The sequence below is a fragment of the Equus przewalskii genome, chromosome X (assembly GCF_037783145.1).
Source record: "Equus przewalskii isolate Varuska chromosome X, EquPr2, whole genome shotgun sequence".
Taxonomy (NCBI): domain Eukaryota; kingdom Metazoa; phylum Chordata; class Mammalia; order Perissodactyla; family Equidae; genus Equus; species Equus przewalskii.
The window spans coordinates 124,138,286-124,426,643 of NC_091863.1; the positions used below are offsets into that span (position 1 = coordinate 124,138,286).

General features: G+C 38.1%; 7 protein-coding genes across 12 annotated transcripts; 3 read left to right on the forward strand and 4 right to left on the reverse strand.

Annotated features, from left to right (window-relative positions):
* Window positions 1-5,545: 5,545 nt before the first annotated feature.
* Window positions 5,546-13,575, reverse strand: CMC4 (C-X9-C motif containing 4). Of its 4 annotated transcripts, none has more exons than XM_008507727.2 (3): window positions 13,437-13,575; window positions 6,458-6,525; window positions 5,546-5,916 (listed from the first exon to the last, which is right to left on the reverse strand). In XM_008507727.2, exons 2-3 carry the CDS (start codon window positions 6,513-6,515, stop codon window positions 5,771-5,773), a joined length of 204 nt encoding a protein of 67 aa, XP_008505949.1. In that variant the 5' UTR covers window positions 6,516-6,525; window positions 13,437-13,575; the 3' UTR covers window positions 5,546-5,770. The 4 variants fall into 4 exon arrangements, with proteins under 4 accessions (XP_008505949.1, XP_008505951.1, XP_008505950.1 ...); XM_008507729.2 differs by lacking the exon at window positions 13,437-13,575 and adding an exon at window positions 7,545-7,597; XM_008507728.2 differs by lacking the exon at window positions 13,437-13,575 and adding an exon at window positions 7,444-7,581.
* On the reverse strand, window positions 7,660-13,576 carry MTCP1 (mature T cell proliferation 1). The gene is made up of 5 exons (XM_070604658.1): window positions 13,437-13,576; window positions 8,415-8,566; window positions 8,126-8,296; window positions 7,993-8,044; window positions 7,660-7,907 (listed from the first exon to the last, which is right to left on the reverse strand). The coding sequence occupies exons 2-4, from the start codon at window positions 8,517-8,519 to the stop codon at window positions 7,997-7,999; spliced, it is 324 nt and encodes a 107-aa protein (XP_070460759.1). The 5' UTR covers window positions 8,520-8,566; window positions 13,437-13,576; the 3' UTR covers window positions 7,660-7,907; window positions 7,993-7,996.
* Window positions 13,577-14,099: 523 nt separating this feature from the next.
* Window positions 14,100-112,409, forward strand: BRCC3 (BRCA1/BRCA2-containing complex subunit 3). Of its 2 annotated transcripts, XM_070604651.1 has the most exons (12): window positions 14,100-14,310; window positions 14,981-14,997; window positions 15,847-15,901; window positions 20,583-20,702; window positions 25,139-25,226; window positions 31,678-31,766; window positions 33,127-33,182; window positions 80,440-80,514; window positions 102,386-102,517; window positions 103,073-103,116; window positions 105,657-105,826; window positions 107,239-112,409. In XM_070604651.1, exons 1-11 carry the CDS (start codon window positions 14,188-14,190, stop codon window positions 105,806-105,808), a joined length of 951 nt encoding a protein of 316 aa, XP_070460752.1. In that variant the 5' UTR covers window positions 14,100-14,187; the 3' UTR covers window positions 105,809-105,826; window positions 107,239-112,409. The 2 variants fall into 2 exon arrangements, with proteins under 2 accessions (XP_070460752.1, XP_070460753.1); XM_070604652.1 differs by lacking the exon at window positions 80,440-80,514 and having other exon boundaries at window positions 14,104-14,310.
* LOC103542764 (large ribosomal subunit protein eL30-like) lies at window positions 93,869-95,111 on the forward strand. The gene has a single exon (XM_008509689.2). It carries the CDS (start codon window positions 94,608-94,610, stop codon window positions 95,082-95,084), a length of 477 nt encoding a protein of 158 aa, XP_008507911.2. The 5' UTR covers window positions 93,869-94,607; the 3' UTR covers window positions 95,085-95,111.
* Window positions 112,410-133,812: 21,403 nt separating the features above from the next.
* VBP1 (VHL binding protein 1) lies at window positions 133,813-201,387 on the forward strand. 2 transcript variants are annotated; one of them, XM_070604654.1, is made up of 20 exons: window positions 133,813-134,012; window positions 136,689-136,831; window positions 137,792-137,867; window positions 138,882-138,984; window positions 139,143-139,236; window positions 139,357-139,468; window positions 140,336-140,442; window positions 141,270-141,311; window positions 146,322-146,401; window positions 147,195-147,301; window positions 150,886-151,002; window positions 151,120-151,150; window positions 155,278-155,404; window positions 162,342-162,398; window positions 167,945-168,052; window positions 177,563-177,687; window positions 194,838-194,904; window positions 195,985-196,083; window positions 197,612-197,750; window positions 199,769-201,387. In XM_070604654.1, the coding sequence occupies exons 1-20, from the start codon at window positions 133,934-133,936 to the stop codon at window positions 199,837-199,839; spliced, it is 1,884 nt and encodes a 627-aa protein (XP_070460755.1). In that variant the 5' UTR covers window positions 133,813-133,933; the 3' UTR covers window positions 199,840-201,387. The 2 variants fall into 2 exon arrangements, with proteins under 2 accessions (XP_070460755.1, XP_070460754.1); XM_070604653.1 differs by lacking the exons at window positions 133,813-134,012; window positions 136,689-136,831; window positions 137,792-137,867; ... (10 more) ...; window positions 162,342-162,398; window positions 167,945-168,052 and adding an exon at window positions 173,911-174,097.
* Window positions 201,388-213,662: 12,275 nt separating this feature from the next.
* Window positions 213,663-220,194, reverse strand: RAB39B (RAB39B, member RAS oncogene family). Its single transcript, XM_008508588.2, has 2 exons — window positions 219,732-220,194; window positions 213,663-216,722 (listed from the first exon to the last, which is right to left on the reverse strand). The coding sequence occupies exons 1-2, from the start codon at window positions 219,944-219,946 to the stop codon at window positions 216,296-216,298; spliced, it is 642 nt and encodes a 213-aa protein (XP_008506810.1). The 5' UTR covers window positions 219,947-220,194; the 3' UTR covers window positions 213,663-216,295.
* Window positions 220,195-237,808: 17,614 nt separating this feature from the next.
* CLIC2 (chloride intracellular channel 2) lies at window positions 237,809-256,551 on the reverse strand. Its single transcript, XM_008509990.2, has 6 exons — window positions 255,769-256,551; window positions 247,740-247,849; window positions 247,489-247,614; window positions 239,999-240,105; window positions 239,126-239,307; window positions 237,809-238,361 (listed from the first exon to the last, which is right to left on the reverse strand). Exons 1-6 carry the CDS (start codon window positions 255,823-255,825, stop codon window positions 238,200-238,202), a joined length of 744 nt encoding a protein of 247 aa, XP_008508212.1. The 5' UTR covers window positions 255,826-256,551; the 3' UTR covers window positions 237,809-238,199.
* Between the last annotated feature and the right edge of the window lie 31,807 nt (window positions 256,552-288,358).

Consider the following 288,358-nt stretch of genomic DNA (forward strand, 5'->3'; position numbering starts at 1 on the left):
CTATAGGTCTCTCCTGAAGTTTATTCCCAGCTAGCTGCTTCTGGGACCCTGAGGGGCATGGTTGAAGTCTATGTTGCGGGTTGGCCTCATCCTACTGCTATGAGAATGGCCTTGAATTCTGCCTGCCAAGTGAGGCCACCACTTACAGCCATGCAGACCTGGCGCCAGGGTTAAACAGTTGGAGTGCTTTGGTGCACATCTTGGGTTTCAGCAGAGCTGAACCATCAGTGAAGTAGGCCCAGGCATTTAGGGGAGGCTCTAAATTGTGGCCGTATTGCTACCAGCTTTGCTTCAGTTGGTGGAGTGGAAGGTAGGATTTCCCCCAAAAGAACAGCTGCCACCCCTTCATGCAAAACCAACGTACCAGGACCAGGTACTATTTTCATTTGACTAGCGAAGCCTGTTTAGTGAGGCATGTATTTTTCTCCTGTACCCAGAGTCCAATAATGTGCTGGGCCTCCTTTTTAGTGATGGGCAGCTGAGGAGACAGCAATTTTTCCTTGGCTGATGGAGGGATTGAGCGTTGTCAGTCTGTACAGACTCCAGCAAATTCATTTTGAACGTCTTCGGGATTTCGGCGCCCCCTGCTGGCAGGGATGTGGTAACACTGCACTCGGGGCTTTACCTCTGGTTTGGTCCGCATTGGGAGAATCTCTGATTGTTGTCGTTACCAGCACATAATGCATCCACATCTGGTGGCTAGAGCGCCTGCGAGGCTTTTCTCCTCTTTGGCTCTTCGCCTCGGGGTTCGTGTCGCCCCTCCCCCGTGCACCCCGAGGCGCTCTTTCTGTCCCCTCCCAGGCCACCGCGGCTCCGCCTAGTGTCCTCGCCACTCTGGGCCACCCTTTGACCCAGCGTCCCTCCCGCGATAGGACCCGGTTGGACGAGGATTTGGGACCTGATACAGTAGAGCTGTAATGCTTGAGTCCCTTCTCCCCGAAGTTCACCCTGGTGTCAGAGAAGACGGGGGCGGAGGATCCAAGGGCGCTTTCGCTTTAAGGCTGCTGCCCCCTCAGGCTCAACAAGTAGGCTTTCAATGTTTTCAGTCTCCCTAAGGCTCTGTAACCTCATTGCTGACACTGTTTGTGCTCGGGGGTACGCCGCCTGAGCAGCCCCATTGTCATGAGTGTCATTGTGACAGGACGTGATTAAAGTTGGAGGACAGTGTTGGATACCAGGGCAGGCCACCCGAAAATGTCCCATAATAGCATACTGATTATTTTGAATTCAAGTTGCTTGAGAAGCAAAAGGGAATTTTGACCCTCCTGTCCCTGTTCCCTGAGAAAGCAGGAAATACGTCTCCCATGTGAGAGGTGCTCTCCCTGTATCCTTATCCCCAGAGCTAGGGAATTCCAGGCAAATGAAGCCTGCAGAAACAAACCTCATTAATTTACTACCTCAAGTGTAAACTCTGCTTAAATTCCTCATTAATTACCTACCTCAAACCTAAGTTTCTTTGTCCTATCATTCATCACAAATTTATTCTTTATGTAAAAGGTATATATGCTGCCTGCTTTGTTCACTCTCCAAGCGTCATTTCCATGATATTCCCGTGCAAACATAATTAAATTCGGTTTTTCTCCTGTTAATCTGGCCTTGTGTCAATTTTATTATTACTCCAGCCATTAGAACACAAGAAGAAGGGGGAATTTCCTCCCTCCCTGACAACAGTATTCTAAAAAGAATGAATCTTACCTAATTCTGGCTAACATACTCAGGGTAGGTGCTTATGGTTTTGAAATGCAGTTACTGTGTAGGTACCTGCTGTAAGAATGTTCTTGCCATCATCCTTTTGTTTGACATTTGCCAGAAATATGGGCATGACTAATGGTTGGGTTCTTATTTGAAACCTCTACTTTTGTATAGTTTGGGAAAATACAATAAATCTCTGGTTGAAAAAACGGTATAGGGATGGATTTGAAATTTCTGAGTGTAATTAAAGTTTCATGATGATCTGTTTCTTCTCTGAGGGAAGATCACTTAAGGCCAGTTTTCAACACTGTAGGCAAAATTAGACTGCTGCCCTCTCTGCTCCCTCCACCAACTTATCAGCTTCGTTTCTTTGTCATGAAGTCGAGGTATGGGGCCTTCTTAATCACTTAGTGTTAGTGTGATCTCTTGGAGAATTGGGCTGAAAATACATCTTATTCTGGACCTGATTTCCCAGAAATCATATGGTGTGGCTTACATTTGTGATCTTTGATTCTTAGGGAATCATGAATTTTAGGAGCACTATTTTTCTCAAGAAAACTGACAGTATTGCACTTTTTTCACATTTTTCTAAAACTTGTAAAGTCAGCTTATTGACTCACCAAAACTGTCTACCTTTCTGAATGTTAAATGGTAAGAAATGCCATTCGGATTATTGAGAGCAGTGGTTCTTATCCTTGCTTGCACATGGGAGTCACCTGTGGAATTTTGCAAACTACTGACACCTGGCTCTCATCCTAGAGACTGACTCCACTGGTCGGGATCTGCCTGAGTTTTTAACTTGCCTCAGATGTTTCTAATGAGCAGCCAAGGTTGAGAACCACTGAAGTACAGAGTTGGAAGCTGGTGCTAATAAAACTATTGTTCTGCTGCTAACAAGTGACTACTTAATAGGCTTTTAAAGTCTTTTAAATTAAGTGCCATACAACTTCAGATATCTTGCAGATACATCGAAGCATATTGGCAGAGCAGGGGCTTTTGTCATCAGTGGATGCTAAAGCTATTGGGTGAAAGGTTGTGGGGTACTGGGATATTCATAAGGGGCCAAGATATCACCCCACAAATGACTTACCGATTACAAAGGGAAAACTACCTTTCCAGCAGAGAGGTCTGTCAGTCACTAGTTAACCAAGTGATTAAACTTAGTATCACTAGTAGCCCACTTACATGCTTTTTAGTCTCTAAAATGGAGGATGAGATCATAGTTCTCACCTTCCCAGTTCTTCCCTGAAGACTGAGATTCAGTGGTAATCATGGTCCCTAACACATAAAAAACAGTAGATGTTAACCTTCTCTGATGGCTATTTTATTTTTCTGTATGTCATAATATAGCCAAGAATAATAATATTTAATCAATGTCTGCCAATAGATGTTGACTTAAACTGAGACAGGACTGAGTTTAAAGATAGGAAGGAACAATTGATTTGAAGCTCTAAAAGCCCTAAATAAAATAGTATACCTTAGGAAAAAATTTTAAAAGTCTGAAACTTGAGTAGTTAACTCAATAAAAATAATGTAATAAAACACAGGAAAGCAATCTTTGATCATGATTCCTAATATAAATCCTAGCACCACTATCAATTGACAATTTTAAATGTAATTTAGATTTCTATATGATGTAAACATAGTTGTAAAATGTTTTATTGTTTTACTATTAACACAAGAGTTCATTTAAATGATTTCATGAGAATGTAGCGCTGTTACCCTGGTTTGTGGACCAAATATCTCTAAGGCAGCATTTCTCCAAGTCTCTCTGGAGAATGATTGCCCTGAGAGATGCTGTCTGCAAAATAGGTTCACTAGGTACACTTTAGCAAGTACTATATACAATAGTCCTTTCCAAAGAATCATAATTCACATTAGCATATGAAAAGCTCTGAAGTGTTATAGGAAAGAAACCTGTTTACTTGTGTCTAGCCTAGCATTCCCCAAACTTATCTGACCATAGGAGTCTTTTTTTCGCTGTTACAGCAATTCCTAGAAACACTTTGGGGAATGCTGCCTTAAAGAAGTTTGTCTCAAAAAATAATGGTATTTGAACATCAGAGACTATCTTAGTCCATTCATGGCAATGTAGGCTTTTTCTAGCATGCTGGAAGAGGCAAGGAAGGATCCTCCCTGTTATGGACTGAATGTTTGAGTTCCCCAAAATTCATATGTTGAAATCCTAACCCCCAGTGTGATGGTATTAGGAGGTGGGGCCTTTGGGAGGTGATTAGTTCATGGGGGTGGAGCCCTCATGAATGGGATTAGTGCCCTTATGAAAGAGACCCCAGAGAGGTCCTCGCCCCTTCCACCATGTGAGGACACAGCGAGAAGATGGCCATCTATGAACAACAAGTGGGCTCTCACCAGACACCAAATCTGCCAGCACCCTGATCTTGGACTTCCAGCCTCCAGAACTGCAAGAAATAAATGTCTGTTGTTTATAAGCCACCCCATCTGTGCTATTCTGTTACAGCAGCCTGAATGGACTAAGACAGGGACGTAACAATGTTTCTGCTCTTGCGTGGAAAAGTCATCTCTTTTTCTTTTTTGGCGGGCGGAGAGTGGAGCAATGGTGGTTCTAGCACCTATTTGAGGAAAGCAAATGGCCTGTTCGATACTGTCCACCCACTACCACTGTATGAAGTCACTGACAACTGCTAAAAGGCATCCTCCAGCAGCCTTGTATTAACATCATCAGGATCCGCAGTAATGTTTTGATTATAAGGTTATAAGGAGTAGATAAACCACCTAAGAATTCTAATTCTGTTGCTGCCTAACCCAATGACCAATGATGTGTTTTTTTTTTCAGTTCTCTCATGATAAATTAGGAGCTGTTAAACATTACAATAATTTCTTTTTTTGAGGAAGATTAGCCCTGAGCTAACTGCTGCCAATCCTCCTCTTTTTGCTGAGGAAGACTGGCCCTGAGCTAGCATCTGTGCCCATCTTCCTCCACTTTATATGTGGGACGCCTCCCACAGCATGGCGTGCCAAGCAGTGCCATGTCCGCACCCGGGATCCCAACCGGTGAACCCCAGGCCGCTGAGGCGGAATGTGCCTCGCTGTGCCACTGGGCTGGCCCCTACAAGAATAATTTCTATGCCATTCCTACCACTCATTTTACTCTGCATTATCGGAAATGCAACAGGCATGGAGTTGGGTTAGAGAAACCTTTGACTTTAGCATGTCATTAATGAAAGGTGTCATGATTGTGACACTGGAGGGGTGTCTTTTCATCTAACATACCTCATATGATTTTAGTTTTATGAATGGTACTAGTAGTCTGAACTCAAATGCTAAAGAGAAATCATTAACACCTGTATCTAATAGTCTTAAGACTACATCTAGTACTCCTATGTGTGTTTTTTCCCAACACCACCAAGCAATTCTCAGTGGACAGTGACTGGGTGTCCTACAAATTTGTTTCAGTTATGACACTATCTACCTGGAGTTAGCGTCAGATCTCACAGGTTAAGTGCTCAGTCATACAACATACCCCGACTTCAGACACCTACTGCAAGTCCAGGGACGACTGATTAAATCATTGGCTGTTGGTGATTAAACTCAATCTTCTCCAGCCCTTCTCCCTGGAGGTCGCCAGTGGGAGGTGGGGGTGGGGACTAAAAGTTCCAACCCTCTGATCACCTGTTGGTTCAGCTGGCAACCAGCCCCTAGCCACAGGTTACCTAAGGGCTTTCCAAAAGTCACCTCATTAACATAACAAAAGACACCTTTATGGCTCTTATTGGAAAATTTCAAGGGTTTTAGGAGCTCTGTGCCAGGACTGGAGACAAAGACCAATGATATATTTCTCATAAGTCACGAGGTCACAAGTACCAAACCAAAATTTTTCACTTGGCAGGTTTATTTTAGCAGCTCAGTTTCATTACATTCTACATATTTAATATAGTTACATGTCTATCTGTTCTGCATAGATGGCATATTCATTAACTTTTATAGTTGACTTTTTCATTTAATATTTGCTGCTACCTGGCTTGAAGAAAGAGTCAAGAGGATAAATAAAACTCGCTTGGTGGAAAAGTGGTGCAGCATTTAACTTCTCAGCAGAACTTTACTTTGATATGGACTTCAGTGTCAGCCTTTCGTCTTCTTTTTCAAATCCTGAACAGATGAGAGATCTTCCCTTAGGATACCGAGCACAACACTTACGCAGTTCTTTGATGACAGCCTGACACTTAGATTCCATGTAGTTGTTGGCTGAAAAACAAGACAGGTAGACCCTAGTCACTGTTGCCTTTAAGAGTTAATCGCTGACTCTGGTAGCCTGAATTCCACTTGTATTTCCCCCCTCTTCTACCCTGATTGCTTTTAAAAAGGGAGTTGTTACCCACAGTGAAGTATAACCAACCCATTTAAAACTAGTCTTTGTGAAAAAGGACTTTGCTCAGTTTAGTAATTCTCAATGCTAGGTACACATTAAAATCACCTGGTTAGCTTTTTGGACAGTCTTACCCAGACTCCACCCCCAGAAAGTCTGATTTAATTGTTCTAGGCAAGTTTTTAAAGCTCTCCAGGTGATTCTAATGTACAACCAGGACTGCAAATCTCAAACTTAGATTACATCATTTTTTATTTTCAGCATCTTTGATAATACAGTGAGGAAAATCTTCAGGATAATCACAGAAATATTACATTCTGAGAGGAGTTAATATAGTTTGCTGATAAAAAGAACAATTGGTCTCTTGTAGTTAGTTCACAGACAAAGTGGAAAAATATAAAAAAGCATTTAACATACTACCTTGTAAACACTTCTGTATTTCACAGGCTTGTTTCTGGCACGGATCCTTCTGCGGCATATCCAGAAAACTAAAATAAGAAAAATGATTTTTATTTTGTCTTTTATCCATAAAGAGTTTAAAGCCTCTTTAGATGGACTTTTCTTCTGAGGCAAGCAGTATGCACTTACAATTGCTGGAAAACAATTACATTAAAAAATACTCTTCCCATTCATAGGATGAATCAACTGTATTTTTATAATATCCATTTCATTCGATTTGGAAGATATAAGTAGCTTTACATGAAAAAAGAAAACCCTTGACTTCAACTCATGTTGAATATCACACCAACATTGGGCTACAGGAGCCGACTCCCGACAGGCCTGCTCACTGCCCGGCATTATCATTCACAGAACCACCCTTGCTAAATGATAAACTCCTTGAGCCTTTTTCCTTATTACTCATGTATAACATGGGGATCATACCTACCTCAAAGCATTGATGGAAGGATTAAGTGTGATAAAGTATATAAAGTGCATAGAATAGTGCTTGGAAGGCAGTAAGGATTCAATATATGGTAGCTGTTAATCTCAAGACTTAAAAAAGTAAAACCTTACTTTTAATATATATAAGCTGTTATGACTATTTTAACTCAGGAAATTCTTTATCAGGTAGTAAATACTTTCCTAGGAATCAGCAATATTTGGTGTTATCACTTCCTGAGAAAGGTGCTAGTTAAGCAGCTAAAATGTTTTTTGGAGCTTACAGAAACCAACTTATTTAAAATATCTGTACCCAGAGAATGAATTTAAGTGCCCACGATTTTGATCAGCAACTTCTAACAATTTGAAGACACAATTTCAGAAAGGAAAAAGGCACAGGAGCCTTTGTAACTAATTTCATTAATGCAAATAACCTCCTTTTTTTCAGAGCCCCCTAAGTTCTCAGTAGATCCAAGTTAGGTCAGTACTGGGATGGGAAACACTGGAGCAAAACCTAGGATATTTACAGGATGGGAGAAGGAAAGGCAGGTGAATTGCTGCAGGGCAAATAAGCGACAAATAGATGTTGATGCTGCTAGGAGCTGCTCTCTTCTCTCTAAATCAGTACCAAGTCCTTGGTGATCAGGGCATCTGTTCTGTAGCAGGTGCTGACTTTTGTGGGATTCATCAGATCCCAGTTCCAGCTGATGATGTCCATTAAAGGTTCTATGGCAATTTCCAAAGGAGTCAATTTCAAGTTACGTATCCTGACTAAGTGCTTTTGTTGACTTGCTTTCTGCCTGTGTAACCCTCTCTCTGCGGTTCCACTTGTGGTGTTCTTCATGACCCTTCCTAAACTTCTGTGTTCTTGAGCAGTTTTTCAACCCACTCCCTCCCCCAGGCCCACAGGTGGGTGTACTGCAGTGGTGGATGAAGTGATTGCCATATACTGAACGGAACAGAGGAGCATATCTTCCTAGAATCCCAGCACCTGGAAAAAAAATTGATCATTAAAATCATCACAACCAAATAGAGTGAAAAAGAAGAGGGAACAGGGAAGAAATAGAAATACATACCAGGTTAATCATCAGGCAAAAGCTTAAGCAACAGCTCCTGTACTCCCCTGACCTGTCAGAAAAAGAAACGTTTATAGAGTACTCTGTTATAAGAGTCCCAATACAATGGAAAACGATTAAGCAACATATGTACCATTAAATGATGCTGGATCTGCCACAAGCGAGAGTTGTTATCCATGTAGCGCTCCTCAGGGTAGAGTTGCCACATGAGAGGTAGCTGGGAGGTAAGAAGGTGACTTGGCCTAGCTGCATCACCTAAGGGAACCTGAACTTGCTGGACTCGTGCCCTTAGGAAACTTGTCTCCTAATGGAAAGAAATGATCAAAAATAAAACCAAAGACTTTAGGATGTTGAGACTGGTTAGAAACCAAGTTGCTTGAAAACAAAATCAATAAAGAAATAAGCAAAATGTAAACAGTTACCTCTTCCACGACGGCCACCCACGTGCGCTGGTATTCGTCCCGGTAGATACCCTCTTGGTGAACCCAGAGGTGATCGGGTGGAGCCCCCACATCCTCTCCTGCCATTCTGGGCTTTGGGTTCCAATTCTAGCCCTGCTTTTCTCCACCTACGCCTGCAGCACCCGCGCACAGGACACAGGTGTGACTTTTTGGGTTTGAATGAACTCACCAGTGAGCAAGGTGACCTGGTACTAGCAACCACCAACCAGAACCAAACCTCACATATGTCTACTTGCACAGCCTAAATAGAACAGAAGACATCTGAAGTTCCCTGCAAGACACTAAAGTGACACTCAGGCACAACCTCGGGTAATGCTAATTTTTGACTGTGAAGCACTCAAGAATTTGACTAGGTGAGTTCTGTGGAAATGTAGGACTAGCACTACAGGAAGCTGGGCAGTGGTCTCACAGTCTTTGCATTCACAAAGGAGTATCTAACAAAATGTAGTTAGCAACAGAATATGCACAGGAGGGTTCCTAAGGGCACACTTATTTGGGCAGGAAAGCAGTATAACAGACACATGCATGCCATATTCCCTAGGTAAAAGCCCGTTCCAAGCAATTTCCATTTTAAAAGGTAAGATTGTGAAGGTCAAATCATGTGCACGGATTTCTAAATTGAAATTAAAAGTTTGTTTTAAGGGGAAACGACCTATTTATCAGTTTACTTAGAAAGGTTACTTATAGTGGGTGGGTATTTCCAGAAGGAGGTTTTCATGTTAGGGAAAATATTTAAGGTAGCTTCATGAAACTTTTGAGCTGCAAGAGACTTTGGGGTTCATGGTGATTCGGGGCTGAGAGCCAATGATAGTTATCTACCTAGGTCTTTGTTTCATTTTCATAATGAGGACTTCATGGGAGCCCATTTTTCCATAGAAGTGTGGTTTTAAATTCTGATTTCCCAAGTCAGAAGGCCAGAAAAGCCCCTCTGCCCTTTGAGAGGTGTAAAGGAAGCACACCTCCCGGGCAAACTTTCCATATTGTAGACTTGGCTTAACCCTGTAAAGATCTTCTGCCTAGCCCTGGGTCTCATTTTAAGGCCTCACAATAACTTAACCTGCATTTTGCAAGAATGAATCTTTTGGACTCAGCTCATAGCAAGATGGCATGGTTTCACTGTATTTATACCTTTGGCAGAGCACTGATACAGCATTGGGGGATTTGCTCCACAAAACAAAAGCCTCCTGTTCTTATTAGGTGGCTATTAAATGGGAAAGGAACTGCAGCACAGCTTGGGAAATTTTTAAACCCTCAAAATGAGATTGTCAAGAGCAAACTGAGATGCCAGAATGCAGCATGATGCAGCCCAGGAGAAAGTTAGCCAGAAAGAACTAATTGAGCTAAACCAAACCCTCTTTTTAAGGACAACAACCTGAGTCTGATTTGTTTTTTTCCTTAACACTATTAGTTTACTTTCTCTAAAAGGAAAGTGGAAAATATTTTTTATAGACTTAAGAAATGGTCTGATTTTAGTGAATCATTTAAGAGCATCACAATTGCTTTGCCCATTGTACCCTGAGTGGATCTAACTCTGAACCCATGGTAAGCTCCCACCTCATAGGGCTCTCTCTTTTCAAACTTACCTAAAGTGGAACCTCTTCTCCTTTAAAGAAATCCTGATTTCTCTCAATGGCAACACCACCTCTCCTGATCCTGCAGACTCAAAACTTAGGAGTCATGTTGGACTTCTTCCTCTTCTTCAGTCACTACATCCTATCTGTTAGCAATTCCAGCAAGCACCACTACCATCGTATTTGACACAAACTTTCCCCCAAATACCAGGCTCTTTTCTAGCTCTGTATCTTTGCTCTTGCTTTCCACTTGCCTCCGTAGGCCTCTCTGCCTATCTCAGTACTATTATAGCAGAGTGCAGGTGCCTGCCTTCTCCATGAAATCTTCTTGCCTCTTATGACTACGTAGCGTTTACGTGTAAACTAAAGCTGTTTTGACCTCAAATTACAAATTGCCTTGCATATTTGCTCTGCTTATTTCACAAGGCCTGTCTTCCCCAAAATACAGTATTATAAGCTCCTCGATAGCAGAAATGATACAGTACTGGGCACCCTAAGTCTCAAACACTAATGAAACAATGTTCCTGTGAGTGGATGGATATGTATGGTGAGTAGAGAGGGGAAACAGATGGTCACATATACATGTGTATACACATATACATATACATTGATTCTCTAGGTGTACTATAGAGCTATGCGTTATGTTTTTCAAAGCCATTTCTTTTCCATTTAGCAGATACAAGTGTTCTACCTCTCCCCTTCCCCAGGCCTTTGAAAAGGGGGAATACAAACAAAAACCCAGGGAATACTAATGTCAAAATTAAATATATTAAAGTCTGGATTTCAAGTACAAAAGAAGTAAGGCCATTTTTTTTTTAAACTAGAAATCAAATATTAAGGGTTTCAGGACCATCTCAACTTCACAGATGGGTCCTAGCAACAACCAACATATTGACATTTAAATTTGTTCTTGAAATGGCAAAATTTTACTGGTTACACTGACATTAATTGGAAATAATTCCAGTGGACTAAAGGGCAAACAAATTGGAGATAATGGTCTGAATTAGTATGAATCACCACAAAGAGGCCTATGAGTCACTAGAAAATATTGTCAGAAGAAAGACAGCATGATGTGCAAAGGCCAACAGGCTGGGCATTGGCAGGATGAGCCTGGGAACAAATCCCAGCACACGACCCTGGACTTGGATGTGCTACCACTTGGAGATAGCATGGCGACTCAGTGAAAGGAAACTGCCTTGATCAAGGAACTGAAAAGCTGCCATATAAGCATGAACCAACAACATCCTCAGCAGAGAAAAGCAAAGGCTGAGTGAGCAGGATTAAGAGCAAAGTCCACAAAATCACAGGCTGTATGAATGGAACACCATTTCCCTAAATGTGATTCTTGTAACACTTGCCTGTAACTTTTTCCTTGGTCAAATAAGTTTGGGAATCTTGTAGAGTCATAAAGCACATTAGCATAGTAAAAGCTCTGGCAAGTTATGCAGTAAAGAAACTTTACTTTGTTTAACATTTCCCAAATGTATTTGACTAGAGAATGTTTTTCTGCACATTACACTTGTTCACAAAATCCAGGACCCCTTGAACCAAGATGAATCTCTTAAAGCCTCAAGATAAACTTAGGTACAAGGTACAATACAATACACAGAACATAAACCTGTTCCACTCAATTCAAAGACAACTACCAACTGCAAATTCAAATGAATTAACAAAACTGTTTATATAGCTTTATCATCCATGAAGGCACTAGAAGAGATTGTCCCCATGGGGGTCATCTTGATGCAACAGCCAGAGACCACACTGGCCTAGATAGACTATTTCTTAGTAAAGCATTTTGTAACTGATGTTTTAAATGGATGATATACAACACAGAAGGGCTTCCTTAGGCAGCAATCTAAATAAAACCATTATTTTTCCTTTACAGAATGAATTATTTTGTGTCCTTTTTCCAGGTGTTTGAACAGTTTTTAAACATTAGTCAGTTGAATACACTTATTTTATTTGAAGTCAATTAATAAAGTCATCCAATTACAATGGGTGAAGTTACCAAGAACGCAGGCCCTGGAGTCAGTCTTGCCTGTGTATGAATCCTGATTTTGCCACTTACTAGCTTTGTGACCTTGGACAAGGTAACCTCTCAGACAACTGAGAAAACAACTAAAAAAACTGAGGTGTAAAATGAGACTCAAAGAACATATTGATATTATTCTGCACTTATTCAACACTTCTTATATGTTTTATATATATTGACTCTTAATATTTACAATCACCTAATTAGATGGATACTACACCCTCACTTAAAGATGAGGGAAGTAAGGCACAGAGAAATTAGGTAACTTGCACAAGTCACACAGCTAGGAAGTTGCAGAGCCCAATTCCAATTGGAGCAGTTTACATACACAAGGTATACAAATGCTTAGTAGAGTGTCTAGCACATAATAAACTTGCCATAAATGTTAATAGGTTTTTTTTACTCCAATTAAACATTTAGAGCTGTAAAATGCAGCCATGAGTATTATAAAAGTTAGAGAAGTCATTCTGGAATATGAGATTGACTAACAAGAACAAATAAAAGGTGTTTACCTTTTTGAAGGTGCCTAAAGGCCCTTTAAATACTCAAAATATCTCATTACCAAACATAATAAGGAGAAGAACAGCCATCCTTGCCCCATCAGGGCAGGACATACTAGCCATGAACAGTACATAACTGAAAATAATGTATGGTGTGAAACTGAAAGTTAAGAGAAAATTTAGATGGATCCGATGTAATTGCACACTTGAAATTTCACCCAAGCTTCATCATTATCAAAACTAATCATGGAAGGATGTGCCATGTGATCCCTAAGCATTAGGTAAAAATGGAAGTTGCTGGCTTGTCTCATAGATAGTTCCACTGCATGTGGGCTCTATCTGTGGGGAAACTTGGGTTGGAACTGACTTGGGAGAAAAGAGCAAAGCATCAACACCTCTTCAAGTTAGCACGTTGGGAATGTTCCCTTTCCAGTACTGCCTTGTCTGCCTGGCTTCAACAGTATACAGGGAATAGAAAACCAGATCAAAGGAATATAAATACAGATAGGCTGTGGACACAACAGGGCATGTATTTTTCTTTGATTTAGAATCGTTCCTAAAATCCACGTGTAACTCCTAATCTTGGGAGTTGGAGGATCTGTACTTTTACCCATGGCACGTTTGGCACACCTTAAAAGAAAATTATATATAATTTTACCACGTCTCATATGATCAAGACAAGGAGAGCTGAGGAAACTTGTTTTGTGGATATCTGCTGCGATACATCCGACCTTGAAAAAAACTGAAGTCCTCAATTCCCCTTCCCTGTATCAAGCAAACAGATACCTAAAAAGCCTTTGTAGAAAGTAGCAGCAGCCAAGCTTAAGAGTGATACTTTTTCAGATACAGTATAGCACTGTTTCTGCAAGAGGTTACTCACATGAATATAATGTTTCTTGGACTAATTAATCCGCCTCGGGAGCAGCGAGGCTAAAACTTGCAGGTTTCCCACCCCGGGCCACTCAAGCCGGGATCGGGAGGTGAGCCCGGGGCGAGCCAAGGGGCATCCCGGGCCGAGGTCACCCGAACCGAAGTTTTGAGGCGCGGGCCGGCAACCGGAAGTGGTCCAGGGAGAGTTGCACGAAATTCAGGGGCCGTAACTTGGAAACAAAACAAAATAAAATAAAACCTTAACTGTCTTAGGACCGAATTTCAAAGGAGCATTCCCCTGACTCAAGAGGCCGGCGCACGCGGCGATACCGCCTCAAAGGGCTGTCCCCGGAGCATGTAGGCCGCGCACGGCTCTCCTCAGCTGGCGGGCAAAATGGGCGCCGGCACTCGGGAGGCGCCTGCCCGGCGGCCTGGGCGCCGCTCAGAGACCACGTCGGCCTGCGGCCCGAGAGCGCCGCCTCCCTGCTGCCCCCGCCGCCCGGCCTGACGCCCCAACCGCGGCCGGCCACCGCCCCCCGCCCCGACAGCCACGCCTGCCCCAACCGGCACGGGCGTTTCCCAGGTGCCGCCGGGCCGGCCCCGCCCCCGCGCCCCAAACTCCGCCCCCGCGCGCCCGCCTCGCGCTTGCAGCGCCCCGCCCGCGCTCCCCAAGCCCCGCCCCCGCGGAACCCGCGCTCCAGAGCACCCGGTTGGCCAGGCCCGACTGGGCCCGAAGCGGACGTGAGCAGAGTCGGACCAAGATGGCGGTGCAGGTGGTGCAGGCGGTGCAGGCGGTTCATCTCGAGTCGGATGCTTTCCTAGTTTGTCTCAACCATGCTCTGAGCACAGAGAAGGAGGAGGTGATGGGGCTGTGTATAGGGGAGGTGAGTAGGTCAGTCACTTAGCCTGGGCGGAACCCTGCTGAGTAGTCCCAGCGTGTCCCCGGGGTGGGTGCTGGTAGCGCCCAGGGCTGCGGAAGAGGCCATAGGCAGCCCTAACTTAGATTCCTGGACAGATGCTTTAGATGGTCCTGTCGCGGGGTCCCCGTTTCCTCTGCTCGCGTTATGCTGATTCAGCCTCCCACAGGCCCCCAGCGATCCGCATAAGCCTCTGGGGGCCCTTCCTATTTCTATTTCTCTTTTAGTCTGTGGCTTTTCTTTAGATATGGAGTTGCCACCCCACTGACCAGAACGGCAAGTCAAGCCAGAAAGACATAGTATAGTGAGGACATCAGTGTATTAGGAAGCAGCTGACCACGATCAGGGCCCCCTACCTCACCTCCAGTCTTCCCTCTAGGAAGCATTTTAAATGTATCAAAGAACCTAAGAGGAGAGGGTTTCAAAGACGCAAAAGTTTCTGCTGCGTTAAGTGTTGCAGAGAGGCGAAGCAGGATGAGGAAATACTGCTTAGTTGTTTACAATCCAAAGTGAGAATTTTCCAGTCTTTCATACTGGTGTACAGGAACACACGACCTAATTTTCATATAATCTGCGTCTATCTATATCAAATAAGCATAATGTGATCAATAATGTTTTCTGCTCTTTCCCACTCTAGTTGAATGATGACACAAGGTAAGACTATATTTTTGTTCACTCATATCTCATAATCTCTATGTCATTGTTAAGTAAAAATTATGGTAATTTTGGCAATATTGTGTAGGCATTGTATTTTAAGTTACCATTATGAGTCCAGAGCTCCCTCAGTAATGCAGTTTGAATTCCACCCCAACCTTGAAGGTTGCTTCTCACCTTACTTCCTAGTAGGAGGATTTTCAGTTGAGATATGTATGACCTTATGTGAAAACTATGGTTGAGGGAACCAAGATCATGAGTGAACCTGTGAAAGCTCTTATAAGTAGTATTTTGTTGACTGATTTGGTGCTATTATTTTCCATGTTGTTGCTTGATATGTTTTATGTTCTCTCTCCCCTGAAATGACAATGAGATACTGGTAATTTTCTTTGCAACGGATAATGCGCATATTAAGAGACATTTTCCCCTTTTGACTCACTCTTCCATCTAAATTGTCCATAGCTTTCTGCCTCCCCTTGGAGGGCCCTACAATGATCTCAGAAATCCCCAGTGGCTTGAATGCTTGAGGTGGCGAAAGCTTTGGGTTTCCTTTATTTAAACTTCAAAGCATAGCAAAGTATGTGCTTCTCAAGCCCACCTCCTTAATACCCAGGATTCTTGGAGTTTAGCTTGCCTGTGAAAACTTTATGCACACAACCACTTACGCATGTGTCCCAGACTGCTTCTAGCAAATGTATGAGCACAGCTCTAGTTTCAGTTTACTTCTCCTCCTCTTCCTTTGTTTCTGCTAAGGTCTCATTGTAAAAACTGCTAATCATGTTATTTTCCTTTAATACCTTTTTATATTCCAAACCTCAGTTCCCTTTTTTTCTAATTTATCCCCAAAAGGAGTGACTCCAAATTTACATATACTGGAACTGAAATGCGCACAGTTGCTGAAAAGGTATGTGTGCTAGAATTTTGCATGATGGAAATTTGCAGTTGAGGAGGGATTTCTATACTCTGATGATCTCAGCCAGGGATTAATCCAGTTTGTCCAGGCCCACATTTGTGGTTGGGTGGGGTGTTCTCTCTGGTAAAATCAGACGAAGAATCTACTCACTAGGAATTATGGACCTAATTTTCCATTTGTTGTGAATTATTACTCCTTGATCAAGATGAGTAGTCACTGTCAGCTCTTCTCCTTGTTGTCATCTGCCTGTTTTCTGGCCCTTCTCCCACCTTCCTTGAGACTTTGGCTGGTTCACATCATTGTTATCTCTTTATCCCAAGTCTCAATATCTACTGGGGCAACCCCTCTCTTCTTACAGGCCAATTATCCATAGCTCATAGTTCTTAGTCTACCTTGACTTTTCTCCTGTCTGCACTCCCACCCCGCCTTTTCTGGCATGCTCTATCTAGCCTTTATGGTCTAGTATAATGCTTCTCAACCTAATTGTGGTATAGGACCAGTTAATCTTTTTCCAGTATGTTGCAGGCCAATGCTTTTGTAAAATACAATAAAAATAAATTACATCCTCTCCTCCCGCCAAGCAGATGATCGAGGTGTTCAAGGCTATCGTAAACAACTCCATCTACTTATTACTCCTAGTTACAGGCTTCTCCATGTTAACAACTTTGCCTCCTTTCTTTCCACGTCAAGGAAAGAAGTCTACTTCCTGTCCAGAGCAGCAGCTTCTTCAAAGACCTTGCTTATCAAATGTCCTGTCTCTCTTTCTAGTCTTCAGCCTTTTGCTGTCATCTGGCTCTTTTCCGTTAGGATACAAATGTGCTTAAATTACTCTCATTTTCAGAAAGGAGAAAAAAATAACTTCTCAATCCTCTATCTTCCTGTAGTCACTACTCTTATATCCTTCCTTTAATAGCCAGACCTCTTGAAAGAATAGGCTACAATCATTACTTCTTTACCTTCTCCAGTCAAACCCACCAAGGTCCCGTTTCTGGTTCTACTTCTCCAGCCACCTCCTCATTTCTACATCAGTGATTATTTCGTGGTGCTTATCTTAACCTTTTTTCTCATAACTCTGAACACTCATGGGATTTTTTAATTTGTTTTGTTTTTGCTGTGTCTCCCTGTTCCTCCTCCTTCCCTCCCATCCTTTATGGATTCTTCCTCCTCTGCCTCTGCCTCTGCATTAAATATTAGTATTCTCCAAGTTTCTGGCTTGGTCTCCTTCTCTTCTCAGAATGCCTTCCTGGGCAACATTACCTTCCCTATGGCTTTAGCTGCGACAGACATTGGGGTTAGACAGATCTGTCTTCATATCCTTTCTCTGATACTGTGTGAGTTTGGGCATGTTACTTCTCTGTGAGCTTCACTTTCTTTATCTGTAAAGACAGGGATAATGACAGCCATCAACCTCATAGTGTCGTTGGGAGGGTTGGATTTGGGTAATGTATGTAAAACACTCATCTGTAAAATGGGTGTAGCAATAGTACCAACCTCAGTGGGTCATTAGGAGAGTTAATTAAGTTAATACATGAAAAGCACTTTTCCAAGTGCCTGATACATGGTAGGTAGCCAATAAATATTGGCCATTCTGACTGTTGTTGTTGTTAATTCCCAATAGATGCTAGTATAAATTATCCCAAGTTCCACAACTTCACATTCAACTGCCTACTGGACATCCAAGTTTAGCTAGACACAGGCATCTTAAACTAACAGGTTCAAAACTGAACCTTTCCTCCTCTTCAAACTCACTTCTCCAACATTCTCCTGTGACAGTAGTTCCCAGGCCTGGCTGCACCTTGGAATCACCCGGTAATCTTTACAAAATTCTGTTGCTGACTCAGTTGGTCTGGGGTGAGACTTGGGCAGCAGGAAATTCTAAAATCTCCTCAGGCGATTCTAACGTGCAGCCAAGTTGGGAACCACTGCCTGCCGTTCAGAACCATTAAGCGAGATTGCTTTCATATTTGTTTCCAACACTTCATCCCAACTGCTTCTACCTTATTTGAGGTTATTATCACTTCTTTCCTCGAATTCTGCACTAGCGTCCCCACTGGTCTCCTTACCTCGAGTTGCCATCCTCCTGCTTAGGATGTGATCTTTTGAGAACCTAAGTCTGATATACCTCTGCTTAAAATTCACTGGGTTTCCCATTACCCTTAGGATGAAGTCTCATTAGTGAAGCATTCAGGGCCCTTCATAATCTCATTTTAGTTTATCTCCTTACATTTCTTCATGTTGATCCAAGTTCTAATCATGAATAGTATATTATGTCAGTTTCCAGATTATGCTGCGCTGTTTCACTCCTTGTGTCTGCTGGGTATTATGCCTGGATTTCGTCCCTCTCCTCTGCTTGACTAACTCCTTGTCTCTTGCAGTTCAGCCCAGGTGCCATCTGACTCCTTTAAGGAACCTCCTCTGACCTGTAGACTAGTTTAGATAGCCTCCTCTGTGCTATGCTGGCTCCTTGAGCAGATCTGTTACAGTGCATATCTGTTGTCTTAGAGTTGTTTACCTGTCTCTCTTCCTGGATGTGACTAGTGTATCCTGTTTATCTTTGTATACTTAGGTTCTCATGTAGTGCCTCATATATAGTATGTACTCCAAATACGTGTTGTGTGAATGAACATACATCCCCTGCAATTGGAAATTAGTGTTACCTGCCTGTGACCCAGGGAGAGCCATGCCAGGGGATGCACACTTTCTGTAAAGGGCCAGATGGTAAATATTTTTAGCTTTGCAGGCCATACAGTCTCTGTTGCAGTTACTCAGCTCTGCCACTATAGTGCAAAAGCAGCTACAATACATAAAACGAATGAATGTAGCCAGATTTGTTCCGAGGGAGGCTGGGCAGGCCATAGTCTGCCCATCTTATGTGACTATGACCATAACAGTCTGTTCCTCAAGCCCTTTAACTACCTGTGGCTTTTAGGGACATCTTCTCAGTCCTTTGTGGTCTTAATTTTTGCTAGTTCTCTTTTGTTTCTCATCTATTCCTGGGCTGGTCTCACCATCCTATCTTGAACTTCTTTTGCTCATTCCTCTTAGGCACTGAAATCTTGTCTGACTAGAGAGAGAGAAAATTCACCCTGGGCATCAACTCTTACTAAAATACATTCCCAATCTTACTGATGTAACTTTATTTTTCAAGAGTCCATGCCCTCGTCTTGAATTCTGTGTCAATCCGTACCTTCCAAATTAGATATTAAACTTCATGAGTTCACTGACGTTATCTTTTTAGTTAGTGTTCGCATGGCATACCTTTTTCCATCCTTTTATTTTTAGCCTTTCTGTGTACTAATATTTAAAGTGTGTCTCTTATTAGCAGCATATCATTTTAAAAAAAGATCCAGTCTGATAATCTTTTTAATTGGAGTCTTTAATCCAATTACATTTAATGTAATTATTGATATATAATTTAGATTACTGTTGTCATGCATTTTAATTCTATGGATATTTTAAGCCCCAAATGGCATTGTTATTACTATTTTGTGTTTATTCACATATTTTATTTACCCTTTACCGTAGTCTTCATTCCTTCCTTCATATCTAGGATTTTCCTTCTGCCTGAAGAACTCTTTAGTATTTCTGTGCTGATGAATTCTTTCAAGTTTTCACATCTGAAAATATCTTTATTTTGCTTTCATTGTTGAAAAATGTATTCTTTGAATCTAGGATTCTTGGTTGGCAGATCTTTTCTTTTTGCATTCTGACGTGTCACCTGTTCTCTTTAGGCTTTCACTGTTTCTATTGAGAAGTCAGCTCTTTGTCTTGTTGCTCCTTGAAAGGTCAAGTGTCTTTCTAGTTCTGCTTTTGATTCCCTTTATTATGTACTCTCTGCCTGCTAAACATTGTATGGTTGCTGGGGATAAAAACATAGCTAAAACATGTTCCCTGCCCTTATGGAACTTATGTTCTAGTAGGGGAGAAAATTATCTCAACAATAGCAGCAGTGTGTGTGTATATTATTAAAAAAGTAATATGGGAGGGGAGAATGATTAATTCTTTATAGGATGAGCCAGGAATTTATAGGCTATAAAAGAGTTCACTTCATGCCCTGTACATTTTCAATCTAGCCTTTCTTAGCCTTACTGTCTGCCATTCCACCTCAAGTTCTGTATTTAAATCAGTTGGCTAACTTGTCTCCCAAACATCTCACTCACATCCATTTGGTATCTACAGAAATTCTGTCTATACACGTGTGCACATGCACAGACACACACATGTGGAGCAATCAGGAAATAGCTACACTCGTCTGCCTTTTCTATAAAGACTTTTTTCCTAATCGAAGTGACTCCTTTCCCTTGAGCTCCTGTACTTACTATTGATTTACTACATTACATCATGTATGACACTTAATCCAAGTGTCAGCACTGTGACTTGGATTGTTGTGTGTGACAGTTTTGCACATAGTTGTAAATCAAATGATTATTAGTTGATCATTCAAAAAGTCCTTCCTTGATCTAAATATTAGCCTTTATATTTTTGTTGTGAAATGTATGTATTGAGGTTAGATGTCCTTTATTTGAAACATTCCATTATTCATGAGAAAAATGTCACTTTTCTAAAATGGCATCTTTTACCTGATAATGTAACATAATGCAATTCTGTAATTGCAGGGAGAGATGTTATTGGAGGGAGACAGAAGTAAACATTTTTGTGGATTTTCCTTTAGGTTGACACCGTCAGAATTATTCACATTCATTCTGTCATCATCTTGCGACGTTCTGATAAGAGGAAGGATCGAGTGGAAATTTCTCCAGAGCAGCTGTCTGCAGCCTCAACAGAGGCAGAGATATCCTTATTGGTTGATAAGAAGCTTTTATGTGCTCTGGGGCTTCCAGGCCAGGTTCCTCTATTTGTTGCCTTAGCTTGCTTTAGGAGATTTCAGAGGTTTTCTTCCTGGTGACTCTCCCAGTTTTCATATTTACCCCTTAGATCTAATTGCTTGGTTAATCAGAATTTCTCTCCATTTCTCCTTTTGAGTGGCTTTTATTGGAAAAATTAGGAATTTCTAACATTCTCGCTCTTAAAAAATCCCAGGGTGAAATCCTGTGACAATGAACTCTATGGGGAGTTTCCTCCTCCTTCCTCCCTACTCCCCCTCTGCCCATCTCCAACCTCCCCCGCCTCCCGCCAGTTTTCCTAATATCATTTAATTTCTAGGCCTTTCACTATCTTGGTCTCTATCCTTTGGAGAGATTCTCTTTTGAGGCTGCCTCTCAAAAAAAATGCAGTGCTGAGAACTGAATGAAATATTCCACATGAAATATAACCAAAGAATGATCAAATGGGACATTTGCTTCCTGTGATCTTGATTCCATACCTCAGCTCTAGCAAATTAAATTTGCATCAGTGGTTTTGGTAATTTATTGTTCTTTTGCATTAAGTTAATCTTGTAGTCAGTTAAAAAGTAACTTTTAAAAATAGGTAGTACACATGCATAGTACAAACTTTAGAAGGCACAAAAAGGTATACAAAGTAAGTATTACTCTCCAATCTCTGCACCCCAGTTTCCCCATGGTCCCTCCCTGGACGTAACCAGGGTTATCAGGTTTTCATGTATCCTTACAGGTGAATTCTGTGCATAAACATATGAATATTTCCTTTTTTTAAGTATTTAATACATAGGATAGCTTATGACATTACCTAACAGTGTATCTAGACAGTTGTCCACATCAATATATGGAGATGCTTCATTCTGATGACTGCATGATACAACCCTGGATGACTGTGCCATCCTCATGCAGATATTTAGGTTGTAATCTTCTACCGACAGTGCTGCAGTGAATAACCTTGTGCATACTGCATTTCACAAATGTGCGCATCTATCTGTAGGATCAATTCCTGGAGTTGGAATTGCTGGGGCAAAGGTTATAGGCACTTCTAGCTATAGCTGTTTTACCAGTTTCCCTATAGCAATGTGCAAGAGTGCCCATTCCCCTACACCCTTACAAACATTGTGTGTGATCAAAGTTTTGTTTTTGTGCTACTAGGCTCTGTAGATCAAAGTTTTGGATTGTTGCCAATCTGATTGGCAAAAAATTTTATTTCCTGCAATTTTAATTAGCATTTTTCTTATTATGAGTAAATTTGATCAGCTTTTAATTTTTGAGTCATTTGTATTTTTCTCTGAATTGTCTGATTATTTCCTTTGTCCATTTTTTTTCTTTGTTTTGAGGAAGATTAGCCCTGAGCTAACATCTGCTGCCAATCTTCCTCTTTTTGCTGAGGAAGACTGACCCTGAGCTAACATCTGTGCCCATCTTCCTCTACTTTTTTTGTGGGACACCTGGCACAGCATGGCTTGACAAGCAGTGCATAGGTCTGCACCTGGGATCCAAACTCGCGAACCCCTTGCCACCAAAGCAGAATGTGCAAACTTAACTGCTGTGCCACCAGGCTAGCCCTGCCCATTTTTATATTCATTTGGAAATCTTTTTTGTAATAATTTATAGGCACTGTATATGTTAAGAAAATTAGCTCTTTGCGATAAGGATAGTGATTTTTCTCAGCTTATTCGTGGGGTGTGTGTGTGTGTGTTTTCCCAATCAAATTGTTTTGTATTTTTATATGGTCAGATATATCAGTTTCTTCTTGTGGTGTGTACCTTTTGCTTTTTTTTGTAACTCTTTATTTTGAAATAATTATTGATTCATGGGAAGTTGCAAAAATAGTATAGAAAGGTCCCTGTACCCTTCACCCAGTTTCTCTTGAAGGTTACATCTTACATAATTTACAGTACAATATGAAAATCAGGAAATTGGCATTGATACAATGTGTGTCATTTTATGCCATCTTGTCACATGTGTACATATATGTAACTACCATAGCAGTCAAGATGCAGGACTGTTCTACCACCATAAAAATCTGCCTCATACTTCCCCTGTATACTCACACCCACCCCCTCACCCTCACCCTGCCATCCCCTGACAGCCACTAACCTGTTCTCCATCTCTATAATGTTATCATTTCAAGAATATTTGAGGGGCTGGCTGGTGGTGTAGCGGTTAAGTTCCCATGCTCCACTTTGGCGGCCTGGGGTTTTCCGGTGTGGATCCTGGTGTGGATCTACGCACTGCTTATCAAGCCATGCTGTGGCAGGCGTTGCACATATAAAGTAGAGGAAGATGGGCTAGGATGTTAGCTCAGGGCCAATCTTCCTCAGTAAAAAGGATTGGCGGTGGATGTTAACTCAGGGCTGATCTTCCTCCAAAAAAAAAATTAATAAAAATCTCAATCACAACCCTGTATAATTTTCAATATTGAATATATTTTTAAAAATGGAATGTTTGATAAGTGGAATCATATTATGTGACCTTTTGAGATTGGCTTTTTTTACTCTGCCCCTCCCCCCATTCCTACCCCTGGCAACTGCTAATCTGTTCTCCATCTCCTCATTATGAGTTGGATTTTCCCGCTGCTCTGCATGCCTGGTAATTTTCGATTGGATGCCAGGCATTATGATTTTCCCTTGTGTGCTGGCTACCTTTGTATTCCTCAACATCTTCCTGAGCTTTGCTCTGGGGTGTGTTAAGTGACTCGGAAACAGTCGGATCCTTTTGAGTCTTGCTTTGAAGATTTGCTGCGTGACACCAGAGCAGCTTTCAGTGTCAGAGTCATTTTTTTCCATGACCCTGAGGCGAGACCCTTCTGAGCACCCTGCCCGAGGCCGCCTGAATTATGAGGTTTGCCATTTTGGCCAGTGGGGGGTGGGGCAGCCACTAGTCCCTGTCCTGCTGTAGGGCTGGGCATAGTTAACCTTTCATCCTTTGGGGGAAGGGAGGGTTCCTTTCACGGCCTCCCTCCAGTAGTTTCCTCACACACTTGTGCTGATCGGTGGTCTGCAGATTGCTTCAGCAGGACCCCCTGTGGATATGCAGGGTTCTCTCCCTCTGCTGCTCTCTTCAGTCCTTTCCTTCAGAAACTCCAGCTGCCAGGACTCTCTGATCCATTTCCTAAACCCAGAGTATCTGCTTGCCTCTGCTTCAATTCCCCTTCCTGCTCTGTGGCCTGAAAGTTCTCTTAAAGGGCACACCTTGTTTGTTTCCTGCCTACTGGCCTTGCTTCATGTATATTGTCCAGTTTGTTTATTTGTTTCAGGCAGGAGGATAAGTCCAGTCCCTGGTCCTCCATCTTAGCCAGAAGCAGAAAACCTGTTCATTGGCACTTAAACAAACAAAAGCAAACTTTGCCAAAATAAAATTCCCAGAATGTAATTGTATAAAAGATGTTTATTATTGTGATTATATATTATGACTTCAAACTGGAACTTTCTCAAAATGGGGGGATGGCGGGACACACATTACAGTGACTATCTGTTAAGAATTTACTACATGTCAGGCATGATGTTGAACACCTTGGATGGATCACCTCATTTACTCTTCATTGCTGTGTGAAGTGGAATTCCTCCCAGTGTGTAGTTGAAGACATGGGCTTAGAGAAGTAACTTCTCTTGGCATTTGAAAATAAGAAAATTATTTACAAAGTATTCTTTCTCAGACTTAGTTGTATAGAAAGGATTATTTTGTTTTAATGTAAGTGATCTGCAGGAAAACGAATCAGCATTTCACCTGATAGCAGCAGCAGTCTCTGTGCAGCAACACAAGTGACAGCTTTGTGTCTCCAAGTGGAGTTCTTATCTTAAGTTAGAGCCTCAGATAGAGTTATGGGAAATTTTTATATGTAGAAAAAAGGAGGAACATATTCTTTTGGAGGATATCTCTAGACAAATGGGGAGACTAAACTGGGAGTCTTTGTTCGTTTAGTCTCTGAAACCACCCTAGTTGCTGTTGTTGACATTGGCAGCCTGCCAGAGAGAAATCAAATGAATTTTTAAAATCATATGTTTTTTTCAGTAATGGGAGTAGGATGGAGCCAGAGAGGATAGAAGATTACTCAAATTAATAATGTGACTTCCAAAGATTTAGATAAGCTTCTTTTCATATAGCACAGTGATTTAAGTATTTGAGTGATCAAACCTTAGTGAAATTGGATTAAGAGGATGTAACAATATACAATAATGGAAACAGAATGGATTCTATTTAAAAAAAAGAAACACTTTTGGCTTTACATGGGAAGTCTGAGAAATTCTGGGCATTGACCTTATTTCATTCTTTTGATGACATTAAATTGTAATAGGTTTATTTTACACCTCAGGATACATTCTGAGCCCTCATTAGCATCACAAATTTTGTTCCCATAAGATGAAAAATACCTTGACAGACACACAGGTTGGCTGAACTAACAGGTCGCCCCATGAGAGTTGTGGGCTGGTATCATTCCCACCCTCACATAACTGTTTGGCCTTCACATGTTGGTAAGTATTATGGGCTTGCAGTGTTTATTGTTCTTAGAATTGAATATTATTTTTCCTTCTCCATTACATGGGCTATGGCTATTTTAAACCAAAATTTAACTGTCCTTAAGCAGCTGCCCTTATTTTTATTTTGCTATGTTTTAAAAGTAATGATTGGGGCCGGCCCTGTGGCCGAGTGGTTAAGTTTGCGTGCTCTGATTCAGGGGCCCAGGATTTCGCCGGTTTGAATCCTGAGCGCGGACATGGCACCGCTCATCAGGCCACGCTGAGGCAGCATCCTACATGCCACAACTAGAAGGACCACAACTGAAAATACACAACTATGTACCAGGGAGCTTTGGGAGAAAAAGGAAAAATAAAATCTTTTAAAAAAAATTTTCAAAAAAAAAAAGTAATGATTTATGTCATGTTGATTGTTTTTAATAGAGATAAAATTTCAGCACTCCATTTTGACCGTATTCAGGAAATCAAGGCTAACTAAAGCCTGACAATTGGCTGGTACTCAGAAAAAAAAATGAAACTGTAACTGAAAATTGCTGATTGTTGAATATCACTGTCCAGTACACTCCCATTCGGAAGACTCAAAGGTGTGAAAAGTGCAATTTACAAAATTGATGTTTACAATCTCTGTTTAACACGTATTCCATTCTAGCTGTTGGAACTCTCAACCTACCTCCTCACTTCTCTAATCAGTATAATGTAACAAAATTGTTTTCTCTTTTTTTAGCTTTAGCACTTTTCCGAATCATGGTTGGGTGTTTTGGTCTCTTGAGAGAAGTAGAATAACTTCACTTGGGGAAAGTTAATTAACATTCTTGAGCACTTAACTATGTGCTAATGGTTTACAAATGTTTTCTCTAATCTTTATGGTAACCTGTGAATTGAAGATCTTCACAGCATTGTACTGAGGGGTAAACAGGCTCACAGGGGTTAAGTGGCAGAGCTGAGGCTTGAACCCAGGTGTCTCTTCCAGGTCTGTGCTCTTTCCACTGTGATGTTCTGTTTCTAGTCATAAGGGCTTGAGTTGATAGCAGATTCTTTATTCATCTACACTGTGGTATGAATGCCAAAAAATCAACAGCACTGCAGTCTCAGACTTTAAAGATAGACGAATGGTCCTGTGTCTAGAGTGGTGGTTCTCAGTGTGAGGAGAATCACCTGGGAGAGCTTTTGTAAAATGTACCTGACCGAAATTCATTTTTCCCAACCTGGACCTACTGTAATAACCTTTGGGAATGGGTCCTAGATGGGTATACTGTGAAAAAGCTCCTCAAGGAATTCTGGTGCATGGTCCCAGTTAAATACTGATATAGAATAAGGGAGATAATAGACTTGCTTTATTTCCTGCTGACAGAAATTTACCTGATCTGCTGTAACATAAAAGTGACAAGCCCACGATGTCCTGTATTAACTAAAAATCTATTATCAAAACAGTATTTTCAGTGGAAAAGAAAAAGTTTGAAGCTAGAACTTGCAATAACAAGAATAGAGGTGCTTTTAACTTTTATTTTGACATAATTTCAGACTTAAAGTTGAGAAAATAGTACAAAGAATTCCTGAATACTCTTCCCCAAGATTTACCAAATGTTAACATTTTGCAACATTTGCTGTGTCATTCTCTCTTTCTATATACATTTATATGTGTGTATGTACGTGTGTGTGTCTGAGTATAATTTTTTTCCTGAGAGTAAATTGCAGACACTATTCTCCTTTATCCCTAAATACTCTTTGGTGTGAATTTCCTAAACACAAAGATGTTCTCTTACATAAGCACAGTGCATTTATCAAAAGTTAGAAATTAACATTGATATAATAGTATTATTTAAATTTCTGATGTCATTCAAGTTCTTTAGTTGGCTCACTAATGTCCCAAGAAAGGTTGTTTTTATAGCTATAAATGTATTCCTGCAAAACCTTAATATCCCTGCATAAATTCTATGTTTGATCACATCTAACTTTTACCCCCAAATAATAGCTATTGTTTTCCTGCCACCATCAACACTAAAATTAGATTGGCCTCAAATTTTTCCCATGGTAATGCATTAGCTAGAAAGAAATAAGTACCAGCAACTACTGAAAGAAAGTTTGGTGCATATATTCCTGAACAATCATTGTCACTATGGTAATAAATTAGAATGGAAAAGATATAAAATCTTGTAAAAAAAGAAACTCCCTAAGAACTTAGCAAAAAAAAATTTATGAATCTCTAAAGTGGAACACCCAAAAAGTGTTCAGAATTCAGAGAATGATTGAAATTTCCTCCTGGGTAGAAGAGCCAAGCCGTTAAACAAGAACCTGGGGAGGCAGTGAGAACATCTTTACAAAAGACAGGAAAACAAGGATACTGCAGAATGTAACTGAAAAAAAAAATCAACTCTAAATTATGAAATGATTAAGGAGCCAAATGAAAATAATTTAACACAAAATAGGTTTGGAGACTAGAGCATTGAGATCTTACCTGGAAATAATAACACCTAACTAGGTAAGCAAAGGAAACAAATAACAGAAAAGGTAATAAAGGCTATGCTCAAAGACACTTCTAAGAGCATTAATTTTTTAATCTGCAAATAGGAAGTTCAGAGAGTTATCATAGCATGAGAGTGAAACACCAGCTTTGGATTCTGTTAGGGAACAGGTCTGTGTTAGAATCCTGTTTCAGTCGCTTACTAGTTGAGAACTTTTAACCCCTCTGTGCCATGGTTTCCTCTCAGAAAAGGAGAGCATGTTATCAGTCTCCGAGTTGTTAGAAGCAGTATATGAAATCATGTATATGGCATTTTGTCCCATGCTTATCACAATACCAATGATAGATACCAAAGCATTTATCTGTAAAACTCCTGAGGACACAGAGAGTACAATTAAATATTTAAAGTTGAGGGGCAGACAACATTGGAAGGGTTAACAGTAAGGATACGTCAGGTCTCTTGTCTGAGATCTCAAAATATCTGTGGTAATAAAACTATGGGTAGAACTAAAGAAAAAAATCATCTCCCAACTAAACTGTTGTTCACAATGAATACATTGTTGTGGATTTCCAGAGTCTATGGAACTTTGTAGATACAAAGATACAACTCATCTCCAAAAGCAGTTCAAGAATTGAGTCAAGCAGGGGCCCTGTATTAGCAAGCCTTGGAAAAAAATGATGAATAAAAAAGTATGTACAGTATGTAAAGTATGTACAGTAAGTACATTTAATAGGAAAAGAATTCCAAGGTATGTTAAAGAATAACAAGTTAGAAGGAGTGAAAAATTTTTTTCTTTTAAGGAAAAGGTTTAGGAAGGGAGAGGGATGTGGCAGTGTGTGTAACAAGAATTTTAATGCTTTTTATGATAAGGTAATTAGTAGAATTAGGTTAAGTTCCAGTGGGTTAAATAAGACTGTGTTCTAAGCATATTTCAGAAGGATTATTACATTAATGATTATTCAACAAATTTATTGGATACCTGTATTTAGTAATGTAGTCATGGTTTCTACTGTCTTGGACCTTAGGGTTTTGTGGGGGAAGAAAAGCAGGTAAAGTACTAAGGGGAAAACAAATAGGAACAACAATAAAGAAATAAGATGTAGTCCACATAGAACATTTGTACCAGGAAATTTAAACAGGGTAAGCACCTATGAAAATAAAAGCCTTAGGATTAAGAAATAAACACAATAATAAGGTGACATTAAAAAAGAGATACAAACCTAAAGTTTTGAACAAAAAATAATGGACTAGGTTAAGCTGTGTGGAGAAAATAAAGGTAGTAGTTACATCATTAGCAAAAGGGTGAGTAAGAGAAGATAGGTCATTCTATAATAAAAGGCACAGTAAATAATGAAACTCTAACAATGTTAAGTTGTGTTCCCCACCATAGTAATAAAATGTACAAAGGACAAAGTTTTACATGTAAGGAATGGAATGGAAACTAGTTGAAGTAGAAGAGCTTGATAACCCTCTTTTAGAGTTGTAGTCATTCCTTCAAGAGTATAAACTGAGTATTTTGGCGTTGGGTTAGGTTTGCAGCGGAAGAGTAGGGGTCAAGCACAAACACTAAGACCGTAAAACTTGATTTTAAAAGAATTTCAGACTTACACAAAAATTGCAAGAGTAGTGTAAAGAAACAGATTCACGTTAACGTTTTGCCATATTTGCTTTATCATTTTCTCTCTCTATCCGCACATACACACTATTTGAGAGTAAGTTGTAGACATGATGCTCCTTTACCCCTACGTAACTTCATTGTGTAGTTTTGAAGAGCAAGATATTCACTTCAATAACTACAGTGCAATTATCAAAATCAGGAAATTTGATACTGATATAATCCTATTATGTAATGTACACAGCTTATTAAAATTTTGCCAATTATCCCAATTCTGTCCTTTTAGCAATTTTTCCTTTCCATTCCAGGATCCCATCTCAGACCACGCATGCCATTTGGTTTCATGTCATTTTAATCTCATTCTGTACCAGTTTCTCAGCCTTTTTCTCATTTCCAAACCTCTGAATTCCCCACCTCCTCCTTTACTTTCAGCAGATAACACTGCTTCCTAGTTTAATAGAGGAAATAAGAGTCATTAGAGAGGAATTTTCTCCATTTCTCTTTACTCACCTACTTGTCACTGTGCCCACCTTCTCCTTTTCCCTCCTCTTACAATAGAGAATGTATCTTTGCTCTTAGCTAATACCATCCCTCCACTCCTTCTCTCAGTCTTTGCCCCCCACGTCCTCAAGAACCTTACACTCTTCATTTTACTTCTCTGTCCTACTTCTATATCCCTTTCTCCTGTCCTGGATTCTTCCCATCATTTATTTGTTCCTTCAGCAAATAAATTTGGGTGTCCACTATGTGTCTGGCCCTCTTCAAGATGTTGGGGCTAAAGCAGCGAAAGAGAAAAACAAGGTCTTTGCTTTCATGGAGCTTTCAAACATGCCCATACCTCACATGTTGAAGAAAACACAACAGAAAACAGTTTTCCCAATCCCACTTCCCCTTCAAATCCATCTTGTCTTTCCCGTCACCTTCACTGCCACACTCAAATGTGTCTCCATTTATGCTTTCTCACCATTCATGCACGTGCCTCACTCCACTCTAGTCTGGCTTTTAGCCCTTCACTCTATTGAAGTGGATCTTGCTAATGTCATCAGTGACATCCATGTTGAAAATCTAGTGAACTTTTTAAGTGTCCGTCTTATGTAGCATTTGATTAGAAGAGTGGGAGTGTGAGGCCAAGTGAAGACAGTGTTTCAAGGAGGGCATAATCAGGTAAATTGAGGACCAGCAATAGGTCATTGGTGATCTTGACATATTGTGAACAGTAATCCTTTTCAGACTCAGATAGCAGTTCTTCACCACTGGTTGTGGATGAAATGGAATGGAACAAATGCTTATGAAGTACCTTTGATGTGCTAGGCATTGTGCTAAAAAAATCTTGCATTTAAAAAAAATATAAAACTCTGTGAGAGTAGGGATGATGTTTATCCTTATTTAATTGATGAGGAAATAGGCTTAAAGGTATTAAAATTTTACCAAGGTCATATAGCAGTACAGAGACCAATGCTGTATATTTTCAGCAACAGTTTGAGCCAGTATTTTCTTCACATTCATTGCTGAGTACTATTTGGCCTCACTTTTTACTTAGGAAGACGTCAGGGAGAAGTCCCAATCCAGATCAAAAGGTATGAATGCAAAGAATGTTTAAGAACATATTGCCAAACTAAGTGGGCATAAGTCACTGGACCAAACCATGCTCTGCAGTGTTTTGTTATAATACCTGATCTTTTGTATTCTTCATAAACAATGGTCTGAAGACTTTAGATCTTTAAATTTAGCCTCTGTTCAGTTTTTGGTAATCTTTTCACTAATCCTTTCAAATGTTATTTGGTGCCTGTTTATGATTTCCTTTTCAAAAATTGCATAAGCATATAGTGAGGTTTTGTTTCTACTGCCTGAAATGTTGAATTAAATTCTATTCTAATTGCTTCTATACAATGGTTTCCTCTATATGAATTTCCTCCATAATAGTTCTACACTTCCATTCTTTAGTATCAAGTCTAATATATTCACTTCCCCAGAAGCTGTCTATCAAAAAACTTATTCTAGGAAATCATTTTTAGCTCCTTCCAATGCCTGCCTTTCTCTTTGAATCCCCTTGGAAGAAATTACTAGGTTTTTGTGGGCTAACTGAAGTTTTCCATTTTTCTCTTTCTATGCCATATTTCAGAGCAGGGCTAGTCTTGGGCTAGGCGGCATAAAGTTAATAAGTTTTCTTATTTAATTGTAGACTTCGTAATATTTCCCTAACCTGGTAAAACATTTATGCTGTGACAATCATGTTGTCCTTAGGGTGTGTCCCTGTCCTGCCTGTAGAATCTGAATCCTGGGAGGATTGTATGCCACTCTTTTCTTTAAATCTTCATGTTTGTGAGATATAGTTTACTGACAGCAGATTTTTATTTTTGTTTATTTGCAGATGTTCGTACACAAGCCATGTACCAGATGATGGATCAAGGCTTTGTAGGACTTATTTTTTCCTGTTTCATAGAAGATAAAAACACAAAGGTATTGTGTGTGTGTGTGTGTGCATGTATGTGTGTGTGTGTGTATTTATACACACACACATAGAATAGAGAAAATCTTTTTGCAATTTTAATAGAGTGGCCAGGGAAGGTTTCAATGAGAGGGGTCATTGAGTCAGGACCTGAAGAAAGTGAGGGAACAAGTCTTCTGGGTTTCTTGGGGGAAGAACGTTCCAGGCTGAGGAAATAGACAGTGCAAAGACCTTGAGGTGAGTGTGGCATGTTCAGGGGACATCGAGGAAGTCATTGTGGCTGCAGCAGAGCAAGGAATACTAGGACCATATGTCCCAGTTTGCCTCTGTCAGTCCCAGTTTTACCCCATTATCTCAGGCTCCTATTCAGTTAGCACCTTTCCTTCTTGGAAATGTCCTGGTTTGGACGATAACTCATTTGGCTATCCCACAGTTAGGTCTGAAAGATAGCTGGGGACCAGATCTTAAAAGGCCTTGGCTTTGACTCTGAGCTGGGAAGCCACTAGAGTGTGACTTTATGTTTTAATGGGATGTCTCTGGCTATTGTCTTGATAATAGACTGGACGGGGGGTGGAAGTGGGAGCATGGGGAGGGAATGGATGCAGAATCCATGATATCTGTGAAACCAGTTAGGAAGATATTGCAGTAATCTATGCAAGAGATGATGGAGATTTGACCACAGTGGTAGTGGTGGAAGCAATAAGTGGCTGGATTCTGCATATATTTTGATGGCTAATAATAGTAACAAGTGCTACCATTTATCACCTATTGTATGGTGCCTACTTATTAGGTGTTTTACATATGTATACTCGAACCCTGACAATAAACCTATCAGGACTATTATCATCCATATTTTATGGATGAGCCAACTGAAGCTCAGAGAAGTTAAGCAGTTCAATCAATGGCTAGTCTTGCCATCCTCTATTTAGAGTGCTGTTGTTTGAATTTTATGTTCATGTCAAGAGGTTTTACTACGTGTCAGTTCAAAGAGAAAGAAAATTACTATTTAACATTGTAGGTATGAATTTTGTCAAGACTATCAAGTGTGTCCTGTTGTTTAGTACATTAGTTATATTCTCAGAATCTGTTAGTAATGAATATTCTTCATAAAATCACTCTTTTCCAGAAACATTAGAGTTCAGTATCTTGAACTTTATACTTCATTTGAAATGCTTTAGGCTTTGTCATCGTGAATTTATTTATTGTCACTATAAATAGATTCCACCTTTGGAATCTCTTTTAACCTTCCAGTTCCAGAGGGGCCTTTGAGTTTTAGGTTAGAGTCTACTAAATTGCTATACTTTTTTCAATATTAATCCTTCTCTGTGTGATATTTCTTTCTTTCTTTTTTTTGTTTTTGTTTTTGCGTAGACTGGTCGGGTACTCTACACTTGCTTTCAATCCATACAGGCCCAAAAGAGCTCTGAGTAAGTATGACAGAGACATATATATGTATTGGTGGGTTAATCTCCAGTCCAGGGCATTGATTGTTTTGTTTCATTTTATGTCTTTCACTGGTAAGACATTAAGAATTCTATAGTCTACTTATAGCAATTAATGTCTCTGTGAGAAGTTAAAATCTCTTTAACATCTTGGATGTTGGTGATCATAGAAGCAGTCTGTTCATTGCAATTACATCACCACAGACCTGGTCCCATATTTCCTTTCCAGCAGTTATTCTAAACTGAATTGCACTGCTGCTTTTCCTTTCTCTCGTGAATTGTAAATCAAAGACTGGGTATGCAGAGTATAGACTCTTGTGTTTGCTGTGCCATAAACTTGTTTTCAGAATTACAGTGTCTCATTTAAATGTTTGCACAGCTTAGTTTCCTCATTTAAATTCAATTCGACCTAAATTAGCAAATCTTTTTTTTTTGAGGAAGATTATCCCTGAGCTAACTACTGCCAATCCTCCTCTTTTTGCTGAGGAAGACTGGCCCTGAGCTAACATCCATGCCCATCTTCCTCTCCTTTATACGTGGGACGCCTACCACAGCATGGCTTTTGCCAAGTGGTGCCGTGTCCACACCCAGGATTCAAACTGGCGAGCCCTGGGCTGCTGAGAAGCGGAACATGCAAACCTAACCGCTGAGTCACTGGGCCGGCCCCTAAATTAGCAAATCTTAATTCAATATCTACTATATGCCAGGTACCATGGTTGGCACAATGAAAGCCAAGTTCATTATCTAATTGAGAGACAGAAGCAAAGGCTGTCTTAAATTTTTTCTTATAATTATCAATTTATTGGATGGTTTGAAATAGCAGAGTGGGAAAAAAACAGATGCCTGTCACTACAGAACTGATTTAAAAATTGTGATGCATCTAAAGAATTAAATAATATGCAGCCCTTAAAATAATACAAGGAAGCTCGGTAGTAATACAGAAATATCTCCAAGATAAGTTGTTAAATAAAGGCAAGGTACAAGAATGGTGTGTATAGCAGGCTGCCATTTGTGTAAGGATATGGAAGAGAAATATATACATGAACCCACAGCATACTTGCTTATAAAAACATAGAATATCTGGAAGGAAAGATATCAGTCACCTCAGCAGAAAGGAATTAGAAATGAGGGATGTGGAGACTTCATTGTATCCTTTACATAGCTTTGGAATGTTGAACCATACAAAAGTGTCACGTGGTCAAGGAACTTCAATTTTTACAGTTTTGCTTAACCTGATAGATGCATGTGCGTAAAAATATCACATGGTACAGAAGAACTTATAATAGTCTCACTTCTTAGAAGGAATCACTTCTAATATTCTTTTTAGTTCTTCTGATGTTTACTTTGATATCTTTAAATAATATACTTTTGACACTCTTTCTTGATTTAATAATTTTAGATATTATCTATTCTTATTGTGTTATCTTGCTCTCAAAAATAGGATTTAGCTCACTTACACTGCCCCATCTTCATTCTCCCAAATATAGTCACATTACTGCTTTTCATTCTGTTCTTCTGTTGGTTACTTTTCTAATCTTAAATAGTTTACTCCTTTATTTGTTCTTTTTCTTAATTGCAATAACATTGGTTTAGAACGTCATGTAAATTTCAGGTGTACATCATTATATTTTGATTTCTGTGTAGATTACATCATGTTCACCACCCAAAGACTAATTAAAATCAATCACCACACACATGTGCCTAATCACCCCTTTCGTCCTCCTCCCTCCCCCCTTCCCCTCTGGTAACCACCAATCCAACCTCTGTCTCTATGTGATTGTTTGTTGTTGCTTTTATCTTCTACTTATGAGTGAGATCATACTGTATTTGACTTTCTCCCTCTGACTTATTTCGCTTAGCATAATACCCTCAAGGTCCATCCATGTTGTCACAAATGGTCGGATTTCATTGTTTCTTTTTGTTTTTTCTTAAAGTATGGCACCTGAGCTAACATCTGTTGCCAATCTTATTTTTTTTTCCTTCTTCTCCCCAAAGCCCCCCAGTACATAGTTGATATTCTAGTTGTAGGTCCTTCTGGTGGTGCTGTGTGGGACGTCACCTCAGCATGGCTTGATGAGTGGTGCCATGTCTGTGCCCAGGATCCAAACTGTCAAAACCCAGGGCCAGCAAAGCAGAGCACATGAACTTAACTGCTCGGCCATTGGGCTGGCCCCTTCGTTGTTTCTTATGGCTGAGACGTATTCCATTGTGTATATATACCACATCTTCTTTATCCATTTGTCACCTGATGGGCACCAAGGTTGCTTCCAAGTCTTGGCTATTGTGAATAATGCTGCAGTGAACAAAGGGGTACATGTATCTTTATACATTTGTGTTCTCATGTTCTTTTGATAAATACCCAGCAGTGGAATAGCTGGATCGTATGGTAGATCTATTCTTAATTTTTTGAGGAATCTCCATACTGTTTTCCATAGTGGGTATACCAGTTTGCACTCCCACCAGCAGTGTACAAGGGTTACCTTCTCTCCACATCCCCTCCAACGCTTGTTTCCTGTCTTGTTAGTTATAGCCATTCTGACAGGAGTGAGGTGACATCTCATTGTAGTTTTGATTTGCATTTCCCTGATAGTGATGTTGAACATCTTTTCATGTGCCTGTTGGCCATCTGTATATCTTCTTTGGAGAAATGTCTGTTCAGATCTTTTGCCCATTTTTTTAAATTGGGTTGTTAGCTTTTTTGTTATTGAGATGTATGAGTTCTTTATATATTTTGGATGTTAACCCCTTATCAGATAAATGGTTTGCAAATATCTTCTCCCAATTGGTAGGTTGTCTTTTCATTTTGTTGATGCTTTCCTTTGCTATGCAGAAGCTTTTTAGTTTGATGTAGTCCCATTTGTTTGTTATTTCTGTTGTTTCCTTTGCCCGGTCAGTCACGGTACTTGAAAATACGCTGCTAAGACCAGTGTCGCAGAGTGTACTGCCTATGTTTTCTTCTAGAAGTTTCATGACTTCAAGTCTTACATTCAAGTCTTTAGTCCATTTTGAGTTAATTTGTGTGTATGGTATCAGATAATGGTCTACTTTCAATCTTTTGCATGTGGCTGTCCAGTTTTCCCAGCACCATTCATTGAACAGATTTTCCTTTCTCCATTGTATGTTCTTGGCTCCCTTGTCGAAAATTAGCTGTCCACAGATGTGTAGGTTTATTTCTGGGCTCTCGATTCTCTTCCATTGATCTGCGTGTCTGTTTTTGTGCCAGTACCATGCTGTTTTGGTTACTATAGCTTTGTAGTATATTTTGAAATCAGGGAGTGTGATACCTCCAGCTTTGTTCTTTTTCCTCAGGATTCCTTTGGCTATTCGGGGTCTTTTGTTGTTCCATATAAATTTTAGGATTCTTTGCTCTATTTCTGTAAAAAATGTCATTGGAACTTTGACAGGGATTGCGTTGAGTCTGTAGATTGCCTTATGAAATAAGGACATTTTAACTATGCTAATTCTTCCAATCCAAGAGCACAGAACATCTTTCCATTTCTTTGTGTCTTCAGTTTCTTTCAACAATGTTTTATTGTTTTCAGTGTGCAGATCTTTTCACCTCTTTGGTTAAGTTTATTCCTAGATATTTTGTTCTTTTTGTAGCAATTGTAAGTGAGATTGTATTCCAAATTTCTCTTTCTGCTACTTTGTTGTTAGTATATAGAAATGCAACTGATTTTTGTATGTTGATTTTGTATCCTGCAACTTGACCATATTCATTTATTTCTAAAAGTTTTTTAGTGGGTTCTTGAGGGTTTTCTGTGTATAAAATCATGTCATCTGCAAATGGTGACAGTTTCACTTCTTCCTTTCCAATTTGGATTCCTTTTATCTCTTTTTCTTGCCTGATTGCTCTGGCTAAGACTTCCACTACTGTGTTAAATAAGAGTGGTGACAGTGGGCATCCTTGTCCAGTTCCTGTTCTTAGAAGGATTGCTTTCAGTTTTTCTCCATTGGGAATGATAGTAGTTGGGGGTTTGTCATAGATGGCCTTTATTATATTGAGGTACTTTCCTTCTATACCCATTTTATTCAGAGTGTTTATCACAAGTGGATGCTGTATCTTGTCAAATGCTTTCTCTGCATTTATTGAGATAATCATCTGATTTTTATTCTTCATTTTGTTAATGTCGTCTATCACAGTGATTAATTTGCAGATGTTGAACCATCCCTGCATCCCTGTAATGAAACCCGCTTGATCCTGATGTAGGATCTTTTTAACATATTGTTATATTTGATTTGGTACTGTTTTGTTGAGGATTTTTGCATTGATGTTCATCAGTGATATTGGCCTGTAATTTTCTTTTTTTGTGTTGTCCTTGTCTGGTTTTGGTATCAGGGTAGTGTTGGGTTTGTAGAATGAGTTAGGAAGCTTCCCCTCCTCTTCAATTTTTTGGAAGAGTTTGAGAAGGATAGGTATTGATTCTTCTTTGAATGTTTGGCAGAATTCACCAGGGAAGCCGTCTGATCCTGTACTTTTACTTTTTGGGAGGTTTTTTATTACCTTTTCAATCTCCTTACTGGTGGTTGTTCTATTCAAATTCTCTATTTCTTCTTGATTCAGTTTTGGAAGGTTGTAAGAATTTATCCATTTCTTCTAGATTATCCAATTTGTTGACGTATAGTTTTTCATAGTCTTCTCTTATTTTCTTTTGTATTTCTGAGTTGTAATTTCTCCTCTTTCATTTCTGATTTTATGTATTGGAGGCTTCTCTTTTTCTTAGCGGGTCTAGCTAAAAGTTTGTCAATTTTGTTTATCTTTTCAAAGAATCAGCTCTTGGTTTCATTGATTTTTTTCTTTTTATTTTTAGTCTCTATTTCATTTATTTTGGCTCCGATTTTTATTATTTCCTTCCTTCTGCTGATTTTGGGCTTTGTTCTTCTTTTTCCAGTACCTTTAGATGTGCTTTTAGATTGTCTATTTGGGAGTTTTCTTCTTTGTTGAGGTAGGGCTGAATTGCTAGAAACTTCCCTCCTGGAACCACTTTGGCTGTATCCAATACATTTTGGCATGTTGTATTTTCATTTTCATTTGTCTCCAAGTAGTTTTTGATTTCTGTCTTGATGTCTTCATTGACTCTGTTGTTGTTCAGTAGCATTTTGTTTAATCTCCACATATTCGTGGCTTTTCTGATTTTCTCCTGGCAGTTGATTTCTAGTTTCATACCTTTGTGGTCAGAAAAGATGCTTGGTATTATTTCAGTCTTCTTAAATTTATTGAAACTTGTTTTGTGACCTAATATGTGATCAATCCTTGAGAATGTTCCATGTGCATTTGAAAAGAATGTGTATTCTGCAGTTTTTGGATAGAATGTTCTGTATATATCTACTAAGTCCACTTGGTCTAACGTGTCATTTAAGGCCAGTGTTTTCATGATCTCTTTGGATGCTCTATCCATTGGTGTAAGTAGAGTGTTAAAGTTCCTTACTATTATTGTGCTGCTCTCTGTTTCTCCTTTTATGTTTGTTAATAATTGCATTGTATGTTTAGGTGCTCCTATGTTGGGTGCATAGATATTTATAAATGTTATATCCTCTTGTTGGATTGTTCTCCTTATCATTATGTACTGATCTTCTTTGTCTCTTGTTACAGTTTTTGTTTCAAGGTCTATTTTGTCTGATATAAGTATTGCTACCCCAGCTTTCTTTTCTTTGCCATTTGCAAGGAGTATCTTTTTCCATCCCTTCGCTTTGAGGTTGTGAGTATCTTTGGGTGTGAAGTGTGTCTCTCTTTTTTTTTTTGTTTTTTTGAGGAAGATTAGCCCTGAGCTAACTACTGTCAATCCTCCTCTTTTTGCTGAGGAAGACTGGCCCTAAGCTAACATCCATGCCCATCTTCCTCTACTTTATACCTTGGATGCCTACCACAGCATGGCTTTTGCCAAGTGGTGCCATGTCTGCATCTGGGATCCAGACTGGCGAACGCCAGGCTGCCGAGAAGCGGAACGTGCAAACTTAACCGCTGCACCACCGGGCCAGCCCTGAATCGTGTCTCTTGTATGCAGCATATATATCGGTCTTCTTTTTTATCCAGTCTGCCACCCTGTGCCTTTTGATTGGAGCATTTAGTCCATTGACATTTAAAGCAGCTATTGATAAATATGTACTGATTGCCATTTTGTTAATTTTTTTCTGGGTGTTTTAGTAGATCTTCTCTGTTCCTTCTTTTCTTGCTCTCTTTCCTTGTGGTTTGATGGCTTTCTTTAGTGTTATGTTTGGGTTCCTTTCTCTTAATTATTTGTGTATTTATGATAGGTTTCTGCTTTGTGATTACCATGAAATTCATATATAATTATCTACTTATGTAGCAATCTATATTGAGTTGATGGTCTCCTTAGTTTGACCTCTTTCTAATAGCTCTAGTATTTTGCTCCCCTCTGACATTCTATGTTTTTGATATCATATCTAACCCCTTTTTTTGTGCATGTTTATCCCTTACTCTCTTATCATTGAAACAGGTAATTGTAGTGCTTTTCTCTTTTGACCTCCATATTATTTTCATAGATGGTTGATCTACGACCTTTAGTATATTTTTGCCTTTACCAGTGATTGTATTGTGTTTCTGTTGGATAATTTTCTTATTCCTATTTGTGGACTTCTCTTTTCCACCTAAATAAGTCCCTTTAGCATTCCTTGTAAGGCTGGTTTCTTGGCGATAAACTCCTTTAGTTTTTGCTTGTCTAGGAAACTCTTTATCCCCTTCCATTTTGAATGATAACATTGCTGGGTAGAGTATTCCTGGATGTAGGTTTTTTCCTTTTGGCACTTTAAATATATTGTGCCACTCCCTTCTAGCCTGTAAGGTTTCTGATGAGAAGTCAGCTGATAGTCTTATTGGGATTCCTTTGTATCTCACTTGTTGCTTTTCTCTTTCAGCTTTTAGGATTCTCTCTTTATCTTTAATTTTGGACATTTTAATTATAACGTGTCTTGGTTTGGGCCTCTTTGGATTCATCTTGTTTGGTGCTTTCTGTACTTGGATGTCTGTTTCCTTCCTTATGTTAGGAAGGTTTTCAGCTATTATTTCTTCAAATAGATTCTCTGTCCCTTTGTCTCTCTCTTCTCCTTCTGCGACACCTCCAAGACAATTGTTAGTGTGCTTACTGTTGTCCCTGAGGTCCCTTAGGCTGTTCTTCTTCTTTTTAATTCCTTTTCCTTGATCTCTTCAGCTTGAGTGACTTCCTTTAATCTTTTGTCCAGCTTGCTGATCTGTTCTTCTGTATCATCTACTCTGCTGTTGTCTCTCTAGTGAATTTTTCATTTCCAGTATTGTATTGTATTCCTTTTTTTTAATTGAGTTCATAATAGTTTACATCATTGTGAAGTTTCAGTTGTACGTTATTCCTTGTCTGTCACCATATAAGTGCTCCCCTTCACCCCCTGTGCCCACCTCCTACCCCTTTCCCTTGGTAACCACTGAACGTGTCTCATTATCTGTGTGTTTAGTTATCTTCCACATATGAGTGCAATCATATGGTGTTTGTCTTTCTCAGTCTGGCTCATTTCACTTAACATAATATCCTCCAGGTCCATCCATGGTATTGCAAATGGGATGATTTTGTCCTTTTTATGGCTGAGTAGTATTCCGTTGTGTATATATATATATATATATATACACCCCTTTTTCTTTATCCCGTCATTGGTTGATGGGTGCTTGGATTGCTTCCATGTCTTGGCTATTGTGAATGGTACTGCAATGAACATAGGGGTACATGTGTTAGTTTGGATTGTTGAATTCAAGTTGTTTGGATAGATACCCAGTAGTGGCATAGCTGGGTCATATCCTATTTCTGTTTTTAATTTTTTTGAGTAATCTACATCCTTTTTTCCATAGTGGCTGCACCAGCTTGCTTTCCCACCAGCAGTGTATGAGGGTTGCCATTTCTCGACATCCTCTTCAATGTTTGTTATTTTTAGGCTTAGTCAACATAGCCAGTTTAACACGTGTAAGAAGGTATCTTGGTATAGTTTTGATTTGCTTTTCCCTGATGATTAGTGATGTTGAACATCTTTCCATGTGCTTATTGACCATTTGTGTATCTTCTTTGGAAAAATGTCTGTTCATATCCTCTGCCCATTTTTTTGTCCAACTGTTTGATTTTTTGTTGTTCAGTTGTGTAAGTTCTGTATATATTATGGCAATTAATCCCTTGTCAGATATATGACTGGCAGATATTTTCTTCTAATTGGTGGGTTGTGTTTTTGTTTTGATCATAGTTTCCTTTGCCTTGCAAAAGCTCTTTAGTCTGATGAAGTCCCACTTGTTTATTTTTCCTTTTGTTTCCCTTCTCTGAGAAGACATGCTATTCGAAAAGATCCTTTTAAGTTTGATGTCAAGGAGTGTACTACGTATATTTTCTTCTCAAGGTTTTATAGTTCCAGGTTTTACCTTCAAGTCTTTAATTCATTTTGAGTTTATTTTTGTGTATGGCGTAAGATAATGGTCTACATTCATTCTTCTGCATGTGGCTGTCCAGATTTCCCAACACCATTTATTGAAGAGTCTACCTTTTCTCCATTGTATGTCTTGGCCCCTGTGTCGAAGATTAGCTGTCCATAGATGTGCGGTTTCATTTCTTGCCTTCAGTTCTGTTCCATTGATCTGTGTGCCTGTTTTTGTATCAGTACCATGCTGTTTTAATTACTTTGGTTTTGTAGTGCCTTTCTAAGTCATAGATTCTGATGCCTCCTGCTTTGTTCTTTTTTCTTAGGATTGCGTTAGCTATTCGGGGTCTTTTGTTGCCCCATATGAATTTTAGGATTCTTGGTTGTATTTCCATGATTATTGTCATTGGGATTCTGATTGGGATTGCATTGAATCTGTAGATAGCTTTGGGTAGTATGGACATTTTAACCATGTTTATTCTTCTGATCCATGTGCTTTGAATGTCATTCCATTTCTTTATGTCATCATTGATTTCTTTCAATAATGTCTTATAGTTTTCATTGTATAGATCTTTCACCTCTAGTTAAATTCATTCCTAGGTATTTTGGTGTTTTTGTTGCTATTGTAAATGGGATTGTATTCTTGAGTTCTCTTTCTGTTAGTTCATTATTGGAGTATAGAAATGCAATTGATTGTTGTAAGTTGATTTTGCACTCTGCAACTTTACTGTAGTTGCTGATTACTTTTAATAGCTTTCCAATGGATTCTTTATAGTGTTCTATATGTAAGATTATGTCATCTGCAATCAGTGAGAGTTTTGCTTCTTCATTTCCTATTTGGATTCCTTTTATTCCTTTCACTTGCCTAATTGCTCTGCCCAAAATCTCTACTACTATGTTGAATAAGAGTGGTGATAGTGGGCACTCTTGTCTTGTGTCTGTTCTCAGAGGGCTGGCGTTCAGTTTTTCCCCATTGAGTATGATGTTAGCTGTGGGTTTGTCATATGTGGCCTTTATTATGTTGAGGTAATTTCCTTCTATCCCCATTTTGTTACATGTTTTTGTCATAAATGGCTGTTGGATCTTGTCAAATGTTTTCTCTGCATCTTCTGTGATGATCATGTGGATTTTATTCCTCATTTTGTCAACGTGGTATATCACCTTGATTGATTTGTGGATGTTGAACCATCCCTGTGTCCCTGGTATAAATGCCACTTGATCATGATGTATGATCTTTTGATGTATTACTGTATTCCAGTTGCCAATATTTTCTTGAGGAATTTTGCGTTTATGTTCATCAGTAGTATTGGCCTGTAGTTTTCTGTTTTTTGTGTTGTCTTTGTCAGCCTTTGGTATCAGAGTGATTTTGGCCTCTTAGACTGTGTTAAGAAGCATTCCGTCTTCTGTAATTTTTTGGAACAGCTTAAGAGGGATAGGTATTAAATCCTCTTTGAATATTTAGTAGAATTCTCCAGGGAAGCCATCTCGTCCAGAACTTAAATTTTTTCGGATGTTTTTGATTACTGATTCATTGTCTTTACTTGCAATTGGTCTATTCAGAGTATCTTTTTCTTCTTGATTCACCTTTCACAGGTTGTAAGAATCTAAGAGTTTATCCTTTTCTTCTAGATTGTGCATTTTTTTGGCATCTAGCTTTTTGTAGTATTCTTTTTTAATCCTTTGTAGTTCTGTGGTAACCATTGTAATTTCTTCTGTTACATTTCTACTTTTATTTATCTGAGTTTTCTCTCTCTTTTTCTTTGAAAGTCTGGCTAGGAGTTTCTAAGTTTTGTTTATCTTCCCAGAGAACCAGCTCTTTATTTCGTTGATCTTTTCTACAGCCTTTTTTTTGTTTCAAATATATTTATTTCTGCTCTGATTTTTATTATTTCTCTCCTTCTCCTGACTGTGCGCTTTGTTTGTTCTTTTTCTGATTCAGTTAGGTGTAGTTTGAGATTGCTTATTGGATTTTTCTTGTTTATTAAGGTGAGCCTGTATTGTGATGAATTTCCCTCTTAGGACTGCTTTTGCTGTCCTATGAGTTGGTATGGTATGTTTTCATTTTTATTTGTCTCCAGATATTTTTCGATTTCTCCTTTAATTTCTTCAATGCTCCATTGGTTGTTCAATAGCATGTTGTTTAGTTTCCTCATCTTTGTCCCCTTCTCAGCTTTTTTCTTGTAACTAATTTCTAGCTTCACAGCATTGTGGTTGGAACAGATGCTTGTTATTTTGCAATTTTCTTGAAATTATTGAGGCTTGCCTTGTTTCCCATCATATAGTCTATCTTGTAGAATGTTCCATGCGCACTTGGGAAGAATGTGTATTCTGCTGTTTTTGGATGGGTGTTCTATGTACAGCTATTAATTCCATCTGGTCCAGCTTTTCTTGTAGTTCCCCTGTTTCCTTGTTGACTTTTTGTCTGTATGATCTATCCATTGATATGAGTGTCATGTTAAGGTCCCTTACTATCATTGTATAGTTGTTGACACCTCCTTTTAGGTATCTTAATAGTTTATTTATGTACTTTAGTGTTCCTGTGTTGGATGCATAGATATTTATAAGTGTTATGCTTTGGTGGAGTGTCCCTTTGGTCATTATGTACTACCCCTCTTTGTCTCTCTTTACCTGTCTCATCTGGAAGTCTACTTTGTCTGCTATGAGTATTGCGACACCTGCTTTCTTTCGTTTGCCATTTGCTTGGAGTATCATCTTCCATCACTTCACTCTAAGCCTGCGTTTGTCGTCGGAACTGAGATGTGTTTTCTGGAGGCAGCATATCGTTTGATCTTGTTCTTTAATCTGTCTCGCCGCTCTGTTTTTTAATTGGAGAATTCAGTCCATTTACGTTTAGGATGATAGTCGATATATGAGGGCTTAGTGCTGCCATTTTATCACTCATTTTCTGGTTCTCCTGTGTTTCCTTTGTTTCTCATCTTGTGTATTTTGGTCTACCAATTGAGTTGCGTAGTTTTTAATGTTGAGTTTCGTAGTTTTCTCCTTATTTGTGTCTCTGTTCTGCTTTCTTGTTTAGTGGTTACGATGAGGTTTTTATGCAAAATCTTGTAGATAAGATTGTCTATTTTCTGATGGCCTCTTATTTACTTAGACTAAACCAATTTAGTCCCCTTCCTCTTCCCCTCTTATGTGGTTTTTATCACATCTTATTCCGTCTTGTGTTGTGAGTTTGTCATTAAAATGACAATCTTATCTTTGTTTTTGGTGTTTGCCTTTCCTTTATTTTTAATGTTATACTTGAGTATTTGCTAACCTGTTCTGAGGTATAGCTAGAATTTTCTGATTTTGTCTACCTATTTATCTCCTTACTCCGAGCTTTGTAGCCCATTTCCTTTTTTTTTTTTCCTTCAAGTATAAGGGCATTCTTGAGGATTTCTTCTGGGGGGATATTGTGACCACAAACTCCCTTACTTTTTGTTTATCTGGGTAAGTTTTTATTTCCCCTTCATACCTAAAGGATATTTTTGATGGATAGAATTTTCTTGGCTGAAAGTTTTTCTCCTCCAAAGATTTGTATATGTCATTCCGGCCTCTCCTAGCCTGTAAGATTTCTGCTGAGAAATCTGCTGAAAGTCTGTTAGGGGTTCCTTAGTATGTTATTTTTTTCTGCCCTTCTGCCCTTAGTATTTTTTGTTTGTCATTGACTTTTGCCAGTTTTACTAATACATGCCTTGCAATTAGGTCTTTTTACACTGACATACTTAGGAGGTCTGATGGCCTCCTTCCCATGGATTTCCATCCCCTTCCTCACATTTGGAAAGTTCTCTGGTATTAATACTTTGAACAAGCTTTCTGCTGCTTTCTCATTCTCTTCTTCCTCTGGAATACCTATTATTCTTATGTGGCATTTCCTAATTGAGTTGGATATTTCTCATACTTTCTTCATTAGTTTTTAGTCTTAGTTATCTCTCTTCCTCTATCTGGAGCATTTCATTATGTCTATCCTAGATTATGCTGATTCGCTCCTCTATGATGTCCACTAGAGTATTCAGGGAATCCATATTTTGTTTTATCTGCTCCATTGTGCTTTCAATCTCCAGTATTTCTGCTTGGCTCTTCTTTACAGTTTCACTCTCTTTTGTGAAATAGCTCCTGAAATCATTGTATTGTCTATCTGCATTCTCTTTTAACTAATTGAGTTTTTTGATGATAGCTATTTTGAATTACCTGTCATTTAGATTACATGTTTCTGTGTCTTCACGATTGATTTCTAGTTACTTGTCATTTTGCTTCTGGTCTGGTGATTTAATATAAATCTTGATACTGCTAGAGGGCGTGGCTTTGTTTCTTCACATACTGATATTATTTGATTACTGTTACCACCTGTCACCACTGGGTGGGTGTCAAGAGCTGCATATTTTGAGCCTTCTATGTTCCGCCAAGATCCCAGGTGCTGGAGTTTGGACCTGGGCGGATGAGTGCAGGGGTGTTTTCTTTTCTCCTGCGTGCTCTCGGGGGCTCCTCTTCCCTTGCTGTCTCCTCTGCTGGCCTGTCAGCTTGATGTACACACCCCTGTTATAGCTACTCATTTCAGTAGGGTCTTTCCCCAGGCTCCAAGGGACATCAAGGATCTATGACGTTCCTGTGAAGGTGCGCCCCCTGCCCCCTTTCTTCCCTGTCAGGCTGAGTGTGCAATTCCAGGATTGCAGTCTTTTGCAGGAGGGAGTGAAACTTTCTCTTAACCCCTCCCACCTCCTCGAAGTGGGGCTCCAGCATCTCCACCTTCTGACGTCTGGTTGTGTGGGTCGCTCAGATGTCTTTTTCTGTTGTTTGGATGTCCTCTGTTTGAATATGAACCTCCTTTTTGTTGTATCTTGGAGGGGAGAGTTACCCGGGTGAGCTTATGACGTCGGTGTTGTATTCTTCATTTCTCATCCGTTCCTTTTTATGTTTTCCAATTTTTTGTTGAAGTTCTTGCTGAGTTCATTCATTCTTCTCCAAAGATCTGTGAGCAGCCTTAGGATTTTTTGTTTGAACTCTTTGTCAAGTAGGTTATTTATTTCTGTTTCCTTTAGTTCCTTTTCTGTGGTTTTGTCCTTTTCCCTTACTTGGAACACATTCGTCTCCTCATTTTGCATCCTTCTCTGCTTATATCTATGTATTAGTAAGGTCAGGTACGTCTCCAAATCTTGGAGAAGTGGGCTTATGTAAGAGATGCCTCATGAGGCCCAGCAATGTGCTTCCCTCTCGTCACCAGTTCCATATGTCCCAGGAGTATCCCGGTGTGGGCTACCTGTATCCTTCTGTTTTGGCAGGGTTCCTCTTGCTTCAGGTGCCCAGGGAAGCTAGGCTGTCTCCCTGGCCAGCTGGTCGTAATGCTAAGCTGTGTGTGCCTGCTATGGACACTTCAGTCACTTTATTGGGCATGGGGAGCCCCAGCACAGTTGGCTGCAAGGTCTAATAGCCCATCCCTGTTGCAGTTTTTCTGTTGAGTAGGCCCCCAGCATGACTGGTTGCTAGGCTCATGGGCTTACATTTGCTGTAGGCCTCTGGCCTGCAAGGCTATTGTCAGCTCTCTCAGGATTGCAGCTCAGTTGGGCCGGCCCCAGGCATGGGAGTACCCAATTATTTCAGGCTTTTGAAGGCAGGACCGATCCCCTATGTGGCTGTTTGAGAGGCATAAGTCTGCTACAGCTGGCAAGCCCCACCACCCACATGGCTACAGACACCATCAACACAGTCCTGCCCTGTGTGTAATCCCTGATCCCTTGAAGTGGACCCAGTCGTCCCACTACAGAGGCCCCACCTACTCTGTCAATGCAAGCCTGCTCCTCATGCATGCCCTGCCTGACAGAGGTGGACCCATTGGCCTGACTGCAAAGGTTTCAGGCACCCCACCTATGTGAGCCCAGAAGTTTCCTGAGGCCTTGCTGTTGGGTGGTGCCAGTCCCTAGGGCAGGCTGTCTGCCCTGGCTCAGTAGGATTAAATCCATGCTCTAGTGGGCAGGGCAGGCCCTGAGCTAACAGGCGACCAGAACTCCAATGGCATCTGCCAGTGTCTGTGTTAGCACGCCTGTGCTATGTCACCATAATGGCTGCCACCAATGTCTCAGTCCCTGGGGTGGTCTCACTGAGCTGCACCCACAGCCTATCAAGTGAGTCTCTTCACCAAAGGATTGTGCACTTTTCTTCCTGGTGATTTTAGGTTGCTTTCTGAAATAGGTGAATTTGTGCATGGGCTGTTTAAGAACAGGCTTTTTTTCCCCCCATATGTCAATTTCTTTTCTGGGGACATTCTCGATTGTTGTTATTAGCCAGCAAAGCCACATATTATGACACTCATCTCGGTTGTGCTGAGTCCAAAAGCTGCTTATAGTGGTCACGCTCCCCCACTAAGGTCCCACACTCCTCCAGGGAAGGCTGCGTACCTTAGGATTGCTCCTGGCTGTGAAGTGCTGTGGCTTGATGGTGGCTTTTTTGTCTCCAGAAAGGAATTTCCTCCTCTTCCACCTCAGTCCACATTGGCCTTGTTGTGGGGGTTCTTTTTATCCAGTTTTCAGTTCTCTCTCAGGGGTAGTTGTTCCTAGGGTTGTTGTAAATTTGTTGTGTCCGTGGGACGAGGTGAGTTCAGAGTCTGCCAACATTGTGATCTTGATGCTCTCTCTCCACCCCTTTATTTATTCTATCAATTAGAGACAACAGACAGTATCTTTTGTCTCCCTATTGTTACTTGCAGTTTTGCCATATACCTTTATATTTTCACAGTTGCAAACATCTATGTTCTGTTTTCTAACCATAATTACATTTTCTGTGCTTTATCTACTAGTTGATTCTCAGGGTATAAAATGAAGTATTTATGATTATGTAAGTGTTATTCTGTGTACAACCAAGCAGTGTAAAGTAGTATACTGTAATTCCATTTCCTTTCTTATATAACTTTTTGTTTATTCATGGAGTTTGTTTGTTTTTTGTTTTTTAAGATTTTATTTTTCCTTTTTTCTCCCCAAAGCCTCCCAGTACATACTTGTGTATTTTTTGTTGTGGGTTCTTCTAGCTGTGGCATGTGGGACACTGCCTCAATGTGGTCTGACTAGTGGTGCCATGTCCACGCCCAGGATCTGAACTGGAGAAACCCTGGGCCGCTGAAGCAGAGTGCGTGAACTTAACCACTTGGCCATGGGGCCGGCCCCTATTCATGGAGTTTTTTAATGGCTTTCTCCGCCTCTATTTTTTCTGCCTTTATTACCTTCCTGAGTGCCAAATTCTTAGGAATAATATAAATATCTGTAGAATCCCTGCTTTTCCTAGGATCACTCCCTGAAAACCTCCTTCTTCCTACCATAATCTGGGACTTTCCTTCATTTCTCTCCTGGGATGTATCTGTTGTCTGAATTTAATGTCATCTTTCTTGTTCACTCTATTAATGTCATTTTGCTGTTAAAGACCCTCTAGTAACTTCCTAAGAAAGGTGTGCAATTGAGCTAAACCTGACTTTGTGCTTGTCTGAAAATGTTTTTATTCTCATTAATAATCCTAATGGATAAAGAATTTTAAATTGATATTTTCCCCTTCAGAACCTTAAAGGCATTGTTTCACTGTTTTTAAGCATCTAGTGTTATTGATGAAAAGTGTTTTATCAATCCAATTCTTGTTCTTCTGTAGGAAAATTTTTTTCTTTCTCTCTGACAAGTTTTCGGAGCTTCTATATCCTTGATGTTGTGAAATTTTATGATATATCTAGAGTGTGGATATTCTATGATTCAAACTCTTGGACACTTTCAATCACACAGCACTTCTCCTTCAGATCTTCTAGTTCTCTGCTATAATTTCCTTTTATATACCCAGATAAAATAATCCATAAACTATGCAGTTCCTGGAAATAGAAAATCTTATTTATAATTCCATCCAATTGCATATTTTAAAGTTTCTTCAATTTTAAATCAGTCTTTAGGGGATAATTTCTCATTCTTACAATTACCCTTCTTCTCCCCATGTTTAACTCTAAGACAGCATCTGAAGTATTGGGGAGATTATGTAAATGAACTTATGCTGTAGGGACAGGAGGCTTCTTTGTCTTGTGCTGGTTTTGGGAATCAGGGCAGGAGTCCTTCTGTTCATGGTCACTGTTCACTTTCACTTACCCAATATACTTCTTCTCTTTCATGGACTTGTAATTTAATCTATTTTCTCAGGTATATTCTTGATTTTAATCTTCAAACTCTTTCATTGAGATTTTTCCTTGTTTAGTGGTTATTCCCATTTCACAGTTTCCTGTTCTTGATTTATTGATATAATATTGAAATGTTAAATTTTCTCATGTTTTTTCAGTTGTGTTTCCTCTGTGGTCATTTTTTTCTGTTTATTTTTATCTTTCTTGTCCATCCTCTTTTAAGAACAGGGCAACAAAACTATGATAGCTCATCATTGGTAGCCTTAGCTTGTCAACAGGAGGCTTCATTTTAGGGTCATTGGGTTGAGAGCCAGCCATTTTTTTCAAGGATCACTAAATGTTAGATTTCAGGTATCTTGCTCTGGGGTACCTATCTTAACAATTGCTGCCATTTTTTTCCTCCCAGATAGTTTATTCTGTTAGTTAGGAGAACTCTTGCCGCTGCTGCTGCTTTTGCTCCTAAAGATGATGATGATTTTGGCATAAGAATGGAAGCCTGGTTACTAACAGAGGCCCAATTGTGGAAGAACACAGAAGAGAATTAAGTAATGTCCCAAGTTTCTGGCAGGAGGACCAAAAGGTATAGCCACCTCCAGGAAATCACATAAAGGGAGGAGTGTAACAAAGCAACTTCATAAAATTATTTATATACTTGAGCCATCTATGCATAGATCTGATCCTAATTAGGATAATTGTCCAGTCAACCAGCACACAGGTCCCATACTTACCACTAGGTAGTTCACATGCAGGAAAGATCTGAAGAGCAGTACAAAGTCTCTGAAAATTGAACTGACGTTGGAACCACAGCCCACTCTGGGCATTTCAACCTGAAATTAGTCGTGTTTTCTGCTATAATGAAAACAATAATGTTCTCCATAGAATATAAACAAGACTTGGTATCTTGCAACATAATATTCAGAATACCCAGGATGCAATTCAGAATTACTTGGCATGTGAAGAACCACAAACATTTCAACTTACATGGAAAAGGATAATCAACTCATGCCAACACTGAGATGACAGTGATGTAAGAAATATTTTATAAAGACTTTAAAGCAGCTATTACAAAAATGTTCCCAAAAAACACCACAAATACTCCTGCAAGAAATATTTGAATAGAAAGTCTCAGCAAACAAATGCAAGATGTAAAGAACCAAGTGCAAACTTTATAACTGAAAAATATGATCACTGAAATACAAGACTCACTGGATGGACTTGATAGCAGAGGAACAATGGACAGAGGAAAGAGTCAGTAAACTTTGATGATAGATCAGTAGAAATTATCCAATCTGAATAAGAGAAAAAAATATTGACTAGAAAAGTGAATAGAGTGACATCAAGAAAAATGGCAGAGTAGGAAGCTTCAAAAGTTCTCCTCCACAAAAACAGCAAGTAATCCAGCAAAAACTACCAGAATCAACTTTATTGAAACTTTTTAAACTAATCAAAACTTTATAGCAACCAGGTAAATGCTTAAGAAAAAACTGCACAATCTCAGCATTTAAGGAAATCTCTGTTAATTCATTAGTTGGCCACTAAGCCATCACATGTTATGGCTCAGTGGTCACACATAACAAAGAATATAGACTATAAAAAATCAGTTCAGGGGGCTGGCCCCATGGCCGAGTGGTTAAGTTCACACACTCCGCAACGGTGGCCCAGTGTTTCATCGGTTCAAATCCTGGGCATGGACATGGCACCTCTCATCAAGCCATGCTGAGGCAGCATCCCACATGCCACAACCAGAAGGACCCACAACAAAGAATAAACAACTAGGTACTGGGGGGCTTTGGGGAGAAAAAGGACAAAAAAAATGTTTAAAAAATATTAGTCCAGGAAAGTCACTAAATACACGAACAAAATCAGATAAAATAAGCAGCAACAACAAACCCCAAGGAGGGGGTACAATCTGATTTCGAGAGGTACCACATTATAATATTCAAAATATCCAGTTTTAAACCAAAAAATAGGCATTCAAATAAACAAATTATGGGCCATAAACAGAAAAAAGAAATTAATAAAAACATTCCTGGAGGAAGCCCAGACATTAGACTTATTAGACAAAGACTTTCAATGAGTTATTTAAAATATTTTCAAAAACTAAAGGAAACCATGTACAGAGAAATAAAGAAAACCATGAGAATGATAGAGAATATATAATAGAGAATATTTATAAAGAGAATTTATAAAAAGGAACCAGGGGCTGGCCTGGTGGTGGTGCAGTAGTTAAGTTCACATGTTCCACTTCTCGGCGGCCCAAGGTCTGCCTGTTCAGATCCCAGGTGTGGACACGGCACTGCTTGGCACGCCATGCTGTGGTATGCGTCCCACATATAAAGTAGAGGAAGATGGGCATGGATGTTAGCTCAGGGCCAGTCTTCCTCAGCAAAAAGAGGAGGATTGGCAGCAGTTAGCTCAGGGCTAATCTTCCTCAAAAAAAAAAAAAACAAAAAAAACAAATAGGAATTCTGAAGTGAAAAATTCACTAGAGAGGTTCAACAACAGATTTAAGAAGATGAAAGAATCACCAAACTTCAAGATAAGTTGATTGAGATTACCCAGTCTGAGGAGCAGAAAGAAAAAAGAATGAAGAAAAATGAATAGAGCCTAAGAGACCTGTGAGATACCTTAAGACATTATCAATATGCTCATAATAGTAGTCCCAGTAGAAGATGAGATAGAGAAAGGGGCAATAAATGTATATGATAAAACTGTCAGAAACTTCCCAACCTTGATGGCAGGCATGAATCTACACAACCAAGAATCTCAAAGAATTCCAAGCAGGATAATCTCAAGGAGATCCACCTCTAGACATATAATCAAAGTGTTGGAAGACAAAGACAAAGAGAGAATCTTGAAAACAACAAAAAAGAAGTGACTCATTACATATAAGGGATTCTTACTAAAATTGAGAGGCATTTTCTCACTAGAAACTAGGGAGGCCAGAAAGCAGTGGGATGACATATTCTAAATGACAACTGAAAAGAAAACTACCAAGCAAGAATTCTAAATCTGGCAAAATGATCCTTTAAAAGTGAAGGAGAAATTAAGACATTTCCAGGTAAACAACAAAAACTGAGTTTTGTCACTAGTGGATCCGCCCTACAAGAAATGCTAAAAGGAGTCCTTCAGACTGAAATGAAAGCATACTAGACAGCAAGTTGAATCCACACAAAGAAATAGAGAATACCAGAAAGGTAACTGCATAGTTAAATATAGAAGTGAGTATTAATGTATTTTCAGTTTGTGACTCCTCTTTTTTCCCCTCATGTGATTTAAAAGACAACTACATAAAGCAACAGTTACAAATCTAAGTTGATACACATTTAATAAAGATGTAATTTATGACAATAACATCATAAAAGGATGGGAATGGAGCTATATAGAAATAATGTGTATATGATTGAAACTTGAACTAGGAGTGTTATAAATTAAGATGTTAATTGTAATTTTCAGGGCAACCATTAAGAAAATAAAGATATACAGTAAAAAAAAAATGAGAAGGAAATCAAAATGGTGCACTACAAAATGTCTTTCTAATACAAAAGAAGGCAGTAATGGAAGAATTGAGGAACAAAAAATGATATAAGACATATAGAAAACAAATAGCAAAATGCCGTGTCATTCCTTATCAGTAATCATATTAAATGTAAATATAAATAAACTCTCCAATTGAAAGGCAGAGGTTGGAAGAATGGATTAAAGAAGCAAAAAAACTACAAAAGACTCATTTTAGATCCAAAGACAAAAGTAGGTTGAAAGTAAAAGAATGGAAAAAGGTATAGTAATTAAAGAGAGCTGGAGTGGCTATACTAATATCAGACAAAATAGACTTTTCAAGACAGAAATTGTTATGAGACAAAAGAGGACATTATATAATGATAAAAGTCTCAATCCAACAAAAAGATGTAACAATTATAAACATATATACACCTAACAGAAAGGCCACAAAATACATCATGCAAAAATTGACAGAAGTGAAAGGAGAGGTAGACGAACGGTTCAACAATAGTGGTAGGAGATTTCAACATCCCACTTTCAATAAAGGATAGAACAACTAGAAAAAAAAATAGAAGACTTGAACAACACTGTAAATCAACCATACCTAACAGACATATATAGAGTACTCCACCCAACAATAGCTGAATACACATTCTTCTCTGGTGCACATGGAACATTCTCCAGAATAAACCACATGGTAGTCCAATAAAACAAGTCACAATAAGTGTAAAAGATTGAAATCATACACAGCATCTTCTACAAAAATTGAATGAAATATGAAATGAGATGCAGAAGGAAATCTGGAAAATTAATAAATATGTGGAAATTACAGAACACACTCTTAAACAACCAATGAAACAAAGAAGAAATCACAAGAGAAATTAGAAAATACTTTGAGACTAATGAAAATGAAAACACAACATACTGAGATTTATGGGATAGAGCCATAGCAATGCTCAGAGGGAAATTTATGGCTGTGCATGCCTATATTGAAAAAGAAACATTTCAAATCAGTAACCTAACTTTACACTTTTAAGAACTAGTAAAAGAAGTGCGAACTAAATACAAAGCAACGAGAAGGAAGGAAGTATTAAATGTTAGAGTGACAACAAACAAAATAGAGAATAGGAAAAAAATAGAATCAAGGAAACCAAAAGTTAGTTCTTTGAAAAGATCAACAGAATTGACATATGTTTAACTAGGCTGAGATACATATGAGAGAAGGCCCACAAAACTAAAATCAGAAATAAAAGTAGGAACATTACTACTGATCTTACAGAAATAAAAAGCATTTTAAGATAGGGGGCTGGCCCCATGGCCGAGTGGTTAAGTTCGCGCGCTCTGCTTTGGCAGCTCAGGGTTTCGCCAGTTCACATCCTGGGCATGGGCATGGCACCACTCATCAGGCCATGCTGAGGTGGTGTCCCACATAGCACAACCAGAGGCACTCACAACTAGAATATAGAACTATGTATTGGGTGGCTTTAGCAGGAAGAAGAAGAAGAAGAAAAAAAGAAGATTGGCAACAGTTGTTATATCAGGTGCCAATCTTTAAAAAAAAAGGGATTTTAAGATAAAACCAAACAATTGTATACCAACACATCAGATAACCTAAATGCAATGGACAAATTCCTGGAAACACACAAATTGCCAAAACTAGCTCATAATGAAATAAAAAACCTGAACAAACCTATAAAAATTAAATAGTCATGTGCTTCATAATGACATTTCAGTCAATGATGGACTGTGTAAACAATGGTGGTCCCATAAGATTAGTACCATATAGCCTAAGTGTGTAGTAGGCTATACCATCTAGGTTTGTGTAAGTACATGCTATAATCTTCACACAATGACAAAATAGCCCAACAATGCATTTCTCAGAACATATCCCCATTGTTAACTGACACATGACTGTAGATTGAATCAGTAGTCAAAACCTCTTAATAAAGAAAACTCCAAGGCCAGATGACTACACTGGTTAATTCTGCCACACATTTGAAGAAGAATTACCACTAATCCTTCTCAAACTCTTCCAAAAACTTGAAGAGGAAGGAGCACTTCTGACTCATTCTTTGAGGCCTGCATTACCCTGATACCAAAGCCAGACAAAGATGTCACCAAAAGGAAAAAAGGAAATTACAAAGTAACATTCCTTTTGAATACAGATGCAAAAATCCTCAACAAAATACTAGAATTAAAAGAATTATGCGCCATGACTAAGTGGGACTTATCCCAGGCATACAGGTGAGGTTCAACATAAGAAAATCAGTTGACGTAATATAACACATTAATAGAATGAAGGAAAAAATACACACAATCATTTCAATTGATGCACAGAAAGCATTTGACAAATTCCAACACTCTTTCATAATAAAAACACTCAGAAAACTAGGAATCTAGGGAACATTCCTCAACAGTTATGAACATTTATGAAAACCCACAGCTAACATTTTACACAATGGTGAAAGACTGAAAGCTTTCTCCCTAAGATCAGGAGCAAGAAAAGGATACCTGCTTTCACCACTACTATTCAACGTTGAAATGGTAGTTCTAGCCAAAACAGTTAGGCAAAGAAAGAAATAAAGGCATCTAAATTGGAAAGTAAGAAGTAAAACTGTCTTGCAAATGACATGATCTTATATATGGAAAATCGCATAGAAGCCCCCCAAAGCTCCTAGAGGTAATAATTGAACTCACAATGTTATAGTGTTCAAAATCAACACACAAAAATCACTTGTGTTTCTACACACCAATGAACAATCCAAAAAGGAAATTAAGAAAACAATTCCATTTACAATAGCATCCAAAATAATAAAATACCTAGGGAAAAAATTTAACCAAGGAGGGGAAAGACTTGTAAAGTTAAAACTACACTGCTGGAAAAAATCAAAGAACACCTAAATAAATCAAAAGACATCCCATGTTCATGGATTGGAAGACTCAATATTAAGATGACAATACTTCCCAAAGAGATCTACAGATTCAGTATAATCCCAATTAAAATTCCAATGGTACTTTTTACAGAAATGCTAAAGATGATCCTAAAATTCATACAGAGTTTCAATGTGACCTGAATAGCCAAAATAATATTGAAAAAGAACAAAGGTGGAGGAGTAATAACACTTCCAGATTTCAAAACTTACTACAAAGCTTCAGTAACCAAAACAGTGCAGATCAGACATAAATATAGAGATATAGACCAATGGAATAGAATTGAGAGCCCAGAAATAAACCTGTATATTTATGGCCAATTGATTTTCAAGGGTGCCAGTGTCATTCAATGTGGAAAGAATAATCTGCTCAATAAGCAATGCTGGGACAACTGGATATCCACATATGTTATATACAAAAATTAACTCAAAATAGATCAATGACCTAAATAGAAGAGCTAAAACCGTAAAACACTTAGAAGAAAACACAGGGGTTAATCTTCATGACGTTGGATGGGGCAGTGGAATCTTAGATATGACACCAAGAGCATAAATAACAAAAGAAAACATAGATAAATTGGATTTTATAAAAATTAAAAACTTTTGTGCCTCAAAAGACATTATCAAGGAAGTTAAAGGACAGCCTACAGAATAGGAGAAAATATTTGTCTGATATGGGTCTAGTATCCAGAATATATGAGGAACTCTTACAACTCAACGCCAAAACAAACTCAATTTAAAAATGGGCAAAGGACTTGAATTGAGATTTTTCCAGAGAATATGTACAAATGGCCAATAAGTGCATGAAAAGATATTCAGTGTCATTAGTCATTTGGAAAATGCAAATCAAAACTAAAACAAGATACCACATCACATTCGCTCAGTTGACCATAATTTTAAAAATGGAAAATATCAAGTGTTGGCAAAGATGTGGAGAAATTGGAACCTTCAGACCTTGCTGGTGGGAATGTAAAATGGTGTGGCTGTTGTGCAAAACAGTTTGGTGGTTCTTCAAAAAGTTAAACATAGAATTATTATATGACCAGCAATTCTATTCCTAGGTATATACCCAAAAGAATTGAAAAGAAGTACTCAAATACTTGTACATGAATGCTCATAGCAACACTATTCAGAATAGCCAAAAGGTAGAAGCAACCAAAATGTCCATCAGCCGATGAATGGATAAACAAAATATAGTATGACCATTCAATGAAATATTACTCCTTCATAAAAAAGGAATGAAATACTGAAACATGGTACAATGTGGAGGAATCTTGAAAATATTATGCTAAGTGGAAGAAGCCAAACACAAAAGATCACATATTGTATGATTTCGTTTATGTGAAGTATCCAGAATAGCGAAATCCATAGAGACAGAAAGCAGATTGGTAGCTGGCATGGGCTGTTGGGAGGGAAGAATGGGGAGCAGCTGCTTAATAGACATGGGGTTTTATTTTGGGGTGATGAAAATGTTTTAGACTGGATAGAGACTGTGGTCTCACAACATTGTGAATGTACTAAATCCTACTGAATTGTATACTTTACAATGATTAATTTTATGTCATGTGAATTTCACCTCAATTTTTAAAAATGGACAAAGGACTTGAGTAGACATTTCTCCAAGGAAGACATACAAATGGCCAGTAAGCACATAAAAAGCTGGCCAACATCATTAGTCTTTAGGGGAATGCTAGTGAAAAACATGATGAGATACTACCCACCTACTAGGATGGCAATAATTTTTTTTAAAGGAAACTAATGTGTTGCTGAGGATGTGGAGTAATTGGAACCCTGATCCATTGCAGGTGGGAATGTAGAATGGTTCAGTAGCTGTGGAAAAGTTTGGTGATTCCTCAAAAGTTTATATGTAGAATTACAGTATGACAGAGCAATTCCACTCCAAGGTACATACTAAAGACAACTGAAAACACGTGTTCAGACAAAAACTTGTTCTTGTATGCTCGTAGCAGCATTTTTCATAACAGACAAAAAGTAGAAATAGCTCAAATGTCCATCAACTGATAAATGGATAAACAAAATGTAGTGTATCTATACAATGGGATATTGAGTCATAAAAAAGAATGAAGTACTGATAAATGCTATAACATGGATGAACCCTGAATATATGGTAAGTGAAAGAAGGCTGATGCAAAAGGCCACATATGGTATGGAATGTCCAGAATAGGCAAATCCATAGAAACAAAAAGTAGATTAGAGGAGAGAGGCAAATTGGGAGTGTATGTGTTTGTTGTGGCTGTCATAACAAAATACCACAGACGGGATGGCTTAAACAACAGAAATTTATTTTCTCACAATTTTGGAGGTAGAAGTCCGAGATCAAGGTGTTGGCAGGTTTCGTTTCTTTTGAGGCCTTTCCCCTTGGCTTGCAGATGGCTGCCTTCTTGCTGTGGCCTCACATGCTCTTTCCACTGCGTGCACATCCCTGGTGTCACTTGGTGTGTCCAAATTTCTCCTTGTAATGGCACTAGTCAGACTGTATTAAGGCCCAACCTAATGGCCTCATTTTATCTTAATAACCTTGTTAGAGGCTGTATCTCCAAATATAGTCACATTCTGAGATACTGTGGGTTGGGACTTCAACATATGATGTAAAGGTGATGCAGACCATGACAGGAAGTGACTGCTTAATAGGTATGGGCTTTCTTTTTGGGGTGATGAAAATATTATGGAATTAGATAGTGGTAGTGGTTGCACAGTGTTGTGAATGTACAAAAAGTCACCAAATCACACACTTTAAAATGGTTAAAGTGGTAAATTTTATGTTTTCTGAATTTAACCTCAATTTAAAAAAAGGAACAGAGCCAGAGAGAGACCTGTAGATGAAAAGACATATCATGCATGTCATCATCATCCCAGAAGTAGAGCAGAAAGGGTGTGGTGCTGAAAAAGTCCATTCTCCTCACTTCTATTCAACTTTATAGTGGAGGTCTTAGCCAGTGCAATAAAGCAAGAAATAAAAGGCATATAGATTGACAATGAATAAATAAATTGATCCCTATTTGCATAAGACATGGATCCCTGTTTGCATAAGACATGGTTGTGTACGTAGAAAATCCTAAGGAATCTACAAAGAAATTCCTAGAGTAAGTGAGTTAAGTGATGTCACAGGATACAATGGCAACTACACAAAAGCAATTATATTTTTATATGCTAGGAATACAAAATTGGAAATGAAAATTTTAACACAGCACTGTTTACAATACTTCCAAAAAATGAAATACTTAGGTGTAAATTTATCAAAATGTGTATCAGATGTATATGCTGAAAACCACAAAATGTTGATGAAAGAAATCAAAGAAAACCTAATTAAATGGAAAGACATACCATGTTTATGGATTGGAAGGCTCAAGATAGTGAAGATTTCATTTCTCCCCAAATTAATCTATAGATTTAGAGTAACAGCAATCAAAATTTCAGCAAGACTCTTTTTGTGTAGATATAGGCGAACTGATTATAAAATTTATATGGAAAGGCAAAGGAACTTGAATACCTTAAACAATTTTGAAAAAGGAGAATAAAGTTGGAGGAATTATGCTACCCAATTTTAAGACTTACTGTGAAACTACAATAATCAAGACACTGTGGTATTGGTTAAATGATAAACAGATCACTGGATCAGAATAGAGTCCAGAAATAGACCCACACAAAGATGCCGAACTGATTTTTGACAAAATTGGAAAAGCTGTTCAGTGGAGAAAGGGTAGCATTCTTAACAAATGGCATTAGAACAATTAGAAATTGTTCACAAAATAATAAACATCAACTTAAACCGCATGCCAAACCTCATATAAAAATTATCTCAAGAGGGATCATAGGTCCAAATAGAAAACATAAACAATGAATGTTTTGGAGGAGAAGATAGGAGAAAATCTATATGATGTTGAGTTTGCTAACAAGTTCTTATAGATGGAACCCAAAGGATTTTCCATAAAAGATAAATTTGATAAATGAGACCTCATCAAAATTAAAAACCTTACTGAGTGGTAGAAACCATTAAGAGAGTGAGAAAACTGGCTGCAGAAAGAGTGAAAATATTTGCAAATCGCATATCCTACAGTAGACTTGTATCTAGAAAAATATATATATATATATACATATATATATGTATATATAAAGCTCTGGAAACTCAACAATAAAAAGACAAACAACTCAAGTAAAAATGGGCAAAAGACATGAGCAAGTATATAAGAATAGCAAATAAGCACATGAAAAGATGCTGAACATCACTAGCAATTATTAGGGAAATGAAAATTGAAACCATGATGAGATACCCCTACCATACCTATTAGAGTCACTAAAATAAAAAATACAGTACCATGTGCTGGCAAGGATGCAGAACTGGAACTCATAAAATGCTGGTGGAAGTGCACAATGGTACAGTCACTTTATAAAACTATTTGACAGCTTTGTATTAACTTAAACATATACTTACTTCATAACCCAGCAATTTTACACATTTTCTTAGACCATACGAAAAGGTTAAAAGCTCCCGTGTTGTTTTTTTTAATAGCTAGAATAATTTTAGCACCAAAACCTGAATAGAGATACCATAGAAAAAGAAAACTATTGATCAATCTCACTTACAGATGTAAAAATTCAGAATAAAATGTCAACCAACAAATATAACAGTGTATTAGGGAATAATACACAATGACCAAGTTCAGTTTAATCCAGAAATATAAGGTTCGTTCAGCTTCAGAAAATCTAAATGTAATTCAGAATGTAACATAATTCATTATGTCAACAAATTAAGGAAGAAAAACCATATGGTTACGTCGATAGCTACTGGGAAGACACTGACAAATTACAAGTCATTACTAATGGAAACTGTTAGGTACTTGACGTCTATCCTCTCATTTAATTTTCCCAGCAATCCTGTGCCCCCTTTTACTGATGAGGGAACTGGAGCTCAGAGGTTGAGAGACTTGCTCCAAGTCAAAACGCTGGCATACAGGGCCATTCTCAATGTCAGACATCGATTTTTCCCAATCTGACAGACCAACGATATTATGCTATTAAAGTGATCTTTGCTACATATTAGTGAGGTGCCTCCCTTATGTTTGTCAGCTCCGATTTGCCCATTTATATACTTTGCTTTAGTTTCTTTAGAATTGTTTATCTTGTTTTCCTGCTGATTTGCATGATTTCTTTATATGTTCTGGAAATTTCATCTTTTGTCTGTCAAGTATGTTGCAACTGTTTACCCGTAGTCTGACTTTATTGTGTCATTTGTCAGGCAAAAGCTTTGAAACAATGAGTCAGTTATCCATCATTTTATTTGTGCCTTTTGCTTTTCTTCTTTAAAAGACCTTTCTTTTCCTCAAGAACATAAATATAGTCTTATGTATTTTCTTATTCTTTTATAATTTTGGTTTTTACATTTAGAACCTTAATTCATGTGGAACATACTTTAGTTAACTCCTTGCAGTCAGAATCTAACTTCATTTTATCCCGAGGGCTCACTAGTTGTCCCTGAACCACTTTTTGAGCAGTTTCCTACACATCTGATTTGAAAGCCCATTTTGATCATATACTAAGTTTCTTTATATACATGAGCCCATTTCTGGTCCCTCCTTTATTCCCTTGATCTGTTTGTCTGTTCCTTTGCCAATACTGTACTGTTTCTTTGCTTAGTTACTATGACTTTTTAGCATAGAAACAGAGAGGCAGTGTGTACAGTGGCTGAGAGCATGGGGCCTTGAGCCAGATAGCCTGGTTTGAGTCCTGAAGCTACCTTTAACTAGGTGTGTGACTTTGGGCAAGTAACTCAAGATCTCTTTGCCTCTGTTTCCTTTTTGAAATGGAGATATTAATTCAATACTCACCTCAAAGTTATTGTGAGGATGAGATGAATTAATGTAAGTAAAGCACTTAGGATAGTGTCTGGCAAATGGGAAGATTCAATAAATGTAAGCTATTCCAGGATTTGGACTTGGTAGGCATTTATACTCCACCACAACCCATTCTACTTTCTGAAACCTATCCTGCAGTCAGCAATTTTTATTAGGATTGCTCTGAATTTATAGATTAATTTAGGGAAGACTTGACACGTTTACAACATTGAGTCTTTCCATCCATGAACTTGGAATATATCTCTCCCTTCAGTTATCTTGTTTTATTTTCTTTAGAAATATGTTAACATTTTCTTCATAATGAAAATTGGGATATTGCAGCAATCAGCTCAATCAGCAGCAGTAGTTTCAGGTTAAGCTAGATGTTTCACATTCACAAAACCCAAATAGGCCATTCCGGCATCTGTATATACTTGGTTTCTCAGAAGGTTGCAGGATAAGAAACCCAGCCTGCTGGGAGGCCAGCATCAACAAGCATTCTCATAGCTGTCTAGGGCTCTTCTCTGGCCCCCTGGTTAACAGCTCAGGTGTGAAGGAATGAAAGCATATGGGGTGGGGATCAGGGAGAGCAGGAGCCACTGTGGCTTAGAAACCTCGTGTCCCAAATTAGAGACCGCTCCGTCTTGTCCCCTGTGTGTAGTCTGGGTCCCAGCCAGGGACAGAGCCCGGGAACAAGAGGTATACTGCGCTCGGGGAGCCTGAGCTGTGACTCCTAGCAGGTTCTCCCAGCCCAGATGCAGGGTACCACCCAGGGCTTTTTACTAGAAGCTGGCTCCCTTGGTCACACAGCTGACAGTCCACTTTCATCAGGTTTCCAGGGACACCCAGCTCAAAAGCTGATCCAAGATCAGTTCCCCACCTCAAAGGAGAAAGGGATTTGGTAATCCTATTTTCATGGACACTATTTCCTGAAGGAGGAGGAGAGAATATGTGGCAGCAAAACCGGCAAATATCTATTATCATATTTCTCATTTAGAATCATAGATGTTTTGCTCTCTTAAATAGGATATTTTCCTTTTTCTATTATAAATTCTGGATGGTTATTCTTATGTTAGTGGTATGGATTTCTCTATGTTGATCTTTGTAACTAGCCACGCTGTTGAACTCTCTTAATAGTAATACTTTCTCATTGGATTATGTTGGATTTTTCTAGGTGGGTGATCATATCTGCAAATAATGACAAGTTTGACTTTTCCAATATTATATGTGTGTACATCTGTTTTTGTCAGGAGCATTCTTCTTTTTTTCTTGTTTTTGAGGAAGATTAGCCCTGAGCTAACTACTGCCAATCCTCCTCTTCGTTGAGGAAGACTGGCCCTGAGCTAACATCCATGCCCATCTTCCTCTACTTTATATGTGGGACACCTACCACAGCATGGCTTTTTGCTAAGCGGTGCCATGTCCGCACCCGGGATCCCAACCGGAGAACCCCGGGCTGCCAAGAAGCGGAATGTGCGAACTTAACCGCTGCGCCACCGGGCCGGCCCCTCAGGAGCATTCTTATTTCATTGGTATGGACCTATAAAAGTTGAATAGCAGAGTTGGGTGGCACACATTATTGTCTTTCTGACTCTAAAGGGAATACTTCTGATGTTCCATCATTAAGCATGTGTTTGTTATGATTTTGTGATAGATACCTTCTATTTCTTTATTAAGTTAAGGAAGTTTCTTTGTAATTCTAGTTTACTGAGGGTTTAAAAAAATTTTTTTAAATTTCAGTAACATTGGATTATAACAATATATAGCTTTCAGATGTACGTAGTAATATATTTCAAATTCTGGGTAGATTACATCATGTTCACCATCCGAAAACTAATTATAGTCCATCTCCTCACATGTGAGCCTAATCACCCCTTTTGCCCTCCCCCTGCTTTCCCTATGGTAACCGCCAATCCAAACTCCATTGCTATGTGTTTGTTTGTCGTTTTTATTTTTTACTTCTGACTGAAATCGTACGGTATTTGACTTTCTCCCTCTGACTTATTTCACTCAGCGTAATACTCTCAAGGATCATCCATGTTGTCACAAATGGCCGGATTTCATCATTTCTTATGGCTGAGTAGTATTCCATTGTGTATATATACCACATCTTTATCCGTTCATCCCTTGATGGGCACCTCGGTTGCTTCCCAGTCTTGGGTATTGTGTGTAATGCTGCAACGAACATAGGGGTGCATGTATCTTTATGCCTTTGCGTTTTCAAGTTCTTTGGATAAATACCCAGCAGTGGGATAGCTGGATCATATGATAGATCTATTAATTTTCTCAGGATACTCCATACTGCTTTCCATAGTGGCTGCACCACTTTGCACTCCCACCAGCAGTGTACGAGGGTTCCCTTCTCTCCACATCCTGTCCAACACTTGTTTCCTGTCTTGTTAATTATAGCCATTCTGACCAGAGTGAGGTGATACCTCATTGTAGTTTTGATTTGCATTTCCCTGATAGCTAATGATGTTGAGCATCTTTTCATATGCCTGTTAGCCATCTGTATATCTTCTTTGGAGAAATCTCTGTTCAGATCTTTTGCAGATTTTTTAATTGGGCTGTTGGTTTTTTTGTTGAGCTGTATGAGTTCTTTGTATATTTTGGATATTAACCCCTTATCTGATATATGGTTTGCAAATATCTTCTCCCAATTGTTACGTTGTCTTTTTGTTTTGTTGATGGTTTCCTTTGCTGAGCAGAAGATTTTTAGTTTGATGTAGTCCCATTCATTTTTTCTTTTGTTTCTCTTGCCCTGTCAGACATGGTACTTGAAAATATGCTGCTAAGACCTATGTCAAAGAGTGTACTGCCTATGTTTTCTTCTAGAGTTTTCATGGTTTTGGGTCTTACATTCAAGTCGTTAATGCATTTTGAGTTGATTTTTGTGCATGGTGTAAGCGAATGGTCTACTTTCAATCTTTTGCATGTGGCTGTCCACTTTTGCCAACACCATTTATTGAAGACACTCTCCTTTCTACATTGTATGCTCTTGGCTCCCTTGTCAAATATTAGCTGTCCATAAATGTGTGGGTTTGTGTCTGGGCTCTCAATTCTGTTCCATTGATCTGTGTGTCTGTTTTTGTGCCAGTACTGTGCTGTTTTGGTTACTATGGCTATGTAGTATATTTTGAAATCAGGGCGTGTGATACCTCCAGCTTTGTTCTTTTTTCTCAGGAATCCTTTGGCTATTCGGGGTCTTTTGTTGTTCCATATAAATTTTAGGATTCTTTGTTCTATTTCTGTGAAAAATGTTGTTGGAACTTTGATAGGGATTGCGTTGAACCTATAGATTGCTTTAGGAAGTATGGACATTTTAGCTCTGTTAATTCTTCCAATCCAAGAGCACGGAATATCTTTCCATTTCTTTGTGTCTTCTTTGATTTCTTTCAACAATGTCTTATAGTTTTTGGTGTACAGATCTTTCACCTCTTTGGTTAAGTTTATTCCTACGTCTTTTATTCTTTTTGTTGCAATTGTAAATAGGATTGTATCCTTAATTTCTCTTTCGGCTACTTCATTGTTAGTGTATAGAAACGCAACTGATTTTTGTATGTTAATTTTGTATCCCGTGACTTGACTGTATTCATTTATTGTTTCTAAAAGTTATTTAGTAGATTCTTGAGGGTTTTCTATATATAAAATCACGTCTTCTTTTCCAATATGTATCCCTTTTATTTGTTTTTCTTGCTTGATTGCTGTGGCTAGGACTTCCAATACTATGTTAAATAAGAGTGGTGATGGTGGGCATCCCTATCTGGTTCCTGTTCTTAGAGGGATAGCTTTCAGTTTTTCTCTGTTGAGAATGATATTAGCTGTGGGTTTGCCACAGATGGCCTTTATTATGTTGAGGTACTTTCCTTCTATACTCATTTTATTTAGAGTTTTTATCATAAATGGATGCTGTATCTTGACAAATGTTTTCTCTGCATGTATTGAGATGATCATCTGATTTTTATTCTTCATTTCGTTAATGTGGTGTATCACGTTGATTGATTTGTGGATGTTGAACCATCCCTGCATCCATCCCTGGAATAAAACCCACTTGATCATGTTGTATGATCTTTTTAATGTATTGTTGTATTCAATTTGCTAGTATTTTGTTGAGGATCTTTGCATTGATGTTCATCAGTGATATTGGCCTGTAATTTTCTTTTTTGTGTTGTCCTTGTCTGGTTTTGGTATCAGGATAATGTTGGCTTCGTTGAATGAGTTAGGAAGCCTCCCCTCCTCTTCAATTTTTTGGAAGAGTTTGAGAAGGATAGGTATTAAGTCTTCTTTGAACGTTTGGTAGAATTCACCAGGGAAGCCATCTGGTGCTGGACTTTTGTTTTTTGGGAGGTTTTTGATTGCTGTTTCGATCTCCTCACTGATAATTGGTCTGTTCAAATTCTCTACTTCTTCTTGGTCCAGTTTTGCAAGGTCGTATGATTCTAAGAATTTATCCATTTCTTCTAGATTGTCCAATTTGTTGGTGTATGGCTTTTCATAGTATTCTCTTATTATCTTTTGTATTTCTGAGGTGTCCGTTGTAATCTCTCCTCTTTTATTTCTGATTTTATTTATTTGAGCCTTCTCTCTTTTTTTCTTGGTGAGTCTTGCTAAGGGTTTGTCAATTTTGTTTATCTTTTCAAAGAACCAGCTCTTCATTTCATTAATTTTTTCTATTTTTTTTTTAGTCTCCATTTCATTTATTTCTGCTCTGATTTTTATTATTTCCTTCCTTCTGCTGATTTGGAGCTTTGTTTGTTGTTCTTTTTGCAGTACCTTTAGATGTGTTTTTAGATTGTCTGTTTGGGATTTTTCTTCTTTGTTCAGGCCTGAATTGCTATAAACGTCCCTCTTAGAACTGCTTTTGCTGTATCCCACAGATTTTGGCATGTCGTATTTTCATTTTCATTTGTCTCCAGGTATTTTTTGATTTCTTCTTTCATTTCTTCATTGATCCAATCGTTGTTCACTAGCATTTTGGTTAATCTCCACATTTTTGTGACTTTTCTGGTTTTCTTCCTGTAGTTGATTTCTAGTTTCATACCTTTGTGGTCAGAAAAAATGCATGGCATTATTTCGATCTTCTTAAATTTATTCAGACATGTTTTGTGACCTAATATGTGATCAATCCTGGAGAATATTCCATGTGCATTTGAAAAGAATGTGTTCTGTGGTTTTTGGATGAAATGTTCTATATATATCCACTAAGTCCATCTGGTAAAATGTGTCATTTAAGGCCAGTGTTTCCTTATTGATCTTCTGTTTGGATGATGTATTCATTGGTGTAAGTGGAGTGTTAAAGTCCCCTACTATTATTGTGTTACTGTCTATTTCTCCTTTTATGGCTGTTAATAATTGCTTTATATACTTAGGTGCTCCTATGTTGGCTGCATAGATATTTACAAGTGTTATATTTTCTTGTTGGATTGTTCCCTTTGTCATTATGTAGTGCCCTTCTTTGTCTCTTGTTACAGTTTTTGTTTTAAAGTCTATTTTGTCTGATATAAGTATTGCTACCCCCACTTTCTTTTCTTTGCCATTTGCATGGAATATCTTTTTACATCCTTTCACTCTCAGTTTGTTACTATCTTTAGGTCTGAAGTGTGTCTCTTGTATGCAGCATATACATGGGTCTTGTTTTTTTATCCAATTGGCCACCCTTTGACATTTGATTGGAGCATTTAGTCCATTGACGTTTAAAGTTGCTATTGATAAATATGTATTTATAGCCATTTTGTTACTTTTTTTTTTCCTGGGTGTTCTAGTAGTTCTTCTCTGTTCCTTTCTTTTTCTCTTGCTCTCTTCCCTTGTGGTTTGATGGCGTTCTTTAGTAATATGTTTGATTTCTTTTGTCTTAATTTTTCTTTACTTATTATAGGTTTCTGATTTGTGATTACCATGAGGATCCTATTTAATATTCTGTGTATATAACAGTCTATATCAAGTTGATAGACTCTTCAGCTTGACCTCTTTCTAAAAGCTCTACTTTTTCACTCCCCTCCTCCCACATTTTATGTTTTTGCAATCATATATAGTTTCTTGTTTAGTGTGTGTCTATCTATTACCCTCTTATCATTGAATTGGTGATTTTAGTACATTTGTCTTTTAACCTTCATATTATCTTCACAGGTAGTTGATCTGCTACCTTTACTATATTTTTACCTTTACAAGTGATTTTATTGCCTGGGGTTTTTTTTGATAATTTTTTTATCTCTATTTGTGGTCATTGCTTTCCCACTTACATAAGTCCCTTCAGCGTTTCTTGTAGAACTGGTTTCTTGGTGATAAACTCCTTTAATTTTTGCTTGTCTGGGAAGCTCTTTATCTCTCCTTCCATTCTGAATGACGACCTTGATGGATAGAATATTCTTGGCTGTAGGTTTTTCCCTTTTAGCACTTTAAATACGTCGTCCTATTCTCTTCTTGCCTGTAGGGTCTTGGCTGAGAAGTCCGTTGATAGCCTTATGGGCCTTCCTTTGTATGTCACTTGTGGCCTTTCTCTTGTTGCTTTCAGGATTCTCTCTTTGTCTTTAATTTTGGACATTTTAATTATAATATGTCTTGTTCTGGGCCTCTTTGGGCTTATCTTGTTTGGAGCTCTCTGTGCTTCCTGTACGTGGATGTCTGTTTCCTTTCTTAGGTTAGGAAAATTTTCATCCATTTTTCTTCAAATAAATTTTCTGCCCCTTTGTCTCTCTCTTCACCTTCTGGGACACATATAATCCGAATGTTGGCACGCTTGATATTGTCCCAGAGTTCCCTTAGGCTGTTCTCATTCTGTCTAATTCTTTTTTTTGTTCGGCTTGGGTGATTTCTTCTAATCTTTCATCTAGCTCGCTACTCCATTCTTCTGCATCCTCTACTCTGCTATTGAGTTCCTCTAGTGAATTTTTCATCTCTAGTATTGTATTCTTCATTTCTGATTGGTTCATTTTTATATTTTCCAGTTCTTTGCTGATGTGCTCACTGTGTTCATCCAGTCTTCTCCCCATATCTGTGAGCATCCTTATGTTATTTTGTTTGAACTCTTTTGTCAAGTAGGTCGTGATGAGGATTTTAGGCTGGTTAATTTTAAAATGGCAGATGAGAAGCAGGCTCTGAGGAGTAGAGTTTGCTTGCCCTTTGTTGGGAAACATTTACATTTGTAAGGGAAAGCTCCATCTATAAAGATGCCTTCCCCTCTGCACCAGGAGGAAGGCGGGATGGCCTTATCTCTAGAAATTCTTAATCAATGCCAAAGGCAAGAACTGAAGTTGTTTACTGTCTGGCAACCTCATGTAACTGACCCCCCCCCCCCCCAAAAAAAATCCTCCTTTGTCTTTAGCTGAAGATAGTATTTAGGGTGGTGGCTTCTGGCCTTTACTTAATCTGATTTGATTCTTATCTAAAAGTTATAGGACCACCCAATAGCCAGACTCCACCTGCACTGATACCATTTTAACTTTTTTACATATTCTTTCCTTTGTCTTGTAAAGAGATAACTCACATACCTATGCCTTAGTTTTAGCCTTACTTTCCACCCATGGCGGGTAGCAGCAGCTCCCCCTGCCAGCAGCACCTCCTGCCTGTGGGCCCTGTCTCCACGCAGCAGCTCTGACTGCCCATGGGTCCTGTCCCCATGCCAGCAGCAGCAGCTCTGACTACCCATGGGTCCTGTCCCCATGCTATTCCACACTATTCTCTAAATAAAAGAGCACTACTGCCAGATCTTGAGAGTCCAAGAAATCTTTCTTTCGACTCCTCGGCTCACCGACCCCCCATCAGGTCGCTTATTTCTGTTTCATTTAGTCCTTTTTCTGGGGTTTTGTCCTCTTTCCTTGGTTGGAAAGTATTCCTTTGTCTCCTCATTATGCCTCTTTCTCTGTGCTCATTTCTATGTATTAGGTGAGTCGGCTGTGTCTCCTGATCTTGGAGAAGTGGCCTTATGTAAGAGATGCCTTATGAAGCCCAGCAGTGTGCTTCCCTCTCATCACCAGTCCAAATGATCCAGGATTGACCCCTTTGTGGGCTACTTATGTGTTTCTGCTGTGTCAGGGTTGCTCTTACTGCAGGTACCCAGGGAGCCTAATCTTTCCTTCCCTGGCCAGCTGTTTTTAAATCCGGTTTGGGGAGCCTCAGCACTCTTTGCTGCAAAGTCTATCAGCACCCTCCTATTGCAGGGTTGGTATCCAGTGTAGCTGGTTGCTAGGCTCAGGGGCTTACAGTTGTGATAGGCCTCAGGCCAACAAGGCTGTTGTCAGTTCTCTTAGGAGTGCAGCTGAGTGGGGCTGGCCCTAGGCACTCAATTGTTTAAGGCTTTGGAAGGTTTGGCTGATCCTTTTTATGGCTGTTGTGAAACATAGGTCTTCTGCTGATAAGCCTGACCCCGCACAGGACGACACACACCATCGACACAGCCCCGGTCCCTGCACACTTCCCAACCCCCTGGAGCGTACCCAGATGCCGCACTGCAGAGGTCCCCACCTCTCCACCAGTGCCCCCCACAGTTCACCTGGTCCTCACACAGGCCCTGCCCCACAGAGGTGGACACACTTGCCTGCCTGTAGAGGATCCAGGCACCCAGTGCATGCAGGCCGAAAAGTAGCCTGAGGGCTTGCGGTTGGGTGGGGCAGGTCCCTAGGGCGTGCTGCCTGCCCTGGCTGAGCTGGATTAAATGTGTGCTCTAGTGGGTGTGGCAGACCCTTGGGCTAACAGGCCAAGGGAAGAACCTCAGTGGCACCCACTGGGGTCTGTGTCAGGACGCTTGGACCAGGTCAGAGCAATGGCCCCCACCAATGTCTCAGTGTCCAGAGAGGTCCCTCCTCTCACCAAGATGCCCCCAGAGCCCACCAGGTGAGTCTCATTTCACCAAAGGACAGTCAGCCTTCTCTCTGGTGATTTTAGGTTGCTGCAGTGAGTGAGTTTGTGCGTGGGCCCTTTAAGACCTGGGTCTTTTTGGCTGCCCCCCCCCCACCCCCCGCCCCATAGCTTTTCTGGGAGTATCCTCACTGCAGTTAATAGCCAGCAAAGCCAGACAGTAAGACCCCCATCTCAGTTGGGCTGAGTCTGAAGGATGCTTATAGCAGTGTCGGCCCCCACTCTGGACCTCACTCCTCCAGGGAGGGCGCGTACTTTAGGGTGGCTCCCGCCTGGCCATCTGAGAAGCTCTGCTGCTCCCAAAGGTGGCTTTTTCCTCTCCACCAGGAATTTCTGCCTCTTCTGCCTTAGTCAGGACTGTCGCTTGGTGTGGGGGTTCTTTTTATCCAGTTTTCAGTTTTCTCTCCAGGGTAATTTTTCCAAAAATAGTTGTAACCTAGTTGTGTTCATGGGAGGAGATGAGTTCAGAGTCTGCTTATGCTGCCATCTTGACGAGACCTCTACTGAGGGTTTTTAATCATGAATGTCTCTTTAGTTTTATCAAATGCCTGTGTCATTTCCTGAGTTGATAATGTGGTTATTTTCCCTTTAAACTAGTAAAGGTAATGATTTACACTGAAAGCTTTTTAAACTGAACTATTGCTGCATTCCTGAGATAAACCCCACTTTGCCATGATATATTCTTCTTTTAATACAAAGTAGATTGTATTTGCTAATATTTGGCTTAAGATCATTGCATCTATGTTCATAAATGAGATTAGCCTAAAGTGTTCTTGTCTTGGACTTTTCTTGTTTGGTTTTGGTATCAGGATTATTTTATTAAGTTATAAAATGAGTTAAGACTTTTTCTCTTTTCTGGAAAGACAATAAGCATAATAGTTAAGAACACTGCTCTGTAGTCAGATGCTGTGGTTGAAATCCTGATTTTCCACTATCTTGACTTCTAACACTATAGGTTACTTTTGTCTCTTTTTGAACCATATATAAATGGAGTCATGCAGGATGTACTCTTTTGTGTTCAGTTTCTTTCAATCAGTATTATGTTTGTGAGATTCGTTCATGTTGTTAACATCAAGTAATAGTTTAGTAACTCTCATTACTGTTTAGTATTCCATTGTATGAGTATACCACAGTTTGTTTATTCATTCTACTATTGAGAGATAGTTCCAGTTTTTAAACGCTCTTACAAATTATGCTGCTATAAATATTCCTGTTGTTGTGAACATATGTACATTTCTTGGGTAGTTCTGTTGGGTACAACTTAGGAGTGGAATATGTATGTATATATGTGTATATGTTCAGCTTTAGTGGATAATTCTGGCAGTTTTCCAAAGTGTCCGTACCAGTTTTCACTCTTAACACCAATATTGGAGAGTTACTTCTTCCACATCCCTGCCAATACTTGGTACTGTCTTATTCATTTTCACCATTCTGGTGAGTGTGTAGTAGTATCACATTGTGGCTTTAATTTGCATTCTGTTGATCACTAATAAAGTTAAAAACCTTTTCATATTTTTTTAAATCTAGCATTTTATTATGGTATGAATAGCATCTGTCTTATACATGAATATAGTCCTTGGATTAAGCCTTGTGTTCATAGTCCCAAAATTAAAGTCAAATAAGTGGGATTTTTTTTGAAGAAGATTAGCCCTGAGCTAACATCTGGCAACCCTCCTCTTTTTTGCTGAGGAAGATTGGCCCTGAGCTAACATGCATGCCCATTTTCCTCTACTCTATATGTGGGACGCCTGCCACAATGTGGCTTGACAAGTGGTGTGTAGGTCCACACCTAGGATCCGAACCAGTGAACCCCAGGCCACTGAAGCAGAACGTGCGAACTTAGTCGCTGCACCACAAGGCTGGCCCCAATAGGATTTTTTAATTTAGGTCTGTAATATGTGCATAACAATTTATTAGATTGTGTTAGTTAAAATTACATTTGGTTGAGAACCAAGCAAAAACTCCTAAGTAGTGCCTTAAGCAAAGTTAAATTCTCTATCATGGAATAGAAATAAACAGGTAGACAGTAAATGGCCTTTATTCGGGAAACAAGCATCTTCTATCTCGTTGCTCCATTAATGTGTTCTCCAAATAGTCCAAGATGGATGTTAAAGTTTCAGACGTACAATGATATTGTAAACAACAAAAGGAAGTTTTAAAAAAATCCCTTCTTTTTAAGGAATCTTCCTGATAGTACATATAACTTTTTCATAAATGTCTTATTGGCTAGCAATAATATGGTAACAGCTAGCTGCAAAAGATGCTAAGTAATATTTTAGCTTAGAGATAATCCACCCAGCTAAAAATTAGGGCCTTTGTTTACTAAGAAAGATGCTTAGAGAATATTTAGAGCAGTCTCTTTCATACAGGATGTGGTGAAGAGAAATCAAAGAAGTAAAAGCTACAGTCCCTACTCTTATAGAGAATCTCACAGGTATTGAATAGTAAAGATTGTTATGCAGGATTCAACCAGAAAGTCAAAGGATAAACTTTGTGATAAGAAATTTAAGGGACCTAGGAATTCATGAAAGGAAAGGGGCAAACTAGATAGAAACAGAAAACATGACATAGGCACTGGATAAACATTCATCGAATGAAACAATGTATAATTGAAAGAATAAATGAGCATTCTACTCATTTTTTTTTTCAGTTGAGAACAGCTCAAAGTCACACAATACTGTGAGGGAGTTATTTTAACATTCAATTGCTTATAATGATGGATTTTGCTTTGGGGGCTTGGTACAGTCAATTATATACTTTGCATTAATAAACATCGTTTTTTAAGTTTGTACTCCTATCTTTCTCAAAAGGGATAAAAGTAGAATGTTCCCAGTATCTTAGGAACGTTAGGAGCCATTATTTAATGAAAAAAAAAAACAGTCCCAATTGCACAAAATTTTCCCTTCCCTAAATGCAACATTTCCAAAGTTTATAGGTATTGCATATTCAGAGATAAGGCCAACCTCCCAACATACAGAAAGATAATAATGAAAAAATAACTTTAAAAACAACACTCATTCATCTTTGTGGTATATCCATGAGGGAATTAACTACTGGCATAAACTACAAATTACATGCAGGGTGACATCTGCAAGATGGCGGATTAGGAGAAAAAGTCCAAGACCAGATGTCCTCATGAGTCAACTCTACCAAAAATTCAAAGAAGAATTAATACCAATCCTTCTTAAACCCTCCCAAAACATAGAAGAGGGAATACTTCCAAACTCATTTTATGAGGCCAGCATCACCCTGATACCAAAGCCAGAGAAAGATACCACAAGAAAAGAATACTATAGGCCAATATACACATATATATAGGCCAATATCCCTAATGGACAGAGATGCAAAATCTTTTGATAAAATACTAACAAACTGAATTCAGTAGCACATTAAAAGGATTATACACCATGAACAAGTGGGATTTATCTCTGGGATATGAGAATGTTTCAACATATGCAAATCAATCAATATGATACACCACATTAACAGAATGAAAGATAAGAACCATATGATCATCTCAATTGATGCAGAAAAAGCATGGTAAAAACTCTCAAAAAGGGCCTGCCCGGTGGTGCAGTGGTTAAGTCTGCATGTTCCACTTTGGTGGCCTGGGGTCCCTTGTTTGGATCCTGGGTGCACACCTACGCACCACTTGTCAAGCCATGCTGTGGCAGGCGTCCCACATATAAAGTAGGGGAAGATGGGCACGGATGTTAGCTCAGGGCCGGTCTTCCTCAGCAAAAAGAGGAGGATTGGTGGCAGATGTTAGCTCAGGGCTAATCTTCCTCAAAAAAAAAAAAAAAAACAACCTCTCAATAAGATAGGCATAGAAGTAACTTACCTCAGCATGATAAAGGTCATACATGAAAAGCCCACAGCTAACATGATAATCAATGGGGGAAAAACTGAAAACTTTCCCTCTAAGATCCAGTACAAGGCAAAGATGCCCACTCTTGCCACCTATAATCAACATAGTACTGGAAGTCTTAGCCAGAGCAATCAGATAAAAAAAAGAAATATAAGGCACCCAAATCAGAAGTAAAATTTATCTGTTTGCAGATGACATGATAATATATGTAGAAAACCCTCCCACAAAAAAACTATCAGAACTAGTAAATTCAGTAAAGTTGCAGAATGCAAAATCAACATACAAAAATTACTCATTTCTATACACAAACAATGAACTATCCAAAAAGGAAAATAAGGAAACAATCCCATTCACCATTGCAATAAAAAGAATAAAATACTTGGGAATAGACTTAACCAAAGTCAAAGACTTGTACACTGAAAATTATAAAAACACTGATAAGGGAAATTAAAGAAGACACAGATAAATGGAAACACATCCCATGTTCATGGATTAAAAGAATTAATATTGTTACAATGTCTATACTACCAAAAGTGATCTAGAGAGTCAATGCATTCCCTATCAAAATCCCAATGGCATTTTTTACAGAAATAGAAAATACAAACCTAAAGTTTATATGGAACCACAAAAGATCCCAAATAGCCAAGTCAATCTTGAGCAAGAATAATGAAGATGGAAGCATCACATTTCCTGATTTCAAAGTATATTACAAAGCTACAGTAATCAAAACTGTATGGTACTGGCCACAAAAGCAGACATCTAGACCGACAGAACAAAATTGAAGGCCCAGAAATAAATCCACCCATCTATAGTCAACTGATCTTCCACAAGAGTGCCAAGAATACACAAAATCCATCAGTGATTTTGGGAAAACTGGATATCCACATGCAGAAAAATTAAATTGGGCCCTTTACTTACACCATATACAAAAATCAACTCAAAATGAATTAAAGACTTTGAAATGTAGGATGTAAAATCATAAAACTACTAGAAGAAAATAAGGAAAAAGCTTGTTCACATTGGTCTTGGCAGTGATTTTTTGGATATGGCAACGAAAGCAAAAATAGACAAGTGGGATTGCATCAAACTGAAAAGTTTCTACACAGCAAAGAAACAGCAGAGTGAAAAGGTAACCTATGGAATGGGAGAAAATATTTCTAAACCATGTATCTGATAAGGGATTAGTATCTAAAATATATAATGAGCTCAATAACAAAAAAACAACCCAATTAAAAAATAAGCAAAGAACCTGAATAGACATTTCTCAAAAGAAGACATACAAATGGCCGACAGGTATATGAAAGGTGCTCATCATTAATCATCAGGGATGTACACACGTACAAACACACAATGGAATATTATTCAGCCTTAATAAAGAAGGAAATCTTGACATTTGTGACATAGGTAAATAGACATGATACCATCACCACAATCAAGGTAATAGACATATCCAACACTTCCAAAGTTTCTTTGTGTCTTTTTTTGGTTTAGTTTTATTTTGTTTTTGTGGTAAGAAGACGTCAAATTTTGAAGTGCATAATATGGTATTGTTAACTATAGGCACCATATTGTACAGCAGATCTCTAGAATTTATTCATGTAGTGTAATGGAAACTTCATGCCCGTTGAATAACAACTTCTCCTTCCCTTTCCCCCATCTACTGGCAACCATCATTCCATTCTCTGCTTCTATGTATTTGACTATTTTAGATACCTCATATAAGTAGAATCATGCAGTATTTGTCTTTCTGTGATTGGCTTATTTCATTTAGCATAATGTCCTCCAGATTCATCCGTGTTGTCACAAAAGGCAGGATTTCCTTCTTTTTTTTAAGGCTGTGTATTATTCCAGTGTGTATATACCACAATTTCTTTGTCCATTCTTCTGTCAATGAACATTTAGATTGTTTCCATGTCATGACTATTGTGAGTAATGCTGAAATGAAGATACGAGTACAGATAAATCTTCAAGATCCTGATTTCAATTCTTTTGGGTATATACCCAGAAGTAGGATTGCTGGACCATATGATAGTTCTATTTTTAGTTTTTTGAGAACCCTGCATACTATTTTCCATAGCTGCTGTACCATTTTACATCCCCGCCAATAGTATACAAGGGTTCCAGTTTCTCCACATCCTTGCCAATACTTACCTTTTTTTGTTGATATTAGCCATCCTAACAGGTGTGAGGTGATATCTCGTTGTAGTTTTCATTTGCATTCCCTGATAATTAATAATGTTGGGCATCTTTTCATATACCTGTTGGCCATTTGTATATCTTTTTTGGAGAAATGTCTGTTCAAGTCCTTTGCCCATTTTAAATTGGATTACTTATTTTTCCTATTGGGTTGTAGGTGTTCCTTATATATTTTAGATATTAACTCTTTATCAGAATATAGCTTGCAAATATTTTGATAACAGTTCTTAATTTTAATATATGTCATTTTTTTTTCCATTTTGGTGCTCTTTGTGCTTTATTTAAGAAATTTTTTCTTACTCCAAGGTCATTCAGTTCTACTTTTTTACCTAAACATTTTATTGTTTGACCTTTCACGTTTACATCTGGAATATACCTGGAATTGATTTTTGTGTATGATGTGAAGCAGGGTTTAAGATTCCTTTTTTTTCATGTGGATGTCCAGTGAGTCAGAATCGTTTTTTGAAAAGACCATTTCTTTGTTATCTATCAGGCATTCATTTGTGTGTTGATCTATTTCTGGATTCTCTACTTTATTTTATTGGTTTCTTGTCTGTCCTTGTGCCTGTACCACACTGTCTTGATTACTGTACTTCTATAATGTTGCCTTAGCTATTCTTAGCCCTTTGCACTTCCACGTAAATTTCAGAATTTGGTTTGTCAGTATCCACAGGAAAAGACCTGCTGGGATTTGATTAGGATTGCATTAAATCTATAGCTCAATTCAGGGAGAACTGACATTTTTTAAGTGAGGTCTTCTACTCCACAAACATGTTATATCCCTCCATTTGTGTGGGTCTTTAATTTCTCTCAATAATATGTTATAATTTTCAGTGTAGAGGCCTTGCACATCTTTTGTTAGATTTATTCCTACCTGTTTGATGTTTACTTAAAAAATACAGTAAAACTAGCGTGAATGGCATCTTTTAAAAAAGTTTATTTCCTATTTTTTTGCTATTATATAGAAATTCAGTGGATTTTTATATGTTGATCTTGTGCCCAGTGACCTTGCTAAATTTACTTATTAATTCTAATAGTGTGTGGGTTTTTAAAATTTACTACAAAACACAACCAGGTCATTTGTGAATAATCAGTTTTATTTCTTCCTTTCCAATCTATATGCCTTTTATTTCTTTTTCTTGCTTTACTGAACTTGCTAGGACTTTCGCCATGATATTCAGTATCCTTTTCTTATTCCCAAGTTAAGGGAGATGAATTTTAATAATTCACCAGTAAGTGTGATGTTTGTTGTAGATTTTTGGCAGATATTCTTTATAAGTTTAAGGAAATTCCTCTCTTAGCTGTATTTTAGCTATATTTTGTTTTATTGGAGTAGTTGTATGCTCTAGGACAGGCTATATCAGACTGGAATTTCTCTTAAAAGTTTGATAGAAGTCTCCTATAAAACCACCTTGGCTTAGTGCCTTCTGGGGGGTAGATTTTTCCTTACCATTTAAGTTTCTTCTTTGGTTTTGGTTTTTTTCAGATTTTCTATTCCTCTTTGAGTCAGTTATGATAATTTATAGTTTCCTTGAAAATTGTCCATTTTATCTAAGTTTTCCATTTGTTTTTTGACTTAAGGATATATGTAGTTTATTTTTAGAATCGGTTTCCTTTTCTTTGTAGCATTTATCACTAATGTAAATTATTGTTTATTATTTGTCATCTCTCCTTCTCCCCAGATTGTTGTCTCCATGACCTTCTCTGTCTTGCTCATTGCTGTACCTGTAGTACCTAGAGCCAGGCCTACCACATAGTAGCTATTCAGTAAATATTTATTGAGTGGGTGATTGTGTGATCTGTTTCTTTAAGTACGGAAGTCCCTGCCTTATACGTAGGGGATATGTTCCAAGACCCCCAGTGGATGCCTGAAACCACAGATAGTACCAAATCCTATATATACTATGTTTTTCCTATACATACCTATGATAAAGTTTAATTTATAAATTACGCACAGTAAGGGATTAACAACAATGCCTAATAATAAAATAGAACAAATATAACAATATACTGTAATAAAAATTATATGAATGTGGTCTCTGTCTCCCACACAAAATACCTTATTGTATTGTACTCATCCTTCTTCTTGTGATGATGTGAGATGATAAAATGGCCACATGATGAGATGAAGTGAGTAAATGACTAAGGCATTGTGACGTAGCGTGATTTTTGAACCGTGGTTGACTGCGGGTAACTGAAACTGCAGAAAGCGAAACCATGGCTAAGTGGGGAGCTACTGTATGTCCCCTTGATTCTGTTGCCAGAAGCTTATCTACTTTGTTGGTCTTTTCAAAGGACCAGCTTTAGGTTCTCTTGATCAACTTGGTTTCTTGGCTTTCTTTTTTAAATTTCTGCTTTTTTCTTTATTAATTTCTTCCTTCTATTTTCTGTATGTTTTATTGTTGCTGTGTTGTTGTTCTTACTGTTATCCTTATTTTAACTTCTTGAGGTGAAAACTAGGTTTATTTTTGTCTCCTTTGCTTTCTAATAAATACATTTAAGGCCATAAATTGTCATTCTCACTTTGGCCCCACCCTATGATGTATCCAATATTTTTTGTTTGTTTGTTTTTTTACTTGTAACTCATTTGTTTTTTCCATTTTTATTTTCTCTTCAACCCAAGAGTTATTTAGAAGTGTATTTTAAAATTTCAAGGCGTGTAGATCTGGGGGGAGAGTATGGATATTTTTTGCTATTTCCTTTGTTACCTAGAACAGGGATCCACAAACTACAGCCTGTTGGCCCCGTGGGCCTGGTGCCTATTTTGGAAATCAAATTTTATTGAAACATAGCCATGCCCATTTGTTTACGTACTACCGATGACTACTTTCCAGCTATAACTACATGGCTGAGTGATTGTGACAGAGACCCTGTGTCTGACACAGCTTAAAATATTTATTGTCTGGTTTTTTCATAAAAAGTTTGCTGACCCCTAACTTAAAACATGGTTAATTTTTGTGACTTTTTCCTATGGATTGAAAAATATGTTTATTGTCTCTTGAGTACAAGTCCTTTATATCCTTGTTACAATAAGCTTGTTAAGTTGTATTATACTGATCCTTACATCCTTTCTCATTGTTTGTGGTTTTGATTATACCTATCTAAGGGAAATGTATATAAACTTCCCATCATAACTAAATTTGTCCACTTTCTATACTTTGTCAAGGTTAGCTTTATGTATTTTGAAGCTGTATTGTTAGTATATAAAGAGTATATAAAGATTCATAACTATTTTATTATCCTGCTGTGTTTTTCCTTCATAAAATAGCCCTCTTTGTTCCATTTATTTATGTATGCCTTGAATTCTTTGTCTCTAAATAATATTATTGTTCCTGTCAGGATTAGGTTCAATTACATATATTAGGGGAAAAAATTAAATAATAAATAAAATTAGTTTAAACAAGAAAGATTATTTCTTTTCTTGGTAGAACAAGTCGGGAGATAGGTATTCCAGGGCTCTGCGATGTCATCAGGGCCCCAGGCTCCTATTTTCTGCTTCACCCTTTTGGTATATGGTTTCCATCCTAAGGTCCCCTCATGGTCCACGAGACTTCTGGAGCTCCAGCCAGCACATTTCCATTGAGGGACAGAAGGAGGAGGAAAGGTAGGAGAGCAAAAAGGGGCTGTCCCAGCTCAGCCAATTTCTAATAAGTGACATTCCCGGAAGTCCTAGGAAACAATTCCATTTCCATCTCATTGGCAGGACTTTGTCTAGTAGCCACACCTTAACTACCAGAGAGGCCTGTCAAGGTAGCTCTGTCTTGGCTAAAAATTGGCATTCTGTTACCAAGGAGGAAGGGGAGACTGGACATTTGGATTAGGCAGCCAGCAATTTCTGCTATTAGCCTGTTGCTTGTTGTAATTCTTGTTAGTAGCATTTTCCTTAAAACTTTTCCTGTTCCTTTATTCCTCAGCCTTCCTCAGTTATTGTGTTTCAGGTATGTCTCTTATAAATAGAGTATAGCAAGATCTTGAGTTATTTGGTTTTAAATAATCAGAACATCTGTTTATTAATAGGTGAGTGTAAATCATTCATTTTATTATCACTGCTGATTTATGTGGCAACATTCCTGCTGGTATCGTTTCTGTTTTTTGTTTGCCATGCTTTCTATTTAATTCTTTTTACCTTTCCTGCCATTTGTTACACTGATTGAGTTTTCTGTTCCCTGTTTTTTCTGTTTTAGAAATCGTCATTGTTTTGATTTTTTTAGTTATTGCTCTTAATGTTTTTTAAGTCTGTTTTGAAATAATTTCAGATTTACAGAAAAGTTGTAAGAATAGAACAAAGAATTCCTGTATATCCTTCACCCAGACCCCCCAAATGTCAAAATTTATCATATTTCCATTATTTTTTTCCTTTTACCTATAGATAATTTTTCCTGAACCATTTGAGAGTAAGTTGCACACATGATGCCCCTTCAGTGGACATTTCCTGAAGAACAAGGACATTGTCTTACATAACAACAATAAAATAGTCAATATCAGGACATTAAAATTAATACAATGCTATTATCTAATCTATAGATGGTATTCAACTATCACCAGTTTTCCTAGTAACATCCCTCATAGCATTAAAAAAAAAAAAACACCTTTATTCTGGTCCAGGATGCAGTCCAGGTTCATACATTGCACATAATTGTCATGACTCTCTAGTGTCTTTTGATCTGAAACAGTTCCTGTGTCTTTTGGAACCTTAATATTTTTGAAGACTACAGGCCAGTTATTTTGGAAAATGCCCCTCATTTTGGATTTCTTTATGTTTTATCATGACTAGATGCAGATTATGCACTTTTGTCAATAACACCACAAAAGTGATGTTGTGTTCCTCTCAGTGATTTGTATCAGAAGGCACATGATATCTATCAATTTGTCCCATTACTGGTGAGTTCAACTTTGACCATGTGCTTAAGGTAGTGTCTATGAGGTTTTTCCATTCTTCCTCATGAAATTCATAAGTATCTTGTCGGGAGCTTTAGCATTCATTAATCATTCTTTCCTAAATTATTTACTACTAAGATGGTTATTAAAGGCAATGTTCTAATTCCATCATTCCTTCTACATTTGCTAGTTGGCATTCTACTCCAAGGAAGGGCTTTCCTTTCTCATTTGTTTATTTATTCATTTATTTATTTATATTAGTGTGGACACCTGGATTCTTGTTTTATTCAATAGGTTCTAATCCATTGCTACCATTAGCTAGTTTGAGGCACACGTTGTTTCACAATCAGCTAGTGGAAGCCCCTCCTGTGTTCTTTTGATATGTTCCCATTGTTCTTTGGATACTACCTGATTTTCTGGCACACGAAGATGTTCCAGCTTCATCTTGGTCTTTCCTATATTTAGCCCTGGATTCAGCATTTGTCCAAGACCCTTGCTTCCTTTTATTTTTTTAAAGATTGGCACCTGAGCTAACAACTGTTGCCAATCTCCTTTTTTTTTTCTTCTGCTTTTTCTCCCCAAATCCCCCCAGTACATAGTTGTATATTTTAGTTGTGAGTCCTTCTAGTTGTGCTATGTGGGATGCCGCCTCAGCGTGGCCTGATGAGTGGTGCCATGTCCGTGCCCAGGATCTGACCCAGAGAAACCCTGGGCCACCGAAGCGGAGCGTGTGAACTTAACCACTCCACTACGGGGTCAGCCCCCTCCTTTTATTTTCTTTAATAGGCTTATTGAGGTTTAACTGACATACAATACATGTCATACAATACTATGCATGTTTAAAGTATGCAATTTGATAATTGATGTGTATACACCATCACCACAATCAAGATAATGAAAATGTCCATCACCCCCAAGATTTTCTTTGTGTCTCTGTGTAATCCCTCCCTCTTGCCGCTTCCCTGCTCTCCTCCAACCTCAGGAAACATTGATCTGCTGTCACTATAGATTAGTGTGCATTTTCTAGAATTATGTGTGTATATATATATATATATATATATATATGGAATCATAGAATATGTACTCTTTTTGTCTCTCTCCTTTCACACTCCAGAATTATTTTGAGATTTATCCATGTTATAGCATGTATCAATAGTTCATTTCTTTTTATTACAGAATAACATTAAATTGTATAAATATTACTACAATTTGTTTATCCATTCACCTGTTGATAGACATTTGAGTTGCTTGTGGTTTTTGTCTATCACAAATAAAGCTGCTTTGAACATTTATGTACAAGTCTTTGTATGGATATATGCTCTGTCTTCCCTTGAGGAAATACCTAGGAATAGACTAGTTGAATCATATGGTAGATGTATATTTAACTTTTTAAGAAATTGCCAGTCTGTTTTCCAAAACAGCCTGCTGGGATTTTTTTGTTGGGATTAATTCAATCTATGGATCATTCTGGGGAGAATTGACATCTTAATAATATTGAGTCTTCCAATCCATGAATATGGTATATCTCTCCATTTATTTAGGTCTTTAATTCTCTCAACAATGGGTTGTAGTTTTCAGTATACAGGACTTGCATATCTTTTGTCAGACTTATCACTACACATTTCATATTTTTATCCTATTTTAATTTCAATTTCCTATTCATTGCTACTATATAAAAATACAATTGAGTTTGTGTCCAACAACCTTGCTGAATTCACTTGTTAATTTTAGTAGCTTTTTTGAAGAGTCCATTTTGAAGAGACCTACATACATTGTCATCTGTGAATAAAAGCAGTTTTACTTCTTTCTTTCCAATCTGAATGCCGTCTGTTTATTTTTCTTAACTTATTGTACTCATGTTGATATTCTTTCTTCCTTAAGTATTTGGTAGAATTCACCAGTCAAGCTTTCTGGGCCTGGAGCCTTCTTATGGAAAGCTTTTTAACTACCATTTTGATTTATTTAATAGATATAGGGCTATTCAGGTTATCTGTTTCTTCTTGAGTGAGCTTTGGCAATTTGTGTCTTTCAAGGAGCTTATTCATTTCATCTAAGTAGTTGAATTTATTGGCAAAGTTCTTCATAATATTCTTTTTTTCTTTATCTGTTACCTGTAAAATCTATAGTAAAGTCATCTCTCTTATCCCTATATTGGTAATTTGTGTCTCTTTTCTGATAAGTCCGACTAGAGGTGTAGCAATTTTACTGACTATGTTAAAGAATCACCTTTGTTTTAATTGATTTTTCTCTATTTGTTCTTCTCTTTACTGTTCTATTTATGTCAACTCTGATTTGTGTTATTTCCATCCTTTTGCTTATTTTGAGTTTTATTTGTTCTTCTTTTTGTCATTTTTTAAGGTGGATGGAAGCTGAGTTCATTTATTTGAGTCTTATCTTCTTTTCTTATATAAATGTTGAGTGCTATAAATTTCCTTCTAAGTACTGATTTAGTTGTATTCCACAAATTTTGGTATGTTTTTCATTTTTATTCAGTTCAGATTACTTTTTAACTTTTCTTTTGACTTCCTCATTGATCCACAGATTATTTAGAAGTATGCTATTTATTTCTAAATACTTTGGGATTTTCATGATATATTTCTGTTACTGATTTCTAATTTAATTTCATTGTGGTCAGAAGAAAATATTTTGTGTGAATTAAATCCTTTTAAAATTATTGAAAATGTTTTATGGCCCACAATATGGTCTGTATAGGTAAATTTTCTGTGTACACTCTAAAAGGATATGTATTCTGCTGTTGGGGGGTGTGCCTGTAAATATCAATTAGGTCAAGTTGTTTTATAGTGTTGGTCAAGTCTTTATCCTTACTGATATTTGTGTTCACTGTTCTGTCAGTTTTTGAGAGAAGGGTATTGAAATCTCTAACTATAATTGTGGGTTAGTCTATTCTCCTTATAGTTCTATCTGTTTTTTATTAATATCTTCTGGAGCTCTGTTTTTAGGTGTATACCTGTTTAGGACTGTTATGTCTTTTTTCTGAATTGACCTTGTTGTCATTACAAAATTGCTTTTTGTTCATCCCTGTTAATATTTCTTGCTTTGAAATTGACTTTGTTGGATATTAATATAGCCACACTTATTCTCTTTTTAGTATTGTTAGCATGTTGTATCTTTTTACTTTTAACCTATTTGTGTCTTTAAATTTAAAGTGCAATTCTTGTAGTTAGCATATAGTTGGGTCTTCCTTCTTTATCCAATCTGACAGTCTTTGCCTTTAACTGGCATATTTGGATCCTTTAAATTTAAGGTGATATTAATGTGTTTAGGTTTAAGTCTACCATCTTGCTATTTGTTTTCTATTTGTCTCATCTGATTTTTGTTCACTTTTTCCTCTTCTGCCTTCTTTTGGATTAATTGAGTTGTTTTGTGATTTACATTTGCCTCTTTTGTAGGTTTATTAGCTATAATTTTTTGTTATGTTGCTTTAGTGGGTGCTTTAAGTTATACAGCAGGGTTTCTCAACATCATCACTATTGACATCTTTTGCATTTAGGATGTTGAGCAACATCCCTGACCTCCACCCACTAGATGCCAGTAGCACCTCCTCAGTTGTGACAATCAGAAATGTCTCCACACATTGCCAATTGTTCCCCAAAGGGCAAAATCACCCCTGGTTGAAAACCACTGGTTTACATTTTTTTTTTTTTTTACTTATCAGAGTCTGCCTTCAAGTGATACTAAACTAGTTCACATGTAGTCTAAGAACCTTGCAACAGTGTACTTTCATTTCCTTCCTCCTTGCCTTTGTGCTAATGTTGTCATACATTTTACTTGTATGTATGGTATAAACGCATAATATGTTATTATTAGTTTCACTTTAAACAGATGATTATCCTTTCAAGAAATTTAAATAAGAAAAAAATGTCTGTATTTGCCTATGTAGTTACCATTTCCAGTGATCTTCATTTATTTGTTTCAATCTGGTATCATTCCTGAATAAAGTCCTTTAATATTTCTGGTAGTGCACTTCTTCTGGTGATATAGTCTTTCAACTTTTGTACATCTGAACAAAGTCTTTACTTCAATTCCATTTTTAGAAAGATAATTTCAATGAGTAAAGAACTCTAGGTTGACCTTTCTTTTTTTTTCAGAACTATAAAGATATTTCTCCACTATCCAACAAGAAAGTGGTTATCATCTTTACCTTTGTTCCTATCTACTTAATTTGGGTTTTTTTTCTGAATTATTTTAAGATTTTCTTTTTATCATTGGTTTTAAACTATTTGATTATAGTGTGCCATGATGTAATTGTTTTTGTGTGTCCTGTGCTTGGGTTTCACTGAGTTTCTTAGACTTGTGGATTTACATTTTTCATGAAATTTAGAAAAATTTCAACCATTATTTCTACAAATTTTTTTTGTTCCACTTTCTTCTTTGGATATTCTAATTACAGATATATTTGGCTACTTAATATTGTCTCACAGTTCACTGATGCTGTGTTCATTGTTTTTCAGTCTTTTTTTCTATCTGTGATTTATTTTTTATAGTTTCTATTGCTGTCTTCACACAGCAATCTTTCCTTCTATAATGTTTAATTTTCTGTTAATTGTATCCAGTATACTTTTTAAAATAATTTTTAGTGAGATTATGATAGTTTACAATCTTGTGAAATTTCAGTTGTACATTATTGTTTGTCAGTCGTGTTGTAGGTGCACCACTTCACCCTTTGTGCCCCCCCCCACCCCCCCCCCCCCCCCGGTAGCCACTAATCTGTTCTCTTTCTCTACATGTTTAACTTCCACATGTGAGTGGAATCATACAGAGATTGTCTTTCTCTATCTGGCTTATTTCACTTAACATAATTCCCTCAAGGTTCATCCATGTTGTGAATGGGACGGTTTTGTTCTTTTTTATGGCTGAGTAGTATTCCATTGTATATATATACCATATCTTCTTTATCCAATCATCAGTCGATGGGCACTTAGGTTGCTTCCACATCTTGGCTATTGTAAATAATGCTGCAATGAACATAGGGGTGCATGGGACTTTTGGAATTGCTGATTTCAAGTTCTTTGGGTAGATACCCAGCAGTGGGATGGCTGGGTCATATGGTATCTCTATTTTTAATTTTTTGAGAAATCTCCATACTGTTCTCCATAGTGGCTGCACCAGTTTGCATTCCCACCAGCAGTGTATGAGGGTTCCTTATTCTCCACAACTTCTCCAACATTTGTTACTTTTTGTTTTGGTTATTTTTGCCATTCTAACAGGTGTAAGGTGATATCTTAGTGTAGTTTTTATTTGTATTTCCCTGATGATAAGTGATGATGAACATCTTTTCATGTGTCTATTGGCTGTCTGTATATCTTCTTTGGAGAAATGTCTGTTCATGTCTGCTTCCCATTTTTTGATTGGGCTGTTTGATTTTTTGTTGTTGAGTTGTGTGAGTTCTTTACATATTATGGAGATTAACCCTTTGTTGGATATATGACTTGCAAATATTTTTTCCCAATTAGTGAGTTGTTTTTTTGTTTCAATCCTGTTTTCCCTTGCCTTGAAGAAGCTCTTTAGTCTGATGAAGTCCCATCTGTTTATTCTTTCTATTGTTTCCATTGTCTGAGAAGGCATGGTGTCCAAAAAGATCCTTTTAATACTGAGGTCAAAGAGTGTACTGCCTATATTTTCTTCTAGAAGCCTTATGGTTTCAGGTCTCACCTTTAGGTCTTTGACCCATTTTGAGTTTATTTTTGTGAATGGTGAGAAAGAATGGTCAATTTTCATTCTTTTACATGTGGCTGTCCAGTTTTCCCAGCACCATTTGTTGAAGAGACTTTCTTTTCTCCATTGTATGCCCTCAGCTCCTTTGTCGAAGATAAGCTGTCCATAGATGTGTGGTTTTATCTCTGGGCTTTCAATTCTGTTCCATTGATCTGTGCACCTGTTTTTGCACCAGTACCATGCTGTTTTGATTACTGTAGCTTTGTAGTATGTTTTGAAGTCAGGGATTGTGATGCCTCCAGCTTTGTTCTTTTGTTCTTTTTTCTCAGGATTCCTTTAGTAATTCAGGGTCTTTTGTTGCCCCATATGAATTTTAGGATTCTTTGTTGTATTTCCATGAAGACTGTCATTGGGATTCTGATTGGGATTGCGTAGAATCTGTAGATTGCTTTAGGTATTATGGACATTTTAACTATGTTTATTCTTCCAGTCCATGTGCATGGAATGTCTTTCCATCTCTTTATGTCGTCATCAATTTCTTTCAGGAAAGTCTTGTAGTTTTCATTGTATAGGTCTTTCACTTCCTTAGTTAAATTCACCCCAAGGTATTTTCTTCTTTTTGTTCCGATTGTGAATGGTATTGTGTTCTTGAGTTCTTTTTCTGTTAGTTCGTTATTAGAGTGTAGAAATCCTACTGATTATGTGAGTTGATTTTATACCCTGCAACTTTGCTGTAGTTGTTGATTATTTCTAAAAGTTTTCCAATGGATTCTTTGAAGTTTTCTATATATAAGATCATGTCGTCTGCAAACAGTGAGAGTTTCACTTCTTCTTTCACTATTTGGATTCCTTTTATTCCTTTCTCTTGCCTAATTGCTCTGGCCAAAGCCTCCAGTACTATGTTGAATAAGAGTGGTGATAGAGGGCATCGTTGTCTCATTCCTGTTTTCAGGGGGATGGCACTCAGTTTTTGCCCATTGAGTATGATGTTGGCTGTAGGTTTGTCATATATGGCCTTTATTATGTTGAGGTAATTTCCTTCTGTCCCCATTTTGTTCAGAGTTTTTATCATAAATGGCTGTTGGATCTTGTCACATGCTTTCTCTACATCTATTGAGATGATCATATGGTTTTTATTCCTCAATTTGTTGATGTGGTGTATCACATTGATTGATTTGCGGATGTTGAACCATCCCTGTGTCCCTGGTATGAATCCCACTTGATCATGATGTATGATCCTTTTGATGTGTTGCTGAATTCAGGTTGCCAAGATTTTGTTGAGAATTTTTGCATGTATATTCATCAGCGATATTAGGCTGTAGTCTTCCTTTTTCGTGCTGTCCTTGTCAGGTTTTGGTATCAGTGTGATGTTGGCCTCATAGAATGTATTAGGAAGTGTTCCATCCTCCTAAATTTTTTGGAATAGCTTGAAAAGTATAGGTATTAAATCCTCTCTGAAAGTTTGGTAGAATTCCCCAGGAAAGCCATCTGGTCCTGGGGTTTTATCCTTTGGGATGCTTTTGATTGCTGTTTCAATCTTTTTCCTAGTGATTGGTCTGTGCAGATTGTCTGCTTCTTCTTGACTTAGCTTTGGGAGATTGTAAGAGTCTAAGAATTTATGCATTTCCTCTAGCTTATCCATTTTGTTGGCATATAGTTTTTCATAGTAGTCTCTTATAATCCATTGTATTTCTGTGGAGTCTGTTATTTCTCCTCTTTCATTTCTGATTTTGTTTCTTTGAGCTTTCTCTCTTTTTTTCTTTGTAAGTCTGGCTAGGAGTTTGTCAATTTTATTTCTCTTCTCAAAGAACCAGCTTTTTGTTTCATTGATCCTTTCTACTGCCTTTTTTGTTTCAATAGCATTTATTTCTGCTCTGATTTTTAGTATTTTTCTCCTTCTGCTAACTTTCGGCTTTGTTCTTCTTTCTCTAATTCAGTTAGGTGTAATTTGACATTGCTTATTTGGGGTTTTTCTTGTTTGTTAAGGTGTGCCTGTATTGCAATGAATTTCCCTCCTTTTTTTTTCTTTTTAGATTTTATGTTTTTCCTTTTTCTCCCCAAAGCCCCCCCGGTACATAGTTGTATATTCTTAGTTGTGGGTCCTTCTAGTTGTGGCATGTGGGACACCACCTCAGCGTGGCTCAATGAGCAGTGCCATGTCCGCACCCAGGATTCGAACCGACAAAACCCCGGGCCGCCTGCAGCAGAGCGCGCGAGCTTAACCACTTGGCCACGGGGCTGGCCCCAGTGAATTTCCCTCTTAATACAGCTTTTCCTGTGTCCCATATGAGTTGATATGGCATGTTATCATTTTCATTTTTCTCCAGATATTTTTTGATTTCTCCTTTAATTTCTTCAATGATCCATTGCTTGTTCAATAGCATATTGTTTAGTCTCCACATTTTTGTCCCTTTTTCAGCTGTTTTCTTGTAGTTAATTTCTAGCTTTATAGCTTTATGGTCAGAGAAGATGCTTGTTATTATTTCAATTTTTAAAAATTTATACAGGCTTGCCTTGTTTCCCAACATATGGTCTATCCTTGAGAATGTTCCTTGCGCACTTGAGAAGAATGTATATTCTGCTGTTTTTGGATGTTCTATATATGCCTATTAAGTCCAACTGTTTTAGCTTTTCATTTAATTCCACTGTTTCCTTGTTGATTTTGTGTCTAGATGATCTGTCCAATGATGTGAGTGGAGTGTTGAGGTCCCCTACTATTATTGTGCTATTTTTGATATCTTCTTTTAGGTTTGCTGATAGTTGCTTTACGAACTTTGGTGCTCCTGTGTTGTCTGCATAGATATTTATAAGCATCATTTCTTCTTGATGTAGTGTCCCTTTGATCATTATATATTGCCCCTTTTTGTCCCTCCTTACCTGCCTTATGTTAAAATCTACTTTGTTTGATATAAGTATTGTGACACCTGCTTTCTTTTGTTTGCCGTTAGCGTGGATTATTATCTTCCACCCCTTCACTCTGAGCCTGTGTTTGTCATTGGAGCTGAGTTGTGTTTCCTGGAGGCAGCAAATTGTTGGGTCTTGTTCTTTAATCCATCTTGCCACTCTCTGTCTTTTTATTGGAGAGTTCAGTCGTTTACATTGAGGGTGATTATTGATGTATGAGGGCTTAATGCTGTCTTTCTCTCACTCATTTTCCAGTTTTCCTGCATTTCCTTGTTTCTCGTCCTATGTGTTTTGGTCTACCCATTGACTTCTGCAGTTTCTTATGCTGTGTTTGTTAGCTTTTCCCTTATTTATTTTTTGTGTCTCTGTTCCACTTTTTAGTTTAGTGGCTGCCCCGAAGTTTGCATTCAGAATCTTGTGCATAACATAGTCCATTTTCTGATGGCCTCTTATTTCCTTAGTCTAAACTAATTCAGTCTCTTTCCTCCTCCCTTCCTAAGTTATTATTTTCATATCTTATTTCAATTTGTGTTGTGAGTTTGTGGTTAAAGTGACAAGATTGTCTTTGTTTTTGGTGTTTTCCTCCCCTTTATCCCAGTGTTACAGTTGACTATTTGCTATCCTATTCTGATTCTATCTATTCGTCTCCTTAGTCTGTGTTTTGTGACCCCTTTCTCCCTTTTTTTCTTTTTTCAGGTATGAGGGCCTTCTTGAGGATTTCTTTTGGGGGGGGTGTCTCGTGGCTGCGAAGTCCCTTAGCTTTTGTTTGTCTGGGAAAGATTTAATTTCTCCCTCATATCTGAAGGATATTTTTGCTGGATAGAGTATTCTTGGCTGAAGATTTTTATCTTTTAAAGATTTGAATGTGTCATTCCATTCTCTCCTAGCTTGTAAGGTTTCTGCAGAGAAATCCACTGAAAGTGTGATGGGGTTCCTTTGTAGGTTATTTTCTTCTGCCTTGCTGCCCTGAGTATTCTTTCTTTGTCATTCATTTTTGCCAGTTTTACTACTGTATGCCTTGCAGTAGGTCTTTTTACATTGACAAGTCTAGGAGATCTGAAAGCTTCCTCCACACACATTTCTCTCTCATTCCCTAGATTTGAGAAGTTCTCTGCTATTATTTCTTTGAGCACGCTTTCTGCTTCATTCTCCTTTTTGTTGCCCTCGGGGAGACCTACAATTCTTATGTTGCATTTCCTCATTTAGTCAGCTATTTCTTGGAGATTTTCTAAATTTCTTTTTAGTCTAAGTTCTCTCTCCTCCTCTTTCTGGAGCTATTCAACCTGTCTATCTTCTGTTATGCTGATTTGCTCCTCTATGGTATCCACATGAACATTCAGGGAATCCGTATTCTGTTTTATCTGGTCCACTGTATTTTTCATCTCTAGTATTTCTGATGGATTCTTCTTTATAATTTCAATCTCTTTTAAGAAGTAGCTCCAGACCTCGTTGAATTTTTTCTGTATATTTTCTTTTACCTCATTGAGTTTTTTGACAATAGCTATTCTGAATTCATTGTCATTTAGTTTACTTATTTCTGAGTCCTCAGGACAAAATTCTGGGTGCTTCTTTTCCCTCTGGTCTGGAGATTTGATGAATTGACGGATGCCGAAAGAAGCATGGGTCTTCCCCATTGTGATATTATTTGGTTGCAGTTATAGCCTGTCGCCCCTAGATGGGGGTCAACAGCCACGTATTCTGAGCCCTCCGTCTTCAGCCGAGATGTCACCATGCAGTGCAGGTCGGGGGGGGGGGGGTGCTTTCTCTTGCGCACAGACCCAGGTTTCCCAGTCAGCTCTCGCTATCTGTTCTCCTGGGATCTTGGCTTGATGAGGTCACCCCACATGAAAGCTTTTGCCCCGTTAGAGGGCTTCCCTCTAGGCTGCAAGGGCACTAGAGATTCCTGGGCGATCCCAAGGACGTGCAACCCCTCCACCGCTCCTTCCCTCACAGAGCCTCCTCAGGTAGCCACCGCAGTCTTTAGGGGAGGGAGCGAAGTTCTCTTTTACCCCCTTCTAGCTCCTCCAAGGGGAGCTCCAGCATTTCTGCCTTCCATCATTTGGCTGCCGTGGGTCTCTGAGGATTCCTGTGCTATTAGGATTTTTTTATTGGAATATTGTTGCTCCTTTTTGTTGTATGTTGGAGAGGAGAGAGTCCAGGTTGAGCTCACCCCACCATGACACTGACATCACTCTCTCCAGTATACTTTTTATCTCAGGCATTATAATTTTCATCTCTAGAAGTCTGATTTGGGTCTTTTTCTTTCTTCCTGTCTCTACTTGAGACATTCAATCTTTCCTCTAGCTTCTTGAGCATATAGAATAGTGATATCTGTTTTAATATCTTTGTCTGCTAATTCCTGTCACTTAGATCTGCATCATTTCTGGATAAATTTCATTTGATTTTATCTCATTATGAGTTGGATTTTTCTGCAGCTTTCCATGCCTGCAGTTTTTGACTGGATGCAGACATTTTGAATTTTACCTATCAGGTGTTAGATATATTTATATTCCTAAAAATATTCTTGAGCTTTGTTTTGAGATGCTGTTAAGTTGCTAGGAAACAGTTTGATCCTTTTGAGTCTTGCTTTTAGGCTTTCTTAGGCAGAAACAAAGCAGTATTTAATGTATGGTTCATTTTTCCCTACTACTAAGGCAAGACCTGTTTTAGTACTCTGTTGTCTCCTGAATTATGAGATTTGCCATTCAGGCTCTTGGGAACAGGTACTGTTCCTGGCCCTGAGTACACTTTGAGGACGGTTCCCTGTAATCCATCTAGGTTGATATTTCCCTGGGCTTGGGTGGTTTCCTCACACACATACCCTGATTGGTACTCAAGTTAACACTTGAAGGGGACCGTCCAAAGATCTCTGGAGTTCTCTCTGTTTGCAGCCCTCTTTTCTACAGTCCTTGCCCTGCAAATTCAAGCCTCCTTGGCTTTCCCAGAGTCTCAGCTCTATCGTCTTAACTCAAGTTGACCATCAAGCTCTATGTGGGGTTCCCCTCCCTATGTTACAGCCAGGAAACTTTCTTCAGGTAGTAAGCTGAGACTCACCTTGCTTGTTTCTCATCTCCTAGGGATCACTGTCTTTCGCTGCCTGTTTTCCAGTGTCTTGAGAGTCATTGTTTCACTTTTTTCTTTTTTAGCCTTTTTTAGTTGTTTCAGGAAGAAGGTAAATCTGGTCCCCATCCCTCCATCTTAGCCTGTACCATGGTTCCTTTAAGAATGCTATTTAGAAACCAAGGTCTGGGTGCTAGGCATACTTACTGCTACTAGAGTGTCATTGCTTCTAGACTCTCAGTAGATAGAGCTAGGAAAAAGTTGTATGTGTGCATGTGCACACACTCCGTGTCCCCCCCCACCCCAAGCCATGAGTTCAAACCTGTAACTTCAATTCCATTCCTACACCTTAGGGTTCATTCTAGCATTCTCTCTTTGCACATTTACAGCTCTCTTCTTTGACATAGAGACAGCTTGCTCCTCCTGTCCATAATATGTTTATTTATTGCTCAATCAGAAAGTAGTTTCAGAATTGCTAACCTATATCACTGTGAAAAACAAACTGCCATAGACTGAATGTCTGTGTCTCCCCCTCCCATTCATATGTGGAATCCTAACCCCCAAAGTGATGGTATTTGTAGGTATAGCCTTTGTGAGATGATTAGGTCATGAGAGTGGAGCCCCCATAAATGGGATTACTGCCTTATAAGAAGAGACATGAGAGATGATCACTCTCTCCACCATGTGAGGGCACAGCAAGGAGGCATCTGTCTGCAAGCCAGGAAGAGGGCACTCACCAGAAACAGAATCAGCTGGCACCTTGCTCTTAGACTTCCCAGCTTCTAGAATTAAGAGAAATAATTTTCTGTTGTTTAAGGCTTCTAATCTATGGTATTTTTGTTATAGCATTCTGTATTGAGTAAGGCACAAACCTACTAACTGGAGATCAAAATTTGTTTAAACTTCTTTTTGTCTTCAGCCTGAGGTTATATACTCAAAATAATGTATTCAAAAGTTACTTGGGTTTGGTCTTTTTTTCCTCCCACCACCTCCATATGGTTATATTATTTATTTGAATGACAATTAGGGTCTTTTTCCTGTTTATTTTCCATTTTAGAATTTTTTTAACCCATACTTTTTTTCTTTTTGGAGTTACTGAAATATCAACATGGTTCCAAAAGTCAAAAGTCAGAACTATATAGTTTAGAGTTTGTTTTCTGTATAGTGAAATATGGATCTATGTTTATCTTTTCAAAAGGCTATCCACCTGTCCCAAAACCATTTATTAAAAAGTTTAACCTTTCTTGGTCCTGGGCCATCTTGGCAGCTGCTCTTGGTTGGGGGCCATCCTGCACCCAAGGCAGGAAGATGGTGGCCGCAAAGAAGATGAAAAAATCATTGGAGTCAATCAACTCTAGGCTTCAACTCATTATGAAAAGTGGAAAGTACGTGCTGGGGTACCAGCAGAGCCTGAAAATGACCAGACAAGGCAAAGCGAAACTGGTCATCCTTGCAAACAACTGCCCAGCCTTGAGGAAATCTGAGATAGAGTACTATACCATGTTGGCCAAAACTGATGTCCATCACTACAGTGGCAATAATATTGAATTGAGCACAGCACGTGGAAAATACTACAGAGTATGCACACTGGCTATTATTGATCCAGGTGATTCTGATATCATTAGAAGCATGCCAGAACAGACTGGTGAAAAGTAAATCATGCATAATTTTTCTTTAATAAAACTGGCCAGGGGCTGGCCCAGTGACACAGTGATTAAGGTTCCACGTTCCAGTTTGGCGGCCTTGGGGTTCACTGGTTCGGATCCCAGGTGTGGACCTATGCACTGCTTGTCAGGCCATGCTGAGGCGGCATCCCACGTATGAAGTAGAGTAAGATGAGCACAGATGTTATCTCAGGGCCAGTCTTCCTCAGCAAAAAGACAAGGATTGGTGGCAGATATTAGTTCAGGGCTAATATTCCTCAAAAAATTTTTTAAAAACACTGGCTAGAGCTTTTTTTTTAAAAACAAAAGTTTATCTTCATCCCACTTATTTTAGATGCCACCTTTTATCATGTATGATAATTCACTATTTGCTTGAATCTATTTCTGGACTTTCTATTCTATCTTGCAATCTATCTATTCATGTAGCAGCATCACATTATTTTAATTATAGAGACTTTATTGTACATTTTACTGTCTGCTAGGGCCAGTGCCCATTGTCAGTTTTCTTTTTCTGTGTTTCCCTGACTATTCTTACATGTTTAGTTTTCCACGTGAACTTTACTATCAACTTGGCTAGCTCCAGCTAAAAACTTTTTGGTATCTTTATTGTGATTGTGTTAAATTTATAAATTAATCTATAATTAATCCTTTTTTTTTTGAGGAAGATCAGCCCTGAGCTAACATCTGCTGCCAATCCTCCTCTTTTTGCTGAGGAAGACTGGCCCTGAGCTAACATCCGTGCCCATCTTCCTCTACTTTATATGTGGGACGCCTGCCACAGCATGGCTTGACAAGCGGTGCCATGTCTGCACCCGGGATCTGACTTGGCGAACCCCTGGCCGCCAAAGCAGAATGTGCGCACTTAACCGCTGTGCCACCGGGCCGGCCCCTATAATTAATCTTTTTGATGTTGCATTATCCCTTCCAAGAACACTGGATGTCTCCATTTGCTGTAGTCTACTTTTGTGTCTTTCAAGAAAGTTTTAAGTTTTTTAGAGCTAGCAGAATTCTCACCTTCATCCCCTTGAATGTCTATGACTTAAGGAGGAATGAAGACAGAAGACAGTTTAAAGGAACTAAAAGTCCCTTTGAGGTTTCACCAGAATGCACTTTACTAATCATAAGCTTTCTTATATTGTTAGAAAATAACCTCATGTACCTCACCTTATTTTTTTTTCTTTCTGAAGAAGGATTAATAAGCTTTACTTTTGCAACTCTAGGAATATTTTGTCACCAAAAATTAAAGAACATTTAAGCTGAGTAGAAGGTGTGGAGATAGAAAAATGAGTTAGACCACTTATTCTCAAACTTATAATGTATTATAATATAATATATTAACAGATTTCCTAGTATTGAATCAAGCTTGCCTTCCTGGAAAAATATCCTACTAGGTTGTCTTAATGTGGTATTGGGCTATGGTTGCTAATATTTTATTTAGTACTTTTACATCAGTAATCATAAGTGATAACATATTAAGTGAATAACTTAGGCTCATCAAATGATATCATTAAGACAGTAAAAACTAGGCCAGGGAGAGAGAGAAGATACTTGGAATAGATATAGCTTACAAAGACCTTGTATCCAGAATATATTATAATTCCTTCAAATTAATAAGAAAGTTATAGAAAAACAGGTAAGGACTTATACATGAGAGAATATTCAAAAGGCCAATAAACATTTGAAAATGTCCTCAACCTAATTAGTCACTGGGGAAATACAATTAAATCCACAATGAGATACCACTACACACTTAACGGAATGACAAAAAAATGAAAAAGTCAGAAAATACTAACTGTTAATGAAGCTGTTAAAGCCATGAAAAACCTCAAATACTGGTGGCAGGAATATGAATTTGTACAATTACTTGGGAAAACTGCGCAACATATTCTACTAAAGTGATAACCCAGAAATTCCATTCTTACATATATACCCAAAAGATATGCAAGCTATATGTGCAACAGGAAGCAGTTTTCATAATAGTTCCAAACTGGAAACAACTCAAATGCTTAACAAGAGGAAAATTGGTAAATTAATTATGGTAAATTCTGACAGTGAAATATTACCCAGCACTAAAAAAGAACCATCAGTATACATCACAACATAATATATCAGACACTATGTTGAGTGAAAAAAGTCACACACAAAACTGTATTTACTGTATTTTCCCATTTATATAAAATTCAAAACAGAATCATTAATCTGTATTGTTAGAAATCAGGGTAATGGTTACCTTTGGAATGGAGGGAGGGCGTAGCAATTGTGAGGAGCCAAAAAGAGGGCCTCTGGAAGGCTGGTAAGGTTCTATTTCTTGATATGTGTTGCAGTTTCATAGGAACATTCACTCTGAAAACTCATAGAGCTGATCTGTGTTTTGGTTGCGTGGGTATCTTGACTTTGTGAAAGTTGATTGCTCTGGACATTTATAGTGTCCTTTTCTAATTACAATTAGTGTACTTTTCTGTGTACTATACTTGAACTGAAAAGCTAAAATCAATCAACCAAACTAAATTTATGACAAAGTAGCTCTAGTATTTGTTAAAGCTCACACGTCACAACAAATGTATTAAAATACTAGTTTTGAAGTCGACAGTGAAGGGACATTCAACAATTATTTAATTGAGCACCAGGGGTACAGCAATAAAAGGGAAGCCTATGTTCAAGGATCTTACAATGTTAGTAGACAGACAAAATATTCAACTATATAAGTATTATGATAAAGGAAGTATAGGATCCCATTTAATTCCCAGAAGGAGTACTTAACTGGGGTGGTTTTGGGGGTTGAAGGGCATCAGAAAAGGATTCCTAAATTTGAGCTTAGTCTCCAAAAGTGTGTAGGCATTAGCCAGGTTGTAAAAAGAGAAAGGACACTGGGCAGAGTCAGTCATATGAGTAGGAGAGAGCAGGGCTAGATAAACAGGTGAACCATGAAGGCTTCAGGTGTGGGGCTTTTTTCTGAGGGTGTTAGAGAGCAGGACCATTTTAGAAAGGCTAGAGCACAGATACCAAATTAGAGGGAAGACTGGAACACAATGGGTGGGTGAAATGGAAACAAAAATTAAAGGGCTTTAGAAAAATAATGAAAATGAAAATACTATCCCAGCATATATGGGATACATTTATAGAAGAGATAAGTTGAAATTCACAGCCTTAAGCACTTTACAGCAATAAAAATGAAAGACCAAAAATGTATTAATTAAATTCCAAATTCTAAATGCTAAGGTAAGGCACAAGAAAATAACCAAAATAAACCAAATAACCAAAATAAAATATAAGGAAATAATGAAAGATAAAAGAAAATTAATGAAGTCGGGAGTAGGAACAAAACCCATCAAATTAATAAATAAAAATGATTGTTTTGGGGGAAATTAACAAAATAAACACCCCACTAGTCAACATAATCATGGGGCAAAAAGGAAGAAGCACAAACATACAAAATATGAAATGGCAAGAGGGAGACAACTACTGAAATAGAGGAGATTTAAAATACCATAACAAGCTGTCTGGGAGATAGATCTCTATGTAAATAAATTTGAAAACAAGACAAAATAGATAATTTCTTAGGAAAATACAATTTACCAAAACTGACCCATTAGGAAAGAAAGCATAAACAGATCAATTCCCATAGCAGGAACAGACAAATTTACTAAGGAACAACTTCTCACCTCCCCCCAAAAATAAAAAGCCCTGTTGCTTTCAAAGTGGAATCTTCAAAGAATACATAGCCTTCAATGCTACATACATTATACCAGAGCCTAGAGATCAAAATGAAAAGACAACCCACCAAATGGGAGAAAATATTTGCAAATCATATATCTGATAAGGGGTTAATCTCCATAATATATAAAGAACTCACACAAATGAAGTACAAAAAAACAACCTAATCAAAAAGTGGGCAGAAGATATGAATGGACATTTTTCCAAAGAAGATATACAGATGGCCAATAGGCACATGAAAAGATGCTCAACATTACTAATCATCAGAGAAATGCAAATCAAAACTACACTAAGATATCACCTTATACCCATTAGAATGGCTATAATAAGCAAGACAAAAAATAAATGTTGGAGAGGTTGTGGAGAAAGGGGAACCCTCATACACTGCTGGGGGGAATGCGAACTGGTGCAGCCACTATGGAAAACAGTATGGAGATTCCTCAAAAAACTAAACGTAGAAATACCATATGACCCAGCGATCCCACTACTGGGTATTTATCCAAAGAACTTGAAATCAATGATCCAAAGAGATTTATGCACCCCTGTGTTCATTGCAGCATTATTCACAATAGCCAAGACATGGAAGCAACCCAAGTCCTCATTGACTGATGATTGGATAAAGAAGATGTGATATATATGTACAATGGAATACTACTCAGCCATAAAAAAAGACAGAATTGTCCTATTCACAACCTCATGGATGGACCTTGAGGGCATTATGTTAAGGAAAATAACCCAGACAGAGAAAGACAAACATTGTATGATTTCGCTGATATGTGGAATATAAACAAACTTATGGACAGAGAACAAATTAGTGGTTACCAGGGGGAAGGTGGGTGGACGGTGAGCATAAGGGGTGAAGGGGCACACTTGTATGGTGTATGACAAATATTAATGTACAACTGAAATTTCACAATGTTATAAGCTATTACGACCACAATAAAAAAAAAGAATACATTGTCCTCAATGCTTCTGCATATTTCAGTTTGCCACCTCATGTGATTGTTACAAGTCCCAGTTGCATTCCTCTTACCCCAGCAAAGTTCATCTGTGTGTGGCAGTCCCCATCCTTCACCTGCTTGTGCCTCCAGACAAGACAGATGCCCTCACGGAGGAGAGTGGCCACTGGTCTCTACTCATCTACTCATTGTTGCTCTCAAGAATGTAGTTCATTTAGACTTATCTTTGTATCCATGGCTCTCTGGGGTCTTTTCTTTCTAATTTTTTATCTGATTTTTTCTTGTTGTTATGGTAGGTGCAGTGGTCTTTGGCAACCTTCTACATCCTAACTGGTAGCAGAATTATCAAATCACGTTAATCTAGTTAGGAACTGAGATGATTCAAAGTTGGGCCTTTAGTCCCTGTAAAGGCTGGTCTGTTTTTACTGCTAGTATGTATACTATTGAGGTCCCAACCCAAATCCTGGAGACAATTTTGCCGAGTCCTCTCCCCCTTCATAGGCCCTGAACTCCGATTTTATCACCCAAGACCCATAAGCCCTTTTGGAAACTCTTTAAACTTCCCAGCCTATAAGCTTCCTCCTCTGGAATCAGCAGATGCCTTTCCAGGAAGGCTGTCCTTAAATGCCAGGCTCATCTCTCTGGATTTTCCTCCTCTCCCAGGTCTTGATCCCACAATTACTCACTGCCTTGGTAGCTCTCCAGTGACTTCCAACAGATGCTATTTTATTTGGCCCAGCTATTCTAGTTGCTTTCAACAGGAGGATTGGTCTTAACCAGCTAGTTCGTTAGCAGAAGGAGAATCTCTGTCTTAGCTTTGGATCTCTGCTTTAGCTAGGTCCTGGAATTGTACTTTTGAGTAAAGCGACAGAAGCTCTAACTATTTCCATTAGGAATTTATAAAATGTGTCTTCATTCTCAGTCAACTACTGGAACCATTTATGCTCATGGTACTGATAAACTCAGTGGGAAACCCTGCTAAGTACACTAATAGCAGCAGATTAACTTCTTAAAAGTTTCTGGAAACATCAGTAATAATAGTCACTGTGTTTTATTTCAAAGGGCCGTCTGTAAACCACAAACAGCTATGGCATACTCTTCATGAATTTCTCCCTGACTACTTGGATGTGGTGAGGGAAGGCGTGCTTGTCATCCTCCGTCATTAGTTTCCCATCTAGATTGTGGTGTGGGCCCCAGACACATTCTGCTGGGTAGGAAAAAGAGAGAGGGGAGCTAGGTCTTATGCTGCTGTACCACTATGTGCCAGTGAGGCCTCACAGTGCCAGGGGCCCTCAACCTGAATGTTCCACTGAACCCATTGTTAGGTGGAGTTTAGGTGTATTTAGGGTGAGCAGCAGGTAGAGGTAGATTGGTTTGCCTCAGTAACAAGCATATCTGTTTCTTCCACTATAGCATGAAAATGCAAGTATTTGTGAATTTCTTACCTATTTCCTCTGAGGGGAGAGACCAGGAAGTAGGGGGGCGGCACTGGTGAACACTGAGTTAGAACAAGTGAGCATTTATATGAGTAATCCCATCTATATAATGAATCTGATAGAGTCATTGAAGAGTCTGCGGTTCTTCTTCCCCAGGCTTTGTGATCAATGTGTTCAACCTCACTGGCAACTTCCTGACTGAAAACAGTATTAATTAGCTATTCCCCTTTTCTGGGGAGTGAGCATAAGGATCTTGAGCTCCCAAGGCTTCTGTTAAGTTTACAGAAGTGGCCTCAGAGTTTCTATGAGACCAGAGAATATTGGCTCTGCAAATGTGCTTCCAATTTGCTCCCCAGATGAATTCAGTTTGAGCCCTATCCACTTTGAAGTTGAGCTACTAAATGAAATACAGGAATGTTTAATCTTTGAAGCACACTGTATCCTTAAGTTTTTATTAAAACTATAGAAAACTTCTGATTACGACAACTCAGCATTAAAAACTGACCCGCTTCTTGGTATATGTCTGAAGGAAATGAAATCTGGATCTCAAAAAGATACCTGCACTCCCATGTTCATTGCAGCACTATTCACAATAGCCAAGATTTGGAAACAGCCTAAGTGTCTGTCAGTGGATGAATGGATAAAGAAAATGTGGTGCATGTATATATGCATACCATTTGCAAGAACATGGATATACCTGGAGCACATTATGCTAAGTGAAGTAAGTCAGACAGAGAAAGACAAATACTGTATGACTGCACTTACTTGTAGAATCTAAAACAGTCAAACTTATAGACGCAGAGAGTGGAATAGGAGTGGTTGTGGCAGGGCCGGTACAGGGGAAGATGGGGAAGTACTGGTGAAAGGATATGAAGTGTCAAGATAAATGAGTTCTGGAGATCTAATGTACAATGTGGTGACTGCAGTTAACAATACTGTATTATATACTTGAAATTTGCTAAGAAGGTAGATCTTAAGTGTTCTCACCACACACAAAAAAATGGTAACTATGTCAGGTGATGGATACATTAATTAGCTTGACTGTAGTAATCATTTCACAATGTGTGTATATATACCAAAATACCAATTTGTACACCTTAAATATATATAATTCCTATTTGTCAATTATACCTCAATAAAGCTGGAAACAAACAATAAACTGACCTGAATTGATTGTCTTGCAGGTATGAGAGAATTGAAATCCCAATCCATATTGTGCCTCATGTAACCATTGGGAAAGTGTGCCTTGAATCAGCAGTTGAGCTGCCCAAGATCTTGTGCCAAGAGGAGCAGGATGCATATAGAAGGATCCACAGGTAGAGACCTTCCTCACTCCTCCACCTCTCGGGGCCTAGTCCCTACTCCTGTCTTCTGTCTTTTCATCTTTAGCAACTCACTTCTTGAGCCCCTTTCCTTTCACCTCTCTATGAGAAAACTTTATAGCAGTCTCCAATCATAATGTTTTTCACACTGTATGATAACAATCTCTTTAACATTTGTTTCTCTCCTGCTGCACTTTATATCCTTCAAGGGCAAGGACACTTTTTTTGGTTATTAAAAAAAGTAAACTACAACAGTAGTCCTGTTGCCAAGTGTTGGGTCTTGCCCAATAAATTTGTACTATGTGAAGTCTTCAGTGAGAGACAGTAATTTCAAAATTATCTCTTTGAATTATCTCCAAGTTCTGAATAAAATCACGTCCCAAAAATCATGAAAAATTTACCAATAACCAGAATTTAAATTATACATATTCATCTAATCCAGTTGGTAAAGGTCTGGGGTTGTTTCTCATTTTGTTAGACAGTCCGTGACCATTTTGTTTTCCCTTCACTCCTGCTTTGCTACTCACCTAAACTGTTTTATCCCTTTAGCCTCACACATCTGGACTCAGTGACCAAGATCCATAATGGCTCAGGTAAGGTTTTTTCTTCTTGAGTAGAGGCAGTGATTCCTGAAATAGGCAGCTGACAGAAGCAAATGTAGTTTAAGTGATTGAAGTGACGGGTACAAGGTTATCCTCAAGTTTTCTTTCCTCAGAGCTTTGCCATTCGTTAATCTTGCTCCCCACCTTTCTATTGAAGCCTATGGACTCCTGAATACTGTAAATGCTACCTAGAGTGAGGGAGGAGAGAGGGCTCTGATTTGTTGTGTTTGCCAGTTTCCATGGTATAAAACCCCTACCATGGCTGATTTCAAACAACTAACATGGCTTCAAGCAGCTTGAAATTTAGCAAGTTTTCTGAATTTAAAAAGTAGGTTAATAACTCAAAAATGGACAAATCAGTAGAACTGAATAGAGCCCAGAAATAGGCCCAGGTATATAGAAGAATTTATATTTAAGAACGATGTTACTTCAAATAAAAAAAAAGGATGGATTATTCACTAAATAGTGTAGGGACAGTTAATTGTTAGTTTATTCATTCAAGAAACATTGGAGTGCCTACTCTCAGCTAGGCACTATTCTAGGCACTGGGGTACATTGCTCAAGAAAAGAGAGAGTCTTAACCTTCATGGACTTATATTCTTCTATCTCTATTTGGGGAAAAAATAGATTCCTACCTAACACCCTACACAAAAAATAAATTCCAAGTGTATTTATACTTTTACTATTAAATATGGTACAACCACTTTGGAAAAGAGGTTGGCAATTACAATTATCAAATGTCCCACCAGTTCCTCTCCTAGGCATATACCCTGAAGAGTTGAAAACAAGGGTTAAAAAAACAACTTGTACAGAAATGTTCATAGCAATATTATTCACAAGATCCAAAAGGTGTAACCACCCAAGTGTCTGTCAGTCAGTGGATGGACAAAGTGTGAGCCATCCATACAACGAAGTGCTGCTCAGCAACAAAAAGAACAAACAACTGATACATGAACAACCTGGATGAATCTCAAGAGCATTATGCCAAGTGAAAGAAGCATCACAGAAAATGCTCCATACTCTATAGTTCCATTTATATGAAATTCAAGAATAGGCAAGCCTAATCTATGGTGACAGTGAGCAGATCAGTAGCTGCTGGCACCAGAGGTGAAGGGGCATTGACTGCAAAGGGAACTGCAGAGGGGCCTGTGGGTTGCTGCACGTGTTCTGTATCTTGACTAAGGGTGGTTCCAAGGGGTATGCATTTGTTAAAACTCATTGAACCGGACATTTAAAATGGGGTCATTTTATTGTCTGCAAATTATACCTCTATAAAGCTTATTTTAAAAGGAAAAAAAGTACAGAAGGAAAATATGAAAGGATATTTTTCAACCTCTAGGGAGGTGATCACCTAAGTATAATCTGAAACCCTGAATTTACAAAAGACAAGACTGACTAAATAAGAATTAAAGACTTTTATAGACCCCTACAGAAAAATCAAATTGTTCATAATAATCTCTAAAGGAAGTATGGATTAAGATAAAGTTATCAGTGTTTCATCTTTTCTTTTGGCAAAGATGAAATTGAGATAATTAGATGAGGATGTGGAGGAAGTGAACACTCCCATATACTGTTCCTGGAGGTAAAATTAATTGCAATCTTTATAATAGCAAAAAATTGGATGTCACTGAAATGCCCATCAATAGAGAACTTATTAAATTGGTACATCCATTCAGATGAATATTGTTTAGCTCTTAAGAAGGCAAGCTAGATCTTTACTGACACAGAAAGATGTCTATGGCATATTGTTATGTGGAGAAAAAGTAACATCCAAAATCATACAGGTTTTATTCAAAAGTATACATATACCAGCACACACGTACACACATATACATATACATATATCTTGGAAGATATACCACACAGTATAACAGTGGTCGTTTTCAGTAAGTTAGGTATTATGAGAGAGAAAAAGATATTTCTCTTGGGTAGAATTTGTTTAAAAACAGTGCCATAGAATCTTTGTCTCATCATGAAGCTGAACATTCATAGTAAGGCATGAAAGATGATAACTCTTTACTCTTCATCTCTCTGGTTTTTCCTCATTTTAAAAAAAGGAGCTCTCAGGTGGGTTGAATTAACGTATTTATTTCTTCAATGTATATAACGTTTGATAAGCAGTTTTCCTACTGGCCTGGACTTAGTGGAAAACTCAATTGCAGAAGACAGAGTTCTAGCTCCCTAGGAGGTTATGGTCATTCACAGTGTGGAGAGGTCTGAGCGCTGGGGAAAGAAACCCTTCTGTAGCTCTTAGCCCATTTCCCTAAGGTAGTAAGGAGCTGGTCATCTTCTCTCTGCATAGCCAGGCTTCCCTCAGGCTTATGGATCCAGGGATGTTCAGGATGGCCTCAGGATAGGTATCTTCTGTGCTCTGCTCTTCTGTCTTTCCCCTGGCTAGCCGTACAAAATCATCTGCTAGTCCTACTTATTGCACTTGTTCTACTTCTTCCTCCAACCCCTTCTTTTGGTACTCACAATTGGAGGGCTGTTGGTGGTGCAGTGTTATCTCATCTGTGTTTTTCCTCTTCAAGTGTTTACCAAGAATCTGTGCAGTCAGATGTCAGCAGTCAGTGGGCCTCTCCTACAGTGGTTGGAGGACAGACTGGAGCAAAACCAACAGCATTTGCAGGAGCTGCAACAGGAAAAGGAAGAGCTTATGCAAGAACTTTCTTCTCTAGAATAAAGCAGGAGACAAAATGGGGTAAAAAACTTTTTTTTCAACTTGTGTATCATGGTCTGGAAATTCACACACCTCATGTGTAGGCAGACTCTTTGTAGGAGCAGCTCATTTTATATCCCAATGGATGAGTTTTATGCATGCAATAAACACAAGATGTCTTCTTAAGTTTCATTAGGACTTAATGAACCCTCCTACCTATAACTGGCCTACAAAGAGCATATGCACAATGATTTAAGTAGAATGTGAAAGGTTTGTTTTAAAAGGCTATGGAAGGTACATTGGCAAGGACATCCTGTAATAAAATGTCCTGGGAGAAAATTTTAAATGTTTATTTTTCCCTTATTTAACTTGGATGTCTTTATTTTCATTTTCAGATACACTCACTCCCTAGAATAAGCTAAGGGAAGGAGAGTATTTCATATTTCAATTTTGTAGTTATGATGCTTATGTTGCACAAGTAAATAAGTACAGAAGAGGTAGTGGAAGGAAGTGAAGGTGACTTGTCAGCACTCCACCTCTACTCTTTGCTCTCATTGAGAGGCATATGTCTTATGTCTTCCTTCTTGATCTCTAAAATATGTATTCTGAGGGGCCGGCTCCGTGGCGTAGTGGTTAAGTTCAGTGCAGTCCACTTCAGCGGCCTGGGTTTGTGGGTTTGGATCCTGGGTGCAGACCTATGCCACTCGTCAGCCATGCTGCGGTGGCAACCCACACATAAAGAGGAAGAAGATTGGTACAGATGTTAGCTCAGGGCTTATCTTCCTCAGTAAAAAATAAATAAATAAATAGTAATAAAATATGTATTCTGAGATACTTATCAAAGGTTGAATCTGTGTGGGTGCCCTTTCTAACCAAATACACGAGTTCTAGCATGTTTGACTCTGAACCAAATTCCCATTGAACAGATCCTATTTACCTAGGAACTTCCATTATAATATAAATGTATTTTTCCAGAAACATTTAGAACTTAGGATGTAGAAAAAATCATGCTTTAAAAAGTTCTGTTGCATTATTCTCACCTTGTATAACGACAGATGATAAGTATGTCTTCAGAAAAGAGTCAAGCCTATTGCATATGGGAAATTAAAGTGGGAATTGGAGTAGGTGGAAAGAAAAAAAAGAGAGCCTGATCCCAACAATGGAGACAAACGGCCGGTTTTTGTTTTAGTATTTAGTTTAGTTTCTTTTTGTTTCTCCCTAGATTATTGTTTGTCAAATTTCAAAGTGTAGTCCAGAACCACCTGCACCAGAATCACTTGGAGATTAAATTTCATCTCTGGGATGGTACCCAGAAATCTTCATGAACTCTCCATCTGATTCTGAGGCATACTAAAGTTTGAAAACCATTACCCTAGGGCATATGGAGTATAAATGCTGTATTTTCCATAATTTCCCACAGCCACAGTTCTTCACTATTCTTTCTTTCCCTATAGGAAAGATGAAAATATCCAGGTATAAAATTAATTAAGCTAAATCAATTTTGAAGAAGAAAAAGTTGGAGGATTCAGCTTACCTGACTTCAAGGTTTACTATAAAGCTACATAATCAAGATGGTATGGTATATGCACAACTGATTTTGACAAAGGTGCAAAAGCAATTCAGTGAAGGAGGGATAGTCTTTTCAACAAATGATGCTGGAACAATTGAACACCCATAGGCAAAAAAATGAACTTTGACCTAAACTGCATCCTTCATACAAAAATTAACTCAAAATGTATCATGTACTTAGATGTAAGACATAAAACTGTAGAACTTTTAGAAAAAAAATCATAGAAAAATCTTCAGGATCTTGAGCTAGGCAACAAGTTTTTGGCCTTCACACCAAAAGCACAATCCTAAAAGGAAGAAGTTGATATATTGGACTTCATCAAAATGAAAAACTTGCTTTGCAAAATATTTAAGAGGAGGAAGTTATTGAGAGAAATTATTTGCAAACCATATATCTGATCAATCTAGAATATATAAAGTCAACAGTAAAAAACAAACAATCCGATTAGAAAATGAGCAAAAGACATGAACAGACATTTCATTAAAGAGGATAAATGGATGGCAAGTAAGCACATGAAAAAATATTGAACTTCATCAGTCATCAGGGAATGCAAATTAAAACCACAATGAATTATGGCTACATACTTATCAATAAGAACAGCTAAAGAAAAAATAGTGAAAATACCAGATGCTGTTGAGCATACAGACCAGATCTCTCATACACTGCTGATAGGAATGCAAAATTTTACAGCCACTCTAGAAAAGAGTTTGGAAATTTCCAATAAAGTTACACATACACATACCATACAACCCAGCAGTTGCAATCCTGGCCATTCGTCCCAGAGAGATGAAGACCTATATTGGCACAAAAACTTGTGCACACTATAGCCACAAACTGGAAACAACCCAGATGTCCTGCCATTGAATGGGTGGTTAAACCAACCATCCATACCATGGAATACTACTCTGCCATGAAAAGGAACAGACTGTCAATACACATAACTTGGTTGGACCTCAAGGGTATTATAATGAATGAAAAAAAGCCAATTTCAAAAGGTCACATACTGTATTATTGCATTTATATAACATTCTTGAAATGAAAAAATTATAGAAATCAAGAACAGATTAATGGTTGCCAGGGATAGGGACTGGAGGCAGTGTGGGATATGTGTGACTATAAAAGGCTAACAGAAGGAGTTCCTTTGTGCTCATGGAACAGTTCTGTATCTTGATTGTGGTGTTGGTTACATGAATCTCTGTGCTGAAACTCCTTAGACCTGCACACACCCATAAATGAATGCATGTAAAATCTGGTGAAATTAATAAGGTCTGTAGTGTCAACCATTGTCAGTATGTTGGTTTTGAAGTTGTGCTATAGTTAAGTAAGATGTTACCACTGCACTGGGAGAAACTGGGTGAAAGGTACATGGGACTACTCCCTGTACTAGTTTTGCAACTTCCTGTAAGTCTATAATTATTGCAAAATAAAAAGTTATAAGTATTGAATAGGGAACCAAGATGTATGGTACTTATTTTACGAAATAAGAATTATAAAAGGAAAATCTGAGGGGAATAAAATGATTTCAATATTTTTATCAGCTATCGTTGAACACACGTCCCTTTCCCTTTTTGGGCTTCATTTTCTTTATTTATAAGTTTAGAGTAGGTGACCACTAAGGTTCCTTTAGCTTAGTGTTCAGTCTTTAAAAGTGTTGAGTATCACAAGGAACAGTGATGTGAACAAGATGTATCTTTACTTTCCTACTTGCACCAGTCTGGCTTACCTTTACACAAAACATTGCATTCCACACACAACCCTGTATACCCTTCTGGTCAGCAGATTCTCTATTTTCAATCACAGCCAAGACTGATGGGAACAATATACACTTACTTTCTCTCTCTGTTTTCTCATCTCCTATTCATTTAACTCATTGCATTCTGACCTCTGCCCCCATCACTCCATTCAAACCACTCCTGCTAAAGACACCAATGACCTCCACATAGCAAAAGTCAATAGATGCTTTTCCTGTCCTTAATGATTCTCTCAGTCTTGACACAGTTAGCCACTCTTCTTTGAAATCTACCACTTTCGACTTCTGCTATTCTGTTCTTTTCTAGGTTTTCTCTGCTCTTGCTGTTACTTCTCAAATTCATTCATAGGCTTCTCCATCTTTATTCACCTATATGCAGCTGACAGACAAATCTGTGTCTCCGTCCAGACCTCTCCCTGAACTCTAGATCTACATTTCTACCTGCCTACTACACATTTCCACTTGGCTGTCTTAATGGCATATCAAACTTGATACATCTAAATCTGAACTCCTGGTTTTCAATCTAAACTATATTCCCTTCCAGTGTTTCTTACCTCAGTGAATGGAGCATCTATTTACACAAACCAGAAACTGAACAGACATCTTTAACATCTCTCTTCATCACAATCTAAACTTTTTACATTGATGGAGTCATGGCCATTTGATTAATGTAAGAATTTGAAAGTGATACCCCAGTAGCTATGAGCACATCTGGCACCCAGATATTGGTTCTCAAATACTATCCTTCACTAAAGGTAACCAGGGCTCCCTAGGGAGAAATGGCTGGTTCCAGGGCTGGGGCAGAGAAAGTACGAGATAAGCCCAAACCATCTTTTTGATCATAAAGTAAGGAAATGGGTCCAGCCTGAATGGGTTCCCATTGGCCAAATCTGGACAATTTGTGCATCAGATTAATGAGAGTAAAGCATTATATAAGTTATTATAAGAATCTTGAGTCTGCACTGATAAAAATAAATAGTTGGGAGGACAAAGAAAGCTCTTTAAGAAGAAAGCCAACTAATAAATGTAGAAGGAAGGATAAAATTAGAAAATCACACTTGGGTAATCATCATAGTAGTGACTGACTCAGGTATGACTCATCAATGGATGCTAAGGCAGGTTCACGGGTGGAAGTTTAACTGTCAAGGACATGAAAAATAGGGAAATGCCAAGAGGTGTCCCCAGACTTAAAGAGATTTAGGACATGAAAACTAAGTGCAACATGCATTCCTTATTGGATTCTGGGCCAGAAAGGAAAAAGAAATTCTTAGGACAGTTGCAATATTTGAATGGTCTCTTTGGATTGAATTGTAGTGTTGTATTACCTGATTAAGAGGGAGATGTGTACAGGGTAACAGCTCTATCACAGTGATCTGGTGCCCATGTGGTATCTACATATGCCACCTAAGCAAGGCCTGAAGTACAGTTAATCTGAGTCTTGTCAGAACAGCTTGAGATCCCCCCTGTTACATGAGAGGATGGAGGCCTGTAAAGAACTGCTCTGAGGCCATCTGCCACCCACCTCCCTACCTCCTCTGGGAGGCTGTCATGAGACAGTTTTTTATTGCCTGTGGGTTCTGATACCCAGGACATATCTATACCCTCTCAGGTGTAGTCTGTATAGATACATATTATAAAACTGCTTAGGTGCAGTCTAACAGGGGCTCCTCAGCAATGGGGTGTCTTGCAGTTCACATTGCAGTCATCCAGCCTCTTTCATTTCGGTTACATCCATTTTGGTGTGTGGGACAAGGACCACAGGGAGCTGGTACCTTTGGTTTCTCTTCCCTTTGCTGACTATGTAAGTAGTAAACTGAATCTAAAAAGGGCTTGTGTAGCTTAACCAGCCAAATCTGTCAGTCTTAGTCTGTGCTTGACAAATTTGGTGCCCCACATGGGGCTGGCAAAGTTAAAATGTTCTTTTAAAAGGCAAACAGGGCCAGTTTAGGGGATAAGATAGACTCCCCAGGATCTGGTGGTACAGCTGTCACCTAAGTGTTGGGTGGGAGCAGGGAGAGTAAGGGTCCTCCCACTGTCCTATGTGATCAGTGGCTGTGTGGTCTGAGAGGATATAAAAGGACTCCCTGGGATCCAATAGCATATGCTACCTGTTGAGATACATTTGGAAGTTAAGCAGCGGGAAGACCTAAATGTAAGAACTAAAACTATAAAAACCCTAGAAGAAAACATAGCAGTGAATCTTCAGAACCTTGGTTTTGGCAATTGTTTCTTAGATATGACACCAAAAGCACAAGCAACAAAGAAAAAATAGATAAATTGGACTTCATGAAAATTAAAAATTTTGTGCATCAAAGGACATTATCAGAAAGTGAAAAGACAATTCAGAGAGTGGGAGAAAATATTTGCAAATCATATAAAGAAGGATCTAGTATCCAGAATATATGAAGAACTCTGACAACTCACACAAAAATTTTTTTAATGGGCAAAAGATATGAATAGACATTTCTCCATGGAAGATATAAAAGTTGTCAATAAGCACATGAAAAGATGCTTCACATCCTTAGACATCAGGGAAATGCAAATCAAAATCATGAGATACCAGTTCACACCCACTAGAATAAAAAAAGTATGATAGTTACAAGTGTTGACAAGCATGTGGAGAAATTGGAACACTTGTACACTGCTGGTGGGACTGTAAAATTCCAAATTGGGTGCAGCCAATTTGGACAGTAGTTTGGTGGTTACTCCAAAAGTTAAACATAAAATATTACAAGACCCAGCAACTCCACTCCTAGGTATATATCTCAAGAATTGAAAACAAGTATTCAAACAAAAAGTTATATACGAATGTTCATAACGTAATATAATGTAATAGCCAAAAGGTGGAAACAACCCAAATGTCCGTAAACTGTAATAGATAAACAAAATGTGGTATATCTGTACAATGGAATATTAGTTAGTCATAAAAAGGAATGAATTACTGATGCTTCCTGCAACATGGATGAACCTTGAAAACACGATGCTAAGTGAAAGAAGGCAGACACAAAAGGACACATATTGTATGATTTCTTTTATACGTAATGTTCAGAATAGGCAAATCCACAGAGATGCAAAGTAGATTAGTGGTTGCCAGAGGCTGGAGGGAGTGGGGATAGAGGGATGATAACAAAAAGGTATTGGGTTTCTTTTCAATGTGATAAAAATATTCTAAAGTTGACTGTAGTGATGGTTGCACAACTCTGTGACTATACTAAAAACCATTGAATTGTACATTTTGGGTAAATTTGGGTGAATTATATTCTATGTAACTTATGTCTCAATAAAGCTGTTTATAAAAATGAAAAGAGAAGAATCTTCCCTGCACCTCCAGCTGACCCTGCAGGCTGGTCTCTTCCTCTCTGCCCTGTACTCGCTCAGTTCCTAGCTGAGTAGATAGGATGTAGCATCTCTTTTTGTAAAAACAGAAACAAAAAGACTCCTCTCAGATTTTGGACAAAAGAGTTTTACCTTGTAAGGCTTAGGCCAGTTAATTTTATGTCTTGTAAAAATGTGTAATTGATGTTGACATATGTTACATATTTAACTGTACATGTTCATAATGTGTTAGAAATGTTCTCTGATGTCCAGAGTTTTCACTGCATAAATAATGTCTTGGTTGTTGACAAGTTGAAACTCTCAGTCTCAATGGCCATGGCTGCCCACCAGGTGGAGTGACTTATAAGTCCCAACAAAATTCAGATGCCTGCTTGCCAAGGAATATTTTTTGAAACAATGGGGTAAATGTATAGTGCTTAGTCTCTGTCAGTCAAAGAAAAACAGCTGTCCTTTACAAGGTGAAGAACTCTATGTTCCTGATTTAAAAAAAAAAAAAAAAAGCTGTAACTCCTGCCAAAAATTGGCCCATTTCTTTTATGGTAAAGGAGGCTGCATCAGACTTTTGACCCCCTCTTGGGACTATTCGTGGTGCCTCACTGCCATTAAGACCTTTTTAGGTTACAGTGTTGCTATTTCAGTGCAGTCAGCTGACTATGCTTACTCTACTGAAGTCCTTGAAGCTAATTTGTATGCTGTTTTATTTGATGGACATTCTTCATACCCACATGCTTATGGCTGATATTGCTGAGTGTTCTGTGGCACTAAATGTGTTGAGAATGTTTAATACTTCAGGTTGTCAGGGATGTGCCCAATGGGAGAATACCACAATGAGAACAGAGATGGTGGGATGAGTACACGGCTGGGAGCCCACCTGGCTCCCCAGCCCAGCTGTGTGGTAGAGGGAAGTAGTATTGGATGCTACAAGAGAAGTGGGGTATCACTATCCTGAGGAAGCAGCTAATAGAAACAGGATGAAGTATATACAGCCTGACCTTTACCCCACCCCCTTCTCTTTCCCTGAGGCCTTTGGTCCACACGTTCTTGAGGATGCCTGGGCCTGGTTCAAAGATGGATCAGCTCACTTAAGGCCAGACTAGGCCTCCTAACCCCTCTCAACCCCATGATTAGATATTTTATTTAGATGGTAGGTACCTTTCCAGGGAATTGCCACATTTACAACCCACACTGCCTCCTTTAACTGTGTGCTTCACTGGGGCTGAGCTTCAGTGGTCCAGTTATCTTTTTCAGTACTGGGCTGCTGCAGCTGTGCAGCCCCAAAGAAAAGTGCTTAAAACTGTGCATGGAAAAGGGGACTCTGCTCAATGGGCAGAGTTGCTGTGGTGCTAGCCTTGGAACATCCCTTCAAATGCACTTTATTACATTTTCACTGCCTCATGGGCAGTAGCCAACATATCGGCAGTTTGGCCAATGTGGGCTGGCACCTGATAAGACAACTGGATGATCAAGTCAGCCTCTGTGGGAAAAACATTACAGCAGCAGATTGCACAAGACCCACGTGAGCCATGTGGATGCCCATGGACAAGGAGCCTCAGAGGATGAACATCAGTAGAATCCACACACTCATCAGATCTGTGTTGCCCAGTGAGCAGACACTACTGAAAGATGGCATGGACTCAAAGGAAATACTGAAAAAGACAACTGCTCAGCTCTCAGTTTAGCACACACTTATGACAGTTTGGGCTATAAATGTGACAATTCTGCAGAAGGGTAGCTCCCATCAAAATAGGATGTTTAATTATAAGGTGATGAAGGGGAGGAAGCTTAGACTGGCTTTAAGAGATCCAAACTTCATAATTAACTCTTCTCATTCTACATTTGTTCCTCCCATGGCTACCTCTGGGACCCTGGGCTACTGGAATTTGGAAGTAGCAAAGAGGAGTTGGAGGTTGGTGACTCTAACCTGGTGCTCCTTTTGTCACTTTTCTCTGCTTGCTGGATTTGGGTAATTATAGACATTGATGATAATGATCATAAATATGAGATGATGACTCCTAAAGTGATACTGGTGTGGGCCACATGTCAGAGGTGGGAGATATTTTAGGTACAAGGGGTACAGAAAAGAAACTCCCAAGCCATTCAGAGAGAAGTCCAGGAGCAGGGTGTAGGCAAGACAAGGGGAAGAATGGAAAAGAGTGAAGTGCCTGCTACAGGGACTGGTCATACCAATCACCTGGCTGTGGAAGAATGGCCACTGTCCTCACTGGTGGAGAGCACACCTTAAACGCTGCCAGGAGGTCATGGGTGGAGAGGGGATCACTAACCTCTCAGCTCTTGTCTGTAGGGCACTTGGACAATTTAACCTAGATTGCCACCACCACTCTCAACTTGGTGGCTGACCCACAAAGAATCTCTAAGGACTCTCAGAAATGTCCCAGCAGCTGCTGACTTCAGGAGTGAACAGCCTCCACTGAAGACGATAGAACAAGATTTACTTTCTGGAAACTAAGAAAACTCTTTTCTACAAAAACTTAATAGACTCCATCCCCAGCTCAACAAAATGCTGCTGCCAAGGTTCTTAGGACTTCCTATGTGAATGTCAGGCCTATACTAGCCTGCCACACACAAACTGTTCTATACTCTCTAGTGAAAATGGTAATGATAATGAACAATATCATATTGCCCTGGACTTCCTGCTGGTCAGTCAAGGCAAGGTATGTGCAACTGTCAAAACCCCTTACTGTACCTGAATCAATGAGATATTTAACTGGCTTAGCTCCAGCTGGGGAGCCTGGCTGAAGTCTGTCCTCCAAGTGGGTCTGACAATAATCCTAGGTAATCATAGTCACCATCACTCTTGTCCTATGTTGCCTAAAACAAACAGAATGGATTTTGTATAAGCCTCTATCAGTTAGAGCATATTTGATGGGGCGGCCCATGCTCCTGAGAATTCTTAGTTGGGTATGTGAAAGGTCAGTAGTGGAATCGTAAAGAATGGGTCCACCAAGTTGCCCTCATGACCTTGCATGCATTCATGCAAGCAAAGCTTGAACCATGACTTATCTGGGTCTTTGCAGGATACCTTGTGATCCTCCTGGAACATAAGAGGGTGGGAGGCTTGTGAGGTGCTGCCTCAAGGCCATCTCCTTCTCACCTTATCTCCCCTGGGAGGCTGTCCTGAGACAGTTTCTCATTGCCTTCTGGATTCTGATGAGGTATGAGGCTCTCAGCCCTGCCCCACTCAGGTTATAGCTACAGAATATAAAATCACTTAGCTGCAGTCTAGAAGGGGCAATGAGGTGTCCCATAACTGGTGCTGCAGTCATTGGCCCGTCTTGTTTCAGTTTTGTCCTATTTGATGTGTGGGACAAGGATACAAAGAGCTGACACCTTTGTCTCCTCTTTCTCTTGCTGTCTATGTGGGTAATAGACTGTATTGAAAAAGGGCTTGTTGTTACTTTACAAGTCAAATCAGTCACTTTTGCTTGGCCTTTTGCTTGACAATGTGGTAGTTATGTAGAAGAGTGTCCTGGATTGTGAGAAATGTACACAGGACTATTTAGGGATGATGGAGCATCATGTGTGCAGCTTGTTCTCAAATGGTTCAGAAAAACCTAATGATAAAGGTGCTACACACACATACATGCACGCACATTGCACAAATATGATGAAATGTTAACGGTTGAACAATATGTGTAAAGGTTACATGGTAGTTCTTTGTACCGTTCTTCCAACTTTTTTGTAAGTTGAAAATTATAATGAAATACATGCATGTACAATGTCTGGAAGGCTACATGAGAAAATGATAACTGGCTAATTACTTCTGGTGATTGAGGCCAAAGAAAGGGAGTCTTATTCTTCACTTTGAAATCTTCTGTAAACTGTTTTTTGAATTTCTACAATGAGCATGTATTATTTTCATAATACAAAACTAAAATGTACAATTTTTAAAATCACAAAAAGTAACATAATAAAACTTGGAAAATAGAAAGGGAAACTCACTTATAATATCATCATAATACAATTACTATCACTTTTGCTATTCCTTTTTGTTTTTCTCTTTCTGTTTTTATCCAGTCCTAGTATTAATACATCTTATAGTTGTACATGTGGATTTCCTTCATTTGACATAATATTTAAATATTTACATGGTGCACAGGCTTCATGATTATCATTTTAAATAACAGCTTACTATTGTATCTGGTGACAGTACCATGATCGACTCCATAATTCACTAAATAAAGAACAACAGCAAAGCCAGGGGAGGGAGGCATCTGATTTCCAGAATTGCATATTACAATATTACAAATGTCCAGTATTCAACAAAAAATCATGAGGCTAGCAAAGAAATAAGATATGGCCTATTGACAGGAAAAAAAGAAATTAATAAAAACTATCTTGGACAAAGCCCAGGCATTGGATTTACCAAAGAATTTAATTCGACAGTTGTAAATATGCTTAAAGAGCAAAAGGAAATCAGTAGAATGATGTCTTACCAAATATAGAATAACAACAAGGAGATACGAAAATTTTTAGAAGGAACAAAATAGAAATTCTGGAGCTGAAAAGTCTAAGTGAAATGAAAAATTCACTGTAGAGGCTTGACAGCATATTTGAGCAGGGAGAAGAAAGAATCAATGAACTTGAAATAGGTCAATTATCTGAGCCTAAGGATCAGAAAGAAAAAAGATGAAAAAAAAGGAACAGAGCCTCAGAAACCCATCAGACACCATAAAGCATACCAGCATATACAAAATGGGAGTTCTAGATAAAGAGAAAGGAGCATAAAGAATTTTAAATGAAGTAATGACTAAAAATTTGCCAAATTTGATGAAATCCATGAATGTACACATTCAAGAACCTCAAAGAATCCAAAACTCAAAGAGATCCATACCTAGAGACATAAGCCAAAATGTCTAAAGCCAAAGACAATGAATCTTGAGATCAGCAAGAGAGAAATGACTCATCGCATACAAAGGCACCTCAATAATATTGATGACTGAATTCTCATCGGAAACCAGAGGCCAGAAAGCAGTAGGATTACATATTCGAAGTGCTGAAAGAAAAGGCTGTCAATGAAGAATTCTATATCCAGGAATATTATCCTTCAAAAATGAAGTTATAACAAAGACATTCCCAGAAAAACAAAAAAACCTGAGATAATTCACCATTAACAGACCTGTCTTACAAGAAATACTAAAGACAGTCCTTCAGGCTGAAATGTAAGGACATTAGATGGTAACTCAAATTCACATAAACAAATAAAGATCAATGGTAAAGGTAACTACATAGATAAGTATAAAAGACACTTTAAGTGTACTTTTGTTTGTAATACTCTTCTCCTCTCACCTAATTTAAAAGACAACTGCATAAAGCAATAGTTTTAGGATGTGTTGATGACCTTACAATGTAAAATATGTAATATGTATGACAATAATAGCACAAAAGAGAAGAAACAGAATAGAGCTATATTGGAGCAAAGTTTTTGTATATGATTGAAATTAAGTTGGTATTAATTCAAATTAGATGATTTTAATATGTTAATTGTAATCCCCAGGGCAACCACCATGGAAATAATTAAAATATAATAAGTAATTAAAAATATAGTAACAGAAACAAGAGAATTAAAATGGTATACTAGAAAATATCTGCAAAACACAAAAGAAGGCAGTAATGGATGATTAGAAGATCAAGAACACATAATATGTTTAGAAAAAAAGAGCAAAATGGCAGAAATAGATCCTAACTTAGTAATTACATTAAATATAAATGAATTAAACAATCCAATCAAAAGGAAGAGATCCTTACATAAAAAGACAAGATCCAACTATATGCTTTTCATAGGATACACACTTTAAGATTCAAAGATATGAAAAGACTCAAAGTAAAAAGATGAGAAAAGATATCATGCAAATATCAACCATAAGAGAGCTGGCATGGTTAAACTAATATCAGACAAAATATTTTAAAAATGGTAGTAGAGATAAAGAGGGACATTTTATAAAGTTAAAATGCTCAACTCATTGGGAAGATAAACTGTTATATATGCATCTAACAACAGAGCCCCAAAATATATGAAGCAAAAGCTGACAGAATTAAAGGAGAAATAGACAATTCAACAGTAACTGTTGGTGAATTCAATACCCCACTTTCAATAGTGGATAGAACAACTAGGTAGAAGATCAACAAGAAAACAGAAGAATTGAACAACATTGTCATCAACTAGACATGAGACAACTTATAAGACTTTCAATCCAACAATAGCAGAATACACATTCTCCTGAAATGCACATGGAATACTATCCAGATTAGACCATATTTTAGGACATAAAACAAATCTCAATAAATTCAAAGGACTGAAATTATGGTGTTTTCTGACCACAATGGAATAAAATTAGAAATCAATAACAGAAGGAAATTTGAGAAATTCAGAAATATGTAAAAATTAAACAAACCACTCCTAAATACCTAATGAGTCAGAGACGAAATCATAAGGGAAAATAGAAAATCCTGTGAAATGAATTAAAAATGATGTGGCCAGCCCGGTGGCTCAGCGGTTAAGTTCGCACGTTCTGCTTCGGCAGCCCGGGGTTCGCTGGTTCGGATCCTGGGTGCAGACATGGCACTGCTTGGCATGCCATGCTGTGGTAGGCATCCCACATATAAAGTAGAGGAAGATGGGCACGGATATTAGCTGAGGGCCAGTCTTCCTCAGCGAAAAGAGGAGGATTGGTTAGCTCAGGGCTAATCTTCCTAAAAAAAAAAAAAAGAAAACATAACACCCAACTTTATGGGGTGCAGTGAAAGCAGTGCTCAGAGGGAAATTGATAGATGAAAATGCCTACATAACACAGAGAAAAGATTTCAAATTAATAAGCCAACTTTTTACCTTAAAGAACTGGAAAAAGAAGCACAAACTAAAACCAAAAGCTAGCAGTGGGAAGGATATAATAAAGATTTGAGCAGTGATACATGACATAGAGAACAGATAAGCAACCAAGAAAAGTTAACAAAACCAAAAGTTGGTTCCTTGAAAAGATCAACAATATTGACATTCCTTCAGCTGAGCTGACTGAAAAAAAAGGAGATTCAAATTTCTAAAGTTGCAAATGAAATAGGAGACAACACTACCAACCTTGCAAAAAGAAAACGGGTTATTAAGTTAAACCATGAACTACTATATTCCAGTAAATTAGGTAACATAGATGAAATAAACAAATTCTTAGAAACACACAAACCACTGAGACTGCACCAAGAAGTAACAGAAAATCTGAATAAACGTATAAGAAGTAAAGAGATTTATTTAGTGATTTAAAAACTTCCCACCAAGAAAAGCCCAGGACCAGATGGCTTCACTGGTGAATTCTACCAAACGTTTGAATTAATACCAATTCAGAATTAATACCAATCCTTCACAAATTCTTCAAAAACAGATGAGGAGGAAACACTTCCCAACTCATTCTGTGAGGCCAGTATTACCCTATACCAAAACCAAAGTTATCACAAGAAAACCAGAGACCAATATTCTTTATGAATATAGATGAAAAATCCCTCAACAAAATACTAATAAACCTAATCCAGCAGCATATAAAAAGAAGTATACACTATGACCAAGTGGGACTTATCCCAAGAGTGCAAGGTTAGGAATCAATCGATGTAATACACCATGTTAAAAGAATAAAGAACAAAAACCACAATAGATGCAAGATAGGCATATGACAACATACGACAGCCTTTCATGATGAAAACACCCAAAAAACCAGGAAGAGAAAGGAATTTTCTCAACCTGATAAAAGTCATATACAAATAACCCACAGCTAACATCATACTTAATGGTGAAAGACTGCTTTTTGCATAAGATCAGGAACAAGACAAGGATGTCCATTCCTGCCACTTCTATTCAATATTGTACTGAAGGTTCTAGCTAGGGCAATTAGGTGAAAATAAAAAAAAGGAAAGAAAGAAAAGTCACCCAAATTGAAAAGGAGATATAAAACATAAGACAGTCGTACATGTATACATTAGCAATGAGCAATCTGAAAATGAAATTAAGAAAAACAATTCCATGTACAATAGCATCAAAAAGAGTAAAATACTTAGGAATAACTTCAGCCGAAGAAGTGTAAGACACACACTAAAAACTAAAAACATTGTTGAAAGCAATTGTAAAAGACCTAAATAAATGGAAAGATATGTTTATGGATTGAAAGACAATTTTGTTAAGATTGCAATATTCCCAAAATTCATTTACATATTCAATGCAATCTCTATCAAAATCCCAGCTGCCTTATTTCCAGAAATTGACAAGTTGATCCTAAAATTCATATGGAATTGCAAAGGGCCCTGAACAGCCAAAAAAAATCTTATAAAAGAATACAGCAGTAAGACTAACACTTCTCAAAGCTACAATAATAAATACAGTATGGTAATGGCATACGACTAGACATATAAACTATGTCTAGACTACAATCACTCAATGGGGTAAGAACAGTCTGTTGAACAAATGGATCTAGGACATCTGGATATCCACATGCAAATGTATGAAACTGGACCCTTACCTGACATCACATACAAAAGTTTAATCAGAATGTATCACAGATCTACAAGTTACGTGCTAAAACTATAAAACTCTTAGAAGACAGGGGTAAATATTCATAACCTTGGTTTAGGCAATGGATCTTTAGATATGACACCAAAAGCATAAACAACAAAAGAAAAATAGATAAATTGAACTAGAACACTGTCTAGGATAGATCATAATTGGGGAACAAAACAAGTCTTAACAAATTTAAGAATATTGAAATCACATCAAGCATTTTTCCAACAATGACATGAAAACAGGAGTCCAAAACAGGAGGAAAATCAGAAAATTTACTAATATGTAGAAATTAAACAACACCCTCCTAAATAATCATTGGGTCCAAGAATAAATCAAAAGGGAAATAAAAATATACCTTGAGACAAACAAAAATGGTAACACAACATACCAAACCCTATATGATGCAGCAAGAGCACTTCTATGAGGGAAGTTTATAGCAATAAATGCATGCATTAAGAAAAAAGAAAGATCTCAAATAAACAACCTAACTTTACACCTCATGGAACTAGAAAAAGAACAAACTGAACCCAAAGTTAGGAGAAAGAAGGAAATAATAAAGATTAGAGCAGGAATAAATGAAATAGAGACCAGAAAAACAATACAAAAGATCAACAAAACTAAGAGTTGGTTTTTTGAAAAGAGAAAACAAAATTGACAAACCTTTAGCTACACCAAGCAAGAAAAAAAGACTCAAAATTATAAATGAAAGAGGAGACATTTACAACTGATATTACAGAAATACAAAGGATCACAAGGGACTATGAACAATTATATGCCAACAAATAAGATAACATAAAAGTAATGGATAATTTCCTATAAACTTACAACCTACCAAGACTGAATCATGAATAGAAAATCTGAACAGACCAATAATGAGTAAGATTGAAGAAGTAATCAAAAACTTCCTAACAAAGAATATCCCACGACCAGATGGCTTCATGGATGAATTATACAAAACATTTAAAGAAAAATTAATACCAGCCTTTCTCAAACTCTTCCAAAAAATTGAAGAAGGAGGAACATATCCAAATTCACTTAATAAAGCTAGCATTAACCTCATACCAAAGCCGGATAAGTACACAACAAGAAAAGAAAATTATAGGCCAATATTCCTGATGAATATAGATGCAAAAGTCCTTAACAAAATGCTAACAAACCAAATTGAACAGCACAATAAAAAGATCATACGATGTGATCAATGGGATTTATCCCTGAGATGCAAGGATGGTTCCATATGTACAAATCAATAATCATGATACACCACATTAACAAAATGAAGGCTACAAATTATATGATTATCTCAAAAATGCAGAAGCATTTGACAAAATCCAACGTTTTCATGAAAAAAAACCACGAATTAGGTATAGAAGGAACATACCTCAACATAATTAAAGCCATATATGACTAAGCCCATAGCTAACATCATCCTCAATGGTGAAACGTTGAAAGCTTTTTCTCAAATATCAGAAGTAAGACAAGGGTGCCCACTCTCACCACTACCATTTAGCATAATATTGGCAGTTCTAGGCAGAAACATTAGGCAAGAAAGAGAAAAGGCATCCAAATTGAAAAGAAATAAGTAAAATTATCTCTGCCAATGACATGGTCTTATATGTAGAAAAACGTAAAGACTCCACCAAAAAAAATTTTATACTAACAATGAACTATCTGAAAAGAAATTAAAGAAAATATTCCCATGTGCAATAGCATTGAAAAAAATACTTAGGAATAAATTTAACCAAGGAAGTGAAAGATCTGTATACTGGGATCTATAAGATATGATGAAGTAATTTGAAGAAGACACAAATAAATGGAAACATACCCTGCGTTGATGGATTGGAAGAATCAATATTGTTAAAATGTCCATATGACCTAAAGTGATCTACAGATTTACAGAAATCCCTATCAAAATTCCAATGGCATTTTTCACAGACATAGAAAAAACAATCCTAAAATTCATATGGAACCACAAAAGACTCCAAAGAGCCAAAGCAATCCTGAGCAAGAACAACAAAGCTAGAGGCTTCCTGATTTCAAATGATATTACAAAACTCTAGTTACCAAAACACTATGGTACTGACATAAAAACAGACACACAGACCACTGAAATAGAATAGAGACCCCAGGAATAAACTTACACATACACAGTCAATTAATCTTTGACAAGGGCACCAAGAATACATAATGGAGAAAGGATAGTCTTTTCAATAACTGGTGTTGGGAAAACTGGATATCCACAGGAAAAAGAATGAAATTGGACCCTTACCTTACACCATACACAAAAACCATCTCAAAGTGAATTAAAGACTTAAATGTAAAACCTGAAACCGTTAAACTCCTAGAAGAAACTTAAAGAAAAAGCTCCCTGGCATTGGTCTTGGTAATGATTGTTTTGGACATGACACCAAAAGCAAAAATAAACAAGTGGGACTACATCAAACTAAAAGGCTTTTGTACAGCAATAGAGATAAGTATTGGTGAGGGTGTGGATAAAAGAAAGGGAACCCTTGTACACTGCTGATGGGAATGTAAATTGGTACAGCCAGTATGGAAGACATGGATTGGTCAAAATATTAAAAATTGAAGTACCATATGATCCAGCAATCCCACTTCTGGGTATGTATCCATAGGAAATGAAATCAGAATTTCAAAGAGATGTCTGCATTCCCATGTTTATTGCAGCATTATTCACAATAGCCACGATATGGAAAAAATCTAAGTGTCCATTGGCAGATGAGTGGATAAAGAAAATGTGGTGTGTGTGTGTGTGTATATACACACACAATGGAATATTTTTCAGCCATAAAACAAAGAAATTCTATTTGTGACAATATGGATGAACATGGAGAATATTATGCTAAGTGAAATAAGCGCAGCATAGAAAGACAAATTATGTATGATCTCATCTGTAGAACCTGAAAACGTTGAACTCATATAACCAGAGTATAATGGTGGTTGCCAGAGGTTGGGGGGTGGGAGGAATAGGGAGAAGTTGGTCAAAGGGTATAAACTTTCAGTTATAAGATGAATTAGTTAAAATAAAAGATGCATAAGTTCTGGGGATCGAATGTACAGCATGGTGACCATAGTTAATAATATTGTATATTTGAAATTTGCTGCAAGAGTAGATCTTAAATGTTCTAACCACACAAAACAAATTGTAAGTATGTGAGGTGATGGATGTGTTAATTAACTTGATGATGGTAATCATTTCACAATGTATACATATATTAAATCCTCATGTTGTACACCTTAAAAGAAAACATCACATTGTGCAATCTAAATATATACAATTTCTATTTGTCAATGATACCTCAATAAAGCTGAAAAAAAAGATAATTTAAAAACGAACAAAGGATCTGAATAGACATTTCTTCAAAGTAAATACACGAATTGCCAATAAGTACATGAAAAAATCCATTAAATCATTAGTTATCAGGGAAATGCAAATGAAAACCAGAAAGAGATACCACTTTCCACCCACTAAGATGGGTATAATCAAGTAAATGGAAAACAAATTTTGGCAAGGATGCAGAGAAAGTGCAACCTTCATACATTGCTGGTTCAGCCACTGTGGAAAAATAGTTTGGCAGTTCCTCATAAAGTTCAACATAGAATTACCATATGACCATGCAATTCCACTCCTAGGTATATACTCAAAATAACTGAAAACAAGTATTGAAACAAATACTTGCATATGAAGCAGTATTCACAAGAATTCAAAAAGGGAAACAGCCCAAATGTACATCAATGAATGTACAGATAAATAAATTGCAGTATATCCATACAACAGAATGTTATTTGGCCATAAAAAGGAATGAAGTACTGATACATGCTACAATGTGAATGAACCTGGAATATATTATGCTAAGTGAAAGAAGGTAGTCCCAAAGGCTCACATATTGAATGACTCCATTTATATGAAGTGTCTAAAATAGGAGAATCTTTAGAGACAGAATAGTGGTTGTCTAGGGATGTGAAGTTTAGAGGGAAATGGGGACTGATGACTAATGAATCCAGAGTTTCTTTTGAAGATGGTAAAAATGTTGTAAATTAATCTTGATGATGGTTGTACAACACTGAATATACTAAAAGACTACTGATTTGTAGACTAAATGTGTGAATGGTATGATACATGAATTAAATATCAATAAAGGTGTTTAAGAAAACATGCCCTGAAAGGATAAAAGTTTATATGAAAGTAATGTGTGTACTTGTCTAAACAAACTTCAACATTCTTTAAAGAAACATACCAAAATACAGCTCTAACAAAGTAAAATTAGCAATATCTGCCATCCCATACAAAATTACTTGGCATAGGAAGAAGTAGAAAAATGTGACCCACACACAAGAGAAAAATAATAGAAACAGAGCTGGAACTGTCAAATATGAAGGAATTAGCAGACAAGCATTTTAAAATAACCATTATAGCTATTATGATTATCCTCAAGGAGTTAAAGGAAAATGTGAACATAATGAGGAGAGCAATGAAAGATATAAAAAGAACCAAATGGAACTTCTATAGAGAAAAAATGCAATATTAGAAATGCAGCCTGTCCTGGATGGGATTAACAGAAGATTAGACTCTGCAGAAAAAAAAGATTAGTGAACTTGAAGACATAGTGAAAGAAACTCTCCATTATGAAGCATAGGGGGAAAAAGGTTATAAAAAATGAAAATGAACAGCAAGTGTCATGAGCATCATGGCAGAATGAGTTCCTTTTGTCTCTCTGTTCCAAGTTACAACCAAACGGACATCCATTGATCAACAGAGGATTCCCTACACAGCACAGCAGGATGCCTAAGAGATCCTTGCTGCTGTACATCTGAAGGTGGGTGGACTGGACCCCTGGGAAGTAGTGGAACTAGGGGAGAAGTACCCTCCCCTGGCAGCAGTGATAAAGGGTATGGAGCCTCACACAGTGGCCTATGCGACTGTGAGTGGAGGCAAGGGTAGCCCAGCTTGTGCATGACTGTCCATGGAGCAGTGGCAGCCCCACACCACATGGCTGCCTGCAGAGTGGCTATGGTGGTGGCCCCACTCATGTGGCTGCCAGCAGAGAGGCATTGGCAACAGCCCAACCCATGCAACTGTAAGCACACTGGGCGGGAGCAGAAAAAACAGCCCTTGCCTGCCCCCCAAACAATGGCAGGCAGAACCTGTAACCACAAGCATCAGGAACCACAGCAGAACTGGTGACCCAGCTTCTAGTGGTGGCACTCCTGACACCAGCTCCACCAGCAGCAGGGGCTGCATACAAGTCCCCGGGTCCCCAGGCCCCTGCCATTGACAGCAACACCCATGAACCTAGCACTCCTGGCAGTGGTGCAACCAGTACCACCAGACAACCCAGGAACAGCAGCACAGGTGGTGTATGGGGCAGCAGCATCTGAGCCTGTAGAGAGCCAGTGGAGGAACACAAGACCCAGGTGACCTTGGAAGCAACAGAAGTGCTCGCAGCCTGGTGACCCTGGTGGTATGGCCTGACACTGCAGGGACATTGTAAGCAGCAAGGTGCCAGCAACCCCAGAGGCACAAGAAACACAAGGAGGGCGCTGATGATGTCTCTGGTAGGGGCAGTGAAGGGTGGAAAGCGCAGGCTCTCAAATACAATCAGAAGCAACTCAGAACGAAAGTAACCAAAGCCATACCCAAATGAGAAAAGGTGGTTACTACCACAAATTTGCTAGCAGAGGATCAACTCATCAAGCACCATGAAGAACTACAGTAAAACTGAAAAACAGAAGGAAAATGACAACTCTCCAGAAACCAAACCTGAACTCACAGAAGATTACAATCTAACTGACAGAGAATTCAAAATAGCTGTCATAAAGAAACTCAACAAGTTACAAGAAAACTCAGAAAGACAGTTCAATGAGCTCAGGAATAAAATTAATGAACAGAAGGAATACTTTACCAAAGAGATTGAAGCTCTAAAAGAAAATCCAAACAGAAATTCTGGATATGAAGAACACAGTTAATGAGATAAAAATAACGTAGAAAGCATTAAAAAGAAAGCAGACCTTCTGGAGGAGAGAATTAGTGAGCTCAAAACAGAAACATAGGGGGCCAGCCCGGTGGTGCAGCAGTTATGTTTGCATGCTCCACTCCAGTGGCCCAGGGTTCACTGGTTTGGATCCCAGGCATGGACCCACGCACTGCTTATCAAGCCATGCTGTGGTAGGAGTCCCACATATAAAATAGAGGAAGACAGGCACAGATGTTAACTCAGGGCCAATCCCCCACAGCAAAAAGAGGAGGATTGGCAGTGGATGTTAACTCAGGGCTAACCTTCCTCAAAAAAGTAAAAAATAGAAACACAGAAATGATTCAGGTGGAGGAAGAGAGACAACTAAAATTTTTTTTAAATGAAGAAATTCTTCAAGAAATATCCAACTCAATTAGGAAAAGTAACATAAGGATTATAGGTATCCCAGAGAGAGAAGAGAGGGAGAAGGGAGCAGAGAGCTTATTGAAAGAAAGAATAGCTGAGAACTTCCCAAACCTGGAGAAGAAACTAGACATGAATGTACATGAAGCTAGCAGAACTCCTAATTACATCAATGCAAAAAGGCCTTCTCCAAGGTATATAATATTAAAACTGTCAAAAGTCAATGACAAAGAAAAAGTATTGTGGCAGCAAGAGAGAAGAAAATAACGTAGAAAGGAACCTCTATCAGACTTTCAGTGGAATTCTCAGCAGAAAACCTACATGCTAGGAAAGAGTGGAATGATGTATTGAAAATACTGAATGAGAAAAATTATCAACCAAGAACACTATTCAGTGAAATTATCCTTCAGATACGATGGATAAATTAAAGCTTTCCCAGACAAACAAAAGCTCAGGGAGTTCATCACCATTAGACCTGCCTGACAAGAAATGATGAAGGATCCCTCCTACCTGAAACAAAAAGGCAAATGTTTACAAAGCTTTGAGCAAGGAGATAAATAGATAGACAGTCATAAAATTGGAGCCCTATATCAGAACAGATTAGCAAACTATTATAACCTGAAGGATAAAGGGAAAGAAAGCATAAAAAATAACTATGAACACTTGAATTGGGTCACAAACTCACAATGCAAAAAAGAATAATTTATGACAATAAAAAATAGGAGTGGAAGACAAAAGAGATGGAACCTGCATAGACTAATGGAGATAAGAGGCTATCAGAAAAAGGACTATCTCATCTATGAGATCTTTTATACAAACCTCATGGTAACCACAAAACATAAAATCAGAGCAGAGTCACAAATCATAAATAAAGAGAAAACTGAGAAAACCATCAAATAAAACCACCCAAGTGAAACGGCAGACAGAAATATAAGAAAAAAGAAACAATGGAAATATAGAAAAACCAGAAAACAAAAGATAAAATGGCAGTATTAAGCCCTCATGCCAATAATCACTCTAAATGTAAATAGATTGAATTCACCAATCAAAAGACACAGAGTGGATGGACGGATTAAAAAACAAGAAACAATATGCTGCCTCTGGGAAATGCACCTCAACTCTTTTTTCTTTTTGAGGAAGATTAGCCCTGAGCTAACTACTGCCAATCCTCCTCTTTTTCCTGAGGAGGACTGGCCCTGAGCTAACATCTGTGCCCATCTTCCTCTACTTTATATGTGGGACGCCTACCACAGCATGGCTTTTTGCCAAGCGGTGCCATGTCCGCATCCAGGATCTGAACCGGCGAACCCCAGGCCACCGAGAAGTGGAACATGTGACCTTAACCACTGCGCCACTGGGCCAGCCCGACATCTCAACTCTTAAGACAAACATAGGCTCAGAGTGAAGGGATGAAAGATGATACTCCAAGTAAATGACAAGCAAAAGAAAGCAGGTGTAGTCCTACATATATCAGGCAAAGCAGACTTCGAGATAAAAAGATAACAAGAGACAAAGATGGGCAGTATGTAATGATAAAAGGGATATTCCAACAAGAAGACATAACACTTATGAATATATATGCACCTAATACAGGAGCAGCAAAGTACCTAAAGCAACTATTAAGACTTAATGGGAGAAATGGACAGCAACAAAATAATAGTAGGGCACCTTAACACCCCATTCACATCAATCGATAGATCATCCAGACAGAAAGTCAATAAGGAAACAGGAGCCTTAAATGAAACACTAGATCAGGTGGACTTAATAGATATATAGAGAACGTTCTATTGAAAAACAGCAGAATACACATTCTTCTCAAGTGCACATGGAACATTCTCAAAGACAGACCATATGTTGGGAAACAAAACAAGCCTCAATGAATTTAAGAAGATTGAAATAATATGAAGCATCTTTTTTGACCAAAATGCTATGAAACTAGAAATCAACTACAAGAAAAAACCTTGGAAAGTCAGTAATATTTGGAGATTAAACAACATGCTACTGAACAACAATTGGATCAATGAAGAAATCAAAGGAGAAATCAAAAAATACCTGGAGACAAATGAAAATGAAAACAACATACCAAAACATATGGAATGCAGAAAAAGGAGTCCTAAGAGGGAAATTCATGGCAATACAGGCTCACCTCAACAAACAAGAAAAATCTCAAATAAACAAGCTTATAATATGTGTAAAAGAAATAGAAAAAGAAGAACAAACAAAGCCCAAAGTCAGTAGAAGGTAGGAAATCATAAAAATCTGAGCAGAAATAAACTGAATAGAGACTAAAAAGAAATAGAAAGGATCAATGAAACTAAGAACTGGTTCTTGGAGAAGATAAACAAAATTGGTAAACCCTTAGATGCACTAAGCAAAAAAAGAGAGAAGATTCAAATAAGTAAAATCAGAAATGAAAGAGGAGAAATTACAGTGAACATCACAGAAATACAAAGGATTATAAGAGAATACTATGAAAAGCTAGACGCTAACAAACTGGATAACCCAGAGAAAATGGATAAATTCTTAGAATCATACAACCTCCTAAAACTGAATCAAGAAGAAACAGAGAATCTGAATAGACCAATCACAGGTACAGAGACTGAAACAGTAATCAACAACCTCCCAAAAAAGAAAAGTCCAGGACCAGATGACTTCTCTGATGAATTCTACCAAAGATTCAAAGAAGATTTAGTTCCTATACTTCCCAAACTATCTCAAAATATTGAAGAGGATGAGGCACTTCCTAACTCATTTTAAAAGGCCAACATTACCCTAATACCAACCAGACAAGGACAACACAAACAAGGAAAATTACAGGCCAATACTACTGATGAACATCAATGCAAAAATCCTCAACAAAATATTAGCAAATCAAATACAACAATACATTAAAAGAATCATACACCATGATCAAGTGGGATTTATTCCAGGGATGCAGGGATGGTTCAACATCCACAAATCCATCAATGTGATAAACCACATTAACAAAATGAAGAATAAAAATCATATGATCATCTCAATAGATGCAGAGAAAGTATACAACAAGATGCAACATTCATTCATGATAAAAACTCTCAATAAAATGGGTATACAAGGAAAGTACCTCAACATAATAAAGGCCATATATGACAAACCCACAGCCAACATCATACTCAATGAGGAAAACTGAAAGCTATTCCTCTAAGAACAGGAACAAGATAAGGATGCCCACTCTCACCACTCTTCTTCACCATAGTACTGTAAGTTTTAGTCAGAGAAATTAGGCAAGAAAAAGAAATAAAAGGGATCCAAATTGGAAAGGAACAAGTAAAACTCTATTTGCAAATGACATGATTCTATATATAGAATACCCTAAAGAATCCACCAAAAAACTAATAGAAATAATCAACAACTACAGTAAAGTTGCAAGGTATAAAATCAACTTACAAAAATCAGTTGCATTTCTATACACTAAAAACGAAATAGCAGAAAGAGAAGTCAAGAATACAATCCCATTTACAGTTGCAACAAAAAAATAAAATACCCAGGAATAAATTTAACCAAGGAGGTGAAAGACCTATACACTGAAAACTGTAAGACATTATTGAAAGAAATCAATGAAGACATAAAGAAATGGAAAGATATTCCATGCTTTATGGATTGGAAGAATAAACATAGTTAAAATGTCAATATTACTTAAAGCAATCTATAGATTCAATGCAATCTCAATTAGAATCCCAAAGACATTCTTCATGGAAATAGAGCAAAGAATCCTAAAATTTATATGGAACAACAAAAGACCCCGAATAGCCAAAGCAATCCTGAGAAAAAAGAACAATGTTGGAGGTATCACACTCCCTGAATTCAAAATATATTACAAAGCTATAGTAATCAAAACAGCATGATACTGGCAGAAAAACAGAAACGGGTCAATGGAACAGAATTGAGCGCCCAGAAATAAAACCACACATCTAGGGACAGCCAATCTTTGACAAAGGAGCTAAGAACATACAACGGAGAAAGGAAAGTGTCTTCAATAAATGGTGTTGGGAAAACCGGACAGCCACTTGCAAAAGGATGAAAGTAGACCATTATCTTACACCATACACAAAAATTAAGTAAAAATGGATTAAAGACTTGAATGTAAGATCTGAAACCATAAAAGTTTTAGAAGAAAATAGAGGCAGTACACTCTTTGACAATGCTCTTAGCAGCATCTTTTCAAATACCATGTCTATTCAGGCAAGGGAAATGAAAAAATAAACAAATGGGACTACATCAGACTAAAAAGTGTCTGCAGAGCAATGGAAAACATCAACAAAGAAAAAGACAACCCACCAATGGGAATAAAATATTTGCAAGTCATATATCCGACAAGGGATCATTTTCCAAAATATATAATGAACTCATACAACACAACAACAACAAAAATGAACAACCCAATCAAAAAATGGGCGGAGGGTATGAACAGACATTTTTCCAAAGAACATATACAGATGGACAACAAGCACATGAAAAGATGTTCAACATCACCAATCATCAGGGAAATGCAAATCAAAACTACAATAAGATACCACCTTACATCTGTCAAAATGGCTGTAATTACCAAGACAAAAAATAGCAAATGTTGGAGAGGATATGGAGAAACAGGAACCCTCATACACTGCTGGTGGGAATGCCAACTGGTGGAACCACCAGGGAAAACAATATGGAGATTTCTCAAAAAATTAAAAATAGAACTGCCATATGACCCTGCTATCCTACTACTGAGTATTTATCCGAAGAACATGAAATCAACAATTAAAAGAGATTTATGCACCCCTATGTTCATTGTAGCATTATTCACAATAGTCAAGATGTAGAAGCAGCCCCAAGTGCCCATCAACTGATGAATGGGTAAAGAAGATGTGGTAGGGCCGGCCTGGTGGCACAGTGGTTAAGTTCGCACGTTCAGCTTCTCAGCAGCCCAGGGTTCCCTGGTTTGGATCCTGGGTGTGGACATGGCACTGCTCGGCAAAAGCCATGCTGTGGTAGGCGTCCCACATATAAAGTAGAGGAAGATTGGCATGGATGTTAGCTCAGGGCCAGTCTTCCTCAGCAAAAAGAGGAGGAGTTAGCTCAGGGCTAATCTTCCTCAAAAAAAACAAAAAGATGTGGTATATATATACAATGGAATACTACTCAGCCATAAAAAAGACAAAATCGTCCCATGTGCAACCACATGGATGGACCTTGAGGGTATGATGTAAGTGAAATAAGCCAGACAGAGAAAGACAAACACCCTGTGATTTCACTCACATGTGGAAGATAAACACTTGGACAAAGAGAACAGACTGGTGGTTACCAGAGGGGAAGGGGGTCAGGAAGGGCAAAAGGGGTAAAGGGGCACTTATGGATGGTGACGGATAAAAACTAGACTATTGGTGGTGAATGTGATGCAGTCTATACAGAAATTGATAAATAATAATGTAGATCTGAAATTACACAATGTTATAAACCATTATGACCTCAAAAATAAATTTTAAAAATGAAAATGAACAGAGCCTCAGTCCCTTGTGATACAATATCAAAAACCGTGATACACGTTTAATTGGAACAGTGCACTCAATGATAGAAAAATATGCATGTGTTCAAGCGCACAGAGAACATTTACCTTGATAGAGGATATTCTCTTCCATAAAATGTCAACAGATTTTAAAAAACTGAAATCATAAGAAATACGTTCTTTGACAACAACAAAAGCAGAACTTAATTCTAAATGCCTATATTATAAAAGAACAATCTCAAGTAACCTAACCTTCCCTAACAAACCAGAAAATTAAGAGGAAAATAAACTGCAAGCAAGTAGAAGGAAGGGAATAATAAACGTAGAAGCAGAAATCAATGAAATAGAAAACAGAATATAGAGAGAAATCAATGAAACCAAAAGGTGGTTCTTTGAGAAGATCAACAAAATTGATAACTCTCTAGCCAGACTTATCAAGAAAAAAAGCGAGAAGACATACATTACCAATATCAGGAACAACGGAAGTAGCATCACTGCAGATTCTGCAGACAGTAAAAGGGATAATAAAGGAATATTATGAGCAACTCTTTAGACTTCTGTATCTGATGCTGGGTGAGGGATAGGAGGACATGACCTTAGGCAGGATACAGCCCCCATAATATGCGACCCAAGCTTCCCTAATGAGGCCACATCAAGCGTTTACAAAGTACCGTCTTCGGACTGCTTAACTTCCCAAGACCTGAAGATCTCCAGCCCTTCCATCTGGAGTTAACATGTTCTCCTTCCTCGTAATGTTCATTCAATGGTGGTTGTTTATTTTGTTATTGAGCATTTACTATGCAAAGGGTCTGCCTTAGCCCCTCTGGATATGCCCCGCCCCAAGCCTGATCGTGTCTGGGAACCCCCTTCTTGGGCCCCCGCAGCCATCTTTCCCAGCATTCCTGCGGAACCCCGGTGCCTAGCGACTTCAAATCACACCTCATAATGCCGCTGGTCGGGAAGAGGAGGGACTAGACTCTGCAGCCATTATCCTCGAGGCTGGAGGTTTGCGAGGTGCGCATGGGGTCGTTTGCGTCCAAGGCTGCCCTCGGGGCGACCACCGATGAGCTCGCGGAACCAGAGCCGAAACACCTAGCCGGTGAGTAGGAGGCTTGGCGCAGGTGGCCCACGCAGCCAGCGAGGTCTAACTGCCTCTGATGGCTGCCGCCTGCTCCTCTCCCTGGTCCTTGACCCTGCAGGAGTGGGGAGATTGAATTCTCCCTCTAGCAATCTTTGATTGAGCCCAAAAGAGAACCACAAGCCTTTTTAACTCCAAACTCCAAACTATTTGCAAGTTATTCAAATAACTCAGGACGCGAGAGGTGGTAGAATAACATTCAACTCAAGCTTCTGAGAAGGATCTCAATTCTAAAGCCCGCCCCTGCCTCCATATAAATCATGGTATGCAGCGAGTCTTTTGAAATAAAGGAAGGAAAAGTCTATGGAGCAAATCTTCCCATAGATAGTCCTTACCTAAGCTCCGTGAATATGCTTTAGAGTGTCCATGGCAACCTTTTTTATGCGCCTCTGTGTTTCCGGGGGAAAGAATTTTGATTCTTGAAGTTATCTGTCGCTCAGACAGAATTGACTCCCAGCCTAGCCTCAGTTCCTATTGTTTGAGTTCATACTGAGCAGTGACTTCATAAACAGTATGTGCTATTGGCAATATACATAAATCCTACTGCTTTTGAAACCTTCATAGCTGTCTTACTCTTTCCATCACCTCTTTCGTATTTTGCCTAAAAACTATCCATTGACTTAATATATATTTGCCCTCTGAAGTTTTCTCTTATCATCATGATAATGTACATGTATTACAACAATTAACAGTTCACTAAGTTAAACAGATTAATTTCCTTTATATATATATATATATATACACACATATGTATATTTAAGTTTGGTAAACATTCTAGGCAGGCTCCATAGTAGATTCTGGGGCAATATATATTATCCAGCCATGGATGGTTATGTAATATGTCCAGAACTGGCTTCTCAAGACTTAAAGGATGAGCAGTAGTTATCTATGTGGAAGATGCATGGAACAGAAAAGGGACGCTTGAGTCAGTACCATGATAGCCCAAAGGTTCAGTCCAAAGGCTGAAATCATGGGAAAGCAGAAACAAAAAAAAATTTGCAGAGGAAACTTTACAGAAAGAGAAATGAAGCAGACTTAGAGATAAAAAATATGAGAAAATCACATTCTTCATAACCTTAAACATGGCACAGCAACTGGCATACATTAGGCGTTGAAACCAAGTATATATATGACAAATAAAAATGGCAAGCAATAGGATATATTGGAGTATACGAGGAAGCCATTTTGTATAAACCTAATTCGGCCTGACTTTGTTTTTTCCAAGAGGGCCTGACTGTGGCTGTTGAGCACACATTGTATATCTGCTTAGACACTTCCTATGGCCAGAACAAAGGCCCTTGAGATAAAGGTGCAACTTCCCCCTACATTGGCATTTCCTTAGGGATAAGCATCTTTCCTTAGGCTAGGAACTGATTGCTGCACTCACCTTTGACCACCCAGCTCACCTGTGACCACCCAGCTCCACACAACAGACTGCCACCCTGCTGCGTTCACTGAGACAGAAGACCTACCTGCTGTTTCCATCAATCGCTGTGCCGACAGAGCAGTCTCGCGACTATTGTAAAAGGGACATTTCAATCCTATGTGAAACATCCTCTCTGGGGCTATATCACCACTCTGTACACCCCACTTCTTTGGTGCCCTTTCTTCCTTTGGGAAGAAAGGCCCCGGGCCATGGTCCTCAGATTTCCGCTCAGAATAAACTCTCCCAAATTTTCATTTATAGATTGGTGATGGATTATTTTCGTCGACATATATTTATTGAAGAAATGAATCTGGGTCAACAGTTAGGGTCAGCCTATAGCTCCAGTGCACTAGCATATTTGTTAAGCACCTTCCTCAGTACCTATCCTAGTGCTATGCATATGAAGATGCTGATTAATGAATAAGTGCTAGATATGAAGTTGTTTTATAATGGTCTATAGATAGTTTTGAAAGCAAAGAGGGTTTTAAACTAATAAACAGTAGAGAATCATTGCATGTTTTTGAATGGGAAAATGAAACAATGAAAGTTAGCTTTTGAGGGGCTGTGTGAAGTAAATTGATGAATGGTTGTAACCCTGAGGCAGGAAATTGGGAAGCTGTCGCAATAAACCAGGTACAAGGCTATGGGGAAGTGGACTGAAGAAAAAGCAATAAGGGGTTAAAGGATACAAACGAAAGGATCAGACGTTGGGTGATACTACAAGGAAAGCTCCTGACTAAACCTTTATGGAATGACTGTTTTCTTGAGAGAGGCAGTGTGACATAATGGTTAATATCTTGGTCTCCAGGCTCAAACAAATCTGAATTCAATTTCCAGCCCTGCTGCTTAACTATTCTTTTGACCTTGGGTATGTTACTTACCTTCTTGAGCCCTATTCATTCATTTAAGAAGTATTTACCATAACCTGTTATGTGCCAACAACTGTGTTGGGTCTTGGGGAGACAGTGGTGACCAAAATGGACACAGTCCCTGTCCTCATCAAGTATACAGAACAATAAGGTAGACAGGCAGTAAATATCATGTAACCTATATCAGTACATTTGTAATATTTGTAATGAAGAAAATGTTTTGGATTATTCCCTTTGTCATTTCTCTGAGATTTGATTGCATCTGTATTTAAGTTACCAATTTTGGTTTTGAAAATTATTTCTCAGTCTGTATTTTAACTCTTGTCATTGTCTCTAATTTAGATCTAATACAGTACATAAATGAAACAAATATGAGTGTTGAACATCTGGCTGATGTTCTTTCTGAGAAAACTCGGAGCAGCAGCTGGGTGGTGGTGTTCAAAGCCCTGGTTACTGTGCATCACCTTATGGTGCATGGAAATGAGGTGAGCATGGGTTGTATTCAAATTTCCTTCCTTTTAGTACAAAACACTGTGAGTGCAATTGCAAAATGTTCTTGGTTTGTTAAGGGCTTCCTACCTTTTACTTTCATTAGTGACAAGTGGGAGAAGTGAATAGCAGTAGGTATTAAAAAACAGATTTTTCCATTTTTATTTATGGATATATCTTTGCAGTCAGTATTTGAGGTATACTGTTTTAACCACTGGGTAATAAAGTGGATAATAGGGTGGATATTTCTCAATTATTTAGATGGTTTAGACCAAAACAAGAAAACCCTCAAAAATGTGTTGATGCATGAATAAATAAATAAAATAAAGCAGTTTGCAAGTCAAAGGGCCTACAGTGGTTGTGTCTGTACTGAACATGTACAGACTTTTTCTTGTCATTATTCCCTAAACAACACAGTATAACAGCTATTTCCATAGCATTTACATTGCATTAGGCATTATAAGTAATCTAGAGATGATTTAAAGTATATAAGAGGATGTGTGCAGGTTAAATGCAAACACTATGCTATTTTATATAAGGATCTTGAGCATCTGTGGATTTTCGTATCCATGGCGGGGGGGTGTCCTGGAACCAATCCCCCATGGATACCAAGGGACAACTGTAATTAATTCTGCAATTAGTTAAAACTTCTCAAAATCAAAAAGGGGGAAATGGCACCATAGAAAGTCTTGGGGGAAAAGAATGTGTATTCACATGAGCTTTAATGTGTACCCCCTTGTTTATTTGGGGGTATATATACAGAGGAGAGCTGACAACACTGCAGATCCTTCTGCTGGGTAGCCCAGGATATGCTCATGCTCACCTTACTCAGCCCTCCTGAAATAGAAACTGTGTGATAGAACTATGTTAAATATGCATTCACAATGACAAAATCATTAATACACTCTTTTTGTGGACAGAAACTAATTTTAGAATTTGGCACATTTGTTTGACAGCGTTTTATCCAACATCTTGCATCTAGAAACTCTTTGTTTACTTTACACAACTTTCTGGATAAAAGTGTCGTGGAAGGTAAGACGATTCGTTGATGGAAGTATTTCTATGTGGCAAGGAGGGAAAAGTTCTGAAAACCACGTTTGGTTAAAAAATGGTTCTAAATTATGAAGGGTGTGGTGTGTTGTACATTTTACAATGGTAAATAATTTCTAAATTCATTGATACAACACATATTTGGGTGCTTACTAAGAATAACAGAATATGTGCTGGAGATAGAGGAAATTGAAATCTCCGGGTATTTACTCAATGAGGCCTTCCTTGTTCAGTCTACCAAAAATTGTGGCATACCCCTGTGCCCCTTCTGTGCTTGAGTTTCAGTCTTTCCACTTCTCTCCGACTAACCATCTCTGTGTTTTTCTTTTCTTTTGCTTGTCTATCAATCCCCATGGGAATGGCAGTTCCACAAGGGTAGGGACTTTTGCCTGTTTTGTTCACTGCTCATAGTAGGCACTCGACAATTGTTGAATGAATAAATAAATTGAGTAAATAATCAAGGTGCATTTGGAGGTTGAATAGTGAGGAGTTGAGTTTCCATCATGGCCTTTCTTTCTCCATTTTGTCTATGAAGTAGGGAACAAAGTTATCTGCTGTGTGGAGGCAGGGTGGGGGAGGGATGGTGACAATGGAATGAGGTGTTTCAGGAAAATGCTAAGAATTTACAATAGTTTCTGTCGAAATGTGAAAGAAACTGATAAAGTTCAATGATTTCCTTATTCAGGAGTGTCACTATCAACACTGCATCATGAGGTGATATCAAGGCTTTGAGGAAATAAAAAAATAATCTTTAACAGAAAGTTTGAGGAATGTTGGACTAGATGATAAATAAAGGCCATTCTAGCTTTTGTGCTTCAAAGATGTTATTGACATATATATATATATATATACGTATATTATTGAATCTATTATTGAATATATATATATTGACATATATAGGTGAATGTGGAATGATAAGTCTTTGCATTTAGTGACATATATCGTAAATGGTTAATATTGGTTAATTAGGAAAAAATAAAAATGTTTCATTTTTAGGCTATACTATGTCAACCTTCATCAGACGATATAGCAGATACTTGAATGAAAAGTCGCTCGCATGTAGACTGATCGCATCTGACATCACCAAAACCAAGAGAGGGTCAGTAATTATCATTAGTTTGTAAGCAAGAAATACTGAAATACATATGTACTCTGATATGTAGTTTGTCAAAAACACAGCTTTATTTCGAGACGCTGATGTCACGCTGCTTCTCAAACTCTTAATTATTGATGTTATGCATTTGTTATCTTTTGTAGGACGAATGGTATGATGAGAACTATGAATACTAAAGAGCTGCTAAACACACTTCCAGTTATTCAAATTCAGTTTGATGCTCTTCTTAATTTTAATGTAAGAGCTTTATAAATCCTTTTTTAAAATATTGGTATATGGCATTGTTTAACTGTAAGTGGGAGAAGGAATTATTTTAAACTGTAGTGGTAATTGATTACTCTTTTATTTAATTTCTAGGCAAATTCAGACGAACTAACTAATGGTATAATACATGCCGCTTTCATGCTCCTCTTTAAGGATTCTCTTCGTCTCTTTGCAGCCTATAATGAGGGGATCCTTAATCTGCTAGGTAGGCTAAAGAATAAACATTGCTTTTTAAAAAATACACTGGTAAAAATAATTTATTTGTAAAAATCTTTTATCTCTACATTTAAACTCGTATTTGTTCTAGGTTCAAAATAGAAGATCTTTGCAGGGTCATATATATTTTTAAATAATGAGACGTTATATTGCTTTTTTGGTTAAAAATTGTTTCGGTAATTAGCCACAGAACTTTTTAGTTTTCATATAAGTTTTATATTTATGGGAAACTTACCAGGGAATCAACATGGGTTGCCATATTTATACATTACACATTAAGGCTCACTCCACCAAAGTCAAATAATACAGTTCTGACTTTCCTAACAAGATAGGGCCTATAACATAAGTAAGTATTATTGCTGATATACAGGCATATATTTCTTAGGCTTTTCAGGAAATTTCTGTCATCATTTAGCCCTAATGAATGACTTATTTCATAGGAAGGGTTCTCCAAACTTCACTAATGAGAAGTTGAGGTTTTTCTTATACTGAAGGGGTACCTAGTACATTTGTAACATTATAAAAGAGTGGGAGACACAGCCCCTTCCCTTAGAGAGGTTCAGACTTGATGTTAATCAAAAAGATTACAGACTAGAAGTTGTAGAAATTAAACTAAACTCTCTATGTATGCTATTAAATTCTATATATATTCCCAGCACCAGTGTTTGGCATGTTACTCCCGGAGCAGTATTCTTGCTTGTTAAAACAAAAAAATAGCTGGATTAAAACTGTAATTGTTTTGAACAAGTTAAAATCATATCCAGAATCAGCTTAAAAGAGAATCATCAGAATGGAGTGGAACTTGAAAATTGCTAAGATATTGGCTCCTTCATGGTAATTTTTTTTCTATTTATAGACAAGTATTTTGACATGAGGAAGAACCAGTGCAAGGAAAGTTTGGATATTTACATCAAATTCCTTGAAAGAATGACCAAATTGGCACGGTTTCTGAAAGTTGCAGAGGTACAAAAGTCCATTTCTATCCAAGGCTTTCTGCTGTTTTCTGTATTAGTTTAGTATCCAGTATAACTATATCTCCCCCCCCCCCGCCCCGTACCACACAAACACACAGAAATTGGTAGTAGTTTTAACTATTTTGTAGACAGTAAAACTAAAAACTAAAATTAGGTACTTCAAATGTACCATCCAATGCACTTGTGCTCAAAAGCAATCTTACAAGGATTTCTGTTTGTAGCCATGAGGATAACCTATACCAAGCTTACTTTCCCACCAGAAATGACTCTAAAACCAGGCCAAAATATATATGACTTAAGTCTTTTCAGTCAGTGGACAACAGGTAGAACAGGTCTGTGATCAATAAGAGAGAGAAATGCGTGAGGCGAGCCCCACATTCACCCTGACTCTCAGAGGAACCCAAGCAGGACAAATACAAAGAGAACCACACCTGAGGCAAGCAATATTTGAACTTCTAAACACCAAAGGGAAAAAGACATATTAGCCACAGGAGAACAACAACATGAATAATAGCTGATTTCTAACTACTTGAAAAATTAGAACACGTTTGTGTGATATCAAAAATGTAGCTTAGCTCTTCTCAAACAGCAAAGACTCATTATCTGCCCAGTCTTCTCTTTTATAGTTTTAGCCTTATGACAAATATAAGTTTGTACTTAACTGTCCATGGCATACTTTAGCCTAACCTGTTTTTCTTGATCAGATAGGTCCCAGCCCAGCAAAGCACTCATGCTTGTGGTCTCATACTTGCATTTCTTTGTTGCCCCTCCCTGCAGTAATGTGTACTTTTCCCCCCCTTTTTTTTGTGAATTTAGCAAGTTGGAATTGACCAGAACGACATTCCACATCTTACTCAGGTCAGTGTATCTCTCCTGTGTGTTTAAATGATGTTTTTGTCCTTATGTTTGTGTGTTTATTCTATTGGTCATCATCTGAGGTACCATCCTTTGCCATATACTCACATGTGTATTTTCATTTCCGCAGGAGTAAGATATGTGCACACACATACACACATAGACTTGTGTCTTCTGAACAGGTCTGTGAGCTGTTGGTCTTATAAAAGAGGCCATTCTCTGCTGAGTACTAAATGGTGACTCATAGTATAACAACTAGACCATGCTTTTTAAATGGAGAGAACTGATCAGTGGAAACAGTAGAGTATTTGGAATAATGAACATAGATTTGAGGCTGCCTTGTCCTCCTTTCAGGTGTATAATCTCAACCAATTCATTCCCATTCTCTGTGCCTTGTTTCTGCAACTGCAGTATGAGTGTAATACTGTTGTCTGTCTCATAGCAGTGTCATGAGAATCAGATGAACTCAGGCTTTTTTCTTCCCTGGAAGCTGGTCATCAGGAACCCCTTACATGGCCATGGGTGTGATGTGAGGTAGAGGAGCTCATGCAGTCTGCCTGTGCCCTCTGGATTTGCCTGTGTTCCATCCCAGACGTACCATAGGGCTGGAGCAGCAGGGCTGCTGGCCAAGCCTGGACCTGCTACAGAGCTCTTTCCTGCTCTGGGCCCCAAACTGATGTGGCAGGCTTTTTGGTTGCCTCGAATATGGGCCAAAGCAGTTTTCCTTGGTGTGGGAACATGCTGTCTCTAGAACCCAAAGAGGCCTACCAGGTGTTGTGTTTCCTTTTTCATGGTGGGAGGTGCAAGATGCAATACTTTATCTTCCATTTTGGATGGGATTTCCTGGTAGACACCTGGCCGCTGGAGCCCTAAGAATTTTAATGATGTAGAAGGCTCCTGAATCTGTAGGGTTTATCTCCTACCCTCTGGAGAGTATGTAGCTTTCCAAGGTCTCTACTGTACTGGCCACTTCCTCCTCATCTGATCTAGTTAGCATGACATCATGGATATAAATGGATCAATGTAATTTTTCTGAGGGGTAACCAGATGGTCTAGACTTCTTCTGACCATATTATGACAGAGGGTTGAAAGAGTAAACACAGTCTAGGTCAAAACTGTTAATGTATAGTGTTGTCCATTCCATGTACCTACAAACTCTGATGCACACTTTTGATGGCAATGGAAAACGCAGCATTCACCAAACTGATAGCTGCATGCCATCTACCTGAGACTACGGTAATCCAACTCTACCAAAGAAAGTGTAGTAACCATGGCTGTAATTGTGTCACTACTTGATTGATTATGCTGTAGTTTGTCATTCTCCAGGGCCTGACTGGTTTGGGGGGCCATATTGGCAAATTACATGGATATATGATGGGGACCATCACTCTGCATCCTTTTTATCTTTAAGATCGGCATTAATTTCTGCCATCCTCCTGGGAGGCCATCTTGTTTTTTATTTACTGTTTTGCCTGGAGGGCGGGTGGCGGCTGTTTCAGAGGTGTGTCCCCACCGACAGTAGGGTGAAATAATGCATAGTTTTCAGAATGAGAAGTCAGATAACCAGACAAAGAGAAAATGAGAATATCTGGGTTAGCAGGGGAGAAGATGGGATTTCATTTCCCAGAGGCACTATAACCAATGGATTTCAGTCAACATTCATTCGCAAACACATGCTTAATCCCTACCAGGAGGAAGGAGCTGTAATGAATGAGACACAGTCCCAGTCCCTGAGTTCCTGAAAAAGATAGAACAAAGACTACAGAAACATGACTAAAATATCTGCCAAAATGTAGTCCTCTGATTTTTCTCCACATTGACCTCACTTCCTTGAGGGAGATGGTGGAGGTGGCAAGGGGTCCTTTGCTGAGAACCACAGCTTGGCCATTGTTCGGGTACTGATGAGTGTTAACTGACCTGGGCCTGGCATCTTGGCTTCAGCTTCCTTCAGTGTTCAGCGCCTGTGGCCAGAGCTCTAGGGAGACATCTGACAGGAGGAGCTGCAGGATGGAGGTCCATGTTTCCCATTGGGCCACTCTTTCTCCTCCTTATCTCAGCTCTGGTCCCCAGGACACCTGAATCAAAAACAAAGTAGATAGCTATGGGAGAGGCTGTGGAAGGCAGGTGAGAGTCTTTCTTGGTAAACTTTCATGCAGATCCCCCTTCCTTCCTCCATAAATCAACTCCTTTTACTGGAAGAGCTTTCTTATCAGTAGGCTAGCCATTGGCCCTCAGCCAGTACAGAAAGTCATTTGTCATGGCCTTGGGTTGGCAGAGCTGCTCCTGCGACGTGCTTTCTCGGGTGTCCTGGAAACTCTGGAATGGAGTGACGTGCAGGGCTCCATGGGAGGGGAGGAGGTTAAGGAGACGAGAATTAAGTCAGCCTCTGCTTTGCCCCACTCAGTCAGTCTCCTTGATAGAGGTCTCCTCCTAACAATGCACAGTTTCAAGGAGCGTTTACAACAGATCTGCTACTAGATCTCTCTGCTACTAGATCTCTCGAAGGGTGTTAAATCTTCCTCTGTGACTGTAGGTTGGCCAGTTTCTCCTTGTGCTTCCAACAGACTTGACTTTATGTGAATGGATGCTGGACTGTTAGGTGCAGACTCACCAAAACCCTTCTGTTTTCTTCAGCGGAAATCGCCCTCGTTTCCTTGGTTAATCTTTTCTGCCTTGATTTCGACATTGTCTGGGGCTCGCAGAGCCTCCTTCTGTGAGTAGCTATCTGGTGTGTCTATCCTTCTCCTTTCAACTATTCTGTGCAGTTCGTGTTGGGTGCCCAACTCCAGGAAACTCACGTAGCAGGGTCTGCTCTGTCTGCCACCAGATGCATTTTTAGTTTTCACTGCAATAGTTCAGACATCTCTGCGCCGCACTCCTCATCACAGCTCCAGGGGCACAAACTCGGGGAGGGGGGCACCTACCAGAGGGTTCCACCCTGATGTGCACCTGAATGCATTTTCCCACCTTCACCACAGCATTTCCGTGGTTTTTGTGGGTGGAGGGTAACTGTGTGCCCCACAAAAGACATCCTATGGCCTCACGTCTACCTTTTCATTGTAAAGCACCTTGGTGCATTTGAAGTTTTCCGTAGTCCTAAGCAGTGTTCTGCTAATCATGTCTGCTAACCCTGGGTGGCAGCGTTTCCACCAATTTGTAGCTGTCAGTGAATTGTCTGAAAGCAAATCAGATGAAAAAGAGTGTTTCCAACCAACATTGTTCAAGTAATGACAACGTTTGTTAATTTTAAATTTTATTTATTTTTTGTTAATTATTTTGTTATGTGTTTATTGAATGACTGACTGAATGAACCAGAAATACTCTGTCCCTTTGCCAAACGTGTGCATTTGCCCTGGTGACACTGGCAGTCCCCTGATCATTCTGGGGAGTCCCTCTACCCCTTCTTGCCCATCATGTATGCTTCAACCTTTGTGGTTCACCTTGGGCCCCGGACTTCCTGGTCTCCCCACTGCCAGTTCAGCAGCCATCTATGTCCATCTCTGCCACTACACCATCATCCTAGCTTAAACTTCCATTCTCTCTCTTTCCAACCAGTCTGCTGGTATATACTCTGCCCTCTGCTGTTTGTTTTATACAATGCAACCGGAATGCTGATCTGATAACTTGCAAAATACAAATCTGATAATTTCACCCCTCACTTAAAAGCCCTCCGATGGTCACCCAGTATTCTTAAGATAAAGTCCATACCGCCCAACATTGCCTTTAAGTCCTGCATTGTTGAATCCCTACCTACTCTCCAGTATCATCTCCCCGACAGTCCGCTTTTCTCTTTCTGCTATAGCAACGTAGACCATCTTTATTCTTGGTCCTTGCCTTTGTACATACTGTTCTCTTGCCTACAATGCTCATTCATCTCCTACTATCCTACTTATCTCCTGGACATCCTTTAGATCTCAGCTCAACTGCTACTTGCTTCTCTGACCTCCCTGACTTGGTCACATTCTCTGACTTAAAACACTATCTGTCATGTACCTCCCTGTCATAGTACTTTTCACAATTTTGATTTTACGTTTATTTGTGTAATTATTTGATATCGCTTCTCCCCTAGACCTGTAGACTGAAGCTTTCCAGGTCATAAAGCCTGTGACCAGGTTGTTTTTGCTTATGTGCCTAGTGTATAGTAGTTTATCAATAAACTTTTCTTTAGGAGTGATTGATTGAACCAGGAGAGAGATGGTAGGATATATAGAACCTTGGTGAGGAACCAACCTTATGTAAGAAGCCCACTTTTTCCATTTTTAATGGGAATAGAGAATGAAAAGATGCATCTCCATTCATTCAGCAAATATTAATTAAGCACTTACCATGTGCCAAGCACTTAAGATTCCTCAGTAAACAAAACAGACAAAATCTCTGTCTTCATGGAGACAGACAATAAACATACGGAGAAAGAAACCTATAATTGCAGTGAAGATAAGTGCTGCAAAGAAAAATAAAACATAGTGAGAGTAAAGAGACTGTTGGTATGTACTATTTTATGTAGGGTAGTAAGGAAATCCCCATTGAGGAGGTGACTTTTTAGCAGAGACCAGAAACCACGAATGAATTTGCTAATGAGGGAAATTCTCCATCCCTTTTTCTTTCTTTCTCTCTCTGTTTCCTTCTCTCCCCTCTTTCTCTTCTCCACTGGGCTTAAGGTGTTTAACTTAAATTTATTTAGGTCTGGTGACTCATGAAGGAGCTACAAATATTGAATGCTCTCAAGCCCAGTATCTTCTCCAAAGGGAGTAAATATTTTAACAGCCCTTTGATCATTCTAAGAGGCTTTTTTGTTGTTGTTTTTAAAAAGTGTACATAAAAGCATAGTTTGAAAATGTGATTTGATATCAAGATGCTACTTTTAATAATGAATTTGCTCATTGCCGTTATTTAGCTTTATGGCATTTACTATACAGGTGTCTTATTTTTTGTTTAAAACCTTTATATGATGTAGGAGAGTATGAATTTACTAAGAATATCAGAAAATAACCCTTTTATAATAACTATTTTTAGGCACCCCACAGTTTACTTGAAGCACTAAAACAGCATTTAGCTTCTTTGGAAGAGAAAAAGGACATTTTACCTCCTCACAGGTAAGTTAATAACTGTCTTAATATAGGTTAATTTTGTTTCCGTCTAAATAAGTTCCCTCATTTCAACAACATGAGAGTGACTATATAAATTATGGGCTTTGAATATGATACAATGCTGTGCAGTGATTTTTAATGATAATATGGAACTCCACACTCTTCACAAGGCTGATATGCTTCCTAAAGGACCATCTTTTATTACACTGAGTGATTCGCCAAGTCAGAGGTTGGGAGTGGAGTAACCCCCTCTTTTGAAGAGTTTGATTTCTTCCCTCAGGAGCTCCTCTAGTGAGAATAACTGTTATAAATGATTATTTAATGGTATGGCAAACTGTTTATCAACAAAATAGTGTGCATAGTAACATTTGAGACTTATCTGTGTGTGTGGGTATACACCCAGATAATACAAATGCATACATGCATGCACTCCTCTATATATGCATATACAGAAAAGATGAATAATATAAATTTCGAGGTATATCACTTCAAAATGTTCAGATTAGCTATTTCTGAATGGAAAAATTATGGTTGACTTCAATTTCTTTTGTACTTTTCAGTATTGTCCAAAATTTCTAGAAGCGTCATGTATTATTCATTCATTCCACTTTTTTATGTTATGTTGATTGTAATTCATTTATATTATCACCCTCTAATAGACAAAAAGTCTGTTGACTATTTCTTAATTATATCTTTATCACAGATAGTATATAGTTGGATGGATGGATTCATAGATGAATGAATTAAAGAAACCTAGGCTCAGCTGGGTAGGATATATGTGATTCTATTTATTCTCCAGTGTGCCTCATCCTTCTTGTGATCTCTTAAGTCTCCAGCATGCATTCATTCCCTCCGTCCCAAATAGTCCAGTTGTGAAATCTTCAGCAAGCAGAGCTTGGTTTGCAGGTAATGTAATTCTATTATATGATTCTATCAGTAATAATCGAGGACAGAATTAGTTTTTCATTCTTCTGCTGCTTAACCACCTACTACGTCTGCTGCCTCTTCCTGAAGCAGTCTTTGACCTAGAAATTTTATTTCTAGGAATTTATTCGACATATATATTCACAGTTGTGAAATGATGTACAAACAAGGATATCCATTGCAACACTGTAATTGCAAAATGACTATCAATAAGGACTTTGTTTTTATGTGCTGAAATGGAATGATCTCCCAGATGTATTGTTAAATGGAAAATGAGCTACCATCTTTGTTTTTAAAAACAGAAAAAAAAGAATACATATGTTTATATAATTTCTTAAAGAATGCTTCTGGAAGGATATATAAGAAATGAGTAAAATGTACTGCCTCCAGGAAGAACTTGGTGGTTCATGGAAAGGGATGGGTAGGAGAGTCATCACCATTTTGTAACTTTTGAATTTTGTACATGCAAATAACTGCTAATTGAAGATAAATTTTACAAAGAAACAGATACATACATACATACATACATACAGTGTGATATGTTGTAATGCCTAACACAGAAGTCCTTTGTAGTCTCTTACGGGTGGTGTGCCTCATGCTTCAGTAGTGTGCTAGCTTCAGCTCATAGCAACTTACAAGAGCCCATTGCTACATTTTCAGGAATTTTGCAAGCTGCTTGATGTTGCATTGGTAACTTGAAATTGGCCATGATGGAAGTATTTGCACCACAGAAATGGACAAACACTACAAAACAGGCCTTTGTTTTTTTTCTGGAGAACTGGCTGTTATACATTTACTGGCACATAACTACTCCTAATCAGCCATATTCTGTTTTTCAATGAATGATTGTGTTTCAATGATGTTACTTGATTCTCTACTCTAGACACAAATCCATGTAATAATGAGCTATATTTTTTATAGGGTTTATATGTATTTGAATTAAAGTTTGCTCTTAATTTAACTTGAAGACTTAAACTGTATCTATTTTAAATGTTGTTTTTATTTTTCTTTTATACATATATTCTCAATGGACATACTTTCTGCATTTTCGATGGGTGAGTTTGACTAAAACTATGATGAGCATAAGTCCTTTGAGTAAAACCATATGTATAGCAAAAACTGTACACTTGGTTCATTTCCAAAAGAATGACTACTTTTCTGAGTCCCTATGGTTGGGGAATCATTAGTGCAACAGGTATTACAAGATACGTTAAACATGGTGTCTGACAAGCTGTGGATTCAGTCTGATGTGAATGTGGATCCCAAGGAGAGTAGAGAGGAGGAACTACTACTACGCTGTTATAAAAGCCTATGGGCCTGATTGCCAGCAGACCAACAGTGACTACTGGTGATCTCTGCACGTGCTGTCTTGAGCACCCGGCCCGGGTTGCCTAACCCTCATTGCTTGAACCAATTCTGTTGAAAATCCTGTAGCCAGCTGAAATCACTTTTTCTCTTAAATTGTCATGATTTAAAAATACTGGCCATGGAACCAGAATGCTTGGGTTCAGATTTCACTGTACCATTCATGAACTGTGTGGCTTTGGGCAGATCACTTAATCTCTCTGTGCCTCAGCTTTCTTATCCTCATAAGGTTGCTGTCAGGATAAATGAGTCAATACGTGTAGAGAGCTTAGAACAGGGCCTGACCCATGTGTTACTTAGAAGTGCATTTTTTAATTTCACGCATATGGGGATCTTCTAGTTATCTTTTTGTTATTGAATCCTAGGTTACTTGCAGTATGTCAGAGAACCTTCTCTATATAATTTCAGTCCTTTGGAATTTGTTGATACTTGCTTCATGGCCTAGCATATAATCGTTTTTTTTTTTTGGTAGAAGTTTCACGTGCACTTGAAAATTGTATCCTGTCATTGTTGGGTACAGTGTTCCATGGGTGTCAATTAGGTTGAGGTTGTTAATTTTGTTGTTTAAATCTTCTATATTTTCATTGATTATTTTGTCTGCTTGTTCTTACAGTTACTAAGAAAAGTGTGTTAACATTTCCCCCATTTCCTCTTAAACTACTTTAAGTACTTTAAGTAGTTATTTAGTACCAATCAGGTTTTTATACCCACCATATCACTAGAATGGCTCTTGTCAAAGTCACCAGTGACCTCCATGTTGCAAAATCCAGTGGTAATTTCTCAGTCTTCATCCTACTGGACCCCTCAGCAGCAATGGACATAGTCCATCACTCCCTCTTCTTTAATACACTTTCTTTAATTTGCCTCTTGGTTTTCTTCTTATCTAACTCTTGGCTTCTTTTTAGACTTTTTTGACTGATTCCTCATCATTTTTTAATCTATACTTAACTTATTTCCTAGATGACCGCATCCAGGGTCATGGCCTTAAATACCATTTACATGGTAAGGACTCCCAAATTAGTATTCAAGCTACGGCCATTCCTCCTGAACTCCAGAATTGTATATCCAAGTGTCTTTTCAATGGTTTCACTTGAATATCTAAGAGGGTTCCGAAACTCAATATGTCCAAAACTAAGCTCCTGATACTCCACCCCAAACCTGCTTTTCCCATGGTTTTCCCCATCTCAGTTAATGGCAAATAGCAAATCATTTCTTCTGGTTGCTCAGCCCAAAAGCCTTGGAGTCATCCTTGACTCCTTTCTTTCTGTCACACCCCACATCGAATCCATCAGGGAATCTGTTGGCTTTACCTTCAGAAAGTATACAAAAGTTGACCACTTCTCCCTACCTCCAGTGCTACCACCCTAGTCCAAGTTACCATCATCTCTTACCTGGACTACTACAAGAGCTTTCTGACTACCTGCCTGCTTCTGCCCTCGCCCCCTATAGTCCATTCTTCACATAAAAGTCAGAGTGATCTCATTAAAATACAAGTCAATAGATCATGTCTCTCAGTTCAAATCCCTTCAATGGCTTCACCATCTCAGGGAAGTTGCCCCGAGATGGTGGCCTCAGAGTAAAAGCCAAAATCCTCACAATTCTTTACAAGGCCCTCCATTGCCTTTATGTCTCCTTTAACCACTCTGAATCTAGACACATTGGCCTCCTCACTGTTCTTCAAACACACCAAGCACACTCCTTCCTCAGGGCCTTTGCTCGTGCTGTTCCTTCTGCTGGATCCACATGGTTCACTTTCTCGCATCCCTCAGGTCTTTACTTAAAAGTCCCTGTGATGAGCCTTTCCTTTGTAAAATTTAAATATCCCCTCCTCTACGAACATATCATACCGCTGTCCCTGATATTTTTTCCTTAACACTTATCACCATCTAACATATCATGTACTTTATTTCCTTCGTTATTTTCTGTCTCGAATAGAATGTAGTTACATGAAGGCAGGGATTTTTATCTTTTTTATTTACTGCTGTATCTTTAGCACCTAGTACAGGGTCTAGCATATAAGTGCTCAATTAAAATTTATCATGAATAATCTAACATGACTTTATTTATACTCATTAACCTAATAATTTGAGATCCTGCTAGTTTTTAATGGGAAGATACATATATGTCATTACTGTATTGATATAAATTTGGTCTAGGTTTGTATCTAATTCTGTCTCTTATTTTCAGATTATTTCCCCTAGATGATATGTTACAACCAATATTACCTTCACAAGCCCACAAACCGGTTGGAGCCAGACAGCAAGGTGGAACAATTAGAGCAAACAACCTGGATGGCTCACTTTCTAGCCTTGTAGGAAGTAAGCATCTATTTTAAATTAATATTTTATGTATATACATATATATTTTTAAGTGCATTTTCATAAAAAGTATTTATACAAAAATAATGTAAAATTTGTGTTTGTTTTATGAAACAGATTTTAACTTTGGAGAAAATCCAGTCAACAAGTAAGTTTTTATTATTTAAAAAAGATAACCAATAAATAAATGTTAGAGGGAGGGACGCATGAGGGTAACAACTAGAAAATAATTATTTTTAAATTAGATATAAGAATAATTTGTTATAAAACTCTATAGTATGATGTGAATTTTTCACTTACATAATTAAAGTAGAAAATTTATTTGTTACATATTATCCCAGTTTTGTAGGTAAAGTTCTCAGTTAACTGAATTCCATGGTTCTCCTCCTACCCCTCTGACAATCCCTTCATGATTTGTCTGAAGGATCTTCTTTTTCTAAACATGTCTTAAATATTGGCATTCCTCCTAGTTCTTTGTATTCTCAGTTCTTTTCTTACTTTATGATATAGACTGTATTAAATGAGTAATACTTATTTTATATTTTATTAAATAAAGACAATAAACCACCAGTTGGAGCTCCTCAGCATCGTAAGATAATCAGTGTTACCTCAGTGAGTGAATCCCTACGTTTTCAGCCAAAAAAACCCAAACAAACAGGCAAATGGAAACCAAAGGAAGGCAGAAGCGATAATATTAACAACAAATAATGTGGGATGTAAGGTTAAAAGCACTGAACAGAATAAATACGGCACTATTTATGGAGATATAGCAGGCTTAGTGTATGCATAAAGCTAAATACATAAAGCAAAAAATATTAGAAATACATGGAGAACTTGATAAAAATACAATTATAATGGGCGACTTCAAACAACCTCTTTCATTATTGGACAGATCTAGTAGACAAAACATAAGTAAGAACATAAAAGAATTTGAATAACACATGATAAATAAATGACAAACCCGAGTGTATACACCCACACACACAGAATGTTCATTTTCTTCAAAGCAGTCATAAAGAAAACCTTAACAAAAAACTAAAGAATTTTACAGACTACATTCGCTCATAATCCACTAAAATTAGAACTAATTAATAAAAATTTGACCATGAAAATCTTAACTACTGGGGCCAGCCCCGTGGCCGAGTGGTTAAGTTCATGCGCTCTGCTTTGGCAGCCTGGGGTTTCGCTGGTTCTGATCCTGGGTGTGGACATGGCACCGTTCATCAGGCCATGCTGAGGTGTCGTCCCACATGCCACAACTAGAAGGACTACAACTAGAAAATACAACTATGGGGCTTTGGGGAGGGGGAGGGGGAGGAGAAGGAGGAGGAGAAGAAAGAAAATCTTAACTTCTTAAAAATTAGAAAATATAATACTTTTGCCAAAGAGGATATCAAAAGGAAAGTTATCAACTATCTAAAGGTAATGAAAAAGAGAACTTCATACCAGAGCTAAAGGGCACTGTGAGAACTCAGAGGAAAATTTCATCATTGTTAAAGAAGAGAAATTAATAAGATTTTAGTTTTTATCTTAAGAAAATAGATGTAAAATAACAAAAAATATATTAGGAAGATAAAATTTGTAAAGATAAAAGCTTAAACTAATAAAATTGGAAAAAAACCAAATAAATCCAAAACTTATTTCTTTGTAAATTCCAATAAAACAAGCTCCTCTGATTAAACAGAAAAGAGAATGTAAAAGCATACAACATGAGTAATAAGAGAGCTCACATAACCACAGATGTAGGAGAGATTAGAATAATTATAAGTGAATACTTTGTGCAACTGTTTGGCAACAACATTTTCAAAAATCTAGAGGAAATTGATGATTTCCAAGCAAAATATAAATTACCAAGTTTATCTAAGAAGAGGCAGAAATATGCATGGACCAATTACCACAAAAGGTTTTGAAAAAAGAATTGTAGATCTGCTGGTGTATCACGGGTTCATGGTTGGGCTTTATCTAACCCTTAAAGAGTAAGAAATTTCAATTCCAGGCTAAAGGAAAAAGGAAAGATCTATAATTCAGTGTATGAAATGATATGACTTTAATATCAAAGCCCAATAAAGATATAACAAAAAAAGGAAACTGCTGACCAATCTCACTTATTCATTATGGATGTCAGAATTCTAGGTAAAATAGTCACAAATAAAACCCAGGAATATATTTAAAAATTCTACTCTGTGTACATACTGCTTCTTTTCTCTTGAAGTGTGCCATACAAAACACCCGTCTGGGATGCAGGTGATATGATGAAAGGTCGATGCATCTGGGGCATGTTTTGGAGGTAGATGTGATAGTACTTGCTGTTAGAAGTGAAGGAGAAAAGAGGGATCAAGGGATGGTGCTTAGGTTTTAGGCTTGAGCTACTACATGGATGGTGGTATCACATATGATGGGAAAGACTGGAGGAGAAATAGTTCGAGTAGACAAGTTGAATCAAGAGTTCTGTTTTGACGTGTTATGTTTGAGATATGTATTACACATCCAAGAGGCAGGTGGACATGAATCTGGAGATTAGAGCAGGAGATAAAAAGTTGTGAGTCATCAGTGTGGTAGTTAAAGCTTTAAGACTTGATTAACTAATCTTGGTAAAGAATAAAGAGGAAATGTTAGGTCCAGAATTGAACTTTGAAAACTTCCTAATATTGTAGAGGTTGAGTAGAGATGGTTAAAGTGTCAAGAACTGAGGAAAACAAAGCACAAACAATGGGTCAAGAATAAGTGTCACATTGGACCTTTAGACAATAACACTGGAAGCTAGAAGACAGTACTTCAACCTATTAAAAATTCGTAGTGAAATTTATTCCCAATCTAGAATTCTGTACTCAGACAAGCTCTCAATCAAATGCAAGAGATGGAGACATTTTCAGACACCCAAAATCTAAAACAAATTACCTACCATGCACCTTTGCTCAGGAAGCTCCTATTGAGTGTGCTCCAGCAAAACAGAGAAGTAAACTAAGAAAGAGGAACACGTGGGATTCAGGGAAACAGAGAGCCCTACTTAAGTGAAAGGTAGAGGGAATTCCCAATACAGTTATGCACTGCATAACGATGTTTTGGTCAATGATGGACCGCATACACTACAGTGGTCCCATAAGATTAGTACCATACAGCCTAGGTGTGTAGCAGGCCTAGAGACCAGCCGGTTTAGATTGGAACAGAAGGATATAGAGCTCCAGGAGAGATGTCTCCAGGAAAAAATAAAAATAACAGTTTATTTGGTGCTAACATTTATTATTTACTCTGAGCCAGATATTATTCATTCTAAGTATTTTACACATAATGACTTATTTAATCTTTCCACTTGAGATTATTATTTACACTAGATCATAAACTCCATGAAAGCAGATATTTTTGTCTATTTTATATATTCCAAGCACCAAGAATAGTTCCTGCACCTAGTAGATATTTCATGGGTATTTGTTGAATGAATGCAATGAATCCACATTTCACATATGAGAAAATTGAGATACAGAGATTCTATAACTTACCCAACTTTATGCAGTTATTAAATGGCTGAACTGAGATTTGAACTCAGAGTCGGGACTATTAACCTCTATAGTATAAAACTATATATATATATAAGTGTATTTCAAAGATGAGAGGAGGTGGGAGGAGAAGTAGGGTATGTTGTGAGAGTGCTAAATCTTCCAAAGGAAATCAGTGATGTCTAAAATTTATAAATTAAGGCGTAGCAGTATAAACATCCTCTTTGAGATTATGGAGTTAAATACCATGAGAAAAAGAGTGGCTACTTTGGGGAAGGGGAAGTGGTGACTGATGTATGCAGAATAGGGTATTACATGATGTGGTGGAGGAGTTGAAAGAGATGTAGAAGATAAGGATAATAATCTTAACCACTGGTATAGGCTCAGAATTCAATACTACTTCCTCCTACTCTAGTGCCCTCTTGACCCACCAACATGAGATAGTTTTTTTCTTTAGATAAACTATTACAATATAGTTTAGAATAAAATGTATCCCTTCAAGTCACTTTATTTATGAGGAACTGCTACTATTGAATTTTTTCTATGAACTCTCAAAATTTGTTGGTAGGGAATTTAAATTTGGCATTATCTATCAAAACTAAGCTGAAACATTTACTTTTGTAATAACTTAATTTCATACAGCTTTGTTTTGTGATTCCTTCCTATTATCTCTTACCTGTTGATAAGTATAAACATTGTCTTAAAGGCTATACCCTGACTAGATGTTTAAATAGTAGGTTTGTAACCCCCTAAAAGGAGCTGATTTATAAATCCATTTTAGATCTGACACGAAGTGGCATCAACCTTCAGGGATGGAAATTACTGGTGGACTGAACTGGCAGTTGAATACCTGTACCTGCACATCAACCATCTGGAATCCCATTTCTGTTCCTCCTGTTCCCCACATGGTAACATTTATGATTAATACCTTACTTTTTAAAACTTTTTGGATATATAAATATAACATAGAAATTTGTATTGAGGAAGTAGGTAAAGCAAGAAATGTTTTCTTTTTAATTTTAATGTATTGTGCTCACATTTGTTACAGACATATTAAGCTAACTATTCCACTGTTTTGCTCTACATTTATTGAGCACCTATTAGGTATCAGGCACTATGATGAAAGATAAAGATACAGGAGCTGTAAGAGTAGACAGATGTGTCATCAAATAGTAGCATTGAATATTATAAGTGCTGAGATGGAATACTTTAGAGGGCGTGCTGTCAATTTTATAAAGGAGCTAAACGTGAGGTAAAAGGAGATAAGGTGAATTGACAGTCACTGGTTGGCAAATGGGGCATTCTAAGCAGAGGGAGCAGTGTGAACAAAGGCAGGAAACTCTGGGTTTTTCAGGGAATTGTAAGTAGTTTAACATGGCTATAGCATATAATGTATGATGGCGCAACAAGAGATAAAGCTAGAGTGTTGAACAGAGATCAGATCTAGGAACTCGTATAGGAGTTTGGATTTTATCTTATAAGGAGTGGGGAGCCAAAGCTATAACACGCTCACTTTTACAGGTTTGAAAGATTAGCCTGGCAGGAACGTGGAAGATGGATAGTAGGGAAATAAGACACGGAAGCCTTTTCAAGTTGTCCAGACAAGCGATCTAGAGTGGCCTGGTCTAGAATGCTAGAATGGTGGCAGTAGAATGAAAGAAAGAGATTTGAGAGATGGATATGCAGATATAATTGATAGGAGTTGGCTAACAGATTGAAAGTCAAATCATGGGTCCCCAGTAAAGTATCTGCAATTCTAAAATAAATTATCTGCAATTCTAAAATTCAAAAGGCTCTGGAAAACAAGTTTTTTTGTTAGGTTTGCAACAAAGTCTTTTGGCTGCAAATCTTTACCTGAACTATAACGAGGCTTTTGTCAATGTTTATTTCACTAAGTGTAAATATTCACATGTGAATTTTGCATTCGCATTTTGCTGCAGAAATATTAATGTGTTTCATTAAGGAGTGGTATTTCAGCCCCCCCAGGTGTTACTAATATGTTCTATGTGTAATTTCTAAATTATCTTTCTAAAATACAAAACATTCTGAATTCCAAAACACATTTGGCCCCAAGGACTTAAAGCATATGGGCCTATGCTATTTTTTTGCATGATTTAGCTTTAAAACTTCGTGGGTCCAATCATATAACAAGCTGCATATTATTTATTGAGTACATAGTGACTTTGTTTTCCCAACATGCAGCTGAGGTGCATTTTAGAAATGAGAATTTTGATAGGATTTGAGAAGCAGGAAGAAGTAATTTCAAAATGTACTGAGGAGAGGTGTGCTGTGTTGCTGCAGTAGAGTTGAGAATAACATAGGGCAGTTTGAAGGAATTGCATGCTTAATAGAGAACACAGATGACTAAGAACCTAGAAGGGGTGTAGCGAGGAAGCTTTGGGTTTGAAGTAAAAAGGATGAAATGTAGAAACAACATAACATTTGTGGTGATCTTCACTCTTTCAGTCTTGATATTGGTGATTTGTGCCTTCTTTCCTTTTTTCTTTGTCAGTCGTGCCAAAGAGTTATCAATTTTATTTATCATGTCAAAGAACCAACTTTTCATTTCACTAAATTTTCTTTATTGGTTTTCTGTTTTGTTTGTTTTGTGAGGAAGATTGTCCCTGAGCTAACATCTGTGCCAGTCTTCGTCTATTTTGTATGTGGGATGCTGCCACAGCGTGGCTTGACGAGCAGTGCTAGGTCCCTTCCTGGGCGGCTGAAGTAGTAGTAGTAGCTAAGTTCGTGCGCTCCACTTCAGCCCAGCCCCAGTTTTCTGTTTTTAATTGTATTGATTTCTGCTCTTTATTTCCTTCCTTCTGCTTGATTTGGGCTTATTTTGCTCTTCTCCTAGTTTCTTGAGGTAGAAGTTTTAGATGATTGATATGATACTTTTCTTCTTTTCTAGTGTAAGTGTTTATAATGCTATAAAATTCCCACTAAGCTCTGCTTTAGATATAAGCCATACATTTTATTATGTTTTATCTTTACTTTCATTGAGTTCGATATATTTTTTTAATTTCTCTTTGACTCACAGATTATTTAGAGTTGTATTGTTAATTTCTAAGTGTTGGAAAATTTTCTTGTTATCCTTCTATTATTGATTCCTAGTTTAGTTCCTTTATGGTTAAGGAAAGTATTTTGTATGCTTTAAGTTCTTCTAAATTTGTTAAATTTTGATTTGTGACCCAGGATATGGTCTATCTTGGTGAACATTCCATGAGCACTTGAAAACAAGCATATTCTGCTGTTGTAGGGTGGAGTGTTCTATAAATGCCAATTAGATCTTGTTGGTTGATTGTGTTACTCGGTTCTTCTATATCTTTGCTGACTTCCTGTGTAGTTATTCTGTCAGTTACTCAGAGAAAGGTGTTGAGTCCCCAACTGTACTTGTGGATTTGTCCATTTCTCCTTTCAGTCTGGCCACTTTTTGCTTCAGGTAATTTGAAGCTCAGTTGTTTGGTGGATACACATTTGGGAATATTATGTCGTCTTGATGAATTGACCCTTTTATCAATATGTAATATTCTTCTTTATCCCTGGTAATTTTCTTTGCCCCAAAGTCTACTTTGTGTGATATTAATGTAACAGCATTCCTTTGATTAGTGTTTTCATAGTATATCTTTCTCCATCCTTTTATTCTTAAGCTGCCTATATCATTGTATTTTAAGTAAGTCTCTTGTCTAAAAGTATATAGTTGTATACACTGTACGGTGCATACTTTTTAAGTCCATTCTGACAATCTGTATTTTATTTGGTATGTTTAGACTATTTGCATTTAATTTCATTATTGGTGTGTTTGTTGTTGTTCCTCTGTTTCCTGTTTCCTGCCTTCCTTTGGGTTCTTTGTTTTTTAGTGTTTGCTCCAGCAATGCAATTATAAAACACATGCTTTTCATAGTCCATTAAGAATGAATATTTTACCATTTCAATTGGAATGTAGAAACATTAGCACCATATAGGTTCCCTTATCTTCCTCGTTTTATGTTATAGTTGTCTATACATACATTACTTTGAAAAAAACCATCAGGTGATCTTACACTTTTTGCTATCAACCATCAAACATGTTTTATAGAACTCAAAAGTGGAAGAATAGCCTTTTATACTTACCCAGATATTCAGCATTTCTATTGCTCTTCCTTCATTCTTTCTGGTATCATTTCCCCTCTACCTGAAGAATGTCCATTAGCAATTCTGGCAGTTCTGGCATTAGCAGTTCTGGCTGTGAATTCTCTCATTTTTCCTTCATTTGAAAATGGCTTTATTTCACCTTTATGCCTAAAGCACTTTTCACTGGATATAGAATTCTGGATTGACAGCTCTTTTCTTTCAGCATTTGAAAAATGGGCCACTTCATTCTGGCCCCTATGGTTTCTGATGAAAAATCCACAGATATTCAAATCATTATTCTCCTATGGATATTGCATCATTTTTCTGTGGCTGCTTTTAAGATATTTGTCGTTCATTTTCAGAACTTTATGATTTGTCTTGACGTGGATTTTAAGGGGTTTATTCTGTTCAGCTTCGTATAGTTTCTTCAGTCTGCATTTTGATATTTTTTGCCAGACTTGGGAAGTTTTCTGCCATTATTACTTCTAATATTTTTTTCAGCACTGCAGTCATTTTCTTCTCCTCCTCAAATTCTAATAACACAAATATTAGACCTTTGGATGTTGTCCCACTGGCCCCTGATGTTCTATTTGGTTCTTATAAATCTTTTTTTTCTCCTGTTCTTTAGAATGAATGACTTTTATTGGTCTATCTTCAAATTCACTGAATCTTTCTTCTGTCATCTCCAGTCTGATATTGAGGCCTTCCATTGGGTATTTTTATTTTAGTCATTGTATTTTTCAGATCTGAAGTTTCCATTTGGCTTTTCTCTATATCTTCTATTTCTTGGCTGATGCTATTTTAACTTTTGTTTCAAGAGTGTGCATGATTACTCATTCAAGCATTTATATAATAGCCACTTTAAAGTCTTTTTAAAGTCCAACATCTGTGCCATCTTGTCATTGGTGTCTGTTGATTGTCTTTTTCCATGCAACTTGAGATTTTCGTGGTTCTTCATGTGCTAAGTAATTTTGGATTGCGTCCTGGACATTTTGACTATTACTTTGAGTCTTGTTAAATTTTATGGAGAATATTGATAATTTGTGTTTTAGCAGGCACTTAACCTGGTTAAGTTTAAGCTACGAGTCCAGCCCTCTTCTCTGGGCTGTGGTCCCTGCGTCAGCTTGGTTTCCACCTTTGTGGAAACCTTTGAGGAATAGCCTTTGTGCCGCTATTCAGACTAGTCGTGCATGTGCGCCACCCAGTGGTCAGCCTGGGACCTGGGCGTTGGGCTCTCCCTTGGCTTAGTAATCAAAGTCTTCAGTATGCTCACCAAGACCAGACCCACCCCTGCACAGGTGGCAGGAGGAGGTTGATGAGCCCAGGAGTTCATAAATAGCTTTCCTGAGCTTATCCATTTGTGCCCTCTCTTCAGTATTTTTCAGTTTCTTGGGACTCCCATTCTCTTTCATCTGCCAAAAATCCCGCTCACTTCTGTGATTGAGATAAGTCAGGATTCCAAGTGGTGGTAGGACAGAGAATTAAAAACAACATTTTTTTTTTGTCCCTTCTTCATGGAGCCACAGCTCCACCTAATGGAGAAGAAAGTCCCTCTCCCTTGGATATTTGGCTCTTGGAGTTTTCCCTTGCAGGCCACTTTTGCTGCCACCATAGCCACTGCTGTAGGATTGCCTGGGAGCTGGAGTGGGAGAGAATTGGTAAAAAGAAAAAACACTGGTGGATTTTTCTGGCTTTCTCTGAGCTTTAGGGATTCTCTTTATAGCTATTCAAGCCAGAACTAGAGGACTTAATGGAGTTTTCTCTCATCTCTTCCAGGTTTCATGCTGCTTTGAGTCCAGTATGGGGGATACTGGAAGGGAAAAATGATAAATTCACTGCCAGTTCAGTAGTACTTCGAATTCTGGTGTTCTTTCCTGGTGTACTTTTCAGAGTTTTCTGATAGCTGCCCATGCATCCTATCCAGGTTTTATAGTTAGGTGTTCAATGAGAGAGGAAATTTGTCAGTGCTTGCTCAATTTTAACTGAAACTAGAACCCAATCCTTGTCTTTTAACTTGAGTTTAGTTAATATAGTTTTATGTGATTATGGATATATTTGGATGTTCCTATTATAGGGTGTTTTTTCCCCTTATTTTTCTTTCTCCTCCCTCTCATTTTTTGAAATAATTAAATGGTTTTTTATCCTTTCATTTTTTTCTCCTGTTACCTTAGAAGTTATATACTCTATTGCTATCTTTTTGATATTACTCTAGAGACTACAACATGCATAGTTAAATTACCAAAGTTTAAAGTTAATCAGTATTTCCTCTGAAACAACAATAAGGACTTCAGAAAACTTTAACCCTGGTCAGACTCCCTGCTGATTTAATATGTTATTTTTGTACAGTATTTTTATTGCTATCTTTTTTTGCTTCCTTATTGTGGTAAAATATATATAACATAAAATTTACCATCTTAACCATTTTAAGTGTACGATTCAGTGGCCTTATATACATTCGAAATGTTGTGTAAGCGTCACCACTATGTATTTCCAGAACTTTTTCAACATCTCAAACAGAAATTCTGTACCCATTAAACAATAAGTCCCCATTCCTCCCACCCTCTAGGCCCCAGTAACCACTTTTCTATTTTCTGTCTCTATCAATTTGACTCTTCTAGTTACCTCTGATATATATAAAGAATGAAGAGGGGCCAGCCCCGTGGCCGAGTGGTTGCGTTCGCGCGCTCCGCTTCTGCAGCCCAGGGTTTCGCCGGTTTGGATCCTGGGCGCGGACATGGCGCCACTCATCAGGCCATGCTGAGGCAGCATCCCACATGGCACAGCCAGAGGCACTCACAGCTAGAATCTACAACTATGTACTGGGGGGCATCAGGGAGAAGAAGGAAAAGAAAAGAGAAGATTGGCAACAGATGTTAACTCAGGTGCCAATCTTTAAAAAAAAAAAGAATGAAGAAACTGTTTATAGAAGAATTAGGAGTCAGGGTATAAAAATACTTTGGGAAAGATCAGGAAGATGTTAAAGATTTATTTCTGCCTCTTTGTTCAAGTTCTTCTGGCCAGTCACTAGTACTCTGAGGTCAAATGTCTAAGGCCAAAGATGACTGTCTCTCGTGTTGTATCACCTAGTAATAGGCAAAGATACTAAGACAAGGATTAAAGTTATGAGTGGTATAGGCGAGGAGACTAATTCAGGGTTGAGAGCCAGGCATAATTTGACGTTACACTGAGAGCATTAAATATATTACTCTACTTTTCATCTGTTGTGATGAAAGCCAAACTATCTTCATTTTTCACCTTATCTCACACACCTGAAAGATGTCATGACCAAAGACTGGGAGTGAACATTGAAAAATTAAGAAGATTTTATTTGTTGGAGGTAGTGAGATTGTGGTTGAATTTTTCTCTCTTTCATTTTGCCTATTAATGTTATCACTTTATTTATGCAGTATAAAAAGAAGAGTCATAACTCTTTCTTACCTAAGTTCGTATTTCTCTTGGGTGTGGAATGTTGTTCAAGCAAATTCCTAGTACTCAGGGAAGTTGAGCTACAGTGAACTCCCTTATGGCTTCCAAAACAACATACTAATAATTGGAAGTCCTTAAATTTCCTAAATCAGTCATGTACAAGGAAAGATCGTTGTCCTGGCTGTAAGTGGTTCACTATATTTGTTCTCAATATTAAATATATAGCAGAATTTTTTCTGTATCTTATAATATTTCTTATTAAATACTAGTAGAAAATGTGCCATATAGTGACTGACACTTTTCTTCAAGGTACCACCTCCAGTGACCTACCCAGTGACTTCACAGCAAGTGCCTATGTATAGAATGGTAAGAAAAAACCCTTTTAAGATATCAAGAGTGGGAGATATAGTTAAAACTCCCCATGGTTTGCACTAACAGAAAAAAACATGATATATGTATAGTTTAAAATGGAATGTAATCCATCCATATCCTTTCCTCTGAGAAATAATACAGCAAAAGCTTTGTGAGATGGCTAAAGGGAACACAGAAAGGAGCACCAGAAATGAGGAGAAGGGATGTGTGGACGTGGAATATTTAAGAGAAAGCTGTTCCAAAATTAATAGATAATCCAAGATAGGAATAATCAATATGCACATGACAGAGATTCAAATATAATTTAGTTTAGTTTACATTCTTGGTTTATTCCAAGAGTTATGAACTACTGTTTGCTGCCGGTTTTCCTCCCTTTCTGCAAGGATTTTGTTGTTGTTTCATTTTGTTTTGTTTTATTTGCCATTTTGCTGTTTGGGATCACTTCTACTCTAGGATTACAAATACATTGAACCATTTATAGCCAAAAAAATAAGTGGAATTTAATAAGTCTGAATTTGTTCTTGTTGTTCAAAACTTCTAATGGGAGAAATTGTTAATACAGGCAGAATATCGGGAATTTTTCTGATTTCAGGCTTATTATCTAACATTTACCAACTCGTGTTAGTCTGTTATTTTCTGTTCTGCCTATCTGGAAATATGTTCATAATTTAAAATTTTTCTTTACTTAGTAAAACATTGTTTGCAATCGCAAGTTCTCCTTTTTATAGTTTCAGTGCGTTGCATAAATTTCACGCAAGGTAATTCAGGTAATGGAAACTCTGAAGTCATTCAGTGCACACAGCCTCACCACTAGTTCACTCATGTTTTTGCTGTTGGTGTCGATTTGGGAAAATGTTAAAAATACAGGAAAATACAGAGGATAACAAACATCCATGCTTTACTATCCTGAATTACTAAATGTTAACTTTTTGTCATAATTTTTTCAGATCTTGTTTAAATGAAATTTTACAAATAAAACCAAAGTCTCCTTGGCACACCACTAGTCCCAATCACCCTCCACTTCTCTGGAGACAGTGACTATGATGAATTTTATGTATGGCCTTCCAGAACATTTCCATAATTTTACCATGGAAAAATATGTAGTACTAGTCTACATTATTTTTAAAAATTAATTATAATTGGTATCATTCTGTACTTATGTTTTTGAGATCTATCTAGATTGGTACATGTTAATTATAATGGCTCAATGGTATTCCACATATGAATATACTACCAGTTAATAGTATATTTTATCCCTTTATTGAAAAATTCCTCAAAAGAGTTCTCTATATGCTGTGTCACTACTTCTTTTCATCTCCTTCTCTCTTGAACCTCTTTCAGTAAAGATTCTGCCTGCCCCTGTTGTTCTTATCTCAGTCACAAGTGACCTCCATATTACCATATTCAGTGGTCACTCCTCAGTCCACATCGAGTCTTATCAGTGGCATTTGATACAATTGACCACTCCATCCTCCTTGAATTGCTTTCTTCACTTAACCTCCAGGACATCATGCTCTCAACTGGTTGTTCCTTCTTGGTCTTCTCTTTCCCAACACTAAATATTGGAGTGCCGCAGAATCAATCTTTGAGCACCTTCTCTGTCAACACTCACTCCGTTGGTGATTCCATCCAAGTCATGGCTTTAAATGTACATTTATATACTGACTCCCAAACTTGTATCACCAGCCTAAAGCTCTTCCCTGTTACCAAGATTTGTATATCCAACTGTCTAATTGACATCTTCACTTAATATATAATAGGCATCTCAAACTTCTCATGTCCCAAACTGAACTCTTCATTTCCCCAAACCTGTTTTACCCATGGCTTTCTCCATCGCAGCTGATGGCAACTCTGTCTTTCCAGTTGCTCAGGCCAAAAACCTTGGAGTCCTCCTTGATGTCTCTCTTTCTTTCCCTCCATATCCAATTCATGAGCAAATGCTATGGGCTTTATTTTCAGAATGCATCCTCAATTTTTCTAAGTCACTCTCATCTGGATCCCTGTAGTAGCCTCCTACCTGGTCTCCCTGCTTCCGCCCTTGTGCCCTACAGTCTTCTCCACACTGCAGCCAGAGTGATTGGCTTACAGTGTAAGTTAGATTAAGTCACTCTGCTGCAACCATCCCCATTTCTCCCAGAATAAAAGCCAGGGTTCTCCATACTACCTCTCTGCCTTCATCTCCTGGCACTCTTGCCTTGCTTAGTTCATTCTAGGCATAGGGCTGCCATGCTGTTCTTTGAGCATACCAGACACTCTTCCAGCTCAGGGCCTTTGCACTTACTGTGCCCTGTGCTTGCAGCACTCTTTTCCTAGATACCTGTTTTGCTCACTACCTTAGTTCCTTCAGGGATCTCACCAAATGAGTCCCTTCTCGACTACCCCATATAAATAGCACCCTATTATTAATGTCGCTTCTGTCCCCACTATTCTACTTAAATTGCTGACATGAAAGTCTCCAATGACCTTCATGTGACAGAATCTAATAGTCACTTCTCTGTTCTTATCTTACTCAACCCTTCTCTCCTGTTACTCAGCCACCACATATTCATTAAGCATCTAGTATGTTCTAGGTACTTTTAGGAGCTGGGAATATAGCAATAACCCCCCCCCCCCCCCGACACACACACAAAACTCCATGCTCTTGTGGGACATACATTCTAATGGTGGGGGGGAGCACAAACAATAAATAAAATAAGTAAGGTGACAGGTGCTATGGGTAAAATTAAAGCAGGGAAGAAGAATTAAGTGTTTTGAGGTAGGTTCCCATTTTTAAATAAGCTGATCAGTGAACTCTTTACTGAGAATGTGACTCAGTCTTGAGCAGAAAACTGAAAGAAAATAGGGAAAAGACCATGTGGAAGATCATTCCAGGGAGAGGGCATGGTCAGCACAAAAGCCCTGTCTGATGAGAGAGTACATGAGATCACCTAGGGGTGAGTATAGACAGGAGCACAGGTCCAAGGAGTGAACCCTGGGAATACCTGTCATTAATGGGGCAGAGAGATGAGGAGGAACTTGTAAAGGAGGTAGAAAAGGAATTGCCAGTAAGGGAAGAGGAATGTTTCTTGAAACACTCTCTCCTCTTAGATTTGGAAACACCATACTCTCTTAGTTTTCCTCCTGCCTCACACCTCTTTTCAGTCTTCATTTTGAACGTCTCTGTGCAACCTCTATAACGATAAACTATATTTGCCAGTTAATCCCCCAAAGAGGATTAGAGTATTATGTGATGCTAGGTGTGCCTGTATGCTAGAAGTAAGTGGGGACCCAAGCCTGGAGAAAGTAGACTTTATAGGAATATAAGGCAACAGGGGTAGAGCTGAGATACTCCACAGGAAACGATGAGGAGTCAGGGTCCAAGTCCCAAAAAGAGTGTATTAGATTCTAGGTTAGACAACAGTAACCAAAGGGCATCCATCTTTTGTTAGTATAACAGGGCTTGAAGCAAAATGTATGGATTGCAGAGTGAAAACTGAAGGCCACATAAAGAGCCAGGTTATGTCACAGATTCTTTCTAAAAAAAAACGTAAACAGAATAGAGTCCATTTCCTAGCAAGCTGACGGGAACCAGATACAAAGTGGGCCCCACCATTGGCTAGACTACAGAATGGTGATCCCACTCTTCAGACATGAGTAACTACGGACCCAGGTGTATTAAAGGAGGCATACACACCTAGGTTCCCCAAAAGGACAAGCTGCTCAATTTAGTTGCTGCATGGAACTATTCCAGGGTGCAATATCTGATAGCATCATGGAAGTTCACCAAGGTCTCCATCCTTGGGCAAGAGCACTTTTGACAATTTCTAAGCAGCAGTAGTTTGTAAAGCAAGAAGTCTTGGTATATTCCTCAGGCCATTTATTTAGTCCTGCAGAGGTGGCAGCCTTGTATAATGAAAATAGCTGGGAGCTGCTTCTAAATTGCTGGCATGGGGTTAAGACAGAAGGAAGGATAGGAAAACTTAACCTTACTATCAACTAAAATTATGTTAGTCTTTTTCACTTCTCCCCCATGAAGGTATTTTTTAAGATCCAAGCACAAAACCTAATAGTTATCTCTGTTAAACTTCATCTTATTCAGCTGGGACTCTATCTCCAGCCTGTCAAAAACATTAATGTTTCTGATTCTATTTATTATGTTCATTAACCCTTCTAATATATATGTTACATGTTCAGTGAGCGTGTCCTCTACATTTTCATTGATAACTTGGATAAAGATAACCTGGAAGACCAGGGACATAGTCCTGCAGCATATCACCAGAAACCTCTCGGCAGGTCAACACATTAATCATTGACCTTTACATATGAGTCACTTGAATGGTTTCTAATTTACCCAATTGTCCTCGAGTAAGCCCATATCGCCTCAAGTTGTGAGGGAAAAGTGCAGTAGATAAAGATAAAGAAGCAGTAGGCTTGTTAAGTCATGCCAAGGAGTTTACACACTATCTATCTACAGTCATTGAGGATCCATTTAAGGGTTTTAAACAGGGAGGGAGATGGTCAGAGTCTTATCTTAATGGGTCTGTGCGACCTGCTTATATTTGTCCTTCATTAAATATCCTTCTTTCATCTTTTGAATATATTTTAAAATGTGTATACATGTGTCAAGTCATCATGTTGTACACTTTAAATATATACAATTTTTTTTAAAGATTGTATTTTTCCTTTTTCTCCCCAAAGTCCCCCGGTACACAGTTATATATTTTTAGTTGTGCGTCCTTCTAGTTGTGGCATGTGGGATGCTGCCTCAGCATAACTTGATGAGTGGCGGCATGTCCGCGCCCAGGATCCCAACCGGCGAAACCCCGGGCCACGGAAGCAGAGCGCATGAACTTAACCACTCGGCCACGGGGCTGGCCCCTAAATATATGCAATTTTATTTGCCACTTATACCTCAATAAAGCTGGAAAAAAATCAGAGCTCCTCAGCTCACTGGAAAGATAATACCAAGCAGAGAGATGTCAAAGCAAGAATTGATGGAGTATGAATTCTCAGGCCTGAATGCCTGTCTAGCTCCAACCACCCCCTTGACCTGGTGTGCCTGCCCTTTCCTCACTCCTTTCACCAGGAAAATTCCTACACATCCTTCACATTTAACCTTTAAATGGTCATATCAAGTCACATACTTTTACTAATGTATTTCATCAAAGATACACACGTACCATTATATATTTAATATGGTCCATGTCTACCTACAGACTTGCCTTCTCTTTCCCATGAGGACTAATTGGCCATGAGATGTAGTTCTTTATCTCATAAAGAGTCCTTTGTAGGCCTTAATGGCGGTTAATCCGTGCCTGCTTTTCAAGAGCTATTCTTTAGGCCTTTCCCCTTCACACTTTTATCACTAGCATCTCCTTCACAGATCTATTTTTCTCTCTTTTTTTGTATCTGGCATTTAGTATTCCTTTTAGTTGACATTCATTAAATGTAATATTTACTCTTGAGGGACTACTTGTTCTATTGGTGCTATTGTATTAGGACAGCAATTAAATACTAATTAAGTTTTCATTTTTTGTTTTCTTTTCCATTCGAATTCATAGGTTCCAACTCCAATGGAAGCTCCTTCCCTAATGGCACCTCAACCCATGATTTACACCCAACTTGGCTTAAGGACCAACAATCCTTCTACTCCAGCCACAAAAATTAAGGTATGTTTTAGCTGTCGTTGCTTAGGGCCTTGGTAGAGATATGCAGTCACTGGAGGCAAGACCAGCGTTAGAATAAAGTTTTACAGTATATATATCTTTTGTGCACTATTGGTCTCTCATAGAAGAAAAACTGATTCCAACATTTTCAGCATTGTAAAAAGACGGAACTGTGCAGACCTAGTTCTCTACAAACGTGTGTTGTTAAACCTCAACTGGGTTCTGATACCTATTCAGCAATCCTTTTATTCATTCATTCAACGAACTCAACTGTGATCAGTGCTGGAGAGGTGGGTCACTCAGTCTGGAGGTTTCAGGGACAACTCAGAGAAACGATACCTAAGTCGAAGGCTAAGATTTAAAAATAGCCAGTCAGCCGAGTGGAAACAAACATATAAACAGATGGGAAAGCACAAAGTACCATGGGAGGTCAAAGGAAGGAATTGATCAGTTCAGGGATGGAAGGTTTTGGGGCAGTGAGTATCAAATGATAAAGAGGATTTCAACTAGTAGATGTATACATGATAGAAGTTTGGCATTATAGGCAGAGAAAACAGCTTGAGCATAGATGTAGAAGAGGCAGTGTTAATGTGGATGAGTGTAGCTGAAGCATGTGGGAGAGTGTCATGATCCAGGTGTTCATTGCCTCAGAGTATTGTTTTCTAGAAGTTTTTACAGGGTTACTTCCTTAAGTCTTCAGCCAATGTATTGGGCCCCCTGGTTCCTGAATGTTTGTTTTAAGAGGGCTGACAAATTTCAGTATTAGATAATGAGAAGATTGACCAGAGTTTTGTGTAAAAATATTTGTAATTTATTTTATAACTACAAAGAAAAATAGGTAGAAATGATGAAAGATTTACATATCTGTCTTTCTTTCACGCAGACATTCAGAGGTGAAAAACATGATGATCTCTCTACAGCCTGAACTGAATCATCCACATCTTCCAAGTAAAATAAACATTCATTTGGGCATTCAATACTCTCTTGAGATTCTTTAATTCAATGATTTGGAGGCGATGCACTCTATTTCTCTGGTTTTAATAGTTATCCTTGAGATTTTACCCTGCAAAATTATCAAAAACTACAGGTAACATCTTAATCTTTGCTCCTAAATAACGCAAGGACCTTAGAACACTTTTAAACAACAAGGCATTCCTTCCCAACTTACCTACTATAGTGGCCCAATATTTTAGCCCTGTCCCATTTTGTTACCCACCAAATTAAAAGTGTTAGTGTTTACAGAAACAGTTTCATTTTAAATTTAGCTATGTATTTACGAATTCTTTGTTTACCGTCCCTTCTTGTGTTGGAATCATTTCGCTCTTCCTGATGTACATCTTTTAGAAGTTCATTTAGTGTAGTTGTGCTGGTGATAAACTCAGTTTTTGTTTATCTGAAAATACATTCCTTCATACTCATTATTTTAAAACTAAATTTTAAATTGATGTACGCATACAAGCTCTATAAACATTCTTGTATGAGTCTTTTTGTGGACAAATGTGGATATATATCTTGGGTGAATACCTAGGAGTTGAATCTTAGAGTAGGTGTTTGTCTAAAATTAAAACTGCCAAAAGTTTTCCAAAAATGACTGTACCACTTTATCCCACCAGCAATGTATGAGAATTCCAGGTGCTCCAAATTCTGGCCAACAATAACTGCTGTTAATACTTTAAATTTTGGCCATTCTAGTGGGTTTGTAGTAATAGAACATTGTGGTTTAATTTCCATTTCCTTGATGACTCAGCAACTTTTTACATACTTACTGGCCATTCCAATATCTTTTGCTTTGTGAAGCATCCAACTATTTTGTCCATTTTAATGTTTTCCTTTGTTTTTGATTGTTGATTTGTAGTTCTTTATGTATTCTCAATATTAATTCTATGTTAAATATATTATGCAAATACTTTCTCCCAGTCTGTGGCTTGCCTTTTCATGTTCTTAATGATATCATTTGATGAGCAGGTGTTTTCTAATTTTGAAGTCCAATTTATCAAGTTTTTCTTTTATGATTAGTACTTTTTGTGTCTTCAGAAACATTTGATTATCCCAACATCATGAAGATATCCTCGTTCTCTTCTAGAAGCTCTATTGTTTTAGCTTTTGTGTTTATATCTATGATCCATCTAAATACATTTTTATGTTTGGTGACAGGTAGGGGTAGAGATTTACTTTTCCCATATAGTTATCCAGTTGTTCCTGCAACATTGTGAGAAAAAGTTCCTTTCCCCTTGAATTGCCATGGAACATTTCTCAAAAATCAATTGACAACATATTTCAGGGGCTATTTTTTACTTTGTTTTGTTCCATTGATCCAAACCTCTATTCTTAATCCAATAACACACTGTCTTGATTACCATAGTTTTCTGTAGTTCTCAAAATCAGGTAGTATTTGTCTCCTATGTTTATTCATATTTTTCAAGATTATTTTAGGTATTCAGGTTCTCTTTGAATTCCATGAAAAATATTACAAGCAGCTGATCAATTTTTATGAAAAAAAGCCCTCTGAGAACACTGATTGGGACTACATTGAATCTATAGTTAAATTTGGAGAAAACAGACATATAGACATCTTAAGAATATCAGCATTTCCAAATAATGAACAGCCCCTACTGTCTTCTACCACCACCCCTATTTTAAGTCCTCAAGCCTCACCACTGTCTCCAGTCCTCAGCTCCACTACCTCCTAGTCCTGCTATCCTACCCAACTTCTTCGCTCCTCCAACATTACCTATCTCCCCAGCCCTCCAACCCCTCGTCCCCAGTCCTCTATTCCCCAGCCTATCAACAGTTCTGCAGCCCTTCCTGCTTTCCCTTCTCCTCCAGCCAGACCCCTCTCTCCAGTATCCCATCCTTGCTCCTCTCTATAACCTTCCAGTCTCCCCCTGTCCCCAGTCCTCTAGTCCAGCCCCTCTCTCCAATTCACCTCCCTCCCTCTCCAGAGTTCTGCAGCCTGGCCCGGTGTCCTCCCTACTCCAGCCATGTTCACCTCCCTGAGCAGGTTCCTGAGTGTGTTCAGAGTGGAGAGTGTGCCCCTCTTCCAATTTTCCTACCTCGCCCCCTTTCCTCTATCCTCCTGTACTGCTCCGTGTCCCAGATTTCGTGCCCTGCTCATTGTCCTCTGACCTCACCTCCTCTTTTAATTGTGTCACTCTTCTTTCCTTCTCTGGTCTTCAATCCTTTTGTCTGGCCCTTGCTCCATCGTCATCCTGCTCTGCTCCACCATCTGTCCAGTATCCTTTTCCTGCTCCCTCCTCCCCCTCCCCCAGCTCTCTGGTAGGCCTGCTTGCTTCCTAATGCTTTCCTCACGGAGTAGTTTTATTTTGAAATGTATTAGTGTTTGTGAGGATGAACATGTTTTCACATGTTTAAAGGAAATTCTTACATCTTTTTATTTGTTAATTGTCTTTTTTTTTTTAATTTTTTTTTTCTTGTGATGAGGACTTTTTTTTTTTTTTTTTAAAGATTTTATTTTTTCCTTTTTCTCCCCAAAGCCCCCCGGTACATAGTTGTGTATTCTTCGTTGTGGGTTCCTCTAGTTGTGGCATGTGGGACGCCGCCTCAGCGTGGTCTGATGAGCAGTGCCATGTCCGCGCCCAGGATTCGAACTAACGAAACACTGGGCCGCCTGCAGCGGAGCGCGCGAACTTAACCACTCGGCCACGGGGCCAGCCCCTTGTTAATTGTCTTTTGACCATTTTTCAGGATGACGTTTAGTCTATTTCTTTGATACAGTTTCGCTAATATTTTTTACCAGTTTCTTAACAGTTTGAATTTGCTCTGGTGTCATTTTTGTAAGTGTTATGTTGTTGTTTTTTATAAACAGGCAAATGTATCAGCCTTTTCTTTTATTGTCCCTAGATAAGTCATAGAATGTCTTTCCTTATACCAAAGTTAAAGGGGGAATTATCCCATATTTTCTTCTGGAAAAGAATTTATTTTTTTACACATTTATTTTTTTATTTTACATTTATTTTCCTAATCCATTTGGAATTTATTCTTGTATATAGTTTGTGATATTAATCTAATTTTATCTTTTCCCAAATGGCTACCCAGCTGTCACAACACTGTTTATTAAAAAGTATATCTTTGCCTCAGTGATTTGAGATGCCACCCTCATCATTTATTAAATTTCCCTGTGTACTTGTCTGTTTCTGGACATTTTACTTTATTTCACAAGTCTGTTTTTTTTTTTTTTTTTTTTCCATGCAATAAGGAACACCGGACTTAGAACTGAATTATTTGGGTTCTTTCTATTTTACCCCAAGACATTCTGTGGGATTTTAGGCACCTTCTGTTCTCTTTCTAGGCCTCAGTTTTATCATCTGTAACATGAGAGGCTCCAACTAGATTGTTGCTATTTCTATGACTGTCTGTACTAATTAGCACTAATCTAGATTGCCTTATACTATTAGGAGCTGGAGAGTGCCTGCTGCAGCCTGCCTTCCTGGAACTTGAAGCATGGAGTTCTGGCTTCCCAGGCCTGGCCTCTTCTTTGACTCAGTACTGGGGTGACTTTGGGCTCTTGGTTCCCTAGTGCTGGGTCTTTTTGCATATAGCTTCGTTTCTTTGGCCTTGAGAGGCTTTTCTTTGACCTCTTTCTGATTCTGTTGGCACTCTACCATGACAAGGTCATTTTATGTATGTACTCATAATGACCAGACAGTAAGGATGTTGGGATGTTGGGTGGAACAAGATAATGAAAATAAAATCATTCAGTTGCCCTATTGTGTAGCAGGTACTTTTTAGGCATTGTACGTATATAATCTTATTTAATCTTTACAACAGCCTTATTGGTATATATTGTTATCACTTTAAAATATGACTTAGGTAGTGTCTTCACCTGTGTATCCTTCCTACGTGATGTGTCTATTATAATATTTATCCTATTATCTTACAAATGGTTCATTTTTAAGGCCCTTTACTTGTCTGTAAACTAAGAGTGATAGCAGTCCCTCTCACACTGGGCTGTGGAGACTAAATAACATGACTTAGTGACTGGCACACAGTTGGTTTTTAATAAATGTTAATCATTATGTGTGTCCCCACTAGGTAAGGGAACTGACGTTTATCCTTCATTCATAAAGGGCCTGGCTCATGGTAGGCTTTGTGGGTGTGGATGAAGCACTGCTTCATTGGGAATCACTCCAGTGCATGCAAAGGTAGGAACAAACACGGTTGTTAGATGTCAGAAAAGACGCCAAAGAATAATTAATTGTGTCTGTATAACACACTTGCCCTCAAAGAGTTGTAGTTGTGGGCAATGCTGGGGAAGTCCTTGGGCATAGAAACCTCAGAAGAGTCCTTAGGATTTTGTTATGTAGACTGAAGCTTTCAAAATGTTTGAGTGGAGTGGCGAGATTCTAATCAAAGGTGGCTTTCGGGAAAGGTTGGTACAATGGGAGTGATATTTATTAGAATCAGGCCAGTGACTCCAGAAGCAGACACAAAACAAGTCCCCTTCAGGGGCCAGGAAGCTCGCTGGGATGCTGGGACCAGAGAGGCACCGAGGCCAAAGCCCCATGGTGGCGTCTAGGTCCCAGGTTCGCTTGTATTCGAAAGGAGATCGGGTCACTTCGAAGGCCCTTCTGAAGAGTGCTCCCTGTTCTATGGTGAGAGTGGGGTCCGACTCGGTCCTGGATTCCCAGGGTCTCCAGCCCTGCCCACCCACAACATCCACGAGACGCTTTTTCGCAGGACTCTGTATTGTCCTTTCCGCAGAGCCAGCTTCTCCCCCGCGGCTCTTCCAGCCTTGTCACTCACCTGCACGCAACCAATCAGCACCCAAAGGCTGGGGGACTCTGGTCAGGGAGAAGGGGCCGGGTACTTCCTGCGCGCCAATGAACGCGCAGACTCACAAGGGAGGGGCGGGCTTGCAGGTGCAAGCGAGCCAATCACGGGCCCCCGGCGGCTGGCGGTTGGAGAAGCAGTTAGTCGCGCGCTTGCTTCCCCAAGATGGCGGCGGCTAAGGACAGTTGTGGTTTAGGTGAAGTGGCAGCAGGGAACGGACGGCGGCTCCACCTAGGGATTCCTGAAGCCGTGTTTGTGGTAAGGGCGCGCTGGTCCTCGGCATCTTGATGCTAGGCCGCGGGCCACCCCTTCCTTCACGGCCCTTACTCTGGCCTCGACTGTTGGGAAAATGAGTTGAACTAAAGGACCTGGCAGGGAGTGCTCCGTCCTCTATCTCCCTCCGCGCCTCAACGGACTGAGCTGTACTGGGAACTGCCGGGGGGGAAACGTGGTCCGAGAAGGCTCGAGAAGAGAAGGGGGCGCCGGGCGGGAGGATTGGGGAGTCGGAGCGGAGTGGGGGGCGGGGTGGTCTGAGGGACCGCCCCGGCCACCGGGGTTCGTCCCCTGCTGCCTGGAAAAGGGGAAGCGGTGAGAAACTCGAGACTCAGCCTAAGTGCTGGAGAGACCGACAGATAAATGGTGACTTAGGATACAATGAGTAGGCAGAATGGCTCCTGCTAAGGTTTGAAAATAGGAAAAGACAGTCTGTTGAAGGAGAGCAGCGGTTTGTTGCCTTAGAGGAATGGAATAAGAGGCTGATGGGAAAGTGGGATAGGGTGAGAATGTGAAGTCCTTGTGTGTTCTGCTAAGGAATTGAGGCTTTATCCAATAGGCAACGGGCTGTCGTTAGAAGGTGTCTAAATAAAGCCGTGATATAATGTTTCGTCTAATTCAGGAGAATAAGTGGTTTTAGGTACATCATTCTAACAACTTAGTAGAAAATGAGTCGTGTGGAGTTGAGACAGGAGGCAGGGAATGCAATTTGGAGGCTTCATAGAACAGGTAGACCAAGCCAAGTCCAAACAAAGAGAAGCAAGGAGATGCTTTCAATCCTGTCTTTGCTCTAGGCTAATCTAGAAAAAGTATTTGAGAACTATTTGAATAATGACAGAAAACCTCACTGGCCTTCCAGGCCGGTATCATCTGTCTTTCCCGAATCAATTCTTAATGGAATTTTCTCGGCCTTTTGGTTTGTACCTCTGTTGCCTTATCTCTGTCTTTTTGTTAATCATGTCTTACATCCTTCAAAAGACCCATTTGTTTTATTGATTACTTAGAATGTATTTTATTTAGAGTGTATTCTTTTATATACACTCTATATTGCATATTTGCATTTGGTGATTCAATTTTGTAGTTATTTTCTTTAGTCATTTTGCGTTTTCTCCCCAAGCTGTGCCATTTGTTTCTTTATGTTCATCTGCGAACTAATTGTATCAACAGATAATTTTTGTTGAGTGCCAGGGACTTTGCTCATGCTTTAACAAAACTCTAGGAGGTAGATACTGTTATCGTTCCCGTTTTGTAGATGATGAAACTGAGGCACAGAGCCCTTTAGTAACTTGTCCCGTGTCACACAGGGTGTGAGTGAGTTATCCAGGATTTGAACTTGGGCAATCTGTGGGGCTCCAGAGCCTCTACTTACACATCCTGCTCTGCCACTGGGAGGAAAGTGAGGTAGTTATCTTGCTCATTATCATTTCTCCTGGTCCTTGCACAGTCCTGACACATAGGATAAGCTCCTAACTGGATGTCGAATTGAATTTCCATAGTGCCTTAAATACTACATTCAGGGTGCTCAGCTACAGATGACTCCAAAAGTAATTCAGGAGGATAAACTTTGAGGGCTTTATAAAGTTTTATCTTAAAATGTTATGGGTTATTTTTTTCTAGACCTTAAAATTTTTGCCAATATGATGTAGTAAGCAATCCAAATTTTACGTAATTATTTTTATGTTCCCAAACTAATGGGAATTGCATGGTATTGTAGAAAGAACATTGGCATCTAAATAGACCAGGATTTGAATTCTGCCTCTACTTCCCAGTTGCTGCTTAGTCTTGAGCATATTATTTTATCACTTTGAGCCTCAGTTTCTTTAATTGGAATAGGAATAACAATACTTACAGAGTTGCTATGGGAGATGGAGAATGTGCTTTCAGTATTGCAAGTAGACGCTTAATATATGTTAGTTTCTGTGATGATAGGAGGCAGTATACCATACTGGTTACAAGTTAGACCTCACCCTTGCCCCTTTCCCCATTCCCACTGGTGCAGTAATTTGCTTTTCTCCCCCTTGTCCATTTACTGACCTCTTCATCTCTAGAATTTCATATCTAGTTCAGATATGATCTCCCTGTAGTTTTTCCTGACCACTACCCCAAGATGGTTTTCTTGGTACTTTCATCTATTCGCTTAGCACATTGTGTTATAGATATAGCTATGTTTGTTGAGCACTTCCTAGCTGTCACGTACTCTTCTAAGCATTTTACACATGCTAACTCATTTAATCCCCTGTGGGGAAAAGGTACTTTTTTTTCATTTTAGAGATAAGGAAATTGAGGAAAAGAGAGAGGTTAAATAACTTACCCAAGGTCAACACGTCTATTATGTGATGAAGCCAGAATTCAAACCAGGCAGCCTCTGTCTCTTAACCGAAATCCTATTCTGCTATAGTTAATTCTCCTTGTTAGACCCTAAGCTCCTCATAACAGGTACCATGTGCTGGAAACTTTGACTTATTTCTCTTTCCTGCAGTGGCCCTTCTAGGAAGACAGTATCTCCAGTTTACATACAGAGCTCAGCCGTTGCCTCAGCCTCACCTTTTCAGTTACTTTTACTGTCTCTAGCTTGATGGCTTCATAGTTGACTCCGTTGTTGTGTTTCTCTTTTTCTCCTTGCCTTGTTTCAGCTAAAATATTCCCTCGTAGCTAGTAAGCATGGATAAAATTAATGGTGTAGAGATCCCAGAAACTGTAAGATAATTGAATTTAACTTACTTGCAGTGAAAAACTAAAGTTCTTTAAAGTACTAGAAGGCTGTTATAGAATCTCCTTAAAGTTTCCATGTATTTTCATCTTGTTTTTGGTTCTTATCTAATTAACTAGCTTTTCTTCAAGGATCAGCATATAGTATACATTTAAAAAATGCTTTTCAGTTTTACTGCTTTTCTCTTGCTTAATTATTCCTGTTACAAACTATTGTTCTGTTTGCCTTTTAAGTTTACTTTATTTCAACCACTTGATACTTGAGGAGGCACTTGTGGCTTGCCTTGGGAACCTAATGACCATATTTAGCATGATTTCTATGGCAGAACTTGTTGAGTTAATAATTTAAGTAATAAAATCGATAATTTTAGCCCCCAACCTGTTGAAGCGTTTTGTGGCTAGGGCACATGACTGGGCAATGTGTTTGATTCTTGGTAATTTTCATATTTACTACTAGGGCTGCATGGAGGATGCATAAAGCAGGCAAGGTCATCTTTCTTTCCCAATATACATAAAAATAAGAAAAGGAAGGTAGAGGAATAATAAATTAGCTATATAATGTATGTGCACTGTCTAAAATGGTCTCTAACTTTTTATAACTACTTTTTTAGTTAAAAACCATCCTGTGGAGAAAATGAAACACAAACCTTTTTATGTTTTAAAGATAAAGCTAAAGCAGTCAAATATCATATTAGAAGTATGAATTCTAAAATTTGTAATGTGTTATTTTTTATATTAAAGGAGGATGTAGATTCCTTTATGAAACAGCCTGGGAATGAGACTGCAGATACAGTGCTAAAGAAACTAGATGAACAATACCAGAAGTATAAGTTTATGGAACTCAACCTTGCTCAAAAGAAAAGGAGGTAAGTGTAAAAACTTCCAAGATTTAAAAAAATTTTTTTTTTGAGGGAGATTAGCTCTGAGCTAACTACTAGCAATCCTCCTCTTTTTGCTGAGGAAGACTGGCCCTGAGCTAACATCCATGCCCATCTTTCTCTACTTTATACGTGGGACGCCTACCATAGCATGGCTTTTGCCAAGTGGTGCCATGTCCACGCCCAGGATCTGAACCGGTGAACCCCGGGCCGCTGAGAAGCAGAACATGTGAACTTAACCGCTGTGCCACTGGACTGGCCGATTTTTTTAATTAATCTTGTATGGCTTACACTTTTAAAAAAAATCGAGACATAATTTACATACACTAAAATGTCCCAATGTTGAATGTTCAGTTTGGTGAATTTTGACAAATATATCCACTTTTGTAATCATTGCTGAGATCAGCATGATAGAACAATTTCTATTGCCCCAGGAAGTTCTTTTCCCTCCTTTCTAGCCAACCCTGCTCACTGCCAGAGACAGCCACTGTTCTGATTATTTTCACCATAAATTAGTTTTGTCTGTTCTTGAATTTCATATAAATGGAAGCACATAGTAACTAGTATTTTAGGTTACCCTTCTTACACTTAGTATAATGCTTTTGAGAGTCATTGATGGTGTTGTGTGTTTATCAGTAAATTAGTTTCTTTTTGTTGCTGAGTCATGTTCCATTGTACGTGGACGTACCTCAATTTTTATCGATTTGCCTGTTGATGGACATTTGGGTTGTTTCCCCATTTGGTTTTGAGTCTGTGTGTGGGCATATGTTTTCATTTTTCCTGGGTAATTACCTAGGGGTGGAATTGCTGACTTGTATGGTAAGTGTATGTTCAATTTTATGGAAAACTGCCAGAAGTCCCCCAAGGTCACTATACCATATTATACTCCCACTGGCAATGTATGAAAGTTCCGGTTGTTCCACATCCTCGCCAGCACTTGGTATTGTGAGTCTAAAGATGGTTTTGAAAGCATAATAGAATGAATATTGACCTTATTCCAAAGCTTTTAGGTTCATAACATATTAGATGTCTAATTCATTCTTCTCATTTTGCCAATGATATGAGAGACCCACAGAGTTTATGATTTTTCCAAGATTTCATAGCTAATAGGCATAGGACAAAGGTATTCTTGCTCTCAATCCTTTTATTTCCCTGTATTTTTACAGTAGCTTATAAAGTCAATTCATTGTAATAAATATTTCTGGATGTCTGCTATGCACATGTGCCAGCATTCTTCTGTCAGTTGAACATGAAATTCCTAGTAGGTGCCAGATGCTATTTTGGGTGAAATAAGGTGCAGTATCATCTGTTTTCAACAAGGACACTTTCTAGGGGCATGATGGGTATATAAATAAAATAAGTACACAAAGTACGCAAAGCAGTCAGGGTGCTTTGGTACAAAGTAATGAGTTAGCAAGGGGAAGGCATGATCTGGAGGGGGCAGGGAGGTTCAGGGGAACCTTCTAAGAGGACCAGATGGTTGTGTAGAATTTCGAAGGCTGGTTATGAATTTGGAGGCAGAAGAGATGGAGAAGACTGGATGGAGCAGTTTTGGGGGAATATCAGGAGTTCAATCTGTACCCATTTGAGGTGGACATCCACGTGGAGATGTTAAGTAGGCAGTTAAATATATGAGTCTGAATTTTGGGAGTGATTTGGGCTGGAAATAAAAACTGGGGGTCATTTAAACCAGAGAAGTGAATGAGCTTCATCACCAAGGGAGGGCATGTAGGTGAAGAGAAGATCAAAGATCTGGGCACTGCAACAGTAAGAAGTTAGGGAGAAGAGAGATAACCAGCAAAAAAGACTGAAGAGAGGCTGCCAGTGAGGTCAGGAAAACCAGGAGATTGTGGGCTTCTGGAAGCCAAGCTAAGGAAATATATCACAAAGGAGGGAATGATCGCTTGTGTCAAATACTACTGATGGCTCCAGTAAGATAAAGACTGAGAATGGATTTGAAATTAGCAAAGTGGAAGTCATTGATGTTCTGGATGGAAACACTATTGGTCCAGTGGTTTAAAAGAGAATGATGGAATGATGGAGACAGTGAATATGGAAAACTTTTTTGAAGAATTTTCCCATTTTAGTAGTGGGTTGGTTGTCTTTTTTTATTTGTAGGAGTTCTTTATATATTGGATACTAATCCTTTTAGGTTATATATGTGAGATATTTTTCTTCCTTTTGTAATTTGGCTTTTTTCTTTCATTATGCTTTCTTTTGCCCAGTAGTTCTTAATTTAAATGTTTTCAGTCAAAGTTGCCCTAAATAGTTATTGCTTTTTGTGTCTTCTTTAAGAAATCCTATCCTATATTTCATATTTAAAAAGACAAACTCCTATATTTTCTTTTAAAAGTTGTAAAATTTTGCTTTTCACATTTAACTTCTTAATCCGTCAGAAATTTATTTTTATGTATGGTATGTGGTAGGCTTCTGATTTCTTCTTTTTTTTATGGGTATGTCATGGACATACTCTTTTTTTTTTTTTTTTTTTTATTAATGTTATGATAGATTACAACCTTGTGAGATTTCAGTTGTACATTTTTGTTAGTCATGTTGTGGGTACACCACTTCCCCCTCCGTACCCTCCCCCCACCCCCCCTTTTCCCTGGTAACCACCGATCAGATCTCCTTCTCAATATGCTAATTTCCACCTATGAGTGGAGTCATATAGAGTTCGTCTTTCTCTGACTGACTTATTTCGCTTAACATAATGCCCTCGAGGTCCATCCACATTGTTGTGAATGGGCCAATTTCGTCTTTTTTTATGGCTGAGTAGTATTCCATTGTGTATATATACCACATCTTCTTTATCCAATCATCAGTTTCTGGGCATGTAGGCTGGTTCCACGTCTTGGCTATTGTAAATAATGCTGCGATGAACATAGGGGTGCAACGGACTCTTGAGATATCTGATATCAGGTTCTTAGGATAGATACCCAGTAATGGGATGGCTGGGTCATAGGGTATTTCTATTTTTAACTTTTTGAGACATCTCCATACTGTTTTCCATAGTGGCTGTACCAGTTTGCATTCCCACCAACAGTGTATGAGGGTTCCTCTTTCTCCACAACCTCTCCAACATTTGTCGTTCTTGGTTTTGGATGTTTTTGCCAATCTAACGGGGGTAAGGTGATATCTTAGTGTAGTTTTGATTTGCATTTCCCTGATGATTAGCGATGATGAACATCTTTTCATGTGTCTATTGGCCATATTCATATCTTCTTTTGAGAAATGTCTGTTCATGTCCTCTGCCCATTTTTTGATCGGGTTGTTTGTTTTTTTGTTGTTAAGCAGTGTGAGTTCTTTGTATATTATGGAGATTAACCCTTTGTCGGATAAGTGGCTTGTAAATATTTTTTCCCAATTAGTGAGCTGTTTTTTTGTTTCAATCCTGTTTTCCCTTGCCTTGAAGAAGCTCTTTAGTCTGATGAAGTCCCATTTGTTTATTCTTTCTATTGTTTCCCTCAACTGAGGAGTTACAGTGTCCGAAAAGATTCTTTTGAAACTGATGTCAAAGAGTGTACTGCCTATATTCTCTTCCAAAAGACTTATTGTCTCAGGCCTAATCTTTAGGTCTTTGATCCATTTTGAGTTTATTTTGGTGTGTGGTGAAAAAGAATGGTCAATTTTCAATCTTTTGCATGTGGCTGTCCAGTTTTCCCAGCACCATTTGTTGAAGAGACTTTCTTTTCTCCATTGTAGGCCCTCTGCTCCTTTGTCGAAGATTAGCTGTCCATAGATGTGTGGTTTTATCTCTGGGCTTTCAATTCTGTTCCATTGATCTGTGGACCTGTTTTTGTACCAGTACCATGCTGTTTTGATCACTGTAGCTTTGTAGTATGTTTTGAAATCGGGGATTGTGATTCCGCCGGCTTTGTTTTTCTTGCTCAGGATTGCTTTAGCAATTCGCGGTCTTTTGTTGCCCCATATGAATTTTAGGATTGTTTGTTCAATTTCTGTGAAGAATGTTCTTGGGATTCTGATTGGGATAGCATTGAATCTGTATATTGCTTTAGGTAGTATGGACATTTTAACTATGTTTATTCTTCCAATCCATGTGCAAGGAATGTTTTTCCATCTCTTTATGTCATCGCCTATTTCTTTCAAGAAAGTCTTGTAGTTTTCATTGTATAGATCCTTCACTTCCTTGGTTAAGTTTATCCCAAGGTATTTTATTCTTTTCGTTGCGATTGTGAATGGGATAGAGTTCTTGAGTTCTTTTTCTGTTAGTTTATTGTTAGTGTATAGAAATGCTACTGATTTATGCACGTTAATTTTATACCCTGCTACTTTGCTGTAGTTGTTGATTATTTCTAATAGTTTTTCTGTGGATTCTTTGGGGTTTTCTATGTATAAGATCATGTCGTCTGCAAACAACGAGAGTTTTACTTCTTCGTTACCTATTTGGATTCCTTTTATTTCTTTTTCCTGCCGAATTGCTCTGGCCAGCACCTCCAGAACTATGTTGAATAGGAGTGGTGAAAGTGGGCACCCTTGTCTTGTTCCTGTCCTCAGAGGGATGGCTTTCAGCTTTTGTCCATTGAGTATGATGTTGGCTGTGGGTCTATCATATATGGCCTTTATTATGTTGAGGTACTTTCCTTCTATACCCATTTTACTGAGGGTTTTTATCATAAATGGGTGTTGGATCTTGTCGAATGCTTTCTCTGCATCTATTGAGATGATCATGTGGTTTTTGGTTTTCATTTTGTTGATGTAGTGTATCACGTTGATTGACTTGCGGATGTTGAACCATCCCTGTGTCCCTGGTATAAATCCCACTTGATCATGGTGTATAATCTTTTTGATGTATTGCTGTAATCGGTTTGCCAAAATTTTGTTGAGGATTTTTGCATCTATGTTCATCAGTGATATCGGCCTGTAGTTCTCCTTCTTTGTGTTGTCCTTGTCAGGTTTGGGGATCAGAGTGATGTTGGCTTCATAGAATGTGTTAGGGAGTTCTCCATCTTTCTCAATTTTCTGGAACAGTTTGAGGAGAATAGGTATTAAGTCTTCTTTGAATGTTTGGTAGAATTCTCCAGAGAAGCCGTCTGGTCCTGGACTCTTATTTTTGGGGAGGTTTTTGATTACCGTTTCTATTTCCTTACTTGTGATTGGTCTATTCAGATTCTCCATTTCTTCCTGATTCAGTTTGGGGACATGGACATACTCTTTGACTTGGTACCATTTAATTTAAATTTTTTTTGAGGTATACTTTTTTTGGTTTGTTTTTGTTTTGGTGAGGAAGCTTGGCCCTGAGCTCACATCTGTTGCCAATCTTCCTCTTTTTTCCCTCCCCAAAGCCCCAGTACATAGTTGTATATCCTAGTTGTAAATTCTTCTAGTTCTTCTGTGTGGGACACCACCTCAGCATGGCTTGATGAGCACTGTGTAAGTCTGTGCCCAGGATCCGAACCAGTGAACCCTGGGCCGCTCAAGCAGAGTGCATGAACCATGTGGCCATGGGGCCGGCCCCTCACCATTTAGTTTTAATGTGGTCCAAGTTAATCTTTTTTCTTAATGGTTAGTGCTTTTTGTATCCTGTTTAAGAAATATTTGCCTGTCCCAAGTTCAAGAAGATATCCTCTTAATGTTTTATTCTCAAAGCTTTATTGTTTTATCTTTCACATTTAGACTTATAATCCATGAGTTATTCAGAAATATGTTGCTCAATTTCAAAGGAATTGTGGGATTTTCAAGCATGTTTCTTTGTTCTCTCTATTTATTATAGATTGATAGTTGGATTTACAATTTTGATCATATTCAGGGTGTATTTGTGGGGTGTTTTTTGGCAACACTGCTTCATAGATTTGTGTACTGTTCTTCCATTAAGAGGCAGATGGTATCTACTTATCTCTTTTTATGATACTCAATGCCTAGATCCATTAATTATGAGTTGCAAAATGATAATGTTCTGATTCAGTTATTTCTTTTTTACTGATTAATAAGCTGTCATACTTCCATAAAGAGAACCGTCCCCTCACGTACTATTTGGTAAAAGTGGCCGCAGGAAATCAGCTCACCTCTCAGTTTCTTCCCTTGCAGGAATCTTAGCCCTGTAGTTCCTATCACCTTATCAGCTCCGTGCTGCCTGCCAACAAAGGATGGATTTATTTTCTCTGGCCATTTGAGCAATTAGAAGTGGGAGTGCTGGTCTGCTGCCATCTTAACGTGAAACAACTTCTGTCCTTTTTTTACGAACTTTTTAGTCTGTTTTATTGGATGCGTGTCATTTGAAAATTATTATGCCTTCTTGGTGAATTTAACCCTATTAAAATAATGTGTATTGTTACAAAGTCTATTTTGTTGGATTCTTACAGCTGTCCCAGCTTTCTTGTGGCTAACAGTTTCTTGGCGTATCTTTTCCAGTCCCTTTATGTTCAGCCTACTTATTATATATATTTAAGAGTGTTCCATGTAAATAATATAGGGTTATTGCTTTTAAATCCAGCAAGTCAGGGCCCAGGCTAAGGTATACAGCTGATATCAGCATCTGCTTCATGATGCCTACTTCTCTCTGGTCTTCACCGCTCAGTTCAAAGCCTTTTCCAGTTGTTTTCTCTTTTATTTTTTTCTGGAATTTCCCTCACCTCTGTGATAGCAGCTACGCAACAAAAACTGTTTTTGTGCATGAGCAAGTTTTGTAGCAGATGGCTCTGTTTAGATTGGATACTAACCTTTTTCTTTACAGATGTTGTAAATCTTTTCTTGCAGCCTGTCATTTACCTTTAACTTTACCCTCAGCTGTGTAAAAGTTCTTTAGTATTTCGTGATTCTCTTGTGGTGATCTCTTTAACACGTAAATTGTATGCCTTTTATCTATCATCTGTTAATTTTTTTTCCTTCTCTCCTTCTGTGATTCTTGTCAATACGGATGCTGATGCTTCTAATTCTGTCTTCTATTTCTCTTTATTATTTCCTCTCTTCTGCTGACTTTGGTACTTTGTCTTTTGGCAGTTAGCTGGATATCCATGAGCTCTTTATTTCAACCATTACGTTTTTTTATACCTAGTAGTTTTCATTGGTTCTTATTACAGCTATTTGTTTATTCTTACTATTACCAATATCCTGTCTTTTGTCTTTGAGGTATTTTTAAATTGGTATATAATCTTATCTTTTAGTATGTAATTTTGTTTCATCTGATAGAGGTTGTTGAGTTTATTGTCTTTATTTTATTGTACTTGAGTTTAGCAAATTATCATTTCTTTTCCCTGTAAACTCATATTCTCTCTGGGATATCAGTTACTTTGGCCAGTAATGTATGTGAGGGTGGGAGTAATTTAAGTCCTTTCTGGTGGGTAGAGGTAGGAAGAATGCTGCTGGTGTTAAAATCCAGGGCACAGCCATTGGACAAGTGCTGCTTCTCCCCAAGAGGGGCACTGCTGGGGGTCACTACTACCATCTTCTCAGCTCCTCAGCCTGAACTACTCCCTGCCTCTGACCAATTCTACTCTTTTTCTACCCCTACAGTGTTGAGGTAGGTAATGTGCTTCGCCCAGGGCAATTTAGAGGGAGAAAAACACCTAGAAAATTCTCCTTTAGCCTTACTTCTCTTTCGAAGACTTGGTCTACTTCCCGTCTAAGCTACTCTCCCCTCTCATTCCCCTACTCACTGCCAGGACATATAATAACAAAGACCTAGAACTGACCCATTGACAACTATCCATTGACAGGAGAGTGAATAAAGAAGTTGTGTTATATTCATAATTGAATATTATATGGCAGTGAAAATGAGCGAACAAATCTTAGGGACCTAATTGAGTTAAAAAAGCACACCCCAGAAAAATGCATACAATACGAGACCATTTGTATTAAGCTAAGAAACCAGCAAAGGATTTATTGTTTAGGGATACACATAAATATGATGGAACTCTTTGAAAAAGAAAACAAGGGACTGTAAACACTCAGTTCAGGAGAGCTCCTAACTCTTGGGATGGAGCAGGGTAGGGTGGGATGTATTGCTTGGACATCTGCAGTGGCCTTGGCTATCTGGTTCCTAAGTTGCCTGAGTTTGCAGCTGCTCAATTTATTAATATGCTTCATAACTTATACAGTATATGTAATATTTACACATACAAAAATATATCATAGAAATCATTTACTTGACCAAAAAACTTGATATGCACATAATTCTTATGTTGTATGTGTTTCAGATATTTTACAAATGAATACATCTATATCTTTCTAGTATTTACCTATATCAACAGATCATACAAAAATAAGCAAAATTGAGAGACCTACAACATCCATATGGAATTGTAAAGAGCTCATAGAACTAAGTCAAACTAAGTCAAACAAAGTGAATGCTAAGACTATGTTTCTAGATTATTCACTGGACTATATTACCAGATAGTGATACCATTTTTTTTTTTAAGCACTGGACTCGTCTAACACGTTTCTCACCAGGTCAGTAGCACAGGGTGTAATAAAGTTTGCCCTGCTGGCCTCCTTCACATGTGCTGTGGCTTCCTTTATATGATGCATTAAGTACATTTTCATTATATTTAAATTTTGTTTACAAACTGATCAATAATATTTAGTTAAATTTATTTTGAAAGAACCACAGCTTTGTTTTTGTATCTTTAGTTTTTTTTGTTACAAATTACATTGTGATTTGATAGGGACTCCAGAACTATTTCTTGCATTTTTCCATGCACAACATGTTAAAGCCTTGGGCAGCTGCTGCTGCTGCTTCTGCTGAGGAAGATTAGCCCTGAGCTAACATCTGTTTCCAATCTTCCCCTCCCCCCCTTTGTTTTTTTTGCTTGAGGAAGATCAGCCCTGCACTAACATCTGTGCCAGTCTTCCTCCTTTTTGTATATGGGACACTGCCACAGCATGGCTGATGAGTGGTGTAGGTCCACCCCCGGGATCCAAACCTGTGAACATGGGCCACTGAAGTGGAGTGCGCCAAACTTAACCACTATGCCACAGGGCTGGCTCCAAGCAGCTTCTAAATGTCATAAAAAACAGTTACACCTCAGTGACCAAAAAAGAAAATATTTTGTTCTTTCCTTTCTAAGTGACTTTGAGTGTTTTCAGCATATTTTTATCTCTTATTTTCTTGTCAGTGTGGTTGATTTCATTTGGGAGTCAGTTGCCAGTGGTTTTTTTAAGTTACTTTTTAGTAGACTATTTTTTTAGAGCAGTTTTAGGTTCATAGAAAAATTGAGCAGAAGGAACAGAGATTTCCCATATACCCCCTGCCCCTGAAACATGCATAGCCTCCCCCAATATCAGCATTCCCCCCAGAGTGGTACATTTGTTACATTTGAGGAGCCAGTATTGATGTATTATTAACAACTAAAGTCTATAGTTTACCTTAGGGTACTCTCTTGTGTTGTACATTATGTGGGTTTTGACAAATGCATAATGTCATGTATCTGTGATTATAGTATCATACAGAGTAGTTTCACTGCTCTAAGAATTCTCTGTGCTCCACCTGTTCATCCCTCCCTTCCCTCCTAACCTCTGTGACAACCACTGACCTTTTTCCTTTCTCCATAATTTTGCCTTTTCCAGAATGTCTTATGTTTGGAATCATACACTATGTAGCCTTTTCATATTGGCTTCTTTCACTTCATAATATGCTTTTAAGATTCCTCCATGTCTTTTCATGGCTCAGTAGCTCATTTCCTTTTAGCGTTGAATAGTATTCCATTGTCTGAATGTACCACAATTTATTTATCCATTCACCTATGGAAGGATAGCTTGGTTGCTTCCAAGTTTTGGCAATTATGAATAAAGCTGCTGTAAACATCCATGTGTAGGTTTTTGTGTGGAAATACATTTTCACCTCCTTTGGGTAAGTACCAGGGAGCGCAATTGCTGGATGGTATGGTAAGAGTATGTTTACTTTCATGAGAAACTGCCAAACTATCTTTCACAGTGGCTGCACCATTTTGCCTTCCCACCAGCAATGGATGAATGTTCCTGTTCTCCACATCCTCACCAGTGTTTAGTGGTGTCAGTCTTCTGGATTGGGGCCATTCTCATAGGTGGGTGTGTAGTGGTATCTCATTATTTTAATTTGCATTTTTCTGATGACATATGATGTGGAGCATCTGTTCATATGCTTATTTCCCATGTGTATATCTTGTTTGGTGAGGGGTCTGTTGAGGTCTTTGGCCCATTCTTTAGTGAAGTTGTTTCTTTTCTTACTGTTGAGTTCCAAGAGTTCTTTGTAATGTAATATTTTGCATAGCAGTCCTTTACCAGATATATCTTTTGCAAATATTTCCTCCTAGTCTGTGGCTTGTCTTTTTATTCTCTTCACAGTGCCTTTTGCTGAGCAGAAATCTTTTTTAAGTTTTTTTTAAATTTGGTTCATAATAGTTTACATCATTATGAAATTTCAGTTGTACACTATTTCTTGTCTGTCACCACATAAGTGTTCTCCTTCACCCCCTGTGCTCACCCCCCAACCCCCTTGCCCTGGTAACCACTGAACTGTTTTCTTTGTGTGTTTCTTTATATTCCACATATGAGTGAAATCATCTGGTGTTTGTCTTTCTTAGTCTGGCTTTTTTCACTTAGTACATAATACCCTCCAGGTCCATCCATGTTGCCAATGGGGTGATTTTGTCTTTTTTATGGCTGAGTAGTCTTCCATTATATACATACACCACATGTTTATCCAATCATTGGTCACTGGGCACTTGGATTGTTTCCATGTCTTGGCTATTGTGAATAGCGCTGCAATGAACATAGGGGTGCATATGTTACTTTGGATTGTTGATTTCAAGTTGTTTGTGTAGATACCCAGCAAAGGGATAGCTGGGTCATATGGTAGTTCTCTTTTAGTTTTTTAAGGAATCAGCCTCCTACTTTCCATAGTAGCTGCACCAGTTTGCATTCCCACCAGCAGTGTATGAGGGTTCCCTTCTCTGCACACTCTCTCCAACATTTGTTATTTTTAGACTTAGTGATTATACCCATTTTAAAAGGTGTAAGGTGGTATCTTAGTGTAGTTTTGATTTGCATTTCCCTGATGATTAGTGATGTTGAACATCTTTTCATGTGCCTGTTGGCCATTTGTATATCTTCTTTGGAAAAATGTCTGTTCATATCCTCTGCCCATTTTTTGATTGACCTGTTTGTTTTTTTGTTGTTCAGTTGTTTGAGTTCCTTATATATTATGGAGATTAACCCCTTGTCAGATATATGATTGGCAAATATTTTCTCCCAGTTGGTGGGTTGTCTTTTTGTTTTGATCCTAGTTTCTTTTGCCTTGCGGAAGCTCTTTAGTCTGATGAAGTCCCACTTGTTTATTTTTTCTTTTGTTTCCCTTGTCTGAGAAGACATGGTATTCAATCAGATCCTTTTAAGTTTGATGTCAAAAGAGTGTACTACCTATATTATCTTCCAGGAGTTTTATGGTTTCAGGACTTGATCAAGTCTTTGATCCATTTTGAGTTTATTTTTATGTGTGGTGTGAGATAATGGTCTACTTTCCTTCTTTTGCAAGTGGTTGTCCAGATTTCCCAACACCGTTTATTGAAGAGACTATCTTTTCTCCGTTGTATGTTCTTGACACTTTTGTCCAAGGTTAGCTGTCCATAGACGTGTGGTTTTATTTCTGGGCTTTCAGTTCTGTTTTGTTGATTTACGTGTCTGTCTTTGTACCAGTACCATGCTGTTTTGATCACTATGGCTTTGTAGTACCTTTTGAAGTCACAGATTGTGATGCCTCCAGCTTTGTTCTTTTTTCTCAGGATTGCTTTAGCAATTGGGGGTCTTTGGTTGCTCCATATGAATTTTAGAATTCTTTGTTCTATTTCCCTGATGAATGTCATTGGGATTCTGATTGGGGTTGCATTGAATCTGTAGATTGCTTTTGGGTAGTATGGACATTTTAACTGTGTTTATTCTTCCAATCCATGCGCATGGAATCTCTTTCCATCTCTTTATGTCATTATCTATTTCTTTCAATAATGTCTTATAGTTTCCATTGTAGAAGTCCTTCACCTCCTTGGTTAAATTTATTCCTAGATATTTTATTCTTTTTGTTGTGATTGTAAATGGAATTGTATTCTCGAGTTCTCTATGTTTGTTATTAGAGTATAGAAATGCAACTGATTTTTGTAAGTTGATTTTGTACCCCGCAGCTATACTGTAGTTGTTAATTATTTCTAATAGTTTTCTGATGGATTCTTTAGGATTTTCCATATATAAGATCACGTCATCTGCAAACAGCGGGAGTTTCACTTCTTCACTCCCTATTTGGATTCCTTTTATTCCTTTGGCTTGCCTAATTGCTCTGGCCAAAACCTCCAGTACTACGTGGAATAAGAGTGGTGAGAGTGGGCATCCTGTCTTGTGCCTGTTCTCAGAGGATGGCATTCAGTTTTTCCCCATTGAGTATGATGTTGGCTGTGGGTTTGTCATATGTGGCCTTTATTATGTTGAGGTAATTTCCTTTTATCCCCATTTTGTTAAGAGTTTTTATCATAAATGGCTGTTGGATCTTGTCAGATGTTTTCTCCACATCTGTTGAGATGATCATGTGGTTTCCATTCCTCAATTTGTTGATGTGGTGTACCACACTGATTGATTTGCAGATGTTGAACCATCCCTGTGTCCCTGGTATAAATCTCACTTGATCTTGATGTATGATCCTTTTAATGTATTGCTGTATTTGAGTTGCCAATATTTTGTTGAGAATTTTTGCATCTATGTTCATCAGCAATATTGGCCTGTAGTTTTCCTTTTTTGTGTTGTCCTTGTCAGGCTTTGGTACCAGAATGATGTTGGCCTCGTAGAATGTGTTAGGAAGCATTCCATCTTCCCTAATTTTTTTGGAATAGCTTGAGAAGGATAGATGTTAAATCCTCTCTGAAAGTTTGATAGAATTCTGCAGGGAAGCCGTCTGATCCTGGGCGTTTATTTTTGGGGCTGCTTTTGATTACTGTTTCAATCTCTTTACTTGTGATTGGTCTGTTCAAATTGTCTGCTTCTTCTTGAATGAGCTTTGGGAGATTGTAGGAGTCCAAGAATTTATCCATTTCCTCTAGGTTATCCATTTTGTTGGCATATAGTTTTTCATAATGTTCTCTTATGATCTGTTGTATTTCTGTGGTATCCATTGTTATTTCTCCTCGCTCATTTCTAATTTTGTTTATCTGAGCTTTTTCTCTTTTTTTCTTTGTAAGTCTGCCTAGGGGTTTGTCAATTTTGTTTATCTTCTCAAAGAACCAGCTCTTTGTTTCATTGATCTTTTCTATCGCCTTTTTTGTTTCAATAGCATTTATTTCCGCTCTGATTTTTATTATTTCCCTCCTGTTGAGTTTGGGTTGTGTTTGTTCTTCTTTTTATAATTAGCTGTAGTTTGAGATTGCTTATTTGGGATTTTTCTTGTTTGTTAAGGTGTGCCTGTATTGTGATGAATTTCCCTCTTAGTACCACTTTGTTGCATCCCATATGAGTTGGTATGGTACGTTATCATTTTCATTTGTCTCCAGATATTTTTTGATTTCTCCTTTAATTTCTTCAATGATCCATTGGTTGTTCAGTAGCATGTAGTTTAGTCTCCACATCTTTGTCCCTTTCTCAGCTTTCTTTTTGTAATTAATTTCTAGCTTTATAGCATTGTGATCAGAAAGGATGCTTCTCATTATTTCAATTTTCCTAAATTTATTGAGGCTTGCTTCATTTCCCAACATGTGGTCTATCCTTGAGAATGTTCCATGTGCGCTTGAGAACAATGTATATTTTGCTGTTTTTGGATGGAGTGCTCTATATATGTCTATTAAATCCAACTGGTTTAGCTTTTCATTTAATTCCACTGTTTCTGTGTTGATTTTTCTGTCCGATCTATCAATTGATGTGACTGGAGTGTTGAGGTCCTCTGCTATTATTGTGTTATTTTTAATATCTTCTTTTAGGTTTGTTAATATTTGCTTTATGAACTTTGGTGCTCCTGTCTTGGGTGCTTAGATATTTATAAGTGTTATTTCTTCTTGCTGGAGTGTTCCTTTGATCGTTATATACTGCCCTTGTTTGTCCCTCTTTACCTGCCTTATCTTGAGGTCTATTTTGTCCGATATAAGTATTGTGACACCTGCTTTCTTTGGTTTGCCATTAGCTTGGAGTATTGTCTTCCATCCCTTCACTCTGAGCCTGTGCTTGTTGTTGGAGCTGAGATGTGTTTCCTGGAGGCAGCATATTGTTGGGTCTTGTTCCTTAATCCGTCTCGCCACTCTGTGTCTTTTTATTGGAGAATTCAATCCATTTGCATTTAGGGTGATTATCAATATATAAGGGCTTAATGCTGCCATTTTATCACTCGTTTTCCGGTTCTCCTGCATTTCCTTTGTTTCTCGTCCAGTGTGTTTTGGTCTACCAATTGAGTTATGTAGTTTTTTATCTTGTGTTTCTTTGTTTTCTCCTTATTTATTATTTGTGTCTCTGTTCTGCTTTTTGTTTAGTGGTTACCATGCGGTTTGTATTCAAAGTCTCGTAGATAAGATAGTCCATTAGTATTTGCTAACCTTTTCTGATGTATAGCTACAATTTCCTGATTCTGTCTACCTATTTATCTTTATATTCTGTGCTTGGTAACCTCTTTCTCCCTTTTTTTTCAGGTATGAGGGCCTTCCTGAGGATTTCTTGACGGGGGTGGGGGGTCTTGTGGCTACGAACTCCCTTAGCTTTTGTTTATCTGGGAAAGTTTTTATTTCTCAATCCTATTTGAAGGATATTTTCACTGGATAGAGTATTCTTGGCTGAAAGTTTTTGTCCTTCAAAGATTTGAATATGTCCTTTGAGTCTCTCCTAGCCTGTAAGGTTTCTGCAGAGAAATCCTCTGAAAGCCTGATAGGGGTTCCTTTTTAGGTTATTTTCTTCTGCCTTGCTGCCCTTATTTTTGTCAGTCACTTTTGCCAGTTTCACTACTATATGCCTTTCAGTAGATCTTTTTACATTGACATATTTAGGAGATCTGGTACCCTCTTCTACATGGGTTTCCATCCCCTTCCCCAGGTTTGGGAAGTTCTCTGCTGTTATTTCTTTGAACAAGTTTTCTGCTCCATTCTCCTTCTCTTCTTCCTCTGAAACACCTATAATCCTTAACATTGCATTTCCTAATTGAGTCAGATATTTCTCAAAGACTTTCTTCATTTCTTTTTAGTCTTGGTTCTCTCTCCTCCTATATCTGGAGCATTTCAATATGTCTATCCTCGATTATGCTGATTTGCTCCTCTATAATAATGTCCACTAGAGCATTCAGGGAATCCATATTTTGTTTTATCTCTTCCATTGTGTCTTTCCTCTTCAATATTTCTGAGTGGTTCTTCTTTATAGTTTCAGTCTCTTTTGTGAAGTAGCTCCTGAACTCGTTGACTTGTTTCTCTACATTCTCTTTTAACTCGTTGAGTTTTTTTATGACAGCTATTTTGAATTCTGTGTCATTTAGATTACATATTTCTGTGTCCTCAGGACTGATTTCTGGGTACTTGTCATTTTCTCTCTGGTCTGGACATTTAATATAATTTTTGATACTGTTAGAGGGCGTGGCTCTGTTTTTGCACATCGTGGTATTGTTTGGGCTCAGTTACCGCTTTTTCCCACTGGGTAAAAAAGAATAAATGGTCAAGAGCCATTTATTCTTAGTCCTCTGCATTCTGCCAGGATCCCAGACACTGGAGCTGGTGTTGGGCAGGTGCAGGGAGGGATGCTTTCTTCTGCATGCTCTTGGGGTTTTCTCGCTCTGCCCTTGCTATCTGCTCTCCTTGGGTGTTGGCTTGATGTGGTCACCTCCACATTAGCTTTTACCTCGGTAGGGGCTTTCCCCTAGGCTGTGAGGGCCTTTAAGGATCTTTGATATTCTGGTGAATGAACGTCCCCTCCCCTGTTTCTTCCCTCTGGGAGGCCCCACTGTCCTGGATCCCAGTCTTTTGGGGAGGGTGTGAAGTTTTCTCTTACCCTGTTTCACCTCCTCTGAGGGGGGCTCCAGCCTCTCTGCCCTCCATCATATGGCTGCGTGGGTCTCTCTGTCGTTTTTGTGTTGTGTTAGGATGTCCTCTGTTGGAGTGTGAATGTCTTTTCCGCTGTGTGGTGGAGGGGAGAGATAACTAGAGAACTCACTCCACCTTGATGCTGATGTCACTCCTGAGAAATTTTTAATTTTAATGAAGTCCAGCATATCAGTTATTTCTTTCATGGATTGTGTCTTTGGTGTTGTATTTAAAAAGTCATTGCCACACTCAGGGTCATCTAGAATTTCTCCTGTGTTATCTTCTAGGAGGTTTATAGTTTTGCATTTTACATTTGGGTCTATAGTCCATTTTGAGTTAATTTTTATGAAGTATATAAGGTCTGTCTAGATTCATTATTTTGCATATGGATGTCCAGTTGTTCCAGGCTAGTAGTTTTGCTATAATATAACTTACCTGTTGAGTCTGATCAGTTTCATCCTGCCCAACATCGTTTTCTTTCATTTCTTGTGTTGAAACCAGTGATCCATTCATAATTTTAAGAGCAGTTCTTACCTAACTTGAAAATAGCATTTATCAACATAAAAGTTAAAGAAACATTACCCAAAATTTAAAAGAATCACTAAACTATACTATATCAGAATGTGGTGTGTTAGGTATTCTGGTGATATTGCACATTTCTTGCAGTGTGAGAAGCACAAGCCCTGAGAAGCTGTCACTGTACTTTGCTGGCATTTAGCTGACTGTGATGTACATGTCTGTGCAGTGAGTGCACTGAGCAGGAGCACGTGATAGGGATTTGGTGGTTTCCAGTGGTTTTGAATTTAGAATATAATATTTGAATGCATGTTATTTAAAAAATCTGTTTAAATGCAATTCTAATCAAATGCAGAACCTTGAATCACCTCTGGAATGTGGTTTGCTCTAGAAATGTTAAATAACGATGGGGTGTTTGACATATAGAACAGGGATTTGTACACAATAGGCATTCCATAAACATTTGCTGTTACATCTAAATGTTTTATTAAATATATCTGAAATATTTTAGATATTTTAAGAAACAAAATTTATTAAATATTTTTAATATTTTATATTTGTAAATAGTTCACAAAAACATGACAACAGAAGATGTGAAGCTAGTAAGACTCTGTCCTGGTGTTTATTCTTGCCTGCAAAATACTAAGCTAACCTTTTTCTTATTCACAGGCTAAAAGGTCAGATTCCTGAAATTAAGCAGACTTTAGAAATTCTAAAGTACATGCAGAAGAAAAAAGTAAGTGCATTTTTGTTTCTAAATAAGAGCGAACCAGGATACTTCAGCAGAGATGTGTCTTCCTTGACTCTTTGGTACTGGTATTTGATCTGTGCTGGAAGCTCCAGTCTGCCTGAGCACATGCACTGATGTTACAGACAGTATGCTTCCATGATAAATGTGGCTTTGTGACTTTCCCCCCAAAGTCAGGTTTAATTCTAGGGCCCACACTTTATGGATTATTTTACTTAAATATAGTATTTGCAAAACTTAAATGCAATTTGAAATTATTTTAGGTACCAAAAGAAAATGTCTTATTTTGAGGTAACAGCATCTAAGGGTTTTTGTTGTTGTTGCTCTTGTTCTCTCTAAGATTAAGGAGTGACTCCAAGACTTATAGAACTGGGGGGAATCTTAGATATTATGTTTCAGGTTCTCATTTCACAGTTGAGGAAACAGAGAGAGGTTATACTTGGCCAGTTTCACATAGCTAGTTACTGGCAGAACTGGATTTGAGGATCTTTTGAATCTTAATCTGATACTTATTAAATAAAAGCAGGTTGCAAAGATTAAATTTCATAAGCATATTATATTTAAAAGATTATGTGTATATGTACATATATAATTTATTACTTGACTGGTAGAATATCCACATTCCTATTACGTTATTTTATATGGTGAATTTTGTAAGAGACTTTGGAAAATTGGTTGGTTGGGCATGAAGCACTGATGAACTGATAATCATAGCTAACTCTTGTATAGCACTTACTCTGTGCCAGGCCCTGAGGAGGGGGTATGTGTGTGTGTACTCATGCACAGCTTCAGAGGTGTAGGGACTGTTGTTATCCTCATTTTACAGATGAGGAACCTGAGACACAGAGAAGTTAAGTGATGTGCCAAAATTACACAGGTAGTAAGTAGCTGAGCCAGAATCCATGCCCTCTGTGCTCAGCCATCTGGCTCCAGCATTCATTTCTTTTACCACTACACTTAGTCTGTATGATGATACTGTTTTAAATGGCTTAGGTTCAGCTCTCCAGTCTCTCCTTTGTATCCTTGGTATTAAACTGGCCTGTTTACAGTACTGTCATTTTTTTGAAGGAGTCTACCAATTCACTGGAGACCAGATTCTTACTGGCAGATAATCTGTATTGCAAAGCTTCAGTTCCTCCTACTGATAAAGTGTGTCTGTGGTTGGGGGTAAGTAAATGTAATAGCTGCAGCTTTCGTAGCTGACGTTTGTAAACCAGTGGTTTTTCCCACTCCAACAGTATTGTTTGAGCTGTGTAAAGTGCTCATCTCCCTTTGACTGCGGAAGGAGCAAATGGATGGAGTTCAAGTGGTCCATATTAGAAACTGACTAGAATTAAGAGTGTGATGAAGATTGCTGCAGAAACATGCTCAAGTCTCTCCCAGTCAAAAAAAAAACTGACCAAAAGCATACTTCCCCTCCAGCTATTGCCTTATCTCTTAAATGTAACAGAAGGAAGAGCAATAGAAATAAAATAGAAGGTGCTGCTGAACCTCAGTAAATGTTTCTCCCCCATAAGAGTTTATTAGTTTTAGAAAGATCTCTAAACTTAATGGGGAAAATGATTATTAACAAAAGCATTGAGGTTGTTAGAGTCCATTTTTTAAACCATGTATTTCAACTTTAGATGATTTCATAGAATTTTCTAAAAAAAAAGTAATAAGAAACATCAGTAATTGATGAATTAAATTGGGAGTTTAGGATTGGAGAGATATACTTTTCATTGATTATTTTTGGTCCTATTTGAATTTTTCTACAGTTTTTCTAATTATCGTGGATTGTGTTATTCAATCAATAAGTATTTATGTAGCACTTACTTTGTGCCAAACACTTTCGTGTTATCTCATTTAATCCTTACAACAGTCCTTTGAGTAATTTTTAAATTCCATTTATCAGATAGATGAGGAAAGTGGTTCAGGAAATGCCCGGTGGTAAGTCGGGTGGTAGGAGGAGTTCAGAGCTGGGAAAGGTACTGTTCCCCACCTCCACAGTGGACGGATCCCCAAGTTTCAACAATAACGCCTGATCTCGAGAATTCCAGATGCAGTCGTTTTGCCTTTGACCCTAGCATGTCTCAGAGATAGTAAGGGAACAATAAAAGCTGACTGTTTTTCTTATTGGATCAAATGTAGATAATGTATATGTCTTTCAAAACTTTTAAATTATTGTATCTTAAACTCAGAAACAACTATTTAAGTTGATGCAAATGTAATACTATTTAGAGTCACAATGGAGGTAGTAGAAAGATAGGATTTGGTATCTAAACATATTGGTTCGTATCCTGATTCTTCCATTTACTTACTAGGTATGCGAGCATAGGCAACCTGACCTATCTGAGCCTCCATTTTCTTAACTGTAAAGAAGAAGAAAACTTGCCTCACCAGGGTTGTTATGAGGAATAAATGATATAATGTATGTAAATATATTGTCTAAGCCAGGGGTCAATAAACTTTCTGTAAAAGGCCAGAGAGTAAATATTTTTGGTTTTGCAGACCACATGGCCTGTCACAACTACTCAGTTCTGCCACTGTGGCACAAAAGTGTCAGCAAGTGGAGAATAGTTGAGTTCCAGTAAAACAGCTTATGACAAAACACAGCAGCTGGATTTGGCCCAAGGGCTATAGTTCACCAACATCCGTTCTGAGCTATAAAGCACCATGTAAATGTTGAGTAATTGTTGTGATTTTCTTTCTTCAGGCTAATGTAATGCTTGAATATGATATTGACGAAGCTCAGGCATTGTTGGAAAAGAATTTATCGACTGCCACGAAGAATCTTGATTCTCTTGAGGAAGACCTTGACTTTCTTCGAGATCAGTTTACTACCACAGAAGTCAGTATCCTTTCTTAAAAAAAAAAAGGGAGGAAAGGAGAAAGATGTTTTTAACATTGTTACTTGCATTGCTTTAATGAAAAGAATGTCCTTACTCTTAGACTAATGTGAAGTTACAGATTTTATGAGAGTAGTAAGTAATATGTTTGGAACTAATACTTAGGTAAGTTTGTACATAGATTAATCTGAATTTGAAGTGTGAAGGTGTGGAAATAGCAAATTAAAAATTAGTGAATGAACATTTTTTTTCAAATATTTTCTCAAGACACCTTCATAGCTAGTTGGGCAGTTTAATTCCACAGGCATTTGTTAAGGATCTCCTATGTTCCTGCAACTCTGCTAAGCTGTATGGGGCACAGGATGGTCAGGGAATCAGTACAAAAAAGGAAAAGAGTAGCAAAGTCTCGCTCTATTATGACTGCATGTGTAAAACAGTTAAATGATAATTTTGTAGCAAAAGATAAGTTCATTTCATGTATGTGACACCAAGGCGGTTTAAAGTTAGGGAAAGATAGATGTGAGCTGGAATTAGTTCAAAGAAGGCTTTAAGAAGAAAGAACTTCGGCTGTTTTTAAAGGCAGTGTAGGATTTAGATCAGCAGAGAGAAGAAGCCGGGGGTGGGTATTCTGGTCAAGGGAGAGGGCAAGCGTGTTGAAACCCAGCTCTTTGCCTTTCCTCTCTGACCTGTCTCTCTTCCTGATTCCTGTCACAGTCATTGGCTCCACATAATCACCCAAAACAGAAACCTGGGGGTCATCCTTCACTCTTCTTTTTTCATCACCAAGAGCCAACCAGTCTCCAGATTCTTGCCAAATTTCCCTCGTAAACCTTTCTGCCCATTGCCGTTGTTCTTGTTTTGGCCTTCCAGAACCTAGACTTTGTAGTTTTCTAGTCTCTTTTCCACCCGTCTGTCCTTCACACTATCTCCAGCATGAATTTACTGAATCACACATCTTATTTTTATTCTTCAGGGATTCCTTGTTACATGTAAAGTATGCATCTAGGCACTCTGTGAGGTGTCCCAAGCCAGTCTTACGTCATGCTACTGACCTCTTCCTGCCCTGGCCCTCCCCCAGTATACTCTGGTTTCCAAATAACCCCCGTCAGTTATTCTCCTCACCCCCCGAATGTGCCATGCCCTTTGCATTTCCATACTTTGTTTCTCCTTCCTAGAATGATTTCCCTGTTTACCTGGGCTACTCTTTTTTTATCCTTCATATTTCAGCTCAAGCATCAGAACATTTCTCAACATTTTCTAATCCTCTCAGGGTGTTTTGTTGTTCCTCTGTGCTTACTTGGCACTTTGCACATGGTGCTTTATTTGTTTTCCATGCCAAACTGGGAGCTCTTCAAGTGTAGGAGCTGTACTTTCTCTCTCTTCTCCACAGCATGTAGTAGTATGCAGCAGGCACTGAGTGCTTGAGTGAGGGAAGGCAGGTCTGTTTGAGGCCTAGAGCAGGAGTTGGTGTGTGACTGGTAATGCGGAGACTTCATCCAGAGGAAAAAAAGCTATAAAACTCCCAGAAGGTAACATTGGGGAAAATCTAGATGACCTTGAGTACAGTGATGACTTTTTGGATATAACACCCAAGGCATGATCCATGGAAGAAATAATTGATATACGAGGGCCTATTCAGGGTGGTGCTTAATAAATTGAGTGGAATGTCTTGTTAAACTGAAGGGAGGATAAGAGATAAAATTATTGATAATTAAATTGCACTAATTTAAATATGTGTCAGGATATGGTTTGAACAATCTTTGAAATTTTATGGATGAGGGGCTTTCTTTAAAATTGTTGACAGTGTCAAGCATATGTCTGTTTAATACCATAGTTGACTAAATATGATAAACACTTGTTGATTTGAGGCTTTGGCTTGGTTTTGATGAAATTTAGTTCTAGTGTTTTCTTATCAAATGATATTATAGCTATACTGTCTTTGAGTCAGTGTGTGAGTGACTACTTGGTCATTAACTATGTTGTCTTTAGAATTGGATTTGCGTTTTCTTTGACAATTCTTACAGATATGGCCAGGGTTTATAATTGGGATGTAAAAAGAAGAAACAAAGATGATTCTACCAAGAACAAAGCATAATGATGACAATTAAAAATGTGGTTCAGTTTTCCAAACATGTTATTCTAAATACCCCAAAGTTTATCCTTAAAGGTTGACGTAACTTTGAATGATTTCTTAACAGCAAGAATGATAATTAAAACTTTAAAAAAAGATAAACCATTTTATTTATAAAAACAAAATTAGTTTCAAATATTTTATGAAATTAGAAATATTGTAATTTTTTTCGCATTTCCAACAAAGTAAATGCTGCTTTTATATTTGTTTTTTAGTCATAAGAAAAGTCCTACCTGAAATGGCTTAAAACTGTGAGGTATGCTATGGAAGCTGAATTCTGGACACTTTAGCACGTTTTACTTTTTCTCTTTTGGCTGATGTTACTCTCACTTGATGTGGTTAAACCAGTTTAGAAGTAGGAAAAACAAATCAGTTTGAGTGTTTGCAAACTTGTTTTTCTTTAGTACATGTGGGGCTTTATGATCCTTTGTTACAGTTATTTGTCTTATGTAAGTGGAGTTTCACAAATTACTGCTTAGCCAATAACTATTATAATATTCTGTACTTTTCAGGAAATGGTAATTTGCCTTCCTAAACAGTAAGAGGGCTATTGAGACAACGCTTTTTCTTACCTCCTGTAAGTGTACAGTGTCTTTGCAATGCCAACATAAGGGAGATCTCAGCCAACATGAAATAACAAAATTACCCACTCAAAACCCTTGGCTAAGCAATTTTGTATTTCTTAACAGTTCTCCAAAGCAGCTGCACAGGAATATTAAGATAAATATAAATCTGCAGTGGTTGAAAAGACTTGTGAGCTTTTTTATTCATGATCAAACCTCATAGGAATAGTAGAAAATCCCTGTGGAAAGCCATTGGTGCAGTGGTTCATACTGGGTGTTACAGATTTTGGTAAAAACACAAATGTATTATTCTGTCTCCATGTAGTAAAAAGTATACTTGTACAGTGTTTTGTACTTGTATTTCATGATGTTAAAACTGTAGCATGGCACCTTTTTTCATGTTATCCTTTCTAAAGTTAACATGGGTCTTTTCACATATTTGTAAAGTTTATTTACTTGCACATACACCTACTGTGTCCCAAGAATTTCTTATGTCTGTAGAAACAACATAAAATCCCTTTAAAAGGAATACAGATAGGCAAACAATTAAGGCGTTAAATCTGAATGATACCAAAGTTCCTCGAGTCAGTTTTTGTTTTATAATTTTAAATTCTTGTATTTTAGAAGTTGAGGTTTATAAACATCTTGCGATATTATAAGTGCAATTTTTCCCCAAACTTTATTATGATAAGTATATTGGTACAAAATGTCCCTGTTCATATTAAGACAGGAATGATTTGCTCAGAAGATCTTTATTTTGTCTTAGTTTAAGTCCCTGAAAATCTAAATAGAATTTTTAGGTGTTCCAGGCAATATGAAGGAATGCAGCTTTTTAGAGATAGGAATTACAGAGCAAAATTAATTTTTCAACAAATATATATAAACACCCAGTGTGTGTCAGGAACAGTATTAGGCTCTCTGTTAATTAAATAAAAGAAAGATATTTAAATCTTGCCTCTGCCAGATCGTTTCTCTTATAATGGTTTACATTTTCAGAATAACGTAACCGTCCTGATTTGACACAATATTTTCAAGGTTAATCTTAATATTAGTACAGTATACCCAGAGAGGATATGGGCAAAAGATTGACTACAAAACTTGATGCCAAGTAACAAATATGTTGGAAATGCAACTAAAATTTAACTTTTTCCATCATGAAACAGCTGTTCATTTGAGAACATTTAGAAAATAGGAGGAAGAAAAGACATTTAAGTTCCACTTACAGTCCCCCTTAACATTTCTGTGTCTTTCTTTTTATATGCATAGATTTTTTTAAAAAAATAATTGAAAAAATTGTCTTTATAGTTTTTATCCTACTTTCTTTACTTAACATAAAATTTGCTTATTATATAATACTATTATGTTAACATTATTTTACTAGTATCATTGCACTATTCTAATGGGTGAGTATAGTAAACTGTGATTCACAGTTAGACATTTGGGTTGTTGTTAAATTTTGTTCTCTATTAAAAGTAACAAATGATCCAGGAGTTTACATTTTTACATAAGGCTTTTTCTTGTATTTAGGATTTTTCCTGAGACTAGATTACTGAAAATGGAATTAAGAAGTCAAAGATTATAGCGTTTTATTTTCTGGGGTTGACTGAGAGTAGTTTTGTCAATAGTGATAGCAGGGGATGATGGAAGGCACAATTTATCACCCCTGCTTGTCCCTCCCATCCTCTTCCATATAGACACTGATGGCTGCAGAAGCAAGGACCTTATTCAAGGCCGAGTAGCCAGAATGAGACCCAGATTCAGCTCCTGGGCCAATTTCCTCTGTACCATGATGCCTTGCTCTTTTATTTAGAAATAGCTAATAACTAAGTTTGATAAAAATGTTAAGTTCAATCCCTCAACAAATGAGTGCTCTCCTTTCTCTGTATGTTTGCTATTCTCTGCCCTAAACCTCAGTGATACCTTTAATGGTCTTGAACCATTTCTTAAAAGTTTGTCTTAGTTGGTTCTAATCCTATAATCCTTTGATAGCCATGTCTGTGCCTATTTGGTGCTAATGTGGGATTATGTTGTCTGTGAAGACACTGCTGAAGACATGTGCAACACCCGTCACAGCTAGTGTTGGGTTCAACTACACATTTAAACTCTCAAGATCTGGATAGGCCATGTCTGACACCAGTTTACTCTGAAGGACATGGGACAGGCAAGACACCAAGGGGTGGCTTTGGGCACAATTCTTCTGTGGGAATTCTTGCAGCAGTTCCCACAGACTACACAGATGGGTACAAGAGCCACCCTGGCTTAGAAGCCATAAGGGACCACTCTGCAACAGTCCCTTGTGCATAGGCTGGGTCCCAGCCAGGGACAGAGCCCAGGAACAAGAGGTATACCGTGCTCGGGGAGCCTGAGCTGTGACTCCTAGCAGGTTCTCCCAGCCCAGATGCAGGGTACCACCCAGGGCTTTTGACCAGAAGCTGGCTCCCTTGGTTACACAGCTGACAGTCCACTTTCATCAGATTTCCAGGGAAACCCAGCTTAAAAGCTGATCCAAGATCAGTTCCCCACCTCAAATGAAGAAGGGGTTTTGAACACCTCTCATAACCTGTTGAATCTTGCACAATCCTGGCCCCGTTTTTGACAATGGCCTACTTGCTTCTCTGGTTCCTTTTCTAGGGCTCCTTAAGTAATAACTGCCTCTGCAAAAAAAGGTAGTAATAGTGCAGATATTTTAAAGGGCCAGATTGGGAGCATTTCTGTCTGGGTTAGGTGAAAGTAAGGCATCAACTGAGAGATTTTATAATTCTACAATGGATTAGAGAGCTTTTTTCCTCCTTGACTGAAAACCAAGTGATGCCATAAATTTAGTGAAACTGTGAAGTCATTGCAGAGTGACTTTTTAGTTTTGTGGCCAAAACTAGTTGATAACGTTTTTCATTTTTACACTTTTTATTTTGAAATTTTATAACTGACTACAACCAGCATCATAGAGTAGATGAGCCTGCTAATAACTGTATTTTCTATATATTAATACCCTTCTGTTGCGAGGGAATACTCACGTGACCAGTTGTAAGAAGGCAACAGTTTGAGACTGGAAGTGTTTGAGGCTGGAGAAATTGGTTAATGTATTATGTGCATAGAGCTGCTTTTCTTGTTTGAGTTGTTAGCAGATGGCCCAGGATTCTCATCTGCACATGAAAACTCAGTTGTGGATTGTGCCTCAAAAGCTCAATTAAAGAATTTCTGTTTGTGTCCCTCTCTCTCTTGTCTGATGTCAGATTTGGTTATAGCCACATTAAATAAAAAGAATGGACCTAGTGTGCACAGGTCCATCCTTGAGTAGTTTGTTTATAAAGGATCATGCCTCTTGGCCATGGTTTTCAAATAATTTTTTTGTTTAGTTGATTGTGTGACAACTCTGCTTGCCTTTTGGGGATACTTTATTTGGAGGCAGGCCATGACCAAATAGGAAATTTCTTCTAGAACCTTTAGCTCCCCAAGTAAACACATCTTAGACTGAAGCAGCTTATTTTCCCCAGATCAAACATGGATTCTAGGAAGGAAAAATACAGAAATTAAAAAGCCAAAGGTCAGCAGATAACACTTTCCTCAATACTCACATCCCTGGCTCCTTCAGCCCCTGTCGGGACTAGGTTGGGTAATAATTTCTTCTCAGTCAAGTAGGCCAGAGGTGGCTTAAGAGTTAAATTTTAATTGACCCAAGATATTTAATTTTCAACTCTAACTATTGGTTGTAATACCAGAGCAAAGTGACAACGCTAGCTTTTCAGTATGTATTTGGTGTCACACTGAAACACTGACACCAGTGCTTGGTTAAAAAGTGGGCTGTGGTTGCGCTCATCTTCTCCACTTGGTCCTCAGCTACCCAAGAGATGACTAAGGTCTAGGACTGACCTTGGATTTCTGGCTAGTCTGTGCAGATGAGATGATGGGGAAAGAAGGTCCTAGAGAAAATAGATTTTATCCTAGGGGAGGAGTGGTCAAGTTCCAAGACGATAAAAATGGCCCTGGAAGACAAAAGGCAGGAGAAGCAAGTGGGCAGTGATGCTGCGCATTCATCCCTCCACTCCCCCACTCTGCGGGACTGTTTCCTGCCTTCTCTGGCCCCAAACCTGACACTCCCTCCTATTCTTGCTCTCAGCTCATGCCGCTGCTTCCTATTTGCCCAAGAAGATCCAAGCAACCAGAGGAATCAACATGCACTCCACCATCCATCTGTCTACCCACCGTCTGCCTATATTCATAACCATTTGCTGTTACTTCCCTCACGTTAGATTGGTAAATAGAGGCTGACATCAGTATAACACAAGCTGGCTTTGGTTCAGGCTTTTTTCTAGATAAAAGGAGTCAGACTAGCAGGAGAAGAATTATAACCAACACCCGAAGGAGCACATTGGGCTGTATTTTAAGAAAACTAAACAAAAACAAAAGTTAAAACAAAAAAAGAAAAAAAGAAGCTGTTGTATGGGAGCCCCCTTCTGTGAGCAAAGCTCCCAGCCTGTGGCACTCTGCTGGCAGGTTGCTCTGCCCCCTGTGCCTACCTCCGTGGTTGTCCCACTGACTCGGTGCCATCCTCCTCAGCCCCCAACGGAAACATTAGAAGCATTATAAGCATTTCCTGGCAGTGTGGAACGTTTTTAACATCCTGGGGGGCAGCCTCCAGTCAACCAAGTTCTGGCCTGGACAGCGCACATGTTATCTCCCAGGTACCAATGACCGCATCAGTTTTAAGTGATAGGCCCCAAATTGGTTTTTTCCCTTAGGCCTTATTATTGTTGCTGTATTAGTTTGCCAGGGCTGCTGTAACAAAGTACTACAAACTGAGTGGCTTAAACAACAGAAATTTATTGTCTTACAGTTCTGGAGGCAGAAGTCTGAAATCAAGGTGTCAGCAGGGCCACACTCCCCCTGAGGGTGCTAGGGAAAGATCTGTTCCCAGCCTCTTGCCCAGCTTCTGATAATTTCTTGGCTTGTGGCAGCATCACTCCAATCTTCACATGGTGGTTTCCCTGTGTGCAGATCAGTGTGTCCAAATGTCCCCTTTTTATAAGGACACCAGTCATATTGGATTAGGGGCCCACCCTCCTCTAGTACGATCTCATCTTAACTAATTACATTTGCCAACGACTCTATTTCCAAATAATGTCATAGTCACAGGTACTGAGGGTTAAGACCTCAACGTATCTTTTGGGGGAACACAATTCAACCCATAACAGCTGATGGGCAATTTTGGAGAATGTTAAATTTTTTTAGGAGTGCATGCATTGCCTTGTAGTACATAACAGAACAACCTGTATTCTACTTCCCCTCCAGTTACTATGAATGAAGATTAAAGAGAAGATTCTCCCAGACAATTCCTCTCTCCTATATCCTCAATTTTTCTCCACTGAATCTTATCTTAAAAAAATTCTCTCTTGCCTGACTTCTCTTCAGGCTGTCATCCTCATTTCTCTTCCCTTCAGAGAAAATTCCTCGAAAGTGTTGCCTGTACTCTAATCTCCATTTTTTTCCTCCTGTTCCCTCCAAACCAGGTTTTCTATGCTTACCCTCCACAGAATCTGCTGTTGTCAAGGTCTCCATACCTGCACATTGCTAACTCCAGTGGTCAATTCTCCTCTTTATCTTATTGGATCTATCAGGAGCATTTGACACAGTTGATTGCTCTCTCCTTTTAACACTCTCTCCTTGGTTTCTAAGATACTTGCCTGGTTTTCCTCCCACCTCTCTGCCTGCTGCTTCTCAGTTTCATGTGCTGGTTCTTCAGTCTTCTTGACCTCTAGGTTCTGGTGTTCCCCAAGGTTTACTTAGACTTCTTTTCTATGTATTTGAGGAATCATCCAGTCTCATCTTGGGGAATACCATCTTTGCACTGATTATGCCTAGTAATTTACAGTTCCTTGGGGCTTTCCTTTTCTGTGCTCCAGTCAGAAATCCCAACCAAGCCGGGACACTATTGAAAGTAGAAAGGGGCGCTAAAAAGAATTAAATTCTTGGGTGAGACACATAGAAAGGGAGAAGCTGGGGAAAGCACCCCATAGTGATTATGAACTCCTGTGTTCTGTATGTGTTTGTAATCAGCGTAACAAAGACTTCGAGAACTGAACAAAAGGATAGATCACTACCCAGTTTCCACACTGGCCGCTGGATGGTGCACAAACACAGGAAAGATCTGAGGTGCTCAGCAAAAGCTTTGAAAACTGAAATGGCATTGAAATGACAGCCCACAGAGGCCAGATTGGAACATGTGACCTGAACCCATCCAGATAAATTGTCAGCTACAACAAAAATTTCAACATTCTCCATAGAACTTAAACAAGACCCAGAGTTGCATAATATTCTAAATGTTCAGAGTACAATTAAAAATTACTTGGCATATGAAGAACCAGAAAAATATTCACTCACGTGAAAAAAGACTATAATTTTATGTAAATAAAAATAAATTAGAGTGCAGAAAAGAAAAATTGATAAAGCCAAGGACTGTTTTTTTGAAAATGCTGATAAAACTAGACAAACCTCTAACATCTCTGAATAATGGAAAGAAAAAACACAAAAATATTACATTACAAACGAGAGGTTTCTATCCACCAATACAGAGTTTTTAAAATTATACTAAGTACAATGGTATGCCAATGCATTTGAAAACCTAGATGGAATCAATAACTTTCAAGGAAAATATGTTACTTTCAAGCAACAGACCGCTCCCATGTTATGTAATCTGATCTAGAGTATAGAAGAAAAAAAAAAACCCAGAGAGATTCCCAACCATTTCATGATTTCATGAGGCCAGAATAACCATGATGCTACAACCTGACAGAAAGCAAAGAAGATCAACATTTTCCAATGTTTCTCACTGAACAGTAGTCCTTTAAAATGCTCCAGAAAATAAGCTATTTTGTCATGTAAGTTGAGATGCTGTATAAAATTGCCTTCCTTCAGAGAGCCCTAATATATGATATGGTGTAGTCCTACAGAATACTATTTTGTTTTGTTTAATCCACAATTTTTGAAATTTATTTTACTGTAGGTGCTCCCACCATTCCTCTTAATCCCTGTGGCATACGTTTTTGGAAATACTGTTATGAACCAATCTCAAACATGAATACAGATGCAAAGATCCTAATAAGATATTGGTAAATTAAATCAAGCAGTGTTTAAAAATCACACCATGAACAAGTAGAGTTTATTCTAAGAACATAAAGAAATATGGTTAAACTTAAACAGATTTACTAATACAATTAATTACATTAATAGGTTAAGGGAAGAAAACCATTTGATTATCTCATTAGGTACAAGAAAGACATTTGAAAAACTCAACATACATTCTTTCTAACAGCTCTTAGTAAGATAAAAATGCAGTGAAAAGTTTTGTAACCTAATAAAGATAATTTAAGGTTAAAATGCTAGAAGCATATAATAGCAGGAACAAGGCAAAGATGCCCACCATCACCGTTGTTATTCATCATTTTACTCTAGGTTCAAGCTAGTGTAAAAAGACAAGAAAAAGAAATGAAGTACAAATATTGGAAAGGAAGAGAGAATTATTGTTATTTGTAGATTATAATGTCTACCTAGAGAACAGAAGACATCAATTGAAAAACTATTTGAAGTAATAAGAGGGTTTAGTAAGGTGTCTGGTTACAAGATGTAAACATACACAAATCCACAGATTTCCTACACACTAGCAACGACCAATTAGAACTTGTAATGAGAAAAGGAACCCATTCAAATAAAGTATAAATATCATATTTATGATATATATTTAAAATATCTAGGAATAAACAGAAAATAGCTAAAACTTAAGTGAAGTATAAGAATTTATTGATGGACATAAATGAAGGATTAAATTAATGGAATGATATTCTATCAGTGTCAGTAAATTAATGAAATCAAAATTCTAGCCCTACTCGAGGGGAAACAGGGCACATTTATTTTTATTTTATTTTTAAAATAAAAATTATATACATTTAAGATGTGCAACGTGATGATTTGAGATATATATACACACACACATAGTGAAATGATTACCCCAGTCAAGCTAATTAATATATCCATCTCCTCACATAGTTACCATTTTTTTGTGTGTGTAGTGAGAGCACCTGAAATCTAGTCTCTTAGCAAATTTCCAGTATTCAATACACCATTAGTAACTATAGTCATCATGCTGTACAGATCTCCAGAACCTATTCATTCTGCATAACTGCAACTCTGTACCCTTTGACCAACATCTCCCCATTTCCCCCACCTCCCCATCCTTGGTAACCACCATTCTACTCTGCTTCTATGTATTTGAGTTTTTAAAATTCCACATACAAGTGTGATCATACAGTTGTTCTCTTTCTGTGTCAGGCTGTTTCAACAAATGAATGGATAAAGAAGTTGACACGCTTATTGTTAAGTTCTAATTACTGCATGAGCATATCAAAGAAAATTTTGAAGGGAAAAAAGATAATGAAAACATCCTATGGAATTACCATGACTAAAACAAGGTAGTATTAGGGCAGGAATAGATAAAGATTTATGAACCGTAAAACAGGAGTCCCAAAACAGACCCGTGTATATATGATAATTTAATATTTGAAAAGGGTAGAACTTGCAATCCTTGAAGAAAGAATGGAGCATTCTTTGGATAGTGTGGGGTGAATAGCCATATGGGAAAAATAGTTGTTATCCCTATCTCCACATCCTATACATAAGCCAATTTCTAAGGGAACCCTAAATCCATTATAGGAAATCATAAGAAAATGGTTCTCTAGAAAGGAGAAGGCCTATCTAAAACTAATAGTATTGCCACAAAACATTAAGACAACATGCTATGTAAGAAAAATAAGGTACCTGGCACAAAAATCAAAAAGTACAAAGTGTTATTCAGTACAAATTGTCTTCTTCACACTTTGTCTTCCAACCACCCAGTTCCCCAACTCTGAGATGACTGTTTTCAGTTTCTTGCAGACAACATATTAAATAGTTATTAAATAATAAATAACATTATTACATAATATTTATTTAAATGATTTTTATATATTAAAATAATTATAATTAATTATTTAACACAATAGGTATTATTTATTATTAAATGTTAAAGCCTCCTGTATTGCTGAACACCATAAATAAAGTTAAAAGTCAGAAAAACTTGAAAAATTATTGTAACGTGTGATGGATAAATAATTGATTTCCATATATAAGGAGATCTTACTAATTAATAAGAAAAAAGCTGGCACCTTTTTATTAGGACTATTTTCAGCCATAAGCAACAGAAAACCAGTAACCAGAGATATGCAAATTTAAAAACATTTATATATTATTCACTTCTCAGATTAGCAGAGAGAAAATTGACAATAATAGTAGAGGCATTATCATACAGTGTTCATGGGCATTCAGTAAAACTTTTTTTTCTATAGTGCAATCTGATTATATCAAAATTTTAAATATGTATATTCTTTGATTTATAAATTCCACTTTTATGATTTTCACTTGAGGACATATTACACAAATACACAAAGATATATATGCATTGCAGAATTGCTTTATAACAGCAAAAATTGTATACAACCTAATGTCCTCCAATGAGAATTGATTAAATAACTTCTTGTATGTCCATACAGTAGAATGCTATTGTATCAGTTAGGAGACTTTCAGCTACAAGTGGAAAAAAATGGCATAAACTAAAAGGAGATTCATGATCTCATGTAGTAGTCTTAGTAGAGAGTGGCTGCAGGATACTTAAATCTGTAGTTCAATGGCATCATCAGGACCCAGCTCTCTTCTATCTGCTTTGCCATCTTCAGTATGTCAACTAACTCTCGTCCTAATCACATTCAACAAATATGTACCAGGCACTGATTAACTATAGAGATATAATAATGAGCAAAAATAGATAGCTCCTGCCGTCATGTATTTACAGAAAATATACTGCATGTGAAAAAGATAACAGCACAGTGTGTTACATGATAGCATTTATGAAAAAGATTCATTTAGGTGCAAACATAATACCTAAACATTTTCTGGGTATGTTTACTGTGTGACATTTACCAAGTGCTAGGATGTGTGCTTTATATGGATTATCTCATTTCATCCTCACAACAACCCTATGAGTTAAATACTATTATTATCCAATTTAATATATGTGTAAACTGAGACTCAGAGACATTGAATCACACATATATTAACTGGTAGAGTCAGAATTTGAACCCACATTTGTTTTACTCCACATTTGTTTTACTGTTAAATAACCTTTTGAAAAGTAGTTAAAAAATCTCGAAGGAAATGGGCCAAACTTTTAACAATTACTTTTTTAGGAATTGATGGCTTAAATGCAATTGACCACAAGAGCCAGGAGAAAGAGGGAGGTAAAGTCAATGATTATTTAAATTGATTATTCAAGCATATGTCTATGCTACAGATTGCAGAAATACTGGTGAACAAGATGAATAAGATTCTTACTTTCAAGGAGCTTACAGCTGGAGAAGTAGGCAGAGGCTAGATCATGCAAGGCCTTGTAGCCATGTTAAGAAATGTAAGGTTTATTTGGATTTTGTTGTAAATGTGATGAGAAACCGCTAGTGACTTTTAAGCAGGGGAGTGACTTGATCTGATTTCTGTTTTGAAAAGATCATTCTGGCTGTTATGTTGAGAATGTATCATGGGAATAAGAGCAGAAGTAGGTAGACAGTTAAGACATTGAAGTGGTTCAGTAAAAAGTTGATAGTGACTTGGACAAAGGTGATAGCAATGGAGATGGAGAAAAATGGCAGACTTGGACATATTTTGAAGATAGCAATGGTAGTGTTTGATGATGGATTTGATATGGGAGGTGAGGAGAAGTGAGGAATTAAGGATAACTCCTAAATTTCTCTGTTGAACAAGGAGGTGGATGGTGGTGTCATTTACAGAGATGAAAAAGACTGGGGTGGAAGGAACACATTTTCATAGATGTTGATTCCACATTGGATATGTTGAGTTTGAGGAATTTGTGGATGTGTTTAGTAGGCAAGTTGGCTGTATTTGGGAGTCATCAATGCAAAGATAGTAACTGAAGTCATGAGAGTAGGTAAGATTGTCAAGAGAGAGGAGAGGATGGAGAGCGGGAAAAGAACTGGGCCTCCAACAGAACTGAGAACACCGACTTCCTGAGAAGGAAGTCTTGGTGTAGGCAAAAGTCATTCCACTAACACTATGCTGGCAAAGGTCACTCATGATTTCCTATTCCCTCAAATCCTATGGATATATTGTTTAGTCTTTATCTTTCTGAAACCACTACTGTATCGTGATACTATTGTCCACTCCTTCCTTTGAAACAGTACTCTCCAGGTTTTGCATTCTCTCCTTCAAAGTTTCCTTTCTGTTTTTTATACACCCTAAACTTTGTTGTTCCCCAGGGAAGGCTAAAGAGTTAGACTTTACATTGAGTTGTGAGAAATGGATTCTGGAGCCACATTTTCTCTAGGATCAGGAAGCTGCTTGCAGATTTTGGAAACTGTTGGTTCCAGAACTGGATGGAGATGAGGGAGAAATCCATGCAGATATCTCAGGAAAGAGAATTCCAGATAGAGTGAAAAGCATGTGCAAAGGCCATGAGATGTGAATGTACTTGGTGTGTGTGAAGAACAGGAAAGATACCATGTAGCTGGAGTAGAATGATAAAACGGTCAGCAGTAAGAAACGAGGTTACAGAGGTGATGGGATGGGGATGGAATTCATTTCTAAGGGTTCTTCTGCAGGTCATTGGAAGGACTTTTGGTTTTAACCTGAGTGAAATGGATAACCACTGGAGAATTATGAATAGATGATTGCTTATAGCTAATGTTTTATCAGGCTCCCTCTGGCTGCTGTGTAGAGAATAGACTGTGGGTTGACAAGTGTGGAAGCAGGGAGACCAGCTATCACAACTCAGGCAACAAATGATAGTTGCTAAGATGCATGTTAGCAGTGAAAATGGTGAAAAGCTGTCAAATTCTGGTTATACTTTTAAGGTAGAGCCAGCATAACTTTCACATACATTGAATGTGGACTATAAAAGAGAGGAGTCAAGGATGACTCCAAGGTTTTTGGCAAGAGTACATGGAAGGACAAAATTGCCATTTACTGAGGAGGGGAAGGCTAAGGGAGGAACACATTTGGGGAGGAAGATTAGGAGCTTGGTTTGGGACATGTTAAATTTCTGATGCCTAATAGACATTCAAATGGAGATGTCAGGTAGGCAGTTGGTCATAAAGGTCTAGAGTCCATAGGAAAGAGACAAGCTGGAGACATAAATTCAAGATTCTTTGGTTTATAGATGGTATTTACAGCTAGGGGACTGAATGAGGTTGCCAAGGCAATTAATATAACTGAAGAAAAGATGATCAAGCCCTGGGGAGTGTTTTAAGGAGAATGGGGTGATAAACTATATTCAATGCTGTTGCATTGTTGGTTTTTCCCTTTCTTCCTCCCTCTCTCACTCACTCATGATTATACAAGTGATCAAGCTGTACAGAACTCAGCCTACCTATGCCTAGACTCAGAATCAAACATCTTTCCCTTTTTTGCCCTCCCCTAAATATGTACTATAAACCCTAGGCAATGTCCTGAGCTATTATGTTCCAATCTGGGCCCCACACTCTAAGTGATCCTGATACAAAAAGCACACCATAGTATGACTTGAAAAAGCTGAGGCAAGTTATCCTGGAGAAAAGAAGACTTTCCAGGGAAGACAAGAGCTATAATCAGCTACCTGGCATCAGAATTAGGATCCTTGATGGGGCTGGCCCCATGGCTGAGTGGTTTAGTTCGCGCGCTCTGCTGCAGGCGGCCCAGTGTTTTGTTGGTTCGAATCCTGGGCGCGGACATGGCACTGCTCATCAAACCACGCTGAGGCAGCGTCCCACATGCCACAACTAGAAGAACCCACAACGAAGAGTATACAACTATGTACCAGGGGGCTTTGGGGAGAAAAAGGAAAAAAATAAAATCTTTTAAAAAAAAAAAAGAATTAGGATCCTTGACTAAAAATTACAATGATTCAGATTTAGGCTTGACAGACCAATTTTTCCAAAGTGGCATGGGATTCCCAGGCAGTAGTGAGGTCTCTATGACTTTCAACATGATGATCACATAACTTTCAAAAGTCATATTCTCTTTCTGGCTTTGAGATACTGGTGAATAATATTGTGCATAGTATATGTCATACCTAATTGACATCCTTGGTAGTGGTTGTTACACTGTAGTGACAGACTCTGGAAATAGCTATAATACACACTTGGAATCTCACAGTCACATAATCAACCATTTTACTAAATACAAGCAAATTTTCATTCACATACAGCTAAAGAAAACATTTTTTCACATTTCGTTACAGTGCACAACATAGGAAAAGTATACAGTACATTTTATTCTGGAATATGAGACAATCTAATCCAACATGCAGTTGTGGTCTTAGTTACAAGTTAGTTTATCTTTTCTTTACCTATGTAGTAAAATAGCTTCTAAAGCTTTATCCTTAGTATTGTATTAACACCTCGTTTTTTCACACTTATTTTCTAAAACCCACTTAAGTGCAGTGACAACAGCACTGAATTCTACTAAAATGACTTTTAATGTTTCTAGAATTTGTTTAAGCAATTAAGCTCAGCCGCCCCTGCTGGATCTATGCTGGGTATTTTTAAACCTGCCTAAACAAATGGAAGGAATGGGAAAAGTATACATATAACGTATTTTAGTCAAGAAAACCACAGAGAAGTTTCATTTCTATCCTTTTTTTGAACTGACAGAATCCAGTCAACTCTTGTTTATCCACTGGATAATCTTGCTTTCAGAATCTTCTAAACATAACTAAGTATAGTAGTTGATGAAACTTTGTGTTAACCCAATTTATTATTGTTTATTTGCCTTCTACAACCACAAATCTGGCAACTTAATTAGTCCACCCAAGCCAGGTCATATTAAACGAATATAGAGATGATGATTTGTTCACTTGTAGTTGATGCTGCAGGTTGGTCCAAGGTGGTTTGTTTTCATAATTTTCATTATTTGGCTTCTTTATTCTGGCTGAAGTAAATTCCCAAAGTTTCAGATTCAGTCACATTCATACTGAAGTTCAATACTATATCTCAAAGCAATTTACCATTCTCAGGCTTTCCTATTACAATGGATATGAGATATCTGACTCTAATCAGACTTGTTTTCTTACTGTGAAAAGTATGGCTTTTGCCTAGCTGAACTGGCTACAATCCAAAAAATAATTTAAAGCATCACCTCTCTTCAAGAAGGTAATGGAACCTCAAGCCAACCATTCCAATTTTATGATGCAGTTAGCTGTCTGTTCACCTGAGAATTAAGAGCTGACTCTTTAGGGTAGATAGGAGCCCAGTGTAGGTATATGGCAAACAGGTGGCCAAGGTTATTGTGAGGTGAGTATTTTTCCCCTTCCGACTCCCCAGCTGTATTTGGTTCCTTTCAATAATATGTCCAGTATGTTTCAGTGATAAGAACACTTATAGCCTGCACAGTTCTAATGTATTCTCAGTTGTGCAATTATTCACTTGTGTCAAGCCCTCTTGTCAATAATACCTGAAAGGGCTTTACTTTTGATTCATCCCCAGGTTCTCTCAGGATTATAGCTGAGTTGTAATCAATAAAGAAACATACCCTAACATGTAGAGAACATTTATTTACAGTTATATCTCTTCCAAAGTAAACAAATTAATAACAGTTCATTCATTTGACAGCAGGATGATGCAGTGAAACAAGAACTAGGAGTCAGGAGACCTTTACCTTGGCCAAGTGAGTCTTCTGCCTCTTAGTTTATTCTTTTGTAAAATGGGGAAGACCTAACAGGCCTGTTCCAATGATCAAATCAGCAACTCAAGTGACTGTTGAACAGATACTCAGTAGAGGACTGATGAGCAAGTGTTTGCCTCAGGGCTCTTTTTTCAAAAAAAATATTTTGTTGGGGTCATATTGGCTTATAACATTGTGTCAATTTTAGGTTTACATTATTATATTTCAGTTTCTATATAGACTGCATCAGGTTCACATATAGATTGCCACCAGAGGCAATCCCTGGGTTGTTGCCTTCAGATACCTGAAGAGATCACAGGTTGTTTACTTCTAGATGGCAGTCACCAATGCAGTGAAACCCCAGGCATGGTCAGAGGGGAAAGAGGATATGGTGTTTGGGTTCCAGTGTTTCTCTCTCCTACTTACATGGTAATTTGCATGGGACAATTTCTTTCACACAGCTGGTTATACAATCACAAGGGAATACAAATGTGATAAACAGTGTGTAAATAGCCTCCCTTTTCATATTCACATCATTTTTAGTAGAACGCCAGGCCTTGAAAGGGTCTTAGTAAATAGCTGGTCCACGTCCCTCATTTTACAGATGGGCTGTTTAGAAGCTAACTGGTACCTTTTAATAAAGCCCAGCACAGATTTGGTGTAGGATATTCTCACTGATTAAGTTGATATCATAGTCTTTTTTGCTTTTGCTAATTGTTCCCAATGTGATACTTTATTCCCCTCTACGTATTTCTTTATGTTTGTGACCTATGAATGAGCTGAAATACCAAGAAATAGTTGTCCTGTCTGCAGGTATATTTTCTGGGGTCTAACTCCTCAAATCTCAGCCCCTTGACATGTGGTCCACAAAGGGCACGCAGAGCAGCTACTGCCCAGCATGTGTCACAAGACAGTGCCTGGCCCACGTCAGTAATTTAGTTCCTCAGTCACAGCACCCAGGCTCCCCCATCCATCCACCCATGGCCTGTCAGAGTGCCCCTTGGGAAGGAGGCTCACTTGGTATTCAAAATGGATGTTGAGTTCTCTTCAGTCACACAAGGATTCTATTCATTTTGATCACTTTTAAGTTCAAGTGGGAGAGCATGTTTTGGAAATAAAAGGGCTGACTAGCACAAACATCTCCTCTCTGATTTGACAACCTCTTCTGAAGAGTGAACCACGTTTGGTACAAATCCACTCTTCACCCCTTCCCAGCCCTCCTGGATTGTAATATCCCCCCTTTTAACCAGCTCATATATGTCTCTCGTCAGGTCTGTGAAGGCTTTCTCCACATTAATGGCATCTCGGGCTGACGTTTCAATGTACTTCATGCCGTATGCAGCAGCCAGTTTCTCTGCCTCGTGGCGAGTCACTTGCCTCTGTGTATCCAGGTCACACTTGTGACCCACCAGAACAAATACAATTTGGTAGGGCTGAACGTGTACTTTGGTCTCTTCTAACCACTCATGGACATTCTGGAAGGACCTGCGGTTGGTAATGTCAAATAAGAGAAGACCACCTACTGAGTTCCTGTAGTAGGCGCGAGTGATGGATCTAAAACACAAGAAAGAAGTAAAGAATAAAGGCCATGCCCAAACTCCTGCACTTCAATGAACTCAGTGTATTCTAGTGTCTCTGGTTACTGACACAGTCCTTTAGTAAAAACGACCCTTTTTTTTTCCAACAAAGGAATACAAATGTCATTCCATAATAATAACAATATATGAATTTTCAATTGGGCAAAACTTGGAGATGGCATCTTCTAGAAATGAATGCTCATGAACTTACAAGCATTTTTCCTTTGATTCAGGTAGAACCAAAGCTAACTCTCCCACCCCTCATCTGGATAACTGAATGAGACTTCCTCTTCTGCAAAATGGGACACCCAAGGCACAGGTTATCATGAGGCAAAATGAAATAATAGATGTTAAAATGTTATGTGGCCAGGAGAGCTCATCACAAATTCTAGTAGTTGAAATGAGATCTTTAAAAAAATAAAAATGAATTTATGATAGTTGACAGAAAATGCTTATAAGTATATAGGTATATTGCAATATACTCCATTTATCATTACCATGTTTGTCTTTCTATTATTATTATTATTATTATTATTATTATTATAATCCAACAGGGGTCTTCTATCTCTTCTGTGGGAATGGGAGAAAGAAGGATGATCGCAAAGGCCTTGAGTACAGTGCCTGTCAGCCCTACTTCCTGACACATTTCAGAGAGGCTGACTCAGGAGCCCCCAGGAAAACTGCCTAAGTAGCCAAAGTTTCCCTTTGAAATGACACGATTTATTTAAAGGGTTGTAATTAGAATACTTCTAAAACCAATTATACATTTGCTGTATGTCTTTAGCAGAAGAAACCTCATGTATTTTAACTTCTTGATTTGAGGAGCTTCATTATCAGTATACATTATGGTACTTTGCTTAGAGTGTATTAGAATGTACAACTATTTGCTTCTACAATCACTTGTTTTAGACTGCTATGCTTTGTTTCTTTGTTTGTTTGGTTTTTGTTTTTTTTTTGGTGAGGAAGATTGTCCCTGAGCCAACATCTGTGCCACTCTTCCTCCACTTTGTATGTGGGATGCAACCACAGCATGGCTTGATGAGCAGGTGTGTAGGTCCACACCTGGGATCTGAACCTGTGAACCCTGGGCTGCTGAAGCAGAGTGCTCGAACTTAACCACTACACCACTGGGTCAGCAGGACTACTGTGCTTTTTGATCTATGTCTAGTTTTAGGTTTTCTGTCTCCTTGGATGAAGAAGATAAACAATGAGGGACTCAATAGCTTAAGGCTTAGGGCAAATAGCCCAATGATAACAGAACAAACATTGTCCAGAGAAGTAAAGTCCAAGCTATATGATGATAAGAGCAAACCTTACAAATGAGTTCAAGTCTCCAGGACCAGGCAAATAAGCCCTGGAGACTGAAAACATTTCTGATTCTCTTATGTTTGAAGATTCATGGAGAACGGTAGGTATACCAGAAAATTCAACATGAACAAACAGAGGTTTTGATTCACAAACAGCTTGGTTCAAGAAATCAATAAACAAGCTGTAGATCCCTGTCAGAACTCTAAAATACATTATTACATTAATGGTTTGCGAGTATTTAGAAAGCAACCAAGCCCTTTCTAAGCACAACATAAAGCTACATGAAAATTAAGATTTTCTGTACATTAAAAATTTTTCTTAAAGTTAAAAGACAAATGGCAAACTTGGAAAATATTTTACAACATACATGACAGAAAAGAATTAATATTGTTAATGTATAAAGAACTTTTACAAATCAATACCACCCAATTAATAATAAGCATTGGATATGAAAAGGCTGTTCATACAGAAATTCCAATAAACATATGAGAAATGCAATCACAAGTTCAGAGTGAACCTGTACAAGCATATTTGTCACAGTGTTGTTTGTGAAAGTGGGGAGTTGGAGACAACTTAAGTTTGTAATTATCTCTTCTCCCTACTCTTCAACTACCTAACCAGTATCTTCTATGCTCAATTAGTATTCACTAGATAAAAAAAGAAATCATAAATATGGGCTAATGAGTCATTTTGATCTAGTTCCTGCTGTACCCCATGACTTTAGCTCAAATTGCTTTCTCAAAGTTTTGTGTGTACACTGCTCTCTCTCACTTCTGTCTTTATATATGGTGTTTCCCCTCCCTGGGCTTTTCCTGTCTTTGCTTAGGTAGTCATACTCATCAGGCTTCATCTTCTCCAGGCAGCCTACCCTCCTCTATGTTCATACATATAATTACGAATGATACATACTACAAAGGAAAAGCAAAGGGCTGTAAGAGTAAATTAAACCTGTTCATTGATTACTCATTATGTGCTAAGCATTATAGTAGGGAGTGGGCATACAAATATGAACAAGACACTCTTTTGTGTAATCGCTGATTATCTATGCCCCCCTACTATGCTAGCACAGAAGTTCAAAGAGGGAAGGGCCTGTGTCTGTTTTGTTTACATGGCATCCCCTTGTATGAGTTTCCTCAGGCTGTTTCCCCAGAAACAAGCCCAGTGTCTGGCATGTAGTGGCTGATCACTGAATGTGTGCTGGTTGCAAGAAGGAATCAATCATCAGTATCTATTTCATATATATATATATATATATATATATATATATATATATATGACATAATAGATCTATATCTGAATCTATCTCTATCTCTATATCACCTATCTACATCTGTCAGTGATGTTAGGATGACCTGGGAACATTTTTGAAAGTATGTAGCATAGGGACTGAGACTGATGAATTACAGTGATCAATTCCAGCAAGTTTATTAGCCACCAAGGGGCAGGTTGGTGGAGTAGTGGTGCAAGCAATACGTATTACTGACTGGCCTTCCCTGCCAGGGTGCTTCTTTCCCTGCACTGAATTCCCAGCTAGCTTAAGATGGACTTGAGCAGAAACCCCCAGACCCTCGCTATCGTCCCTACTGGCCGCGATCAGGACCAGGAAGTCTCTTTTCCCCAGGGACTGTGCAAGCCCCGAAGACCCTCCCACTGCTCGAAGACCCGGCTGCGCTCCCACCTGAACCTCTCTTGACCCGCAGTATCCCAGATCTGGAGCTTGATGCGTTTTCCTGGCTCGATCTCCACCAGCCGGGAGAAAAAATCCACCCCTACGGTGGGGTCCGAAACCTGGGCAAAGCGGCCCTCGGTGAAGCGGCGGATCAGACAGGACTTGCCCACTGTGGAATCCCCGATGACAATGAGCCGGAACTGGTACAGCCAGATGGCCTCCATGGCCGGGGCTCGGCAGGTCTCCTTGGCCTGGGCCGTGGGCGGCAAGAGGGGGCGCTCCGCCGAGGCCTTGGAGAGCGCGGCTCGGTCCGGATTTAGATGGGCCACGAGCGCATCGCTGGCCGGGGAGCCCGAGGCGAGGTAGGCCCAGGCGCAGCGAGAGCGCAGGGATGGATGCTGCGCTCGCAGAGGTGATGAAATGGCAGCAGCATCAGCACCACGCACTCTGACTCATCACTGACAACCGGGTTACTGTAATCGCCCGAGTAGACGCGACGCCTGGGGCCGCCGCACTGTCTGTAAGAGGAGCGCACAGAAAAACGGCCACGAAAACAGCGCATTCCCTTCATTGCTAATTCCTCCACCCACACCCTCTTCTTAAGTAAAAATTTTCTCTGTCTTTCGAATTGCGAAAGAAATACCTTTTCATTAAAACTAGCGAAACAATACAAAAATGTACACAAAAAGGAAAGTCTATAATTCTCTACCTCCCTCCCTCCCTAAGACATTAATAGCTTGGTGTTATATTCTTCCACCTGTGTTTATATACATTTATTGCTGTTTGATTTTACAAACATTGGATCAAATTGGACTTGCTTGCTTTTTGCAGTTAATAAAGAATCATAGACATCTCTTCATTTCCAACTTATTTACCTTTGCCATAACAATGCTGTAATAAAGATTCTAAGTATAGTCACACAGACATTATTTCTATGAGATAAAGTCTTACAGGAGGGACCAGGAAATCAAAGAGTATGAGTATTTTAAATGTAAAGATATGGGCACTATACTTTGTAAAAGTATTTTGCAATTTACATTCTAGTCAGCAATGTGTGAAAAGACCATTTCTTTGCATTATTTCAAACATCATATATCATATTCTTTCTTAGTTCTTGCCAATCTGATGTAGTTAAATAAAAAGGTGTCTCATTGCTTTATTTTACATTTCCCTGACTACGAATGAGTTCGACACTATGTCTTGTGTATTGATCATTTGCATTTCCTCTTCTTGGAATTGCCTCTTCAAATCATTTGTATTTTTTCATATGCAATCCTTTATCATTGCCTTACTCAATTTTTTTAAACAGCTTTATTAAGATATAATCCACATACCATACAATTCACCCATTTAAAGTATACAATCCAATGTTTTTTACTATATTCACAGAGTTGTACAACCACCACCACAATCAATTTTTGAACATTTTCATCACTCCAAAAAGAAATGCTGTGTCCATTTACAGTCACTCCTCTTTTCCCCTCAACCTCCACACCTAAGCAACAATTAATCTCCTTTCTGTCTCTATAGATTTCTCTATTCTAGACATTTCATATAAATGGAATCATACAATATGAGGACTTTTGTAACTGCCTTCTTTCAGTTACCATAATGCTTTAGAGGTTCATCCACATTGTAGCATGTATTAGGACTTCATTCTCTTCTATGACTGAATAATATTCCACTGTGTGGATAGACCACATTTTGTTTATCCATTTATCCATGGATGGGCATTTGGGTTGTTCTCACATTTTGGCTATCATGGATAATGCAGCTATGAACGTTCGTGTACAAGTTTTTGTCTGAACACATAATTTGAACTCTTTTGGTTTAAACCTAGGAGCGGAATTCCTGGATCCTGTGGTAACTCTATGTTGAATCCTTTGAGGAAACGCCAGCCTGTTTTCCACAGTGGCTCATCATTTTACATTCCTAACAGCAATGTATGAGAGTATCTATTTCTCCATATCTTCTCCAACACTTGGTATTTTCTGACTTTTTGATTCTAGACATCCTAGTGGGTATGAAGTGATATCTCATTGTGGTTTTGAATTGCATTTCCCTTATGACTAATGACAACAAGCATATTTTCGCATTCTTTTTGGCCATTTGTATATTTTCCTTGGAGAAATGTAGACTCAAATCCTTTGCCCTTTTTTTGTGTGTGCGTGAGGAAGCTTGTCCCTGACCTAACATCTGTGCCAATCGTCCTCTATTTTGTGTGTGGGACACTGCCACAGCATGGCTTGATGAGCGGTGTGTAGGTCATGCCCAGGATCTGAACCAGTGAACCCTGGGCCACTGAAGCAGAGCACAAACTTACCCACTACACCACCTGGCCGGCCCCAGCCTTTGCCCACTTTCAAACCAGATTATTTGTCTATTTATTATTGAGTTGTAAGAGTTCTTCATGTATATTCTAGGTACAAGTACCATATATATGATTTGTAAATATTCTCTTGCATTCTGTGTGTCCCTTTTGCACTTTCTTGAGGGTGTCCTTTGAAGCACAAAGCTTTAAACTTTGATGCAATAGAAATTATCTATCTTTTCAGTTGTTGCTTGTGCTTCTGGTGTCATGTCTAAGAATACTTTGCCAAGGCCAAAGTCATGAAGATTTACTTCTATGCTTTCTTCTAAGAGTTTTGTAGTTTTAGCTCATACATTTAGGTCTATGATCTATTTTGAGTTAATTTTTATATATGCTGTGATGTCGGGGTCCAACACCATTGTTTGCATGTGGTTATCTAGTTGGCCAAGTACCATTTGTTGGAGAGATTATTCTTTCCCCATTGAATGATTTTGGCAGCCTTGTTGAAAATCAATTGACCATAGACTATGGGTTTATTTCTGGACTCCCAATTTTATTCTATTGGTCTATATGTCTAGTCTTATGCCAGTACCACATTGTCTTGATTGTATAGCTTTGTAATAAGTTTTGAAATCAGGAAGTGTTAGTCTTCCTTCCGCGTTCTTTTCTAAGATCATTTTGGCTATTTGGGGCCCCTTTTAATTCCATATGAATTTTAAGATAAGCTTGGCAATTTCTGAAAATAAGACAGCTGGGATATTGATTAGGATTTCATAGAATTTGTAGGTCAATTTGGGAAGTATCGCCATCTTAATAAAGTTAAGTCTTTCAATCCTTGGACATAGGATATTTTTCCATTTATTTAGGTCTTTTAAAATTTCTTTCAACAATGTTTTGTAGTTCTCAGCGTACAAGTCTTGCACTTCTTTGGCTAAGTTATTCCTAAGTATTTTATTCTTTTTGATGCTATTGTGAATGGAATTGTTTTCTTAATTTCATTTTCAAATTGTTTATTGCAAGTATATAAAAATATGATTGATTTTTTATATTGATTTTATATTTTCTAAACTTACTAAACTTGTTTATTAGTCCATATATTTTTTTAGTGTATTCCTATTCCTTATGACTTGGTTAAATGCTTTTTCTGCATCTACTGAGATGATCATGTGATTTTTGTTTTTTTATTCTATTGATGTGATGTGTTTACATTAGTTGAATTTTTTGGAAGTTGAGTTAACTTTGCATTTCTGGTATAAACCCTATTTGATGATGGTGTATAATTTTTAAAATATGTTTTTAGATTCAGTTTGCTAGGATTTTGTTGAGGATTTCTACATCCAAATTCATAACACTTATTGGTCTGTAGTTTTCTTTTATTGTGATGTTCTCATCTGGTTTTAGTATTGGAGTAATACTGCCTTCATAAAATGAGTTGGGATGTGTTTCTTCCTCTTCCTCTTTTTGGAAGAGTTTGTGAAGAATTGGTATTAATTCTTATTTAAATGTTCGCTAGAATTTATCAGTGAAGCCATCTGGCCTGGGCCTTTCTTTGTGAGTGGTATTTTGATTACTAATTCAATCTCTTCACTTGTTATAGGCCTGTTCAGATTGTCTATTTCTTCTTGAATCAGTTTCAGTAGTTTGTATGTGGGTAGGAATTTTTCCATTCCATCTAAGTTATCCAATTTGTTGGCATACAGTTGTTCATACTATTCATTTATAACCCTTTTTAATTTTGTAAAGTCAGTAATAATGCCTCCTCTTTCATTTCTGATTCTAGTAATTTGAGTCTTTTCTCTTTTTTTTCTTGGTCAGTCTAGCTAAAGGTTTGTCAGTTTTGTTGATCTTTTCAAAGAACCAATTTTTGGTTTTGTTGAGTCTATTTTTTTATTTACTTTCCATTTCATTTATCTCTGCTCTAATCTTTATTATTTCCTTCCTTCTGCTTGATTTACTTTTAGTTTGCTCATCTTTGTCCAGTTTCTTAAGGTATACGTTTAGGCTATTGGTTTGAGATCTTCCTTTTTTTTTTTTCAATATAGGCATTTACAGCTGTAAACTTCCCTCTGAGCACTAGCTTTATCTACACTCCATAAGTTTTGGTATCTTGTATCTTCATTGTCATTAATCTCAAAGTGTTTTCTGATTTCCCTTTGGATTTCTTCTTTGACCCGTTTGTTATTTAAGAGTGTTTGTTCTATATATTTGTGAATTTCCCCCATTTTTTTCCTGCTATTGATTTCTAATTTTACTCCATGTGGTCGGAGAACACACTTTGTATTGTTTGTATCCCTTTAAATTTCTTGAGGTTTGTTTTATCGCATAGCATATGATCTTTTCTGGAAAATGCTCCATGTGCACTTGAGAAAAATGTATATTCTGTTGTTGGGTGGAGTATTCTATATATGTGTATTAGATCTAGTTGGTTTTTAGTTGTTATGCAGGTCTTCTATTTTCTTTTTTTTGTTTGTTTTGGTGAGGAAGATTTCCCTGAACTAACATTTGTACCAATCTTGCTCTATTTTGTATGTGTGAGGCCACCACAGCATGGCTTGATGAGCACTGTATAGGTCCATGCCTGGGATCTGAACCTGCAAACCCTGGGCCACCAAAGCAGAATGTGCAGACTTAACCACTACACCACTGGGCCGGCCCCCAGGTCTTTTATTTCCTTGTTGATATTCTGTACAGTTGTTCTATCCATTATTGGAAGTGAGGTATAAAGTCTTCAACTATTATTGTAGAGCTACTCCTCATTTCAGTTCTGTCAGTTTTTGCCCCATATCTTTTGAAGCTCTGTTATTAGATGCATATATGTTTGTAACTGCTGTATCTTCATGATGGATTGACTTATCATTTTGAAATGTCCCTTTTTATCTCTAGTAGCTTTTTTTTTTGTTTTGAAGTCTATTTTGCCTGATATTAGTATAGCCACTTCAGCTTTCTTGTGGTTGCTGTTTGCATGATATACCTTTTTCCATATTTTTACTTTCAGTGTGTATTGTGGAACCTTAATTGTGTTGCCTGTAGACAGCTTATAGTTGTTTCATGTTTTTTTATCCAATCTCACAATCTTTGCTTTTTATTGAATTGCTATTATTGTTATCATTGATATAGTTGGATTTATATCTATTTTATTTTTTCCTTTTCTATATATGTTATGTTTTTTTGTTCCTCTAATCCTTCTTTATTACTATTTTTTTTGCATTGAGCGAATATTTTCTAATGTAGTATTTGAATTTCTTTAATGATTTTTTCACTATATTTTTGACCTATTTTTTTAGTAGTTGCTCTAGGGTTTACCAAATACATCTTAACATATCAGAGTCACCATCAGATGTATACTACCTTAATTCCACAAATATGGAATATGTGTATATGTTTATATAATATACGACATATAGAAACATACTTCGTATAGCTCTATTCCTTTTTCTCACTTTTAATGGTATTATTGTTAGAACTATTTTAATTTTGTAGTGTGTATTAATTTTACAAAACCAGTAATACACTGTTATAATTATTGCTTTACCACGTGTAGTCATTTCCTTAGCCCAATATAGCTTGACTCCCACCCATCTCTTATGTGCTGCTTTTGGCAAATATATTACATTCCTATATGTTATAGCCCAACAGTACACCATATACATATTATTTTATACAATTGTTCTTTAAATCAGTTAAGAAAAAAAATGAGGGAAGTATACATTTATGTAGTATTTTGTAATTACATCATTACCTTTACCAGTGCTCTCTCTTTTGTGTGTGTGTATGCGTGTTTGAATTACCATCTGAGGCCACTTGCTTTCAGTTTGAAGAACTTCCTTCAGTATTTCTTGTAAAGTGGGGTCTGCCAGCAACAAATTCACTCAGTTCTTATTTGTTTGCCTTGGAATGTCTTTATTTGCTTTCCTTTTTTGAAAGATAGCTTTGCTGGATATATGATTCTTGGTTTATTTTAAATATATATAATATATTTATATTATGTAATATTAAATATATATAATATTGAGGGACAAAGGATCAGAACCCCGCTGGAAAAATGTGTAAAAGACATGAATGAATATATATTTATAAATTATAAATTAAAGATATTAGCCATTCATCTGCAATATATGTTGTAAAGATTATCTTCCAGTTTGTTAGTTGTCTTTTGACTTTGTTTGCGGTGCTTTTTTTTTTTTTTTACTAAGTAAAGGTTTTTAGTTTTTAAAAATTTTTATAAAGTCAAATTTACCGATTTTTTCTTTTATGACATCTGGTTTTAAGTCATCTTATACTAGATTTTGGGTCTATTTTTGGACATTCTATTCACTGCACTGTTTTACTTAAAAGACACTTTATTGTATATTTTAATATCTGATAAGTCTACTTGAACCTCATAATTTTCCTTATAAATGCTTTTCTGGCTAGTCTTTCATGTTTGTATTTCTATATGAACTTAGTCTCAATATGTCTACGTCCATAAAAAAGCTTGCTGACAATTTTATTGGGATTGCAATACATTTATAAGTTACCTTGCAGAAAACTGACATTTGTATGGTGTTGAGTCATCCTATTCAAGAATAAGGTAGGCCTTTCCATGTGCTCAAACTTTCATTTGTGTGTTTCAGGAGTGTTTAAGCTTTTTCTAGTATAGGTTTGAACATTTCTTGTTGTTTATTCCTAAATATTTCATCTTTCTTGCTGCTGTTGTAAATTAAGCTTTCTCTATGAGTGTATCCTCTAACAGGTTATTGTTTATATATATGAAGGCTATTGATTTCTCTATGTTAATTTTATATGCTATTACTTTACTGGCCTCTGGTTTTTTTTGAGGTAGTTTTATTATTAATTTTCTAGGGATTGGCAGTTCTGCAGGGGTTAGCAATCTTCTGCAAAGAGCTGGGCAGTAAATATTTTAAACTTAATGGGCCAAGAGGCAAAACTGAGACTATTATGTAGGTATATATATAACAAGAGGATACAGATAATTTCAGTGATGAAATTAAAAATATAATAATAAAATACAGGGAGTTTTTGTAATACAGGTCTACTAATGTGAAGATTACAATTATTTTTGGGGATAATATTCTGCTTAAGTAAGATTCAAAGATAGTGTTCCCTGCCATCAAAATCAATTCAAATGTTAATCTGTTAATGCTGATCTGTAATGATATTTTTATATATTTCATTTTTGAATATGTCTTTTTAAATAGATAGGTACTGTCAAATACTGACATCAATCCAGAAACATAAGATTTTTTAAATTTAGATTAACTTTTTATTATGGAATAATTTAGATTCACAGAAAAGTTGCAAAGATAGTGCAGAGAGCTCCATATCTCCTTAACCCAGTTGCTTTTATTGTTAACATGTACATAACCCTGGTACATTTGTAAAAACTGAGGAAACAACATTGGTACATTACTGATAACTAAACTCCACACTTTATTCAAATTTTACTTTTTCTTTTCTGGTATCCCATCTAGGATACCACATTACATTTAGTCATCATCTCTTCTTAGCTTCCTCTGGTTTGTGACAGTTTCCCCAAGTTTCCTTGTTTTTGATGACATAGAGAGTTTTGAGGAGTACCGGCCAGGGATTTTGCAGAATGTTTCTCAATTGAGATTCCTTTGTTTTTCTCATGATTAGACTGGTTAGGACTAGACTGGGGTATGGGATTTTGGTAGGAAGATTACCGAGATAAAGTGCTATTTTCATCACATCATATCCAGCATATCAAGGCTACTATCAACATGGATTGTCTCTGTTGGAGTTGACCTTGATTAGAAGCCTTCCACCTCAGTGGAATTTCTAGGGGTCCAGCGGTGCAGGGCATGTCAAGCTATCCCTTCTAAGGTGAAGGATAAGTTGCTGCATCTGGCCCCTCTTACACCAAAAAGGAGTCACAAGGCCTACTCGGCCTCTTTGGACTTGGGGAGGCAACATATCCCTCATTTGGATGTGTTACTCTGGCCCGTTTACCAAGTGACCCAAAAAGCTGCTGGTTTTGTGTGGGGCCCAGGACAAGAGCAGGCTCTGCAACAGGTCCAGGCTGCCGTGCAACCTACTCTGCCACTTGGGCCATATGATCCAGCAGATCCCATGGTGTTTGAAGTATCAGTGGCGAATAGGGATGCTGTTTGGAGCTTCTGGCAGGCCCCTACAGGATTTTGGAGCAAGGCTCTGCCATCGTCTGCAGTTAACTGCTCTCCTTTTAAGAAACAGCTTTCGGCCCCAGCTACTGGGCCTCAGGAGAGCCTGAACGCCTAACCATGGGCCACTCAGTTACCATGCGACTTGAGCTGCCCATCGTGAACATAAAGTTGGGGGTGCGCAGCAGCGCTCCGCTCTCAAATGGAAGTGGTATAGGTGTAACCAGGCCTGAGCAGGCCCCAATGGCACCAGTAAGTTCCACGAAGAAGTGGTCCAAATGGCCATGGCCCCTGCTCCTGCTACATGACTTTCTCCCAGCCTGCACCTATGCCTCTCGGGGGAGTTCCCTCTGATCAGGTGGCAGAGGAGGGGAAGACTTGGGCCTGGTGGACAGACGGTTCTGCACCATGTGCAGGCACCACCCACAGGTGGACAGCCACGGCACCACAGCCCCACTCTGGGACCTCCCCGAAGGACGCTGGTGAAGGGAAACCCTCCAGGTGGGCAGAACTTGGAGCAGTGCACCTGGTTGCTCACTTTGCTTGGAAGGAGAAACGGCCAGACGTGCGATTACACACCAGTCCATGGGCTCTGGCCCATGGTCTGGCTGGAGAGTCAGGGACTTCGAAGGAACGCGACTGGAAAATGGGTGACAGGGAAGTCTGAAGAAGAGGTAGGCCTCTCTGAATGGGCAAAAAAATGTGATGATATCTGTGTCCCGTGTGAATGCTCACCAAAGGGTGACCTCAGCAGAGGAGGATTCTCATATTCAAGTGGCTAGGATGAACCATTCTGTGGGTACCAGTCTGCCTCTTTTGCCAGCCAGTCCTGTGTTTGCCCAGTGGGCTCATGAACAAAGTGGCCACGGTGGCAGGGATGGGGGTGATGCGTGGTCTCAGCAACATGGACTTCCACACACCAAGACTGACCTAGCCACAGCCGCTGAGTGCCCAATCTGCCAGCAACAGACCAACACTGAGCCCGCAACATGGCCCCATTCCCCAGGGTGATCAGCCAACTACCTGGCGGCAGGTTGATTACATCGGACCACTTCTATCAGGGAAGGGGCAGCGTTTTGTCCTTACTGGAATAGACACTTACTCTGGATACGGATTTGCCTTCCCTGCACACGGTGCTTCTGCCCAAACTACCGTCCATGGACTTACAAAATATCTTACCTTTCTTCACGGTATTCCACGCAACATTGCTTCTGATGAAGGAACTCACTTCACAGCAAAAGAAGTGTGGCAATGGGCCCACGCTCATGGAGTTCACTGTTCTTACCACGCTCCCCACCATCCCAAAGCAGCTGGCTTGACAGAACGATGGAATGGCCTTTTGAAGACTCAGCTACAGTGCCACCTAGGTGACAATACCTTACAGGGCTGGGGCGAGGTTCCCCAGAAGGCTGTTTAATCTCAAATAAAAACAACAACAAGGTCATACATCCACCTCACACGATACAACCATCCTGAATGAAGCTGAAAATGCACCAACTAACCCCTTCCCCAGAAGAGGAGTTAAAGTCCTCGAGTGAGGTTTACTCCAACTGCAAGGATTCACGGGTCCAGGAATCAAAGGGTCCAAATGGTGGTGGGACTACTCACTATTACCGCTAGCGACCCACTAGCAAAATTTTTGCTCCCTGTCTCTGTGACCTGATGCTCTGCTGGCCTAAACATCTTAGTTCCAGAGGAAGGAATGCTTCCACCGGGAGACACAGCAATGCTTCCACTAAACTGGAAGTTAAGGCTGCCCCCCGGCCACTTTGAGCTCCTCAAGGCTTCTGTGGATCAACAGGCAAAGAAGGGAGTTACTGTGCTGGCTGGGGTGATTGATCATGACTACCAAAGGGACATTGGGCTGCTACCCCACACTAGGTATTGGAGGTAAGGAAGATACGTCTGGAGTACAGGAGATATAAAGGTGTCTCTCGCTATTAGTCCTTTAGTATTATGCCCTGTGAGTAAGGTCAATGGAAAACTACAACAACCCAATCCATGCAGGACTACTAATGGCCCAGACCCTTCAGGAGTGAAGGTTGGGGTCCCCTCACCAGGTAAAGATCCACAATCAGCCGAGGTGCTTGCTGAGGGCAAATGGAACACAGAAGGGATGGCGAAAGAAGGCAGTTGTAAATACCAACTAGGACCATGTGACCAGTTACAGAAACAAGGACTGTAATTGTCATGAGTATTTCCTCCTTCTTTTGTTGTCAATATATTTGTGAGTATATATACCTATATTAAGCAAATATCTTTGTTTTCATTCCTCTCTTCTTCCTTTATCATGCAACATAAGGTGTATTGACTTTATATCATAGTATTTAAGTATTATTAACTTTACATCATAGTATTCAAGTTATAGGATATCGGGGAAGAGTAAACATCACTCAAGGACTTTATCGCCTATTCTGGAGAAGGAGTTAGTGTGTTTTAGGTTGTATGCAGGATGGTTGTATCATGTTAGGTGGAATTATGACCTTGTTATTTTCTTTATTTGAAGATTAAATATGATGTAAGGAGATGTGTGTAAGTGCCGAGTTGACAAAGGTTGGACTTGTGATAGTTAATTTTATGGTGTCAAATTGGCCTAAGGGATGCTAAAATATGTGGTAAAACATTATTTCTGGGTGTCTCTGTGAGGATGCCTCCATAAGAGATTAGCATTTGAATTGGTAGACTGAGTCAAGAAGATCTGTCTTCACTAATGTGGGCGGGCATCATCCAATCCATTGAGGACCCAAATAGAACAAAAAGGCAAAAAAAGGACCAGTTTCTTCTCTCTTCTTGAGCTAGGACATTTATCTTTTCCTGCCGTCAGACATTGGAGCTCATGGTTCTTGGGCCTTCAGACTCCGGGACTTACACTAGTGCACAGCCCCCGACCCTGTTCTCAGGCTTTTGGACTCAGACTGAATTATACCATTGGCTTTCCTCGTTCTCCAGCTTACAGACAGCAGACTGTGAAAGTTCTCAGCCTCCATAACTGCATGAGCCAATTCCTATAATAAATCTTCTCTTATACATTTCCATATATATCCTATTGGTTCTGTTTTTCTGGAGAACCCTGACAAATACACTTGTTTTGAGGTATTGCTTGTTAGGTTTCTCCATTGTAAATTTACTCCTACCCCCGCCACTTTCATACTCTTTGGAAGCAATCACTAAGCTCAGCCCACATTCTAGGGCTGGGGAGTTAAGCTCTACTTCCTGAGGGGATAGTATCTACATAAATTATTTGGAATTCTGCTGTATGGGAGACTTGTCTCTTCTCTGTTTATTTAATCATGTATTTATATCCATATGGACTCATAGATATTTATTTTATACTGTGGGTTATAATCCAATACAACAGTATTTATTTTTGTTGTTCAAATTGTTCCACCTTTTGTCATTGGGAACTCTTTCCAGTTGGCTCCTCTGTCGCTTTGCCATGCCCCCATACTTTTATTTTTTGAGCACTTCCTTCCTTTCGGGTGCTACAAGATGCTCTAGGCTCATATTTTTTCTGCTCCAGCACTAGAGTATTGGTTCCTTTCACTTGAAAATAGTGTGAAACCAATATCTTGGCACTGAGTGTTCATGTTGCTACTGAGTGCTCATGAGAGTACCACTGCTTCCGGACCCTCTCAGCCATCAGAGCTAGGAAATTTACGTCTGTATACTGACCCATGTATATACACATATCTATAATTATTTTTGTATCTATTAATCTCTATCTACATTAAGCTAAACACAGGTACATTCTGATGTCTCTGAATCTAATCTAGTACCACACTGATCATTGTAGCCTTCCTCCCTTGCTTATTTGTAAATTCTCTCAAGCAGTGAGAAACCTGGTTTCTTCTATTCACCATCCATTTACTTATTTTTCAATCCTAGTATACATATATGGCTGTTTCAGAATTGTTTACCCATATCCCCTTTGCCTTTTAGATACAGCGTTTATGTACAGTTTCTTTTGTCTTTAGTCTTATCTTTTCCAGTGAAAACACTGTTTTCCAAAGTTACTTTTGCCCATTCCTTTTTCTCCTACCTTCTTATTTGGCTAACAAGTGAGCCATTCAATAGCTTATTTTGATTGCAAGCTCTTTTCATTTTTCTATTTTTGTAAAGAAGTTATGTTGTGATGAGACATTCCTATTTAAAGTTCCTAATTTTTCTGACTGTTGCTTTTTTATGAGTCAGGAATATTGTAATGAGTACTTAGTCTGGTAACGTCAATGTATGTTGGATTCTTTTAGCACAGCTATAGTCTCATTACATAATAAACACAATAGTTTACCATTAATTTGATAACAAAGTAATCCACACTCCACTGTGCCATAAAAGTGCAACATTCAAAATCCATAGGCAAAATCTAAGCGGATCAGTGTGTCTATGTCCAATAAAATTTTATTTATGGACACTTAAATTTGAATTTTGTATAATTTTCACATTTCACAAAATATTATTTTCTTTTGATTTTTTCCAACCATTTAAAAATGCAAGGATAGGCCGTGGGCTGAATTTGGCCTGTGGGCCATAGTTTACTGACCCCTGCTCCAAGGTTTTAAAGGTACCCATCAGATCGTCTGTAAATAGAGATAGTTTAACTTCTTTTCCAATTCATGTGCCTCTAATTTATTTCTCTTGTACATTTTCATTGGCTAACTCCTCTGCTACAAAGTTTAAGGGTAGTGGAAGTAGATAGAGGACATTGTTGCCTTGTTGTTCATCTTAGTGGAAACATTTGTAGTGATTTCCTATTAAGATACTGCTTTTAGGACTGCAGTATATATAATCTGTTATGATAAGAACATAACTATTGATTCCTACTTTCTTGAGTGTTTTCATCAGATGTATTTTATCTAAGGCTTTTCAGGATTTATGGTGATTATTAGTATCATATCTCATATTAATAGATCTAAATAATATATGTCTATATATTTTATTATTATTAAGATTATATTATTATTACTAATAATGAAACAATTTTGTATTCTTGGAATAAATCCTACTTAGTTATGGTGTGTTTTATTAATGAGATTGGATGCTGGTAATGTTTTATTTATTACTTTTGTATCAATATCCAAAGGTGATATTGGCCTGTAGTTTTAATTTTTGTACTATCTTTACCAGGTTTAATTATCAATGATACATTTACTTAATAAAAAGGATCAGGACATTTTCCTCCACTTTTAAGGAACTAGAACAATTTATGAAACATTGGAACTATGTAGTCTTTGAAAGTGTGGTGGAATTCCCCTGCAAAACCATCTGGCGTTGGTACTTTTTTGTGGGTAGTTCCTTAATAATTGACTCTATTTATTCTATGAAAATTGGTCTCTTTAATTTTTCTATCTCTAATGGAATTGTTTTTGGTTATCTTCACTTTCCTAGAAAATTTTCTCTATCATCTAGATTTTACAACTTATTTGCATAGAGGTCTGCAAAGTAGTCTCTTATTATGTCCTAAATTTCTTCTGCTTAATAGTTATTTCCCCATTGCTTATTTTGTATATTTTTGCTTTCTCTATTTTATTTTGATCAGTTTAGCTACTTGTTTTTCTATATTCTTCATCTTTAAAAAACAGGATTTTGATTCTTTAAGTATGTCTATTATTTTTCTACCCTCTATTCATTAATTTCTACTAGTTCATTTCTTGTGCTCTCTTTCATTTACTTTGTTGTACTTTTTCTAGTTTTTTTGGGTGGAGGGCTTCACTCAGATCCTTTTGGATCATCTTTTAAAAAAATTGTAATAAAAAAAGTAACACAAAATTCACCATCTTAACCATTTTTAATTGTACAGTCCAGGGGTGTTAAGTATATTCACATTGCTGTGCAAATTTTTAAAGTGTTTTGAAATTCATATTTAATTAATTTATTTTCAATCTTTCATTTTTACTGATAACAGTGCGTAGTGCTATATTTCCTCTGATCACTGCTTTAAACGTATTCCATAGATTGTGATGTGTTTACATCATTATTCATTTTAGAAATGCTGTACTTTTATTTTTTTAATTAATTAATTAATCATTTTCTGAGGAAGACTGTCCCTGAGCTAACATCGTGCCAATCTTCCTCCATTTTGTATGTGGGATGCCACCACAGCATGGATGACGAGTAGTGTACATCTTCACCCGGGATGTGAACCCTCGAACCCAGGCTGCTGAAGTGGAGAACGCCAAAGTTAACCACTAGGGCTGGTGCCTAGAAATTCTGTACTTTTACTTTGTATTTTTCTTTTCAACCAATAGTTGTTTAATTGAAGGGTTGTAAAAAAAAATTCCAGGCAGAAGACCCTTTTTTATATTTTGTCAATACTTTCTGGTTTTACTGCATTATGATCAGACGGTATTGTTTGTAATATTTCTACTTTATGGAAGTTACTGATATTTTCTTTATGACTTATGATCAAGTTTTTGTGACTTTCATGGACACCTGAGAAAATGTATTTTTTAATATTAATGTGAAATGCATAAGATCGACATTATTAATTATGTTCTGTAGGTCCTCTATATTATTGCTTACTTTTTTTGCCTACTTATACTGAGAATGGTACATTAATGTCTCCTATCATTAACGTGTTTTTATCTATGACTTTATGCATCTCCTGTATTTTCTGCTTCATAAAACTGGTTGCTGTGTTAATTTTTTGCTGAGGAAGTTTCACTCTGAGCTAACATTTGTTGCTAATCTTCCTTAGTTTTTTTTTTTTGCTTGAGGAAGATTGTCCCTGAGCTAACATCTGTGCCAGTCTTCCTCTATTTTGTGTGTGGGTCACAGCCACAGCACAGCTGACAAGTGATGTAGGTCCACACCCAGGATCCAAACCTGTGAACACAGCCTCCAAAGTGGAGCACACCACACTCAACTGCTACACCACAGGGCCAGCCCCTGGTTGCTGTGTTATTTGATTCATTTTCAATTGTGGATTTCAGTGTCGAAAAGCACCCTTCTTTGTCACATTCAATGTTTTTTGGCTTGAATTCTACTTTATCTGATATAAGAATCACTACCCCTGATTTCTTATTGTTTCCATTTGCCTGGTGTATTTTTTTGTTATTAATACAATTGAATAGATTCCTACTCCTAGCAATCCTGTGTACAGCAGAGCAGAACCCTGCCTAGTCTTTTTGCACCATCCTCTCATCTTTATCTCTTCTTTCATTTTTGGATTTTTTGAAGCATTTTGTTTTCCATCGTCTCTTGCATGCAGCATATTATTGGGACTTTCTTTGTGAGTCAAATTGAAAATCTTCTTTTAATAGATGAATTAAGCCCATTCACATTTATTGATCTAAGTGATATGTTATATATTATATATTTCCATCTCTACAAGATTGGCTTTCAGAGAGGTTTTTTTTTTCTAGTGATTATCTTTGTACTTATTCCTTTTTTGAAACTTTTTATTTTGAAGTAATTATAAATCAAAAGAAGTTTCAAAAATTGTACAAAGAGGTACAAAACCATCACATGGCTTCCCCTAGCAGTAACGTTTACATAACTATTATACTTATACCTTCTTAAAATTGCTTATGGGCACATTGGTACAGAATTTTCTAAGTTCTGATTTGTTTAAAACTTTTTCTTTTTCTATAGCCTTGATATTTGGAGACTAGCTTCACTGTATATAAAATCCTTGGTTCACACTTTCTTTCCTTGAATTTCTTGAAAATACTGCTTCATTGTTGCCTTGCTTTGTATGTAGTTTTTGGAAAGTCTGATGCTAGATTAATTCATCTGCCTTCATAAGTTTTTTGATGTTTTTGCCTAGAGGACTGGAAGATATGTTTTCTTTATCTTTCATGTCTATAGTTTTACTAGGCTATGTCTTGGAATTGACAACTTTGGATAATTTTCCCAGGAACCCAGTGGGACCTTGCAATGTGTAGACTTAGGTCTTCAACTTTGGAAAATTTTCTTGGATTATAGTTTTAAATATTTTAACTTTTAGTTCTGTTACCTTGTTTTGTCTTTCTTCCCCAGTGATTCCAATTATACAACTGCTAGATCTTCTTTGCTTCTCTCTTTTTTTTTTTTTTTTGAGGAAGATTAGCTCTGAGCTAACTACTGTCAATCCTCCTCTTTTTTCTGAGAAAGACTGGCCCTGAGCTCACATCCGTGCCCATCTTCCTCTACTTTATATGTGGGATGCCTACCCCAGCATGGTGTGCCAAGCGGTGCCATTTCTGCACCCAGAATCCCAACCAGCGAACCCTGGGCTGCCGAAGCGGAATGTGCGCACTTAACCGCTGTGCCACAGGGCTGGCCCTTTGCTTCTCTTTCAATTCACCAGTTTCTTTCTAGTCTTTTTCACTTCCTTCTTTATTTCATTTCATTCTCTCAGTTATTTTTCTGCCTTTTTGAATGACCTTATTAAAGTTTCTTGAGTCTGTTTTCCCTTGGGAACCTTTTAATTTATCTTCACTTCTGAGATAATTTTGTGTTTTTCTTCCACTTATTTTTTTAGCTTGGTCAGTTTTTTATTTTTTCTGACTGAGAGTCTGAATCAGGGTGATTTATTTCATACCCTCAGGTATTTGTTTGCATACATTTAATTAAATTTGGAATGTTGTCTTGCAGGTTTTTTTTCCTGCTTCGTAGTTCTTTTCTGAAATGGAGTGTGTTACCAATTGAGGTGTGTTGAATTTTTTTTCTGAATTTTTGGTAACAACTCTGTACAGATTTGTTGAGGAGTCTTCTAGTTTTTTGTGGTTTTGTGATGGTTTATAATAGTCTTAGTTTAAAGGCACACCACCTTCTTCCAGTGTACCCAGTTCCAGAGCCTTTATTATTTTTTGGTGGTGAAGGGAGGAGTTGTGTTTCTTTTACCCTTTTTGATTCTCTTTTTTCTTGTAGGACCCTAAATGTTCTCCTTTTACTTTTATTTTTACCCTTCAACACCCAATTACTGAAGGTTGTTTCTCACTTATTTTTTGCCTTTTATTTCTTCCCTAGAAACCATGCCTTTTGAAAACTGCTACTTCAAATTGTGCGTACTTTTAAGTTACTTTCCTGTACTCCATGCTCTGGTCCACCAGGGCACTTAAAAAATATTTTCATACTTTAGGTGGACTTATTCTTTTTTTTCAATGATTTTAGATCAACCCTATTCCCTACAGTTTTTCTCAGCCCACTCTTGCTCACTGCAAAAATTTGTAGTGAAGCATGAATGTGAGAGAGTATTTGCTGGGCTTTGGTGTTTTCTTTTCTTTTTTTTAAACTTAGAGTTATATTGAGGTTTAGGGATTTTTCTGTCTTCAAGTTTTGTTTACCATGTGGTTTCAGTGCCTTTTAAAATTTATTCTTGTTATTTTGTACTGCTTTTGAAGGAAATATTAGGAGATACAGACCAAAGCAGTCACCATTGTCTTCAGCAACCTGGATGTCTTAAAAAAATTATTGTTATGTTTTATCCAATGAATGCTTGCTCATTTGACAGTATAATTTAGATTATATTGTCATATTGTCATCTCTGACTATGAAGCAGTCATATTTCTAGGTGTTGAATCCCATGCTAAGACCCATTGGTGCTGATCTCTTCCTAGATTTGATTTTTTTAACTCATTTTTTAAGGATTTGCCTCTCTGATATGCTCACTCTCTGACTTCGTTATTCATATCAGAAATAAATTCATCCAGGTATTAAACTAATAAAAATGTAAAATTGTTTTAATGATTTAGATGGAAATGTTTCTAAGGAGCAGTTTGAGATTGTGGCTCTTCAGCCGTCTGTTGAGCTTACACATGATGCATTCTAGGAATTCAATCATATAGTAAAAAATCTTGATGCTTTCCACGTAATTTAAGATTGTGGTAGATATACCATAGGAACAAAGAAAATGGAGTGAAAATGTGAATACCTTTAAGATACACAGTGGGCAGATAGTTTGGACTCACTAGATACAGAAAATACAGTGTTCTTTTTTGTAAGAGAGTTGGATAGAGGAAACAATATCTCCCATATTCTTATTTCCAAAAAGCTTTCTAATATGATAGCAAGTGAAAAGAGTTTTTTTCTACTGAACGAGATGTCCTAACTCTTCTGTTTAGCCACACCTGCATAGGTATTTTCAATTTCTTTGTCTTCAGGACATGTATGGGTAAATTCTTCACGGGCATAGGCATTGTGGAGATAGCGCCAGACACCTGAGAATTCTGCTGGAATGTCAAAGTCACGGTATTTCTTGGCAGCAACCTAGGATTTGGGGGAAAAAAGAGAAAAATGCAATTGGTGGTAAAAGGCTACAGTAACATGCCCAGTGTGTAGAAACATATCTCAAAAGTCAAGATCTTTGAGGACATGTTATCTACACAGAAAGGACTACAAAATAAACAAGAATTTTGGATTTACTACTTTAATGTTTTGTCAAATATAAACAAAGCTATATTCTTGCAATCATATTTACATTTACGCTGTATTTAATTATGAATATGTTTAGAAGAAGGAAGCACAGAAAAAGAGCATATATCTCCCCAATAAACTAAGAATTTGTTTAGGGTCCTTACTGTGTCCTATTTCTTTATGTAATCTCTGTGTCTGACATAGACACATAGACACATAGGACCTGAGACAGAATAAGTTCTGTTCAATAAAAATTTGTTAAATCATTGATTAAATTATCACAATAATATTAATAGCCCACATCATTTATCACTTGTTATGCCTTAATTTATTTAATTTTTTAAACAATTCTGTGAAATAGGTAATATTACCCTTGTTTTATAGACAAGACAGTAGAAAATACCTTCTGATTTAGGAAGAAATAAACAAGGTTATTATGCTTCCTGGAGGAGATCATTATGGATTTTTCCTCTGAGGAGAAAAAGGAGATATACACTATGTATGATGACGATGACAAAGCCATCATGTAACAATCTCACACTGAATGGTCACTGTGCTTCATGCTGCCAACTCCCAAACCCTTCACAAACCATTCAGCCCGCCCTATAAACACTCACTTTAATAATGTTCAATTTGGGTAACAAGCTGCAGTCAGCCAGTGTCAACTGATCTCCATCTAAGAACAATCTTCTGGAAACAGTGAGTTCCTCAGCACTGTCTGGATCGATTTCATCCAGAAGTGGGGTGTTTAAGTAGTCATCCAGACGCTTAAATTCTCTGAGCATAGATTTTTCAAAATCTGAGGCAATGAAGTCACAGGGTTACTTATAAATATATTGTCTTCATGACTAAATACATTCTCAATATGCTTTTCACACATTTAGACTTCTCTATCTATACACATTGCTTACACTGGCTCTTCAAAATCTAAATAGTTAACTAGAACACTCAACTACCCACTGATAAGATAGAGTCAGATGTTAATCAAGTGGTGAGTGGAAATATTTTTGGACTTTTATTGAGGAGGTGCATTGAGAGGAGAGTCAAAAAGAGAAAGAAAAGTGAGGCATGCTATCATTCAACACAGAAGAATCAGAAAGTAGAGTCAGATATTAATAGTTCTCATGATTCAGAGGATAGTAAACCTATTCAAGAATGTTGTGGGAGATGGTAGTGCTATGGTTTAAGAAACCTTAAAGGTAAACAAGACTGGGAAAGTTGAGGGGCTAAGAAATATAGTCCTGCGGTTAGTTCACTTCTGGCATGTTAATGCTGTAATTGAGCTAAGCTGGTAATTGCCATATTGAATCTTGAGTTCTAAATCTAATAAAACTTCATGCAAGGGAATTTCAGAGGAGAGAACAGAGAATGAGAGGAAGGGTATTCCCCAACATATACTGTATATTCAGGAAAATCCTATTTTAGCTGAGTTGAGAATGTGAGAGTGAGCAAGTGAGAAAGACAGAGAGATTTAAAGAAAGGTATCTTACTCTTATTTGCCTCCTTTTGTGTATTCTTAATGTATGCAGAAAACTTGGCAAAGAGGTTACAGCCAACATCAAAGGACTCCTTGTTCTTGGGACTCAGATGAGGATACCTTAAAAAGAAACGTCACTGCACTATCATTTACACATAACAAGACAGAGACCAGGTGTCCCAGCTTGCACTCTACTGAGAATGAAAGTTTTGGAAAATTGTGCTGGAAACTGAAGGTCCCGAGAAATCTCTCATTGGAAATATGTATTTTTCCCAATCTCAGAATACTTTAGTTTCTAAAGTGCTCTGGGAAATCAGCTGTTTGGAATTTAAAACTCATTTAGGTGTAGAAACAATGTTTCAAATGGTAGTTAGGTCCCCAAACTTGCTCCTAAAAGCCTATTTGGCAGAAGATATGGTGATGATACATTTTCAAAGGTAACTAATAGGAAAAAATATGACTTCAAATATTTTACCTTACAAAACAAATGAAGGAATAAAGAGGGTGAAGACAATGGAAAAAAGTAGCCAAGATGTCTTCCTCTTAGAAATACAAAGTTCATTTAGCATAATAAAATCAAGTAATGTAGTAATGTAATTGGTCACTAACAAAAAGGAAAACCATATGATCATGAATAGATGAAGAAAAAATATTCAGTGGAAATCAATTCATATTCATAAAAAAACCCCTCTAGCAACTAGAAATGGTCAGACTAAACACTTAGCCATCTTCCTTGATTCTTTTCTTTCTTTCCATTCCCACATTTGATCCATTGGCAACTCCAGCCAGCTTACCTTTCGAAATGCACCCAGAATCTGTCCACTTCTCATCACCCCCACTGCCCACTGCCCACTCCAAAGCTTATATTACTGAAACAGCTTCTCGACTATTCTTTCCACTCCTGTGCTTGTCCCCCACACTCCCTGACTCTTCTCCACTTTCTGACAGAGCAATCATGTTAAAATATGTCATATTATGTCTCTCCCTACTCATTACCCTGCACTGTCCCCATCCCATTCAGATTCGGATCCCAATGCGATCTGACTCCACCTTACCTCTTTGCTCTCATCTCCTACTCTCTTCTTCACTCAACACTAACGTCCTTGCTGTTCTTCAAACAGGCCTGACAAGCTCTCGCCCCAGGGCCATTTCACTTGGTCTGCCCTTAAATGGAGTGCTTTCTCTCATATATGCACATGGCCTGCTCCTCCTCTTCTTTCAGATCTTTTTTTCTGATAGCTCCTCCTAAATGAGGCCTTTCTTTGGCTGCCCTATCTGACATTGCAACCTCACCCCTGTCCCTAACACCCACTACTTCCCTCCCTTGCTTTATTTTTTCTTAGTATTTATCACTATCTAAAATAGTTTATGTTTTGCTTTTTATCTTGCTTATTTACTATATTCCCCAACTAGAATGTAGGCTCTACTAGGGCATAGAGTTTTTGCCCATTTTTTCACTGTTTTTGAGCTTCTAGCAAGTGGAGGAAGACAATAACATAAAGCAATCACTGTAATTATTGGAAGAGAAGCAACAATATAATTGTATATCTAGAAAAGGAAAAATTACTAGAATTAATGAGCTATTTTGGCAAGTTGGCTAAATACAAGTCAAACATTAGAAAAATAACTTTTCTGTGCTAGCAATAACCAGATAGAAATAGATATTACTAGCATAATCCATTTATAATAATGACAAAAGCATAAAATATTTAGAAATAATTTAATACAAAAGGTATAGAACCACATGAAAAAATGAAAACAAACTGAAACAAAACACTTAGATGTGGTGTGTGTATATATATATATATACATACATACACATATATATATATGCAGTGGAATATTATTAATAAGTAAATAATGCTGCAATGAACAAAAGGGTGCATATATCTTTTCAACTTAGTGTTTTCTCATTCTTTGGATAAATACCTGGCAGTGGAATACCTGGATTGTATAGTAGTTCTATTCTTAATTTTTTGAGCAATCTCCATACTGTTTTCCATAGTGGCTGCACCAGTTTACATTCCCACCACCAGCATATGAAGATTCCCTTTTCTCCACATCTTCTCCAACATTTGTTATTTTTTGTCTTGTTAATTATATCCATTCTGATGGGTGTGAGGTGATATCTCATTGTAGTTTTGATTTTCCTTTCCCTAATAATTGATGATGTTGAACATCTTTTCATGTGTCTGTTGGCCATCTGTATATCTTCTTTGGAAAAGTGTCTGTTCATATCCTCTGCCCCTTTTTTTAATTGGATTGTTTGTTTTTTTGTCGTTGAGTTGTGTGAGTTCTTTATATATTTTGGATGTTAACCCCTTATTGGATATATGATTGGCAAATATCTTCTCCCAATTGTTAGGTTCTTTTTCTGTTTTGTTGATGGTTTCCTTTGCTGTGCAGAAGCTTTTTAGTTTGATGTAGTCCCATTTGTTTATTTTTTCTTTTGTTTCCCTTGCCTGAGGGGCCACTATATTCAAAAAGAGGTTGAGGAAGCTCCCTTCTATTCCTAGTTTGTTGAGTATTACCATGAAATAGTGTTCGATTTTGTCAGATGCTTTTTCTGCATCAATTGAGATGATCATGTGCTTTTTTCTCCTTTACTGGTGCTCTCTATTTCTTCATATGACTTCGAGTTACTGTCTAGTTGCCTCTTATTTCTGCCTGAAGCTCTCCCTATAGCATTTCTTGTCTACTAGTAACAAAATCCCTTGGTTTTTGTTCATGTGGAATATCTTAACTTCATTTTTGAAGGATAGTTTTGCAAGATATGGAATTCTTGGTTGACTTTTTTCTTTCAGCACTTTATGTCATCTTTCTGCCTTCTGGCCTCCATGGTTTCTGATGAAAAATCATCTGGTAGTCTTATTGAGAATCCCTTTTGTATGATGAAACACTTCTCTCTTGCTACTTTCAAGATTCTGTCTTTGGCTTTGGCTTTAGATAACTTGATTGTAATGTATCTTGGTGTTGATCTCTTTGAATTTATTCCACTTGGAGTTCATTAACCTTCTTGGATGTGTAGATTTACATCTTTCCTTAAATTTGGGATATTTTCAGCCACTATTTCTTTAAATAGTCTTTCTGCTTTTTTCCCTCTGTCCTCTTTCTGGGACTTCCATTATACATATCTTGGTACATTTGGTGGTATTCCATAGATCTGTTAGGTTCTGTTCATTTTCTTCCTTTTCCTCAGACTGGATAATATCAATTGACTTATGTTCAGTTCTGTTGACTCTTTCTGTCTGTGCAAATCTTCTGTTGAAACCCTTTAGTGAATTGTTCATTTTAATTATCATGCTTTTCAACTCCAGAATTTCTATTTGTTCCTTTTTATAATTTCTATCTTTTTATTGATATTCTCTCTTGGTTGAGACATTGTTTTCTTGGTTTACTTTAGTTCTTTGTTCATGGTTTTCTTTATCTTTCTAAACATATTTAAGATAGTTGATTTATGGTCTTTGTCTATTAAATCAAGTATCTGGGTTTCCTCAGGGACAATTTCTATTAATTTCTTTTTTCCCCATGAATGGGCCATACTTTCTTGTTTCTTGACATGTCTAGTATTTTTTTCTTGAAAACTGGACACTTGAATATTTTAATATGGGATATCTGGAAACCAGATTCTTCCCTTCCCCAGAGTCTGTTATTGCTGCTCGTTATGGGTGTTGCCCTTTATTCATTCAGTGAATTTTCTGAAGTAATTTTGTAAAGTCTGTGTTTTTTGTTGTGTACAGCTACTGAAATCTTTGTCCCATTATCCTTGGTCAGTTATTCATTTGACAGAGATGTCCTTAAACTCTTAGAACCAAAGCAAAGAAACCAAGAAAGAAAAAAAGCTCTCCCAGTCTTTGCAGGCTGGCTCTGTCTTGGGGCACTCCTTCAACACTTAGGTACGCAGTTTGCAGTTCTGCCTTAGCCATCACTTTCTGCTTGCATGATGCCTGAAGTTCAGCTAGAAGTGAGAGCTTAGGGTCTTCTCAAACCTTTTTCTGAGCATAAGTCCCTACTTGGACATGTGTATGGATTTCTAGATTTCCTAGAATACATGAATGCTTTTTAAAGGCCTTATTCCTCTAAATATCCCTGAAGTGTCCCAGCCTCTTTCTTCCCAAGCTTTTCAATATGTCTATTGCTTTCCCCAAGTGTTATTGCCCCACGTGGCAGTGGCTAATACATTTGCTTTTAAGTGCCTTCTACAAATGCTGCTAGGGAAGCTGCCTCACAAATGCCTAGAGAAGCTCCAAAGTAGGTGAAAAAAAGGCAGATCCTTCAGTCAATTCTTCAGGGTTCCACTAGAGTTCTGGAAAAGTTGATTCTTATGGTTTTTGCCAGGCTATGCATTACTTTTATGGAGGGATGGATTTTGGAGTTCCCTACTCTACCATTTTCATTGATGTGGATATCTAATAGGTTTTAAAAATTAGATAAGAAGTTTATATGGAAGGGCTCCCACATCTAACAACATCACAGACTAAATAACCACTCTACAGAGCCTTGTAAAAAGAAAGTTGATTTTAGCATTGTTTATAAAACCAAAACTTAAAAATAATCTTTCAACTATTTCTCCAACAATGGCAACTGTTATGACCGAGTGATTAGTGTGTCTTATCCTATGTTCCCTTTTTAAAATGGGAGTTTTTATTCCAATTATCCAATTTCTGCTCCATCATTGAATATTGAGTGTGCAAGGAGTGAGTGGAGACAACTTGTCTTTTATTTTATTTGATTGCTTGACCATTAGTACCTTACGGAGATGTTTCACATCATCTAAAAATCCTGGACTGTGAGCTGGATGCAGTAACTGTATGAGAGTTGGAAGTTCTCTCTCTTGGGAGTAAGTGTGTTCCATGTATGGGAAGAAGGATGCACATATTTATTTGGATGGTTAGAGGAGCAGACTATGGTAAATGATATAGTTATGTACCCCTTTATTTTTCTGCTTCTTGGTTTCTTTCTGTCTACTAACTGAAACTTGTTTTGTTAGGGGTGGCAATATACCTGGATAAAAACTACATTACCTTGCCCCCCTTTGTACTTAGATATGACCCTGTGAATTACTTCTGGATAATGAGTTATAAATGGAAATTGTTGAATGTGGCTTCTGTGAAAGTACCTTAAAGCTGGCTTGCATCTTTTGTCCTTTGCCTTTCTCCTTCTTCCTATGTGGGAGCTATATCTGTTGCCTGGAATTATAGCAGAGATATTGTCACCACGAGTTAACTTTGAGACTGGAAGCTTCACCTGAAGGATGGCAGAGAAGAAATAGAGCCTGGGTGTCCAGTGAAATCATGGAGCTGCCATTCCAGCCCTACAATGCCTCATTCTTGGCTTCTTATTATCTGAGAAGAATAAAACTCATGTTTATTTAAGCCACTACTTTTTGGATCTCTAGTTACCAGAGTTGAATGCAATCCTTAACTGATATACAAGCTAATAGAAAATCGGTAGGATTTGACAAGATGATTCACAGAACAAAACCAAATGATCAACCAACATGTGTAAAGATGCTCAAATTCACCTATCTTTCAGGGAAATGCAAATTAAAGTACCAATGAGATATCACTACACTCATCATATTGGCACAAATTTAAAAAGAGGGATAACACATAGTATTACAGATATGTGGGAAAAGTGTACTCTCATACATTGATGAGTAAAGTAGTAAAAATTAAAAAAATATGTACTATTTGAATTTTGCTCCCGGGAATATATTCCATAGGAATAAAAACACTGGTATATAAGGACATATGAACAAGAATGCTATTTATAGCATTATCTGTAGTGGTAAAAAACTGGAAGGAAAGGGAATGTCCATCAGTTGAGAAATAGTTTAGCAACTTGTAGCACTTCTGTGACAAGGATTACTATGCAGCCATTAAAACAATGAGTTAAATCTATACCAGTAGAGTTGAAGGATATTAACAATGTTCTTTGAAGTGAGATAAGCAAGATGTAATATTTATAAAGTAAATTATGCTTATTATTGTTATGCTTATATGAACATAGAAAAAGGCATGGAAAGATACACAATAGATTTTTTCACTAGTTACCTTTGGGAGCAAGAAAAGGATGGTGTAAGGGGAGGGAGTAGTAGAGGAGAATGGAGGGGAAGAAAAGAACAAAATAAAACTCAATACTTGTAGGAGAAACTTGGAGCAGGAGCTTAAAATCTAAGAAGCCATCAATAATAGGTGAAAGAAACCTAGTATAGGCACACAGAGGAGAATCTAACATAGTATCTTTAGTTTCTTATGTAGGAAGAACTATGGACTGATAGAACCTTTCATTCATCATATATATATATATATATATATATATATATACATATATTTTATGATTAAGACTTGCCCCAGTGCACGGTTGTACATCCTAGTTGTAAGTCCTTCTGGTTCTTCTATGTGGGCTGCTGCCACAGCATGGCAACTGACAGACGGGTGGTGTGGTTCCACCCCTGGGAACCAAACCCAGCCTGCTGAAGCTGTGAGAATGCTGAACTTTAACCACTAGGCCATCAGGGCTGGCTCAAGACTTTATTTTTTAGAGCAGTTTTAAGTTCACAGCCAAACTCCTGACCAATGAAAACTGTGAGATAATAAATGAGTGTCATTTTAAGACACTGAGTTTGTGGTTAATTTGTTGCCCAGCAATAAAAAAAATGAATACAGCAGGATTCTTTTTCTAGGCACTATCCTGAGTGGGCAGAGATATAAAGCTGTCATTCAAGAGTAGATAGTGCAGCTCTGGCCTCTGGTTAACTGTGTAAGACTTGTTTCCTGGCCTCTAGCTTGTGTTGGATATGTTTTGCCCTTATGCCATCAGTGATGTGAAGGCCTAGTCATGACCAGTCCTCATGGGCTATACAGTGTTATTACCACACACTCTCACTCCTACCCCACTATGGGTTCCTTCTCTATTTCTAGCCCACAGCGAACTTACTTCCTTATTTCAAGTATGCTATGTGTTTTAAAAAAATATTTTGAAATGTTATATCTATCATCTTTGTGTATTTGAAGTTGAATGGGAAAGTTTATGCATACTAGACATAATATTTCCCAACCTGCAGAGCTAAGAGATCAGACTGAATTAAAGTCTATTTCAAAATTGAAGACCTTCTGAGGATTCTACAATAAAATGTCTGATTTCTACCAGTATAAATGCCCCCAAACTTCATTATGGATCAGATAAAGTGACTGAAATTAAAGGTGGCCCAAACTTACCCACCTTTCCCAGGTTTCCACGTCTATCCTTTGCCCTTCCCTAATACCTACAGCTCATAAAGTTTTAATAGCTTTACATATATTAAATAAATAATTCTATAGCAAAGTTTTCTAATAATATATGGAGTGATGAAGGGGGTTCTTTTCAAACTTTTCTAGAAAGATAGCAAAAGAGGTCTAACATTGAAAAATAGATATTTAGAAGAATCATCAATCTGCAATAAATAGGCCAATAAAATAGATTATCTCAAGAACAATAGTATCCTGTTAAATGCTGTACCTTGGAGGAGCCAGTGTCTGCTCTAGAAACTCCTCAATTTTAATGAAGTCTGTTTTCAACTCCTTGTTATACACCAGGAAGGGAGGATTGATACCTGGAGCTAAGTCCTTCAGCTCTTCGGGCTTTCTATGATTATTGAAAATAAGCATAGTTAGGCCTCTAGATAAAGTACACATTATACAAACACCAACATTGTATTAGTGTCTACCGATTTCAATCCCCAAAAAGAGACATGTCTTGATTTCTCTTACCTGGTCATGTCAACAGTAGTCACATTGAATTTAACTCCTTTAAGCCAGAGGATCATAAAAAGGCGTTGGCAAAAGGGACAGTTTCCAATACTCTCTCCATCACTTCCAGCCTATTAAGATAAAGAAAGACCTCATTCATTCATTTGCTCAACGAGTATGTATTGAGTGCCTCCTTGGAAATGAGCTAGTTGATAGAGACAAAGTTAGAAGTCCTTAATCTCATGGATTCTACCATCTGTGGGTAGAGAGAGATAATGAATCAAATAATCTCATTGTATGTAAAATTACAAGTGTGATGAGTACTACTACTGATAAATTTTGTATATTACCAGAATTTATATAACTTATACATTTCCTATTAATAGACATTACAATATTCCCAAATTTTTGCTATTCTAAATACTTTAGCAACAAATATTTCTGGGCATATAACTTGTTCCACTTCTGAGATTATCCTGTTTAGAGTTCATTCTTGAAGTGAGTGCTGGGTAAAGAGAGTATGTGCACTTTCTATTTTGATAGATCCTTTTTGAAAGATATTTGCCATATGTTCATTGGCCATTTGACTTCCTTATTTTGTAAACTGTTTGTTAATGACAATTTTACATTTTTCTATTAAGGTGATGACTTCTTCCTTATTGATTTGGAAAAATTACTTGTATACTAAAGATATTAACTTTTTAAAATACATATTACAGGTGATTTTAAAAACAGGCCTTAAGTAAAACTTAAATTTTACATAAAATCTACCATTATTTTCCTCTATGCAGTCTGGTTTTCCTGATCTACTTACATAGCCATTATGTGCATCAAGATTATTAAAAAATTACTTTATTTTGTTTTACTATAAAGACGTTCTCTCGTGTTTTCTTCTAGTAATTTTATGGTTTCACTTTTGCATTTGTTTCGTCTGTTTGGAATTTATTTTGGTGTAAGAAGTGTATTGGGACTCCAGCTTTGTTATTTTTATTTTTATTTTTTTGGCAAATAGTTAATAGTTGTCTTAAAACTATTCATTTAAAAATCTATCTTTCCAAAAAACAACAAATGTTGGAGAGGATGTGGAGAAAAGGGAATGCTCATACATTGCTGGTGGGAATGCAAACTGGTGTAGTCACTATGGAAAACAGTATGGAGATTACTGAAAAAATTAAGAATATAACTACCATATGGTCCAGCTATTCCACCGCTGGGTATTTATCCAAAGGACCTGAAATCAGTGATCCAAAGAGATTTATGCACCCTTATGTTCATTGCAGCATTATTCACAATAGCCAAGATGTGGAAGAAACCCAAGTGCCCATCAACTGATGACTGGATAAAGAAGATGTGGCGCATATATATATATATATATATATATATATATAATGGAATACTACTCAGCCATAAAAAAGACAAAATAGTCCCATTTGCAACAACATGGATGGACCTTGAGAGTATGATGTTAAGTGAAATAAGCCAGACAGAGAAAGACCAATACTGCATGATTTCACTCATATGTAGAAGATAAAAAAACTCATGGATAAAGAGAACAGATTAGTGGTTACCAGAGGGAAAGAGGGTTGGGGCGTGGGAGAAAGGGACAAAGGGGCACATATGTTTTGTGATGGATAAAGATTAGACTACTGGGGGTGAGCACGATGAAGTGTATTCAGAAACTGATAAACAATAATGTACACCCGAAATTACACAATGTTGTAAACCATTATAATCTCAATAAAATTATTTGAAAAAAATCTGTCTTTCTCTGACTGATGGAAAACAGCACACTTTTCTGTTTTGAAATTTTATATATACTTGAGTTTAACCATGGGCCCTCCATTTTTCATTCATTCATCCACTCTCCCAATAAATATTCACTGAACAAATAATTGTGTGTTTAACATAGCCCAGACATTTTATCTACAAAAAATAGATTAAAATAAAAAATAGTCCCCCAAATTAACTCTCAGCTTTAAACTGAAATAAATTCTTTGAAGGAAGGACATGCACGTTATGAGTGTGTGTAACAGAGAAACACAGTCTATATGGGGTTTGTCAGGGAAGGCATTTTCTGAAAAAGTCACATCTGAACTGAGTTCAAAGGATAAGTGAGTTAACTAGGTGAATTGGCATGAAGAGCGCATTCTAAACAGAGGTAATAGCATATCCAAAGGCCTTGCAACAGGTTGGAGCATATCACACATAAGGAACTGAAAGAAGGTCAATGTGACTGGGATTCAGAGAGTGAGGGAGAGAAGAGAAAAAGGGCTACATCAAAACTAAAATCTTCTGCTTTTCGAAAGAACTGTCAAGAAAATAAAAAGCATGTTGTATCCAAAATATATAAAATATATGAATAAGGAACTCTTACAACTCAAACCATCCAACTTAAAAATGGGTGAAAGGTTTAAACACTACATAAAAGATATACAGATAGTAAATAAGGACATGAAAAGATGCTCAACATCATTAGTCAACAGGTAAATGTAATTAAAACCACAATGAGATACCACCACACACACATTAGAATAGCAGAAATTAAAAAGACCATACCAAGTATTGGCAGGAATGTAGAGCAACTGGAACTGATACACTATTCTTGGGAGTAAAAAATGGTACAACTGCTTTATAAAGAGTTTGTCCAAGTTAAAAATGTACCTACCATGTGACTCAGAAATTCTAATCCTAGGTATTTACCCAAGAGAAATGAAAGCATATGGCCATAGAAAGACTTGTACGTAAAAGTTTATAGCAACTTTATTCACAATAGCCCCAAACTGGAAACAACCCAAATGTTCTTCAATGGGTGAAGGGATAAACCTTTTACATCCATACAATGGAAGACTTCAGTAACAAAAAGGAATGAGCTATTGTTGCACACAACAATGTAGGCAAATCTCAGAATAATTATGGTGAGTGAAAGAAGCCAGACCAAAAAAGAGGACCCTAGTGTATAATTCAGTCTATAGAAAATTCTAGAAAATACAAATCAACATATTTTGACAGAAAGCAAATCAGTGATTGCCTAGCAGGGGAGTAGCGGGGTAGAGTGGGGAAGATTCATAGCAAAGAGACACGAAGGAACTTTCTGAGGTGATGGAACTATTTTATATTTTGATTGGAGTGGTGGTTACATGTGGGTATACATTTGCCAAAAGTCATTGGACTGTGCACTTCAAATAAATGCACCTTATTTTATGTAAATTATACCTCAATAATGTCTATTAGAACAGAAAAGTTAAAAAAGCAGAACAACAAAACTCCTCAAATAAATGATATTATGCATGGCTTACAGATGTTGCAATGACAAAGATAAGGGTATGACCATGGAAGGAGGTGCCTAAGAGATGGTGAAGAACAAGATCACTGGAGGAGAGGACGTCAAGGATCTGAGAGGTCAGAGTATTGTAAGAGTCACCTGTGTAGATGTTAAAGTCACCAAGAGTTAGGATAGGAATAGTGTTGAAGAGAGTGACACTGATCTGGAGCTAAAATCCTCAGGAAATAAGGGAGAGTGGCCCGGGGTTTGGAAAACTACTATAACAAAGAAGGTTAATGTGTGGTTTAGTCTGATTTTAGGAGACTCAACCTAGGTATTTCTCTGGATGAGTGAGGTAGAATTGTCTGGAAACAGGAATGAGGAGTAAGGATACTTAAGGGACACCTACCCCATCTCCAGACTCAGTGGTAACAGGAATGAGGAAGAAAAGGCAGCCACTTCTTGAGAGGCCTATAACTGATGTAGTGTCCTCATGTGAGATCCAGATTTTAGACACCCTAATCGCCACATGCCCAAAACGGAATTTCTTCCCTTTTCTTTACACCACACAGTGACCTACTCTTTACGGTTCCTACTCCAGTGGATGGCACTCCCTTATGCTATGGACTGTATTGTGTTCCCCCTCAAATTCGTATATTGCAACACTAACTCCTTAATGTGATGGTATTTGGAGGTAAGGACTTTGGGAAGTAATTAGGTATAGATGAGGTCATGAGGATAGAGCCCTCATGATGGGATAATGCTCTTATAAAAAGAGACCAGAAAGCATGTTTCCTCTCTCTGTCCCCACAATGCAAGGACATAGAGAAAAGGCAGCCATCCATAAGCCAAGAAGAGAGTTCTCACCAGAAACCGACGATCCTAGCATCTTGGTTTAGGACAAGCAGCCTTTAGAATTGTGAGAAGATAAATGTTTGTAGTTTAAGCCACCCAATCTATGATATTTTGTTATGGCAGCCTGAGCAGACAAAACAGCATCCACCCAGTTGCCTAAACTAGAAAATTGGGGATAATCCTTCTGCTTCATCCCCAACATTGAATCCAACACTAATTCTTGTCCGTTTTACCTATAAATATCTCTAAATAAATTCAGTTCTCTCATTTGCCATGGTTATTACATCATTCACTCATTTAATGTTTATTTGATGCTTACTATCTGTCTGACATTGTTAGGTGCTAGCTACCCAAGGCCAAGCCATCAGCATCTCTCATCTCTTGGACCTAGTTTTTTTTCTCTTTCACCTCTGTCTGTAGAAGGAAATGAAGGGTACTTCTTCTTACAGCTGCTCTGATCTGTCATTTCTAGAAATATTAAGGTCCCAGAAGACCTAGGCATAATTCTATTTTTTTGGCAAATTTTCTTTTCCCTAGCAGAGGATGAGACAGAGGAAATAGTGTTTATTGTTGCTATTTTGTGATGTCAGGGAGTGAAGAGGAATGGGAAGAGGCAACCAACCTTTGCAGCTGCATTTCTTTTGTAACAGAAGCCAGACTAAAGATCCAATCATAAATGGGGTTAGTGAGTGGAAACGTGATTGGGGGTGGGAAGCAGGAAGAAGAATGGAGTCTGATGATAGATATAGCAGGAAGGGTGGATCGCCTTTGGCAAAAGGAAAGGAAAAACAGTGAGGTGTGGGGGAAATGTAGTAGTTTTACAGGAAAACTGAAGGTTTTTTTTTTTCTGTTTATAATATGCTGATTTAAAGTGCCATCACATAAAATTTTAGGATGTAAATTCTCTAACCTGATTGATGAATTACCTACCTCTTAAGTAGTGTATCTTTAGCTGGAAAACACGGGATGTGATCATTTATCAAAACAACTTTTTCTCTTTGTGTTTGTGATCTAAATTTCTAAACATGAAAAATAATAACCACAATATGACATTTATTGAGTGTTTACTATGTTAACAGCCACTGTGTTTTACGTATTTGTTTTATTTAATGCTCACAATGAAGATGATCCTGTGAGGTAGATTCTGTTATTACTCTTGTTTTACAGATGAGGAAATTGAGGCTCAGAGAAGCTGACTTGCTCAAATACACTCAGCTAGACAAGCGTTGGTGATCTATATACTCTTGTCACATAGCAAATCCAGGGCTGTCTACTCTAGAACCCACCGTCTTAAACACTTCTTTCTACCATCTAATAGTTTTGTTGGATTTTTTTATTAGTCTTTATGATAGTTCTAAGAGAGTTTGAAAATGGTCTGAATGTTCAGAGAAGAGCATCATCTGTTTTTTCTTTCCCACGTAGATAAAATGCTTTTGACAAAAATATTACACTCAGAATTTTGGCCCAAATGTTAGATTAGATAATGTTATGTACAAATCTACTAAAACTAAATTTTAGAGTGTTTGGTAGAGAACACAAAAACTCCATTTAACAATGAACAACAAACCAATAAGATAAACTCTGCATTTAGACAAAATAAAATGTGTGTTAGAAAATCCTTTGTTCTTAGTTCCTGGATATAAATCTGGCCCAAATCATTTAGAGCTGAAAGGAAATGTTTTCACTGACTACGTGGAACACATAGGTGCTGTGATATAAACTCTTAATTGTGACTGGAGAGTGCTTAATCTCTTGCTGGGATCCTATCAGTGGTATGGGGAAGTTGTGGTAGGGTTTTTAAGCCACAGCCAAAGGTAGCTGGGGAAGTCACAGACTCATTTACTCTTTAGAAAGATACCACTTTTCTATAAATGAGATACCATTGGTAAAGAGCAGTACTTTTTAAACTTACTCTGACATTTTTTACCCCCCTTAATCCCTATGCCCCCTTCCAGTATCTTATATGAAACCTCTAGAGATCTGTGGAACACATCTTAAAGCAAAACAAAACAAAACCTGGACCAAATGATACTCAAGATTCTTCCAGAAAATCTGATTTACATCAATGTCATTAGATTAGCCTACACCTAAAGGATTCTATCTGATGAAATTCTGGAAAATTTTACTAAAAAGTTTGCTCAATTGAAAACAATTGAATAACAGTAGACATAGCTATTTTAAAGGAGTGGGATCCTAACTCTGCCATTCACTAGCTATGTGACATTGGACAAAGTTACTCAGCTACTCTTTGCTTTATTTTCTGTATCCGTAAAATAGGGTTAATAATGAACCACTTAGCACAGTGCCTGCCATATAGTAAGTACTCAATAAATGATTATTTTAACCTGAAAGCTGTTACTTAATTAAGCATTTGCTCATCCAATGTGTGATTTGCTAATTCCTCCTGTCCAGATTACCACCCAAATATGGGAAGTCTATGAAGATAAACACACAGATCAATGCCAACAACTGGTTAGAGGAGTTTGATTGGATTGAATGAATAGGACAGACAAAAGAAACACTTTAGTTACCCTATGAAGGAAAATTATCTCTGGTTTAGAATTGGTAGATGTAAAAAGCCAGTTAGGAAACTGTCTTATTTATGTCATGCCTGAGCAGTCACATATTTTGCTGGAATCCAGAGATAGGAGAAGTAGCTCTTATGCCCCATAGCCTAGCAAACACATATTTGGATTATTTTGCTATGCAGGCATTCAAGGGTCTCTCTCCTATAATTTTGAAAAAGCAGGTTGATTATGTCCTTGGCGCATGTATGTGACCAGTTAAATATTTTAAAATAATTGTAAAGGTATTATTTTGGCTAACAGATGTTTACCTAACATTTGGTGAGCATACCCTATTTAATGTCTTTGTAAGTCGTCAAGAGACTATATAGTTTTAGAGGGAATTTACTTAAATTTTGTTGCCTTAGGTTGCTTATCTAGAAATTACAATGATGCGTACTGCTACCACTACTACTACTGATACTACTAGTAACCTATCTCCTAAATTGTTATTAGGATTAAATGAGATAATATATGTAAAGCGTTTAGAAAAGGGTCAAGCAAAATATGAGTTTGTTATTATTATTATCATCCTGAGTACTTCCAATAGTCAATGAAAATATAGAGAAAAAAATAGTTAATATAAACAAGGATTTAGAAAACTATGTAATTTCCACTTGGAATAACCCATACAAAATTATTTATTTTTCTTGATGAGCTAATTTAGAAGCACATGCTCTTTTCTCCTGCTTTAGGGGTTTTCCGAAGGGTTTTTCTGAAAAGTTAAGACATCAAAAAAAAACAACCCAAGGCAGACCATAAAGAGGAAGTGCAGCATTCTAAAATGCCTCCTCCTCACATAATAGGCACCCAAACTCCTGGCTTTTTTCTCCCCTAGTGTCTATCTGACCCTGCTGTGATATTCATCCATTATGGGAGAATTTAAGGAATCTCTGTCTGGGCTACGTGTGGGAATGGGGCTCTCAGGCCTTTCTTGGCCCTCTCTTCACCCCATTCACCCCTTCTAAAACCTCCCTCATAAAACACAGGTTGTGAGAGCTGGAAAGCCCTTAAGGATCATTTGTCAGCCTCTTTCATTGTATAGATGGAGAAACAAAGGTCCAGAGAGAGGGAAGGATTTATTCAAGGTTACTTAGGAAGCCACTAAGAATACAATTTAGTTGCTCTGACTACCAACAGTCTAGTGCTCTTTTCACCATATCTCTTTGCCTTTTTCAGATGAGATGTTTTCCTATTGTTGTCTAAGAGCAACCAAACACCTACGCATCCCTCTAGGACTCAGAGTAGGAATACAAGTACAAAATTATTTCCTATCTATAGCCCAAATGTTGACTTTTTTAAAGAAGCTGAGGTCCAGTGTCAAGAAGTAATACATTCTATATGCCGTTATTATAGCTAGAAAACTTACCTTTACAAAAAGCTCAATTTCGGGGTCTGTTTCAATGCTGGACTTCGGGCCTGCCATCTTTCTGTTTATACTGCCAGCTGCCAGCCCCCTGCCTTCTGCACAATCCACAGTACTCGTGGACCCTTTTCTTTCAGTTTTATCCAAAGGCTCGAATAAAGTTGGTACTTTAAGAGGAGAGCCCAGCTTGTAGTGGTCTGAGTCAGAGCTGGGGCTAGTCTCTCTTCTCAGGAGGTGGGGTACAGAGAATTCTAGATGCTTGAGAGCAGCTCTTGAATTCAGTTTCCTTCTTCCTCTTGACCTAGCATTTGAATCAAGGAGGAGTCGAAGGGGTGTGTATAAACTGGCTGGCTAGAAGGGTGGGGGTATTTCCAGAGAGGCTTCAATGCCGTGAGTCAGCACTGGAGAAACACATACACGCAAACACACACATGCAGTGCTGGCTTCTATGTATCAAGCAAACCAGATGTTTTCTGGAGTCTCCCTTTGAATCCTGGGCTCCATGCCCAGAAAATGGCCTCTTATTGCTGTTCCTATAAACTGTCAGCAGCAAAAAGCTCTTCCAGGAAAGGACCAGAAATGACTTAGGTTTTATCATTGAAAAGGATGTTTATCTAATGATACTATCTAAACAAAGGTTTAAAAAAGTGTACTTCATCAAATGTCTCCACCCCCAATTCTACTGCTCACATAGCCAGATTTCCCTTCTGGGTTGCAAATTTCACTTCTCTTCCATAACCAGGGAATGTTTGCTGGTTTGGCTGAGTCTGGGGACGTCGTTTGCGTGCCCCACGTAATTATTTCTGGGAAGTGTGGACTGGGACGGATCACTTCCTGGTTTTGGTATCTGTATCAGGAAACACAAGCAGTTGGGTAACTGCTTGTCAACCCTGGGAACGGCAGTAAAATATCCAAAGCGATCGCTCCGTATCTGCAGTTTCTCGTGGCTGTGTTTTTTCCCTGTCAGGACTGAGGAGGGAGGTCCCTGGATTAATAAATCTCTTTGGTGGGAAGAGTCTCTTTCTGCTTGGAGCCAAAGTGAACATAGATCAATCAGTTGGGCACCATCGCGACCCTCTTTCTACAACACCAAACATCCCCCATGCTCTTATGGGCTGTACATGCACCTGCCGTTGCCCCCATGTAAAGAATTTACAGGATAAGAGACTCTTGGCAAAACCTGGTCTGTGCCACGCCTGCAGGTTCTAGGCAAGGTGTGGCTGATATGAAGGTGGGTGTTCTTCTGGGCGTGGGACCTGTTGATTTCCCAAATGGTCGGTAAAGTGAACAGGAAATTGTAGTAGAAGTCTCCTGAGTCGACCTTGAGGGTGAGTTTAGGACCAGCTGTTTGGCAGGACCTGGTGAATGCTTTTTTGGCTGTATTTTCACTCTGTTCGTTTATTCTTTCACTCCAAAGACAATTAATAAATGCTTACTCTGTACCGGGATGCCGATCCACTCACTGAGATTAGCAGCACAGGAGGACAGTAAGTTTGGGAGGACAACAGGAATTCAACTTTAAGCATGCTGAGTCTGAGGCATCCTCACTCTTCCCCATTCCTTATATCTAATCAGTACAAAATCTTGTCACTTCTGCATCCTGAGTGTTTTTAAACCCATCCACTTCTCTTTGCCCCACTGCTACTCCAAATTTCAAGCCAGCAACATTCTTTTTCTGTTGACTTCTAAATTTTTATTTTAAAAGACCTGAATTGTTGCTTGACCCTCAGCTCTTGTGGGAAAACCACCACTCCTACCATCACCACAGCAACAACAACAACAACATACAACAGGCTGGTGAGTTCTGTATGATCCCTATAAGTTGTCAAAGATATGAGCTTTCTTTTTATCTCTGCTTCCCAGAGTATCTTTAAAATTCTGTGTTGAGACAAGATTCATGTACCATAAAGCTGATCCATTTTAAGTGTACACTTCAAGGTTTTTTAGTAAATGTACCAAGTGGTGCAACCATCACTAGAGTCCAATTTTAGACATTTCCATCACTTCCATGACATCTCCCTTGCCCATTTGCAGGTAATCCCTGCTGCCACCCCCCAGCATCAAGCAATCATTAATCTACTTTCTGTGCCTATGGATTTGCCTATTCTGGGCATTTCATGTAAATGGAATTATACAGTACGTAGTCTTTTGTGACTTGCTTCTTTTGCTCAGCATGAAGTTTTCAAGGTTCACTCATGTTGTAGCATGTGTCAGTGCTTCATTCCTTTTGATGGCTGAATAATGTTCTCCTGTATGTATATACCACATTTTATTTATCATTCATCAGTTTATGGACATTTGGGTTATTTCTACCTTTTGGCTGTTGTGAATAAGGCTGCTATGGACATTCATGTACCAGTTTTTGGGTGGACATATGTTTTCAGTTCTCTTGGGTGGATACCTAGGAGTGGAATTGCTGGGTCCTACTGTAACTGTATGTTTAATCTTTTGCCAAAGTGTTTTCCAAAGGGGCTACACCATTTTACATTTATTACACTTATATGCACCACCAGCAATGTATGAGAGTTCTAATTTCTCCTCATCCTCACCAACGCTGGTTATTTTTCCTTTTTAAAAAAATTTTGCTACCCTTGTGGGTGTGAAGTAATATCTCATTGTGATTTGGATTTGCATTTCCCTAACCACTAATGATATTGAACATCTTCTCATCTGCTTGTTGGACATTTGTATACCTGATTTGGAGAAATGTCTATGAAATATTTTGTGCATTTTTTCAATTAGGTTCTTTCCCTTCTTACTATTGAGATGTAACAGTTCTTTGTATATTTTGGTTAGAAGTCCTTCATCAGGTATATGATTTGAAAATATTTTCTCCCAGTGTGTGGCTTGTCTTTTTATTTTCTTAATGTTGTCTTTTGAAGGGGAAAGATTTTGAATTTTGGTTAAGCCCAATTTATCATTTTTTTCTTTTATGCATTGTTAGCTGTCTCAGCCCTGGGAAAGCTCCAAAGTAGGTGAAAAAAAGGGCAAATCCTTGAGCTAATTCTTCAGGGTGCCACCAGTTCAAAATCTAACAACCACACCCACAATGCAGAAGCTAACCAAAAATTTACAATAGCAGGTTGTTGGTACCAGAGAATATTATATGGACCTTAATGAAGAAAAAGCTGCTGAATTTCAGTAAGAGAGTCTTGTGGCATTTTAGGTTTCCATGTTACCATCCTCCACTGCTCAGCTTTTTGGCAGCCTTAAAGACAATGAACTCCCTCAACTTTTGTTTTGGAAAGCCTTTATTTCTCCTTTATATCTGAAGGATAACTGCTGGGTAGAGTATTCTTGGTTGACAGTTTGTATCTTTCAATATTTTGAATGTATCATTCCACTCTCTCCTGGCCTGTAGAGTTTCTGCTGAGAAATCTGTTGATGGCCTAATGGGAGTTTCCTTGTAGGTTATTTTTTCCCCTCTGGCTGCCTTTAATATTCTTTCTTTGTCATTGACTTTTGACAGTTTTATTATCATGTGTCTTGAAGAAGGTCTTTTTGCATTGAGATAACTGAGTGTTCTTTTAGCTTCATGTATTTTATATCCAGTTCCTTCCCCAGGTTTTGGAATTTCTCAGCTATTATTTGTTTAGATAAGCTTTCTGTTGCCTTCTCTCTGTTATCCTTCTGGAACACCCATCACCCTTATGTTGCCCTTTCTAATGGAGTTGGATATTTCTCACAGAATTTCTACTTAAAAAAAAATCGTAGTTCTTTCTCCTCTTATACCTGAATCATTTCAAGCTTGCTAATTCTCTCTTCCATATGGTCTGCTCTATTTCCAGTGCTTTCTAATGCATTGTTGATCTCATTTATTGAGTTCTTCAGCTCCAGAATTTCTGTTTGGTCCTTTTTTGGAGTTTCAGTCTCTTTGGTAAAGTATTCCTTCTGTTCATTGATTGTATTCCTGAGCTCATTGAACTGCCTTCCTGAGTTTTCTTGAAGCTCATTGTTTCTTCATGACAGCTATTTTGAATTCTTTATCAGTTAGATCACAATCTTCCATGACTTTATGCTTGGTTCTGGAGAATTGTTATTTTCTTTTTGTGATGCCATATTACTGAGGCTTTTCATGGTGCTTGCTGAGTTAGTCCTCTGCTGGTGCATTTGTTGTAGCAAACACCTTTCTTATTTAGATATAGCTTTGTTTTGATTCTAACTTATTAAAGGCTTTTCTTTCATTTTTCAGTAGGCGGTACTATAGCACTAGTTTTTGGTTTCTTTACCTGAGCTGCTTCTGATTATATTTGAGGATCTGCACATTCTACCCTCTGCTGCTTCTGTTCGGGGTGTCACTGGTACTCTTGTCCTCACAGCCTGCACCTCTAGGGATCACTGATACCTTGCTGTTGCCAGTATTGCTGTGGTCACTGGTTTATCCACTGTGGGTACAGGGATGGCTCATGCCTCTGTTGCTTCCAGGATCACCTAGGTCAGAAGCTTCACCACAGTGGTCAGGAGAGGCAGAGGGGGTTGGTGGGGATGGACCCAGGTTTGCAGGGCACTGTCTCAGGTGTTGCCCATTATCTTGAGGCTGCAGGTACTGCTGTGGTTGGGATGCCAGAATTCTGTGCACGTCTCCACTGCTGCTGCCAGGCTCTGAGCTGTGGCCAGGGAGGCTGGGATTACAGGGCTCTGCCTCTGCTGCTGTTCCACTCCCCGTGGCTGCAGCTGCTGCCATGGTTGGCTGGAGTCACAGACCTACCTCTGCTGGTGCCAAGTGTGTTCTCTGGGGCTGAGGGTGGCTGGCTCAGCCACTGTGGCTGGGCATCCAGGGCCCTGGGCTCTGCTTCTGCTGTTCTCCATTTAGCCTCCTCTATGTGCTCCAATCCACCCACTTTTGTATGTACTGATGTATGGATCTCTCTGATGTCTTGGTGTATTGGGCAGTGTAGCCTTTGTTGGGTTATGGTTGTTTTACTTGCTGTATATTGAAGGGGAGAGACAAAGGGAACCTCTCACACTGCCATGATGATGACCAAGATCAGAATTTAAATTTTAATGAAATCCAACATATCAATTGTTTCTTTCATGGACTGTACTTTTGGTGTTGTTATCTAAAATGTCATCACCATACCAAAGGTCATCTAGGTTTTCTTCTATGTTATCTTCTAGGAGTTTCACAGTCTTGCATTTTACATTTAGGTCTGTGATCCATTTTGAATTGATTTTTGTGAAAGGTATAAAGTCTCTATTTTGATTCATTTTTTTTTTTTTTTTTTTGCATGTGGATGTCCGGTTGTTCTAGCAACATTTGTTGAAAAGGCTATCTTTCTCCATTGTATCGCCTTTGCTCCTTTGTCAAAAATCAGATGACAATATTTATGTGAATCTATTTGTGGGCTCTCTATTCTCTTTCACTGTTCTATTTGTGTATTCTTTCACCAATGCCACACTGTCTTGATTACTGTAGCTTTATAGTAAGTCTTGAAGTCAAGTAGCGTCAGTCCTCCAACTTTGTTCTCCTTCAATGTTTTGTTGGCTGTTCTGAGTCTTTTGCCTCTACCCCTAAAGTTTAGAATCAGTTTGTTGATATCCACAAAATAACTCTCTGGGACCATTGGACATTTTTTATTGGGTTGTTTATTCACTGTCGAGTTTTGAGTTTTAAGATACCTTATATCTTATTAAGTGTTCTTTATCAAACATGTGGTTTGAAAAGTATTTTTTTCCTAAATGTGACTTGTCTTTCCATTTTCTGGACAGTTTCTCTCACAAAGCAAAAGTTTCAAATTTTGATAAAGTCCATTTAAAAAAAATTTTGCCTTTAAAAATTGTAATGTCATACCTAAGAACACTTTGTCTAACTCAAGGTAGTGAATATTTTCTCCTATGTTTTCTTTCAGGACCGTTATAGTTTTACATTTTACATAAAGACATATGATCAATTTTTAGGCAACTTTGGTGTAAGGTGTGAGGTACACGTTGAGGTTCATTCTTTTTGCATATGCATCTGCAATTGTTCCAGCCCCATTTCTTTTACTGTTGCAGTGCCTTTGCACTTTTGTCAAAAATATTTGACTTTATTTGCATGGGTCCATTTTGAGGTCTCTACTATGTTTCATTGACGTATATGTCTATCCTTTCTCCAGTACTACACCGTCTTGATTACTGTAGCTTTATAGTTTATCTTGAAATAAACTCGAGTACTTTGAATCTTCTGACTTTGTTGTTCCCTTTCAGAATTGTTTTGGCTATTCTAGTACCTTTCCTTTTCCATGCAAATTTTAAAATCAGTTTGTTAATATGTACAAAAAAGCTTGATGGATTTTGGTTGGGATTTTGTTGAATCTATAGATCAGATTGGAGAGAACTGACATCTTAAGAATATTGAATCTTCTAATCCATAAATATTACTTAATTCTCATTCACTAGTCCTTCGTTGACTTCTTATAGCAGTGATTTATAGCTTGCCACATGCATACCCTTCTTAGATTTTTACCTAAGTATTTCGTTTTTTGGGTGCTACCATAAATGACACTGTCTTCTTATTTGAGATTCCAATAATTTATTCCTAGTATGTAGAAATGTAATTGTTTTTGTATCTTCACCTTGTATCCTGTGACCTTGCTAAACATACTTATTAGTTCCAGGAATTTTGTTATAGATTATTTGGAATTTTCTACATAAAGAGGATTTTTTCCCTTTCTAATATGTATGCCTTTATTTTTCTCTCTCTTTTTTTGTCTTATTGCACTATCTAGGACTTTCAGTGCAATATTGAATAGCTGTTGTGAGAAAGAACATTCTTGACTTGTTCCTGATCTTAGGAGCAAATCACCCAGTTGCTTACTGTAGGGTAGCCCTAATTAGGTTAAGGAATTTTCCTTCTATTCCTAATTTGTTGAGAACTTTTCTCATGAATGGATATTGAATTTTGTTGAATACTTTTTCTGAATCTATTTCTATGATCATCTGTTTTTTTCTTTTTAGTCTGACAATATAGGTGAATTATATTGATTGATGTTTGAATGTTGAAGCTTCTTTGGATTCCTTGGATGCACCTTACTTGACTGTGATTCATTATCCTTTCTATATATTGCTAGATTTGATTGGCTAATATTTTAGTAAGAATATTTGTATCTACGTTCATGAGTGATGTAACATCTTTGTCTGGTTTTGGTATTAGGATAATGCTGGCTTCATAAAATGAGTAGGATGGTGTTCTCTGTTCTGCTTTCTGAGTACTGAAATGTTTGGTAGAATTCATGAGTGAAACCATTTGGTCTGGAGTTTTCCATTTCAAAAAGTTTTTAACTACAAATTTAATTTCTTCAGTAGATGTTGGGCTATTCAGGTTATCTACTTGTCCTTAAGTTAGTTTTTTAGTTTGAGTATTTAAGGAATTTGGTGGTCTAGTGGTTAAGATTTGGTGTTCTCACTTCCATGGCCTAGGTTCATTTCCCTGTCAGGGAACTACACCACCCACCTGTCGGTTGTCATACTGTGGCAGCTGCGTGTTACTGTGATACTGAAAGCTATGCCATCAGTATTTCAAATGCCAGCAGGGTCACCCATGGTGGACAGGTTTTAGCAGAGCTTCCAGACTCAGACAGACTAGGAAGAAGGACCTGGCCACCCACTTCCAAAAAAAGTGGCCATGAAAACCCTGTGAATAGCAGTGGAGCATTGTCTGATATAGTGCTGGAAAGTGAGAGGATGGTGCAAAAAGACCAGGCTGGGTTCTGCTCTGCTGTATACAGAGTTGCTAGGAGTCAGAATCAACTCAACAGCACTAACAACAAAGTTAAAGAATTGGTCCATTTCATTTAAGTTATCAAATGTATAGGCATAGATTGCTTGCAGTATTTCACTTATTATTGTTTTAATCTCTATGGGGCCAGTAGTGATATATCCTGTTTCAGTTCTCATATTGGTAACTTGAGTCTCCTCTCTTCCATCTTTTTTTTCTTGGTTAGCCTGGCTAGAGGTTTTTCAATTTTACCGATATATTCAAATAATCAGATTTTAGCTTCATTGATTTTCTCTATTGTTTTCCTGTTTCCAATTTAATTGATTTCTGCTCCAATTAAAATTAATTTCTCTTCTTTCTCTAGCTTCCTAAGGCAGTAGTTTAGGTTATTGATTTTATATCTTTCTTCTTTTCTTGTATAAGCATTACATTCTATAAATTTCCTTCTAAGTACTTCTCTACCTGCATTTCCAAATTTTTACATGTTATATTTTCGTTTTCACATAGTTCAAAATATTTTTAAGTTTCCTTAAAGATTTACTCCTTGACCCATGGATTATCTATAAGTATACTGTTCTGTTTCTTTTTTTCCAGCTTTATTGAGGTAAAATTGACATATAACACTGCTCAAGTTTAAGATGTACAATGTGATGATTTGATACACATATATATTGTGAAATGATTACCACAATAAGGTTAGTTACCACCTCTATCACCTCACAAAATTGCTATTTTTTTGTGTGTGTGGTGAGAACATTTCAGATCTACTATCTTAGCAACTTCAGGGTATATAATACAATATTTTAAACTATAGTCACCATGTTGTACATTAGATCCCCAGAACTGATTCATCTTATGACCGGAAGTTTGTATCCTTTGACCAACATCTCCCCATTTCCTCCACCCCCTCAGCCCGTGGCAACCACCATTCTGCTTTCTGTTTCTATGAGCTTGGCTTTTTTAGATTCCACATATCAGTGAGATCATGCAGTATTTGTTTTGTCTGTCTGACTTATTTCTCTTAGCATAAAGCTCTCAAGGTCCATACATGTTGTTGCAACTGGCAGGATTTCCTTCTTATTTTATGGCTGAAATATATAGTCACATTTTCTTTATCCATTCATCCATTGATGGATACTTAGGTTGTTTTCATCTCTTGGCTATTGTGAATAATACCAATTTATATTTTCACCAACAGTGCACAAGGGTTCCCTTTTCTCCACATCCTTTCCAACATTTGTCTCTAGTCTTTTTTATGGTAACCATTCTAACAGGTGTGTGGTGATATCACATTGTGGTTTTGATTCGCATTTCCCTGATGGTAAGTGATGCCAAGCACATTTTCATGTATCTGATAGCTATTTTTATGTCTTCTTTGGAAAAATGTGTATTTAGGTACTTTGCCCATTTTTTTAAATATTTGAACTTTTTTCCCAGTAATTTTATTGAAATCATAATGGTTTATAACATTGTGTAATTTTTGGTGTATATTATTATTTATCAATTTCCGAATACACTTCATCATGCTCACCCCCAGTAGTCTAATTTTTATCCATCACCATACATATGTACCCCTTTATCCCTTTTGCGCACCCTCTAACCACATTCCCCTCTGGTAACCATAAATCTGTTCTCTTTATCCATGTATTTGTTATCTTCCACATATGAATGAAATCATGTAGTATTTGTCTTTCTCTGTCTGGCTAATTTCACTTAACATCATACCCTCAAGGTCCATCCATGTTGTTGCAAATGGGACGATTTTGTCTCTTTTATGGCTGAGTAGTATTCCATTGTATATATATATACCACATCTTCTTTATCCATTCATCCCTAGAAGGGCACTTGTGTTTCTTCCACATCTTGGTTATTGTGAATAATGCTGCAATGAATATAGGGAAGTATAAATCTCTTTGGATCATTGATTTCAAGTTCTTTGCATAAATACCAAGTAGTGGGATAGCTGGATTGTATGGTAGTTATATTCTTAATTTTTTGAGACATCTCCATACTGTTTCCCATAGTGGCTGCACCAGTTTGCACTCCCACCAGTGGTGTATGAGGGTTTCCTTTTCTCCACATCCTCTCCAACATTTGTTATTTTTTGTCCTGGTAATTATAGCCATTCTAACAGATGTAAAGTGCTATCTTGTGGTAGTTTTGATATGCATTTCCCTAATAATTAGTGATGTTGAACATCGTTTCATGTGTCTGTTGGCCATCTGTATATCTTCTTTGAAAAAATGTCTGTTCATATCCTCTGCTAATTTTTTATCAGGTTGTTTTTTGTTTATTGTTGAGTCATATGAGTTCTTTATATATTTTGGAGATCAATCCCTTGTTGGATAAATGATTTGCAAATATTTTCTCCCAGTTTGTGAGCTGTCTTTTCATTTTGTTCATGGTTTCCTTTGCTTTGCAGAAGCTCTTTAGTCTGATGTAGTCCCATTTGTTAACTTTTTCTTTTGTTTCCCTTGCTCGAGTAGATATGGTATTTGAAAAGACGCTGCTAAGACTAATGTCAAATAGTGTACTGCCTATGTTTTCTTCTAGAAGTTTTATGGTTTCAGGTTTTACCACTCAAGTCTTTAATCCATTTTGAGTTAATTTTTGTGTATGGTGCAAGATAATGGTCTACTTTCATTCTTTTGCATGGCTGTCCAGTTTTCCCAACACCATTTATTGAAGAGACTTTCCTTTCTCCATTGTATGTTCTTGGCTCCTTTGAGGAAGATTAACTGTCCGTAGATGTGTGGGTTTATTTCTGGGCTCTCAATTCTGTTCCATTGATCTGTGTGTCTGTTTTTGTGCTAGTACCATGCTGCTTTGATTACTATAGCTTTGTAGAATATTTTGAAGTCAGGGATTGTGATGCCTCCAGCTTTGATCTTTTTTTCTCAGGATTGCTTTGGCTATTTTGGGTCTTTTGTTGTTCCATATAAATTTTAGGATCCTTTGTTCTATTTTTGTGAAGAATGTCATTGAGATTCTGATTGGGATTGTGTTGGACCTTAGATTGCTTTAGGTAGTATGGACATTGTAACTATGTTTATTCTTCCAACCCATGAGCATGGAATATCTTTTCATTTCTTTATGTCTTTTTCAATTTCTCTCAATAATGTCTTATAGTTTTCAGTGTACAGGTCTTCCACCTCCTTGCTTAAATTTATTCCTAGGTACTTTATTCTTTTTGTTGCAATTGTAAATGGGATTGTATTCTTGATTTCCTTCTGCTGGTTCATTGTTAGTGTATAGAAATGCAGATGACTTTTTAAAATTGATTTTCTACCCTGCAACTTTGCTGATTATTTCTAATAGTTTTATGATGGATTCTTTAGGGTTTTCTATATAATAGAATCATGTCATCTGCAAACAGTGAGAGTTTCACTTCTTTCTTTCCAATTTGTATTCTTTTTATTTCTTTTTCTTGCCTAATTGCTCTGGCCCCAAACTCCAGTACTATGTTGAATAGGAGTGGTGAGAGTGGGCACTTTTATCTTGTTCCTGTTCTTAGCGGGATGGCTTTCAGTTTTTCCCCATTGAGTATGATTTTGGCTGTGGGTTTGTCATATACGGCCTTTATTATGTTGAGGTACTTTGTTCCATACACATTTTATTGAGAGTTTTAATCATAAATGGAAGTTGGATCTTGTCAAATGCTTTCTCTGCATCTGTTGAGATGGTCATGTAATTCTTATTCCTTGTTTTGTTAATGTGGTGTATCACATTGATTTGCGGATGTTGAACCATCTCTGCGTCCCTGGAATAAATCACATTTGATTGTGGTGTATGATCCTTTTAATGTATTGCTGTACTCAGTTTGACAGTATTTTGTTGAGGATTTTTGCATCTATGCTCATTAGCAATATTGGTCAGTAATTTTTCTTCTTTGTGTTGTCCTTGTCTGGTTTTGGTATCAGGGTAATGTTGGCCTCATAGAATGAGTTTGGAAGCATTCCATCTTCTACAATTTTTTGGAATGGTTTGAGAAGGATAGATACTAAATCTTCTTTGAATGTTTGGTAGAATTCTCCAGAGAAGCCATCTGGTCCTTGACTTTTGTTTTTTGGGAGGCTTTTGATTACTGTTTCTATCACTTTACTTGTGATTAGTCTATTCAGATTCTCTATTTCTTCTTGATTCAGTTTTGGGAGGTTGTATGAGTCTAAGAATTTATCCATTTTTCTAGGTTATCCAATTTGTTGTCATCCAGTTTTTCACAGTATTTTCTTATAATCCTTTGTATTTCTGTGTATTTGTTGAAATTTCTCCTCTTTCATTTCTAATTTTATTTATTTGTGGCTTCCCTCTTGTTTTCTTTGTGAATCTGGCTAAAGGCTTGCCAATTTTGTTTATCTTCTCAAAGAATCAGCTCTTAGGTTTATTGATTCTTTCTCTTGTGTTTAATCTCTATTTCATTTATTTCTGCTCTAATTTTATTATTTCTCTCCCTCTGCTTACTTTTGGCTTTGTTTGTTCTTCTGTTTCTAGTTCTGTTGGATGTAATTTAAGATTATTTATTTGAGGTTTTTCTTGTTTCTTGAAGTAGGCCTGTATTGCTATAAATTTCCCTCTTAGTACCACTTCTGCTGCATCCCATAATTGTTGGTATGCTGTGTTTTCATTTTCACTTGTCTCCAGGTATTTTTAAATTTCTCCTTTGATTTCCTCATTGATCTAATGGTTTTTCAGCAGCATGTTTTTTAGTCTCCACATTTTTGTGACTTTCCAAGCTTTTTTCTAGTAGTTGATTTCTAGTTTTACACCATTGTGGTTGGAAAAGATGCTTGATATGATTTCATTCTTCTTAAATTTATTGAGGCTTCCTTTGTTTTCCAATAGATGGTCAATCTTTGAGAATGTTCCATGTGCACTTGAGAAGAATGTATATTCTGCTGTGTTTGGATGGAATCTTCTATATATATCTGTTAATTCCATCTGGTCGTGTATTTCATTTAAGGCCACTGTTTCCTTCTTGACCTCTTGTCTGGATGATCTTTCCAGTGATGTAAGTGTGGTGTTGAGATCCCCTACTATTATTCTGTTGATGTCAATTTCTCCCTTCAGATCTGTTAATAGTTGCTTTATATACTTTGGTGCCCTATGTTAGGTGCAGATATATTCATAAGTGTTATGTTTTCTTGACGGAATGTCCCTTTTATCATTATACATTGCCCCTCTTTGTCTCTCATTGTCTTTTTTATCTTGAAGTCTGCTTTGTCTGATATAAGTATGGAAACATCTGCTTTCTCTCGCTTGCCGTTTGCTTGAAGTATCATATCATCTTCCATCCCTTCACTCTGACTCTATGTTTGTCCTTAGAGCTGAGATTTGTTTCCTGGAGGCAGCATTTTATATGATCTTGTTTTTTAATCCATCCAGCCACTCTGTGTCTTTTGATTGGAGAATTCAATCTATTTACATTTAGAGTGATTATTGATACATGAGGGCTTAATACTGCCACTTTATCTCTTGTTTTCCAGTTGTTCTATAATTCCATTGTTTCTTTTCCCTTGTATTTCTCACTGTCATTTCAGTTTGGTGGTTTTCTGTGATAGTTTTCTCAGTTTTCTCATAAAGAAATAAATTATGATTTATGGCTCTGCTCTGAGTTTTTGTTTAGTAGTTTGTAGTAAATATCTCATAGACAAGATAGTCTGTTTTCTGATAGCCTCTTATCTCCATTAGCCTAAGTAGGTTCCATTGCTTTCCTCTTCCCTTTCTGAGTTATTCTTGTCACAAATTATTCTTTTTTGTGTTGTGAGTTTGTGACTAAATTAAAGTGCTTATAGTTATTTTTGATGCTTTCCTTCCCTTTTTGTTTTATGTTGTGCTAACCTGTTCTGATAGAGAGCTGTAATTTTCTGATTTTGTCTGTCTAGTTATCTCTTTGCTCAAAGCTTTGTAAACTTTTGCCTTTTGTTTCAGGTATGAGGGCTTTCTTCATCATTTCTGGTAAGGCAGGTCTAGTGGTGATGAGCTCCCTCAGCTTTCGTTTATCTGGGAAAGTTTTTATTTCTCCATTGTATATGAAAGATAGTTTCATTGGATAGAGTATTCTTGAATGAAAGTTTCTGTCTTTCAGAATTTTGAATATATTACACTCTCTCCTAGCCTGTAGGGTTTCTACTGAGAAATCTGCTGAAAGCCTGATGGGGTTCCTTTGTAGGTTATTTTCTTCTGCCTTCCACCTTCAATAGTTTTTCTTTGTCATTCACTTTTCCCAGTTTTAATAGTGTATGCCTTGGAGAGGACCTTTTTGCATTGATGTAATTAGGAGTTCTATTGGCTTAATGTATTTGTAAATCCAGTGTTTTCCCCAAGTTTGGGAGATTCTCAGCTATAATTTCTTTGAACAAGCTCTCTGCTCCTTTCTCCCTCTTTTCTCCCTCTGGAATACCTACAATACTTATGTTGCTTTCCCTAATTGAGTCAGATATTTCTCAAGAATTTATTCATTTTAAAAAATCTTAGCTCTCTCTCCTTCTCCATCTGAAGCATTTCTAGATTTCTTATAGGTCACTTATTTTCTCCTCCATAAGGTCAGCTCTATTTTTTATGGTTTCTAGATAATTTTTTTTGTCTCACTAATTGTGTTCTTCATATCCAGAATTTCTGTATAGTTTTTTTTACGGGTTTTGATCTCTTTGGTGAAGTTTTCCTTCTGCTCATTAATTTTATTCTTGAGCTCATGGAACTGTCTTTAAGAGTTTTCCTGTAACTCATTGAGTTTCTTTATGGTAGCTGTTTTGAACTCTATCAGAGTTTCTGTGAGTTCAGGATTGGTTTCTGGAGACTTGGCATTTTCCTTTTGCTCTGAAGTATTACTGTAGTTCTTCACGGTGTTTGATGAATTTATCCTTTGCCAGCACATTTGTGGTAGTATCAGGTCACAGATTCCAACTGCTACCACTGAGGAGGCAGGAGAATCCCATCCTATCTTCTGGAAGTTGTGCTAGTAGGGCTGCTCTGCATTTCTGTGGGCTGGCTGCAGCCATTCCACAGGTCACACATGCATGTGCAGGTGGGACCTTTGTGCTTTGGGGGTGGGTTGCTCTAATGTAGGTGGGACTGCTGCACTTAGCGGGAGACCAGCTGAGCCACTGCACTAGGCAGAAGGGGTACTTTCTTTCACATGGTCTGGCTCTGTGCCCCCAGGCAGTCTGGCTGAACTGCTGCACTTGGTGGGTGGGGCTGTTTCATGGAGCTGAGCTGCTGGCAGTCAATGGGGAGCATTCCCATAGGTGGGGCTGCTGCAGCATGGTAGGTGCTCGTGCAGGCCAGGCTACCACTCTGAAAGTGTTCACATGCAGGGAAGGCTACCCCTGCTTCCTCTTACAGTTGCACTGGCTGCTGTGTGAGGATCTGTGACTTGTATCGCTGCCACCAGGAAGGGGGAGGGGTCTGCTCACTTAGTTCCACTGCTTCCCTGGGGTCCAGTTCACTCACCTTCAGATAGATGGCTGAGTGGGTCTCTCAGTCATCCTGTTGTGTTGTGTAAGGAATCCTCTATTGGTTTATTTTAAACATTATTTATTTTTTTTGGTGAGGAAGAGTGGCCCTGAGCTAACATCTGTTGCCAATCTCCCTCTTTTTCTTTTCTCCCAAAAGCCCCAGTACATAGTTGTATATCCTAGTTGTATGTCTTTGTAGTTCTTCTATGTGGGATGTCACCTCAGCATAGCTTGACCAGTGGTGCTAGGTCCATGCCTGGGATCTGAACCCATGAACCCTGGGCTGCTGAAGTGGAGCATGTGAACTTAACCACTCTGCCACCGGGCCATGCCCGGGAATCCTCTGTTGGTTAATGAATATCCATTTAGTTGTAACTTAGAGAGGAGAGACAAAGGGAACAATTCACTCAGCCATGATGCAGATGTCACCACTGTTTCCCTTTGGACGTCTTTTTTGACTCATTGGTTGTTCAGGAGTGTGTTGTTTAATTTCCACCTATTTGTGAATCTTCGAGTTTTCCTCCTGTTACTGATTTCTAGTTTCACATGAGAGTGATTGGAAAGATACTTCGTGTGATTTCAATCTTAAATTTTCCAAGACATTTTTTGACCTAACATGTGATCTCTCCTAGAGAATGTTCTATGTGCATTTGAGAAGAATATATATTTTGTTGCTGTTGCATGGAGTATTCTGTGTATGTCTGTTAGGTTCTTTTGGTCTAAAGTATAGTTCAAGTCCAATGTTTCCTTATTGTTTTTCACTCTAGATTATCTATTCATTGCTGAAAGTGGGGTATTGAGGTCTCCTACTAGTATTGTATTGTTGTCTATTTCTCCCTTCAAATCTGTTAGAATTTGCTTAGTATATTTAGGTGCTCTGATGTTGAATGCATACATATTTACAATTGTTATACTTGCTTGATGAATTGACCCCTTTATTATTATATAATTATCTTCTTTGTCTCTTGTTACAGCTTTTGAATTAAAGTCTATTTGGTCCAATATAAGTATAGCTACCCCCATGGTCTCTTTTAGTTTCCATTTTCATGGACTATATTTGTCCATCCCTTCACTTTGAGCCTGTGTATGACCTTACAACTGAAGTGAATCTCTTGCAGGCAGCATATGGTCGGGTCTTGTTTTTTAATCCATTCAGCCACTCTATGCCTTTTGATTGGAGAATTTAATTCATTTAAATTTAAAGTGATTATTGATATGTAAGGACTTACTCATGCCATCTTATTAATTGTATTCTGTCTCTTTTGTAGCTCCTTTGTTCCTTTCTTCCTCTCTTGCTGTCTTACTTTGTTAATTGATGATATTTCATAGTGGCATGTTTTGACTCTCTTTCGTTTATCTTTTGTGTATATAACTGTAGGTTTTTGCTTTGTGGTCATCATGAGGCTTACATAAAACAGTTTATAGGTATAACACTCTGTTTTATGCTGATAAAAACTTAACTTCGATCACATACAAAAATTGCCTCTTTACTCCCCCATGTTTTATGTTTTTGATGTCACAAGTTACTTCTTTTTATATTGTGTATTTATTAACAAATTACTGTAGATATAGTTATTTTTTAAGACATTTGTTCTTTTAAATTATACTGAGTTAAGTGATCAACACATCAGCATATTACAGTATTTGAGTATTCTGAATTTGACTATATACTTACCTTTACCTTGTGTTGTACATTTTCCTGTGTTTTCATATTTGTAATTAGCATCCTTTCACGTCAGCTTGAAGAAATCCTTTCAGCATTTCTTGGAAGGCAGATATGGTGGTGATGAACTCCTTCAGCTTTGCTTGTTAGGGAAAGTCTTATCTCACCTTCATTTCTGAAGGACAACTTTGCCAGGTAAAGTAATCTTGGTTAGCATTTTTTTAATTTCAGCATTTTGAGTATGTCATCCCACTCTCTCCTGGACTGTGGGGTTTCTGCTGAGAAATCTACTGAAAGCCTTGTGGACATTTCCTTGTATGTGAGGAATTTTTTTCTCTTGCTGCTTTTGCAATTCTCTTTTTGTCTTTAATTGTAGACAGTTTTGTTATGATGTGTCTTTGAAAAGATCACTCAGAGTTGAAATTTCGAGGTCACCTATTAGCTTCATGCATTTGGATGTCCAAATCTCTCCCCGGATTTAAGAAGTTCTCGGCCAATATTTCTTTAAATAAGCTTTATGCCCCTTTCTTCATCTCTTCTCTATCTGGGACTTCAATAATGCACAGATGGTGTCTCTTAATGGAATCTTATAGTTCACATAGGCTTTCTTCACTCATTTTCATTTTTTCCTTTGTTCTCCTCTGATTGGATAATTTCAAAAGTCCTGTCTTCTTCTTTACAGATTCTTTATTCTGCCTGATCAAGCCTGCTGCTGGTGCTCTTTATTGCATTTTTCATTTCATTCATTGTAGTCTTCGACACCAGAATTTGTTTGGTTCTTTTTGATGATTTCTATCTCTCTGTTAAGCTTCTCATTTTGTTCATGTATTATTTTCCCAATATTGTTGAATAGTCTTTCTGTGTTTTCTTTGGTTCACTGAGTTTCCTTAAAGCAACTACTTTGAATTCTTTATCTCGCTAATCACAGATCTCCATTTCTTTGGGGTCAGTTATTGGAAAATTGTGTTCCTTTGATGGTGTCATGGGTGGAAATTAATAAACAGGAACCTCATTAAATTGGAGTTGGGAGGCCAAAAGGGGAACTCTCACACCCTATGTTTATAGCAGAGCCAAACAGGAAGAAGAAAGGCTCCTTCTTGACTGACAAGAAGCTCAGCCAATGAGAGAGTGTCCCAAGCCAGCCAATGAAAAGCCACTACACATCAAACTCACAACTCTTCCAATGGACTCTGTTTACATTAACCCTCTCACTTCCTCTTCCCCTCTATAAAAGCATTTCTTCTCCCTTGCTGCTGGGGGACTTTCACATGACTCACCATGGTTTTAGACCCCAAATTGGAATTCTTTGGTGATTCCAAATAACCCCCCTCCCTTTTTTTTTTGCTGGAGAAATAACTGGTTGTCTATTTACTTAAGGTCAAAATTCTGATGGCTCATACAGGGATCCAGAGAAGACCCTTGACAACTCCAAGGCTGGTGAGCCAACAGGTGTGATACCCACAAAAGAGCCCATTGAGCTTGCTGTTTTTCTTGCCAACCCTGGAGTTAGCAGGTAAATCCTTCTCCTGGATCTGAGTTTTCCACCCTCTTTGTGTTTGAGGCTCTCCAGGATTTGTTTGAGATCTATTTTAAGCTTCATTCTTTTCTGGTTAAGGCCTTGTTTGGGAGTACTTGGGTGGCACTTTGGCTTGACTCTGAATCAGGCTGTTTCTTTGAACTGTGTTATCCTTTGGACCAATTGCTTTTGGAACTAAACTGTTCCCATACTTGGAACTGGTTAGCCTTTGGTCTGACTTTCAAACTGTTCATTGGAACTGTGCCACCCAGCCTTTGGCCTGAATCCCTTGGGAGCAGACTGTTCCTTAGAACTGCATTGATCAACCTTCAGTCTGATTCTCTCGGGAACTGGACTGTTCTTTGGAACTGTGTTGATTTGACATTCACTGCACCTTAATGAAGTTGGACTATTCTATTGGGACTGGCTGGCCCTGGGGCAGGCTGTTTGAGTTATAAGCTCTTTAAGCTGTTTGAGTTGTTTAGGCTATTTGAGAATTATTCTTTTTCTCTAGAGATAAACTTCTAAGAAATGGAATCCCGGTTATCTAAATATTTTGAGTGCCCCCTCTACAGAGACCTCAGCTGATTTTATGTTTAGAAACCACAGTCATTCCACATGCACATTTCTAACTAAATGAACTGATTTAACCAAAAGTAATTTAGAATATCAAAGGCCATTAAGGGGAATTTTTGAACTCCCCAAACTTACTTTTCTTAAAACCAAATTGGACAACCATAGCTCTGTAATTTCCAAAATTGAGTGGAATGCCTATTTCAATTGATATTTTGAGACTTCCAACAGTTATCAGGAGTCTAAAATTGCCTCTTTGCAAAATAAAATTTTAAGAGTAACTGAGGCAAACTATTAAATAAGGATAAAATGGCTTCTGTGGCCTCAAGTTCCTCTCCTCTGGTGCCATCATGTTCCTCTTCCCCAGCTCCTGGTGCTCAGGTCCCCCCTACAGCATCATCTTCCTTCTTCTTTTCTATACCATCTACACCTCCCCTATACTCTCAATTCCCCCATACTTAAATGCTCACTGAACTTCTCCTTTTCCCTGAACCTCTCCCCACTCCCTCTTCCTCTGAAAATATCAGAATCTATACTTTTACAATTAAGCCTTCTGAAGATCCAAAGGTTAACTCCTTAATCTCTGATATTCCCTGGAGTAAAGCTGACCTGTAAGCTATAGTCAAAGATTTTCCTAAAGTAACAAAAAGTAACCAAAAGATCCAAACCAAGGTAACCAAAGATCCTCACAGATTTGCTGAAGAATTTAATATAGTCACTCAAGCTCATCAACCTGGTTTCTCTGACATATCAGTTAGTTCATATGCTTGTTATTGAAGGCCAGGCTCAGTATAGGATGAAAACTGCTAATTGGGGAAATCCTGAAAGTCTCTAGAATTACAACCAGGAGTCCAATCCCCTGACCAGTATGATCAGGCTCGGGCAATCACTAGATGCCTTCATCAGGCAATTCCTGGGGCTTTCTCAAAACCTGCTGATTGGAATGAAATTCAGGCTTGTGCAAAAAAGCCTGATGAACCTGTTCATAACTATTATAATTGACTTCAGATTGTTTTTAAGGAAAAGTCTGGTCTTCCTTCAGATGTTGGTTCCACCTGGGTAGCTTTTAACTCTATGTTTATTAATGGACTGAACCTGGACCTTTCCCTTCCAGGATGGAATGGCAAACTATGTTCACTCCAGATTTAGTTAATGTGGCAAACCAGCTCTCTTGAACTCTAGATGAGTCACCTAAAAGAAAGACCACTAAAATTCTTAATCTTCAACTCCAGCGAATGAAGGCCCCTAAATGAAACCAAAAACTTCCTAGTTTCTGTTATTATTGCAAAGAGCTGGAACATTGGAAAAGAGATTGTTACAAATGTAAGCACTTTGAGTGCCTTCAGCTCTCTAACTAGCCTTTCCAATGTCCTACAAATTCTTGATGACAGGGCTCTGAGGAACTGCTGGGACTCTTCCAAATCCTCTCTCTTAACCGGCTTGGAGAAAACTTTCTCTAGATTGGAGATGAATATCTCTGTTCTGACACCAGAGGCACGCTCTTGGTGCTCAACACCACTATTATAAAGCAGCCCCTGCCTTGGAGCACTAAAAGTTCAAATCATGGGGATTTCTAATAAATCTCAAAAGGTTCCTATTTCTGAACTATTCCCTTTTGTTTAGGCCCTTTGAGAGATGCACACCCTTTTCTCCTTAGTTCCTCCACCCCTACTCATTTATTAGGTTGAGACCTAAAAAAAGTATTATGCCAGAATTTCTTTATCCTAAAAGGGAGAGATAATTTTAGAATTTGACAGTAGCCATAAAAATGGCCAACCAGGTGAATTAAATGACACTTTGACATCTTTTGTTTGCTCCATCTCTGATGGCACTAGAGCTGATTCTGGAAACACTGATTATTTGTCTCTATTGAATCAGGGACCACCCTCCTTATGGGCAAGATCTTCAACTGATATTGGTAAGATTTACAGTACGCCTCCCATCAAGATTCAAATAGCTGCCTCAGAACTTCTCCCCACCGGGGCCAGCCCCGTGGCCAAGTGGTTAAGTTAGCACACTCTGCTTCAGCAGCCCAGGGTTTTACCAGTTCGGATCCTGGGTGCGGACATGGTACCACCCATCAGGCCATGCTGAGGTGGCGTCCCACATAGCATAGCCAGAGGCACTCACAACTAGAATCTACAGCTACGTACTGGGGGTGCTTTGGGGAAGAAAAGAAAAGAGAATATTGGCAACAGTTGTTAGCTCAGATGCCAATTTTTAAAAACAAAAAACTTCTCCCCAGAATTAATCAATACGCTCTAAGTAAAGAAGCCCTTCAAGGTATAAAGCCCATAATAGAGGATTACATTATCCCTCATACTAGTCCTTGTAATACTATTTTAACTGTGAGAAAAACCAAGGGCTGGGGGTGGAGGTTTGTCCAGGACATTCAAGCAATAAACAACATTGTTATCCCTCGACACCTTGTTGTTCCTAACCCTCATGCACTTCTAACATCCATTCTCACTGGAAGCAAATTCTTTATGGTAATTGACTTTTTCAGTGTATTCTTTAACATTCCAGTGATGAAGCTAGTCAATGCCTTTTTGCCTTCACTTAGGAAGAAAAACAATTCCCCTGGACAGTAATGCCTCAGGGTTTTATTGAGAGCCCTTCTTATTTCTCACAAATCCTGAAGGCTGATCTAGATGATTTAAAGCTCCCTAGGGGTTCTACTTTGTTTCAATATGTGGATGATTTGCTTCTTGTTCTCCCTCCCCCATCTCCTAACAGGAAGACAGCATCCACTTGCCAAAGCTTTTAGCCTTTAAGGGACGTAAGGTCACCAAGGAGAAATTGCAGTTTGCCCAGACCCAGATTTGATAATTTAAGGAATCTAATACTAGAACAAGGGCTATACTTAGATCCAGATAGGCTTCATGGTGTCCTAAGTTTCCCCAAACCTAAAACTAAGTGCTAACTGTGAGATCTTCTTGGGCTAGTTGGTGGTTGAAAAAGCTGGATTCCAAATTTCTCTCTTATAGCCAAACCTCTGTATGTTTTATTAAAGAGCAACAACCCTGACCCAATTTTATGGGAAGAACAGGAAGACATAACCTTTAAAGCCTTAAAGGAGAGTTTAATGAACCCACCTGCCCTTGGACATCCCAATTATGAGAGTCCCTTTTTCCTTTTCGTATATGAAAAGGAAGAGAGTACCCTTGAGGTACTCACCCAAAAACATGGGGACCATTATTGACGTATGGGATACTATAGCCAGCAACTGGACCCTGTAGCACAGGGATATCCTTCTTGCCTTATAGCCATTATTGGTACTGCCCTTTTGGTTAATGTCACTGAGAAAATTGCTGTGGGATCCCCCTTAACCATTTTGTACCTCATGCAGTAGAGGTCCTCCTGAATTCTCATCACACGCAACATATATCAGCCAGCTGCCTCACCTCCTATGAAGTCCTTTTGTTAACTGCTCCTCACAGAACTCTTTTACATTGTAACAACCTTATTCTGATACTCTTCTCCCCATTACCAACAAAATCCCTCATGACTGCTTAACGCAGACAGATCACCTCCTGACTCCTTGTGATGATCTGCAGGAAACTCCTTTGGGTAACACTGACTTCTCATGGTTTGCTGATGTTTCTTATTTAAAGAGTGGCAAAGGCAAATATTGTGCTGGTTATGCTATTGCAGTTCCTTTTGATATTGTTGAGGATGCACCTTTACTTATGGCTACTTTGGCCCAATAGGTGGAATTTTATGCTCTTACACAGGCTTGTACTTTAGCCAAGGGCCAAACTGCCAACGCTTATACTAATAATAGATATGCGTTTGGAGTATCTCATGATTTTGGAATATTGTGGAAGCAACATGGCTTCCTTACTTCCAGCAAAAATAAAATTAAAAATGGCCCCTATGTTCAGGAATTATTAAATGCTATATTTTTACCTGCTGCTTTAGCTATTATTAAGATCCCGGCCATTCTAAATTTCAATCTCTGGAAGCTACAGAAATCACCTTTATGACATTTCCACAAGGAATTCAGCCCTTAAAAGAACCAACAGCAGCTAAAGGGATATTTCCCCAAATGATAACTTAGAAAAGCTGGCTAGAAAAGCTCAATAATTGGCCTCAGAAAAGGAAAAACAAGATTGGAAATTCAACAATTGCTGGTTTGATAAAAAGAGAAAGCTCTGGTTTGGACAAAATAACAACCCAGTCCTACTGGAGACTCTAACATTCCCACTTCCAACGACTATACATGCATTAAACCATTGGTCTACTGACAAAATGGCAACATTCATGAATCAATATTAGTGGGGAAATATTAACAAGGTGGCAAAAAGTGCGTACCTCACTTGTCCCAAATACAACCCAGGGAAGCCTGTTTGTACTGCTCCCAGACATTTTAAACTGACCAATGGATCATTCGAGGTTTGACAAATGGATTTCATACAGCTTCCCCCATCTCATAGAGATAAATATGCTTTAGTCCTGGTTTGCATGTTTTCTCACTGTACTGAAGCCTTCCCTTGCAGACAGGCTACTGCCTCTTCTGTGGCTAAAGTCCTTTTGGAAAGGATTATTCCTACCTAGGAACTCCTTTTGAACTTCATAGTGATCAAGGAACCCATTTTATTGGTCATGTAGTTTGGCAAGTCTGTGCTGTTTGGCCAGTTTTACAACACTTTCACTGTACTTACCACCTTCAATCCTCTGGTCTAGTTGAATGCACTAATGGCATTATTAAGACTCAGTTGGAAAAATTTGTAGAGAACCCCCAGACACCTTGGCCAAAACCATTGCCATTGTCCTTCTAAATCTCAGATCCAGCCTTCTGGAATTCATAAACTCTCACCCTTTGAGATGGTCACAGGATTCCCAGTGCACTTGGCTCCTGCCTTTTTTGACCCACAGCTGATAAAGGAGATATACTCCAGTATTGCAAAGGCCTAATGGCTTCTATTAAACATAACCATGCTCTGGTAGAGCAATCTTTCACAGTGCACTCCAGGGAGACAAAGACCTTAAGCATCACAACTTGCAATCTGGAAGGTTCCAATTTCATCTATTGGAAAAGACACCTCCAGAAGGACTCTCTTTGATCTTGTTGGAAAGGACCCATCAGGTACTGCTAACTAATTTTTCTGCTGGAAAGCTCCAGGGAATAGACTCTTGGATTCATGTGACACACCTAAAGAAAGCACCAAACCCTTACTGGACCTGCACATCATCTGGTGACCTGAAAGTAAAGATTTCCCAGAATTGAAGCAGATGACATCTGATGAGACAGCTTTCCCAAAATGTATGGACCAGGCCTGTTGGAAGTTTGTCTTCCAAACCTTTGATGATGACATAACACTTCAGATGATCTCCCATGCTTATGATCTTGATAACATATGGCCTTCAGAAAAGAAAAATGCCTGAAAGATCTCCTCTCTACCCCTCCTTGTTACTCAAATGTGGCCTCAATAGATTTCTAATCTGTGCACTTTCCCCTTGATGTGGGACACAACACCCAGGAAAGGTTCTCCTGGCATCAAGGGACAAAAGGCTGATGAAACTGGAAAAACTTGACTCTTGGTCAGTGATGCTTTCAGAGAAAAATCTCAATCAAAAGGAGGAAATGTGGGATCGAGGTGGGCAGAGCAAAATGGCGGGGTGAGCTGACCCGGGATTCTCTCCCCTCCAAAATACAACAAAAGATTGGAAGAACTGAATTTCAGAGAATAGACATAATGCCAGCTCGTTAGAGACCTACAATACCAAGAAGGCGGAGATCATAACCTTGCTTACACCCTCGGAGGCGCTGGAACGGTAGGAGAGAACATCGCTTCCTCCCCTAGAGTCTGCGATCGCTGCGGCGCGGGTCGGGAAGGAGCGGGGGAGGGGCCGCACGACCGGGGGATCATCCAGGACTCCTGCGGCTGATTCAGTGGAGACCCGCTGACGGGGGTAAGCTTCCGTCCGCGGGGACCCCATAAATCAAGGGCCTTGGGAGACCAGAGAACAGAACTGATCTGAACCCAGACCGGCGCGTGTGAGTAACAGCCGCACCCCCCCCCCCCCCCCCCCCCCCGCAAAGCCAGTGGGCGCAGCCATCTTGCCCCAAGGCGGAGAGCTAACATGCCGCTCTCGACCCCCATCTAGTGGCGACAGGCTGTAACTGCAACCGAATTCTACCACCATGCGAAAAAACCGCTCCTCTACCATCCAGCAATTTATAAAAGCCCCAGACCAGAAGGAAAACAATAAAAACACAGAATTAAGTCCTGAGGACTTGGAAGTAGGTAAACTAAGTGATAATGAATTCAGAGCAGCTATAATCAAAAAACTCAATGAGGTAGAGAGAAAGATAGAGAAACAAGCCGAGTTCTGGAGTTACTTCACAACAGAGATTGAAATCATAAAGAAGAATCAAACAGAATTACTTGAGATGAAAAACACAATGGACCAGATAAAACAGAATACGGATTCCCTGAATGCCCATGTAGACAAGCTAGAGGAGCAAATCAGCATAATCGAGGACAGACAGGCTGAATGGCGCCAGACAGAGGAAGAAAGAGAACTAAGAATTTAAAAAAATGAGGAAAATCTCCGAGAGATAATGGATTCAATGAGGAGTAAGAACATAAGGATCATAGGAATTCCCAAGAATATGGAAAAGGAAAATGGAGCAGAAAGTGTGCTTAACGAAATTATTGAAGAGAACTTCCCAAATCTAGGGATCAACGGAGAAATGTGTGTAGAGGAGGGTTTTAGATCTCCTAGATTTGTCAATGTAAAAAGACCCACCACAAGGCACATAATAGTAAAGTTGGCAAATAGGAATGATAAGGAAAGAATACTCAGGGAAGTAAGAAAAAAAAAGAGAATAACCTATAAAGGAGCCCCTATCAGACTGTCAGCGGATTTCTCTACAGAAACCCTACAAGCTAGGAGAGAATGGAGTGATATATTCAAAGCTTTAAAGGATAAAAACCTTCAGCCAAGAATACTCTATCCAGCAAGAATTTCCTTCAGATATGAGGGAGAAATTAAATCTTTTCCAGACAAACAAAAGTTAAGGGAATTTGTAACTAAAAGCCCTCCATTACAAGAAATCCTCAAGAAGGCTCTCATACTTGAAAAAAGAAAAAAGGGAGAAAGGGGAGACAATCCACAGACTAGGGAGACCAATGGATAGAACCAGAACAGGATAGCAAATATTCAACTATAGCATTAGGGTAAAAATAAGGAAACTACCAAAACAAGGACGATCTTAGCACTCTAACTACAAATTAATAAGACGAGTTGGAATAAAAAATGAAAATAATTATTTAGGAGGGGAAGAGCAAAGGGTCTAAATCAGTATTGGTCGAGTAAGTAAGAGACCACCAGAGAATAGACTATATTATACACGAGATTCTAAATACAAACTTCAAGGTAGACACTAAAATAAAGTACAGAACAGAGTCACAAATCATAGATAAGGAAAAATCTAAGAAACCCAGCATAAGAAATTGCAGTATTAAATGGGTAGTCTAAAGCACACAGGAAAAGAAACACAGGAAAACAAGATAATGAGCGACAGATTGACAGCATTAAGTCCACATGCATCAATAATCACTCTCAATGTGAACAGATTGAACTCTCCAATAAAAAGACACAGAGTGGCAAAATGGATTAAAGAACAAGATCCAACAATTTGTTGCCTCCAGGAAACACACCTCAGCCCCAAGGACAAACACAGACTCAGGGTGAAGGGGTGGAGGACAATACTTCAAGCTAATAGCAAGGAAAAAAGAGCAGGCATTGCAATTCTCATATCAGACCAAGTGGATTTCAAAATAAGACAGGTAAAGAGAGACACAGAGGGACAATATATAATGATCAAAGGGACACTTCATCAAGAAGAAATAACGCTTATAAATATCTATGCACCCAACACAGGAGCACCAAGATTCATAAAGCAACTATTAACAGACCTAAAGGAAGATGTTAAAAACAACACAATAATAGTAGGGGACCTCAACACCCCACTCACATCAATGGACAGATCATCCAGACAGAAAATCAACAAGGAAATAGTGGAGCTGAATGAAAAACTAAAACAATTGGACTTAATAGACATATATAGATCACTCCACCCTGAAGGAGCTGAATACACATTCTTCTCAAGTGCATATGGAACATTCTCTAGGATAGACCATATGTTGGGAAACAAGGCAAGCCTCTACAAATTTAAAAAAATTGAAATAATAACAAGCATCTTCTCAGATCATAGTGCTATAAGGCTAGAAATTAATTACAAGAAAAAAGCTGAGAAAGGCACAAAGATGTGGAGACTAAACAACACACTACTGAACAAGCAATGGATCATTGAAGAAATTAAAGAAGAAATAAAAAAATACCTGGAAACTAATGAAAATGATAGCATGCCATACCAACTCATATGGGATACAGCAAAAGCTGTATTAAGAGGAAAATTCATCGCAATACAGGCACATCTTAACAAACAAGAAAAATCCCAAATAAGCAACCTTAAAGCACACCTAACTGAACTAGAGAAAAAAGAACAAATGAAGCCCAAAGTCAGCAGAAGGAGAGAAATAATAAAAATCAGAGCAGAAATAAATACTATTGAAACGAAAAAGGCAGTAGAAAGGATCAATGAGACAAAGAGCTGGTTTTTGGAGAAGATAAATAAAATTGACAAACCACTCGCCAGACTTACAAAGAAAAAAAGGGAGAAAGCTCAAATAAACAAAATCAGAAATGAGCGAGGAGAAATAACAACAGACTCTGCAGAAATACAACAGATTATAAGAGAATACTACAAAAAACTATATGCCAACAGAATGGATAACCTAGAGGAAATGGATAAATTCCTGGACTCCTACAATCTCCCAAAGCTCACTCAAGAAGAGGCAGACAATTTGAACAGACCAATCACAAGGAAAGAGATTGAAACAGCAATCAAAAACATCCCAAAGAATAAAACCCCAGGACCAGATGGCTTTCCTGGGGAATTCTACCAAAGTTTCAGAGAGGATTTAATACCTATCCTTTTCAAGCTATTCCAAAAAATTAGGGAAGATGGAACACTTCCTAACACATTCTATGAGGCCAACATCACGCTGATACCAAAACCTGACAAGGACACCACGAAAAAAGAGAACTACAGGCCAATATCACTGATGAACATAGATGCAAAAATTCTAAACAAAATTTTGGCAACCAGAATTCAGCAATTCATCAAAAGAATTATACATCAGGATCAGGTGGGATTCATACCAGGGACACAGGGATGGTTCAACATCCGCAAATCAATCAACGTGATACACCACATCAACAAACTGAGGAATAAAAACCACATGATCATCTCAATAGATGCAGAGAAGGCATTTGACAAGATCCAACAGCCATTTATGATAAAAACTCTGAACAAAATGGGCATAGGAGGAAACTACCTCAACATAATAAAGGCCATATATGACAAACCCATAGCCAACATCATACTCAATGGGCAAAAACTGAACCCCATCCCCCTGAAAACAGGAACGAGACAAGGATGCCCTCTATCACCACTCTTATTTAACATAGTACTGGAGGTCCTGGCCAGAGCAATCAGGCAAGAAAAAGGAATAAAAGGAATCCAAATAGGGATGGAAGAAGTGAAACTCTCGCTGTTTGCAGACGACATGATCTTATATATAGAAAACCCCAAAGAATCCATTGGAAAACTGTTAGAAGTAATCAACAACTACAGCAAAGTTGCAGGGTATAAAATCAATTTGCATAAATCAGTAGCATTTCTATACTCCAGTAATGAACCAACAGAAAAAGAACTCAAGAATACAATACCATTCACAATCGCAACAAAAAGAATAAAATACCTTGGGGTAAATTTAACTAAGGAAGTGAAGGACCTATATAATGAAAATTACAAGGCCTTTCTGAGAGAATTGGATGACGACATAAGGAGATGGAAAGACATTCCATGTACATGGATTGGAAGAATAAACATAGTTGAAATGTCTGTTCTACCTAAAGCAATCTACAGATTCAACGCCATCCCAATCAGAATCCCAATGACATTCTTTACAGAATTAGAACAAAGAATCCTAAAATTCATATGGGGCAACAAAAGACCCCGAATTGCTAAAGCAATCCTGAGAAAAAAGAACAAAACAGGAGGCATCACAATCCCTGACTTCAAAACATACTACAAAGCTACAGTAATCAAAACAGCATGGTACTGGTACAAAAACAGGTGCACAGATCAATGGAACAAAATTGAAAGCCCAGAAATAAAACCACACATCTATGGACAGCTTATCTTTGACAAAGGAGCTGAGGGCATACAATGGAGAAAAGAAAGTCTTTTCAACAAATGGTGCTGGGAAAACTGGAAAGCCACATGTAAAAGAATGAAAATTGACCATTCTTTTTCACCATTCACCAAAATAAACTCAAAATGGATTAGAGACCTAAAGGTGAGACCTGAAACCATAAGCCTTCTGGAAGAAAACGTAGGCAGTACACTCTTTGACATCAGTATTAAAAGGATCTTTTTGGACACCATGCCTTCTCAGAGAAGGGAAACAATAGAAAGAATAAACAAATGGGACTTCATCAGATTAAAGAGCTTCTTCAAGGCAAATGAAAACAGGATTGAAACAAAAAAACAACCCACTAACTGGGAAAAAATATTTGCAAGTCATATATCTGACAAAGGCTTAATATCCTTAATATATAAAGAACTCTCGCAACTCAATCACAAAACATCAAACAACCCAATCAAAAAATGGGCTGGAGACATGAACAGACATTTCTCCAAAGAAGATATACTGATGGCCAATAGGCACATGAAAAGATGCTCATCATCGCTGATCATCAGGGAAATGCAAATCAAAACTACACTAAGATATCACCTTACACCCGTTAGAATGACAAAAATATCTAAAACTAATAGCAACAAATGTTGGAGAGGTTGCGGAGAAAAAGGAACCCTCATACACTGCTGGTGGGAATGCAAACTGGTGCAGCCACTATGGAAAACAGTATGGAGATTCCTCAAAAAACTAAAAATAGAACTACCATACGATCCAGCCATCCCACTACTGGGTATTTATCCAAAGAGCCTGAAGTCAGCAATCCCAAAAGTCCTGTGCACCCCAATGTTTATTGCAGCACTGTTTACAATAGCCAAGACGTGGAAGCAACCTAAGTGCCCATCAACAGACGAATGGATAAAGATGTGGTACATATATACAATGGAATACTACTCAGCTGCAAAACAGAACAAAATCATTCCATTTGCAATAACATGGATGGACCTTGAGAGAATTATGTTAAGTGAAATAAGCCAGCAAGAGAAAGATAATCTGTGTATGACTCCACTCATATGAGGAATTTAAAACTATGGACCAAGAACAGTTTAGTGGATACCAGGGGAAAGGTGGGGTGGGGGGTGGGCACAAAGGGTGAAGTGGTGCACCTACAACATGATTGACAAACATTAATGTACAATTGAAATTTCACAAGATTGTAACCTATCAATAACTCAATAAAAAAAATTATACTTAAAAAAAAAAGGAGGAAATGTGGAAATTGATAAACAGAAATGTCATTAAGTTGGAGTCAGAAGACCAAAAGAGAGTTCTCACACTCTGCAATGTTATCAGAGCCTAACCGGAAGAAGGAAGACTTCCTCTTCTTCTCTGGCAAGGAGCTTAGCCAATGAGAGACTGTCACAACTCAGCTAATGAAAAGCCACTACACCTTGAGCTCTTAATCCCTCCAAAGGACTGCTTGCAATTGCCGTGCTTCCTCTTCCCCTCTGTAAAAGGCTTTCTCCTCCTTTGCTGCTGGGGGACTTACACATGGCTCACTGTGGTTGCAAACCCCAAATTGCAATTCTTTGCTGATCCTTAATAAACCCATTTTTGCTGGAGAAATAACTGGCTGGCTGTTTGTTTAAGGTCAATATATTTCTTCCTTGATTTTTCATGTTCCTTGAAGTCTTGCCTTGCTGTCTTTGCATTTGAAAAAGCAGTCACCTCTTCCGGTCTTTACTAACTGGGTTTGGGAAAGAAATACCTTCCTTCAGCCCTCCTAAGGATTCTGAGGCTTTCTCAGGACTTTACTATAGGTATGTCTGCTCCACACTTCTTGTTTTCTCTTGTGGCAGGATTCTGAAGCTTGCATGCCCATCTGCAAAGACTCGTTCTCATCACCTTTGGGAGCACACACAGGGAGCTGACCACAGGGTGTGTGCGTGCGTGCATGCGTGCGTGTGTGTGTGTGTGTGTGGTGCATGGACTGCTGTGGGCACCTGTGGGCCAGTTGTGGGGGGGGTCTTCAGGTGAGGTGCCCCCAATAACTTGTGGGCAGGCTTCTTGATGGAGTCTTTGTAGGATCTGCATCCCTTTGATGCCTTCCATAGCTCTGCCACTCTTCCAGCAGCTCCCCCCACCAAATAGCTCAGTACACTCAGTATTCTGGAAGGGGCAAGAAAGGAGTGAGTCTTTGGCAGCACCATGCACAGCTTGGTAAGCCATGTGCTCACTCACACACTCTTACTTTCCCCTGTAGGAGAAATCACAGGCTGAGGTCTTTTTTGGCACTGAGTAGTGCCTCCTTGGGGGAGGGATGATGTGGGTAAAGTCAAACTGTTCCTCTTACCCTCTTCAATGTGTCCAATCTCAGGTATTTTTGTTGCAATGGTGTACAGGAACTACTCTGCAGGACTCCTGGACTTCCACAAATACTCTCTTGGTGACCATCTAAATTGGTGTTCTTTGAAGCTAAGATGGTAGAAAACTCCTATTTCATCGTGATGATGATATCACTCTTATTTCTTAGTATTTGGGGATTTTACAGATACCTTTATATTATTGATTTCTAGTTTAATTCTGTTATAATCTGAAAATGTACTTTGTACGATTTCTATTGTTTTCAACTTGTGGATGTTTGTTTTATGGCTCATAAATATGGTCTATTTTCATGAATGTTCTATGTACACGATGAAAATGTGTATTTTAGTATTGTTAGGATGAAGTCTTATAAAAATGTCAGATCAAGTTGTGTGGTGGTTAATTTTATGCGTCAACTGTACTGGCCATGGGAAGCTCAGAGCAAACATTATTTCTAGATGAGTCTGTGAGGGTGTTTCTGCATGAGATTAGCATTTGAATCAGTGGATTCAATAAAGTAGATTGCCCTCCCCAATGTGGGTGCGTCACCCAATCTGTTGAGGGTCTGAATAAAACAAAAGGTGTAAGAATGAGGAATTCACCCTTTTTTTTCTGCCTCACTGTTGGAACTGGGCTATCACATCTCATTTTCTCCTGCCCCTGGACTAAGATTTACATCATCGACTCCCCTATTTCTTAGGCCTTCAGACTCAGGTTGAATTACACCATTGGCTTTCCTGGATCTCCAGCTTACAGATGGCAGATCATGAGACTTCTCAGCCTCCATAACTGCAAGGGCCAGTTCCTCCTAATAAATCTCTCTCTGTGTATATATATGTGTGTGTGTGTGTGTGTGTGTGTGCGTGTATATATATAATATGTATATATACTATTGGTTCTGTTTCTCTGGAGAACCCTAATACAAGTTGTTTGATTATACTGTTCAGGTTGTCTATATTCTTACTGATTTTCTTCCTGCTTCTTCTATCAGTTGCCTATAGAGAGATGTTGACATCTCCAGCTATAATTGTGGACTTGTCCATTTCTCCT

Excerpts from the sequence above, each read along its gene's own strand:
- LOC103542764 (XM_008509689.2), top strand. The coding sequence starts at position 94,608 with ATGTTTATCTTTTCAAAAGGCTATCCACCTGTCCCAAAACCATTTATT.
- CMC4 (XM_008507726.2), bottom strand. The coding sequence starts at position 6,566 with ATGGATAAAAGACAAAATAAAAATCATTTTTCTTATTTTAGTTTTCTG. Across the intron at positions 5,917-6,457 it reads AATACAGAAGTGTTTACAAG|CCAACAACTACATGGAATCT; the intron begins GTAGTATGTTAA and ends CTTGTTTTTCAG.
- VBP1 (XM_070604654.1), top strand. The coding sequence starts at position 133,934 with ATGGGGTCGTTTGCGTCCAAGGCTGCCCTCGGGGCGACCACCGATGAG. Across the intron at positions 147,302-150,885 it reads AAGCAGAGCTTGGTTTGCAG|ATGATATGTTACAACCAATA; the intron begins GTAATGTAATTC and ends TATTTCCCCTAG. Across the intron at positions 168,053-177,562 it reads CTCCAGCCACAAAAATTAAG|GAGGATGTAGATTCCTTTAT; the intron begins GTATGTTTTAGC and ends TTTATATTAAAG.
- RAB39B (XM_008508588.2), bottom strand. The coding sequence starts at position 219,946 with ATGGAGGCCATCTGGCTGTACCAGTTCCGGCTCATTGTCATCGGGGAT. Across the intron at positions 216,723-219,731 it reads GCGGGTCAAGAGAGGTTCAG|ATCCATCACTCGCGCCTACT; the intron begins GTGGGAGCGCAG and ends CTTGTGTTTTAG.
- BRCC3 (XM_070604651.1), top strand. The coding sequence starts at position 14,188 with ATGGCGGTGCAGGTGGTGCAGGCGGTGCAGGCGGTTCATCTCGAGTCG. Across the intron at positions 80,515-102,385 it reads GGACAGAAGGAGGAGGAAAG|GTATGAGAGAATTGAAATCC; the intron begins GTAGGAGAGCAA and ends ATTGTCTTGCAG. Across the intron at positions 103,117-105,656 it reads CAAGATCCATAATGGCTCAG|TGTTTACCAAGAATCTGTGC; the intron begins GTAAGGTTTTTT and ends TTCCTCTTCAAG.
- MTCP1 (XM_070604658.1), bottom strand. The coding sequence starts at position 8,519 with ATGGCAGGAGAGGATGTGGGGGCTCCACCCGATCACCTCTGGGTTCAC. Across the intron at positions 8,297-8,414 it reads GGGTGGCCGTCGTGGAAGAG|GAGACAAGTTTCCTAAGGGC; the intron begins GTAACTGTTTAC and ends TCTTTCCATTAG. Across the intron at positions 8,045-8,125 it reads AGATCCAGCATCATTTAATG|GTCAGGGGAGTACAGGAGCT; the intron begins GTACATATGTTG and ends TTTTTCTGACAG.
- CLIC2 (XM_008509990.2), bottom strand. The coding sequence starts at position 255,825 with ATGGCAGGCCCGAAGTCCAGCATTGAAACAGACCCCGAAATTGAGCTT. Across the intron at positions 247,615-247,739 it reads ACTACTGTTGACATGACCAG|AAAGCCCGAAGAGCTGAAGG; the intron begins GTAAGAGAAATC and ends CAATAATCATAG. Across the intron at positions 239,308-239,998 it reads ACAAAAGGAGGCAAATAAGA|ATTTTGAAAAATCTATGCTC; the intron begins GTAAGATACCTT and ends TCATTGCCTCAG.